A 251,079-nucleotide genomic window follows, 5' to 3' on the forward strand; every position below is an offset into this window, starting at 1 on the left:
GCACCATCTCTTAGAAATCTGCAAAATGCAGCCCAGTGAATACCTGTCCTTTGCAGCTGTATGGAGTTACAACTCCTATTTATTCTCCTAATTTTTGAAGCTGGAGCATTAAAGAAATGGGTAAAGAAACCAGAAGGGGGAGGTTGGACTAGATTATCCACAGAGGTCCCTTCCAACCCCTACCATTCTGTCATTCTGTGGAGCGTGGCTCACAAACTCTGCCTTCAGTCTCAACCACATTCTTCTACAGTGACTTGAATGTCCTGAGTGGTTCTCTCTATTAAATTAGAAACAGATAGATTGCACCTATCACTTGCTGACTAATAATCTATCTGCATAGTTGCAGGAGGCTCCCTGCGGTGATAGTGAAGATGGAGACGCTGATACTGGTATGTCAAAAGGTCAGGATGAAGTAGTGAATCAGATTTCATACAGGCCGTTGGAAGGGAAGGAGGAATTCTCATGTCTCTTTCCAAGGTGCCAAAAACTCCCACACTTGCGATGTGTTTTCACTAGGACTGAGTCTGAGTGTTTAACAAAAAAGCTGAAATGCTTCTAACATGGAAGTAGAAAGGAAGTAAGTGGCAGGAAACTAGAATTATCTGTATGGGTAATAGAATGCAAGAACAGGATGAGTGAACCCAAAGAAAATTTGTGCTGTACTGTCTTCCCACTCCCTTTTCTCTTAATATTCTTGTAAAACAGCTACTGTGTGTTTGATACCTAAAAGGGAAAGGTCATTTATCTTCAAGTTCCATATGCATTATTAGTTTGTCTTGACTCTGCCTGTGCTCCCCTCGGAAACTACTTAAGCATCTGTGATAACAGCCTCAAGAGAGCTTTGCTGGGAACAGCTGTGTGATCCAATAGATGCACCCCTGTGTGTGTATGTTGAACAGGAGATCTATTGCAGATACCTGATGCATGTCTGTCTACCTCCTGCAGCTCCTTAAATCGTCTCAACTGGAGTACTTGCTGGTTTGAAGATCGTGTTTTGCGTCTTCCCAGTTTGTGATTCCTCGCTTATTCTTCAGTTGGGTTCTCTTTCAGCAGTCAATGTCTGTAGTGCTTTCAAAGTTCTGTTTCATTTCCTGCATCTTTTGTTTTCTGCTTTCTAAAGTGGAAATGAGGACTTGTGTATTTCTTTATTGCAAGTAACTCATGAAATTATTTTGAAAAAGATAGAAGTCAGTGCATGAGGTTAAGACATAGTGCAATGAGAAGTCTAAAGAGAGATCAATTACCTTATTCTACAATTCTTTCATAAACTGCCCAGAAATCTTCCTGTTACTGATGGCTCTGAACAGCAAGGATTCTAACTATGATGATAGTCCCTCACTGGAAATGCAAGCTCCATCCATTCCACAGGTGACAAATTTGTGCTGTCACTGCAGGCAGTGAAGCTAACTTGCAAAGAGAGTTCTCTTCTGACAAAGGCCTTCTGTTGACCCCTGGAGTTTTGTTAAATGCTGCAGTATCAACTAGATGTATGTGTAATTTTTATGTTAGGCCACCATTGTTAGACTGTCAAAACTTTGTAGTATTGAGTTATTGCAGTGCAGTGGTGTTACTGGCATGGGTCATTAGTTGCCACTATAGTATTGTTGTTTTCCCAGAGTAGAACATTTGGTAAGTCAGTGGAGCTGGGAACCCTCTGGCCACTTCTAACCTTCTCTTCTGCGTATATCAGAGTGTAAATATTTGATGTATAGTTATTATAAAACACCACGGCTTGCCTCTGCTTGGAAAAGAAAGTTTCTGAGGGAAAGTAAATGAACAACATATAAACTTAAATATAACCCGTTTTCCCACCATAGTTTTGTTTCAGAAAGCATATTAAGTCACTTACAAGGGAATAACTCAGAGAACCAGTTTTATTTAGTTAGTTAGATTAATTCCATTTTAATATTTCCATTAGCCATTTTAAGCTTGGCACTGCAAAGTAATAAAATCCTCCAAATATTGACAGATAGAAAAGTAAATGCCACCCAGCCATGACAAGCTGTTTTTTCAGCCAAGCTCCTAGAGTTAGAAAGGCTGCTATCATAATTTATTTATATATTAATAAGGCACATGACTTCTATCACTAGTTATTCCCTTCTAGCAATTAAGACAAAGCCGATAAAATCTTTGCTAAGTCAACATTTTTGTTTGTTAACTTTTGAAAATGCATAGCTAAAAATCTTTCTGGCCTGCACACAGAGAAGAAAAGGATAAAGCTTCTCTTGTAGTGGGACACTGAGTCAGACATGAATGGAAGAAAAGAGAAAGGTCAGCAGGGATGTATAGGCACCAGAACTGACACAGGCAGACCCTTGCTTGGTTAATGGAGGAGCATGGCTGACTGCATGGTGAGTGTGAACTGTGCTGTCCTTCTACCTGTGGTCAGCTGTGGTACTGGGACACCAGGGGCGAGTATTTGAATGAATTGCGGAGCGAAACAATTTGGTCTTTCCTTTTAATTAGGTTTTATATCTTTAATGTAAGCTTGGCAGCTAATCTATTCAGAACTTGAGAATGTAATTGAGTCTATGTGCGGGAGGAGGGCCAGCAGGCTGGATGAAACCTGAGAGATTTAGTGAACTCAAGTAGTGATCTTACATGTTCTGCTCAGTAACTTCTAGCCAGAGAGGAAAATAGACTTCTGCATATGCCAATTTCAAGGGCAAATTACCACCTACCTTGTGTTGAAAGACAAAATCCTTCATTTCTCAAGAAGTCCTTACAGTTACTAGTTATGGACCCCACCCTTGGCTGCTTGATCTTACAGTAGACTTAAAATATTTAAATAATGAGTATTCATGGATTTTATACACACTAAGGAAATATTTTCTGAGCTCTAAATGTCTGAAAGGTAGAACACATCTGTATGAAGGTACTTCACATTTTTCCCTTCTGGATTCAAGGCTAGAACTTCAGCTGATGACAACACAGCTCCAGAGAGTCTTTATCAGCTGAGAAATTGCCCTCTTCATTTAGCGTTTGCCTGAGAATCATAATGATTAGACTTTAAAGTATAAATGCTTTCTACTGTGTAATTGTATAAGGAGACAACTAATCCTTGGGGAGGGCACACTTGGAAAAAGGGTCAGTATAGTATACATGGGGAGAACACACTTTCTAGCCATTGGACAGTGACACTTGCTCCTTCAACAACACTAGGAAAAGAGCTAAAAATATCGATGTTGAGTAGTGTACAGTGTTTGGCATGTCCAGTGTGCCATGCTTTCTAGGAGACATGTTGTTCTGCTTAATATGATTGTCCAGGGACAAATGTAAAAATATCTGTCTTATTAATAAAATGTTTTAGCAAATATTTTTTAATTAGCTGAATAAAATAAACCCATACACTAATGTGTCTGGCAAAGATATACCTTTGTTCCTTGGCAGCAAACCTTGTGACTCAAATAAGGTGAAGAGTCTAAATATAAACAGAAATCCTGGGATAAACTTTGCAATATATTACACCCTTTCCAGCTGAGCAACCTCCCTAGTAACAGCTAAAACGCATTCAGTGTGGTATGCATATGAATGCAAAAATGATGCCTTCTTGAAGTATTAGTCTTCATTACTAGGCCATGAATTTCATAGTAGAACTGAGATATCACTAAAACAGAAGCTGTTCTAGCTGTGGAGAATTTTATGGCTGTTACTGGTTTTAACAGGTTAATTCAACCAGCCTTTCAAGCTATGTAATCTTTAGTAAAAAAAAGTAGAACCAAATATGTTTTTGTTAACATATTTAGCACTATTAGGTTTCCTAATTATAATTCTTACTCCTGGTTATACTTTTTCCAAGTTTTGCATTTCATTCTGCTACTCATTGTATTTTTAGTTTTTAATCAATTTTAAGGTTAGCTATAAAGGAAAGGCATAAAAGTGCCATCTCGCTGCTCCAGAAACAATTTCGGAAATTTGTTCTCTACACGTTGAATCCTTAAATTATCTCAACAGGCCCTACTGACTTCATGCACTGAATTAGTGAAACTCTGTTTAACCTGCAAATCTTATAGCTAGCAAAACCAAGTTATATTTTCCTAGCCAAAACTGAACTTCATAAAACTACTGTTTTGTAACTTACTGTTAAGCCACAGTAGCTCAAGAATTGTAAAATATGGTATGGCTTATGTTCAATAAAACAAAGTGAATGAAGTGTTAATTTTATAATTGTGTTGTTCACCTGAGTACTAAAACACAATAGGGCATGCCTTATTCCACCAGAATAGGCTATCTCAGGGGTGTTATCATGGTCTCGTGCTTTCAACCACCCGAGCAGCACAGCAATGTGGAATAAAGTGTACCCAGAGGGCTTTGCAACTGTAGTGTAGGTTTGTCAGCGCTATTTTCATTCTAAGAGATGGACTGTTTTAACCATGTTTTGAAAAATATTTTCAGTAGACAGATCTTTCTTAATATAGCTGTATGTGGAGATGGAGTACATATAAGGGACATAGAAACTACACTTATTTTTTGTTTACCCCTTTCTCTAAAGGTTCTTACTTTATGCAAATACAAAAGAAAAAATGAAAAGAGAGGTTAAGGAATAAGGCCTTTAACTGAATTTATTACTAATAGTAAGAAGGTAACAGAATTATCTGTCATAACTGAGATGACAGACTTTCCATTAGACTCCATACTGCAGGAGTTTAGTCAAATACTGGAATTCTGACACTATGTTTAAGAATGGGAGCAGCACAAGCATGTTATGTGCATAGTCGTAAAATCCTGATTCTTCAGTGTTATCCATTTGAACAGTGCCTGTCAAATGGCTGAGGTTCCACTGATATCTTTGTGACTTTGTGTAAATCGCATATCAGGACTGTAGCCCAAGATCCATTTATTTAGATAGCATTTGCCCACTGTAAAATATAGAAAGTGTGTCCTGACAATCTAGATATGCAAGAAATCTTTCTTTGCTTTTTTTGCCCACCTTCACTTTGCTTTCAGCATTCTTTGTCTTTTGATATTTGGCATTTTAATGTTCTTCTAATGTTTTTACAAAAGCCTCATTGTGTTCCTCACTACAAGTGTCTACCTGACCAGACTCTTCGTCTCTGCCTGCAGAGGCAACCTAGCATCCTTTGTTTCTTTCCTATGGCTAGGTAAATTGGTAGCAGGGAGCTGTGAAGACATCCCTCCACTCTCAACATTTCTGAGGATCATGTCTTGCTTCATGATTCCATTTACAAGAAAGGAAAGCTGGGGCCCAGCACTCTCTGTTGAAAAGACTGTAAGATACAAGACAGTTGGAAATGATAGATATTAAAGGACTGAATGGTGGGTCTCTTGTCTGAAGACCTGTACATCCTGTAAAGAATTTTAGGATTGCATCCTTGAGTAGTTTTTTGGGCAACTTACCTGGCACAAGCAAACTGCTTTAAATCGTTAACTGGAAGCCAGAGAACACTTCCAACCAAAATTCTGCAGTGAATCAGGGCAAGGTGGATGCTGTTAGGGATGATAATATTGCTTTCTCTTTATGCTAGTGTCCTCTTTAGGATTAGAAGAGATGTTCCAGGTCTAATGTTATCACATCACACCTTTCTTGTATGGTGTTAGAGAATGAGAAAGTTGTATCAAACAGTATCTGTGACTGTTTGGAATGCAACCGTATATAGCTCCTGCTGTATATCATATGGTTCTTTAAGGTGCTGAGCAAAGAAGAGAGACCTAGATGAAATAATTATTTCCAGTTCGTCTGCAAAATGAACAAACTGCTCTGCTCCCACCACTTTGTCCTCAGTACCTTGAAGGTATTCTTTCCAGTCATGTCATTCACAGGACCCTAGCATAGTGAGGCAGTGATGGCAGTCATCATATACCATTACTAGCAGCATGTCTCTACTGATGTTTATGGTTATTCCAGGTAGGTGTGAGTTGAATTCATGTGCTAGGCCAACAATGGTGATGGGCAGAAAATACCTGAACTTTTTGATTAGTGTTGGAAGCATGTTACTGATTTTTCTTACATGTTGACACACGTTGGTATCAGATATAATTAGGAGTTAGTTTTGAGGAGCATTTTGGTATATGTGCATATAAACATTGATCTATTGAGCCTTTCAGAAAGGGGAGGAAGTTGCTTTTAGACTGTGCATCAAAGACATGAAAAACAAAAGGAATTAGTTGAATGCTGGCCAGCCTATTTCCTCTTCCCAAGGTCTACTTTTCATTCTCCTGCAAGAGACACAAAGCACTCCTATTTTCCTGCTTTAAGGCAGTTCTTCGCAGGCTCTGCCAATGAGCAAGGTCACTTTCTCAGGCTGCAGCCTCTTTCACATCTGAATCGTGTTGGCAGGTAGCCCTGGACAGAACCATTTGTAACAGAGCTTCTCAAGTGGTAAGACTTTGGACAAAGTCTGTTGAAGTCAGTGTGAAAGTTTTCACTGAAGTCTATGGATTTGGTGTCAGGGTCTCAATGGAGAGATTTTCTTTAAAAGCAGATTTTTATAGAAGCTTAAATCAAACAAGATGGAGCCCATGGCACTAGCCCAACACCTGAATTTTTAAATCAGCTAAAAATTATTTGACATTTAACTTAAAAAGTGGGGAAAAGTTATTAGTTCTGTAATTGCTTTGTTAACATTAGAAGTTTGATCTGAAGCTCATTGACATTAGCATGACTTTATGTTAAATAATGAGTTTCTGATTGGGAGTTAGAAGTATTTAAGCATAACTAAAATGGAAGTAAAAGACAAAGGCAGGAAAGATTTAGATTTTCATGTTTTAATATTTATAACATTTGGGGGGGTGTTAAGAAAAATCAGCGTAGCTAGTGAGAACAGGAATATAGATTCAGCTGAAACAAAAGCATGGAATTATTCCTTTTTGTCATTTTATTTCTGTGCTTTGGTAAGAAAAGTGTTCTGTAGATTACAAGCATAAGGAACAAGAAGGATGCTAGGGAGGTAGGATATTACTACAAGTATTGCCCGCTTGCCCCAGGTTTTACAAATAACTTGTGAAACTGGTTTCTAAATGTGTTGTGAATGTGAAGGCAGACAGCAGAGGTAGCGTGTAATTTGCCAGTCTTTGTGGTCGATGGGAGTTGCAGCAGGATAAGAGGGTCTGGAAAGTAATCCGCGCCTTCTGACACTTTTGTTAGTATGCCTCTCCTTTTCCAAAACATATCGAGGCGTAATGGCTGCAAGAAGAATCATTAGTCTTATATAGCTTTTTAGAATTACTAAATGAAGTATTTCATTAGAGAAGCTGAGTAGTACTTCCTTGCAGTTTCCCTTCTTTTCTTGATTTGAGTAGAAACACAGGAAAGAAACTGGTGCATGGAAGTAATATATAGTGGCATACTTAGCTTTACTGCAACCTAGGCTGCAAGAGAGCATGTCAGTAAGTAGTCCATGGCACTATTGTCCAGTTGCCCAGAAAAAGTTGGTTTCTCCTGTAATCTATCACTATACAATTAACCTTTTAATACTTTATAAGAAAACCTTTTTGAAGGAAGTCAAAGTAGGTGCATCTTGAATTTTCTCTGTTTCATTGTATCTGCTGTGAAATCTCATGAGTCACTTTAGATGTTACAGTTATTTCTTCTACTTGGTACTAGTGGTGCTGATTCACACATACTATTTCTGTCTCTCTGTATTTCTGCGTTGTTTCTGGTACTTTTCTTGGCCCTTCCTGTGTGCAAATGGTCTAATATTCTAATTCCTACACAATTCAAATGTAAAATTGTGAAAACCAGCAATGCTGTTCAGTGCATAAGCTGTTTGTTGAATGGAGCATTGATATATGTAGCCTTAAGCTGGTCTAAGGTATTGATTTATAACTGAATATTCTATTTTGTTTTCTTTACGAGAAGTGCTTCTTGTAATGAATTTCAGATGGAGGAAAACTTTTAACAGCCTGAAGTATTTGTAACAGTATTAGTTTCCAAACAGTTTTACTTTGCTATTGTATTAGCTTCCCAAGACATCGCCTGCTCTGGACTGTACAGTTCAAGATCCAGACATTTAGCAGGACAGCCTGAAAATACCTTTATGTTAATTTTTGTGCATATATAGGGAACTATCTATACTATGTCAACAAGAATTTGCACCGAGTTGCTTTCCTGATCATCATGCTGAAGAGTAAAATAAGTCATTGCTTCAACTTTGATGTGTTAATATGTGGATGAAATAACTGGATGAAATAGTGCAAGTGTCATTTCCTTCTAAAAGGAGAACAGGTTAACTGTATACAGATGGTAAGTGGAGACAAAAGTCAACTTCCAACACTGACACGTACTGAGGTACTGCGCAGCTGGCATACATTATATTCTAGCTTACTCTGAAGAAGGATCTGCTGTTCTACACTTCTATGGCATCTTTCCTCATACGAGCTTGAGAGAAATGTCTTGCTGCCTAAACACATAAAACTATCTAACTGTGCCAGGGCTTCTCCTGCAGGGTTAACTTCACATCAGCTTTTCCTTACCACACCATGAGACCCACATTTTTTAAAACTGCATGTAACATTAGAAGAACAAATGTCCATTCATTCCTTAGCTTTTAGGATGCTGTGCTTTAAGAATCAGTAAAAGCTAAATATTTTGTGATGAAACTGGATGAAATTAAACAGTTTTCCCTCATTTTTATCACTTAACCATTATCCTAGTTGGAACTTTATCAGTGAACTGATCATAGTATTCAAATTAAGCAAGAAATAAATCGGGGTGTCGTCTATTCAAATTGTGAAAATCATCTTTACAGCATGTATTATGACAACTCATTATAATATTTTGAGACCTTGTGTAAGGGCTGAGTAACCAGATAGCTGAGGAAAAATATTTTGAAAAGACAACACAGGCAGACAAGACTCTTAATTCATGCAGAAGAGTGAATTACTGTCATGTCAAAAAATAAATGTAAATAGTTGGAGATATGTAAATTTACTTTCAATTAGCATCAAAAGCTGCTGATATGACAAAAAGTAGAATAACAGTTCAAGTGGTAGGTCTACAATGCAATTCTTGTGGTGAGAGCTGAGATTCCAGGTGTGCAGCAGGGCTACTGAATGTAGTGCTTGAAAGCACTTTGAATTACTTTTTTTTGCAGTGGAAAAAGCTGACACAAGTGTAACTTTTGTGTATTGTCTGTTGACTGCAGAAATGTTATTGGCAAAGCCCTAGCGTTCTCGAAAGGCAATCCTCCACCTAAGTCCTCGTTGTATTTCTTGCACAGCTCTTGCAAATATCTTGGGATTGTTTCAAAAGTTCAGAACTCCAAATGGGGGGTTTATTTGCCTCGCTTTTAAATTATTCTGCATGTGAACAACTTCAAGCTTTTCTCCAAAACTATAAATGCTGGAAATGCGTATAAAATAAAACGTAATCTGACTATGCCCCAGCTCTTGATATCAAGGAATATCTCCCAAATACTTCAAGAATCATTGTAGAACTGGGGTTGTAATACTGCTAATCTAATTTTTTTTTTCCCATCTCTATAGTCATAGAAAGCCTAAATGCAGTGAAAATGCTGGAAATGTGTAGTGTAGACAAAGAAAGGGCTGCATAGGGACTCATGCTTTTGTTGGCCATGCTCCTTCTTTGTTGGATATGGGCTAGTGATCTTGTATGGACAGCTTGGCTGTGATTTTGAATAACGTGGTTCTCTGTAATGATAAAAGATTAAAAAGATAAAGATTAAATCAAAATTATGAAATAATTATTTACTAAATTGTGGAATAGACATAAACTATTTCTTGTCAGCGTTCAGGCTGGTTGCCAGTCCATTGTTCTGGGTTGTGTAATAGGAAGAGTAGAGTTAATATGATCTGGAGGCTGTGCGTGTTGAAGTGTGAATGCCCACACAAAATACATGCAAGACACTGGTAAGTAAAAAACAGTTTAAACCACATACAGTAGGTATTGTGTTTTCCTTTTGATAGTTGCATATTACCCTCTGAAACTCACTGTTTTATCTGGGGAAAAGAATAGTAGTTTGAAGAACAAGCCTGGAAAGAGTTTCTAGAAACCAAAGCTTGAGTATAGACCAAGGTCTTTGCAGAAACACAAAAGGGAAAGTAAATTTTGTGGCCTGGTCCTACGAGCCCTTAAGTATAACTCAGCCTCATCTATGTAATCCTTTTGAAAGTCACTCTGAAATTACTGAACTAGAACACGGCTTTTTAGGGTACTAAATCCCTCTTTTCAAGGGGATTAGAACTTGCATATGTTCTAGGTTGGTAACTGTGGTTTCCAGGTAGGTTATCCTTCAAGTTTTGATTGCATGGCTGCTGAGTGTGCTAGATAACTTTCAATTCTAGGTGTTCTTGCATTTATTACAAATAAAGCTTTCCTGCTAACTATCTTGCAGGTATTTTTAACTTTCATATCAACGCTTTTCAGAATAAATTTTCAGAAACACAACAAGCAAAACCCTCTGTGACAATCCTTTGACCAAAGGAATTTATATGAACTAGGGCTAGAAAAATAAATTTAACATCATGACAGTTTGTTGCAGTAATTAAAGCAAATAAAGCACATCCACTAGGTAGTAATGAGCTGGAGCCCATGGACTAAGAGCATGTTAAAACATATTTTAAGAAATTGTGAGCTGCTTCTGCAGAATGATTTGCAGTTCTTCTCCTTGTACCTTTCTCAATAATGCTCTGCTGTGTAGGAAGCATGAATTGAATTATATGTGTACGCACACCCCTCAGTGGTTGCTTTACTACAAGATAGGCTTTGTGCTTTTTTTTATAAAGAACAATTTTGTGTTTCTGTCCACACCCCTGTTATCTCTAAGTTTCCAATCATTACTGTGCCTCATTTTCTTAGTTACCAGGATCCTATCACGCCAGTAATGTTCAGTCCCTATGGTGAGTGGCCTGGTGGGGTTACATGGAGAAAAAATCCTTTTCTGTGTTAGTAGCGGTAGAAAGCCGACAGCACACACCTCCCAGCCTCCATACAGTGTTCCTGTTGGTGAAACCTCTCTCAGACTGCGGTAACTGACAGAAGAAGCTTTATCTTCCCTTTCACAAGAACCTTTAAACCTCTTTTTTAAATAAAAGCTTATCTGCTAATTGGTTTGACCCCTGATTCACCTGTCATTAAAGCACATCATTTTGCCCAGTCTGATGGCTAAAAGGTATTGGTAACTCTCACTTCAGAGTGTGAATGAGGTTCTGGGTTTTTTTATTCCTGGGCAATGTGCTGTTACATCTATTGTGAAATCCCTACAATACCATTAATAAAGAGAATTTTAATTCTCATAAATATAACAGTACCTTTATTTGATATTTAAGGGCAAGTCAAGGATATTAGAGTATCACTGAAGACTAATAAAAAAAAAGCTGTGCTTGATAATCCATTTAAAGACTTTCAGAAAGGATTGATAATTATCCTGGCATTATAATAGCTTGATTTCTACAGGCTGTGTATCTCTTAACTTTATTACTTTTGCATCTATGACTTTTGAGGTATTATTTTTAGGCTAATTTTTTACAAGATTTCAAAGTCTCATACTTGATGACAAGTCTCTACAAGTCTAAATGGGGTTACAGTCCCCAAGGGGACACTTGTTAGAAAAGAATTTATGTGGTACTTTCTTAACTAGAATGTTCACCTCATCTGCATCTTGCAGAAACCTCTCCAGTCTGTCATGCACAAGCCTCGCTCTTACCAATTCACAAGAATGATGCCTGACAGAATTAACCCCTTGATGTTGGATCTTCTCAAAAGAGGAGACAACTTATGCTGGCTGTGATGACAGATGAACAGAGACAGTAAACCTGCAGGAGCAGACTGTGCAGAGAGAGAAAGGTCAGTGTCTTGCAACACTGGATTGTGACAGCTGGGTGAAAAGAGAGAGATGATGTGTACGCATGTGTGCGAGGGTGCATAGGCTCATAAAATGGAATCAAAATGAAAAATGGGTGAAGTGGCCTAGAAATGAAAAACCCAATTTTTTTTCATTTTCCATTGTTGTGTAGAAGTCTAGTTCTATAAACCTATTTCATGCAGGGAGGAATAGTGATGTTCACCTTGTCTTACCCAAGTCAGAGTTGGAGGCTAAGACAGCTGGGTATTCAGTTGTGTGTCATCAGAGACAAAGCAGCCTGCAATATCCAAGTTTTGACAAGTCTGGAGGAAATCAGTAGATATTCAGATAGTGGGACTGGTAGTTTTGTACAGTTTTTCAGACTAATGTTCATCTTTTCTGACCTTTGGTAAAGCTAAAAGTTCTCAAGGCCCCAGCTGCTGTTCTTTAGTACTCAGTGTTCCAGCCACTCTGAAATATATTTGGCCTCTTACTTAGAGTTGGTCCCCATTCTTTACCCTGCATTGCATCCATGGGGAATGGTCAGTATAGGAGACTGATAAATGAAGCAAGCCCTTCCCTGACAATTCTTCAAATTACTCCTGAAAAACCTTGCCCATGAGTGGTCAATCCTAGCAGCTAACCATGTTGGGAACCTATTGTGTGAGGTGATATAGAAACACGGGGTCGGACTGGCCCTACAGAGTAGTATGGAAAAGCTTATTTCTTTACCTGGTATGTTAAATAGCAAATAAAATCTTCACTATCACAGTTTTAACTCCAACTATCAGAGCTGTAAGACTTTATGCTATTAGCAGAGATACCGTGCTCTTTAATGCACAGCACAAACTTACAATGCCGTGTAAGAAAGTACAATTACCCATTGAACTGCGACAATGTTCCAGATCCTAATGTCATTTATATCCTTTGTGATATCTTTCCTTTATCTCCAGTGCTGCCAAAGCCAATGTAAGCAAAGCAAATTTCCCATAAACAAACATGATTATTGAGGAATTTGGAGGCAACTGGGCATGCAAAAGATCCCTCCTAGTTCTTCCGTACTTGTGTCTGTCTTTGTGCTTTGGGAATGAGAGAGTTTGTTCCCAAAGCATGTACTCAACCCCAAAGCAGGTGGCAGGCTGGACAGGTGACCCTTCCTAGCCTTGTAGCTCAAAACATATGGGCACAAGCCCATTGTTGTCAAGATGTGAATGAACTTCAGCTACCGTCTCCCTTGTGCTTCCGCTAACAGTGGAAGTGATTCACGTAGAGGAACCACCCAAAGCACGTGCTTTGGTGTGACAGGCGCTATGGGCTGTTGAGCAACTGGAAAGAGGAAGAAGTCCTCCAACTTCTTTATCAGAGCAGGACAATCAACTGTTTTCCGAAGAAAAAAAGAACAGGACTAAAAATGTGTTGAGGAGCCAAAACGGGAGCGTGGGACTTGCCTTAGCGTCAGGGGAGCGCACTGATGCTGTGTCTGCAGCGGTGACAGTGCTGGGGGAGCTCCCTGCAGCACGGGGGGGTGGCTGGGGCAGTGTTGGAGGAGCTGCTGCTTGTGTGACTCCCTGTACAGCTCTGGCGTATTGCAGGGCTTTTCTCTTGCTGAAGGAGCTAGTCCTGATCATTCCTACAGATCCTCTCTCGCCAGAGGAAAAAATCAGGAAAGAGAAGAGCCTGGGGATCCTTTAGGGGCGAGGGGGGTGCCTTTACAATCCGGTTACTGAGGATAAGCTGCTTCTTTTTCCAGATCACTTTAAGACGATTTCCCCTATTAGCTTTAAATCCAAAACGCCTCCCGCCGTTCTGGGACGGATCCGAAAAGCCTCAGCGGCCGTGCCCGAGGGCTGGTGCGGCGGCAGCGGGGCGCGCCCGGCGGCTCCCGGCGGCGGCGGCTCCCGGCGGGCCTCTCTGCCGCCACCTGTTGGCGCGCCGCTGCCCCGCGCTGCCTCCGGCCGCGGAGGGAGATGCGACTGGGCTGGAGGCTTGCAGAGTCCTGGGAGAGAACCGGAGGAGGGGCGCTGAATTACTGCTACCCTCATTTACAGATAAGAACCTACAAAGCTGTTTTAATGCGGCTGAACCGAAAAGGGAAATTGGGCTATCTTCCGGTATCCTCTCAATTTACCCTGCTCCAATGCTGCTGGAAGTGTAGTTTCCACCTGTTCTTGTAGGTGTGTGCAATGGCACAAGGAGGTGATGCAGTGAGAGATAGGGTAGAAGCTGCAGTCCACAGCCTGCAGTCAGACCTGCTCGTTGGTGGCCCATGCTGAGGGACTTAGGTAAATGCAGGCAGCAAGTCCTGAATGGAGGACATATAAGACAGGCATACTGAAAGATGTATCATTAACAGTGTCTTCAAGCATGTAAGGAAAGAAAGGACTTTTCCAAGGATATTGCAAGAATATAGCAGGATTATATAAGCATACAATATAAATATTTTTTTATCATATTTACCCAGATTACCCAGTAATATCCAAAGTGTAACTCCGTAAATTGTGTTTATTTACACTCACATACTGACCTAGCAGCAGAGGGTTGCAGCATTACTGTAGGTTCCGAAGGAGGATATTAGGTTTCCTGTGTTATTGGGAAAGAAGCCAGAATTGCTTCCCTCTCCCCTCAGCAGAGTTCCTGAAGATTGGAGGTCTTTATACTGCTATGTTGACTAAGTTGGTTGTATTCAGGGAAGGGTTTTGTGTTCCAACTTCAGGAGAAAAACTTTTTTACTATCAAACTACTCTGCAAAGCAGAGATAGACAGATGAGAAATGGAAAACTGAAAAGCAACAGCAAAAGACTGCTGTGAGAAAGAGGTTAACAGCAAGGAATGAGGAATGTCAAACAGCATGAGAACCATGAAGTAAAATGAGTGTGGGCATCCAGCAGCAGTGGAACAAGAAGCAGATATGGACAGAGTGACTAAGTGGGAGTAAAGACCAGACAGAGAACCTTAAATGAAGATGTGATTAGTACGATAAAGTTTGCTAATGACAGGATTTGATGATCAAGTCCGATGAGTTCCATTCATTCACTTCTGACATTCTTCTTCAATCTTTGGGACATTGACTTTGAGTTTGAAGTTTTATTTGTGGCAAAATGTAGCCTGTATATGGACAATGCAACAATTTTTCCTGTCAGCTGTAATCTCTCCTTTTTTACTTTCTCTTTCCATTCCTTTTTGTTGCCTTGTCTTTCTTGTTGGCACATAATTCCTCCAGTGACTTAATGACGGGATGCTGTTTCAACAGGGCAACCAAACGTCTATGCCAGGACACCACTAACTGGCATGCTATAAATCAGCCAGCCTTTCAAGCTTCGGGCAGATGTTCTCAAAACCAAGTGGGTATTTATTTACAAAAAAGAGGCACAGTGTTAGTAGAAATGCAGTAGTAGGTACAATTTAATATCTCGGACCTTCAGCTCAGCTGAGAGTCAGTGACTGCAGTAATGGACTTACAAATGGAAATCGGATTCATGATGATTGATTAAAGTAGTAGTGAAATAAAGGAAAGACTGGCGAGAGCCTCAGGAAATGCTCTGATGGGAAGTATAAAATGGGTGCAGTTAGAAGCGTATTGTCATTGTCTTCAAAAAAAAAAAAAAAGAAAAAGCCTCCTCTGACATGTATTTGGCCACTTGTTACTGGGAGCAAGTAAAAAGTTTTACCAGGAGGCATTGTGCCCCCATGATTCCAGTGGAAGTTGCGTTTTCTGCAGGTTTCATCCCTTGCTGGATCTGCTCACTCTCCGCATGAGGAGTGTACTTTAAGTTGGGTATTAACCTTCAATCGGCATATTTCCAGTTTACCAGAAACTGTTGCACAAATTGTTGAAGGTAAATTGCCACCTTGCTAAAAAAGAAAGTTTCTTCCCAGTTTGCCTTGCCCTAGCAAGAAGCACAGTTGTGCTGCATGCCTGGTCCTACCTGCCAAACTGGCACCTTTGGTTTTTTTATTATTACCTTGAGAGTTCCTTGCCTTCAGATCAGCGTCCTTTTCCAGATTTGCAGGTTTCGCTTTTCCTCACTTTAGTAGGGTTGTAATCTGGTAATGCTGCTCTTGTTGGAATACCGATTAAACTTGCTACATTTTGTATTAGAGCACAGACAGGAAAGGGTTAGTGCAGCAGCTGAGGCTTGTAGCTACCTCTGGGGAACAGCACTTGATAGTCCTTAGGAAGGGGGAGCTTTCCTCACTTGGGAGCTAACCAGGGCAGCAGAGACGTTCAGCTCTGACTGGGGGAGCAGAGCAAGCTGGGCAGGATTCAGGGCCAAGCAATCCTGCTTTTCCTAAAGCTTCCCTTTGTCGTCCCAAAGCAGGGCTGTCAGAAAATGACTGACTGGTTTGATGGCCGACAGCTACTTTAGCCTTGCTGGAAACAGGGTTCTGTCTCTTTTTTTGACAATTTGTAATTCTGCCTAGGATGGGCAGAATATATGTCTTGGTTTTTGTTTTGGGCCTATCGGAATATGCATGTCTTAGTCTTTATTTTAGCCTTTTAGTACCCTCTTCTTGAAGTGATAGGAAGTCTGTTACCTCAGTGGAGTGTTTAGTCAGCTCAGCAGAGAATGGTTTGGACATTGAACTGAGTAAGGGGGAAACTGAGGCAGAAGCCCTGGCAGGCTGTGTTGCTGGAGAAAGAAAACAAGGAACACTTGATTTCCACAGAGTGTTACTGTTTCCACTCTTAAAGAAAAGGGATTAGTGAAAACTGGTCCTTTTGGCGCAGCGTAGCTCGAGGTCACTTTCTTTTTCACCATTCTGTTAAATCAACGCTTGAGGAAATGCTGAGGGTAACTTGCTGCTTTCCTTCTCTCAAAAAGTAAGACTGCAGGAAACTACTCCCTTGCTGAGGCGGGGGTAAATGCAGAAATGCCGAGCAGCATTATGAACCCTGGCTCTATACAAGAACACTAAGGAAGAGCTAAACAGAGGTATAGGAAAGGTCTGATGGAAAAAAACAAACCTTTTCCCTGCCTTACTGGTTCCAGTGCAGTGTTTTCATCTCTCCACATCCAACATTCAGTGTATCCGATGTTTTGTGAAGCTGTTGTAAATGTGGTGTTTGTTTCGCTTTTCTCTCACAAGGTTTCCAGCATCCCCTGCCCCACAACAGACACAGTATCTCCCTCTGAAGAGCTCTCCAGACTTGCTGTGAAATCTTGCTCTACTGTGGTGAATGGAACAAGATGTTTCTCTGAGTGTTTTGTAGACCTCAGTCTTTTCCAGACTCTTAAATACTTGGTTTGGAATGCATTTTCCCCACGTCCTTATGGAAATTCAGCATACCCCTGTGATGGCATGAAAGAGCTGCTTATTTCTCTGCTGAGTACAGTGCTAAGTGCGTAATACCAGCAGAACTTAGGGCAGTGTGTCACAAAGAGCAAGAGCTGAGAATATGTTGCTCTCGGTGAGCAAGAGCAGAGCCTCCACACAACCTCTGTGCTGTCTGCAACTGTTGGCCAGTGCTACAACCTCTTTTCCATTTTCCATTTTGAAGGGATTTGGCTGTCCACAGCTTTGATTAGCTGACAAGTTTAGGTTTATGTAGGTGGTGCAGAGAGCCATGCAGGTGGAGGAGGAGATAGTGCAAAACTACAAGTCAAGCTTGTTAAGGAGAATCTGTTTATCACGAATACAGTGTCACAATAAAGACAACCTTCTGTCTCTTTCTTGCTTACCTCATTCCTTTGCTCCTTTATTTTCTTTCTCCATCAGGTCTTAATGAAGAAATAAGCAGGGTGAGTGCAGGTCTCAGCATCATTAGTGGACTGTTGAAGTAAGCATCTCTAGACTAAAGGGATTGTTTCTTTGAAGTGGTTCAACACCAACAGTTTCAGCAAAGCTACGCTAACATGCACTAGGAAATAATTCATCTTGGTCATTTCCCTGGTAGGCAAGGAAGAAGGAAATTGAAACAGTTCAGTTTCCCTTGACTGCAGAGACATCATTCTACTGGGTATGAAGACTAGGTTGGCTCTCACTATACACACTGTCATATGGATTTGCTACTAATGTGCTTCTTCCCTCGTCTCAGTAGTGGGAGAAGACATTTGCAAGCATGGCATGTTGAGTTCACAGGAAACTTTTCAAATTACTGTAAAGACAATTTCTTCCTCTCATAAACTTATAACCCTACTCTAAGGTCACTTTTATGAGAAGAGGATGGCATCAGTTCCTAACAAATTCAAATGTGGATTACAGACAGGTCAAGCCAAAAGTGGATGGTGCTCTCGTGTTCTTTGTGCTGTGGGTGAGGATGCTAGTGGTTTCAAATCAGAGCAATTTCCAAATTTACTGTGAAATACGCTAAGAGCCATCATCTGTAAGAGGTTTTTTATTGCTAATTGTAACATTCCCCTGTGCAAGGTCCCCTTCTGCCTCTGAGACCTGGGATTGCAAGCCAGTGAGTGCGGCTGGGCTGAGCACTCCTTCGTGGTCTGTGCTGGGAGTTTGTCCCACAGAGAAGGTGGTGAATGCTTTTTAGCTTTTGACCGCTAAAGCCATTAGTCTGGATGAAGGGTTTGTTTTTGTTGTTTAGCTGCCAAATGTGGTAGCCAAGAGAAGTCAAAGGACGTTAAGTTTGGGAATATCTTTAACCACACATCCATCACTGGTCTTTTTAATTGGATTATTGTTTTTTTTCATAGAAAGGCCTCTCATAAATCACCTACCTCTTCCATTCAGTAGTAGTTTCCCTTTTGCATTGCAGCAGTATGAGGCTGAATGGCTGGCAGAAAATCTGCTCTTTGTAGAGATGGAAAGGATGATTTTTGCATAGGAAAAATGTGTGGGGCACAGTGTTGTCTCTTCATTGCTGCTAAATTTGCTGGCTGCAAAGATTCCGCCTGCTGTGGAAGGATTTTCTGTCATCAGACCTCTCAAATATATTCATTGCCATGGTGGAGGGACCTGTCCTGTACTTTCAGGCACTTGAAAATGGAAGGGCTACACTGCAAGTGCAGAGGATACCTTCCAGTACAGCCTCTTCCAATTTGATATTCCTTGGGCAGCAAAGCATCCAAGAATGTTGTAGTATTGTCATTTCCTTTCTCCTTCAAGATACTGAAAAGAACATGCAGCAGGTGAGAGATCCAACTGGCTGGTCCTACGCAGTGTGGAGCATCACAGGTTAAGGAAAGAGACCACCGTGGTGAGCTGCATGCGCCTGTGCTGAACGGGATTTGACAAGTTTCAGAGGAATGCATATGCATACTGAGATTTTGCCAGCCTCTGTTTTGAGTATCTCGTTTGCTAGTATGAGGCTGCAGTCAGAAGTATCAGGTGAAGGGGCAGCTTAGGTGTTTGAGATACTGCATAGAAAAGCTTTCAGAGAGTAGATTTGATTACGTTCCCCTCGGAGCAAAATACAGACGTTAGAAGCAAGTTTTGTTGTGCTCTACTTCCTTTTCACCACCGGGAGGAGCTGGTAGAATAGGCTCCCCAAATGCCCCAGGTGCCTTCACTCCAGATGTTTCTAGATCCAGTAGAGGCAGAGCTGCCTGTGAAATGTGCTCGCGTGGTTGTGCGTGTTCAGGACAAAGAGCAGTTTCCCGCATGTACTTTTCCCACTCACACTGCTCTCTTGGTACAGAGAGGGCAGATACTCCTTTCAGCTCAAGGTCATACATTTAAATAGCATGTTGCATTGGACTAGGTGCAGTAGAACAGCCAGAAACCAATCTACACAGGGTGATTTGTAAATATCAGACACATGTCAAAGCCATCCAAAAGTGAAATTCTGCCTTCAGCCAAGAGGGAAATGTATGGACGGGCCTCCAGGCCGTTCAGAGGCTTCAGGCAGTGTTCCTGCTTCAGCTAGCAGGCCCCATCACTCAACACTGTACAGCATGACCAACGAGTACTTGTCTGAGTGGTCAAGAGCACTGGGGAGAAGGAAGACAATTTTTAGACCTTTTTCAAAGTGTCATGGCTCAGTTGTCCCATGTTTCTCAGCTAGGATGAGGGTAATGAAGAGTTTCTGGGAACACAAATTTAAAAAGCAAAGGTCACGTTGGAAGAATGATAGATGTGGACTCTTCCCTCTCAAGATGATAACGATGGGCATGTCTGTGGCAGTACTATATCAGTCCAGTGATTCTTTCTAGCTTACTGCTTTGTGAATAAGCAGGATTAGTTTCTGTGCAATATGAATGAAATACCTGCGTAGTATCTTTGATCTTTGGCTCAGAGCACAAATAGCAAACATTGTGCGGACCCTCACAAAGTCACTTTGGGAACGTCAGTCTTAAAAAAAAAAAAGCTCTCTGGGAATGGAGTAGTCAGCTGTACCACACAGCACTGTATCATGGAACAGGCAAAGGATTGTGGATACCTTGAGCTGTGGGAAGGAAAATGGAAGAGTGCCAAGTGCATCTCCCTGAGCTAGAATTTGTTTACAATATAGTATCTTCTGGTTACCTCACGGTAATTTCACTAACCACAAATAGTCACAGTGCTTCGTAGCAGGAAGACACCACAGGTCCATTACTGAACAAAGAGGGAGAGCGTCGTACCAAAATACCAATGCAACTTCCTATAGGCTTCACCAGGCTCTTGAGCACTTTGCTGTTGCCTGTGGCTGTTTGTCCTCAAGATTTTCAGACTGCACAGAGTAGCTACTCTCCAGGTAACAGCTACAGTAAGCAGATTTATTCAAGTTTTATTGACCTATGCTACAACTTTAAAAGGCTAGAACAGTTTATGAACTTCCACCTCTACTTAGATACTGACAGAATAGTCACAGAAGTTGATTTGAAGAGACCACATAAGCCCCACCGTCTAGCAGTTAGTAGGGCGTTTCAAACATATGATCAGCTAATCCAGTGGTGTGATTTGGTGAGCACCACTCAGGCTCTACAGCAAATACAAGAGCTATTTGAGTGATGAAAGAGCATGTAAGCAATTTGAATGTTTTCCCCCTCAGATGCTGGATTTGGGACTTTTAGCTAATCATTGACACTGCAGAGCATCCAAAGTCCTTGAAAGTCTTTAAGATAAGGAGGAAGGGAAGAATAGGTAGCTATGCAACATTTATTTTCTTGGCGCCTAAGATGTTGTCTGCTGCCAATTTTCACTGCTCTGCACACACAAAGCTATTTGTCTCTTAATGCGAAATCCCATACTGGGATTTACAAGTGCTTCTTCCATGTGTCTGTAGGGATCAGGCAGATGTGCAGAACTGTCATCAAAGAAGATATGTGCTTTGGAGGGAGAGAGAATGGGACCAAATGCTTAATGTTGGTATTCTGCATTCAGCTATGGAAGGTAATCCCAGTATTAGGGCAGAAGTAGATATGTACATGTAGCCTGCAGTTCAGTGTTGTTATGCCTACTTCAGAAAACCTCAAAACTCAGCAGTGGATGAAAATACACTGAAGAGCTTAAAAGCCCAGATCTTCCCCATGAGAAAGCAACTACTGCTCCGTGGAAGCTGTCACTGGAGGTCCAAGGCGGAAAACTAAGCCAAGATCACTTATTCTATATGTTTGTTTAATTTTTGCAATCTGGTACCTTAGAGCAGCCCTTTGTGATAAAGCTCATACCACATCTCATAAAACTGAACCCTTTGGCAAACCAAAGGCATTTTCCCAAGAATAACGTAAGGAAAGTTGCAAACATCATACAGGAATTCCTTGGCACCTGTAGTCCTACAGTTTACTGTCCCCTATGAGGATTTGGGATAATGACTTTCAGTTCTATTTCCACTAGCTGCTATGTTTTCTGTTTGGGTTTTGTTGTTAACTTCTTTTTCCATAAAGGAGTTGTATATTTCTCTGCTACATACATGAAATTTGGACATGTAGTATAGAGTAACAATCAGCAGTCCAGACTTACTGGAATGTTCGCAAAGTGAAAGGAGATGTAGGAAAACTAAAATGAGCCTTAGTTTCAGATATATTGATAAATTCCTTGTAAACCTTTCATATTTGAGTTCCACTCTAAAGATTGCTAGTAAACAAAACTTAAGCAGCAAGCCAAATGTAGCAAAATTGCTGGACACCTCTCACATCCAAACACGTGAAAGCAGGGACATCCGTTGCTGGAACTTACGCCTCCCCTTCTTCTTTCACATGCTTACAAAAATATTACTACTTTGGTATTCTGCTGTTGCTTTTACATCTCCAGTAAATATCCAAAGAAGTAAAGCTATTCTTGTTTCAACCTGGAAATCTAACAGAAAATATTTAATAGTGAGGATGTGCTTTTACACCAATACATCGACGCCTGACAAGTTCCATATGTTTGATGGAGTCCTTACTGCAGAGGTTGTAGCTGCTGTTCAGCCTCTCCAGAAGTGGCTGAATGTATACAGCAGAAAACTTAGCGTGCTAAAAATGTTTGGTGTGTTCACCTCGGGCTACATTTTCAGTTCCAGTTAAAATCCTTTTGACAAACACCACCCTCTTACATTCTGGAAACCAGGAAGAGAAAAGCATAGTATGACCAAGGGATATATCCCAAGTACATGTGACACCATTCTGACAGGTGAACCAAAAAGGAAAAAATATTTAACCTTAGGAATAATTAAACCTTGAGTTTTCATCTAACTAGCACAACAAAAGTATCCCAGAATTATTTTTATTCTTCTTTGCTTTTTGCCATTTCAGTGATGTTTCTGCAAAAAGTAAATTCTGAAAGAGCACTGGACCCACGCTATCATGCAGCAGGACCTGCACCATAATTATCTGAGTTTAAAAAATGGTGTCTGCCTGCCTGATCTGCCCTTATAGAAATAACAGTGAAGATAGCAAGATTCTTCTGTTTTGCCTCTATGCTTTTATGTCTAAACATTCGCAGTCACCACCCAAACAGAGCGTTTGCTTTGCAAATGAGGGACAAACCCCATAACAGAAGAAGAATACTTCCACGTAGGTTTAAAATCACTCAGGCAAACTGTTTTTAGTTACAAAGGAAGGAACGTGTCATCTGTTACCTTTAAATCTGGACAACCTAAAAAGCCAAGAGAAGTTTGTCATGCCAGCGTTCTGTGTCAGTACTTTCTGATAGTATTATGTTGATTAGGGGTTTAGGTTGCATATACACTTTAGATCTAGGTCTAGGTTAGAAAAGGGCAAGCAATTTTTTTGTGTCTACTTTCTCTTCTGTGTTTGGTGGCAGGAGGAATGAAATAGCTTTGTTTAACTGGAGAATACTTTATTTATGGAACACACATTGCAGTACTGTCATTATCCTTAAGTAGCAATTCATTATGTGACTGTGTTTTCTTTCAGTCAAAATAGTTCCATTTTTTTCCATGATCAGTGGTAAATTTAAATCTTCGAGTTAATGGTCAAATCCACCTAAATCACAAAAATGTTAATGTTTCCTGTCTCGCCTTTTTCCCACTGTGCTCCTTCCTTCCCTTATTCCCTTCCTCCACAGAGGTCCCTTCCAACCCCTAACATTCTGTGATTCTGTGATCCGAAGTCATCTGCAACAGCCAGGAATGCTGCTTTCTCTTGCCCATGTTCTTTCCTTTATTCCAGGGCTACACGCCCTGCAAGAACTGAAGAAGCATTGGTCCAAAGAATGTTTGCCACTAGTGACTTGGCGTACTGTAACTTCAAGAAATCTTGGCCTCTTATCTCCAAATACTCTTTTAAGTATATTTTTAATTCAATGCTGTCTCACTTTCCTTCCACGTGTGACAAAAAAAATTGTTTGTAGTGTGACTGAACTTTGTTCTGCAACTGACTCTCAGTAGTGATCCAGAAAGTAGTTTGGAGACATTTGTTTTAGAAAACCAAAATTAGAAGGAAAAAAGTGGCACGCGCAGGGGATGATATGGAAAGCCCAAATCAGTAGCTTTACAGGTACTTTACATGGAGGCAGAATGAATAAATGCTAGTCAAAAGGGGTAAAGGGGGAGTAAGGACCCTTGTCTATAATCACAAGCTAGTACTTCGTTGTCAGAATTGTCCAAGGTTGCTAAGTGACAGTTATGTACTTTGTATCATTCACAAACCTAGGAACAGAAGAGTAAAGAAACAACTGAGAACATCACAAATCTGAGCTTCCCGTGCAACACACGTTTATTCAGTCAAGTAGGAAGACTGATCTTTCATCACAGTATAAATAGTAGTGCTACATAAAGCTCTAACAAAATAGTAATTATAAAGCATTTTTAGTCTAAAAATACTTACATCGTTAAATGCGAAACCTGAGAGCCCTCTTCCTTCATTGCACAGGAGAACGTGTGACGTGGAGGCCATATCCTGGTTTACTGCAGCTGAGCATGTGAGCTTTTTGAGGGAACCACTTTAAAGTGTTAGCTGTGCAAAAGCTACCAGCTTTTCCTAAAATCTGAAAGTTGTTCTTATCACCTGATGCAGAAAAGACAGGGCAAAAAGCCGGTTCATGATAAGCAGATAGCTGATGTAACCAGTATTTAGATTTTAAATCCATAAGCTAGAAGACGTGGGCTTTTTCTCCAATAATTGAGTTACAAAGTAGTGGTCTCTCCAAGATCTTTAGATTCAAATACATTTTGGTTTTTAGATTTTAATTCTTCTGGACTAGAGAGACAGAATCACTCCTCTTATTGGCTGTCTGAAGTTACCCTTCAGTCCTTGACATTATGAGAACCATTGAGCCTTCCTTGCAAGACAATTCTGATAAAATAATCTCTAAATACTAACTAACAACGGAAGGAAAAGCATTGCGAGCTAGTTGCTAATAGCTCTGTTATGAAGCAACCTGAGCATTTCAGTTGTCTCTCCTTGTCTCAGTTGTAGCAGTGGAACTTCCCAGTTCTTCAAGTTAAAGGAAATATTGGTGGCAAATATCCAGGTAATGGCACATAGAGTTTATGGTCTAGTGATAACGAGCAGCTGCAACAACATCTCGTAACAGCCTAGTTTGTCTGGGTTTGTGTCTGTTTGGAGCCATAACAGCAAAATAAACCTGCTACGTTACATGTGTATCTGTGTCATGTTTTTAACATTAGGTTGTTTCTTTTTGCCTCTGTTCTTGCCTTCCTTGCAATTTCAATTAACTTTTATATATAAGCAATATTTCCAAGACATGAAGTTCCTACAAGTTTTGTGGAAAATTCTGTAGCTGTGTATAGGAAATAGACAAGCTACCGACTTCTGTGAGAAATCTAGGTAGGTTCATTCTACTATTCTGATATAGGCAGATTCTGAGAGAGGGTATTTAATATTCTGATATATGTAGTTTATATATAGATATACATACACTTATTCTTATCTGTTCTGATATATATATATAGTAGAGATGATGAGTCATCCCTGGTATAGCTTGAATGTTGTGTAACTGCGGATACAGGATGTGCGGGAGGCAGTTAGCGTTGGGAGCATGGTGAAAACATGGGCGTTATGTGGAGCAGGAGGTGAATTCAGGAACACAGTGTACAAATCTGTACAAACCACGTCTTTGTCAGCTTTGCTGTTCACAGAAAAAAAGAAGTGTTATTTGTCCACAGAAATTGTTCGTGTAGCATAGGAGTACATGCAAACTGTGAGTGGAATAGCGCTAAGCTTTAGTTCCTGGTGATAAAATTTAAAAGCAAATCTTTTTTTAGTCTTCATCATTATTAGACTCTTTTTTAGATCAGGCAGTTATTGAGAATCCACGGCAACTTTTCCATTAGATTGTTAAGTTAGTATTTAAGCAAGTGATTAAAGGGACAAACAGAGACTATATTAAGCAGTGCAGCTTCAGCAAGACTGTGCAAAGGTCAGCTGTAATAAGGGAGTATTTTCTTGAGAAGCCATACCTAGGTTTTTCTCATTCCTTTGTAAGGTAACTAAAGAAGGCAAAGGTTTTCGTGCTTGAGAAATAGAATGAATAAGATTTTTATTTTTACAGTTCATAATTGAATCAGCAATGATAACTTCTGGTCTTGTTGCCTGCTTTGGCAAGTCAGTGGCAAAGCTACAAATTCTTTCATGCCCGCATCAAGTTAACTGGCCAAGAAGAAGAAAGAGAAGAAAGAAACCCTTTTATATCGATTTACTTCTAATTGTTTTCAAATGAGTTTAGGTTCCATTTGTAGTCGGAGAAGCCAAATCAATATTCAGCTAGGCAAACATGCTATGGAGGCAATCTTTCCTGATGCCAAATATGAAGAGAAGGCCAGATTGCAGTGTTATGACCTTTCTAATCTCACTATATTAACAATGCTGAATCTTCAATTTTGTGATTGCCAGGTTGTCACAGTGCCCCTTGTTGTGAGGATGTTTTACTATATACCGACAGTACCTTACCTAGTTCAATAATGGCGATAAAATTACTTCTTGATAATGCTTGCAACGTGTTTTTGAAGTAAGCTATTCCTATTTTACCAGTAGGAAAACTAAGAAGCGAGAGAGGTTAAATTACTTGCTCAAGGCAAAAATGTAACCAAGTTGCAGAATTCCAATGCCTTTGCTGTACTCAGAATTACAAGTATCCCCTCTAGTTTTTGTTACATTAATTTATCGATTGTTTCAAGGACAGCAGGAATATTTTCTACACGCACACTTTTCTATAAATCTCATCTGAAGAAAAGCAGTTAAAAATCTTTGTCAATGTTATGTTTTTAATAGTATTTACATCTTTAATATGTCCAAAACAAAAATATTAATATTCATAGTAGTGATATATTTGATTTGTATTTCTTTGAGATTCATGATGTATTAAAATATCAAAATTCTCTGAGGTTTTCCTAGTAATCCAGGTAATCCCAAAGTCTGCCTGGCATCCCAAAACTAATGAGCTCCAAGTGCAAAAATCAGCATTCTTCATTTGCATTTTTCATTTAACAGATTTCTGTGATATATTTTGGGGCCCAGAATTTGTATTATTTCAAGCATTTCTGAGCAGCAGTGCAATATTTGTAATTGCTAAACTCACAAACCTAAACCAAGTGGAAGCAAAACTTATACGGGGCACATTTACTAACACTGGGATTTTTTGGTTTGTGGGTTAGACAAACTTTCATCTGATTTTGTTGCTGAATAAGTACTAATTCTGTAATATCATAAGCGTTCAGGAACAGGAAATTTGACCCTCTGAATTTGCAGCCTTAGCGGGCACGCTAGCCTCCTCTTGTATTCTCTTAATGTTTAAAACCTGTTGGAAACATTTTTCTATAGTACTCAAAATGTGAGGGACCCCAGATGTAGTGAGGTCACTGACCCTCTGCCTATTCTGCAGGCAGAACATTACATCCAGGTTCCTGATTTTGATTCATGTTGTGTATACTGGTAGGCAGCTGATTCATAATCTGCGTAACAGTAAAGAGAATTTTTTCCTGTGGCCCTTGCATCTGGATGTCATTTCTCTAGTACTTTGCTCCGACATGTTCATTTTCACCTGTAGCTCGGTGGTAGAAAGTACGTGTGTCATGGTGTGATTCAATATTGTATCCTTCATAGCAAAAAAGGGCCAAATTGAGATTACTCCAGCAAACTTTGTTTCTGGTATTTTTCAAGTTTCAAATGTTTGATTTTGTAAACATACAGTTCGTTTCTTTCCTAAATGTATTTTTAAATGGGTAAATTCCTGGATTTACAAAATAGTAAAATGATGCCTTGCCCCTTCATCATTCCATCATCTGAGTATTAACATAATCAGTCAGCACTATTAGAAAGTTTATCACTTGAGCTGGTACTTCATGGTAGCATTCCCTAGATAGCCAGACAATATAGGAGGGGAAGGGGTTTTGTCTTACCTTTAGAAATTTTTGCTTTCAAAAAAGGAATGACAGTTTAAGAAAATATCAGAGGTTGTTCTAGACTCTGGAACTGCTGCTCTGCATTTGTGAGCACAGACACCTCCTAAGCGGTAGCAACTTCTCCTTCATCTTCTCAAATGTGTTTTTGTCCAGTTTCCAGTCTGTCTCAGTCACTCTTGCCACTAGGCTCCAAGCTTGTGCTGTTCTGCTGCCTTGCTCCTCCTCGGTCGTTTTCTTCTTATGTGAGGATGGCCCTCAAGTCAATCAATACAGGGAGTGGAGAGTGGTTTGAGCATGATCAGGAAGGAATTGTCAAGAACTATATCTGCTAAAATCTGACTCTCCGCTGACACCTGTATGTCGTGACTTTCATTTCTGTATTTTCTTTCTTTCTCCAGCAAGAACATGGTAATTTTGGGGGACAGACAGGTGGATAATTCTTCACAAACTAGTAAGCATAACTATGTAATGGTCACAATTAAGCAATGAGCTTTGATAAATTATAGTGCCTTTGAATAAGGGCAGTTAGCACAGGGATAGAGACAGTTTTCTGAAAAGATTTACAAAGCCACAATCCAGTGTAAACACTGATAAACTAAAAGGTAATGTAGCTTTTAAACTGTCCCCTTGCTACAAAGATCCAGTTATGAGTCGAAAGTATCTCCTTCTTAACTGAAGGGTTTTCCATGCTTTAGGAAAGACATTTCCTAAAACTCCAGGGCACTCTTATTCAAAATCTATTAAATGATCGTGGTAAAAATTGTGTGGTTTCCCCCGCAGCATAGCAAACTATTCATGTGTAAAGAATGCTGTACTGGCCTTCTTTTTTGTCTTCCACCAAACTTCCAGTTCCAGGTTCTTCTAATTGTCTTCTAGTATTAGCACACAACAGGGTAACTCCAGATCCCAAGTGCTAGAATGCAGTGTAACAAACCACTGTGCAGTGAGCTGGTCCAAATTATGCAAACATACCAGCTGTTGCCAAACAGTTAGCTTGGCACTGGAGCCCAATTAAGTATTTACGCCCATGTAAAACACTTCCCAGAGCTCTGGCTTATATGTACAAAAAAGCCTTTGATTTAAACCAAAAATAAGCTTGTGAGGCAGGGGTGGGGGTGAGGGATAAACCTTGAATGCAAACCATGGCTTAAGCATAAGGAAATTCTATGCTTATAAAACCACCATTAAATCAACAAAACTCCCATGAATGAAGAATTTTACCACCTTCTTTATGGCAGCCATATTTAATATTAAAGGCTGTGCCAAGTATGAAGAAGAGGTTTCTGCCTCAAAAGAAAAGGTTCTGTGTTGTGGTTTTCATTTTTCAGCAGGAGTGTCTTTTGGGAGCAGGAAAAAGGAAAGAGGCATTGGAGAATGAAGGAGGGAACCAAAAGTGGGGTAGTAACAGCAGGGTGTCCTTACTGGGAGGAGCACGTCTCTGCGCCTTGGTTCCTCAGAGTACAACTAGCACTCGCTTGGTGCCTTTTTCCTAGAAAGTCTACAAGCACACTGTGCCAGTACCTCTCCCTAGGTATCCATCTGTTGTACAGTGTGCTGCGCTACTGCTCCAAGGCTTTACCTCTAAACGGTACTATTATGGTAACACGAGGTGGGGAATGTTGATACAAAACGTATTCAAGAGCAGCTTGAGGACTAGGGTGAGTTAGAGGAGGTGAAAAACAGAGTAAGGGAATTACAACAAATGAAAAGAGTGTGGATTTGTTAACAAAGAAGTGTCCTGGTGTTCTGTGAACTTCTCTTTAGGGACAGGGGCAGCCCATAGAAGTGGAGCACTGCAGCCAAAGAGTACGTTGCTTTGCATTGGCTGTTGTATCTGTGGAAATGTAGTAAAAAGGAAGGACAAGGATTTTATTTTGCTTGCTACTTAGGAACATCATGGCTATGCCTTTAAGTATCTTGTGTCTCCTGAAAGGCCTTGTCTGTGTTCAGCGTAGTGGGGCTTGGCTATAGGTGTACCTCAGGCTGTTAAAACATCAGGTACAATTTTAAATTGATGGCATTATAGATGTAGTCTGAAATATGACTGTTTAGTTTGGGGGAAAGGTGGAGTATTTTTTACCTTCTGCTTTAGGCTGTTGATGTATCTCAGCAGCAGTTGGCAGCATCGATGTTCAGACACCTAAGTTTATGATATAGTCAAAATAGTAACTCCAGAGGTTGATGCAGCATGCCTAAACTGGATGTCTAGTTAGAGACACTAAATCTCTCCTACTCCAGTATATTTTAGTTGAAAACACTTCTAGAAGATAGGCAAATAGGAAAAAAAAACCACCTTTCGTCATGGTGGTTTTATACTATTTTAACAATAGAATCATATAATTTAGGCTGGAAGGGGCCTCTGGAGATCATACAGTTCAACCTCCTGCCCAAAGCACAGCCAGCCTCAGACAGATCTGTTTGTTCTGGGTCAGTCCAGTCAAGTTTTGTGTACCTCCAAGGATGACGATTCCACAACCACCAGCCTGTTCTAGTATTTCACCACACTCTTTTCAATTTTGTGCAATATCCAATTGTAATTTCCATTGTTGCAAATTTCTTTCATCAATAGATATGTCTCAGCTTCATTCATAGCTGTTGTGCTACAGTATACCTACAGTATAGGTGTATCAGTTTGCTTTAAATGGGCTGGGTTTGGTATCAGAGCAGCTGGTTACAGCAGTGTGGAGCTAAGAAGAGCCTTTAAAATCTGGCTGAGAACCGTTGAGTGGACAGGCAAGGAAAGGACTGCATAATCTCTTTATCAAGAGAGCGTAATGGGACTAAATGGAAACAATTCAATAACAGGGAATAGTAGGAGAATATTGGGTGTTTCAAAACACTGTGTTAAGACGCTGTGTTGAGTCTCAGCTAATTGGCATTTTATTGCCAAGTTTTCTAGTATCTCAAACTGCTGTGTCCTAAATTGCATTAAGTGTGAAATGCAAGTCATATTCCATTCATCAAAACACTGCTAAAAGGCCAGCCTCAAACTGATTCCCTCTCAAAGTGAGCAAGGAATGAATGAGGCTGAATTAAAACAGTCAGATGCGAGAATGAAGGGAATGCAACACAGAGGATGGAGTTTGTAAATCAACAATATCCAAGCAAGGTTGAAATGTTGTCTGAGTACTGTAACCATAAAGAACTGGAATTGGAAGAATCACTTACAGATACAGCAAGCCTGTGCAGAGGGGAGGAACGTAAGAGTTCCACGTTCGTGGTGAAGAAGTACTGTTTGATCAGCATAAGCTCAAAAAAACTGGTGGCATGGGGAAAAGGAGGAGTTTCCATTACTGAGAGGAGACACTGCTCACTTCCCACAGGGCCCTGACTCTTCAAATCTGGGAATACTGATGAGCAGAAAGGAAGTAGCTGTGCGTAAATGAATGCAAGCAACTAGTGACAAGTTAGGTATACAGATTTAAATAAGTGAATGTGGTGGTTTTCTGAGCTCTCTCAAATCTTGGCTGCCCTTTTGCTTTGGTGACCGTATGTTCCCAAAGAGGCTGACAGAAAACCCGAAGCGCTCACAGCATTAGAATCCTAGGAAGTTGAGTTCTTAAGCTACTTGAGAGTACCAGAGTGCCATATAGGCAGCAGGGTCCTGCTTCTGTGAAGGTAAGGGAAAAGGTTGTGCCCAGGTTTCTCGACAGAGAGTTTAAGGAGGAGGCTAGTGACGCAACCTATAGCAACTGAGGAAAGCTTAAGGGCCCAGGGATCCAACGTGATGAGTCCCTGACACAGTAACTTAAGTGTTCAGCTTTCCTAACGATACATAATATTTTGAAACATCTAAATGCATTTACTTCTAGTATCAGCATGACATCTTCATTTGAGGTCTATGGTAGGAGGGCTTATAATTTTGATGAAATACAAAACACATTAAAACTAAGCAACATATAAAAAGTTCGTATCAGTGACTTAGACCAGTGTCTGAAGTCAGATGAGCTGCTAAGAATATTCAGATAGAAAATTAACTGATTCATGATCTCAGCTTAATATATCAGCAGGATGCACTGTTAAAAATGAGTAGTGATACAAAACTCTGGATAACAAAAGAGAACTCTGTTGTTTTAAGAGGGTACAGTTGAAGAGAATTTAGAACAAGATCAAAAGGTGATGAGGTTTTAAGGAGCGAAGCTTTATCACTTATAAAGCAAAAATAATAACAAATACATTTGGTGAAACTGTACGATCGCCAAGCTGCTTAACATAAACTTTTTTTTTTCTGTATTCACACAGATCTGTTAATTTGGGATAGCTTCATTTTCAGGAAAAAAGATGGTTAGCATGATAATATGAAGAGCTGAAAGGGGAAACAAGCTTGCTGCATCTCAATTAGACACAGGAAAAAAAAATTGTCTTCAAGAACACCAGATAAGAGAGCATTTTCCTCTAATGGTTTAGTTCACCGTACTGTCAAGATCCGGGCAATTTATAGAACTCTGATCTGTCTTGTTATAGCCTAAATTTCATGTGTGTTCCGTTTAGGCTTTGGCACAGATATAACTATTTTAATCCTTGTTTTCACGTGACTCCTGAGAATCTTCCACTGTCTCTTTCTTCAATGAGTTACATTAGTTGCCAACTCAAAAGAGATGAGCTCAAGGTTGAGTGGACGGGATTGTCTTACATTTTTTGACTACAGTTAACAGCTTTGTCTGTTTAGAGGTAGTTGTTTGCAGAAAAACATTAAATATTAACTAACATTCCCTTTATTCTCTCCCATTATAGTTTCTGTAAGAAGACAAAAGTAAATTTGTGTAAAATATGGTCAAAGCTGGATATTCAGATGTCTAAGCCATGTCTGTGTATGTGTGTCTGCATTTTCCATCCACACAGCTGCTATAGTGCAGGGAGCAAGGGCTTGTGCTTTGTGGAGGACTAGGGCAAGATGGCACAAATTCTGGGACTTAGGCAGTTGTTTGGACTAAACATTGTAGGTGAAGACCATGCCTCATGGCCTGAAGTTCATAAAATTCACCCCGAGTTAGTAAATTTCAGAGCACAAGGTCTGGTGATTATCAAACATACCACAATGCAAAAAAGGGAGCCATACAGGTTATGGCAGTACGCTATGATCTGGCTTTAGTTCAAATATTTTTCTGAATATGATACTTTCTCAAAACTTCTCTGCCTGTTACTGTTGTTACCATTCTTTAGCCAAGGTCATAAGCCACTGACAATAGATTTCAGTTCTCAGGAACAAATGTTTTTCCAAACCCATGTCAGAAAACAGGCTTTTTGATCACTTATTAGTGGTTGCACACTCTTGTGTCAACAGATTTAAAATGTTCCTACATGCACATTACTGAAGTTGTATATTTTACAAAGCATATAATGGAGTTTACTGCTAAGAATTGTTAGTAGGTGGATCTATGACAAGACCTTTTTATGGTTTACTGTGTAGCTATCTGCCTCAGAAGTACTGTGAGCAGGCAAATGTGTTGCAGAGCATCAATATCCTCATCTTGGTCTGCGGACAGAGGGCTGCAGAACAGGCTCAAGTTCTTCTCACAGAGGCTGGTGTCCAGGACCAAGATCCTATTTATTCTTCCCCACAGATTATCTGAAGTGGGAGGAAGGTGCTCGTTCTCCTTCCCACTTCTTTTCTCCAGCATGCCACAAAAGTTGTGTCTCAATTCTTTTTCCCTAGAGACAAAGGGCTGTACTTTTTAGGCCTGTCTTTTGGTGCTACAATTCTTAGGGGTGTGGCCTACCTAGGGAGAGGTCTCATAATTTCTACTCTGTTTGCCCACATTATCTTGTCCACAGAGGCTCCTGGTCCACCCCAGTGCAGGAAGGCTCAGTTATTTGAAGAGCTCCCAAACCACTGCAAATTATAGCTGAGATAATGAGGAAAGCTAAAATCAATGCCACTTCACCATTCTGTAAGTTATTACAGTTCAGCTTATACCTCTTAAAAATCTGAGGGAACAGTGAGACAGGCAGCTGTTTATGGAAGCAGCTATTCCTGCTGGTCAGTTACATGTTTCTTGCACCAGACCCTTTCCCAGAATGACAGTCATTTCTAGAAAATGGTCTTGAAGCACCTAAGAGGGGGGATAATGAAAATGTATTTTGCTTTTCTCATTTTTACTTTCCCCTCCACAGCATCTTGCAGTTCAGCAGTGCAAGGGTGCCAGAAAATAGTACATCTTCATCCTGCGGCTACTACCAGAGAACGTTGCTGGTCAGTACGCACATATGCTGCCCTCTGACTGCTGCTGGGCCAGTCTGTGTCTGAGCACTAGCCTTCCACAGCTGTTTGCAGTACAATGGCTATAAAATCTGCTCTGAGCATTGGTGTCAAGCCACAGACACTGATCTACTCAGGCTCCCACTGTGCCTACATGAATGCTAGTAAAGGTGGAATTTTCGTGGCATAACCAATATTGTTAGCAAAGAGACCACATCTGTTTTGCGGATTTCCAGGGGCTGTTGTTGGTCTGTTGCTGCAATCCGTGCACTTTTAGCTACTTTTTCTGGAGCTGAGCATCTTTGTCAGAGGTTGTGTTGGCAAAAGACACCAGGCACTGTCAGCCCAGGGCTTACGGCTGCAGGCAAGGCTGTGCTGTTGGAGTGCCCCCACTTTGGCACTCTATCGGTAACCGCGTGTCAGCCGTGACCTTGCACGCTTCGTGCAGACAATGGAAGGCTGGACTGATCCAAGTTACTTCCCCTGGTTTTTGTACGTCTGTATAAAAAGCTGTAGTAACAAAACACCGCACGCTTTTCGGTCTCTGCTGATCAGAATTTGGTATATATCCAAACCAAAGCGGTCTGCTGACCAGCTTCTTGCATATCCGTTTCTCAAATGGTTTCTAGAACTTTGCACACAGATTTGTTGACTTTCTTGAAGTTATCTTAAGGAATTCTTGCCAGTTCAGTTGCAACAATCATTATACAGAGGCTTGACCTTATCAGCAGGCAATTGTTTCCTCCTTGAAGCTATGAAAAGCAAAGTGCTAACTACAATTTACTCAAGTTTCTGCAAAACCAACACAAAGCCTTCTCCAGGATTTATCTCCAGGAATGTTGTGGAATTTTTTCTAGCATGTTTTGCTGCATTATCTAAATAATGAAGTACTCACAACCTCTTCTGGTTTCTGCTTCACTGAGGACATTCAGATTCTTTTCAGAGGCGGCAGCAGTAGTTATCAGCAAGTTTCATGTGTTCCTCCAAGGGATGCTGTGGATAAGTGCACTCGTACTGCCTTGTTGGAGCTTTTGCTTCAATACAACATACATTTTTCCAATTTCTATTTCTCTATTATGGATAAAGTTTAAACCCCTTCTTTCCTATGCCCTCATCCTTCAAGAAGAAGGGTTGTTTTGCATTTCAATGTTTAATAATGGAAATATCTAGCCAACTGTTAGTCTCTTCTCTGAACTGATGCAATAGTTTAACACTGATACAAAGCCCCAAACTCCTTAAAACAGAAGACACATGTCACTCATAAAGTTGTTCTCCCTCAAAATGGAGCACTTCTATCATCTCTTCCAATTCCTAAATAAGGTAACAGCATGTGTAAATAGGGAGTAAATGACCACAGTAAGAATTCCAGAATAGTTCTCTGTATGGACACGGATCTAGAAAAATAGCTTGGGGAGGGGGGATTATATCAAAACAAACTACTCTTCATTTGAAGTAAACTGATTATTCCAAAATATATCCCTTTTGTTACAGAAGAGTGGCCACATTGGAACGATTGTAATACATTTCACTACACTGCCGAGCACAAACTGGAAAGAATAATACTTTTATTTTAAATAATATCTAGTCTGTGTGAACTCTTTAAGGCTATTTCCACTGTAAGAATAGTATTGGACAGCTGTTTCTGTTCAGAGATTCTTATCTCGGTGTTCTCAAAAGCTGTTTTCCAAGAGGTTACCAAAATGACAGATATGTGGAAAGCTTTAATATTCTGGCCAGAAAGAGAAATTTTTCTTCTTCCATTTCTTAGACCGCATACCTTTCCCTCAAGTTTGTTTGGTCCACCACAGAATCTTAAGTATTGTTAGGAAGTGCTTAAACCCTACCTTGTCCAGCTCCTGTGGAAAACACAACTCTGTTTCTGTGAAACAGATACTGGTCTCTGTTTTAACCAGTGCTACAGAAAATGATCTCTCACCTCTGGGTTCAGCAGCCTTTTTATGAAAATTCTCATCAAATCTAGAAAACTAAGTTTGAAATAGTCATTGTTCTTGAAAACAATGTTCCATATTTTCATAACTTCAGCCCTTTCAATTTTTAACTAAGACTATTTCTGTAACACTTTTGCAAACAAGAAGGTGGTATTTCCTTTCACGACAAATTAATATTATGGAAAGCAACATTAGAGTTACGTTTTCTTCACAGAGCAATGGTACCTGCACATCAGCTCCACCTGACAAAATGGCAGGGACAAGCACCTTGTATTACAGCAGCGTGCAGAAGCCGGTATCATTGGTACAGGCCTGTTGCACTGTCTGTAACAAAGCCTTGGCAAGATACCCTCTGCTACAAATAAAATCCTCTCTCCAGTATATGTAAGGAGGTTAAGTGATGATAAACAAAACTTTACCAACTTGGAGGAAAAAAGAAGAGACATAAAAAAGGGCAATTAAAAGAAAAAGCCCTAGTCATATTGAAACTGCAATTGTTTTAACAACTGTGAATTGTTTTAATAACTGTACAATGAATGTATCAGAGGGAGAGATTAAACCTTGTGAAATTAACAGAAACCTGCTATCTATGCATTCTGTTTCTTTCCTGTGATATGTATTTTACAGGAAATAGGTTGTTGGGCTTCCTACAGCAGACTACATGTGCTCTGTCGTCTTCTTTAAAACATGCACAAATTGGCAGGACTTGCTGGTCTTGCTTAGGTCCCATTTTACTGTCAGTGAAAAAGAAGTCTTGGAATTTCTCCTGTTTCCACCCAGCATAATCCAGTGATTAGAAAGTGGTACAATAAAGCAGGTAGCACTGCAGCCTCTCAGGGAACAGTGCGGAATTCTCTCCAGTAATTCTGGCTGCGAAAAGGTGTTGACCATAACCTTTCTTCCTCCTGACAAAGGAAGGAAAATGAAGGAGGATTTTTTTTTTGTGGCAGCAAACATTTTGAAATGGAAGTATGGAGCTGGGTGAATTGTAGTGACAGAGGGAGAAATCAGTTAGCTGAAATTGTCAGTGTTCAGGAGTCAAATTTAGGACAAAATTCAGTAGAAGTTCAGTGTAGCTCTGTTATTTTTTTTCTGCCATAGAGAGTTTTACGCTTACCTGCCTTGTGAGACTCGGTGAAAGGGTAAATTGTGACTTCTATGTTTCCACCAAAATCAAACAATATATTTTCATGGTGTTTTAAAATTTAATTACCTGTTTCTGCTATATGCAGACAAACAGGCTCCAATTTATGTTGCTTTTTCCCTTATTGTTCTTATTAGTCCTTCATCCCAGCCAACGGTAACACCAGTGTACTGCATTTGTATGGTTTAGGCTTCTTTCTAGGTGGTCTTATTTATATAAAAACTGTAGAGGCAGAAAACTCTGTGCCACCAGGTATCACTGATGCTCAGTGTGCAAATGAAAAAAAGAATTAAGAGATTGATATACTATGGATAATGCCTTAAGTAGATCAAGGTTGAAATACATAAGCCCTCACTCCAGAGATTGTGCTGGGTCTACAGTTATTTCCCCTACGTGCTGTGTCAGGCTTAACTCATGATCCACTCTGGAGCTGGTCACTGCTTTATCTGATGCAGCTTTAAGTCGCCACTATCGGGTACAGTTTGGGTAGATCACTGGTCTTAGCTCTCTGGTAAACTACTCTGCGGCAAGATTGAAAAAGGGATTGAAGTGCCACCTAGGACTGAACAGCCCAGAAAAGTAAACTTGAAATTCAGTCCAGCAAAGCAGCCAGACGATACAGCCCTGTACGCTACACTGGCCCCATGTTTTTGTTTTCATAGAATCATAGAATTTTAACCAAGAACTTGTTTGCCTGATGCCACTTTAGCCTTTTCTCCCAAGTTTCTTGTTGCTGTGTCCTAAAAATGTTTAACACTCAAGGGTTCCTTTTACAGTAGCTTTTTTTTTAATTATAAATGTTGTGAAATTCATGAAATTGCTTTACCTCGTGCTCTCAAATGTTGACTTGGCATCTTTTATAAGGACTGTTTTGATAAGATGCTGACAATCGCAATCGCTGTGATAAAAACAACTGTGGAAAATCCCTTTGGTTTGCAGCATCAACAGGTCTGGGAGTGCCTGGAGCCGTGGCTGAGCGCACTGCCCGGGTGCGCGGGCGGCAGCATGGGGAAGACCTTGAGTTCTTGGTTCTCGGATGCGCAGCTCTTTACTACACAGAGGCACCTGGAATGCGAACTTCTTCCCATTTCCTTTACCACTCAGCTAATTTTATGGTGCTCCAAATATTGTGAAATGGAGGAGTTTTTATTTCTGTGCTTTTTCACATGAGGAGATTTTTAAACCAGCGGCTTTTATTTGTTCAGTAAGTATTCAGACTTTTGTTGGTCAAGTCTACAGCTCTTCTGCTATGTTGGTTGTAGAAGCATAATTGAAAGAGCTGATCCTGTGGGCACAAGACAGAGGCTGTGATTATCCACAGCTTGGCTTTGCCAGTCAATTTCTTGTTTTAAAAAATCCATTAAGCAGTACACTTCAAATTCCTCACACTTTTCAGGTAGCTGACTTCTGTCTAAAAGCCTTCAAAGAGCTGAATTGCGCACATTTCAGGTTTCACTGTACATCTCTAAGCGTACGATTGCTATATAGCCAGTTTATTTTATAGTTTTCAGCTTATTCACTTAATTACATAGTTTCTTAATTTGAGGCTTAAAGGGGAAAGTGATCAGTTACTTTTCTGCATGTGTCTCAGTTCTCATGAACCTTGGCATCCCTGCTTTGTCTGTTCGCCATTTATGTTACAACATCATCAAGGAAGGATGAATGCCTGTTCTAATTAGTTCTTTCCCCAGAGGATCACACAGAGATCTCAAGTCAAAATTCTGCAAGTACATTTGCTTTAGAATGCAATTTCCAAAACGGAGTTGTCAGTTTTTTGATCAAGATCAAGGAAACAATGGTATAAAACTTAAGAAACAGTGGATGTGTTTACAAGACATGTATAGGTTTATGTAAGTCCCAATGGCAAAGAGACAAGGATCTTCCTTGTGCATTGTAGCATTTACTGAAGAGCATAAAAATAAAATAGAATTGTATTTCCAATAATATTTAGATTAATGTGTATGACACAAAAAATCCATGCCAGAAAGTCTGGCCATAAGCCAATCTTAAGCTTCAGGTCACTGCAGAAAGTTGTTGTGTGAAAGCTGTCCATACAGAAATTATTCCAGCACCAGTTTCTGACTGTCGAGATACCTGTTACGGGTGTGGACAGAGTCAACCTACAGAAACTTCACTGGCTGCACTGACTTTCTGCCACAATGAGACCACCCTCTTGGTGCTTCTAGATACATGTCACACTAATGTCCTTGCTGGAAGCCAAGTGTCTGTGTCCCATTTGTATTCTGAGGGGTTTTACAGAGCAAGGCTGAAATCGTTACACTTGTTCCCTGCTAACAGGCATGTCTCAGTGGACAGCTGCTGGGTGAGAGAGAGTCGGGGTGAAGTGAAATCCTGCAGAACCCAAGCTCCCCTTAGGTTTATTTAATCCCCATGTACGATTGGGTAATAACATGCCACCAGCTAATAGGCCTATCCTTTCTATCAAGCCCAGAGAGCATCATCTTGCAGCTGTTGCAGTGCAAGTGGGAAAAAAAAGAGCTTGAATAAGGAGCAGCTGGCACCTCATGCCTTTTCTGTGGACCCACAAACTCCTTGCTCAGATGCATTTCTACCTTAGAAACTATGTACGCTTCAGCCGCAGTCCCAACTCCTTGCTTAAACTTGTAGGCATTTGTTTATTTTGAGAGATCAGCTAAGGTCTTTCCAACGCTCAAAGTCCTGGCAGACTTTTGGGTCTGCCATCTGCAGTTATAATACGGCAGCATGTACTTGCACCTTTGGTAAGTTCAACTGTTGCTTATGTCTGTCCAGAGGAGGTCTCGAAGCAGAGAGCTGCAAACGGAGGCTCATGGAGTGGATCTACTTCAACCATCTTCCCTTTACGAGAGAGAAAAGACAATGATCAGGTAACTAGCTCTATCTTACCAGTCATATGCTGACCTTCTGCTAAGACACAGATGTTTAGATCCACAGCATCCGCATGAGAAGAGGGAGTGGGATGATATCATAACCACGTGGTCTGTGAGAGTAGTTCTAAAACTCAGATTTGATCTCTGTAGCTGCTGAAGTTAGACTTCCCTTTGTTTAGGACAGCTGTTAGTGGCTTCACTGTTTTGATTCCTGCCAAGGTTTCTGAGACTGTCTTTGGTAGCTTTCAAACAGCAGACCTTTCCAGTGGCCCTAAAAAAGTGGTGCAAGAGCCTGAAATCTGAACCGGGGTTGCCGGGCATGATAGATTTTGGCATCTTCAGTACCCGCTTCCCTGACTGAAATGGAACCGCGTTGTACTCGGGGAGCAGTGATCACCTTGCTGGCTCTGAGAGCTCTGTGGTGTTGTGGCTAACCTACAGCACTAGTACTGAAGCCATAGAGTCTTTAGACCAGTGCTTCCAAACTGCTATGGGTTTCCAACTAGGAGTACGAGTATCACAGGGAAATGGTGTGTGAGTGCTGCTGCTCTGTGCAACTGTGTGTGGCTGGGAACTGCTACTGATGCTGCAACAGCAGTGGATGAGCAAAATTAGTTTAGAAACCCCTGTTCTACACTTTGCTATAGGTCTGAGCATTGATCTTACAGGTCAGCTGCTAAACCCTATCATTTGTGACTCCTCACCTGTCACTCGGTATATGGTACGCACACATGCATATCGCCAAAGCAAGTGAGAGTATCACAGGCCTGCTCTTCCTAAAGGAGCAGAAAAAAAAAAAATCTAGGTTGGAGTTAACAAGGTAAGTGGTTTCTTTCAACCCATTTGGGGGAACAGGGAGCTTATTCTTAGGAAGCAAAGTAAATACATTCTTCTTTCTTAACTGTGAGTAGTAGAACTTTATTTTAGGTGCCTTTATTGAGATATTTCTTAGGGTTTGCAAGTGTTTAAAGAGGATTTTTTTGTTACTGCTTTGGTTAACTAAGTTCTACTAGTTCATAGTGAACTAGTGTAACTTCTGTGCCAAGAAGCCTTCAGACTTACCCTGCCTAATAAAGCTGCTGTTTATTTATTAGGCTTTGAGATAAGTATTTCATTGAGGTTTTGGTGGCAGAGGTGGTATGTGGTTTACAAGTTTCCTACTGCTGTTTGCTCATGGGAGGCTTTCTGTAATAAGCTGTACTCTCACTGTGTCTGAGTTTGTCCTCACTTTGGTATTAACTCAGATGTTGCTCTTCGTCTGATTTCTTACTGCAAATATTTAACCCTTGAGTTTAGGTGTATGTTAGTAATTTACACCCAAAGCAGTGGACCTATCCCATCATACAGGCCTAAGAACTAAGCCGAAGTGCTGCTTGCTCTCACTGCTGGTAACCATGTGGATGCAGGCTAAACTGTCTGAAGGCTTAGTCCCTGAGTGCCTGTATTCTGCAACGACTTGGAAAGAGCAGGAAAGGACAGGCTGCCGTGCAGGGAACAAAAGCGAGGCTCTCAGAAGTCCCAGGTGAACACGGAGTATTGCATCTTGCTGTCAGCCGCTGCAGCTTTGTAATGGGACAGCTTACTCCAAGCCCAGCTGAAGCCACTACTCTCAGCTTCTCTGCAGGGAAGGCATAGCCCCTGTGGGATATAAAGCAGAATATTTGATTAGATTTTAAGGTAAATATTTAGGCATCCAATGGCCAGCAGCAAGCCATGATAAAATACTTTTCAACTGCATTTGCAAAATTTGTGTTTATTTCTTGTTATCTGTAAGAGAATCTCGAATCTTTGTATCTCACTTCTAGCAGTGTCTTACCATGAATAAATCATGAGCACTGGCTTAGCTGTCTAGGCTTCTCTTGACTAGGAAAGTGGTTGAGCGTAGATCAAGCTTAAGTAACTTAGCTAGCATAAGCCTGACCTCAGTCTGATTTATTTTGTAGTGAGAATTCAAAGTTAATGCCTTCACAAATACAGGCTAGTGTGAAGGAATGTACAAACCAACAGACCTTTCAAATGTACCTGAAGTGACTTAGTCATGTGAAAATCAATGGAACCCATACTCCCAGATCAACTGGATTCCTCTGAAAATGCCAAACATAATCTTACAATTTGCTTGTATTAGGTGAGGTTCTGCTCAGTCTGACATAGATGTGGAGTGGAAAGTCACCAGGTATTTCAGCTTTATGTTAGTAAAAACCAGCAGAATTTGAGCCGCTGCTAAAACTGGTCTTCTCCCTAGTGTCAAGCACAGAATGAAGGAAAAGATATTCAAAAAATAACACACGTGGAGTCCGTGAAAAGGTTTCATCTTCTACCACGTATGACATGGTTTATTTTTCCCACCACTTTTTAAAATCCTAGCTTGCATCAATGCAGGTGTAAATACAACATGACCTTCAGTCAGTTGATTTAGGAGTTCCTGCAGCTTTTGGTATGATTTTTAAATGGATACACAAACTGCTTGTGATGGATAACTATGTGGCTGATGTAACCACCTTTGCGCTGGACATGAAGGTGTTGTGAAATGTTACAAGTTCAGGGATGGAGGATCGCCATCTGAGCCTTGGCAGTGCAACAAGGGACGTTCGGCAGAACGCAGCCTGAGAGTTTCCATTTGACGTACTGGGGGCTGTACAAACAGGGGAGAGACAGCAGATCCCAGTGTACACTTGAACAACTGCAAGTTAAGTCATTAGATGGCTGAGGGTAGGATTTATGCCAGGAATGGGCTGCAAAATTTATTTTTCCAAACTAGGATGCAAAGGATCAGAGAGACACCAAAGAGTCAAACAACTTTTTCAGTAGGCCAAGGGGGCTGTTCTGTTTGTGTTTGCCTAGAAGCATGCAGAGAGAGGAAATCTGAAATGCATCTCCCCGAGTCCGCAGGTTAGAAATGAAAATACAAAAGGTTCTTTTTCCTCTAAAATGCTTTTATTCTACATAAACATTTAGTTTTTAGGCAACTCGGTGATTGCAGATTGTCATTCTCACTGCTGCAGAGGAAACCGAGTTCTGCCCCTGGAGCTAGTCAGGCCTACTGCGATGAATCCTGGATGAGAGGTAGGAAAGCCTAGGGAGGCCTGGCCTCAGAGTGGAAGATTCAGCTTGGACAGATGGATAATGACTAAGCGCACGGTCCAGATGAACTCAGAGAATAAGCAGGCAGTAGCAGTAGGTAACAGGAGGTAGCAGTAACAACTTGTATTGTTTGGATTTCTCGTCTCTTTCCACTGTTGTTTCCAATGGAAGGGCCAGGGGAAGTGTAAATCTTGTTGTTTTAACTCTGCTCAGATCTTCTCTGATCTAAGAAACATGCTGGTCTAAACTAGCACTGATGCGGTACTTGATGTTTAACTCCCTGTGCAGCAAAGAACTACTCTGTCATTGTCTTCAGCGGAATTTTACCTCGAGTAGAAATAGGGATTGATTTAAGTATTTGCTTAAGTGATGATCTTAGGTGAGTCATACCTGTAACCACTTTTGAAATACCAGCATTTCAGAGCCACGTATTGAATTAGCAGGGAAGGATTCCACAGCATTTTAGTAAAACTAAGTCGTTGATCCCAGAGCTCTGGTTTTGCAGTGTCTCCTAGGCAGGCTGTCTTGTACTGGTGTGGGCGGGCGTAGACCAGCAGGGCACAGGCCTTCCCTGCACCTCCAGCATGCTCGCCGGCCCCGCTCCTGGGTGGAAGGCGCTGCGGCAAAGCAAGCAGCACGTGTTCAGCCGTGACTCGGTATTGTCCTTTGTGGTCTGTTTATCTGTCACGGATCGTATTTTAGTATGTTCTTTCACAAACTAACAGGCAGAAACTTACCACAACTATAAATCAGCAACAAAATCCACCGGAACATCTCCATCTGTTTAACTAAAGAAAAAGGCCAAAATATTTTATATCTTACAGTTAAAACAATTCATTAGCAACAGATAGCTCGTGTAACTGGAATTAACTTAATGGCTGATTTCTTCATCGTTCTGTCATTTCTAAATATTTATGTTTATAACCGCAGGCAAACACACTGTGATCCTAAAATCTGCTCTGTGTTTTTTGCGCTGCGGTGCACAGTCCAGCCATGGATGTAAACCTCGTGTCTGTGCCTCTGTTTCCCAAATCACAATATAAGTTTCAAACCTTTGCATTGGGTTTATACTGTTCTTCTGGATGCAGCTGAACTTTGTGTATACGAATGACATCATTGTTTCTGGAGTTACTAGCCTACATGAAAAGAGGCAAATCAGAAGCAGACTTTTAAGAGGAAAATATCGAACAAAATAAATATTTTGAGCACAGTATATGATGCTTTCGGGTGCTATAAACGTTTTATTGTTACTTGTTTGGGAAGAACTGCATAACTCACTGGGGCTCCACAGCTTGAGTAATGCACCCATCTCAAAATCTAGCAGATTTATCAGTCATGGTGTTCGAATGAAAATCTGGGATCTCATTTCCTCCTAAGCCCTTATAAATTTGACCCATGTTTAACAACGGCTCATCTGCACGTGTTTCCTGACACCTACATAAGATACAAGTTGGATCAGAAAGTGTAATCTGATGGGAGTATTTTAGCACCAGCGCACTAAAATCTAGTTGTAACTTCTATTTTAAAGAGCACCAGAAACTTAGGAAAACTGTCACCAATAGCAGTAATTGCGGAAGATGTGGTAGTTCAGTTAGAGATGTTTTGCTAGGAATTGACAATTGTTCATATTATTAATTCTGCGTAGACAAGAAGTCACATCTAGATGAGGTGCCAGCATGACTGCCGTTACACCGAGCCTCACTGCGTGCGCTCTTTGACATGGGGCCATGTCCCATCCTCCGTTTACAGGCCACGGGCAGAGGCACCAGACAGTGATTTTCTGGGCTCGCCCGGGCACTTTGTGGCAGCGAACCCCTCCTGCCTTTCAGGCCAGGCTGACGGAGCAGCCAAGGGACCCTCCTCGCACCACCCGGCGAGGACTCTGCTCGGGTGAGGCGCTGAAGCCCAGCTGTCAGCACACCAGCCAGGTCCGTATGGCGCTGCTCCTTCCCGCAGCATCTCAGCCTGCTGCCCGCTGCCCTGCCGAGGCTCCTGGTGCACGCCAGCCGCGGGCCTCCCGGCGCCAGGCTCTCGCAGCCTGTCGCTGCGTTTGCGAGACGCCTGTATGGCAAACGACGGCTGCAGCAGCACCGCGGCCCGATGGAAGGCTGCCGACAGATCAGCACGAAGCATCCTTGGAGCAGGCTGCCCAGGGAGGCTGTGGAGTCTCCTTCTCTGGAGATATTCCAGACCCGCCTGGACAAGGTCCTGTGCAGCCTGCTCTGGGTGACCCTGCTTCGGCAGGGGCTGGGCTGGGTGACCCACAGAGGTCCCTGCCGACCCCTGCCATGCTGGGATTCTGTGATCTCGCTGGGGAAGTTTTCCATACATAACAGCTCTGTTGATTTTTGCCTCAACTCCACACATCGTTACGTGGCTGATGGTGTGCACGGGCTCCTTCCTCCTCACAGGCATCCTCCTCCTCCTCTGTCTGACCAGAGCGCTTTCCCCTTGCATCCAGCTGCGACATTGCAACTGCAGGCTCGTGGTGTCCCGTGTGGCGGCCGCGGCGGGAGCAGACACACGTGGGCAGACCCACTCCTCTTTCCACGCACATTTTCTTGCTCCTGATAATTGCTGTTTCCTAAAGGGAGCAGAAATGCAGCCCCCGAGGAGCGGCAAGGCTCGCTGCCGGGGATCGCACCGGCCCACAGCGGCTGCCCTGCCAGCGCCCAGAGCCGGGCGCTTCGGGGAGCCGCAGCCGCCCCGCAGCCCGCCCGCGGGGGCCCGGGGAGCCGAGCCCGGCAAAGGCTGCGGGCGGCGCCGCGCGGTGCGTGCCCGCAGCCGGGCGGCGCGGGGCGGCGGCGGCGCTGTGCATGCCGGGCGCGGGGCGGCGCGGGCAGGAAGCGTGTGCGGCCGGCGGCGGGGGCGGGCACTGCCGCGCCGGTGCCGCGGGGGCTGGGGCACGGCGGAGCGGAGGCACGGCGGGATGGGGTTGGCTTCCTGAAGCGGGGAGGGGGGGGTGGGGGGGGCAGGGGGCTGGTTCTGCGTATCGGTCCCTCTCCGCCCCCCTCCTGCCCCCTCGCTCCCAAGTTCGCCGCTGCGCCGCGGCCCCTCCGGAGCGGCTGGCTGCGGGCTAGCCCCTGCCCCGCTCCCGGCGCTGCCCGCGGCGCGGCGGGCGGGGACAGCGGGGAGCCGAGGCGACCCAGGGAGCGGCCCGCCGCCCCCCGGGGAGGCTTCGCTCCGGGGAGCGGTGGGGGGAGGCGGCTGGCACGGGCGGCCGGGTTCCGCCGCCCGCCCGCCCCCGGCGCCGCCGCCGCCGTCTGCCCAGCGCCGGCAGCCCCGGGAGATGGTGACACATGAAGCGTGCGGGAAGGACCATGGTTGAGAGGACCAGCAAGTTCTTGCTGATCGTGGCCGTCTCGGTGTGCTTCATGCTGATCCTGTACCAGTACGTGGGGCCGGGGCTGAGCCTGGGTTCCCCCAGCGGCCGCTCCTACTCGGAGGAGCTGGACCTCTTCCCCACGCCGGACCCGCACTACGTGAAGAAGTACTACTTCCCCGTGCGGGAGCTGGAGCGGGAGCTCGCCTTCGACATGAAGGGCGAGGACGTGATCGTCTTCCTGCACATCCAGAAGACCGGCGGCACCACCTTCGGCCGCCACCTGGTGCAGAACGTGCGGCTGGAAGTGCCCTGCGACTGCCGGCCCGGGCAGAAGAAGTGCACCTGCTACCGCCCCAACCGCCGGGAGACCTGGCTCTTCTCCCGCTTCTCCACGGGCTGGAGCTGCGGACTGCACGCCGACTGGACCGAGCTCACCAACTGCGTGCCCGGCGTGCTGGACCGCCGGGAGAGCGCCGCCGCCAAGACGCCCAGGTACCGGCCCGCCGCCTCTCCCCGGCCCCGCCGCTGCTCAGCCCCCTCCGCGGGCCTTGCGGCGCGCCGTGCCCCAGCCGGCCCGGTCCCGTCCGGTTACCTGCCCTGCCCTGCCCTCCCGCCCCCGGTACCGTCCCTGGTACCGTCCCTCCGCATTCCCGGGCGAACGCGCTGCTCCTCCCTCCCGCGCACCGGGGACGCTGCCCCCCCGGCCCGGCTGCTGCTGCTCTGGCAGCCTCCGCGGACCCCTCGGCAAGCCCGCGTATCTGTGCCGCTGGCTCGTTGCTAAACGTTTAGTCTTTATCTCGGAACTCGCTTGCTGCCTTTCAGCAGGCGTTGCGCCGTGCCCTAGTCCCAAGCTTGCATTTGTAATCACCTTTGCCTTAACCTGCACGCCCCTTTTCCTCCCGCTGCAGTTGTGCTCCAGGTGCAACTGAGGAGAGGCACACCGGCCCCCCAGTCCCCGTGCTTACCCCCTTGTCTTGCTCGCCTTGTCTGCCTGGTAGTTTTTTGCACATTGCAGAGAATATCCTTTAAACGCTCTCTCATACGTTCCTTGCTGCTTATTTTGATGGGAGACCTAAGGCGAAATCTTTTAGGGAAAGGAGCCACCTTGTAAATGTTCCTTGTGTCTCCCTCATCTGTGCACCAGACAAGAGGGAGAGCCCTCCTAAAGCATCCCTCAGTGCATCCCGGTTCAACACCCCATGTACTTCTGCCCTCTTATCCGCTTACTTCTGTACCTTGGTCTCTTTGTACATCATAAGCTTCAGAGGAATTTTCGGTTTGAAGTACTCTGGTAAAGACAGTGGCTTCTATTAAGACTTCTAAAGATTATGTTCTTTTTAGCTCAATATACCTTTGTGTCTTTCATTTCAGGAGACAGGGTTTTTTAATTTACGACTATTTTTCTAACACCATGCATACCTTCCTTGACATATCAGTGGTTTTATTACGACGCTTTGTAATCTGTTTGCCTTAAAGTTTCATTCTTAAAGGTGTCTGCGATCTTATGCTAACATTTGCTTATGCCATATGCTTTATTTGTATGCGTGTCCTGAATACCACACATAATCCCGTTAGTGAAAAGTGGCCTTTAAGAAATTGTGTTTTGCCATCATTACTGTTTTTTCTCTGCATTTTTTAAAAGCGATTTTTAATCATGCTTCTTTCATTGGAGCTGTGTGCGATTGCTGGGGTTCTTTATTGTCTCTGTCATGGTTGCTGCTGTTTTCAGCCCGTTTCAGTGTTAGTCATCCAAGTACTATGCTCAGATTGCTGTCATGCTGCCTGACCCGCGAGCAGCAAACTGAAGTATGTATCTAAAGGGCTGAGTATTCAGGCTTTCTTGCGGTCCCTTATTTTATTAATAAGGTGCTTGAAAACACCTGTAAGTAAAATATTCTCAGCCCATCTGGTTGCTGTTGAGATTTTGGTGAAGTGTTGTAAGGAAAAATGCACAAAGTTCAAATTGCATTTTAAAAAGCAACAAAAAATTACCTGTTTTGTGAACCTTGGCACTTGGCTAGCAAACCATTAACCTTCTATAAAGACCTGTGTAGTTTTCTGAATTCTCTGAGAGCCTTGTGTGCTTCCGTTGGCAATGTTGTACTGAAATCTGCTGTATGTTCAGTATTTACCTGTCTCATCCCGGTTAGCAGTTGTATTCTTGTGCAAGCACCTGAGAACAGGGCGCTTCGGGTGGTGAAGTAGCAATTAAATTCCGTACTGCAACTCATAGGAAGTTGAGAACCAGAAGCCCATTGCCCCGTCTCAGATGCTTGTGAATAAGATTTTCTTTGTCATTTGTTTTGGAACATCAGGAACTATATGCTTCTTAACTGTCTGGAGTTTTGGATGTGCAGGGAAAATAATTAATCCTGTCTTATTCCCTTGTGTCTCTGCATATCCAGAAATAGTTCTGCTTAATGTGGTCTCTCTGCTTCCCTGAAATCTAAATTAGAACTTTGTTTCCAGCAGTGCAAGAACTATGACGTGGAAGTTTTAGATAACCTAAGGTTTATCGCCTCAGTCTGTGAAACAGAAAACACAATTTACTGTTCACTGTATCCTGGGGACAGTTTTGGTGCAATGAGCAGCTGCTGGTTATTTTGATAATACTGTCCTACAATACTGCTCTGTTGTACCGCAGTCCAGATTAGTAGGCACCTTCTCCAAACTATTGTTTATTTCATGTCTAAGAAAACTGGGAATAAGAGACAGGTAATGCTTGTTTAAAATAAAAAATTGATGGATTTTCTTTGTCAGAAAAGGGGCAATTTTGTATTATATCAGTTACGCTAAGAGCAATATAACTTTATTTCTCCATTGTGAACGTTGGGTCTCATGTAGAAACAGGACATGTTTTTACATAAGGCATATGCTAGAGAGGCTTCTGTTTTATGATGGAACGGGACCATGAAAATCTCTCGCTCTATTTTTCAGAAGAAAAAGCAGCAGCAAACAACCATTCTGTCAGGGTTCACTCAGCTTCTAATATTATCCACTCTGGTTTTTGGAGTGCAGTCTTCAGCTTTTTAAACCGAATGTACAGGCCTCTCTGCATTTGCTACTTCATGCAAAGTTTAAACCTTTGTTCTTCCAACTATATGTTTATCCCCCAGAACAAAGCAGCTGACCTGTGATGACAAATAAATCTGCCTTCTAGTGAATGTTGGAAAGCATGAAGGTCATTCGGTATTGCCCACATGTACAAATCATGAGCTTAAAGCTGTTAACTTTGAAGGAATGCAGTTTTATCACTGCACAGTGCCCTATTGCACTACATTCCATAACCTGTGCATGGTACATAAATTTACAATGCAATTGCTCTTTTTATTGTTTTGCTGTTCTATGTTAGGCTTAATGTTTAGGAGCCCTAGACTGCCAAAGACTGCAAATTTTTTTCTTCTTTCTTTTCTTTCTTTTGCATTGATATAGTAAGCAGTTAAGAGATGGGTGGTTTAGCTCTAACAGGTCAGCACTCTTCCAAAAAAACCCAAAACCACATTCTGCTGGTTCCTGTCCCACCCCCACCCCCCATTCCCACCCCCCACTCCACCCCCAACCACCCCCTAGCCGCCCTCGCCCAGCTGGTGACTTTCCCTGGTTTGTATTCAAAAAGACTTCTGGACAAGCACTTCTTGAAACAAATGTTATGTTTTATACACAGCCAGTAAAAGAAAGAGATTGATTTGTTTGGGGGCTGTAAAACTTGGGACTGCAAGGAACTCTGAAACTGGCAGTGTATATCAGTTAAGTCACTTAGCTGCAGTTCTCCTCGTGGCTTTAGGAGAGGGCAAATTCCAAGATTTGGGGAATGGAGGCCTATTTATTCCTTGCATTCTTAAGCATAAATAACTGCTGGAAAAGACTTTTTTTTTAAAAAAGCAGATAATACTATCATGCGTGCTTTGAGTCATCGTAGTGATATTTCAGAAACCAGAGTCTAAGCAGTTTCTGTGAACTGTTCCCGTAAATTTGTCTCACCTAGAACTGCAAGACATCTAATCTCTTCAGCTGATTCTGAAAAAAAGCCAAACTCAGTTCTTTAATTTGACTTCCAGAATTAGAAAAATCTCTGAAGTGATCCAGTAGTTAACTTGTCCGTCTCCTCTGTTGAAGGACTGAGTGACAGCCCTTAGAGGTGTTGGAAGGGCTCCCTTGTTAGTCCCTGGAAGAAATGTGATGCAGTGCCCTTCTGGCTGCATCCTTCTTCTGGGCTCCCCACACAAGAGCAGAGCTTGGTGTTCTGAAGTCCTCGTGGTAGAGCATGTCATGCGTGAGCTTGACTGTACTGTAATGTGCTGCAGGAACAATAAACCAAATAAATTATGCTGAAGGAATTCTATGTGCTTCCTTTCCTACCTCTGCTCAAAAAAAAAAAGCAAAAAAAACCCAACAAACCCAAACAACCCAGGCTTTGTTGCTTTTTTTCTGGGTTTTTTGTGCTTTATTTCTGCATCATGAAAACGAGAGCATCTAAGCTGACATCTTCCTGAGACACGTCATTCACATGGAAAGAATTTTAAGGCATGCAGCTCCTTTAAAACTATGTTTTGTGCGAGCTGCCTGTTGCTGAGGAGAACCCATGTACTTGGTAGAGTGTTGGGAGGGCACTCTGTGCTCCCCCAGCTCACACGCATGCTCTGCCTTCTGTTATGCTGTTTCAAACACCAGGTAGACTGATTTTTTTTTTTTTTAATGAGCTGCCTCAAGATACTGACTTAGTCTTGGCTTTGTGTATGTGTTTCTGTGCTAGTCTGTCATAGAAGTTTGGTTTCTGAGTTCATCGATGGACAAAAAAGTTTACAAAAGTCTTTATTGGTGATTTTAAAAGGTGTGCATGCTTCTGATTTCAATGTTTTTTTTCCTCAAGGTTTCATATGCTTTAGAAATTAGAAACTTGTAATCCACATACGGCAGGTTAGTAGATCAGTCCAAGTTTTAGAATCACTCTGATAAGCTATTTACAGCTTATGTTTTGGGTTGGTTGGGGTTTTTTTTAAAGAAACAATTAACAGGGCTCAGCAGTTTGTTAGTTTGATTTTTCTGAAGTGTGAACTTTCACAGCTTCCAACCACATATCTGTCCCTTAGCAGGGATCTGTTCTTGATAAGGTTTTTATTATACGTGTGCTTAGGAGCTGCAGAGACACGTTGTCAAGAAACCAACTGTTTGAGAATGAAAGGCTTTACCAAATCATTTTTATAACATGAGCACTTTTTAAAAGCTTAGGCATATCATTCTTTGTGGATCTGTGTGTGCTGTGGGTTTTGAAATACCTGTCAGCAGGGAGCAAGAGGCATTTTTTCCACTCACTCACCAGTTCAACTCAGACTAGTTTCTCTCAAGGACTGGTGGGGAAATATCAGTATAAACCTATTTCCAGTACCCTGGTTCTTCTCTTAAATCCTTAGTACGTGGAGTATTTTAAAGCCTGCTAGTCTGGTATGAAACCTTTTGCACCCAGTTGTGCTCACCCATAAAGCCAGCTTGGTCTTTCAGAGCCAAACAGTTCTGAAGGGCTGGATAGTTTGGTAGTGAGAATCTTTAAATTTGACGTAGTAACTAAAAGTGGCTGAAAGTTGGAACTCTTCAAATAGCTGCCGTGAGTTTGAGGTACTCTGTTTATCTGAGCTGAAGACTTTTGGCTAGTACACCAGGTTTGATTACACTTACTATATTTTTCTTTTGTTGGCAAAGCAAAAGGATGTGTCCTTAGATATGTCCCTGCTTGCGTGTATACTTACACTAACCTGATTTTTCAAAACTATGCATTTGGCTGGGCTTTGTTAATCTTTAAACAAAAGTTGCGTCATAACATAGTAATTTTGGTTTTCTGCTTAGAAGTTCGCAAACACTCTTTACCCAAACCTCCGAATTTGCCTTTTTGCCCTTACCCTTTCCCACTCTACAAATAAAAATGTATCCTAATTCTGAGTAAAACCTTTGATAATCACAATTCAGAAACAGTTACTTTAAATGAGCTGGCTTGAATTTTATTAATGGCTGAACTTGATGCTTTGCTAATACTTCCATCTGAAGGACAGCCTGTAAGGAATGGACCACTGTAAATGCACAGCTAATGTGTTCCACCACACCAGTGTCAGCAGATTTTGGGGGGCTAATTACTTGGAGATTACAGTTCGTAACAGTTTGTGTGAAGCGTCTTAGCCAAACTGATGCCATGCCCTGTTTTCAGGGCTCTGCTGAACCGTCCTGTTTTGTGAGTTTGAAATGCCAAGAAGAGAGCCTGTTCTCTTATCACCCGTTGAGCAATTTAGTGTGCGTATATCTCTTCCAAACTAGTGCGATCTTGACCAGTGCCTCCGTATGAACTTTATGTCGCATCTTGAACGAAACCTGTGATTTAAGAAAATTGGAGTTCATTAGTGCTGTAGGGACTTTTGGTGAGAAATAACGTGTGATCTGCAAGTACCTGAATTTGATGTCGCCTGACAGAACCACTGTAGACTTAGCTGGTGCAATTGGGTGGGACATGCCTAGGTGGGTGGGTGTGGAGGCCTCATCCCTGCAGGAGGCTGGTGAAGGGCTTTAGTTGGGTATTAGGATGTGAACTGGAAGAGGTCGTATTACGTTTTAAGAAAGCACTGCTGGAGGAGATTATGTTATAACTTGGAGATTATTACAATACTGCCTTCCCCCTGGGCCATCTGTTTCTTCTAGCAAGGAGGAAGAGATTAGCCTCCTCTTGTGGCCTCTTCCTTCATTGATTTGTAGGGTTGGGCTTAATGGGTTTGTTCAGCAGTCAGCAGAAGCTTTTGGCTGCCTGTTGTAGAAATTGGAGGAGTGTAACCTGGGACCTCTTTTCTAGAAAGTAATTCAGGATATGCAGGCCTGGAGCTGTTTAAGAAAAATTCTTTGTGAGTTTGTTTCATAGGTGAAATTGATGTGCCTTATCTGAGTCATATTCGTAAGCAATGCCCACGCTTCCGGCTCTCATCCGAGTCCTAGATGACTCCTTGCCAACATGTTCCTAACCCAAATGTTAGTCACGACAGCGACAAGCAGAGCCACAAAGAATTATGATGGAGATGAGGTGGTGGTTGTGGCTGTGGTATTCTAGTTACTTTGACCTGGAAGCAAAGAGTACAGAAAGAACACACCCGATTTTAATTTCAGTTAGGGATGTCTGGCTTATCGAATGTATTGCACACGTTCTGAGTCTCCCTACTGTACATCCTGCTGTCTTTTACAGGTTATGGCTGTTGCAGATCTCAAGAAGGCAGCATGGACAGTTGCCTTCAGTCAGTCGTGGAACCAAAGTCACTGCTTTGTGTCTTTTTATTTTAAACTTCTAGTTATTGGCAGCAACTTGACCAAATTTGTGGCAGTAGTGCTTTAAATAGGTGATACTTTGTCAGCGCACACTTGGGCTTGTGCATGCTTTAGAAAGCCAAAGTGGCAGAGTCTAACTGCACAAAGCTCGTCTTTGTTTATGCTTCTATTTCCAGAAGGTATTAGAGCAGAGAGAAATTTTCCAATATTGACTGAACTTGTGCTTTGTCAAGCAAAGATGAAGCATGGTCTCTAATTCCTAATAATCACAATTGTGATAGCTGCTGAGTCAAGATTTTTTGATGGAGTCTTTCTTACTGGATGTGGATGGAAGGGAGTGCTACTTAAAAATCAGAAGCAAATGTCTTCCTAAACAAAAATGTTAGTGCTGGTGTGATTAAAGAGTGTATGAAGCACAGGAGGAACACAGAGCTGAAGTAGTCTCCATTACAGATTCTCTTGTTTCTGAAACGGTGGTTAACCTTAGAACCAGAAAAAACTCTCTACTTTTTCTAAAGGAATTAAAGTAGAATTGATGAGGAAAAAATAATCACTAGCTGAGATTCAAGGCGACACAGTTGCTGTAATCGCTGCTTGATGTATTTTGTTCACCCTTCTATTTCCGTAACAGAGTACTCTCCTGAAAATCCAGTCTGAGAATCTCTCTGAAGAGTCCTTTGGAGATTATTGCCACAAAGACACAAAGAGCCTTAAACACCTCTGTACTGCAGCATGTCAAGTTTCAGATCTGAAGAGGATGCTTCAGATAGTCTGGTGTGTTACTGCCAAAGGAGGAGCTATTTACCAGTGCATGGCTATTGGAGCCTGAGATGTCTCATGGCTGGAAAAAGTGTTTTCAGGAAAGGTCCATGCAGAGAGAGGTCATCACATGAAAAGCACATTGTGTACTTAATAGGGTTTTGTTGTTTCTACATGTATTAAATGGCATGCAGCCCTTCTCATTGCTGTGCTTAGCCTCAGAAGTCTGAAATACTGTACTGAATGCTGCTTCATCCTTACAAACTGCCGAGTTGAGCTAAGGGTAGGAAATACTCTGAGGCATCTCTGTTGCAATGATGCATCCAGAAAGGATTAAGAAACTCCTGTCGGCCACCTTTAACTGTAACCTGAATTTCTTAGTAGTACTAATTATATAGCTCTTTCACCTGTGTATCTCAAAGCCTCTTATAAAGGGTGTAGTAAATAGCATCTGGTATTATATATGCATTCACAATCTAAAGCAACTCTTAAGTGGTCTGTCTTAAAGCTGGCTTTGACCATAAATCTCAGGCTTAGATGTTAGTGTACAGACCTTTCCTGCCCAGTGACTTGGTCTCTTTCAGAGGCAACTGGTTTCTTAGCATGTTATTAGAACTTTGCTCTGTACTTCCCTTCCTTCCACCCTGTTAATGGTAAATTCTACATAATAGCTCACCTATGTTTTTATAGAGGAAATATTTCACAGTTTCCTGCCAATTTAAACAAGAAAACAGTGATTTGCAATTAACTTTTTATGATCTGACTCTGTGTTTTGCTTCATAACTAATCTCTAGCCTATTAAGCAGAGATTCTTTCATTACACCTCACTGCAGATTGAAATATTATCATTCCAGTTATGGGGCTCTTCTGTGCAAGGGGGGAGACCTGTGGGCTTCCTGAGTCACCTTTGCATTTTTGTTTTTAAAGTATACCAAATTTCCTTTTTGGTTAATGTTAATCGTGAGGTACTAACAAGATAATTTAAGATTTTCTGGCCAAGTAGCATTGCTTAGAGTTTCAAAATGCCTGGTGACTTTTCATTGTCTAATTTCAGATCTGTTGAAGGGGGCCTGGTTTCTGGAGAAGTGCTGAAGAAGTGCTGCCTTATAAAAACTCCTACCACGTATCGGAACCACTCTACATTTTAGCTTTAGTTCTTGGGCTAATTAGGCATACGCATGTGTAAGATACCTGATTACAGGGAAATATTCAGTGTCTTTTGAAACAAGATTTTGTGAAGAGCATGCATTTTTCTTTCCTTTTTTATCTTAAATAGCTTAAAGAAAAAAAGTCTTTTTCCCTTTTTTTTTTCCTCTCGAGTCTCTCAGAAAATGTAAATGTCCAAACAAATACCGTAAAAATAGAATTGACTTTTTTGTTTAAGCTAACAGCTCTTGCTGCTGTGACCCCTGTGCTCTCAGTAAAGATTTTAGTTAGGATACCTGTGACGCTATATCAAAGCGTTGGGAAAAAAATCAATGTCTTATAGCCAAGACAAACAGCAGCAGCATGCTGACTCACCAGTTTCCTGACAGGTTTTGCTTTCCTAGTGGAGATGGGAGAAGAACAAGGAGCACAAGAATCATGGAGTATAATGATAATCAGTCAACCATCCTTTCTGTTAACATGCCCTAAATCATAAAAGACAGGATTACCTTCTGTTCTTTGCCTCTTTCTCTTCGGTTTCTTTCCACCTGTACCTTTTTTTAGGTCTTTGAAATAGAGAAGACAGCTGTGACTTGGGTAGTTCTGCAAGGAGGAAGACTGAACAGATTTATCCTGTCTGCTGAAGCAAGTGCAGTAGGGGTCCTTTAGCTGAAAATCCTCATTATTGGAAATACTTCATCCATTGTGTACTGTACAGGAAGGCAAATACATATATATGCGTAGGAGCCCCTTCAGATAAGGAAATGCCTTAGCATCTTTTCTAGGGGGACAAAACTGGAACTTCTTGTTCCAAGCATCTGAGTAGAGTTTCCATCACTGATCATACTGTTGTGGTTGGTGTTAGTGTGGTGCAGCACAACCAAAATAAATCATCTTGAGCCTTTTGTTGCCCTCAAGTTTTCCTTTGATTTATTTGATCAGATTTCTATATATGTTTAAACATGACAGCATCTTTCTAGTGTATACATAGACTGACTCCAACAGAGCCATAGACCTGGCCGAAGACTTCACCATTATTGTAGTAAGGTCCTGTATTTTTAACAATCGTATTGTGCTACGTGTATCAGGATTCCTACTGTTGCTACCAGTAGCTTTGATTTTGAAATGTAGTATTGCACTAAACACTGGTGACTCCATATTGCCCTTCTTTATTCAGGCTATTATTTGAGCACAGCATTTAATCCTGCTCTTTCTCTTGTGCTTTGCAAACAGGCTTTGTCTGAGCAGCGTGTTATTTCTTCATAATAACTGCACAACGTTTAGTTTCCATCCCGTGAACCAACATTTTCCTCGAGACTGGCATCTTCTTGCGCCTGGATTACTTCAATGCTGCCTTCGTGAACTTCATAAATTAAATCTTCCTCTTTCACTTTAGAGATCTCTTACTGCCTAAGCCTTCTCGCTCTCCTAAGTTACTAGAAGTAGGACTTGAACTCTGAATCAGCCAGTAGTCCCCACTTCCATCACACGTTGAATTTTCAGGCATATTCAGTCACACTTTCTAATATGCCCAGTCTGCTTATCGAGGGGGAATTTTGCTGTGCTGACGTGCAAAGTTCCTTGGTGGTTGTTCATGACTGAGAGCTCATAGACCTGCGCTGCTATACACGTGATGAATGCTGTTATCAATGGAAAAGGTTAGCACTGTTATTTTGATTAGACATCCTCAAAAATGTTTGATGCTGAAGCAGGAGTTGCAATGCTAGGGTCCTTTTCTATCATATGATTCAGTTTACTTCAAGGCTGTGTCATCTTTCCGCAGATGTCCGTGACTTGACTCTTCATCCTGTGTGGTGTGCAAGCCATGGTCAAAGTAGTCGCCTATGCCCAGAAAGTCCCACGATGTGCTCCAAGCCATCTGAGCACTTTTTGGGTGCTTCTGTGCTCCAAGCCATCTGAGCACTTTTTGGGTGCTTCTAAAGTAATCACTTAATAATGAAGTGAAATCAGCTACATTTTCTTAGAATGATAAAATGCATTTAATAGGATGTATTACTCTTTGCTTTATACTCTTGCAAGACATCACGTGCTTTGTTAAGTTAGGGTAAGTCAGAAGAGGGCGAAATAAATTAATTAAGGCTGTGCTTGGGTTTTTTGACTTTCTTTTTAAACCAAGGTTTCTCCTTATAACCTCATGTGATCACCTTCCTCCACCTTTCTTTGTCATGATGTGAATGTACTCCTTTTACCATTCACATGCATGTAAGAGTTCTGAAGCTGAGTAGGCTAGCAGCTTGAGGCCTAACAGGGCAGGAGGTAACCACGAAAACGTCCCGTATTTTCTATATTTAATTTGCAGGCTGCTTGTGATGGAGAGGATGGTCATATTGCAGCAATGTGAACTCCACATGTTACAGAATATGAAAAGAAAAATCCATGCATCTATTTTCAAACACTGGGATGTGTCTTGAGATTTTTTGGGGGGTTTTCTTTTTGTTCTTATTCTTGAAGAGCCGCTTTTTTAATAGGTCAGAGAATTTTAGGTTTGCAAAATGTAACTATGCCAACATCAGGGAAAAAAAACTGTTAATCTCAACAGTCACATTTAACATAGTCAATACACTCAAATCTTTTGAGTGAGGTATTACCGTCTTAGGATGAGCCTCTTAACACTACTCAGAAAGGGTTGTTTTCATGACTTTTCCTAAATTGGATGAAGCTGACACTTGTTGATGCAGCCAGTCATACGTAGCAAACACATATGTTACAGAAATTCAGAATTAGCCAATTGCTACTTTTCAGCAGTTACACTTTAATAGCCAGTAACCAGTTTTCAACCCCAAGTGTTCAGAAGTCAGTCAAGGTCCAAGCAGACAAGTGCGCTAGCAGTTTCTATGAGAGCATCATTTTCTTTTTTTTAAGAAAATACCAGCCTCAAATGTTGAAATGATAAACCGGAAATCACCGAATGATACATGAGTTTTGATTTTAAAAAAATAACCCTGTTGGCTGTTTCTAGTAAGAGAGAGCTAGCTATAGGTGATTTCTTACTTGTGACTTGGATATGTCAAGAAGGAGCTGAAAAACAGCTGCCGCAGTTCTGTTAGTATGGACTTGGGTTTGGTCATACGTCGTGAGGACTGATGTGATTCCCACCAAAAAGGGAGTATCAAGAAGTTGTTCAATGGCAGGAGGAGTTGTACTTTAGTTCTGGTTGTAAAAGGAGCATCTGAGGTTGGGAACAGAAGAAAAAATGAGATAATCAGTCCCTAACTGAGGAAGAAGAAAAAAGAAGAAACCGCATGTACCTTGTGCTGACTAGGATTTTCAGGTATTAGGTGGTTTGTTGGTTACCAATCAGGCTTTTTGTTAAGTAACCAAAAAGCCTTTGATCTTAATGAAGACATAATTTCATTTTCTTGCCTTTCTTTCCACCAAATTTCTTTGCCTTGGGAGTTCTGTAGGATTTGACTCTGAAACTGTATGTAATTGTTTAAAGGAATAATACCGGACTACAACATGCAAGAAAAATACTTGGAAAGTCTAGTGTGAACAAATGTAGTATGTGAGACAACTAGCTTAGTAAATTTTACAGGCATTTGTCCCTGGCTTCTGAAACATATTTAGATCTTTAACTGGCAACTGCCAAGAATATATTTTTATAATACGATTTGGGCAATTCCTTGGAAGAATAATTTGGCAAGTTCTGTGTGACTTTTTAACTTTTTCTGGAGTATGTTAGCTGCCTGGAGACAGCTGAAAAGGTCGTGGATTTGCCCTCAGGTAGTCTGAAGGCTTTCCGTGCTGGGACATGCTGCAATAGCAGCTTCTGTGATGTAGCGATGCATTAAAGAAGAAAGGTGTCTTTCCCTGAAAGCCTATTCAAAGCCCAGGGGAGGTCTCAAATCAGAATTAGTGCTTTGAAAAGGGTTAACTTTCATTGGCTGTGATACAGAAGCTTTACACATCCTTTCAGTTTTTGCAGTTCGGGAAACAGGTTCCTGTGTGATAAGCTAGCAGCGTGGTAAATGGGTGGATCAGCGTGGCCAAACGTGGTGTTGCGTGAGGGAAAAGAATCCCATGTCCTTGCTGCCTGGAGGTGGCTGGCTTTGCCTGTCCTGGAGTATCCCGCTTGCTCAAGCGAGGCCTGAACCCTATCGCTTTCACGGGCCTGTCGGGCAGGTGTCTGTATCTGTCAGGTCTTCCTAGAACTTCGTTTTCTCAGAAACATTCCTGAAGGTTTCTGTGGATTATGCTTATGCCAGCAGTTCTTATCTAAGTGTTAAGCTGCCTATGACAGCAGTTCCCGGGAAGAAATATTCCCATAGCTAGCTGAAATGTTTCCACGGTGCTTGTAACAGTAGCTGTCAGCAGGAGAAATACACTTGTTTTGTCTGAACCGTTGAGATTGGTTGATGAAAACAGTTTTGTTTACTCTAATAGGATTTTACCAGCTGGAAAGCAGTAGGAAATTATCCATCCCATTTCCATCCCAGCAAAAGGCCCGGCCAGGGGTGTGGAAGTTGTGTATTCCAAAAACTGGATCGTTGCCCATATTACTAGGTACTTCGGGGAAGCCTGCAGAAACTGTTCTAACCCTGGCTGTCTGTCCCGGCTTGCTCAGGCAAGTTTTTGTGTTTGTTTGACAGTGCTGAGACTGGGTTATGCACACTATTTGCACAGCCAGCTTTTATGCTGCTAAGCTGTAAGGTGATACGTGCCTGGGGGGGTGCTGGGTTTTCTAACTGTTCAGCACAGGTTTTCTGTTCCTCCCAAACAGATGAGCTCTCAAGTGCAGGGGTTGTTTCTCTCATGGAGCCGGGGGAACTATGCGTTGTTCCCCACTGCCTGTCACCAGAGCTGTTAGAGCTGCTCCATTGTGACTGGTGCAGGACAGCAGCGTGTGCAGGAAGCAGCACCAGCAGCACACTCTTCTGGCGCATAAAGAGGGAAGATTCTTGCTATAACTGGATTTCAGTTAGTATTTGTGAGCAGCCCAGGCATCATCTCTAAAGGCAGCAGAGAACTTTGCCTCATTTTCATATCCGGGGAAAGTGCTACTCACCACCTGACCTGAAGTATTTTAACAACAGTTATTCTTTATTGTATTATCTGTTGTACATATGACCGTGGAGCTCTTTTGAGATAGCCTGGCTTGCACAAAAATGGGGAAGTGTTTGTATCCCATTAGTTTCCCAGTCATGAAACCAGAGATGACAAATCCGTTACCTGTCAAAAGTCTGTAAGGGTGATTGTTCTTGAAGAGCATATACACGGGATGTGTATGTGTGCATACTCTGTTTCTTCAAATTCCTCTGCAGTGTAACTGTAAGTCCCTGTACCGTGCTGAGCTGGGATGTTATGTGTTCTTTTTATAAATGCAGAAACAGAGGCAAAGGTTAAACTGCTTGCCATGGGATACACCAGGGCACCAAATCTAGGATTACAGTATGTGCATGTTGGGTGCTCATCCCTGTGCGGACACCAGTAAGTTATGCCTCACCGCAAGGAGTGTTGTACGGTACGGTCTGTCCTGCCTTGGGATCTGCCGAAGGAGGGAGCTTGGATGGACTGTGTAACAAGGTAACCGTGAGAAGATTTCCTGTCACTCAATCAGGTGCTATAAGTAATGATCTTCTAAATCAGTTTTCTGAAGATCCTGAAACAAATGCAGAAGTAATCTTCTTTCAGACTGTCCTCAAAATGACTGCTTCCATTGGGAAATAACTTCCCCTGAGGCTTTCTCTCAAAAGGCCTTCTTGATGAGAGCGTTTTCTTCCTTCTGCTCTAGCTAGCATTGGAGGGGGAGGACTTGACACTTGAGGTGTAGTAGGACTATAATGAAAATATAAATCACAACAGGAAGGGTGCAGCTGCAACTTATAAAACTTGCTGGATGATCAATAGTTTTTCCTGTATACTGCGTGGATAGCAGTTGGCTATGATAAAGCACTGGTTGTCAGTGTAACACCCAGCTGGAAATCTTGCAGAAATTGAAGGATGGATTCTCTGAACATTTGGGAGATGTGGGATGCTTGGTCTGCCAAATACTTGAGGCAGGATGAATCCACCCCTTTCCTAACTAGGATATTTCCTGACTTCTGAAGTTATTTGGGGATTGTCATGAGCAGTCTGTTTTCTGGATTGAAGCCTGGCCAATCCCGAATCTGGAAATAACTGCTCATGAGAACAAAAAGAACAGTTATATTTGTCAACTGTACTGTTGTGGGTAAGGGAGATTTAGAGACTCTTGCCTTGTGCAGAAAGAATCTGAGAACAGCTTTCTCTTATGGAAGTCAGTAGAATTACTTACATACCGAGGAATTTATATGGCACTCTGCTCCTTCTTTTCATGGGAATATGTGTTTATGTTGGGATGTTTGTGAAAGTTTAAACCAAACCAAGTTAAAATAGATGCATTAAACTCCAACAGGATGCTATAGCTGTATGAACCATGACATCCTGAATTATTCTGAAAATAATTTTGTAATCTGTGGGGAAAAAACACCAAGCTAGTGTAGATTGGAGCCAGAGCTAGAGAATTCCGAAGGTTTCAGCTATTAAGTTCTCAGATACTTCAGGATTTACTGTATAGTGCATACTGCTGTAATATCCCTGTTTCGAAAAGAAAAACTCTTTCATGTGAAGTGGTCTCTCTGGGGTCAGTGAGGAGAGAATATATGAGGGGAAATGACTGGGCGTTAACAACTTCCCACAGGATAAAGCACAAACAGTCCCCCCTTCAAACAGATCCAGTTACTGGGTGTGAGTAGGAACTCTGAATCTTAGTGGATTTCTGCAATTAAGAATATAGGCCTCGTGCTCCAGAAAATAATTAAGCAAGTGTTTATAGTGATGAGGGAACTCGGAGTAGGAGCTGGTTATGCCAATTCATTCTGGTTATTGGCCTTTCTTCCCCCTTCCTATTTATAACTAATTTAAACGTGACTAACAGCTAAAGGGAGAACTACGCTACATGTCACATAATCTTTTTGGTTTTTACCCTGCTTGATGATGCAAGTTGAAACAAAGGCCTCGTTGTTTAAGTTCCCTTTAAACTCTACAAAAGTTCACGTGCCTCTAAGCCTTGCCTTTAAATCACACCTCCAAGCCTATATGGGAGAGCTACAGGCAAGTTTTGAGAAATTTATTCTTCATTCTGTTCAGCACACAGCTGATGCTGTCACAGGAGAGGGAGGAGGAGTATGAGGAGGAGTATGGTACTTGTAAGTGCTCTGCTTGGTTAGAGGTGGGGGTGGGAGCAGTGCCTTGAGGTCATGTAAGTAGTTAGCTGGAGGCTTTTGCCCCTGGGTCACTACATCGATGCAGAACACGCGTAATGTGCTAAAAGCTCATATCCATCTGGTCAGTACTTTCAGTGCTGCTCTTAGGTGACAGATGTCCCCTCTACAAATGCAACTGTCTATATGGCACTAAAGAGACCCCTGATTCTTTTTTAGTCTTAGTTGAGCGTGTGAGATTGAATGAAATGGAGGAACCGAGCTATGTGAATGGTCAAGTCATTCATGATGTCGTAAGGCTTCCTCTGATGATTTCTCACTTGATCAGCTAGCCTCTCTGCCATCCCAGAGGGCTTTTCTGCTCTCTGTAAACAAAATAGTGATGGTAGAGTGGGACACACGTACAGAATATGTCACTGCTGTTGGAGCATATTTAGAGCAGTGTCAAAACTGCAATCGTGACCACCACAAGTCATCTCACTTCAGTTCTGTGATACAGGGAGTATCCACACTTGTACCCAAGTGGACCTTGGATACAAGGATCAAAAATGTTTAACTTCAGCTCACTCAGGTTACAAAACTTGCCTCAAAGGCACACAAAATGGGGGGTAGGAGAAACCCGGCCTTTGAAATGAGACTTGTGGACATAGTCACAGCGGGATTCACTTCGGTAGCTTGGGCAGGTACCAGGTGCTCTTATTTTTCCTTTGCTTTGTAATGGCACTGTGCAGCTCTGAAGAAGTTTTTATAAAGACAATGAATTGTAAGCTAGCCCAGGAGACAGGAGCAGCTTTCCAGTATCAGTTGGCAGGAAGACAGAGACGCTGCATTAGTACCAGAAGTAAACATGGATCTGGGTTTTAAATATGGAGTTCAGCTTGCTCAGCATTCATGTAGTTTGTAGTTTTGGTTCCTGTTTATGTCTAATTAGAGTTCCCCTTGTCTGGGAGAAGGGAGGTGCCTCTGAAGTGTGAGCTGTTAGGGGTATGACTCTGTTAACAAGTCAGAGCAAGGTGAGGGCGTGGATTGCTGGCAGGTCATTGCTCTGCTCAGCCTGCCTGGTGCTTGCTCCTCTGCCATGCTGAGGTGCAGAAATGGGTGAGCTGCTTCACGCCTGCTGTGCGACAAAAACCCGTCCGCAGGTTTCATGGCATAAGTGGCGTGCTGTAAATTGACGTGATAACGTAACTTCAAATATTACGATATTAAACCTGTTGTGTTTAGATTGAGAGGAACTACAGTACTACAGCTGGTTGCCTGCCTCAGAGGGGGAGGTTAGTGAACATCTTTGCCATATTCTTGAGTCAAAAATATTTCCTGTTTCTTTTGTGTGCAACAGCAGCCATTACTAGAGGTAGGAACTGTGCCATCAGTGTCAGGAGATCGGGTACAAATGTTGTGCAGAGCCTCCATGCATTTAACTGTTTCGCACATACTGGAACAAACGTCCTTTTACTTTTTATTAAATTTTTTTTTTCTTTTAAGCATTTGTTGCCACCTCCCCTTCACTCTTCATCTCTATTCCTCTGTATCAGGAAAAAAAGAATTGTAAATGCAGGCACTCAGCTAACTCTGAACCTGAGAAAGATGGAATTGGTTAATTTGGCTGGAAGCCACAGAACTAAGTGGAGCTGTCATAGGATTCTTACCCACTTAGGAGGAAAGTCTGGGTTTAGTTTCAACAATTTAGTAATGAAATTCAGGCACGGATAACAGTTGCGGTTCGTGGTCTCCGGAGAGGTACACTGAAGGACTTCGTTTCGGAGCTGTTGCGGCAGTGAGAGAGCTCAGAGCTGGGCTGTGGCTCATCCAGCTGTTGGGAGATCTGGTGTTGCGCCGAAGAGCGCTGTTGTAGCATTGATCTAATCTGGAGTGGACAAAAGAGGACTCATGTCTCTGACAGAAAAAAGGGTTGGACTGTTCGTGCAGACTTGTAGCTCAGAGCAGTTGGTTTCACTGGCAACAAGACAGAGGCTCTGGTGTAATTAATCTTTGTCTGGCCTTCTGAAGCAACACTGCTTGGGTTTGTGTGCTGCATCCGATTGCATCCTGGTGGAAAAGGAAGGCAGCAAGAGGACACTGGAAGGTACCTTAGTTCACTGGCAAAGAATCTCCATTTGCCTTCAGGCTTTCTCTGGCTTTATGTCACGTGGCTTCAGTGAGATTGCATTGTTAATTAATTTGTAGGGTGCAGCCTCAGACAGGTTGGTTCCTGGGTCTGACTAGTCCACATCTGACTTTGTGTTTCCACGAAGGGAGAGATGTGGCAGATGTAGACAGTTAGAAGCTTTGACAGGCACCATACACATTCCAGCGGTTCTGAAAAAGCAAATTTGGAACAGTGGTTTTGAGGAAAAACCTTCTTGTCACTTGTTGACCTTCTTTGAGAATTGCTGTACATGAGCAGACCTCTGCCCAATCTCTAAGCCTTTTCGCCCTGTCCTTTTGTGGTATATAGGCATAAGCTTTAGCGTGATCAGGTTCAGCAGCTCTGATACCTGTTTCCTGTGCAGTCAGCCCCAGCAAGAAGCAAAAAGGTGTCCTTCAGACTTCAGAAGTCTGGTTTTCTGTTCATTGGTTTTTTGAGTAAAGGAAGAGATAGTGATGCTCTCAGTAGCAAGATTCTTGCTTTTTTTTATTTAATTGAGGAATTTGAAGGGGTAGAGTAAAAGAGCATGGCTTATTCTTTTGTTTCATTTTCCTCTCCTTCGGAGAACAGATGTTGGAGTTATGTTTATGTCGTTCCAGTGCTAAACACTTGCCTTGACTTAAGCAGCAGCGTTACTGCAAAAAAAGAAAAAGAATGAAAAGTTTTGTGCTGTGCCACAAAGCACGTATGAATTAGTGCAGAATGTTCACTTGCATTTCTAAATTTTGGCAGGAAATGAGCCAGGAAATGCTTTATTAGAAATCTTCTCCAAGGAATCTGTAATGGCACAATTTAATTATGTTGGCGAGGGACTCTGGAAAGGTACTGGAGCTTCCCTCGAGCGGTGACAGCATATCTATATGTTTTGCCAGTTGTTGCCTCTTGCCCTGCACACTGACATTTCAAGAGAACAGTCGGCGTTTGCTGAATGGGAGCGTGGACGTGGAAATGAAATAGAGCAACATTTTCAACTGCAGCGCAGTCTGCTTTGGCGTGCAGCACACTGCCTTTTCCACAGGGATTTGTGTGTGCTGTGAAGTGGACTGGACTGGACTGAAATTAAGCATTTGCAACATTAATTGTAGTGTCTGCTGTATGAGTCTGTTTATCCATATAGAGATGCATGTAATGACTCATATTGTTCTGAAGCTTTTCTGCATGCTCTCACCCATGAACAGTTCAAACAGTGTACAGAAAGCATCACCAGTGCTGTGATAGCTTTCACGTTCTTCTGCCGAACTCTCCTGGTGTCATTCGTCCTATCAGAACCCAAGGGCACAAACTGTTTCAAAGGTACCTCAAATTAAATTGGTAGGAATCTCATAAATTTGAGTCTGGTCCTGACTACTCTTCAGTTATAAACATTTATCTCTGTTGTTGCTAGGCTGTTAACAAGAACCGCAGACCTAGGGTTTAGTTTGAGTAAGTGCAGTTTGAACCTTAGACATAAACACTACAGATAAGCCTACCAGCCTAAACAGAAATCAGACGTGCAGTTCCTTCCGAGGTATCTAGATGCCTTGATATCTTTTCTGCAGGTAGCCTGCCAGTTGAGAATTGAGAGTTGTTGCTCCCTTTCTTCTCTTGAAGGTTGTTCCCTTACCTGTATTACAGGATTTCATTTTTCAGTGCTACTCTCCTACTTTCAAATGTTTCTCTTGCTGCTGATTATAACTTCACCCTCAAAAGGGGGTCATTCTACAAGACTCTTGCGGGACATTGCTGTAGAGCAAACCTGATCCCTGTGCTGCTCTTCCCATTGGACCTGAGTTAAGGTCCTCAAAGTTGACCTGAACTAGTCATGGTCTGAAGTTGGAGACTCGGTAAGACTATAAAGGAGAAGTATCTAACAGTGAATTACAAGTTCCCAGATCTTTCTTTTGCACTATAGTACATTGACATGAAATAGCTCAAGTCTGCAATGTTCCACTCTTGCCACCCTTCAGAATAGAGTGGCTGCAGGGAAACTAACTGTTGGCAGTGGTCGCAGGCCCTTGCTCGTTCCTGAGCTATGCCCAAAATCTGTTTGCGAGATCATTGACTGGCCCAGACCAAAATCACACCAAGGGCCAGCAGTTAACAATGCAATAGAGGCATGTTCTTAAGGTGCATAATCTAAGTGTGTGGTTTCTTTCCCCTCCTCCTCCTCCCTGCTTTATAGTGTCCGTCATCTGCAGCGCATATTTAAGGGATTGAGAAGGGAAGTGCCTTGTTAGCTTTTTGGTATCCCACGCTGCCATGTGGCTTTCCTGTACCTAACTGGGAATCTGCAGAGAGGCTAGTTGATGAAGGAGGTAGCCATCTGTTGGAAACTGGAGATGACTAACTGAAGTGGAAGCTGGGATTAGTGTTGCCATTCTTTTTCTAGTTCTACCTTTCCCTAGAAGGAAAATTAAAAGATTGTAGCAATTCTAGAAAACTCTGAGAGTGGGGTGTAGGGTTTTATTTCGGAGGAAGTAAATTCTGCACGAAGGGGCAAAGTTAGTGTTAACTTTTGCAGTCCAACACCACTTCTGAGGTCTGGGAATGAGTTTATTTTCCCTGACTTTGAATGACTCCTTACTGCTCTTCCTTATCCAGGTGAAGGAGCGGCAGACTGGGCCTTCTCCATGTCCAAATCACAAACAAATTGAGAAGTCTTGATCTTTTTTTGAAAACAGCACGGTGGTACAGTCTTCAAGTAAAATTATAATAGGGCATGAGAACCCAGGATGATCACAGGGTTGCTTAATCACCACTTGTTAACTCTCCAGCAGGCATGCCTGCTTCTTCCTTTGCTGAAATGTCTGTGAGTTTGGAACAAGGAAAGAGGAACTGGGCAGCTGTTTGCAAGCATTCAGACTGTTTGCAACCCTCAAAAATAGGAAACTGGCCTGTGATTTCTTTGGGTTTTGTTTGTTTTTCCATTTGAAGGAGGAAGAGGAACACTTTATATCCTGCTCTGTGGGCAGCATCTGTATGGCGGGTACACAGAGTCCTCAGTGGAGATCAGACCGCTATGGCACCTCACAAGCACCGAGTGACCCCGTAACACGTGCAGAGCAGTAGAAAGCCCCTTCCTGCTCCATCCTTTGGCCTCTCGGGAGGCACAAACCAATATCCCATTGTCATCCCAGAATGGGAACTCCAGCGCCAGGAAGGATAATTCTCACTGCCTTTTCTCACTGTTTTAGTACCTGTGTTTTTATAGTTGTTTTGGAAAGAACTTTCATTTTATTCAGGTCTCTCCAAGCAGCACTGGTGCGTTGATAACTGAAGAGCTGCTTCTCTCACAAGTGTTTTAATGAGATACAGTGCAGTATGCTTGTGAGGATTGCAAACCATTTGGTGTGGGTTCTGTGTCTGTCTGGACTTCCTTGAGCTTGTATTTACAGAGTGGGTTTGATTCAGCTTCACCTTTAACTGGCCCAAACTGGGTGTATTTTAGCTGAAGCCAGTGATGTAACCTTGCTGCAAATAAGGAAAGAACAGAAGGGCATATAAAAAGAGTTGATTTTTCTGGGGCACTAGATCACACTAAATTCCATTCGTCCCAGTGTAACTTTGGTGGAGTTCAATTCTGGAGCCATCCTTTTCGGCCCTTCTAGTTTAGGAGGCAATAAGGAGCATGACTGCCTGGCACCGTGGAGCTGCACAGCTGGCACCTGCCTAGTTACTGATTTCTTGAAAGCTGTGCCTAACAAAATATTTTATGACATCCAATGATCAGTGCAAGTACACAGTAAAAATCCACTACATTTATTTTTATTTCTAAGTCGTAAAAAGAAAAATAGGCACATTATATGCTGTGCATATATATAACATACATAAAAATGTGTTTAAATGGGAAACGAGCAGCTTTCCTCCTCTTTCCTAGTGTGCTAATGGTTGTTCACTCTTCGCTTGCAAAGGACCGAAGGTCCCGAAACAAACAAGGAGGGGGAAGAGGAAAAGCTTTCCTAATAGAAAGAGCAGCGTTTGGTGCCTGCAGCCATGTCTTGTTGTAAATGTAATCTACTCATTTGTTGTCAGTGGAACAAAATTATCATATCACCCTTGGCTAATATTTCGATTACCAAATGGGTGAATATATGCAGACTGTAAAATGAGCTAAGACATCTACACGTTCCCTCCTGGAGAGCATGGAAACAGGAAGCCTAATTCAGAGTCGTGAACCGACGATGCAGGAGCTGATCCAAACCATGAGTGCTTTGGTGGGATTCACCCGAGAGTGGCAAGCTGCATCCGTAAGACAGAACTAAATCTTCTCCTGTGGATGTTGTCACCTGCTGTATGGTCTAGTGGGGAGTCTTTCATACTGCTTGGAGGCAGAAGCTGCTCTCTGCCTGTCTGGGGGCAAGCGTTTTCCAAGCCTATGTCAGAGAAAACCTGTTAAACAGTCGGTGGTGGCCTTTTAAACAGTGCCTTTGCCTCAGACAGTTTGTTAAAATTTCTTTGCTTCCTTTCTGCATGTATCAAAACAAGGTGATGGTGAGCAAAATGAAAGTAATTGTGTATTTCCTACCTCGTTCTGAAAGTCTGAGTCAAGAACTGTTGCTCTCAAAGTGCACCGAGACTGCACGCGGGTCCCGGTCTGTAGCTCCGTGCTGCAGAGCCCCGTTGCCCTGCTTGCGGGAGCGGCAGCGCAGGGGCCCTGGGGCTTGGGCGCTCGTTTGCGATATTGCGAGCAGTGGCAGCGAGTTCCTGAAGAGGAACAAAAGGCGTGCTGCCGGTCAGACGTGGAACTGATGTCTCAAAGAGTTTATGGCAATTTATAGATTGTTAAATGAGGTCAAAATAATCTTTCTGTTGTGTGATAGAACAAGTAGGGTCTTGCAGAGAATAGTAGTGATAGAACAAATAGGGTATTGTAGAGAATAGTAGTGACAGAGGCTCAGACAGATCTTTAATCTTAAAGAGATTAAGTTTGGGCCTATTTTACTTATTTTATGCTTTGCATACAATATTAAAAATTACTGTGTTTTATCTTAGTTTCTTAAAAAGTACACAAGTCTAATGTAGAAAAATACATAAGTAGAGCTAAGAGATATCATTTTGTAATGACAATAAAGTGACAATTTTTCTCTTGAAAAGAGGCATGAGAGACTATTGCTTGCTGGGCACTTTTAAGCCACTGTTCCCAATTATCAACTTAAAAAAATTCTCCTAAACTTCTCCTCTCCTTGCTCTTCTGTGGCATTTTGGAGTCTTTGCAGTTTGGAAATGAATACATTAGTAGTGAGTTGCAGTGAATAATTTAATTTATATTTTTACTACATTTTCCTTGCTATTCATAGGATATCATAAAACATGCAGTTTAACTTGGTGATACATTTTTAGGCAGAATTTCTACGGAGAATAGGCTTGGACTTACGCCACCAAAATCACAGTAAGCTCATGTTTTTTCCTGCCTTGGAAGGCTGCTGAGTATCTCACAGAGCCAAGCCCTTAATAATTGAAAATCCTGGATACATAGGTCAACTTTTTTTTTTTTCCTTGCTTTAATTTCCTTTTCCTTTTTGCTGTCTGAAATTGCCACTTCTTATTGTCCAGTCTATCTTTTGTCAATCAATTTTACATATGAAAGTGTAAAATACCACTTATTTTTATGTATAATACTCCGAAGGGAACAGGACCCATGTCTTTCCTATTCCAGTAAAGTCCTAGCTTAACCCTTTAGGCTTTTGACAGGTGTTTCTGAGTAGTGAGCAATGTTAATAGGCAAGATTGGAAGCTCTTCTGTGGAAGGACAGGCTAGGTAACTCACAGGTGATTTGTGTTTGCCTGCTGCATCTTCCCTACAGGCTTTTGTTCTTGGGGCATTTGATTTTTCTACAGCTAAAAGATCAAGGAGAAAGGCTCATTTGAGTTCCCAGACTGCTGTGGGGAAGATGGGGAGAAGGGTAGGCATTATTTCCTCTTTTTAATTAGGTCATTGATTTCACTATCTTTGTACAGAAAGTGTTTTAGCTGTAGCTGAGTCATTGGCAGATTTGTAAAGGCAATTTTATTTTATTTTGCTGAAGTTTGCTGGCCGGACAGATGCATTAGCTGCTAGGAGAGAGAAAAGTTCAAGTTCTTTAAAATGGAACTTCACTTCTGCGCAATCTGGTGATCTTGGCCCTGTATGTCCTATGAAAATCTTTGCTCTTGGTACTGTTGAGTGGTCCTCTAGAGATCTGTTTTGTGGGTTGATACTTACAATTCAGCAATGGTCAGTGTAAGGCATTAGAGTACAGAGTGTAAACTATGAATGTGGTCCGTCTGAAGAATTAAATATGGAATGAGTTGGGGCAAGAAATGGAAGAAGGTCAAGAGAAAAAGGCTGAAAATTGAATAATTGAAAGTGGATACCTTGCAGCTCATAGCCAAAAGTTGACATATCTTCATCTGTCATGGCAGCTGCTTCTGCCCGATTTCCCCTCTGTACCGACAGTTACTGGGTGACTCTCTGTTGGAGAGAAGCCACCCAGTAACTCCAAAGCACAGCGTTTTAAAGGAATGGATGAAATGTGTGTGTATACATAAATGGGTATGTGTACAGTCAGAACACTTTTATCCGTGCTGGTTTCTAAAGGAGTTGGGGAGAAACAGTGAAGTGAGAGAGGAAGAGGAAGCATTTAAGGGAGATGTTTGTTATTCCCCACTGATTCACTACCTGAAAAAACTGCAAAATGTGAATATGCCATACAGCTGCATGATGAAAAAAAGCCTCAGTGATTCATTTTGTTTATTTTAATTGAACAGCAATAGGACAAACAACTTATTATCATAATAGGCTAGTTTAACATTTTATAGTAAACCCTTTACAACTGCAATTATGTTTCCTTACCCTAGAGTTACAAAACCAGATTCTTATATCCTCGAAACATTGGCAGTCACTGTTTTGGGGATTTTCAGGTTGGTATACGAAAAATCAGCAGCATTTAACAATTCTTGCAAGTTGTTTTCGATAGTGTGTTGAAAATGTAATGTCTGAAGTTTTATTTGGTTTGCATTAGCAATTGTGTGTCCAAGGGCCACTCTCGGACATGACTGCTGTCACCTCTCAGATGTGCAGGGGGAAGGCTGAGAAGCAGGACGTGGTGAGGACTTTAGAGGTCTGTTTTATTTCATCAAAGCCTGTTTCACAAGCAGAACATAGCCAGAGCGTGTTGTTTTGTTGACCGTGTCCTTTTCTGTGCTGAAACCATGTGTAGAGAAAGTGGAAATTTCATGTTTGTTTTTTCTCACTTTTCCGTACTGGGCTGTTGTGTCAGCTTCCTTTCGAAGCTGTTGTCTGCATGGAAAGCTGTGAGATATAATCACCACTGTTTGTGCGGTTGTTTTAAGGGGATTCTGTCATAGGTTATTGCTCCAATGTTGTGTGTTTCATATAGTTAAATTTGTTATATTTTTAAAGTGATTTTTTTTTTCCATGGACTTTTAAATCATTACATGTAAGGTCAATAAGCAGAAGTGACCGACCAGATATTTGGATTAGAACTAAGTCAGGGATGGAGCCTTGTTTTGCTCTGTATTAGATGTGGATCATCTAATGAAAAAGGAGGTCTAAAATTAAATCACAGAACAAAAAATTCATAGCTGAAATAATTTACTGACAGTTGAAAATGACACCATAATCTTCTCTTTCTGGCAATTATTCTGAAACCAGATGTAAGAGATGGCATGATTCAGTGGCAGGTCAATATAGAAAATAGCGTTATCGCAACTGTCGGTACCTTTTCAAAGGTGTTGGTGTTTGTCAGAACCCCTGCCTGTGAAGGACTGGGTTTTGGTGGTGGTATTGACTGCCGTGAGCTCTGTTACTGTGGCACATTCACAGTAACTTTCAGTTACTCTTGCAAGAACAGGTGTTCTATATGAAGTTTTCACATTAAAAGTAGTGGGGAAAAAATAGAAATATAGCTGTAGAAATATACTCTGCTTCTGTTTCTACAGAAAAAATAGCTGTGTTGGAGACTCATGAATCAGAAGAAAGGAAAGCGTGCCTTGTGTAAGTCAGTTACGTGGCTTGAGCTTGTCAGTCAAACATAATGAAATTCCTATTTCTGCTGAAATTATTGTATTTCATGAGTTCATGAAATGCCATGAACTGTAAATACATGGGAATTCTGTGGCTGCAGAAAAATGACTAGTGCAATACAAGCTAAAGTTCATCATACTCTTTAAATGCAGGGGGAATCACATCATGGAACTTGACAGACTCTGACTGGCGTTTTTCTAACATTTGACGTGCCACCCAGTAATAATCCAGCTGTGGGAGAGAAAAACAATGGTCATGGCAGGAGATGTGTCATTGCTGTGGCATGTCATGATGATAGCAAAGGATTGTTGTCAATCTTGGTTTTGAACAAAAAAGGGTGGAAGAAGGGGAAAATTCTTTGTAGCATCTTTGCTGTCTTGGGGGGAAAACATGAAAAACCAAACTGAGTGGGATGATATGTTGATGAAGCACAGTACAAATGGGTCAGACTTCTTCCTGAGAAAACACCTCTTTGCAGAGTTATTAATGCAGACAGCCACTTCTCTAAAGAAAGGAAGACTTCTGTGTTTCCTGAGATTATGAAAGAGCATAGAACTTTGTTGTTTTAGCCACACCACTAACAAAATCTCATCCATGTGTTGTTTTTCTTGTTACCTTCTGCAGATATTAAGCCAGTTTGTAGATGTTTGCTGATAGATGTGTCTGAACAAGTATGCATTTTTACTGTATTATTCAGCATTAGAAAAGTTTACCAAGTCTCGGTTTTATATTAATTTTTCATGCATGGTAATTTCTTTTTGGCTGTCCACAAATGGGTGCAGTTTGTACACAGAAGTGTCTTTATCCACTTGCAAATACTTGCAACAAATGTTAGAATGAAACAAACTAAGCACACATGAGTTAATATACTCATTGTGGACTCAGAAGCTACCTGGCTGGAGAATGCACTTTGCTTTGGGGGAGCTGCATCAGTTAGCTGCCCGCCGGGAAACTCTGGCGTTTTCCAGCGGTGCAGTAGCAGATGTACAGTCACAGAGCTACAAAGATGACGGTAACGAAGCAGCAACCAGCCACTAGCAAGTTTGCCACGTTCCTTTAGCATCCCAGGAAGTCTGGTTCCTCTGCGATGACCACATAGCTGCAAAAGATTTGGGGCGGTGGGCAGAAACAACAGGAATCAGAGCACCCAGTTGGTTTAACGTATTCTGCATGGTAAGTATTTTCCTAAACGTAATAAAAACTTTGAGCAGCTGCTGAAGAAAGTGTAAGCTCCACTGTCCACCCTGCTCTGTTGCTCTGTTCCTGTACGTGTCTCAGAGCAAACCGAAATGAGTCCTGGCTGAGTTTTGGGTTCTGTTAGAATGTTGCAGTGAAACTGAACATGATGTGCCCAAGTTTACAGCTTTTTTAACAACCAATTTGATTGTCAAAGTAACATCTTATTTCAGAGACTTTCTTACGTAATACTTTGATTTTTTTAAAATAAGTTCAGCGGGTTTGCCAGTAAAAGCTTACAGAAAGTGTGTGCACATAACTGTCGAGGCCAGAAGTGACTTTTGACTTGATTTCTTCAACTGCTGTAACCTCATACAGCTTTAACCTGTTCCTGTGACTGTTTTTTGCTTGTTTATGAGCACTGGAAGTAAGCAAGAGACAAGAATCTTGTAGTCACAGGTTTGCAGAATGTAGCGCCGACCACTTGCAAAACTGCTTTAAATACCAGGCTAGAGTCTGGTGATGCGCTCAGAGCTGAGGCTTTGTTTACAGAGAATTAGAAGTTGTGAGCTCCACAACTGAAGTGTCCCTTTCAACCAAAAATCACGACAGCTCTGCTGGACCCAGCTGACCCCAGGAGGGAACAGATGCTGCCTGAGCAGTGTCGCATTTTCCCAGAGGCAAAGTCAGGCTCGTGCCTAGGCCAGAAATGAAATGAGGGGAGAAATGCAGGCCTCGGAGAGCTGAGGTGCTGATCTTGGTCATGACAGCAGGAAAGGCATTGTGTTGCTTACTTGTTGAGATGCATGCAAATTTCTTAGCTAGCTGTCTCTTACATAATAGGAATATTTTTCAGGCTGAACTATTGTTACTGTGGCTATTCTCCTTTGCAAATATCATGGGACCTCATTTTCATTAAACTGCAGTTTCTCTTCTGCCACTGTGGTGTGGTAGAAGAGACCCCTGCCCCACGCGGGTTGCCAGCAGGACTGGGAGGCAGGCTGTTCAAAAGTACCTGGCAGCTACTTTGTCAGGTAAAAGCCAGGGCTGTTTTCAGGGTGGGGGGGTTATAGGGACCCAAATTGAAAATTGTCTTCTGATTTTAGTTTTAACTGTTATTTCTGCACACTTTAGATTTTCAAGTCGAGACCAAGAAGAAATTGTGTCTAGCTTACTTGTAGTTACAGTAAACCCAGGGGTCAGTGCTACAACTCTCAGGCAGTTACAGAGTGCTTATTCTCTGGGCTCTGTAGCGTGGTGGAAATGGAGGGAGTAGAGGAGTAGGAGACCCCTTGCTGTAGGAGCTTCCTGTGCATGGTACATATCTTTTTGAAATGAGTATTGGACCCTGAGACCTGTCATGTGCAAGGTTTTGTCTGAAGTTGGAGGAAGGGCAAAAAATCATCAGTGTAAGTAGAAATGCAAACAAACCGTCATGCTTTTAATCACAGAGGCAGTGTGGGAATCATAAATCAGGACGACGGCTAACAGAGTGGTTACAGGAAGCACGGATGAAGGGAAAGGATAGATTATTCTTTAAGATTCTTTAGCTGCTCACTGACCCTGCATGTGTGAAATTTTTGCATGGTATGTATGACAAATAGAAAACAAGATTATACAGAAGGAAATCAACGTTATGTAGATTTTCTCATGCACCCTTCTAACTGCATTTTCTATACTCTGAAATATATATGCCTCTTTTAACCAGACACAGTAACAAACACTACACCCTTCCGATTGCGTGTCCAATCTACACGTGCATAGGTGCGCTGCTGCTCCTGTCTCTTTCCTCCTGTGTTTCTTTCCCTTGCTGCCTCTCAAGAATGAAAAAAGACTGTAATATGATGGAGGTCATTTTCCAGAAGAGAAACCAATGAAGTTTGAAGAGACAGAAGAACATCATAAAGTCGCCTTTTTGTTCATGTAGGTACAGTTGAGATACCTCTTCATTTCCTACTTGGGCAAGCAAGGACAAAATTGGAAAGCTCGTTGTTGTATTTCTGGCTCTATTGCCTTAGACACAGCTTTGAGCCTGGAACCACAGCCATGAGAATTTAGTAGTCAAGGAATGTATCACAAATATGTTTATATTTCAAAGAAGTGATTTGCTCACAAACTTGTGTTTTTCTATGCTCTGTAAGTTATATTAATCATAGATATTTAATTTCCTTAAAATACTTCCTCCTTTTGCTTTGATAACACTTTCTTAAGGCTTACAATGATCGTTGCCTTTCCTTGTTGTAGAGTAATCCAAAATTTACCTACTGCTATACTCCCATCTGGGGATTAAAGATTTCTAGGACCTATTTTCTGTTTTATTTTAGCTTTGCGAAGCCATGGACTTGTGACACAAGCCTTATGTCTTCAAAACTGCCCTTATTTTTAATATATCTATGATATAGCGCACAACTTCAGACCCCTTTGGCCTGATTTTGAGAAGTTCCCAAGCTTCCAGTGGATGCATTGCAAGCCATGCATGGCCAGAGATTTCAGTTTTTCAGTTTCATTCTATAGAACTTCCTGAATGTTCTCCTCCAAGTTTCTCTGTCTCACTTTCCAGTTTTGCAAATGGTATCAGTCATACCACAGCTGTCCTGCGCTTCAAGGTTCTCGGTGTAAGTTTTGTGAGCTTTCTTATAACTCTGCACAATGATAGCACTTTATTTGTTATGCTTTCGACATGCAAAAATACTGTAGGCAACAGTTTCATTTCTTGCAGGTAGCTAATTTTGCTACGTCACTTCTCAAACAGAACCAGGTGTCAGTGGAGGGCTCTGCCTCTGGGTTTAGATCTACCAGTTTAGAAACTGGTTTGAGATCAGCCAGTGCCACAGAAGTCTTGCACATTGAGAGTCTCTCCTTTCCAAGAAGGGGTGCGTTCTCTACCTGTGTCTCATCCCACAGTCATTTCTATCAAATCTACCTGTAAATTTCTCCAGATCAGGCGGTCTCGTTTGTCAGCTTTTCTAGTCTTATAATACCCTAAATTTCAAGGGTTTTTCCAGAGGCAGAGAGGGAATGTCAAGCTCCCCCAACTCTGTATGATGCACCTTGAGCAAGAAGAGATTCTGGACAGTGCAAGCTGCAGGCCTTCATGCCGTGTGCCAAATTTGGCTGTCTCCGCCTTGGTCCAGCACAGCTGGAAAGTTGGGAGAGGGAAGTGTGCAAGAGAGATCTGTTCCGCTCGTATATGCAGAAACAACACAGGGGAGGGCTTTGGTAGGTTTAAGTAAGCTGTGTGGACTTGGTGCTGTGGAAGTTTGTTGATGAGCAGCTGCAGCACAAGGATTATACTCTGGTGAGAGCAGAGTTGCCGTTGCAAAGTTCCTTCGGTCTTCTCATTATGTTTGCTGGGTTAAGAGTCTGTAAGTGATACTTGGATGAAGGGGTTTTTTCTTATTTTCTTTAAAGCTCTTTTATTTGCTGCCTTTCTAGTTTGAGGGCTCTGCCTTATTGCTGGTAGGTGACCTGTTAATATTCTGAAACAGGAGTTTTTTGAAAAAGGATTGATGCCTTCAACATTAGAAAAAAAAAAAAAAATTCCTTTGCATTAGTCCATTTTAACAGCCAAGGCAATTTTCCACATGGTGGCTTTATGGAAATGGGTTGCAGCTCTTGCCGACCATGACCAGAACATTACAGGAAATGTATTTTCATGGAAGATTTGCTGCAATTGCCAACTGGAGAAGGGGAGGGGGCCAGGGGTTTGTTCTGTTAATGGACAACTGCGTGCCATGATGTGAATCCCTTCTGTTAAATTAAATTGGTTTGCACTTTCCACTGTTGCTTGTTCCATGCTGGAAGAAGTAGTCACTGATAGACCATTTCCCTCTGTAAGGACCCAAGTGTGTTGGTGTAGCATGACCCCTCACGCTGAAACGGCGTGAACAACAAACACGTTTAGGTGTCTGACTGAGATAATTGAAGCGGTACAAACAGCTGGAATATTTCCATGGAGTGGCTTGGTCAGAACTGGAACTAATAGAAATTGGCTTTGCAGCCTCAGTGCTTATAGGTGGTAGTATCTTACGTGATTTAGAGTAGAACTGAATGAGATTTTATGTCTGCAGATACTGCTGCACAAGCATGACTTGAAGCATGTGAAATGTCTCTCTAAGTTAAAACTTTAGCATGAAGGTCCGAAGGTTTGGGTGGGGTTTGGTGCACTGTGAGTGTATTTTTTCCACAGCTGCTACAGCTGAAAGCTCGATACTTTCCAAGTGGAAGCAGGACTGCTATGTGGCCTGATTCATATGTGAAAATGTTACCTCTGCTGGGAATATATGATTGCTTGCAGGAAAAAGCACTGCATGGGTGATTCCCCTATGGTAAATACTTGAATTCCAGTAGGTCAGGTATCAATTCCATAGGAGATATTTTCTGGCTTTCACTGTAAACATAGGAGAGGAGAACAAAAGAGAAATACAGAAGAACAGAGAATGAGCAGAGAAGGTGGGTACCATCCTCTAAGCTAAACTCCTTGTTCCTCTCAAAGTAGTTTGGAGCTGCAGGGCAGGGATACCTCTTAAATGCTCATGTGGGGTCTTACGGGCTTTTGTTTAATTTTTCTGCAGCTTGATTTCAGTCTTCTCTCATAAGGAGTTTAAAGCTGATACAAATAAATTTGTATTGACCCTGACACCGAATGGACAACTCTGTTTAAACTGAGTTTAATGGAGGTTTTACTTGAAATTGGCAAATGTCATTCTGTATGAGGTAGGATTTGCTCTCTAAAAGCAGAGTTATGCCACATTGGGGAGGGGGTGGTAAACCCATTCAGCTGGTAAAAATAGTGTTTGTAAAAATAGTTTTGGAGGGGTTGAGGTTTTTATAGTGATGTGTGGAATTTTCAGTGGTTGAGTTGGTTTTGCTTTGAATTTACTCTAAAAGAAAGTTTTAATGTCTACTGTGTGGTGTTTGTAATTACATGAGTAGGGAAATAGGAAATGGTGAAGTAAGACTAATTTGATAAAATTACCCTGAACATACAATAGATGTCTGTCTTGACAAGTTGCCAGTCTATGTGTTAAAAAGTTTTCATTATTAGTCCTTTAATTTCCTGTTCCCAACAAGGAGGAATTGGTTTAGCTGTGTTTGCTTGCTGAGCAGAAAAACCTGAATGATCAATTGAAGCTCCCCCTTTTGAGGAGGTACTGTTTTATACTAAGAGCATGTACTGGATGATTATAGCTTATGTACTTCGTGTGGCATATGATATATTTAAAGTCTGTTTTTAATTTTGATCTTGTCAGCAGCATTATAATAATGTTGCACAGCTTATTCTGCTATACCTGTCATGTTTTAATGTTAAGTGTGTTACGCAGAGAGGAATAGCGCAGTAACTTGGAAAAGATCAGGAAGAGGGAAGGTGGTGGAGAGGCAAGGGCCTTCGAAGAGGTGACGCTACCTTGCTTTCTCTCTGTGACTACACTTCGGAAGCGTGAGGCATAGTGCTTATTTCTTTGTAAATACTGGTGATGGTAGCGAGAGAGTACTAAGGGTGGATGGTCTCCGAATGTTTCTGTAGTATCTTGAATGTGAGACTTTGAAAAGTGTGCATAAAACTCTTGACACTGCAAAAGTAATTTAATTCAGAGCTGAGGTTGGGAAATCAGTCATGCAGTGCCTTATCCTGCAAGGGAACAGGACAGCCTTTCCGTGCTGGCCCTTGTTGGCGCTTATCTTCTGGACAAAGGTACATGCGATCAATAACCTCCACCGAATGTGGCACTTTGAAACAGTGAGGAAAGGAAATGAAGGTGGGGAGGAGAGTAAAAATAAAACATTAAGTCTTGTCTTTATAGTAAATACAAACAGAGAGTATAGCCTGCACATGCACGGTGTAGGATTCCTGCTTTTCTTCGCCTTTTTTTATTATTAATGGGTCTGTTTGCCTTTTTTTGGTTGATGGGTAGCCATTCTTCTTCATACAGATAATTGAAGTCCATGCTACTTTGTGGAAGACCTGGAGTTCGATAAAGCGGTCAAATGAGACACAGTGAAATAGTGCAATCGTTTTACAAATCAACACTCCCATCAATGACTGTTTCCACCTGACTGGAGCGGCTTCTGTGGTAGATTGAATATGACATGCCATCTCGTATCCCAAAGACAGAGTTATTAAACCAACGTACCGTGCATGAGCTCTTAACACACTATCACCAGAGGACTGTTAAATATTCACTGGGACAGGAAGAAATGCAGGTTCTATGGAGAAAACCAAGCTCTTCCATGCCAACCGACGATTGAAACTTGTTGGTGAAAAATTACAGTTCAACACAATTGTGCCATGCTGTGCACTTGGGGAGCTACGTATACCGTCTTCCCTTTCTGAGTTAGCAAGGCAGCTTCAGAAAGAGAAAGGGACTATTCTTTGTAACCGGGTGAAACAGTGGATTTCTATGCCTGTTGGCAGATGGATATGGCGCTTAGGAAAAAGTGGCTTTAATCATTCGTGTGGTCAGTGCTCAGCCTTGACTAACTCTGAGATAAATGAGCCACATGCACCTGGCGGTTGGTGTAGAGCAGTAGAAAAAAACACGCTCCCAGTCAGTCAACAGGTTATTTAGTTGGTAGAGAAGTGGTAGTAGATACACGTCGGTATGGATGAGTGTAGTAATGCTTTTTTGGGGAAGAAACAGTACATTTACAAGGGCTGTTCTAGGAATAAGCTTTAGATGCTTGCACTGGAAATGACATTAAAAGCTTGATGTCAATTCATGAAAGTTGAGAACTGCAGAGTTAAAGCTTAAGAGTCCTCACAGTCTTTGTTTGCTTTGGACATGCCAGCATCTAAAAATAAAATATTTTAACTCTGACTTTCTTGCATATCTGTAAGAGTGAATGTGCTTAACAGAAGCTGTACAAGTGGGAGTAAATGACAGGGAGTCCATCTTTCATTTCTCTGTTTGTTGCACTACTTCAAATGATGGAGCAGTCTGTCATTTTGCTTATGCAGGAATTTTTTTCTTCAGAATCTGATTATCCCACTGACCTTTTTGTTTGGAATTTTTTTTTTTTTTTTTTTTTTGTGTCATGGTGAAGAATGGTGACAGAATCTGTGTCTTGAAATTTTCTGTGTTTTGTTGGCTGGGCTTTTTCTTGTGAAGTGAAAAATGATAGGCTGAAGGCAAAGTGTTAGAAGTTGCTTGCTGTCTTTTATCAGTGCTTTACAAACACACTGGAGTTTATAGAAGAGACCTGCACTGATTCAGAAAAATCCCAACTGGCTCCTGGCCGCTTAAATTATAAGAAATAGTTCAACAAAGGGATGTTTTACTTGTGAAACAGCCAGCCCTTATGATCAGTAACTGTCTGTTCTGAAAGGAATCATGACCTCAAACGCACCTGAAATGGCTGCAAGAAGGAGCAATGGTACTTGTGACTTGAAAGCAGAGTCTATATGGCATTATTAGCAGATGTGGCTGTTTTATTTTGGGCATACCCTGTTGGGCTTGCCATGCAGTTGCACTTGTTGGTAAGGTGTCTTGCTAAGCCCCCAGTGAAGGGTGTCTCAGGATGAGAAAACCTGTGATGGTGATCTTTGAAATCATGATCCATAAAAGCCTGTTGTTTGTATTACTGCTGTTCATTCTTTTTACAGATTACAGAATATCTGGGGGGGGGGAAAGCAAAGTTTGTATCTTCTCGCAGTCTAAACCAAATCCTTCCCCTATCTTGGATATAGAGAAAGGTCCTGTGCTGCTAGAGGTTACAACTGGGTGGCTCTGGGAAAATGCATCGTCAGCCTCATCAGATACTGAATAGAATTGAAGGCACAAAATCATTTATACCCTTCGTTCCCATCTGATTCATTGCTTGATCACAGATTATCCTGTTGGTTGTTGATGTAAAGAGAGAAGTCTGCTTTTCTGAAACAGCTGAGTGTCTTTGGATGATGGGTTTAAACAGAGCTGTTCTGCAGGTTGGGTGGGTTTCTGCTTGCGTTTAAACATTTTGCTTAGAAGGTGTTAGTATTTGCACCTGATCAGCTGATGCATCAAAAGAGAAAAAGGATAAGAAAGGAAAGAGAAAAATAGGTATTTTCTCAGTTGCTATAAATTGATGCAGGTGTCCCATCATTAACCAAAGTTCCTTTTTCACTGCTGAGCTGAGGACCTAGAACTGAAGACTGAGCCGGTGAGCTTTCCTGTAGCAAAGGTCGACTGCTCCTCTGCCACATGCGCAGTGCCTCCGTGCTGTCGTGTCGCATGAAGGCAGACTGGGGATAGTTTAGCTGGCAGTGGCAATAATTTGTTTGTTCAGTATTATCAGTGACAGGGTGAGCAGTGAGGCTCACTGAGTCTTGTATGCTGTAAGTTAATAGGAAGCAGTAACACTGCAGTGACTGGGATCCGAGGCGCTCTCCTGTGTTTTTTTTTTGGTTTTAGAGAAAGAAGCAGAAAGAAGCTTTTATTGTTATCTAACAAAATATTGTGTAACTGCTTTTGACTGTTGTATGCTAATAGAAATAACATAGTGAAAAAGAGCGCTTCTTGCAGCTGCCTTTCTTGTTTGAAGCAAACAAATACTGCAAGTCAGTGAAGCAGTGTTGCTACTTGATATCCTGGAGCCAGGGTCTTGCCTGAGGGCGGAAAAAAAATATGCCAGCTTCTATTTCAGTATAGAATCAGTGCATTTTAGCCTTAAGCAACTAGAAAGACAGAGGTCTGGTGCAAACAAGAGCTGTGGAGGTGTTAATGAAGGGAAAGACAGATTGACCATATTAAGCTATTTCCTTTGCCCTCAACGTCACTGTTAAGCTCTGGATTTCTGATCAAAGATACCCTTCTACCCAGGGCAGTGCTGAAACCGTTAACATCAGAACTTGAGGTCTGGTATTTAGGGTTATTAACTAACTGCATTGAAAAATGCTTTCAATGCTATTGGAGCAGCCTGGAAAGTGTGGGGGAGACGGGTAAGATCTAGGGCAATAATGTCTGTGATAAACATAGGATTTTCATGGATCTTCTACCAGAGTTGGGCACCTTTACTGAGGGGAGTAGGAAGACAGGAATGGGTCATTCATCCTTTCTGCAAACAGCAAATGAAATAAAAAGCTTCACTGGGTTTTGTTTTCCTTCCTTCAGGCAGCAGCTGAATTGCAATTATACTTGAATTTTTTTCATATTGTTAGAAGGAGGAAAAAAAGCTTTTTCTTATTCCAGCATTACCACTTCAGACAGGAAAATGAAAATGTTTATTTACTTTTGTTACAGAGGTTGAGTGCGTGATCCCAGTTGCATTGCCATCAGTGGCAAAGCCCCTATTGATTTCAGTGAGAACCGGGCTGTCCTCTTGCTGGGAACAGGAGATACTGTGATCAGCTTGATTTGTGACAGTGAAGAGAGTGTTCAGAGCCAAGGGATTGAAAAACAACCCACAAAAATGTGGAAAAATATATTATAAAAATATTCAGCTATCATATCTGTGGGCCTGGTAATAATTTTAGGGGAAGTAAACAATGCCAGTGGACTCTGAAAATATGCAGCGATCGCTAAAAAATACCAGATTGTTGGAAAATTCTTCCCTGAGGAAAGAAGTCTCTCATTTGAAAATAATTATTTCAAATATAGCAAACATCTTAAAATTAACATTTCCAAAGCATAAAATGAGAGGTGTGTGCATTTGATATGGTATAGTTTAATTTGTCTCTAGATAAGCTTTGTGGGTGTCCTGGCTCGGCAAGGCTGGTTATCGGTGCAGGTTCCCAGGCTTGCAGCACGATGGGGGAAGAAGGACGTTGGCGCAGTTCTCTCCGGATGTGGAGGAGGCCCAGGTCCTGGGACCCCAATCTGAGCAAGCTGCCCGTGCTGCTTTGTGCTTAGAGCTCACTGCCTTCAAGTGGGTTTAGTTATCTAAGGCCTGCCTGCGCGGAGCAGGAAACTGAGAGTAACTAGTGCGTTGTAAATTTGTGCATGCTTCTCATGCTGGCAGGCATGAAGTAGAGCTAATTCTGTTTGAGTTTTACGGTATATGAGTCAAAGTTTATGTAGTCCATGTCTCTTCTGTTTGGTGAATAATCACTAAAACAAAAGTAATCAGTCTGTGTCTTTTTTGTTAAAAATAACACAAAGTCAGTATAAGCACCCTTGGAAATAGAAGACATGAGAATACATGTTACGAAAGGAACACAAATTTTTTTTAGATGTTAATGCCTTGCTTTAGGCATTAACATTTCAATGTTAAACATCTTTTTTGTAGAAAGCTTTTAAATTTAAACAACAGACTTAGTGATGAAAAATTACTTAAATGTGTCCTTCGCTCTAAAGCTTTTGATGGATTTGCCTTCTCTTGAGAATGAACGAGCAGAGCAGTGACAATTCTCCAGTGGAGCTAACTTTTATTTCTTATCTGGCATTTATGAACTGAAACCTGCAGTACGTACTGAAAATTGGGTTAGTGCAACCCTGGTTTCATTTTGTCACATTTTCATTAGCACACCAAGGGAGGGAATGGGTTACGGCAAGGCTTTGAACAGGCGTGTACTTGACAGCACAAGCTGCAACGGTGGTTTGGAGAGCTCGTTGCACCCAGAAGGAGCTTAATGGTCCCACAGACCAATTCCCCCTTCAGCGGGCTGGAGCCGTCCTGGGACTTGCCTTTGCCTTGGATCTGGAAGCTTTCCGCTCTTCTGGGAAGAACAGAGAGAGGGAAACAACTCTGCGAGCCACACACGGATACTGGGCTGTGATTTGGGAGTGGGTGGTTCTTGGAGAGCGGAGAGGAAACCAACTGATCTAAGTCCCAGCTCCGCACCCTTGTTCTACTGCAAGAGTCAGTATCCCCTGGCTTCAGCAGCTGCTCTTCCTTTTCCTTGCGTCCAGCCAGGATTCACGTTGCTCGTTATTATAAGCAGCTTGATCCTTAGTAATTCAGTCTGTCTTCTCCCTGCTCATCCTGTGCGAGTGGGAATGCAATTGCTCCCTGCTTGTTGCATGTTTGGAGATGGTGGAAAATGAAGTAGACAAGAATGGGCAAAAGAATTGGTTTTGGTTGGTTTGGGTTTTTTAGTTTTGGTGGGATTTCTTTGTTTGTTTTGGGTTTTTTTCCAATACTGTGTGCATGTTCTGAAGAAATGACATTTCCCCTCTGTGAAATGCTATTATTGCTGATTTCGGATTGGGTAGCTTATTTGATTGCTACCCAAATGGCACATCCCTGTCTTAAAAAAAAAACAAACTCAAATTATTTATCCAGTTAGGTTCAACACCGTGTAATTTAGACTGTTTTTTGGGGAAAGGGGAGAGAGGGGGAATTGCCAGCAAACGCTGAAGTGACTCAGTTCCTGGTCTTGCTTATCTCCAGTTGCTGTGGGAATCCTAATGCTACAGTTTCAGGTTGTTGCTCAGCTTCTTGGTCTTGGAAGTTTAAACAGATTTGTACAACCTATAGGACTGGGCTTTTTGGGTCTTAAAGATTTTCTTCTTATACTATGTTTCCTATTTTCAAATTAGTTAATGAACTTCCCTTTGAATGTTTGTGAGGGTGATCCCAGGCACCAGAGCTTTCACACTGTATTTTATCAACGGTTCTTGTTATTTAGTTTTTGTTATAGCCCTGTCTGTCTCACGGTGAAGTGCTGCTGTCTGCAAGTTTTAATTCTTTCCATGACCATTTTCACCCTCTCTAGAGGAAGGTGTGTCTGTAAGACAGGAATGTGCATCATCCTATGCAACCTCAGTCTCAGTGAAAAACGGTGGTGCCAGAAGATGAGGCAATGAAATTCTGACCCATTGAAGGACTTTACATCCCTGCAATGCATCATCATTTGCTCTCCCCACCCTTTGGCAGGTTTCTGCAGGCCTTTCCCTGGACAAGGCATGACCATGGCTATGTAGACTAGAGAGTTCTCAGACTGCAAAGTTGTTCAGAATAAAACACACCAGTTACCACGGTAAGGTGTACCAAATCTTGACTGATACTTCCCCCCCACCCCCCTTCGTCAGCCTGTGTATCTGTAGTGTGGTTCTAGAAATTTATTTCTGTTCTGAAGAAAATCTATTTGAGGAAGTTGGAAGCAAACCCTGTTTGGCTGGGGGTTTGTTTTGGAAGGCTTTTGTCTTGCAGCCCTTTTGTTTCCCAATTGATTGAAAGTGTTGGGAGAGAGGAAGGAGCACTGTGGTCTTTACCTTCAGCTTAGAAAAAAGTATTTGCATTACTTAAATTTTCTTTTCACTGGATTTTTCTCAAAAAAATAGATGACTTAAGATCTCTCAGTGTTTCCGTCACATCGGGGGGAAAAAAAAAAAATCCAGGCATGACATCTTTAACTGAGCTTACAAACTGGGGAGATTTCAGGCCCCGTGCCCCTCTATTTAATGCTGGTGTAATTTTAAAAAATATGCATTTCCCTCTTTATGCCACTGAATCTATGGCGCTACCTGTAACCCATATTGGATTCTTTTCTTCATTCCCTTACTTTTTCTGTCTAATTATATGTTTTCCCATTGGTTTCAGTTAGGATGAGTTAGCATCAGGGTGTGTTAGTCTTTAGCATGCCAACGATAAGCAATTTGTACTGTGTCAGAGGTGAGACAGTACAAGCTGGCAAATATGCACGTTCTGGACTGGCGTCCAGTATTCCTCCTCCCTTTCTGCACTCTTTGCACTGACAGCCCTGTAGGTGAGTGCGGTGAGGTGGAGTGCTGTGGTCAAACACACAGGCAGCAGGTACGCGATCGGAGCCGCTCGGTCCGAAGCTGAGCTGCCTTTCGTGTAGTACCTGGTTTTTGGTATTGGCAGTGCCTCGTGTTGCCTGGCACAAAGTACCTGCATCTTATCCAGTAGCATGAATAGATTTTACAACTCACACTGAGGTCTCTGCAGTCAGAATTATGCTGTTACCAACAGTAACCTCTACCTTCCAGTTTACAGTTTGTTTGAACTGCAGCCCAAGCGACACTACGCATGTTCTTCAATTGACTTAATGGCTTTTCTTCTTACAGTTTTGTTTTTATCCCACGGCATATCACCACTATCTTGGTTGTACTTGCCCAAGTGTTTGGGGACCAGACTTTATATTGCTGCAAGAAGCTGATTGAAATAGTTTTTCTCTAATTCGTATCACTTTGATTTTTACATGAAGTCCCACAAATGTCTGCCTCGGGGCCACTGAGAGACCAAAGTATGGTGCTGAAGCATGGATGAAATCTTGATTTGGTTTTTCTCCTCCTATGCCTGGTGTTTTCAGTTGCTGTAGAGTTGGTATGTCCCAAGAGCACTAACACAGCTGTTCATTCAAGAATGGTGTAACAGGAGTTAGTGCAATGCAGCAGAAACTTTTGGCTCTACAAGAGCAAAGAGTGCCCCGCTACACACCAGCCAAACACAAACTATGCCTCTCCCTGCATGTGCTCTTTGCTACTGTTACAAATCATCACAGAAAATCAACAACATTTAAGGTTTGCTTTGCCTTTTTCACCTGCACTCAGTCACTTACCATGGCCAAACCGACCCTGTGAGCCCAGTCTGCAAGGCTCTTGGCTTTGTCAGTGGGCATTTTTTGTTACCTTTCCAGCCGCTGCTTAAGCTACCTTTGTGATGGCAGGCAGTGCTGTGACAGATGGCTGTCATTCCTGGAAACGCTGCCTCTTTTTGCCTTATTCATTTGCCCATGCATCTTAAAATCTATACACCCTCTGGCCGCTCTTGGGATTTGCCTCATCTGCAGTATGGCCAGAGCTTCCCAAGCTGGGCCTGCCGCTGCGTGCAGTGTGGTCAGCAGCGCGGCGGGTAAAGCTGGAGGGTTATTTCTAGCAGCGTGTTAATGTCAAGGACCTGATGAACAGCATCCCAAACTTGTGGTGTATCTTGAGGAGTTCTAACCTTCAGAATTGTGCTGAAGGATGCTTCTTCACAGTGTAGGCAGATTTTTGTCTGCATCTCCAATTTCTGGGCTAAGCACCTGTGAATACTTTCCTATTTCTTACTGTTTCATCTGAAAAATTTCTTCTCTGGCAGGCATAGTTGTTGAATTCTTACTTCATTGTGTGTGCATAGTTTTTGTATATTTGGTGTTATTGTATATATAAAGCACTGAAGTAATACTGATCATTGGGTTCCACAGTTGATATTCCGCAATTTTAAGATGATAAATTGTCTAAAAAACTTTTTTGAAAGAAGGTTTTTTTTCTGCTGACTCTGTAGTCTTCCACAGAGATTCTGTAGCATGAGAGCCATTTGTTTGTAGTTTAGTATTCTAATTCTGTGCATTTTGGCATGTAGAGTTGTGCTTTAGGTGCTTTTTATTATTAATTTATATTTATTTCCCAGATTGTCTTTGTTGGTAATTTGTATATAAGTAGTCTATTATAATGCCTAATCCTTTGTTAAAGGAAACCTGGACGGATCGATGGTGCTGTAAAGGAATAATTAGCTATTTTTTCCCTGTTACCCTGAATTGAATTTTCACTCTGTGTTATATTGACTTTTAACAGTTTATTGAAAATGAGATTTGAGAAAGTCTGACTCTCACCCGACAGGCTAATCAGTCAATTGCTAATAGACCTGTGATGCTCCACAGCCACCAGCTAATAGATTTGCTGTTGTTGTTCCATCCTTGGTGATCAGATAATCTGTTTCGGTAGTTGAGCTAAGGCATGCACAAATGGCGCTTCGCAAAGCACAAAGGCGCTAAAATTTCCTTACACAAAGTTTCCATTCATTCCCACTTTGTAGTTTGCCCGCTTCTACCTGCTCTTCTCCTCTTCCAACTCTGTTTAAAACTGCTGCTTATTGCATCTAGAGATCCTGAAAGGTAAGGGACTGACAGTTCTGCAACCTTTATTCTCTTAACATCCGTGCAACAGTTAGCTCGTAGAAAGCAGGAGCACGCGTTCTGCTTACCCTTGGCTTAGCTGTGGTGAGTGTCAGCTTCTCTGTCGGCGCTAACCTGCCGTGGCTGTGGCTGCATTCACAAGGCTGCTGGGGTCACGGCTGCTCCTTTCTGGTTGGGGCACACAGATGCAAAACAATTTCACGTGCTGCAGCTTTGCTTGTCTGCAGAGTACAAGCGACGTCAGGGTATGGGCAAAACTTTTTGATGTGAGGAAGCTGAAGTTTAGAGAGCTCCCTAAAAGCCTGTAATCTGCCGTGAAATATATGAATATAAAAATGGACCGTCACAGATGGACATTATTAACAAATGAGTTAATGCCAGCGAAGCATGAAAGGAAAGTAAAAACATGGTGGATGATACTGTTTCTCTGTAAGAATCAGACTCTAAAAATAAGCCTTGGAGTTAATCTTGCATATTGCTGCACACTGTGGATCCGTCCAGGAAACTATGCCTCCTTGCCTCTGCTAGGACTGCTCTTGAAATGAAATCACAATATATATAGCCAAAGTACTGCATGGAAAGAGAAGCCTGGCTGTAAGAAGCATATCTGGGTTCTGTAGATCTAATATGAACAAGTGAAGGTGCTTGGAGCTCTGTCAGTAACTCTGCAATGAGCACCCAGCTCTGTTTCTCCACAGAATTTAGAGCTGTTTTTAACCAGGATCAGAAGTCAGCAGCTCCTCGTTTTTTATATATAAGCTTAGTAAGCCAATAGAGTAAATTATTTATCTTCAGTGGAGGGGAAGAAGAGTTCTTTTTCAAAATATGTAGGAGCAAATAGGAAAAAAATATTTGTCTCTGTGCGTTGTTTTGTGTACTGCACATCCCTGCCCACCCCACAGTCCTGACAATTATCATTTTGAGAAATTCTAGCTTACTGAACGCGAAGCTGCTGGGATGGGGACACACATGAACACATGAAGCCCCTCCACCCAGGGAATGAATTTTTTCATAGTAATTGATTGGTACGTGGACAAATTACTAATTCATAACAATGACAAGATATATTTTTAAGGATAATTCCCAAGGAATGTATTTGAAAGAGGAAAAGTACCACCTTTATGGTCAATTTTCTCTTCCTTTCCAGAACTGTAGAAGTCATAGAGCCATAGAGTCATAGATTAGTGTGGGTTGGAAGGGACATTACAGATCATTCAGTTCCAACTTCCGTGCCATGGGCAGGGACCCCTTCCACCAGCCCAGGGTCATCAAAGCCCCGTCCAACCTGGCCTTGGACACTGCCAGGGAGGGGGCATCCACAGCTTCTCTGGGCAACCTGCGCCAGGGCCTCACCGCCTTCATAGTAAAGAATTTATTCCTTATATCTAATCTAAATCTCCCCTCTTTCAGCTTGAAGCCATTGCCTCTTGTCCTGTCACTCCATGTCCTTGTAAAAAGCCCCTCTCCAGCTCTCCTGTAGGCCCCTTCAGGCACTGGCAGCTGCTCTAAGGTCTCCCCGCAGCCTTCTCTCCCCCAGGCTGAGCAGCCCCAGCTCTCCCAGCCTTTCCTCCCAGCAGAGGGGTTCCAGCCCTCGGATCATTGCTGGGGCCTCCTCTGGCCCCGCTCCCACAGCTCCAGCTCTGTCCTGTGCTGGGGGCTCCAGAGCTGGACGCAGGACTCCCGGGGGGGTCTCAGCAGAGCGGGGCAGAGGGCAGAATCCACCGAGTGGTCCATCCATTGAATCCGTGTCTCTCCAATTTAGAAACAAGTCATCGTTAAAGAAAGCATTCCGTGTGGAAGACGTGGGAGTTTTGATGCAGTGATGCACACAGCATCAGAAATTGTTTATTGAAAGAAAACCAGAAACCTGAGTTTTAGAAACTCAGTAGAGACTCTAAATGTAGTTTCTTTTGTTGTTGTGGTCATGGGACTGTTTGAGCCCTGAAAGTCAGGGCGTGTTAGACCTCTTAGGCTTGGGTCTAGTTTTGTGTTCCCTGTGTAGCCTTCATTGTAGCTCTGCCCTTGATTTGAGCGGTGAGCTTTTAAAATTAAAGTGGTAATAAAAATGGTGCTGATTTGGTTAAAATTGCCATTTCTGTTTAACGTCAACACATGAAGCATAATGGCTCGTTCAGTTCGGAGATCTGAGTCTCAGCCACGTGGGGCTGTCGGTCTGAGATGAGAGCAACTCCAGAGCCAGTGTCTTGAAACAAAAGGGAGAGAAAATAAACTGATCCCAGTAGGTTTGCCTGAAGAAAGATGATTGATAAATGGAAAATAAGTAGGGAAAGCTTCTAGGGATGTGGGGGGAGGGGGGAAGACTTTTCTGGTTAAGTGATATCTTAATAAGCTCATAAATGCTTTTTCTTTCTTGAAGTTTTCTGTTTCTGCTGGCTTAAGCTCTAAGTGCATAATGAAACAAAGATCTGTAGCTGATAATGTCGTTCATCAGAGTCTGTGCAGCAGCCAGCCAAAACATTTAAATTGTATTGAGAGATGAAGGACTGGACAACAGAAACCAGAAACTGCCCTGAAGGGATAACCCCGATTTCACAATTTCTTTTTTGACTCATTATCCTTTTTTAATGTTACAGTTTTCATGATGTGCATTTTTGGAATAATTCTTGGGCCTGACTTTTTCTTGAATTTTGATTATTGTTTTGGTACTTGCTGGGAGATTTAACCCTTCAGAGCCTTCCTGGATAGACTGCGTGGGTGCAAGTTACGGTCCTCAGTTCTTCAGACAGCAGTGTTCCCTGCTTAAAATGCTTAAAGCTGTTACAGACCTTTTGGGAAAATAGGTTTTGTGGTTTTGTCCAAACAGTGTCAACATCCTTCCTGAGAACAGACACTAAATACTTGGCATAAATGGGGCAGTGATCTATTTCCATTCACGCTGGCTGTGGTTCTCCGGGGCAAGCAACGCGCGTGCGGTCCCGGTGTCTCCTGCCGCGCGCGGGAGGTGCAGTGGCTGCCCCGCGAATTGCTGACGCTTGGCTGGTGGCCCAGGTGGAGACTCCAAGGAACTGGCACAGTCCATGATCTTTCACATCATCATGTCCAAGGATCTCTGTGCTAACATAGGCCATGTTGGGTAGTTTTAGGCCCTAGCTGCATAGATCCATTTGTGGGTTTAGAGCTGAAGTGATTCCAGCCCCGCCTGGCCGCGGTGCTGTGCAGCCTGCTCTGGGTGACCCTGCTTCGGCAGGGGGTTGGGCTGGGTGACCCACAGAGGTCCCTGCCAACCCCTGCCATGCTGGGATTCTGTGAAAGACAGGAGCACTTGGAGAGCATTAAAACTGCTCCTGTATTCGCTTACAACACCTCTGTCCCTGCACAAGCTGGCTAGCTTGCTGTGCTCAGTATTATATTCCCAAATTTCAGATGTTACTGGACAAATATATATATGTGTGTGTGTGTATATATGTATAAATAAAAAACTTGTGCGGAGGGAGAAATGAAAATAAAATGCAATGCAAAAGATTCCAAAAGCTAGAAAACAGTGCACTTCATTATTTTTTTTCTGTTCACAGATCTTGTGTTTTACATCATCCATCATCATTTTTTTGGAGAATTTTCTGCCTGAAAATTTATTAGATAAGTCTGAGTTTAGACCTAGTCTTAAGTGCTGTTTTCAGGCTGTAGAATTGCCCAGACAGCAGTGAAGACACCTTCTAAGAACTCAGGCAGGAGTGAGTTTGGATTCTGGATACTATGCTGTCTGCTGCTGGAGGCAGGAGATTTTTATCATTCTGAACCGCAGCTAGGAATTACTTGATTTTGAGATTTATGTTTTTTAAAAATGTCTAAGATTCCATTTGAAGTAAAAAAGAAAAAAGAAAAAAAAAAAAAGGAGAATTTAAAGAAAAAGTATTGGAACAGGAACACTGGAGCATCACGTTGCCTGTCAAAGGCCCTTAGAGATATCTTTGCCTTGAGGAGTGCCCTCCAGCATCCCTGGACGTGGGAAGGAGCGCACCAGCTTTGTCCCCCTTTCAGTGCATCTTCTTCCTCTTCCCTTGCGGAGGTCAGCCAGCCTGATAGGTTAGGTTACTCACAGGACAGCGGAGTGGGTGCACGCACGCCCTGTTTCAAAGAGCAGAAAAGAAGGCCGAGTGGAGGCAGGAGTTTGGCGCATGCATCTGAGCCTCTGCTCGAGGAGTGGGGCCAGGGATGCCTGTGAGAGGGAGCGGTTTGCGACCAGGGCTCTCTGTGGCCAGGAGGAGCCGAGCCCTTCCCTCAGCCTCCCCGAGGGGCTGAACTCCAGCGCTTGTACGTGGTAGTGGTTTGAAGGAAAATCAAAACCCTGATTGGATTGCAATTATCTGAGCTGTGTCCTGGTGGGAAAGTGGAAGTATGTGTGGAATAAAAAGGATTAGTGGTAACACTGCAGAAAGATACCATGGAGCTAACACCACCCAAGCCGTATGTGACCTGCTCAAAGGCGGGAGGAAAAGTTCCCCTGCTCCTCTGGGGGCCAGGAGCAATCTGCCCTTCTGTACCTTGGATCTGTAACAACTGGCAATTTGTAATAGTCATTTTTGGAGAGGATAATCCCAAGTTAAAAGCAAACAAAAGCTGGAAGGAGTCCTGTATTTTGTGATAGCTTTCCCAGCAGACAGCAAGTCTGTATAAGAGAAACTGCATATGCTATACCTTTGTATTTGAAATATATTTTCCTTGGGCACCTGTCTCACCTGATTTGCTGATTTCTGAGCACCTTTGAATGCTGGAATGGTTTAAATCTTTGTTCATTTTAAAAACTAAATCAAAGCGTGTTTTGTAGAACAGCACGGTATGGATTCTGAGAACACTGAGTGCCCTTGCTAATTAAAGAACACTGAAACTTAGTCAGAGGTTCCCAAAGACAGGTAGTGTGTGTTTTCTGTCTGGGAGTTGCCCTGATGATGAGCCATGTTGTATGAATACTTCCCAAAATGCCAAGTTGCCCGCTGTTCTTTCATTTTTCCTAGCCAACATCTCAGCACCCGCCTGATTGTTTCTCTGTACAAAAAGCTAGATATTGCAAGGCTGACTGAAATTCCTGGCTCACTCTTTGGGAGCTTGGTGTTTCAGAAACCCCAGTGGATTTCTAAGGAATTCTCATTGACAGTATCTGTCCATGGCAAGCTTCCCTAAGGAACACTAAGATCGCGGTAAGCTGCAGAGGGAATATTCTCTGGATCTCTTTGGAGGTCTCCAAATATACTTACAGCAGTGAAACAGGAAAGATTTATGTTCTCCAGACCACAGATAAGCAGCTTCTGATGAAATCATTGCTCTGCCTAACCGGGGTTTAAGAGAAGAGGTCGGTCAAGCTGCTGCGTGGTGCGTGGAGAGCGGGGCTCTGCGGGCTGGGCAGGGAGGGACTGGGTGCTGCTCAGTCCAGGCTCCTGCTCCGGGGGCCTGAGGGACGGTCGGCTCTTGGGAGCCCTGGGTTTAGGTTGCATCTCTCAGGCTGGGAAACCAGGAAACTATTATTGCATTAATCATCTATCCAAATATGCCTGCGTGTCATATGGACTCCGTTGTTTATAAAAGGAAATTATCTGTTTAATGAGTAATAGCTGAAGAAGGGGAGAAGGGTGAGAAACCCACTCCTGCATCCATTAGGACAAATTTCCTTGCAGAGAAAAGCCTTCCGCTTCCCATAATGAATTCCTCTGCAGATAGAAACATATACTAAGTGCTCCCGCTACGTGAGTGATGGAAGACAAGGCATATGTCTACTTTATGTATATTAAAATAATTGTGGAATAGATATAGAATATGATTAGATGCCACTTTACAAAGCCTATGCATTTACGGCAAAAATGTGGGGCAAGTTTAGCATGGAATATATTAGCTCGAATTTCTTTAACTTTGTTGATTTAGTGAAAGCCCCCACAATGCCTAAGGAATCACTTTATTCCTGTGACATTCTTCCTCCTGTTCTGGCTACCGATTTCTTTAATGTAAGTATTTCTGAAATCTGATAATACAAATATGAATGTGCTAGACCTTTAATAGTGTAAAGTAGCAAGATGTGAAAAAGCATATAATTTAGTGTGTTCTGTGTTACCTTCTGGGGGGGTGGGGGTTTGAAGCTCTTTGTGGAAGTCGTGTTTGCTTGTGACAGTAGGTTTGCTGATTGCTGTAATAGGAAAGGGCAACAATGCTCCATGGATAGGCAGAAGGAAATTTTAAACCAGAATACAGCACTTTAGCTTTCATAGACAAATTAACTGTAGACAGGGGAGACCACCGTTCTTAGACACAAGGTCACCAATTCAAACAGCAGACTGGAGCCATTGCGTGGGCTCCTACACGTGCTTTGAAAATGTAAAGCTGAAGCAACCAATGAACACATTTGGCTGTTGTTGGTCAGGAAAATATACCTTTTGCTTGCTGTCTGCATCTGTTGCAGTTCCCTTGGTAAGTCACTAACAGCAGGATCCAAAATCCTGCTTGGAGAAAGATGAGGCCGAGGGATGAAAGATGTAAGAAAAACAAGAAAGGTAGAACGGGTGTGAACAGCAGATACATTTATATCTGTGCATGATTTGTCATCTTTCTAAAATTGTTTCATTGCATTTGCCTGTTTGCAGGGTACAAACTGTTTTCTTCCCAAGCCTCAGTGTGCAGAAGCCAAGTATTGGCAGTAAGTTGTCTTGAAATTCAGTATAGCCCGTTGAGGCTAGCCTGTGTGGGGCTTGTACTCTCTGCACGTTCACCTGGGGTTGAAAAAGAAACAGGCTGAGCTGGCACCTGCTGGGGTGGCATTATTTATGTTATGTTATCATTATTTATGAACTGGCACCATTGGGTGGCCCTGTGAGCTCCACAGCTGTGCTAGCATGAAAATAAGGGACTTTGCCATGGTTGTGGGATACATTTGCAAGGGATTTAATCTGTTGTCCAACTTTTGCACTTTGGAGTTCTTTCAATCCTAGATTACTGTTTCATTTGAGACAGTCTGGGAAACTTCATTCTCAGTAGGAGTTTCATTTTCAGTCAGTTTCTATCCCGAAATTTGGTGGAGGGGCAGGGTAAACGTAATTTCATTTGCTGCCTTTTAATTTGTATTAAAATGTAGCACTTTGCTTTTTCCATATTAATTTTTGAGTGCTGTTATGCTCTGCTCTAGCAATGGAGGGTAGAAAGAGTAGCTTTAGAGGAGGAGGAGAGCCATATGCTTTCGCAGGCGCTTAGTCACTTGTGCTTTTTGGAATTGCCAGATAGCACTGGTCCAGGCAGAGAATGACCTAACGAGCATCGGCGTGTAGCGGTTGGGCTGGTGGTTGCCTGCCCTGCGTGCTGACGGCTGCGCGAGTGGTGCCTGGTGTTTAGGTGCAGATAGCATCTGTAAATCAGCATTCGCTTCCCTTGGGTCAACGAATGCTTTTGAGCCTAAATTGCCCGAATGCTTCTAAAGACTTTTTAAAAAATAAAATTCGGTAGTGCCCAAAGGATTAAATGCTGCAGAAATCTACTACAGATGATCTGTGGTCTATTAAAAGTATTGAAAAGTTTTCTGTATTGCATTGTAAATTTGTTCAGGGGAACTTTTTCTGCTGTATCCCCAAGGTTGTCGCTAGGACTTCAATTAAGGTTGTCTGCAATCACAGCAGAACTTTAGTGTTGCACGTTACACCTTCTTGCAGCTCCCTTCTGACTTGCCTCATGACACTGGGTAAGCCACTGCACCCTCTTCCCATGTTTTTCTTACTCGCATACATGTTCTCTGTCATCCTCTTTCTCTTTTTTTTTGTTAAGTAAGTGTTGTAAATGCCTTGGGCCAGGAACGGCCTTTCTGCTCTGTGTATGTCCCAACACTGTAGAATGACTGATCTTGCTTTAAAACCTCTGGCTTCTACTGTAATAGTAATGAAAATCATAAATAGTAAATAACAACCCCATAAGAACTTTCTAGTTTACTACAGCTTTTGTTCATAATAAATACATTGCTTCTTTTTAAAATGAATTCAAATATCTGAACTCAAGGTAACAATCCCAGAGTACCGAGATACAATTAGAAACTAAATTGGCTCTCAGGCAGAAACAGTGCACTTGAGTCACTTGAAAGAAAAAACGAAAGCGGGTAGAAATGCCGTATTGCTGTCTAGATGGAAAACATGTCAAATATGCATGAAACTCTCGGCCCAGGGGGTGGGGAGGTTGGGAAATGGAATGCATTTTTTTTTTTATCAGCTAAAAGAGACCATTTGCTTTCAGCCTCACCTCTAATCCTGATAAAAGAGTTTATTGAACTCAGATGCTTTTCAAAGAGAATTGAAGGGCATGCTCTAATTTTATGTCTCGGAGAAAGTTGAAATGACGCGGTTGCCTTCATGTTCTCAGTGCTTCTTCAGAGTTGGAAAAAAAGCAGGAACAAAGCAGAAAAAACCTACCCTGCCTGCTCCCTCTTCCCAGGCCTGGTGACAGCGTCTTGTTATTAACTCTGTACTTCCATGCCCCCTAGTAAAGCGACGTGGGACTCGGCACAAGGCTGTTGTATCTCCCGTTGCAAGAGCCACAGGAGCACAGCCCATTCTGCTCGCTCTGTAGCTTCACAGAACCGGGGACTCAAAAGCCTCGGAACGAAGGAAGCGCGACTGGGGACTCTGCAGTTTCCTATTGCATCTGCAGTGACCGATCGCTTCGAAAAACGTCACCACAACTGCAAGTCCTGTTTCAGCCTTTGCTTTGCCAACTCCTGTTGTATATTGTGGCCAACTTCTGAGGGGTCTGTGAGAGACACAGAAAAGTGAGGTTGAATATGCGATGGAGAAGCTTGCATACAATTTAAAAGAAGTCTACATGCCCATTAGCAATTGCTTAAAGAAATAGAAATTGCACAAATTGGAAAAGGTGAAATACCACAGCTGCTGCTTTACCCAAGTTTTCTAGAAACCTTCCCTGTAAAATGCTGATGGCCAAGTTGAAGTCGCTGGATGTACTTGGGAAAAGATGTGTGATATTGTAATGGTTGCTTTAAAGCAGTATTGAAGGACATTGGGTTGCATCATGCAGCAAAGAGCCTTATGCACAGATTATGGCCATGTGGGGTTTTCTTGCGGTTGTAAATCGTTGTTCCTTTTGGACCTCCACAGACGACAGACAAAAGGAGTTGGGGATTTGAAGGAGCTTGTCCTTTTTTGTCGAGCAGGAGTGGGTTTTCCTTCCCTGTTTCTCTGCTTGTGACTGCTAAAGGAAGTCCTTCTACCTTCATGTCTGTTTATTTTTTTTATAGGCCAGCTTTATAGTTGGTCTGTAATAGACACTCCTGCTTCTGTCATCTGAAACATCCCTTGTTCGGTTTGATATTTATCATTTTCATACTTGCTGAAGTAAGAATGAAAAGGTATAAAGGCAATATTTTTTTTTTTAAGTCTGGGGTTATGCGAGAGGCTCTTTGAATGCCCTGATAAAGAGCGTGGGAATGAGCAAATGGCCACAGAAAGCTCAGGAAGATAAAAGGATGTTATGAAGATATTTCTTTTGGTAGTCAGTGGATCAGGTCTTGTATCAGTCATTGCTCGGAGGCAGTGAACAATGCCTGCTGATTTGATCTTTTTTGCTTGGTATGTAATATCGAAGAGCTGAGGGTTCTTCCATTGTATAGTTACTTCCCATTATTTTTTAGTTACTCTTAATCTTCTTGTAATTAAGAGAGGATGGAACTTTTCAATCAACCGCTAGTGGGGAAAGGTTAATTTAATAAGCTTGATCATTTATCAGCTAATAAGTTGTAATAGGAAATGTCATTACTCTGTTACAGTGTTACCTGTTCCGGCGCTTGTCTCTTACCCAGTATTCACAGCTTGTGAGCCACCTTTTTTGTTTCCAGTGAGTTTTCTGCCGCTTAGTTCAGTTTGCCAGTGTAGTAAATTCGTCCTCTCATATAGCACGTCCCGTCCTTGTATTATGCATGAATCTTCCTTCTTTTCAAGGCCCCCAGGTCTCCGGGTCCATAAATATTCCATGAATAGAAAGTCCCTTATGCTTCCCTTCTGGACTGGAAGTGGTTGGGGAAGAAGAGAGGTTACAGAAATACAGGGATGGGGCAAATGTTAAGCAGTTCTTCAGTTAATTCCTTAAAAAAAAAAAAAAAATTTTCTTTGTGTCTTTCTCCTTCCTTCCCCCTCTATGTTTGGGCTGCATTTGACACTGGAATGGGGCAAGAAACTACTTATTATTTAGTTGCTGATATTTCTAATGCCCTTGGAAGAATTTTAGTGCCAAATATCAGAGAATGGGAGAGGAGAGATGACAATGGTTTGAAGTCATCTTGTTGTTCATAGGATGTTATTTCTGTAATTAGCCAGTGAAGATATAATGATATAGTACAGAATGTGACTGTGGCATGTAGCATCAATAATAATAGGGGTGAAATATTTATGGTTTTCTTCTCCAGGTAACAGTTGTAGTTTTAATTGTGCAATTTTATGCATCCATATGATGTTTCTTTGTCTCCATACGGTTCAGTTGTTTTTATGCAGCTTTTGTAACTCTTAACTTCCCTTCCTATTGCCAGAGCAGCACCTGCTGGCTAGAATTGATATAATTGCCATCTTTTGCAAATAAATCATCTCCTTTATTGCCTGTTTATTCAGGATATTGCCATATCTGTTTCTTTCTTAGATTTGAAGAGTTGTCCCAATTAATAATGCAGAGAAATTACCATCAGTACCTTGAAGAAGAGTGTAATTTTTCTGCAGGAATTAGGAAACGGGGTGCAGCGATGGGGTTAAAAGTACTTTTGTACTCTCTTTTCCCTGATATATAAGCTTTTGCTCCTAGACATATTATAGAATCATATAGATGTAATACAGAATCATAGAATCATTGAAGTTGGAAAAGACCTTTAAGATCATTAAGTCCAACTACAAACCTAACACTGCCAAGTCCACCGCTAAACCATGTCCCTGGGTGCCAGGTCTACACATCTTTTAAATACCTCCAGGGATGGTGGCTCTCCCTCTACCCTGGGCAGCCTGTGCCAATGCTTGAGAACCCTTTTGGTGAAGAACTGTTTCCTAATAGTCAATCTAAACCTCTCGTGGGTCAGCTCTTATCACAGTTCTCATGCCAAAACAGAATGTCCTTGAGTTTCGTCTCCTGTTCCGTAACATATGTGAGCCAACTTTCAAAATGACCACATGATCTGATGATTGAATCCGTTCAGTAGATGCCATTAGCTGGAAGAACAGTGATGGAGATACTGGAACGAAAAGCAATGGCTAAGTCTGCGTAGGGAATTTTTGTCGTTGTTGAAATGCAGTCAGTATTGTGTTTCCAGAGAAATGCTAATACGAATACATGCAATACAGAGAGAGAGCATAGTGATGAGGGAAATGCTTCCCCTGCAATTCCCCCACTGCGTTTAAACAAAGAAAGTGAGGTGCTCTTGTGCTTTTTAAGTTATATTATTGAATCATAGAATATTTTGGGTTGGAAGGGACCTTAAAGATCATCTAGGCCAACCCCCCTGCAATGAGCAGGGGCATCTTCAGCTCAATCAGTCTGGTCAGAGCCCCGTCCAGCCTGGCCTTGAATGTCCCCAGGGATGGGGCATCGACCACCTCTCTGGGCAACCTGTGCCAGTGTATTGTGGATTTCTGAGAAAGTTAGTTTTATCTATCAAAGTTATAAATACATATGCAGAATGAAATGGTCTAGTGCCAGCTGATGTCCAGCTGGAATTTACCTGAGGCACCGTGTGGACATGTTGTGAAAGAGCTGGATTTAGCCTGTCTGTGGACACTTGACATTTTGGGAAAAGATAGCTTTGGAAAGTGGTGCAATCTGGTACGTGTCAAAAAGAGAAAATGTGTGTGAGAAGCATATTTATGAGGCTACATATGAGATTTGTCGGTAGCAAGTGCGATTTCATAGTACCCACGGAAAGGGAGAAGGGAGACCTCTGTTAGAGGCTGGGAACCGTCTCGTGCAGCCTCAGGCCAGGGAGCAGAATCTTAATGACAGAAAAATAGGAGTTGCACAGGAGTCCTCCAGCACTTCCCTCCCTTGTGCTCACCAGCACTCACTGAGCTGGATTAGGACTTGCAATATTTTAAGATCTTTATTGTAAAGCAGTGATTTATATGCTGAATTTTTAAGGAGTTTATTTCTTACAGTGGTGGGGAGTTGCATGTGACAGTGGGATGTTGCTGGGTGCTATATGAATGGTGAGCTGTGGTCGAAGCCCTACAGACTTTCCAGCTTACCCAGAGACATAAAAAAGTGCTGTGGCTTGTACAGCGCTATGGCAGAGGTTAGTGGCAATCAAAGACAAGGTTTAGATCTGCCTTTCTCCATTGGCCCGTGCTGTCTGTTTAAATCTTGTGAACCAAGCTAACGCTGTGAACAGTGATGATAACAAATACATGATAATTAAACCTCTAAGAGCTCACAAGTAGCAGCTCGCAAGTATCAGCACTGCACGTAGTCTTCATTGTGATGGCTTTTGCACAACTACAGAAAATACGAGTTTGGTCCGAAGAGGAAATCTTTACATTTAGAAACACAAACTTTTCACCTTGCAGTTCGTCGCTGCTCTTCCCCTGGGCTTCAGTAGGTAACCGCTTCCTGTTTTTTCCTTAGTTTGAAACCTCAAATCTTAAAAGTAAACTTTGCATATCTCAGAAGTGCACACGTCTTAACCCAACCACCTGCTACTCTCAGCTCTAGAAATGAATTTGCCGTTTCATAACCGAGTTGGGTGAATGGTATGTTGAACTATTTAAAAATCTAAAATAAAAGCAAACAAAATGAACAGATAATTTATTATGCTGTTTCATACCAAGAGTTAAAAAAAGGCAGCTCACCAAAGAGGTAAAAACTTCCTCTTATGCACGCTTCACGTATTTTCTGTTGCTTTGCTTGTGTACGGGATGCCTTAACTGTGCAGTACAGTCGGTGAACTCAGCTGCCCGGTGTTTGCACTCGCTGTGTTCTGTCACCGTGTGTTCCTGTTCCCAAGAGGAGTAGGCAGGGCCAGGCTGGATTTTCACAGAGCACATCTTACTGTTCTGCTCACTGTTCAACTCAACTTCCAATTACTCTGTTATGTCTGCTCCTGAAATACAGCCATCTTCCAGGGTGAGTGCTGGGAGCTGCAAGGAGGAAGGGAAAGAGCATTCTTAGCCAGGAATGTGGGGTTAAACCTTTTTCTTGCCTGCTTTGCCTGGCGCTGCCCTGACCTCTGATAAACTCGAGGGGAGTTCAGGACTGGTGTGGAATTTGCTCGCATTTGGAAGCTCAGTGTTTTGAGCTGCGAATAATTTACTGAGCCACTTTCTGCCTGCTGATGAATGACTAAGACGGTGAATTTTAGAGGCAGAAAAGGATTTGTAGAGAGGAATAATGGGGGAGGAGAGGAGAATTTTAAAACGGTTCTGGCAGCTGCATTTACTTGGGAAGTCCTGCGTCCAGCAGCCATGTACGTGCCTCGGTCCTGATGTAGTTCTTGTGAAAAGAATATGACAACCTGGCCTGGGTAACTAAACTGTTAATTAAGCTGTCATAGGGGGAATGGGAGTGAAAGCCCTGGCATTACAGGAGTGTTTTGAGTATAATCCTTAGTTATTCTTTGAGCAGTTGCCCAAATAGGTTTCAATTTGTGGAAACACTTGAGCATGCATGTGAGATTTCATCTATTTCTTTGTATAAATATCAGTTTCCACCGCAACTGTGCCTGCGCCCTCGCAGCCTGCAGACCTGCTGTGTGCGCTGAGCAGCCAGAGCAGAAAGGAGCACAGCCCCCGTGCTCACACCTGGTCAGCTCAGGTGCGCTACCTGCGGGAGAGGTATTTGAATTTCCTTATGTCTGCACAACAGCAAACACAAACCAAAGGTGGTTTTTGAGATCCTGATCTCTGGCCATTCCAGGACAGGGAGCCTCATACCAGAGGATCGTCATGGTCTGCTGTGGGGCAAGGTGGGCAGAAGCGTAGTGCGTTGTTGGTTCTCCAGCGCACAGGGGAACTCTGAGATGTGCTTGAATGTTGCGTGGCTGGAGCAATCCCTCAGCATTCACCCCTTGTTTCCAAGAAATTTGGCAAAGATCTTTTTACTTAATTCCTGGAAAGGTGCAGCTCCACCAGCAGCACAGCATATTCTTCTGGCTTTGGGAAGGGAGAAGGAGAAAGTGTCGGTGAGGATTTCACAATGTCTTAAAACGCTTGGCACGTGGCTCTGTGGTAGGAGAAGAGGACAAAGAAGGGGAAAGTCCAAAGGCAAAACATCATGAAGCAGACCCAAAGAGGTTACGTTTTTGTTTGCAAAGGAGCGGAGTACTCTACAGTGCACCATGAATGAGGTAAAAACAATTCCAAGCAAAAGCTTGAACAAAAAAAAAAGCCCACGTGAACCAGAACAGATTTTTATTGACTTTTTTTTTTAAATGCCTTATATCACCATCTTTTTATTAAATCTTTTCTTCTTCAGGTTTTGTGTGTTATTCCAAAATCAGCCCTTGATTTTTGTGCCTAGTTTTGAGTCTTGTGACTCTCTAGATACTGGTCTCCGTCTACTTTGGAAAAAGGTCAGCTGGTTTCATAAATCTCTACAATTCCTCATCTCGCTTTTTAGGTGACACTAAACACAGAAAGTCTTAAGATGACTAGAGAATTTTTCAGGCAGACATAAATGACCAGAAACTGGAATTCATAGCTTCATCTATAGTATTTTCTCTTGAGAGTCCAAGATAGTGCGAGTGTTGTTGAAGTAGACAACAAAACTGTCAGCTAGCGTTTACATTTTAACATGGTTTTATGGGGAACTGGTTTGAGCCACGCTAGGTAAGTGCAGGTTGACAAGCTCTGTGACCTGCCGTATTCTGCCGCACCAAGCTCTGACCAGACGCTGCCAGTTGTGCCAAAAGGTGGTGTGATTTTTGCGGCAACCAAGGAGCAGGATGGGACTTGCCAAATACTTGTGTGCTTGCGAATGACGCCAGAACTAAAAAAAGCCCAGCGGCTCTGGCTGCCTTCTTGAAAACGTTGCTTTGTATTTTTTCCTTCCTTTTTGTCTTGCTTGCTGACAACGTCGACCACAGTTGCAATGGCAGCCTCTAGCTGTCCAAGTATCTGCAGGCTTTTTTTGTTGCGTGGCTTACAGAAGAAAAAGAAAAATCTGTGCAGACATTGTCCTTTCCCCACCCCCTGTTGCTCCCTGCAGGAAGGGCAAGCCAGGTAGAAGGTCTGGCACTCCTGAGATCTTTAATTTTTAAGCTGGGAGTAGAAGGAGCCTGACTCAATTAGTCCATTGGTCTCCTCTTTCTTTGCCCTCTTTCTGTTCCTGGGTTTTGTACATCCTTTCCCCTTGGATTCCTGTCAACTACTTTCTGTACCGTTTCACTGCCTACAGCCGCTGCCGTGGCTCCCAACCCAGGGCCAAGAGCTGCAATAAATCACGCCCACCGCTGCGTGCTGGGAAGAGGGATGCTTTCAGTGAGCTCCGGGCTTGTAATGCAGATTAATGTTTCGGCCTCTCCCGGGAATGCTGGGGAGAGCGGCGAGAGGGAGGGAGGGAGGCAGAGCTGTGCCTCCATTCAGGAGCCATCTATAGCTGCTTGTAACTCGCCTTTGTTGCGTCCCAGCCAGGGCTCCCTTAGGTCACCCATTTGCACTTGGTCTGAATAAGGGAGAAGAACCCTTGAGAGAGCGCATGGCCAGAGAGGGCCCGGGGAGAGGAGGGTATGTGTTCGGAGCTTGGGAAAGCAAAGGGAGGGAGATCTAAAGCTCCTTGAGTGTGGCAAATGAAGGTCAGAGGTCTCCTATGACCTCGCACTGCCTTCGCGACCTTTTTGAGGCTGTTGCCTGTGATGATTTCCCTGCCGGAGGGATCGCTGGCATCTGCAGGCATTCCAGCAGCAGTTAAACACCTGTGCATTTGCTGCTGACATTTCATTACGACGAGTAATGAGGCTGGGTATTAAATGTCTGCCTTTCTGACTGGTCAGGAGGGAAGCTGTAGCATGGCTCGGGGCTTGTGAAATCCTCATAGGGAAAGTAAAGCACTCTGCTGCTGCGAGCAGAGAGCAGCCCCAGCATCGCCGCGTCCTTGCCCTGCTGCGCTGTGGCCGGGAGCTGAAAACTGTTTTTACAGCCATGGCGTAACTCCCTTGCGTCAGCCTCAGGTCCTTCCTAGAAGGATAAAAATTCAGTAAAGGATCCTGGGGATAAATGCCTGCATCTGGGCAAAGGTTTATCCTGCAGCCTCCAGTTTGAGATAATTCTCCTCTGTGCTGGGATCCAGAGCTCTGTGTTGCCAGCGTGTGTCCCATAGCAGCATACGGAGAGGGTGTGAAGGAATGCCTGCGACAGCCTGGGCTAGGGAAAGTGTTGCTCTCTTCTGACTGTGGGCCAGGGCTGCCCTCAGCCAGCAGCCTGCAGCGCTGGGAACCGAGGTCAAAACAGGGGAGCTTCCTCCCTTTAGATTCAGCAAATGAAATCCTAGGGGATGAAATACCTCTCTGCTCATTTCAGATGTTAAAAAATTGTACGTGTTCTGAAGTTTCTTATGCAACTGGTACTCCTATACCACAAACACATACCTTTTCAAACCTCATAAATGTCAGGCTGTGATTGGCAAAACAAACAGACCCCAGGAGTGCGTTTATGAAAATCTGTTCCTTGGAGAAAGGTGTCTCTACCTACAGTCTGATGTTGCAACAAACCGCACCTCCAAATCTCAGTCCTTTTATGCTTGCACAGGGGCGAGCGGGCTTATCCTAACAGAATCTGAAAGGGCTGGAATGCTGAGAAGGAAACGGGTGTCTGTGTACACCTCCAACACGCCGGAAACCAGTGCAAAATCTTTCTCGTGGAGTGCTTCTTCGCAACGAAGGCAGCAGCTGTCATTTTGCTGTTGCTCTGAGCTCTGCTGAAATACGATCTACTGACTTGCGCCGACGTTCAGAAAAATTGATGTCTCTTTGTTTACACAGTAGCATAAAGATGCGCTACCCTTTGCAGACAGTTGGCAGGCTCCTGTACTGAGCAGCTGAGCCTGAGATGTTCTACATGTGCCGGTGGAGACACCTTCCTAAATTTTAGGAGGTGCTAAAATTATGCTCCTCTTCAACAGGCAACGCTGGGCTTCCACAGCCACCCCTGTCGTCTGATAAAGACTTACTGAAAGAAGTGGAACAGTGATAGTCTTTTTAACTTGGCTGAGATTTATATGTGGACCTTTAAATATCCTATTTCTCACTGTTGGTTGAAGGACAAGATCAATGTTCCTCACGTTGGTATAGAGTTGCATTGGAGATGTGTTATGCTTCACTCCGTCAACATGGAGTGTTCAAAATGAGTTTACTGCGGTATAGAGAACAGTTAGCTGGGGTTTTTTTCTGGCCCTAGGGAAATTATTGCAAAATTGTTTGAATCCTTTTGTTGCTGATGCACAGGACAATATTTTCATGAGCAGCAGTTTCCTTCCTGACAGTAGCTTGCCTATTAATCACTTTGGCATAAAAGTGTTGTTTGGAATCTGATAATCACGTGTATCTTGGCGTAACCGTGCTCCTGCCCCGCCGTCAGGTGTGTACGCGCAGGAAGCCGGAGGGCTGCTCACACTGTTTTATATACACCTGAAAGAAACAGTGATTTTGTTCTCATTCCCCGGTGTCCTTGTGTCAGTTTTGTTACGTGTCTGTTTTCTTGCCTTCGTGCTACCGCAGGCATTGGTGTCCTTGCAGACCATTCATGAAGGGACGTGTCTGTGTGTTTCCCGCTTCACCATAGCCGTGCTGTGTCCTGCTAGGGCCCTTAGTGTTTTCACCTCTGTCTGGCATTTCTGTCCCTGCTCGCCGTCCTTCTCCCTTGGCAGAGCTGATACACTTAATTGGTTCAGGGTTATGCTCAGTCTGAATAGAAAACTTCCTTGGAGACTACGGTTCAGTCATTTTTACAGACAGCCACTACGGGCCATTAGATACTGCCTTTGCCTGAGCTGTCTTCCCTGCTTCCTTCAGTGTGTCGTGAGCATCGCTGGTCCCCAAAGCTTCCATTTTCTCCTGGTTCCACCAGCAGCGCCGTCTCCTGTGCTGCCTGTGAGGCAAGGGACTCCCAAGAGGATTTTGGTTTTTAACTCCTTTCCTCTTCTCCTTTCCCGACATCAAAAGTGTCTTGAGTGAAACAACCGTGCTCATAACCATGAAGATTTGTGACGGTGTTTTAGACACGAGAAGCAGTGAGCTGCTTTGGCATATTGTGTCTTGGGATGTTATAATTGGCCACTAGACCCTTCTCCGCTGCACGATCAAGTGAGCAGGATAATAATGCCCCAGCAGGCCCACGGGGGTTTTTTACCATGGAAGTGCGTGCCGGGCAAAGGCCTCAGCATGTCATAGCCTACTGAGGGAAGCACTGGGAAGAGAAGGGGGAGGGCTGTTTCTATTTGCTTTTGGAATGTGAGTGATAAAATTCACGGTTCTCTGAGAAGATGTTGTAGGCTTTGCGACCATCTTGTGTATGTCTAATTCCGAAACAAGAAGGAGAGTGAGACCCAGGTGGACTTGAAGTTCTGTACTGACAATGGTAAGACACCTCTCTCTCTCCAAGTTTTAGAGCTGGATGCAAGTGTCATGGCGTGGAAGTTTACAACCTGTTGAGATTTTCATATCTACTGACCTCTAGGCCTTTTATGCTACTTTCTGATTTGTAAATAGATGTTTAGCTAAAGATTGTCTGTGTCTGAATACAGGTTTCATCACTAAAAGGCTTTGTAGAGCGAGAGCAGAGGGGAGGAAAACTCCGGCAGACTTTATGAAAGACTCTGGAAAGGGTTTTGTAACCTCAGGAACCACAGAGAACATACTTTTCAAGAGCTGACGTCCCTTTGTTAATTAAGACTTTTCTTTCTTTTGGAGTTGACGAACAGAAAAAGAAAAGCTTTATTTTAATGCAGTTCGTGGGGCTAGGGGAGAAACCAGGGTGGTGTTCAAGCTGCCTTGCAACCAGAAGGCGAGTGGGAGCTGTGAGTAACTGTGGACAAGCCACGAGTGGGGGAGTCATCCGATTTCTTTGTCCTGACAACTGTGCTAAGCCGTTACGCGTGGGTACTCTCTGTGGGTGCGTAAGTCATTTTTAAGCCATTGGTACCGTGGTGGAGGGAAGAGCAAGTGGACTTCAGATCATCTTTTCTGTAGCTGGTTGGTTCAGTTTTTCCCCCGGTGGCTGCTGTCCCGCAGTGGGTTTTGTTTCCGTTGTTCATCGGCAGCAGGGTTTGGACAACTAAGAGGGAAGGGCATTTGGCTGGCACTGAGCACCGGCCATGCTGACCTTTTAAACTGGTGATGGCAGGCAGGGAGGTGGTGTGAGCAGTCAGCAGCAGAGAGGTCGTCTTCCGAACCTTTGCTGAGAGCTCAGCTTCACCCATTCGGCTCATCAGCAACAGCATTTTGAACCCAGAGAAGAGCATACATTGGGAGCAGTATACTCGCCCTTGAAGTAAGATTATGATTTCATGGACAGGGACAAATTCTCTGAAATAAGGCAGCGTTTTGGCTACTAAAGTGCTCCTTCACTCCAGCTGTGCCAGAGCAAGTCTGCTGCTGTAGTCAAAGAGATTCTGAGAAGAAATACTGAGGAGAATCTGCAAAGTCATTGCAATTTGGTGGAACAAAGTAGCATGAACGTGGGTGGGTTTTTTTCTGCTGAGCATCACACAAGCTCACGGTAACAGACAGTGCCTGCTTCCAGATGCCTGCAGTCAAAGCTGGGAGGAAAACAGGCGCAGAAAGGTGAAATGATGCTGCTGTGGCTGTACAACAGGGATGTGGGAACCCTTGGACTTTACGTCCAGCTACACAGAGCTGCATTTGCCTCGCTGTACTATTTCCTTTTCATGCAAGCAAACTGTTTGGTCCCCCTTTCTCATAGCAAAACTATTTTCTTAATCCTAATATATATCTGAAAGGAAGAAGAACACTTTACAAGAAAAGTTGGTAATAATAGTGCTAAATATTTTTGTTTTTCTGAAGTAAACATGTCCATACTGAAGCAACTCTCTGAGGCATGCTCTGTCCTGCTCCCCAAGAACAAGCTGCATTGAACGTGGGGTGGGATTCTAAAAAGGGCAGGCTGTTGATCAAATTCTGTGGTCACTGAAGGCAAAACTACTGATTTCAGTAACAGCAGGCTTATGTCCATGCTTGCTTTGTTTGAGGAAAACAAAGAAAATTCCAGGCCCCCAAAACTGCCTGTTGGTTTCAAAGACCGAACGGAAAGGCCGATGCCTCACCGAGTGACAGTGGATCTGTAGATTTGCTTCTCGGTGCTGAAAAATACTTTTTAGTGTTTAGCATAACGAATATCCCAATATTGCACTGAAAATTAATTCCACGTAACAAAGGTATCACTGTTATTGCCTGAAAAGCTAATGTTTTTTGAGACATCTGATTACTATTTTTCATTTTACTAAATATGATAACTCCAAAGTGTAATACTGAATGCTTTTTAAATGTGTATAGGGGAGAAAAGTGTAATTTCATCACTGTCCAATATAAAATCAGCTCAGTTCATACAGTAACAGAAAATGAAAAATCTTTCGTGACAATTAAAAGGAATCAGTGTAGTTTCATTCCACACATACCTTTTTATGAGCAATCTGAAAAAACCCATAGCATTTGCCGTATGGTTTTATTTCAATGAAACGTTAGCTTATTCTAGAAGCTGTGAAAGTCATCAAGGCTTTTGAAAAATGGTGGGGTTTTTTTAGTGGAACTGCTTTTCATCTGCTTTTCAGATTGCACAGAGGTTGTTGGGATAAGGTCTCGGCAGGTCCCCCTGCCAGCTGGCCTTGCACTGATTTCTGCATCTGATGCTATGTGAGATCCTGCCCAGATCATATCATATTTTGCTTTATTCATCCCTCCCCATAGAAGGGAGACAGTATTGCTGTACAAGGCTTTTGAGATTGAGGGGAGACTCTGCATAAATGCCAAGTGATGGTATCATTTGAGGCTGAGCCACGAAATTATTTGAACTGTGTTCCTCTGTTGCTCCATGCCCAAGGCTTTGAACTAAAACCCTGCTTAAAAGCTGAAACAGGGAACTCTACTGTCTTACCACACCCAGCCAAGGCCCAGGTATGCGGAAAACATTGCCTTTTTATTTCTTCTCCATAGGAAATTCCTTGCAATGGGGAATGCTAACTGGGCTTTAGAATCATAGAATTATTAAGGTTGGAAAAGACCTCTAAGATCATCAAGTCCAACCATCAACCCATCATCATTATGCCTGCTAAACCATGTCCTGAAGTGCCATATCTATGCACTTTTTTTAACACCTTGACCAGGTGGTCTGTAGCAGACAACCACCACAATGTCACCCACACTGGTCATACACTAATCCTGACCCATAATCTCTCAACTGGCTTCTCAACTGTCCAAAATCTGGGGTCCGTGCTTGCTCCCTTATAGCGTAGTTGGCTGATTATCAGGTCTGGGTGTGAGGGCTTGTTAGTCCACAGGCACTGGGAATTAGGTTTTTTAAAAAGCAAAAAGGTAAAGTTTTAAATGGAGTAAGATATTATATTTATTTTTGTGTTGTGCTGTAATTATTAAAATCAGAAGCTAAGCTGGGAAGAAGTTCACATTGTAGGTGTTTAATTTTGTGGTCTCTTCCTCTTGCCAATGGCTTTGTCTCCTTTTCGTTTCCTCGTTGCTCCTGCTGTATTGGTCAGCCTTGGAGAGCTTGCGAGATTTCCTTGGCAATGCCACGTTCCTCTAATCTTCATGCCTCTTGCTCTCTGGCTCTGGGATTGTACGTGTGTTTCTCTAATGCACTGCTGAAGGTGGCCAGCAACAATCTTTCTTCTTTATATCTCTGCAGCTCTAATCCTGCAGAAGTCCTCACTTGTAAAGATAAAGGTACATTTACCCTCTTTAATGAGGCAGCAGGTCTGGAAGTGCGAATCGGTACTGAGTTATGCCAGCAGAACCATACAGTGACTAAAATGTTATTGCTGATAAAGACCAAGTGGTACTGAAGGAGCATCTGCACTTTACCGAGCTCCAGCCTGCCCTGAAGAGTTGCTCGTGTTCATTTGTGAATTATGTTAAGAAAAAAGCAAAGAAAATACTGGTTGCAGGGTGACATAGTGTTATGTGGGCTGGTGGTGAGGGGAGGAAGTCCTTCAAACTGGGGAGGAGAGGGTCACAATTTGCTTGGCTGGTTCCAAACCTCTGGCCCCAGAGCACAAAGTCCCAGTTCTGCAGATTGGGAAGCGAGTGCCCTTCCCAGGGCAGCGCTCGGGGCCGAAGACGGAGCAGTGCCGGGGCGCTGCCATTTGGGCGGCGTGGGCGCCTCCTGAGCCGTGGCTCCCAGCTCGTGTTTGTGGCTACGTGAAGGAAGCTTCCTGCTGTGGGTTCTGGATTCGCTCGGGTTCACAATTCAAACGTCATGATTAAGCCAAACATGGAAGGGTTGTTTAGTTGGTTTTTGGGTGGGTTGGTTTTTTTAACTTTTTCTGACTAATCTCGTGAAGCAAGAGGAGCTGTTCTTCTTTCCCCCTTAATCTTTTCTTTTTTTTTTTTTGTCCTTTTCCTCGGCACCACTTGTCCTCGTGAGCACCTGCTCCGATTTCTAGCCGTAGAGAGCCTTCCTGGAGAACAGCCAGACTCAAACCTGTGAATACTGGGATACAGCTATCCTGGATCAGATTAAAAGCCCATCTTAACACAGTGTCTCCAGAAAGAGAGCTCTACAGATAACTAAAACAAGGCAAGAGTGTATGCTACTTCCCCCGAGTAAATTCTGGTCTCCAACTGTCTCAGCTCAAGAGATTTCCTGAACTAGATGCAGTTTCTACTGTATTTAGTAATACTCAGTGGTACCTTAGGTACCTGTAATCTACTGGTGATAGCAGCTTTAATTGTGATCAGTGTGCGACTTTATAATGGAATTTTTTTGTAAGAAAAATACAGAGTGTAGAGATACTGACATACTAGGGCAGCACTTTACTCTTGCATGATGTAACAGAGTAGTTACTTCACTGAACCACAGTGGATTTCCACTGGTAGAAATGAGGCATAATTTGAATTGCAGAATCAGGATGCATGAACGGTCTTTCCTTCGTGAGTATTTATGTGTGAGAAATACCACTTTACATGCAGTTGTGGGAAGCCTGCATGCATAATGTGGGATCCCATATGCTTGACAAAAGAGAAAGTAGAGAGGACAGCCTACTTGTTAGAGTTCCTGTGTCGGAAGCGGATACCTTGTGGATTTAACATGGAGATCTTCTGTGCGCAGCAAAGCTAGCTGGTTATTCTGCTTACTTCTGTGAGGCTGTGAGGTGAGAAAAAAAGAAGTGAAAAGGAAAATACTCCCAAGGGAAAATACTCCCAAGTGAAAAGGAAAATTTCCCAAGAAATGAAAAGGAAAATACTCCCAAGTCTCCAACATGGAGATCTTCTGTGCGCAGCAAAGCTAGCTGGTTATCCTGCTTACTTCTGTGAGGCTGTGAGGTGAGAAAAAAAGAAGTGAAAAGGAAAATACTCCCAAGGGGGCCAGGTTCCCGACTCTAAGCACTGTCTTTGTGGGCAAATCGGGACAGACCAGTTTAGAATGCGCGTTGCAGAAATCCCAGCCCCGCGGCAGAGTGGCAGCTCGCAGAAGCAGATGGCGAGGCTGCCCCGGAGCCTGCGAGGCGCTGCCCACGCCGGCCACCATCTCCCCACGCGCTGCGTGTCTGTGTGCCAGCGTGGGTGCGAGGCAGAGGCAGCCGGCGGGGAGCGGAGAGGAGGGGAGCTCGGCTCCGGAGGCAGATGCCTGCTGGCACATGGCCCCTTGCAGGGAGTGAGTGGGGTACTCTGCCTCTCTGCACTGGTTCAGCTGGGAAACCAAACACGAGCTGGCTACTAGCTGTCTGCAGAGAAACAAAAGCCTCTTTCGGCAGCTCTGTGAGCATTGCTATGGCTCTTTTCAGAGATGGTTGTTCCAACCAAAAAAGACTTTTCTGCAGAAGGCGTAGCACTAACCACATCTGTCTCGCTGTGCTCGGAGAAACAGTAAAGGCAGAAGGGGTTCGTCTTCACTGCAGAAAGTTTGGCAATTGGGCCCCAACACATCACACTGACGCGTGGAAAAACGTATTGCTAACCACGCACAGTTGCGCAGTGCTTCTGCAGGGACCGTACTTGCTTCAGCAAAGCTAAATGCTGTGTCACACGCCATCGTGTCATTTTCTACCCAAGCAGTAGCAGCAGATTCTGCTCATTTGTCTCAGCTGTCCGACTCCCACAGCCCCACATTCCCCAGCTACAACCGAGGTGACATAGCTTGTTGAATTTCTGTTCCCACATCTTCTTGTAGCATTAAATGAACAATATTTCATTACCTGCACTTTCTTGACAGCTCCAACTTATTACCCGTTGTTGTATGCTCTTTTAGAAAGCCTCTTTGGAGCCCATCTCTCGGAAGCTGCCCTGCAGGGAAGGATTTCGGGTGACTGTGGGTTGGCTGCTTGTGAGCAGATGGAGAGAAGGGGAGATTCAGCGCAGCCATCTTCTGTAATTTGAAATACCCTGTTCTGTGGCAGCCAGATACATCCATATTTGTTGGATATCTGTGGTGTATCAACAGCTCTAGAAGTCATTGTCAGGGAAGAAGTAAAAAGATCTGTACCTCCTGTTAGGAAGGTGGTCAGGACGAGCAGAAGCTACTCTAGGTTATTAAAGAAAAGATGTTCCCTTTTAAAAGAGCTGAACCATCCTGTTGTTGGCTGTCCCATGTGTGGAGCAGTTCTGCGGAGCTGAGCGCCAGTCTGGTGAGGGACCAGGACGAGGAGGTCATCAGCCATACTGTCCCGTGTCGGAGCAGTTGTGTCTAAACTCGTCCTGGGGTCTCGTAACCCTGCTCAGGGGCTGTGTGTTGCAGAGGCCATGAGGAGGAAGATTTGGACAGGAGGCGGCTCTGAAGGGGGCTGTGCATCATTTATGCTGTAGTACTGCTGAAAAGACCTGATTATTTTAGCTTCTATGTGGTGCTAGGTCCAAAACAAACCATGTAATTAATGACTGCCTCGGCTTAAACTTGTCATCTCGTTCAAGGATGAGACAAACAGGCGAGGGCTGGGATGAAGGAGGAGAGGTAACGTGCAGACCATCCACAGACAACAGCAGCAACTGCTTTTGGCTCAGTCATCACGGCTTTAGCTGGTGGTGTGAGGGGCTGGTGTTGCATCTTCTGTTACTTGGGAAACATGACCGGAGAGTTAATGATCTTAAATTTCAGCCAGGGAGCTTGTGCTGATACTGGAAAAAGTGGTGAGCTTAGGCAAACGCCAGAAAAGGATTCTTGAGGGGGTGTAGGGGGAATTTGCTTAGAGTTTAAGGACTGGCTGGGCTAACGTTCTGTGAAAAAAGTTTTAGGTAGAGTTGAATCTGTCTTGCTACCAGGGTCTCTTCAGAGTCTTTAGGCATTCGTTATGCCCTCCTCCTGTCTTCTTTCCTAAGTCTTTTTCCCCAAACACTTCTGCTTGAGCAAAAAGACAAAACACAGTCCTGAGAGAGGAAACAGCCTCTCTCCACACGGTCTGATCTGCTCAGCTTTGAAGTCAAAGCAGAGCCCTCTGCTAGCTTGGTCAGTTCTGGTGGACTTTACCAGCTGTGACCTGAATCCATCTCCTTTTTTTTTTTTTTTAGTTTTTTACACGGCAGGGGGGATGTCAAACATTTGCTTAGCATAAACCACATTTCAAGAGGCTCCAAGACTCCAGACTACCTGACAGAATAGCAGCAGGATTATGTTACTAGTGTGTTATCTCTTCTTTGAAACCCTTTCAATGAATTTCTCCACTGTTGCCCAATTCCTTCTGTGGATTACCATGACTCTTCACCAAGCTGAAAGTGGAGCAAAAGTGAAATACATGTCCTGAAATCTGGGTTTTAAGTGCCACATGCTTAGCGTGGTGTACATTTTGTTTGCAATTAGGCAGTGTGCTTATGTACTGTAATCTGCAGCAATTTTTGCTCTATTAATAACCTATTAGCAGTCTGCAGCGTGTTCTCTATACATCACTGCTTCACAAATTAGTGAACTTCCTCTCACAGGTTCGTATGAGCTGAAACAAATTATATCAAAAAGGGAGAGAAAGACTGCTTTTTTTAGAAAAGGTGAAATCTGACCTCAAGTTCACAAACAGTGACTCTTTGTGGATGCTGTGAATACTGCCCGTTTCAGGCCCTGGTGCTTTCCATCTCCCTGTGCAGCTGTGCAAGGTGTACACGCTGCAGTTGTGCAAGGTGTACACACTCCACTTGCCTAGTGCCAGCAGCAGTCGTGTAAATCACTGCCTCAGGTAGCAGTGCTTGTCATTCCAGCTGCACTGCAAACCTCATGGCCCTTTGAGCCCCCATGCTATTAAATACCTTGCCCTGGCTTTTATAAATGGCGTGCAGAAAAGAGGCAAAGATTATGATACCTCTGCTGCTGATTGCGCTGTCATTGTGGGCCATTAATCTCTGCCTGGCTTTGAGCCTTCCGAATGAGCGCTCTGCCCTCGCTCTGCACCTGCCACAGCTGTAGCTGCGTCTCTAGGATCCAGGCCTGGCTTTGCGAACCCCGGGAGCAGGGGAAATGCAGGACTCCTGGCAATCAGGGCAAGAACAGGGCCCGTGAATGTGTCTGTCCACCTGTGGACATTTAGCTGCCTGGTAATTGTCCAGAGTAACCGGTTTCCACAGAGTGCCTTACCCATGATGAGCTGCTGTTTTTCAGCCGGGTCAATCACCACTGATTTCTGTACTGCGAGAGAGACTCTTGCCCTGGCAATCTGGGACTTGCACGTTGAGGCTGGTGCCTGGTCAAGGCATACAAGAAAATCTCCTTTACTTGAGGTTGTGTGGTTACCTCAGCTCCGCCTGCGCTGCTGATGGGCCGCAGCTTGGTCCTAGCAGCCAGTACCTATGGGCCAAATGGCCCCTGGGACTCTGCAGCCGACAGACTCCATGCAGTGGGTTGTTCTATAATTTGGGAGGCAGCCAAGGGCATCTTGTAGACCCGGCACAGATCCCATTAGCTGATGGCATTGCTTGAACAGTCTGTAGACAGACAGCATCGAGCTCTCTGTTCTCTGAGATTTTGGGCAATGGCACTGAACAGGTTGCTGCAGAACATGGTGTCTGATCACTGAAGGAGCGGAGGCTTTCCCTCCAGTCTCCATTTTGAGAAAGTCACAGAGGCAAGTTAGTGTGGTTGCTAGAACAGCCCTGCCTGCGGGACGCTTAGAGAGGCTGTCGAGCCCTCTCAGGCTCCCGCACAAGGTCTGTGTGTGCTGGGACGCGTGGCAGGACGCTCGCGGGATGGTCGTCCTGCGGCGCCTGAGCTCGGTATTCACGGGGGCAACAAGTAGGGCAGGGCTGGTGAAAATGCACAGCCGCAGCCCAGGAGAACTGACTGCCGGTGCAGAGAGCCGAACAAAGGAAGGGGGTTTACTGGAACAGATTCAACTGAAAGTTGGAGCCAATATCCATCTTCAGGAGCTTTTTCTGCGTTTCAGTATTTCTACTTTCTCTTAGTTCTCCTGTATATTTTAATTTTATAGCTTTTTTCCGGTGTTTAGAGAAATAACTCATCTGTTTTGAAGAGTTGCAATAGTATTTGTTCAGTTTCTGCTACTTCTAGCACAAGATTTGTCCCATCTACACTGCCACATAATCTTTTTTTTCCTGTAGAGATACTGCCTGAGCGTTTGAGCCAGGTCCAAACGCAGAATCAATAAAAGCTCATTGCCGTACGTGTCATCGTATTAGAGCTCAGCAAGTGAGACTGGTGGGAAGAGCTTGCTTCTCGCCCGTTATCGGACAGCCACCACGCTCCCTGGGTTTGGGGCCGGTGCCCCGCAGCACTAAAGGAGCAGTGATCTTCTGCTGGTGCTAAGCAGTGGTGGAATTCACATTGCTTTGTCATTTAGATGTTTTACCATCAAGTCACAATACTAAGCTTTCTCCTTTCCTTCTGAAAATGAAACAAACCAGACTTTGGAAATCTTTTCTGCAGGGATTTTACTCACTGACTATGAGGCAGGATATCTAAACAGATCGTTCATTAATTTTGATTATTATTAATGCAGATGTATGATGGCTCTTGACAGTTCCTCAGTACTGAGTGCTGGAGTTTTGGGTTTTTTCCTCCTTTAGCCTTCAAGTTTCTTTCAGAAATGTAATGTAAAAGAGGGTCTTGCTTGTGTTTGGATTTTTTTCCCATTCCTTAATTCTGCATACTTTACTTTTGAGTCATCTATCTCCCCTAAGAGATGAATTTTGAAGGTTGTGAACTTTGCAGCTTACTGGGAAATCCTCTTCTGTAGCCAACAGAGTCAGGATTTATTATCTTTCCTGCAGTTCTGGAAGGAGAAAATAAGTACGTTTGCTGGGGAAACTGGTTCTCAGCAATGAGGATAGGAAGCTTAAAAAATTAAACACATATAAGAAGGTACTGTAGCATCAAGGCTGTCTTTTAGATGAAATAGTTTCTTTCTCTTCTTCCATTTCTAATTCCCCAAATGAAAATGAAATTTTTACATATTCAAGAAGGCTTTTGCGTATGGAGTCTGGGTTTTGATGTTGGGGCGTTCTTCCCAAGACATAGTCCAGAAACACCAGCTTCAAACGGATGCACTGCCCGAGGCATTCCCCATGGCCAGCAGTTCAGATACCCACTGCCCCAGCCGGAGATCTGTAGGGACAACATGTTGCCTAGAAAATGGGGCATAAAGAATGAACGTCCATTACGCAACAGAAGTGGAATAAGTAGGGTAGGGGGAGGTGGGTTTTTACGACACCATCTGCTTCTGTGATCTGGAGCCTCAATGTAAAATCATGGCTCAAGCTCTATACGATAGGTTAACAAAAGCCTTTAAATGGGGTAACTAATGGGTCAAATGTATCTTCGCTTGTAAGGTTAAGACCCACTAGTCATCGTTTGTAAGAAAGTAGGGGGTGGATTGGTCACTGGAGAGGAAAGACATTAAATTAAATGTGGTGAAGCAGCCACATGGGACCCCTTAATAGTTTCTGAGTATTATTTTTTTCTTAATGAAATGCAGCTTAACGCAGTCCCACCCTCCTGGCCTGACAAACGTCGACTCTGGCCCTTTGAAGGTTGTCATGTCAGTACTGCCTTTTAAACGGTTCTGGGCACCCTCTGCTCTCTGCTGCTTTCTTGTAGCTTACGGCTCCTGGTTTTTGACGTAAACAAGGCAGTATGTCAGTGGGAAGCAGGGACTGTCAGGCCTTTCAGTTTTGCTTCTCACCTCGTTGCTTTCTTACAGCAAAAAGTAAGATGTATTTAAAGTGGGGTTTGTACAGAAACCCAGTGGTGCATTAAAAACCGGCAGCAAAAGTGGGGGGAAAAACATCTGTGGAATATGAAATATGAATGGGGATCTGGGCCTCTGGAGGTCATGCTCGGATAGGCAGTGTTGTACGAGGTGGATCCAAGCGAGGCGCAGCCCTGGGTTCATCTGCTGGTCAGGACCTGGAGAAAGCATTGCTTTTTTGGGAGTAGTGAGTAGAATTGGGTCAAATGCAGGCTGCCTGATTGATTTGAAGAGCCATTCTAGGAAGGCTGAAAGAACTTGGATCTTAAACGTGGCTTTTTAGTAAGACCAAAGGCCACAAACTGTCCTAATAATTTTTACGAGCAACACTGCTACTGGCCATCACTCATCAACAGCAGCACCTCAGGGATGACAGGCTGTGCTTTCTCCTCTAATAGCTCAGTCCCGGTTTCCATTAGGAAGGGATTTTGGTAGCGTGTTTCTTTAACCTCCCTCAGAAGAGTTTGTGCTTCGCCCCTCCTAACTTTCTGTGCAGGAGCTGTCATTTTGTCTGCTGTGTCTTTGGAGGTGATCCTCCTTCCCCTCCTTCTTCAGACCTAGAGATAAATTGGATCAGAGGCTCCAGCACACGGCTCATCCCAGAACCTGCCCACCATTTGGGGAACACTTACGTGGTAGATTTGATGCTTGTGGGTCTCGCAGCCATTCAACTGACTGCAGAATATTCTCCTGCAAGTTGGCTCTTTCTGGAGGCAGCGTTCAGTGCCTGTTAACTGTGTGCTTGGTGACTGTTCCTCCTGTTGCTTGGGCCAATTGGTAGAAGATCCAGACACGCACATCTCATCTTTTCTTCCTTCGCACCAATGAAGCACATATGCTTCTGGAGTCTCACCACTATTTCTGGTCTCAGAGGCAGTGTTAGATGGGGCTGTTGCTCTGCTTCACGAGTCTGCACATAGCTGGCAGAGGAATTACTGGGTTCTTTGGGCAAGAGCAGCCTGCTGTGTGTATCACATAGCGAGCACCCTGCTTAATAACGGAACTGGCAAGGAAGTGGGGAAGAGGGTGTTTTATCACCATGGCTTGCCTCTTGTGACTGAGGCACAGAATTTAAACGGCTTGTCAAATATCTGCAGCGTTGAGGTGGCTGGGTTTTTTTCTTCCTCTATATTTTGTCTTTTATTTCACTAAATGATTATTGTTGTGAGGTAAAATGCTTTTAGTTCTGGCCCGCAAGCTTTTAGGAATGAAAAGCTTTTGGCTTACTCTTAGAAGTATTTGGGGAGAAAACGGTATCTAATAGCGCTACTGAGATAGGAGCTGGGCTCGCTAGGAACATGCGGGAGGCTGCTTGGAACTGAGAAGCCACAGGAGGAGAAGAGTAGAGGTGATGACACAGTCTGGAAGATTTCTCATTATCACATAAGTCCATGTGGAAGAAGGTCAAAAAATCTGTCACTTTAAGCCAGGTGTGTCTGGAAGTGAATGTAACTGAAGCGCCCCAGGCCATCAGTATCCATAGTGCCCCTCCTGCTATCCTTTGCCTGATTTACTTTGAGGTGATGTTAAGTGTGCATACGCAAAATGAACGTATTGACCTAGGCGAGTCCCTTACTCACTGTAAGTTAATGCTTATTAACACCAGTAAGGATATTCCAACAAAGTCTGAGTCCTCTAACAATCAAAGTAGAGAACACTTACAAACCCATGGAAATGGATTGTGAGATGTAAAACAATTCTTCTACCCTGCTGTGGTGTTCAGCTATTGCCTAGCTTTATTTCTTGAGAGAACTGCTCAAAGTATTCCCTTCCTTAAGGGCTGTGCTAATCAACATAATCTGCTTTATGCAACAGGACTGGTAGTCTAATTGATGTGTCCGCATAAAAGAAAACTCTGATAGTGGAGCAGAATTTCATACCCTAGTTGGCATCTCAGCAAAGAGGCATCAGACTGACTGGGCGTGAAATCAGAATTACCTTTATACCCTGTGATGGTGGTTCTCCCAGGGCATGGCCGTGCAATGGCAGGGCATGCTCAGAGTTGCGAATGCACCGCTTCTGGAGGCAGAAAAGCTGTCGAAGCTGGCACGGTTTCAGAATAAAAATTGTCTGCGGAGACACAGCAAGTGGCGTAGTCCAGCGAATTCCTTTGAATACTCATCAGAAAGTTAAATGCCACTTGTTGAAAGGACTTGGCATCTACTGCGGTGAAAAAAGGTGCGTCAGTAACTGAGCAGTTGCACAGTCCAGTGCGTGTATGTAGCAAATCAGGTTTTCATATGTAGTAGAACCAACGTGCTGAGGGCCTGCACCCGGGAACCCAATAAAGAAGAGGAGAATTGGTTCAGAGATTCTTGTAAAGGTGCTTCCCAAGGGGCAGTTCCCTCCTGTGCTGCTGCTAATAAGGCTTTGGTCTCTTCTTCCACCTGCAAGAGTCCTTGGAACAGCCGCAGAGTGCGGATTTCCATATCCCACCAGCAGACTCAGCTGTGTCCTGGGCAGATCCATCTCCATATTTCTCCTTAGGGGAAGCTGATTCTTTGATTGCGTGTGCTGTGTCACCAAGGGCTGGCTCTTGCTAGGGACAGTTAATAATAAATAGGTGTCTCTAGAGAGGCCTTTGAAGCTAGGGACCCTTGCTTTGGTCCTGTTTCGGTAGCACAAATGTGAAAGCCCAGGGAATTAATCCATTTAAGGATTCTCTTAGGAAAGAGAATATGTCATGTAATTAAATAACTGTCCCCACAAGGTTTTCAGGGATAACAAGCAGTGCTCAAAGCAGACACTTCAGTCAAAATTATATGCAGGCATGCTGCACTCACGCTACAACCTGCTTAAGGCCACTATAACCTGCTTCAGGCAGGTGAAAGTCCTGGAGGTTACGGCGAGGGAATGACGCTGTGATTCTAGCTTTTTCTTTCTGAGTATAGGTGGAACTCCTAGGGCCAAGCGTGGTCGCAACGTGTGCAAACCCCATCTTAAACCTTTGAGCTTGTTTTAAAGCTAATCCATTTGTGCTTAATTTACCAACAGCTGGTTGATTTAAAGGGATTTTCATACTGGAGTAAACAAGAAGAACATTTACATAGGGAGTAAACTATCCTGCTGTAAATTGCCTTTGCAATTGTTGTAGCTATTTGTTTGTATTAGATCTTAACTTCCACAGTGCAAAGCTAATCCTTCTTGATCCTGTACTGAAGTCATGATCCTGTGTTTGATGTCACCATCTGTTGCCATAGAAGCAACTGTGATGTTGCAAATTAAACTTTATGACTTCATGGCAAGATAGAAGCACATCTACAGCTGCTTGCAGAAGTAGTTAGGAAGATTTCCATGGAGTATATGAAAAATATGCCAGTTTAGGTTTTGTCTAAACACAGTTCCTGGAGAGTTTATGAACAGGGAGGAGTTGGGATAACGTGCCCTATGAAAGGGGGGAAAGGAATCCCAAGGCTTGTATCAAATTTGAGGTTTTTAAACAACAACAACAACAAAAATAAAATATCCCCTGGCAAGTAATTCATACTTTCATACTTGGCAGGAGCTCTGTCTGTTAAAAGGTTAGTATGGTTACAAACAGGATTGAAATAGAAACAGTTTAAAACTCCAGTGCTGTATGGATATCTCCTCTTCTGCCTATAGAGAAGAGCTCTCGTGATCTCACCTGGCAGTGCGCAGCAGCTGTGGGTAATGACAGCTGAAGTCATCGTCGTATAAATATCCAGTCAGGGATTACAAAAGCTTGAACTAGAATATGATGTTATATTTTTCCTGAAGCATTTAAATCGCTTAGGAAATTAAGCCTTAATCACACTTGCAGGTGTCTGACCCACTTTGAGAAAAATCTTCCTTTTCGTAAATGAGAAGAATGGTTTTTGCCTCCGAAAGATGAGGACGTGGCATTTTGACTAAATGGCAGGGGAAGGAAAGGCGTAAGTTGGCTCAGTGGTGCGGGGGGAGAGCGATGGTGATACAGATGCCCCTGCACAAGCGAGCAGCCAAAGGGCAGTGTGCCCCTGCGAGCCCTCGCTCTCCTCTTCGCCAGTGGGAAGCGGCTGCAGGGAAGGTGAAGTAAAATGCAGAAGTTTTTGTTTTCCTTTTCACTGTACAGAAGACAAGGAAATAGAAAGTATATTTTTTTTTTCTCTGCTAGCAGGGAAACAAGCTGCCAAGTCCTAAATTACAAACTGATTTTTTTATCTGTTTATTTTTAACTGTCTCTTTCTCCTTCCTTCCATCAATCGCTTTCTTAAGATTCCTAGCTATTTCCCCCTTAAAAATGGATATTGACTTTCAGTATCTTACTTCTAATTCTCTGAGTGACAATGACTAAATCATCTTACCAGAGCAATCTGGAGTAACATATTGGTGTCAAAAGCAACTTGACAGACTACTGAGGACGCAACGCAACCTCGTGGGGAAGGCGAAAGTTTCCCCGTGAGGTTCAAGGAGTGCTCTGTGCCTACATGCGCCTCTTGGAGAAACGCACTCCTGATTCTGCTCATGTGTCCTTAAACGGGTACGCTGTCCGTATCAAACCCTCCACCTGCTCCTCTTCACCCACTTGCCCTTGTCTGTATTTGAGGTTGGTGGCTCAGAATGGATGGTTTCCAGAAACTGTTAAAAGGAAGAGGCAGTTTGTAGTGCTTACAGTGAGGACCCGGAATCTAATACGCGGGATTGGTTTGCCTTTCTGTTGAAGGCTGAGCATCTGGGCAAAGACTGGGGTTGTATTGTCCATCCTGTCCAACTGCTGCAGGGCTGTTCCCTCTGATGTATTCATGGTTAAATTATTTAGATCACCGAGTTCACTTCTCTGATAAGCGAGTTAAAGGATTACTTGAATAGTTTCTTTAAGGGAAGGCACTAATTCTGGATTCTTTTGCCATGTCTCTCCTCATCTCTGAATATCTCCGAGGGAAATGAAAGTCAAAAATGACATCCAGGGACCCCCAGTGGGGTTAGGTTCACTTTGAACGTGACACATGCTCTGTGTCCCTGGGGCAGGCACTTAATTTTGTAGTGTTTCAGACTTTTATGACATGATGATTGATTTTGTAGAGGTGGAGTTGCCCTTAGTCATTAGTTAAAAAGCCTGATAAAGCTGCACAAAGATATTAAGTTGTTATCAATCATCGGTGTCTTTTTGTTCTCCCCCAACCTTTACCCCACGTTTCAAAGGGAAGGAGAGGGACAGGCAGGAGGCTGTCTCCCTTTCAGTCTGTCAGGCTTTTATTAGATCCTGGCTCTCTTGTCAGACCCACTGCCGAAACCCAGGTTTGCACCAGATGATTAATGGGGAGCAGCGCGCTCCGGCTGCCGGGCTCATGCCGGGCTCCCGCTCTCCAGCCGGCAGCCTAAGCCGCGCGGCCCTGCCAGCCGATTCTCTGCCGCCCTGCCCAGCCTGCCCCGCTCCCTCCCTGCAGCCGCCCTTGCAGATGGGTGTGCAGTAGCCTGCGGCTGAGAACTGTGGAACAGTTTCAGGGTATTGGTTTCCTGTTCTCCCTTTTTCTGTTCCCCTCCCTCTGGTAGGGTTGAACTGGTTCTTGGAAATCCCTTCAGCGTATGAATGGCAGCTCGAATCCTCCTGTGAATTGAGAAGCTGCCCAACGTGCGCACACAATTGATCCTTGCCTTGATTGCATAGGGTTCTTCCAATTTTTTTTAATTATGTATTTTCTCTGAATCACAGAGGTATTTTTCCTGATTTCTAGTGCTCGACTTCCTTTGCCGTTTCTGCCTTCGGTGTCCTGGGCTTTGGCTTTTTCATTCTGAATTTCCTTTTTAGCATTGCCATTTGCACGCACAGACTATAGGAAATCCTCTCAGTGGAAGCTTCTTGTTTTGTTGTGGTTGGGAGTATTGTTCGGGTCATTGTAGGAAGGATAGAAATATGTTTTGTGGATAGGATTTTCCAGCCAGAATAAGCATGTATCCTTATGACTTGGCTAATGAAGGAACAGTGCAACGTATGGGTAGATAATGACTTGTGGAAGGCGATCATCGGGTGACGCAGTTGAGAACGGTAAAACTGTGCTTCATCTCTCCTACGCGTATTAATAAAAATGATTCCTGTTTTTTCAGCCAGCCAACCAAAGCCACGAAGTGCTTCAAACTGCTGGCTGTAGCAATACCATTGTAATGGACTTAATTGGGGGGAGGGGGGTATGTGTATTTTTATTTTTGTCTAGGCTTCTGTTTTGATTTTATCTTTCATGATGTAAAAGCATTTTTCTCATTCTGCGTGTAATACCCTTTCTGTATCCAAGTGCAACAGAACAGGTTGGTAAATGTGTTGAAAGGACCTGTCATGCTTCTGTTTTTCCTTCTAGAAGCCTTTCACTGCAGGAACTCTGCTGAAGGGTTCTTGAGTGGTACACAGATAACGTACTAAAAGCCAATTTAAATCTGTTTTGACTAAGTTCTGACTTTTTTTAACAGGATTGACGTATGTTAGACCAAAAATGTCCACTTAGCCCCCTGAATCCAACAGCAATTAGACTGAGAGCCTGGAAAATAGCACCAGGTCAGGGCAAGAATATACTGGTAGTTATCATAGTGGTGTTCCAACCTCACAGACTTCTCTGAGTCGGAGGTGGCATCTTCAGATATGACTTCCATTAATTTGTCCAACTGCTTTTTGAACCTGTCCTCCTCTTAGCATTTACAGCATGCTGGGAAGATGAGTTTCACAGCCCAACTAGATATCGTGTGCAGAACCACTTCCTCTGCCGCTTGTGAATTTGTCACCTGCAAGTTTCATTTGATGCCCCCAGTTCCTTTTCTAGAAGGCAGAGTGGACGACTGATCTCCAGGCCTCTTCTCTGTGTCACTTGACATTCAGTAGCTCTTGTCCATGTACTTAGTCATCTCCTTTTCAGACTGAAAGCGTTTTCTAGTTCAGCTGCATCCTTATTCTGTATATAAATCTATCATAGTTACTATTCCATGTTTGCTTTTCTGTTCTTAATTCCTGTCACTCTCTTCGCTTTTTTGACAGTTAGGGAGCACTGAGCTGGCATTTTTAGTCAGCAGTCTCGTTAACTCCCAAGGTTGGGTTCCGAAATGACCAATTTGTAGTCCATCACTGCGAATGTGAAGTTAGGATTACATTCTCCTGTGTGCATGATTTAATATTTTTCTACCTAAGTTTTATTGGCCCTTTTAATCATTGCGCGCTTGGTGAGGTCTTTCTGCAGCTCTTGAAATTCTCTGTCTTTTCTGTCTTGATGTATTGGTACCTGTGAACTCCGTGTTCTTGGTCACCTCTTATCATACCATCTGGGAACGTGTTACCGGGGAGAGACCCCTGCACAGATCTTTGTGTGGATTTCTGCCTGTCTTTGGGCCCTTAAGAAAAATGACTATTCTTATCTTTTGTTAGCTGTGTTTAAAGCAGTTATTCTTCCTTCCCCGTGCCCACTGAAGCTGCTTTTTTGAGGCAGATTTTCATCTGAATCTGCAGTTTCCACTTTGAAAACACCAAAGTGTGCAATGACACAGGTGCGAGAAACTCTACAAATTCATAGAATCACAGAATGGTTTGGGTTGGAAGGGACCTTACAGATCATCCAGTTCCACCCCCCCTGCCATGGGCAGGGACCCCTTCCCCCAGCCCAGGGTGCTCAGAGCCCCGTCCAGCCTGGCCTTGAGCCCTGCCAGGGAGGGGGCAGCCACAGCTTCTCTGGGCAACCTGGGCCAGGGCCTCACCACCCTGAGAGTAAATAATTTCTTCCTTATATCTAATCTAAATCTCCCCTCTTTCAGAATTCACTGTAAGGTTGGTTTCCAGATGTGCAGGCAGAGCAGGGGTCAACTTCGTTGCTCACATTGTCTCTATGCTAAAGGAACCTGCTAGAGGAGCCTTTAGTTTATTAAGCATGAAAACAAGTTTGAAGAAGAGGTGAAAAATACATGTATGTTTCTCCTGCTGATGTTTTACAGGTTGCCTGTACTTTCTCTGCTGTTTATACATCACATAAATCCTTTTGCCATGTAAGTAGATTGGAGAATGCCAACTTCTTGTATCAAAATAAACTGCTGAATTTAATTTAAAATCCCTAAGATGGATAATGTTCGCTAAAGGTGCAGTAGAAAAGGAAATATTTATAGCTAAATGTGTCAAGATTTTCTCAGACTTCTCCAGGAGTTTATGATCATCTTGCTTTCATCACCGGTATCCACACGTACACTGACTAATTTTGTAGAGCTGTTCAGAAACAAGGCTGATCAGTGGCTTATTGCTAAAAAATAATGCCGGTGTTCACTGTGGACGGGACAGTCTTCCAAGCCATTTTACTCCTTCCAATTTCAGCAAACATGACATTAATTCGCAGAGTAGTTTGGATAAACAGTTATTTAGAAATGGCTCGTTTGAATTATTTTCTCTTTGGAATTGGTAGTGAGTGGTCCTACAAGTTATGTGATGGTGTTGCTCTGTTCTGATGTCATGATTTAAATTTCTATAGGGAGGAAATGAGCAACTGGGAATAATGAACATCAAGATAATAATGGGGATTCTTGTTCTTGCACAAACACCCTTTCAGCTCTGGAGAAAGCAGCCATTTTCCTAACATTTGTGGAAACAAAAAAAAATGGTTCAGTTGAACGTTCATGAATAATAATAAGGCATGAATATTGTCTGTAAAGCTCTTGGGTGAGAACTAACATGTAAAGCAGTGTTTTGAAGGGTTCACCTCTTTGTTCAGAGAATGAAGTTTTTGAAAAAATACAGCCTTTAAAATCATAAAGCCCTGGAGTCCAACAACAAAGACGAAAACTCGGGGAATGTTTGAGGGTTTTGATATTTACTGAATTTAAGCACTCTCTGCAGTAACCCATGGGAGCTTGCACGCCTGTGCACGTGCACGGCTGGTTTCAGCAGCACGTAGACCTCTGCACCCACTCCTTTTGGTGAAGTTCTTCAAGCAAGGAGGAAGCTTTGTGAAATATTTACAGTGTCTAGCTCGTGCACGGACTCTCAGAGAACAACCGCCAGCTGTTTGCACAACAGACCAAAGGCTGCGTGAGGGGGGGAGCAGTCACTAACTTGGGTCGTAGCACTGGTAAAGCCGAAGTCAAGAAATGTTTGAGCACTGCTGGGTGGGATTTGAGGAATGATACAAATCCGTGACTCATCAGTGGGATTTTTGTTATTGGATTCGGGTTTAGTTCTCACTGTAGCAAGCGAGCACCACTTCAAAGGAGTCACGAGCATAAGGAAGGTGAACAAAAGGGACTCAGGAGTGCCAGTTTCATTTAAGAGCACCTTCAATATTGGAAGATGTGGGTGAGGCATCACGTCCATTTCAGTGACCATCTACTCCCTTTAAACACCGTTTCCTGGGCGGCCGAAGCGAGAGCCCAGAGGATGCTGCCGTGCCACCGCTCAGCAGCCTGCTCTTCATCAGAGGACGCAGCAGAACGCGCACACCCCTGGCTGCAGTGTTGTCTGGGACAGAGCGATTCCTGGGGTCCCACAGCAAGCCTGCTCTCTGGCAGCTGGCAAGTCCAGCGGTCAGGCTGGTATTGTGAAGCTGAGAGAAGCTGAGAACTTGCAGACTGCTTCTTTTCTGTTTGACAGAGCAAAAGAATTTGCCTCTTGGAACTGTCACCTTATTTTCAGAGTAAGCCTGTAGTAATGTGTGGAGGGGTAACTTCTGCTGGAAGGTTTATTCAAAAGATTGGTCAAAAGCAAATAATTTGGAAGTACAGAGGGAGGCTGATTTCTCCCCTCTACCCCGCCATTCCCGATGTGGCGCGGTTCAAGCTTGTTACCTCCCCATGTAATCTGCTCATTTTCCCTTGTCAGGAGGCGCTCGCAGCGCCGTATTTACAGCGAGGGGATTAGGCTGGCAGCTCTCCAGCGATGCTGAAAACGGCCTCAGTGAGCCCCATTTCAGCTGAGGTTGTCAGTGCCGATTGATTTACATGGTTGACAGCATGTGAAATGCTTTCAGATTGTGATTTCTCACTGGGCCTCATGTGGGGGAGGTATTTTTATTATCATTATTAATAGCAGAAATAGTATTATCTGGATACTTTTGCAGATAGAGATTGTGGGCACAGACTGGCATGAGCAGTTGGTGTCAAGCTCTGTGTTGGCAAGGAGTAGTCTCATCAAGCCTTGCATTGCAAAATGTAGCTAGTTCATGGTCTTTCCAGGGTAAACAAAAATTCACCATAAATATTCATAGACTGTAATTATTTTTGTCATTGTTACTTCATAATAAGAATACTGGAATTTGGGGTCTCCTGTGGGACAATCCACTGTTTTGTGTAATTTAAAATTGAGTGTTCTTAGTTTGATGGAACAACATTTGCATCCGTTTCAAAGGTGAGAGTTTTAGTGAGGTTTTTGCAGAGCTGTTTTTGAGCTACCTCTGCTGAGCGAAGGATCTGCAGGCTAACGAATGGCAGGGTGGCTGTTCTTGGAAGGTGTAGCATGTGCTTGCTTGTTTTCTGCCCGTGAGCTTGAATCTTTGTGCTTGTCCCTACTTTATTCACTTATTTGGGAAGAACCACAAATCGAGGTAGGGATGACCTTCTTGCCGTTATCATCCACACTTGCGATGCATGGGATGGCACAAGAGTTCTCAGTCTGGTTTGGCTGACTTTGATGCCATTTCTCCTTAATATTTGGTTAATTGCTGCTTGGAACAGCGGTGTCCTGGGCTTTAGGTTTTGTGTGCTGCCTAGAGATACATTGGGAAGGGAATTCCTTTTGAGGCTCTGTGTTGAGTTTCCAAGCAATGTACCTTGCCCTGCTCGCTGCACTGCCTGGCGTGGCAGGAGAGTGCGTTCCAGCCGAGCACGTGTTCGTATGGCAGGATGCGAGCCATGCTTTTCCTTACCTCATCCTCAGCACCTCAGCTTCTTTGAAGCATCTGGCCAACAGCTGGCTGGGAGGAAGCTGCCAGCTTCCATCTCCTGCAGATGGGATCTCTCACTTCATGGAGCAGCGTGCTGGGCTGTCCCTGCGTGGAGCTGATCGTGTGCCGTCCTGGGGAAGTGCTGGCTACGGCAGCTGGGCTTGAGCTCCAGAAATACCTTATTGGAACTATGCAGAGCTTGCCTTGCAGTTCTGTTGAACCAAACAACCCCAAGCTGTATATAACATCAAAGCAAGCAGTATTTGAGCGATGTCTGTAGCTTGGGGGTGTTGGCTCACCCACAGCCCCTCCAGGTGCCACAAAGGGCAAAGCACAGCCTAGTCTTGCTGTGAATCTTGCTCGTCACCCATCACATCTTCAGACACACAAATGCAGGGTGTTCTGCTTGCCTGGGTTTTGCTCAGTCTTTAGAGCAAGCAGGTATTTTTTACTCTCGTGTCACTTCATGTGACACATGTCTGTCCAGCTCCTTTTTCAGTTAGTTGCTGACACACTGCGCTCCGAGCCGTCCCAGCTCAAGAGCATAGCCGGGTGAGCACTTTATAGACTGCAGAAGAGAAGCAACAGCTATCTGCTGAATCCTCTAAACCCGCACCTCGACCCAGGTTTTTCCCATGCCTTGCTAGAAGAACTACTTACCCCAGTTTAATTTCTGTGTAAGTAATATAACTTCCAAAAAAAAATGAGAAACAAGAGGAAAAACCCGTTGCGGGCAGCACAAGAATAGCTTGAAGGTTTATTTTTAACATATGGAACAGCTGTCAGTTTTGTGCTATGAAGACAACATAGCCTAATGCTTTGAAATTAGCTTTGTTACTGCTAAGGATAACAATGAAGAGCACAAAAAAAGAAAAAAAAAAAACAACCAAAGGATGTCTGTTAAGAGCGTTGCTCTGCAAAACAGTCTGATCTTTGTGGGAAATACATTGCTTGCGGAAATAGGAAATGACAGCGGCTAATGAGAGGAAGTTTCAGAGTTGGATCAGTCTGCTCATCTTTGTTTGGAGGAATCCCTCCTTAGCCAGAGAAAAAGGTCTTTTTAAGTTCAAGGCTGAAGTGTGCTACTGTTCAGGCAGTATTTTTTTTCCCTACAATATAAACATGAAGGAAAAACAATTCCTTATGAACATTTTAGTTTAGGGCTACAGTCTTGAGGATTTACACATAGTGTGTGCCCTGCATCACCCCCTTAGGTACACTGGTGATAAGTCTATGGCCTTCATTCACATCAGTAGATGTTTCCCCTAGTGCCTGTGGACCAAGAATCCCTCTGTAAGTCATTGTATAAATATGTACCAAAGACCAGCTGCCCCTTCCTCCAAGCTCTTATTAGCCTCTAGATACTGAACTCAGCAGCAAGATCCTACCCATGGCTCTCAGAAGCGGTGGCGTTGGCTGAAAAATCCTTGGCAGGGCAAGGCAGGTAGAGAACTTGCCAGCTACTGAGTCCTTTTGATATACGGAGGAGATGAGCTGTGGCCTGGAATGTCTTGGTTTTCTCATGCTGTTATGAAGCATATTTAGTAATCCTTTGGCTATGTTTATGCAGGCAGTGTTGCTGTTGACATCGCGGTGCATTTACAGGAGACTTCTTTCTTAGTGGTACAGAATCGCGTTTTGGCTGCAGGTGGTTTCTTAATTTATAGACCTAGAAATCCGAGACACATAAATGTCGAATTAAGTATTCCATTGCCCTGCAAGTGCTGGTTTCGCGTGGCAATCCAATGGTAGAGCAAAGTGCTGCTGTTGTCCCTGCTTGCCTGTCAGGGACCAGTAATAGCTGCTATCTCAACACTATGCATTGCTTTAAAAAAAGAAAAGTAGTTGTCTGTAGTGTGACATATGGTTAGGATCTGGCCAATTCTTCCAAATGTCTGTGATAACCTTTAGGCACTTTAAACATTCAGATTCTGGACTGCTTTCCTCAGTTAAGAAGGAGAAGCAGAGCTGAGCATTATAACCCTCCTGGGCACGTAGACGAGGTGGTTAGGTTGCCAGATTGAAAACACGCGCTGCTTGCTTGCTTTGAGAGCCACAGCTGATTGCTTGCAGGTAGGTAGGTTGTCTTTTTTTAAAGACTATATCGAGGTTCTCTCATTACTTGTTCTTTATTGGATTTCACCAGCTCCCTGCAGGGGAAGTCCGTTGCAGACTTGAGTCACGGTATCCTGGAACTCGCACTTCCGCAGTCAGTCCCAGCTCTGTCAGACACGGTGGGCCAGGTTCTGCTCTTTCACACTGAGAGACTGCCCTGTATCGGATGTAGTATTTGGTAAAAATACTGTTTTGACAAATTACGGTCACGTCTGAGGTTTTGTGAGTGCAGGATACATTTGCTAACCTGTGATTGTACATGGTAGTTCACCAGAAAGTTCAGAGAAGACTGTCCTGGCTCCTGTCACTTCTCTGATTGAGATTTTCCTTCTTTTTAGAAATGGTACTGCTTAATTAGTCAGATGCCTGCTCTGTCCTTTTATACTAAGACAGTAAATTAATTATTATTCTTGGTGTCTTTTATTAAGTCAAAGAAATGCTTCTTTTAAAAAATCTTTTTAGTACGTATTTTTGGTAATAACTCCACACATGGAATTTATCCCTTTTACCCTGCCTGTGCAATGGAGAAGAGAGCGGGTTTGGGCGTGGTGAACTCTTCTTCATCTTGGTTGTTGCTGTGACATTTCATGTAGTTTTCCCTAAACTGTAGGACTGCACATGAAGAAGGCATAGCCTGCTCTGCCTTGTTGCTGTAGACCCTGTTCAACTCTGGAATGGATTGCGTGTTATTGACTGTGTTTGTTTATATATGTTTCAGATCTTCACTAAAATCAGTTTTCCCTTTCTCATTGAGCTTTTCTAGATGTTTTTTGGTTTGTAGATGATAAGATCCCATCAGACAGTAGTAATCATGTAGAGGACACGCCACTGACTTACCCAGAATAGCCTTTGCAGTTTGCCTGCTATCAGTTTTAGTTGTGTTCACTCTGTCTCCGCAAACTGAGCAGAGCGCTGCCGATCGCGATGTCCAGATCTTGTTTCTGGAGGGCTGATCCATCGCAGCGTAAACCAGGACTCACAGACCCTTGCGGGCATTTCGATGCTTGTCTGCCGGTGGTGTGTTTTCAAGAGGTCAGGTTTTGCTGAGTCCTGCCTGGTTAGCTAGCTCTTTTCCTGAAGCTTCTCGTTTTTTCACTTGGGAGGCTTTCCGAGTCGGTTGGTCGTAAGTAAAGGTGCGCTACCCTGTGCCCCCTCACTTCCAGATCTTCGAATGCCAGGCAGAACGCTATCGAACCCGGTGGGAATTGTGCCACTTACCCAGGAGAACACAGGGGTTGAGGCCAGTATCCTTTCTCTGCTGTGGAAAGCTCATTTAAGAGTTTTTCTCTCCTGTTCAGGCCTCCCATTGCTTAGTTTGTGACAGGTTCATCTCTTTTGTAGTTCTGTGTTATTTTAATTGCCTCTTAGAGGGGACTTCATGAAACTCTCATTGAAAATGTAGATAAATTATATCCTCTTGTGCTTATTTATCTGCCACACAGTTAATACTGTTAAAAGTAAAATATTGTGGTATTAAGCCCAAAGAATATGTATGAATTACAGCTGTAAAATAGAAGCAGATTATGATGTACACGTTTATATTGGCTTACTATCTAAAAACTGTCACACAGGTTGTTTGTAAGACTTTACTGCAGAGATATTCTGCACTCACCGATTGTAAGTATCACAGGAACAGGGAGCACAAAGCCAAAGAGACCATTTTATCTTCAGACTCTACTTCAACTCCATCATGAATATAAAAGTGTCAAGGTCAGTTGAACCAACATGAAGAATAGTGCTTAAAATGAAAACCAAATGAAATTCAGTCCATCTGCTTTGTCTTTATGTGGGGGGCTAATAAAGCATGCACGTGCATTTCTTCACGTGGGATGAAGCTGGGTTTCTGATTCCTCCAAAGAATCGTTTGGCAGCAGTTATGTCTAACAAGAACCATTTATTTTTCCCTGCTTGCTCAAGGGATATACTTTAAAGGGAATGGAGAGAAATAAGCTCCTGTAGTGATCTCCACTGTCAGAGCAATTCATGTTGTAGTGGCAATGCCAAATCTTATGCAGGAGTGCTTCCCTTCCACGTTTGTATCTAATCCAGGGTACGCCTAAGTGGGGTTCCAGGGCTCGCTGTGAGTCAGCGTGTCCTGAACTACCCTGACTGACTGAAGGTCTGTGCAGCAGATTTTGGTTTAGCAGGTTTTGTTCTAGACCTGCTATCTATGTGCCTTCTGTAGGCCTTTATCTTGTAATATCTTTGATTATTTTAATTAGCTCTACCTTCTGCGAAGAATCCTCTCTCACAAATTAGTTGTACTTTACTGATTGTCACAGGACAGCTGGTGATAACAGAGCTCAAATGTTCTTTCAGGTAAGGAGTATCCTACCTTGTAGTGGACTGAAATTCAACTATTCTATTTAACAGTTAAAAGAATATCGCACCTACATGGTGAGGGATGGTTGTGGAAGAATTTCTCTGTGCAGGTTACTGTATCTCCACATGCTTTGGCTTCAGTTAGTCACCTTACATGAAGGATGTATTTTTTGGTTTGGCTTGGCTTGAGGAAGCTGGAAGACAACGCTGCTCTGTTTTTGAGGGAAAGAACACGTAGAGATGAATGTGGTACATGTAGTGCCAGCGCTTTGGTCCTAATGAGCAGTGCAACCACAAGCAGTCAGCAGCCAGAGTTTATATACAGTAACTCCTGCCAGAGAAATCCAGTTGTTTCATTTGCTAATTTACAAAATTAGTGGCTGAGTGGAACCCCGTTTCGAGGCAACCATGTGAGATACACGAGGAGGAGAGTGATTTATAGAGCTAGAACAGGAAAATGAGGAAGAGGAAAGCTTGAGGGGCCATCAGGAGGAAGGAAGGGAAACAGTCTGACAATGCAATCGATTAATTTGTTAATAGTTCTCCCAATGGATGCATAAAGCACGACTGAACAAATAATACTTAAAATATTGTAGGCAACAGATTTGTAATGGGAGAGACACAAACAGTGTAAACTGATTTAGCCTGTTTAACGTGTAACCGTTGTTTTGCACAGGTTGGGGTTTTGTTAAAAAAAAAAACTTTGCTGGCTGACTGTTATCTTGTGAAAGCCCATTTACTGACTGTAAAAATGGGAGCTGTTGTCCTTTCTGTTGAGCACAGCCTGTTTCATCTGTCCTGCCAAAACAAGCACCCACTTGACGTGATGAGGTGACAATTTTCACGCATCACGTTCTACATTACTCATTTATCCAATGTGCAGAGTAGAACGAAAGACTTGGGATGGTTACACAGAGCAGTAAGCACTTTTTTAATCCAAGATGATGCTCTGGTTGTGGCCAGAGTCTGGAAGAAATCTTAGAAGGAATTGCTACAAAACACACAGAAGGAACAAAACTAAGCAGCTGCCTGGCCTAGCTTTGAACTTCGCAAGTCCAAACCTTACATTCTTGACAAACTTCAGCCAGGTGCATTGCGAACACGCCTCGGGGTGCTCTGTGTTACAACATGAGAATACGGCTGCAAGGGCTACGCCGAAAAGGGAGTCCGTATTTCTTTCATCCCGTGGCACGCCCTTTGAGAGGCACATTTGCGTTATTGCTTAGGCAATGGGGGCTTTTCTTCTAGCAGCCTGTAGTATTGAAGTAGCTGTACACCTAACCCTTAACATACTGCTGATGTGATGTTTTAAAAGTCTGGGTGAAACTTGCTAATACGCCTTTATCTTTTGAAAATGCAGGTCTTCAATTTCTAAGTAGATATGCTAAAACACTGTTTTGCTGCCATGCTTCTTTGTTGTTATGCTGTCTGTTTTCCTTGAGCAAAAGAAACTTTTCAAAACCACAAGCTTTGTTATATTAGCTTTTGTTACTTATCTTCCTCAGGATGATGTATTTCATTTGATGTCACCTGTAACAGGAAGTTAATAATCAAATGTGTGTTTGAGTTCCATATCTAAACCCTGTCTCTATCAAGCACAAGAGATGAATGAACTTCACATGAATTGTCATACTTATCTTGGGGCAAATGTCCATTTTTATGTGTGAGGGGGAGGGCAAAGAACAAGATCAGAAGCAGAGTATTAAAGCAACACTTAGATTTAGTTAGAAAAACAAAATCTCATCTTTCAGAAAAGTCTGAGAGGTCTGGGGTACTGACTTGTTTTGAAAACCTAATCCAGAGGGGTTTGGTTTGGTTTGGTTTTAAAAGTCATACAATCACCCGTTTTCTGTATTCTAAGCAATGTTACTTCTTTTCTGAGAATTAAATGAACTTGTACTGTGTTTGCCAGAAGCTCAGACCATGCACTCAGTCAGTTCCTGGTCTTCACTTGGGGCACAAGAAGTAGTCAAGCTGCAGACCTGGTTATTCAAATTTTAAGCTAATGTTGCAGTGGATGTTTTTTACAACTGAGGAGTAGACAGATGACGTGTCAGATTAGTCTGCATTCATTCGAATGCCTTTTTTTTCAGGCAACTGGAAGACAATATATTGAAATAGCAGCGGTCTTGCAGTGATGAAAGTCTAAGGGTATATGAGTTTCAAAGACAGATGATATCTTGTGGTACCCTAAGTGATACGCATGGGAAAGCAGGACAAGCTTTTGATGACAGTTATTTCATCGGCTGAAATATCAAAGCACATTGTCTTATCTGTACAGCATGGAGATCGTATTTTCTAAGATTTTCATAATGATTCAGTGGTTCTTTAAATACTGCTGTTAAAGTATGTTTAAATCAGCCAGCGGGAATGGCGGAGGACAGGTTTTGCCACAAGAAGGAGGTGAATGCTAAGAGCAGAGTCACCAAGTGCGCTTGGGAGATGTGTGAAAGGTTTCTTCAGTACCTGTTTTTGGACTGTTACTGGAGAAACTAGTTGAAATTCAGCAGTCCTTCATATGCTGGGGTACCGCAGTGATGTGCTCATTTCAAGCTGATGAATGGACTCAGAGTGCGAACAACGTAAGGGTGCTATCGTGTACGGGGGAAAGAAATTGCTCGCTCCAGGAAAAGCTCTTCTGCCTGCCCTCGGATGGTTGGCCTTTCTTTTAATGGCAAGCTGGATGAGTCAGCTGCCAAATGCATTTCCCCACTGTGGCAACAGGATGTACAGCGTATTCCCATCCAGGGAGTTCACTCGGGCTGTATTTCTGTGTTATTACGAGGGCTCCCCGCTGTTAGATCTGTGGCAGAGAAGAGGCAGTGTCTCTCAGGCAGGAATGTTTAGCATTTGATAAAATGATGGCGCGATTAGCAGCAATTTGTAATGTGCCTTTTCTTCTTTTCAAATTTAGTTGCTCCTAGGAACGACACAGAATGTTTGAGAACTCTGAAATATATATAGAAAAATATGATATTTAAGCAGTCCTGTGTTTCACTGCATATGTTCATTTTTCTTTTCGTTCCTATGTTTGGATGCCATATAAATACTGGATCCCAGAAGGTCCTGTTGAAGCTAGGAGGAAACTGAGTTGACTTATCACTGAGATGAGAATTACAATAGCAAGAATGTTATTAGCTCAGAGTGGGACAGTGTAACCTCACGCAAATACCAAAGCTCCCCATTCTTCACACCAACATTTTAAAGGAACGTCAGCCACTTGGAACCAGTCTGTCTCGAGTCTCTTGTAGACCTCTTTCTTAGTGTTTATGGTTTTGTACTTGCTTTCCCATTTTAAAAGCTTTTACCCTGGTGTGTAAACTAGCTGTACAAACAGCAAAACTGACAGACTGTAAAAACCAGAAGCTGTTCAGTGCACAATACCCAGAATTAACAGGTGTGTAACAAGCCAGTCTCCATGGAAGCTCCTTTTATGGTCTCTGACTGGTCCTGCAGTGGGGCTTCACTGGGGTGATGGTCCTCTGCTGGGTCTCTGTGCATTCTTACTTCAAAAGAAATTCAGCGAGTAGGGGAAGAATACATGAGTTTAGTTCCTGATCTTTCATTTATAATAAGCCAAGGGCGTTACTGTAACTTATTTTAATAAATCAAAAGACCATGATACCATCTAAATTAACATGTGATTTCACCTACGTGCTGTTTCAACATGTGGTTGCGTGGTTATGGTACCCTTTTGTCCTTTCTCATCGGTGTTATTTTATATTTCCCCACCCCCAAAAAATGAGGGATCCCTGTCCATCCCTGCTTGCTTGCATATGGTAGGGGCAGGATGGAGGGAGAAAGACTGCTTGCCAGCATGAGCCCCTGAAACCAGGCTTTATGGAAAACAGAGGGTGGTGAGAACTGCGGACCTATTCCCAGTCTATGGTAGCAGTGATGGTAGATGGTAAGGTCCCTCTCACTCCTATCAAAAAAATCCCAAAGTGCTCTAGTGAGTGCTTTCCTTTAATCTCACTCACGCAAAAGTCCCTTTGGCCTGGTGAAGTGGATTTTTGCCAAAGGGTCTTTCTCAAGACCTTTCTCTCATGCTTCTGGCAGTTGAGGTCTTGGAGGGGATTTTATTTAAAGCCTTTGGCTTTGAGACTGGGCTGTAAGGCACAGAATCTCTTCTAGCATCTCTGTGCACATCAGACAGCTCTGAAACAGGGACTCTTAGGGCGTGTCAGGCAAAATGTCAGTAAATCTCATCTAGACAAAGCTGCATTTTCTAAATCAAACCAGCATATGTCAAATGGATTGCATCAAATAAAAGTCCTTAAGCTAGGATGCCTGAGCCAGCCTTACCGTAAGGTGATGTAGTGTGATTTCCTAGGCAGAATCCATCTTCTCCAGCCTGGTGTCACAGTAGTTCCTCTTCTGCTTCCTCAGTTCCCTTAAATCTTGCACAAGGAGGCTTTTATTGTCTCCCTCGAAGTAGGCTCTTTCGGTTCTATTGCCTCATTTGATTCTTGGTGTGCTGGTCAGGAGGCTTACTGCAAATACCATTCATTTCTTAGTCGTCCAACTTGAAGTTTCAGAAAGCTGGGAAGAATGAGGCACATAAAGGGATCATTAAAAACAGGCAAATCAAATATTCTCTGTATCTGCCATCAGCGCTAATCATGCTTAAAGACTTTTCTAATATTGTCACAGCAGGCAGAACTTACGTATTCCAGCTTCTATCCTACAAGTGGTAGGAAAACAGTTGTAGTAGTTCAGTGCTGGGTGAGAGAACCAGAAATTACTCTTTGCAGTCACCCTTGTGATCCAGTACAGCATCATTCTGTCCATACGGTGTCTGGTTCAGCCCACTTGGCTGAGGTCCATCCAAGCTAACTGGAGATCTCTGTCTGGGGTGTCCTTGTTGCGAGGTATTCACTATACAGATTGTGAAGATAGTCCACAGAAACAGAACGACGCCTCCCAGAGTGGGCTTCAGACTTTGGGCATCGAGCAGGTTTCCAGGTGAAGCATCTCAGGTAAATGTCTAAAAGTTGGGTGGGACAATTCTAGGCTCTTTTCTCTCTCTGTATGAGAAAAGCACCTTGTTTTGTTTTGTTTTGTTTCCTCGTACAGGGGTATATTTACATACTTTGCTTTCTTTTCAGTAAAAAAATAAATGTAGAAATAGGAAAGCATTAGGAGGGCATAGTTCAGATGCAGACAGTACTTGCAGATTGCAAAACTGTCCCAGATTCCTTTCAATTTCCAAAAGACAGACTGAACAATCCGTATAAGCACAACTCCCCCATCTGCATTCCCCCTCCTCTTTGCTTATTCTTTTCCCAATTGCTCAGTACTTTCCTTGGAAAAGAGTAATGATTTTGATGTCAGCAACAATTAAGTTGTATTTCCCTTTTAAATACTGTGCATGACCCTATCTTTCACGTTCACAGTTTTCCATGAAAGACAATACGGAGCTGGAACCAGTTTGGGTTATGGAGTGGAGAGGGAGATTTTCCCTTGGGCAGCTTCTATGCTTTTTCTAAATTAAATTTAATCTTATCAAAGGTTTCTCTTAAACCTGATCAGATCCAGCTGCTTAATGGAAAAACAAGTTAGTTTTTTTAGACCAAAGGAAAGCAAACTATTCCTTTCCTGTTTCTTTGTGGCTTTCTGCCACGAAATGAACACCAGTACTGACCTGGGCTGTAGAGCCAGGAAAAGGGTGACACCAGACCTTTTGTATGACGTTGCTCGAAAATTAAATCTGTGAGATTTTGTAGATTTTCGATGTTCAGAACACCGTTGAATATTGCTGTATGTTGCCATATATTTCCAGGTACAGTTGACCACAGGGGACAGTAAGCCAGAGTTGCAGTCTGAGGGTGATGCAGTATCCAGTTGAGAGAGAGCTGAGTGCTCACAAGTCTTAGTAAACGAAGGATCTCCACACCACAAAATTCGTCACGGCACTTGGGGCAGACAGATGTTCTCAACCAATAAATGTGGTCAGGTTTCAAGATTGCTTTGTTAAGTAGTGGTGGCCCCACTGTTGTAAAATGGAAGCCCTGGTTTGAGACACTGCAATTCAGTGCAAAGATTTTGATGCTTCTGTGCTGTGCAGTAGATTCCTCCTTACTTCTAAGTAAGGGGGGAAACAGGAATAGGACAGCTATCAGATCGTATTCTGAAAACAACCTTTAACCTCATGACAGTTAGCCCTTGAGATTTGAAAGGAAGTTGTAGCTGGTAGACTGTAGGCAGGATTTTACATGCGATCTATCTGTGCCTCTGCAATACACTCCTGCCCAGGCCCGACAAAAAGGCAGCGCTGTTATCAGGTGTGTCTGAAGCCTGCTTGTGGTCCCTGTTGGCTGGACAGAGTGCGTATCATCCTGAGCTGTAAATGGTTCCCCCAACACTGTCTTTCACTAAGCTTCCAAGCAGACAAGGTTTATGTGAGCGTGCTGTATTTATGTTGAATCCACCACCAAAGTACCTGGAGTGGAGAAGTCTGGCAAATTCCAGCAAAAGAGGAGTAGTGATCCTAGAGAGGAAGGTCTGGAAAGTTTAAAGAGAGCAGGATACAGCATAGAGGAGAGAGAGGCAATAATCTCACAGGGCTAATGATTACAGCTTCTTATTGTACATCAGAGAATCAACACCAGCTCATAAAACTGATACTCAGACGCATTGTAAACCAGACTCCATTGGTTTGTTACCCACAGAAGGATTCGCGTGAAGTGTAGGTAGACACAACAATTTGCAGGTAGAGATTAAATGTGATTTCCATGTTAGTGTCTGAGCAGCAGGTACTGTCTCGCTGCTGGCTGCAGTGCCGAACAGTAGAGGAGTCCAACCATCGTGCTGCTGCTCACGTACATCATAAAGATATAGGCATCGCTTTATTCTCAGCAAATACACCAGCGGAACTTAAAGTAAACGCAGAGATGGCGGTGACCTTTCTTAGTGGTAGCCTCTGACAGCTACCTGTGAAGCAGGACGTTATGAGATTGTGAGAGATCTCATTTTCTCTTCATGAAAGCTATCACGCAGCTGAACAGAGTGCCATGTCTTCAGGGTTGCCTGTTTGACACTTTTTAACCACCACATTGCATTTACGGTTAAAAATGTTCATTTCTGTTGTAATTTTGAGTTAGGAGGAGGCTCAATTTCCTTCTCCCACACAAGAAACCCCTAACTATAAAGTTTATTGGTTTCTGTCAATGGCAGTAAAAGAACATTTATCTGAAACTTGACACAACTCACCAGGTTGGCCAACGACATGTACATTCTGGTGATAATCTGCTGAATTATGGCATAAGTTCAGCTCATTTATGTCCCTTTATGAATAGGAGATGCATGCTCCAGCCGGGGCTTCGTCACTGGTACCTGGCTCCCAAGCTGCCAGGAGCGATTCTGTCATGTTCATTAGCGTAATCGTTACAATTACTGCCTGAAAACAGGGCAATACAAGAAAGGGCTACACAAGGAGGTGGGTAAAGCCATTTTCTGAGTGAGAAATCCACCTAGAAGTCAGAATTGTCCAGAAAAAGAAGCTGTGGCTGCCCGCTCCCTGGCAGGGTTCAAGGCCAGGTTGGATGGAGCTCTGAGCACCCTTGGCTGGTGGAAGATGTCCCTGCTCCTGGCAGGGGGGTTGGAACCAGATGAGCTTTCAGGTCCCTTCCAACCCAAACCATTCTATGATTCTAGAAAACCTTTCCTTTTGCTTTAATTTTCAGCTTTCTATACTCTTGCATACAATATTAAACAAATAAAAATCCTGTTTCAAAGTCTACACTTACAGCACTGAGGTTTCGCTGAAGTGACGGCCATAGGTTGACGTCCTGCCGTACGGGAACAACTGTAGAAAAGTCTGAAATAGAGTTGGTGTATTTTTAATTGGAATTTTACAGTTTTCCAGTAAGAGGAGTAACTGCTTGCTCTTTGCCCCTTATGTGCAAGGAAACAATGCAAGAATGGTGAAAGATGTGAATTCTCTCAGTAAGAAAATTAAACTGCCATCTTTTTGCATGTCCCATTCCCTACTGGCCTTACCATTGGACTTGATAGTAAATCGCAAAGTTTAGTCCTAGACCATCGTGATTTGCACTGTTTAATTCACCATTCTCCCTGTTATTCAGTATTTCTGTCTGCTCTGTAGTATAGAGAAGATGGAATATTACTGTGGGCTCTCTCAGCATTGAAACGTACATGGGATTTTTTTCGTTATTTTAATTTTTTTATAACTTCTCAATTCTAGAAGCAGTATCTGAATTAGCTGTCTCTTTAAAATCATTATCAATGACTTAAAAATAGGAATGGGGTGCTTGCTGGAGAGGGGAGAAAGGAAGACACTGGCATCTGCTGCCTGTTAAGTCCATTAATTGAAAAGAAAATACTGTTGGTGCCAGAATGTACAGCCCTGCTCCTAATTAAGCCTAAGGAAGCAATGGGCTGGTTTTAATTGAGAACAGCATCTCCCTAAATGCTGCCAGCACCTAAAAAAATGCAAGTAGATTCAAAGCATGAAGCACATGCAAGAGAGTAGTGACTCTTTATTTATAGGGTCAGTCGTTGTGCCACACTTGGAAGCCTGCATCCCAGCACAAGACCTGGAGGAATAATTGGCTCCCGGTTACGGGCAGCGTCAGCTATACTTTTCTAGGTCTGAGAACTGGGTGTTTACAGCACAAATTAGTGGTAGTCATTAGCAGTGTGTCCTTTCAGAAAGAGTTAAGGAAGAAAGTATTTCCTGGGAACTTTGGTGGCAGGAGGAAGAGCTGCCGTGCCTCACTTGGCTTGTGGCAGTGTGGTTCCAATTAGCGTAGCCTTCATACTTCAAATGCTTTCTGCCCAGGTCACCCACGAGTTCAGGCGGCTGCCGTGTGCGCCACATTTCAGTCCCGGATCCCTTAATTATCCCTGCTTATCATAACTGTATTAAAAGAAATAATAAAAATCTTCATTCTGAAATGATCAGCCGTTAGAGGAGTTTTGTGCCAGAAAAGGTCCTAAGCCACTTTTAGCCTGGTTTCTTAAGGGAATGAGGCGTGTGTGATTGTATCATCTGTTTTCATGCTTGTCACTCCTGTTCCAAAAGCTTTTGAATCCACTAGGCAGTTTGAGCCAAAAAGTTCAGTGAAAATAGGTGGCCAGGCAGAACAGAGAAACACAAATTAATTTCCCCCTTGTGGGAAGGGTTAGGGGTAAGCTCAGCTACATTATGAGACATTAATGAATCCACCCGGGACAGCATGCCTCTGCTTCGGGAGCAGCTCTGAGCAGAGCTCTCGCTTTTGTGAGACAGGGGATAATCAGACCTCAAGCCCTGGGAAATCAAGCTTTGTACGTCCCACTGCTCACTTGCTTTCTTTGATAGGTAAGGATTTTCCCTGTCCACTTTGGAAAAAATCTCTTAATTTCTCCAGAGCAGGAGGCTGTCCTTTGCCCAGCCATCTGTTCTCCTCCACCAAGTACAAACTGTGACACTGGGGCTTACCCACCATTTTGAAGCAGCTTTTCAATCCATTTCCACTGCCGTCCAACACAGCCACCAGTATCATTTCCCTAGACAGTGAATGTATTGGATGTATCCTGTGCCCCTTCTTGGAGATGTGAGCCTATTTTTTTTTACAGAGCCTGTCTCTTCAGCTCAACCATAGACAAAAAAGCAAGGCTCACGGCTCCAGGAGCAGCTGCTTCAGTCTGCTTTGTCAGCTAAGATGTCCGCCATCACACCAAACTGCAAACGTTTGAGCAAAGCCAGGGTTTGGGACACAGAAATAGCTCTGGTCCATCTGTTGTCTCGTGGTTGCTGAGTGAGTTAGCATATTGAGTAACCCTTTAAAATCTGAGGTGCTTCTGGAACTACAGATTCAATGAGAATATGCACCTTGGGTGATGGGTGGCACTTAGTCTGTGTGGAGGGAAATCACTGGCCTCCCAGTCCTGCCTGGGACAAGCGTTAGCTCACGGTGGTAACTGCTTACACCTGAATGCCGAAAACCAACCGCTGTTCATTGACCAGTTCCCAGCCAAACCAAAGTACCTTCAGGCAGCAGGAGGGTTTTTAAATAGGACTCCACTTACATCGCAGTCGTTTCAAAAACACAGTTTGGAAGGGGGCTGAATCTGGAACGTAGGAAGGAGTCAACAGTGCTACCAATCTGGGATTTTTGTCTAATATTCCTACAGCTTAAAGGCTGGTTTTGGTTTGGCTTTAGTCCAGCTCATTCAGTAGCCTGGCTCATCTGACTTGGGCTGTAATGACTTGGCTACGTTTGTAAGCTGCTGCTGTGAGCCTAATTGTGGATTTAGACATGGCTTATGTTTTCGTGGCAGTGGTCAGTGAGTCCTATCCGCATGTTGTAAGCCTTTCGTCGCAGTACCTGCTGGGTGTTTCTCTTGGTTGTATTGCTCGAATTCTTCCTTAGAACTTTTTTCCCCTGTAGAAATCCAGCCTGTGATTTATTCTGAGGTGTGTTTTCTCACTTTGGCATCCTCAGTATGGTGAGCTTCTACTTTCAATTTGTTCATTTGCAGATGGCAGCAAAATATTCAGTGAACAGTAAATTAGTCAAGAATATTGCCTAAGGGTGGGGGGAATCAATACTGTTTACAAACTCTGGTTATGTTTGGCAAACAGTTTCAGCCAAAAAATAAAAGTAATTTTTTTTTCTGTGTGTGTGTGGGACAAAGGTCTAAGATCCAGAAAACAGAATTGTTTTGGTGTGAGCAAAAATGAAACTTCTCCATGGATTTGGTCACTGACTTCCAAAAAAAATTCTCTTGTGTACTCAAAGTTTAAGCTTTCTTTGAGTTCAGCCTATGCTCTGCCAACTAAGGACAGTCTCCGGAGCTGAGACCTAGGATGCCTCCAGGTTTCTGTGTTTCTCAAGGCCCAGGCTGCAGTGCTCGCTAACCCTTTGACTTCTCCAGCTACGCCTCTTGAGATTTTGTGGTTTGTGTGGTTGTGCTGTTGCAATTTGTGCTTGTGCAATGACCTCTAAGCACAGTTCCAGCTCCTGAAGTAATGCTTTGACCTTCCAGGCAGAGCAACAGAATGAACTTCATAAACTGACCCGTGTTCGTGGCTCAGTAGTTGTTAACTCTTCTGGGACCACGTCCTGGGAGGCTGCTACCTAGTCTGGGGGCTGCTGACCTGTGGCACTCTTTCTAAAGGCAGTGAGGAGGCAGATTGTTAATAATAATAAAAATAAGCCTTGTTTGCATGTGCCAGAGGATATAGCTCCCAAATCTGAACTCTCGCGGAGCCTTTCGAGATGTGCACCAGCCCTGCTTCATGCCAGCCAAGGTATGCGGGAGGCAGGCGCCCGTCCGCTGCTGGATCTGAGGAGGAGTATGAAGCCAGGAGTAAGAGCTCGCTGCCTTTCTCAGAGACAAGCTGCTAGCAGCAGTCACTGGCATGTCTGCCTCTGAAAGAGGGAAACTCCAAACGCCCACTAAACTGGAGTTTGCAGGAGCCAGGAGTGCCGCCGCTCACGGACACAATTTGCCACTGTGCAAGAGAAACATGAAGCCAACATACTTTGTCTTTTTCCTTCACAAAATGGAAACTGTTGGGCTGCGTGCCCCTGGCCTCTTTGGAGCCCTTGGGCAGGCTGCTTACCCTGTGGCTCTGTTTGCAGTTCGTCCTTTGTCTCAGACATTTAGATTACAGGCTATCAGAGACACTGCCCCTGTCACTCTCTAAGTACGTAGTCCCTACCTGCGCCAAATACTGTTTGTAGTCTGGCTGCTGCCGTCATACAGAGAGTGACAGTCTGGAACTAATGAGTATCTTTTCTTCCCCTTGACTTCAGTGAGAGTTGGCCCAATACCACAGGCCTGAGACCCCCGAACACTGTTCCTGGCTGCAAGCTTCCTCCGTTCGGGGACTTTCCCGTGCACTGTGATTCGGAGCGAAAGCAGCAGCTGGTGGTTTGAAGGCTCATTCTGGAATAAAACTGCCCAAATCGTTTTTAACCTGATGTGGTGGAGTGTTCTTACCCAGGTGGTTGGGAGCTTTTAATGAAATTGGTCAGTCATCAAAAACAAAATGAGAAAAAAACCCCACAGATTTCCATAAGAAGTGGGAGTAATTGGTTAAATAGTTAAGCAAATCACAATTAAATTCATAGCTCCAGTAATACTGGCTTTTCTTTTTCAGTGTTGTTCCCTGAATACACACATTCAGGCAGTCTTCAAAGGGAGACAACAAATGCAGTCTCCGGTTAGGGGAGGGACTTTTCCGTAGTACTGTTTCTGTATTTGTGAGAGGAAGATGAACTGAAAGCGGGTGAACCGGTGGGCGGCAGTGAGGTGTCTGTTAGTTGCCTTTGAACTTAACTGTCGGGCTGGTTTCTAACCCATGCTTTCTCCCTCCTGTTTCTGTCCTGCCAGCTTCTCTTTGTCTCTTGAGGGGCCCTTACCTTTGCTACAGGAGGCACAGTGCTTTCAGGAGCTTTTAGCTTCTGCTGACATACAGTTTCTAAAATGCGATTTAAAAACACGGCCCGCATTCGTTTGAGGCTGTGATTGGTGGTCTGGAAAACAAACAGGGGTAGCAGCTCTTCTGTGCTTGCTGAGGGAGATTGGACAACATCATCCCTTTCAGTTGCTTTTTATTTCTTTCTGGCTGACCTCAAGCAGTGCTCTCTTTTAAGACAGACCACGATGCGGGATTGAAAATCTGCTGGCTGATAATCACCGGGTGCGTTGCAGCGAGAGCAAGGCAGCACCTTTGTCATCTGTTCTCGCTTTTCCTCTGTCACCCAGGGCAGAACGGCACCTCCCTGCTCCCCAGCCTCTTCCCCCTCCCTTCGCCCGAATACACCTGAGCCCTTGGTTCTGTCTGAAATCACGGCTCGCCCGTTAGTGGGAATGCCAAATCTGCCAGCCCTCCAGCGGGGGTTTCAATGGAGCCCTCTGAAAGTGAATGCTTTCTCTGGGGGCTTCGCTAGACAATGGGCGCTCTGGATTCTCCTCCGGGGGACAAGCTTGTCAATCAAATTGTCACAGACAATAATTACCCCCTGCTTTATTCGCTCTGTCTGTCTTCAGAACAGTCAATTAGAGCTATTGATACAGACAAGCTATTCTCACCAAGTTAGTTTGCAGCCTAATTAAAAGGAACCTGTCAGTGCCTTTCCCGTAACCCTCGGGCTTCTAATGGCTTCTCTTTGTGTACAGGGCAGGAACTCCGAGACAGAGGGCTTAGTTAAAGCCTAGGCTTTCATCTCGGCGTTTTCCTCCGTTGTGGTGAGAGGGTGGGATGGAGCGAGGGGGAAGAGGATTTTCTAGGAGAGACAGAGTCCTGTCTGCCTGGCAGCGTTTTGAAAATTCACCATGTGGAAAGGGGAGGACTCCTCTGAACTTCAGTCTCCGTGAAAGCACGCTGATGGCAAAGAAGTGTTAATTCTCTCTGAGCACAGAGACCTTTAAACAGACAAGTAAGGGCCCTCTTCAGGGATCAAAAACAGTGCTTTTCTCCTGCCAAAGTGGTTTGTTCTGCTTTTTTTTCTTAAAATGGCTAGAACACACAAAAAGATACGCCAAAAATCTCACAGTCTGAAGGATACTGCTGATCTAAAGCGTGTTCAGCAAAGTAAATACTTTGACCAGGCTTTTGTTGTATTACAAGAAAGAAACTGCTATGCTCCACAATTTAAGCTCACTTCAACAAATTGTGTCCTCGGACGTCAAATAAACTCACTGTCCAAACTTGGGAGGGGGTTCGGCCATGAATTTACACCTTCTGAGATCCAGTGCGCGCGATCTAGTTTCTGAAGAGACAGTGGGCAAGATCGTCAGGCCTCTGCTCCTACAGGACCAAGGTGTATGTGTTACAGAAATCTGCTGCTGTAACTGATTATTCCTTTTCTGAATTAACAGTATATTTTTTCATTTTCTTTTCTCTTCCATGTTTTCGCTGCTGTTGGATCTTCTTTTCTTCCTTCATGAACTGAAACATACAGGTAAGTGTAAAATCTCTTTTTACAAATATCCATTATCAATTCTTCTTACTTCTTTGCCTTTCCCCCGATTGTCTGCTATTTTGCAAGTGACTTTTGAGGAGTATGTTGCACAGAGAGAGAAATAGTAGCGAGGAGGATATGGTGTGATCCCCAGTGCTCTATAAATACATGTTCCCAAACAATGAACCATTTCACAAATAGAAGAGAAAAACTGAAATCGAGTTTCCCGTTTAACCCAGAAACAGTATAAAGTGAGGCAACACGAGTCTCTTGCCAGTGAAACTGCTAACTCCCCACTTTGTGCCGATGTTGTCATGAAAAGCATTGGAAATCAGAGCTGGGTGTGAAGAAACTCTCTGCTTTCCTTCAGTGAGGTGAACCTCCATAGGAAGTCACAAAATAATTTCCAAGCGTAATTCAAAATGGGAGTGGGATTTGAAATGTAAGGAAACCTACCTGTACGTTCAGTCAGTATAGCTTTGAGCCCAGAGCCCTTTGCACGCTTCCACAAAGTGTTTGCTGTACTATGTAAGCCTACTGTAATTCCAAACCTGTCCCAAATCCTTTCCCGCCTCTAATTACCAAGTACATAAAAGGGAATAAGAAATATTTAATTTCTGGAGTCTTGGAAAACTTTTCTGTTCTCCCACCTTTGAAGATGTGTGGGGAGCCAAAGGGGTCTGTGAGATGTAAAACTGGAGCTTTCAGAGGCGTTTGAAGCCTGGGCTATTGCACCTGCGTTCAGTAGCACGGGACACGTCCCGAGCTTCTCCCATCCTCTGCGTGACCTGAGCTACACGCTTTCTCAGAGAGCTTTAGAACTGCTCTGGAGCTCCCTAGTGATGACTGCGTTGTTTGGAAGCTGTTGCAGGTATCTCCCACACTACTGCTCTTGACAACACTGCAATTTGTTTTCATAGCAATTTATAGACAACTGCTGAAGATTCAGTTTTGTTCTCAGCCTTGTCTTTCCTGCATCCTTCCTCCCCTAGATATGTGTGACTGCTGATGTTACAAAGGCGGAGTAGCCGCTACTCACTCACCAGTCATAATTTTGTCTAAGTTGTATTAAATCTTGTTTTAAATGTGTTTACTTTCAAACATTTGGTTAATAAATTACTGCAAAATGATACAACAGCCAAAACATGTAGGAATTCCCATTGTTTGAGAAGCTGTTTTGCTGCATAAGTGAGCTACCAAGCAAACGGTAATTACAAGTATGAAGCACTTATGTAAACTGCATGTTTTAAAAGCTGTGTGTGTATGACAGTTTTAAAACTTGAAATGTAACAAAATCCCATCAATATTGCATGTACCACATATGGAGCATACAAATATCTGAGCTGTATGTCTGAACTGTTTTATAAAAGCAGAGTTTGAAGCGATCCAGCGAGGTAAGCTGAAGTGCACACACGCACATGTAATCTTGATACCCTTGCACTAGTATATATTGACCTTAAGTTGTATTCGTGTGGGATGTTACCCTTTCTGAAAGAAAAAGAACAAGAACAACTATACTGGAGCTGGAGAAAAATCCAGCTAGTCTGATAGCCCAGGAAGAGTGAAACAGGGCAAGCGTATGTGATACTTCTCCCTGATAGTTCTCCAGCTTCCTATGATTTTCAGTTTAGAGACTTGCTGAGCATCACAGAAGTAGGACGTTCAGAGTAAAAATTAAACTTACCAGACAAATACAGGACAGAAAATGGAGTTTCTGACCTAAGGATTTAAACACTGCTTATGGCAACATATTACTTTCTTCCCCAAGTCCCAGCACCACACGGCCTGTCACCCACCGATGTTAGCTTTCTCCCAGAGGGCAAATAAATAACATGCACTGGGTTCCTTTGATGTAGCACTCTTAAAATTATTTCAGTATAAGTGATAGTCATCACATGAAATTGTAGTCAGGGCTGGAAAATTCAAAGCAGTTCTGTATCTGGGGAAGAGGGAGGCTTTTCTCTTGCTCGTGTCACAGGCGCTACGTAGGGCTGTGTGAGAGGTCATTGCTTTGCTTCTCCCTGGTTTTTACAAGTTACCTTCCAGTCTTGCCATTAATCTTTCTGGGTTTGTTTAGTTATGTGGAGCCGTTGGAATCTGTGTCTATGCCAAAGTCTTTGTGACTGTGCATGGCTTATGTGCACGAGGGACATTGTGAGCCCTAGTTTAATCCTCCAGTGCCAGTGATGTTCTCAAGTCCATAGCCAGCGTGAATAGCTGGCCTCTTCTTTCCTTGCAGAAAAACAATAATTGGTCATCATTGCGAAATGACTTATTTCAGAAACAAGTTGTTGTCATTTAGAGAGAATGTTCACTTTGGTTACGAAATGTGGTATTTGGAAACGTAGCTGAAGGCAGGCGACATGCACGCGTTGGAGGAGTCGAGCTGGATGTGCTCCCCGCAGAAAAAGTGGGAAAAAGTCCCTGTGTTTGCACCCTCATGAAGGAGGCTTCTCTCAAGTGCAGCTTGCCTGCTGTGTACCAAGTCACAATGGTAGTTTGTGCGCTTATATGGTAGAATTTTTGTAGTTTATTTCAAATTCTTCTTGAAAATGAAAGACCAGGCTTTCCAATAGAGTGGCTGAGGGGCGTATTCTTGAAGAGACAACGCTCAGGAAAGGCTTCTTCAGAGAAACAGTAAAGGTAAGAGCTACTTAAGTGCAGGAAAGACCAAGCAGTGGTATTACCAACAGTACCTTTAGTCTTCTTAGAAAATGTGCATGTATTTATATGCACAGAAATTTGGGAAGGTAACACGTTTAGAAAGAACAGAGCTCTGGTTTGCTTTTGGTTGATGTCAGAATAAGAATTCATTGCTGGGGGTTGGATGAGATGTGAACTCCCAGTTGGCCAGCTGCAACACACGGAAAATTTCCAGAAATTTGGTCTGCCATTTTTGGCAAACTTGCCCTGGGGGTGTTGTCAGCTGTGATGGGGAGGTTTAAATACGTAAAAATCCTGTTCAGAGGTAATAATCCCTATTTATAACAGACTTTTCCATAAAAAAATCAAACCAGGTTCTATTTTTGCCTCACTAGAAATCCACTGACTCTGAGATAGTTTAATGACCTTGAAATTTTCCCTGTCCTCCTTTCCTTCGGTTCCTGAACACTCTTCAGTCTCTGGTGTCTTAACACACTTTGTGTTGAAACATATCAAACTAAAGCAAACTTTTCCTGACTTAGCGATTAGTAAGGAACTGCGGAGCCTGAGAAAAGTGGAAATCTCAAGGTGGATGAAATCAAGTCAAATTACAGCAAGATGAAGACACTGTGCATGAATGCTGCAGATTTGAATGGAATTTAACATAAAAGAGAGAAAATGTGTCGAAGGTGTTTTCTATCTCATATATTTATTTAGCTCTTCATTTCTTTTGTTCTAAGCAATCATAGCTTTCCCAGTCTAGTATCTGACATCGCTGAGTCTTAGCCTGCATTGCCTGCAGTGATGGAGTAGCGTAATGTCATCCGTCTTGGTTTAAAGCTGTATCAAAGGTACTAACACCTCTTTGAAGTGAAACATTAGGCTGGCTGGTTTAGACACTAAACTTTGATATATGTATGTAATTGTGTGTATGAGGGTTCACATAAATGTTAAATACTCTTGCAGAGCTACTTCACAGCCTTTCATAGGAAAATTCAACCCGAATTTGTAGTTTACTAAACCTGAGTATGTCTGAAAGCTCAGCTGAATGTTGCGTGTATTCTCAAATGATTGAAGTGTAGTTGGATTAAGTTTCTGGACTCGATATGAGGAGTGAAGAGAAAGCGTACATCAATTACAGAAGACCCTGGATTTTCTTCCGCTGTGTTTGCTTCGAAGTGGTATATGAATCACTGCCTGCGTGGCGGCTATGATATGGTTGCATCGGTAGCAAGTCCTCTTGTTAAAAGCTGCTTTAGTGGTTCTGATATTTTTCTTTCTTCTGTTGCTTGTAGCATTCTGAAAATGTAAGGTTTCGGGTTAAGGTCTTCCTGCTCAGAGCTGGCTTGTGTGGGAGGGAGGACTGCCATGGCTCAGCGGTTTGGGTGGAAGGGAATTGACGTTCTGTTATGAAAACTGGAAAACAATTCTTGCAATGTCTTTTGATATATTATCGTGCTGTTTGGCCAAATAATACACATGCGTCATGTCCAACAGAAGATACGTGGTAATAGGTATTTGAGAAATGTAAGCATGTAATTAAATACCGTGCCATAACACACACTCAAGTGGGAATGCAGTTAACGTCATTCCTTAGCATAAATATTTTTCTTCTTTGGGACATTAGATATACAACAGTAACGCTTTCTTAATACGTTTTGGTTTATAGCCTTGTACTCAAAATACAAACATTACTGAAAAAATTTACTTCAGTAAATTGAATTGCCTTATATTTTACATGAAATTGTCCAAAAGTCTATTGGCAGGGTTACCCCTGGGTTTCTTAGTTTCTCATGGCATTGTTGCAAACGGAGAGCAATGATTTTGATCACAATGGGATAAGAACAGGTAACTGGCTTCCTGCTGTTGTATCATCTCTGTATTTTCTGCTCCCTGCTTTTATTCTGGTGTTTAACGGGGCTGCAAACCGCAGAACTGAAGGAACACTCAGGAGGAAGAAGCACAGGGGCTGGTAAAGCTTGTGATGGTACGGGTAAAGGGAGGAAGAAGTGGTATGTTGAAGAGGTGCCTAGAAGCCAGAGCAGGCTTTCTCACTAAGCTGGTTTCCCTGCAGACCCGTGTGGCTCAGTGTGAGTCCAGGTATGCTGGTGGGTGGCCTGTCCTATGCAGCCTGTAGAGCAAGATGTTTTGCTACCAAGCTTTCTCCTTTTATCCTGTTGGTGGGTGGTGGTGTTGAGATAGAGAGAAGTTGCGAATACCTCCTCACTCGGGATGCTTGAACAGGTATCTGATGGATGACATTGTGGCCAGATGGCCTGTGCTGCAGGGTGGCTGTGTTTTTCCTATACTGTTAAGTGATGACAGAAGTGCTTTATTAGGTAAAAGAAGAAAATCAGAACGCTTGAGTGACAGTTACTGCTATGGGTCCAGCTGCCGATTCAGAGGCTGCTGCTTCAGTGGGGTGCCTGTGCTCTCTGCCAAAAGCAGCGCTTCAGTCCCTCTTGCTGGGAGACTGGTGGGTGTCCACCAGCCGTACACAGGGGAAGCCTCTTGCCTTTTCAAAGCAAGGCTGCTTTGTTTCCACAAACCTCATTGTAGAAAGCTTTGAACCTAGAGAAGGTCCAAGTGGAGAAATGCTGCTGAGCTACAGCTTAGCAAGGCTGGTCCTTCACTGGCCCCCTCTGCCCTCACCCTGCCAGCTTCCCCTGCCGTTTTCAGGAGACAGTAGCATCATGCACAGCTTAGAAAGTTCAACCACAGCACGTTTTTGTCCTCTAGGGATCCAGCTGAAGGCAAATCTCTGTCCCATCAGGAAAGATAACAAGACACCCAGGTATCACAGTTGCTTTGTTTATAGGTATTTACTTAGAGAAGTGGGCAACTTGGAAGCCGGATTGAGTCTCAGTGCAGCTGAGCCTGGATGATGACCAGTTTTGCCATATCGTATCACGTTGTTTCTCAGTTCTTTAAGATGCTCTGTTCAATTAAAAATAGATAGAGATATGGTTTCACCGCTGCCTTTCCTTGTTATTTTTGCCTAGACTCCAAAATGAATATTTTTTTAATTCATTTCTGGAGAGACTTGAGCCTGGCCTTAGGTCTGCAGGGACGGAAGATTTTAAGAGAAAAGACAATGGGAACTCTTCAGACTTGCATGAATGAATGGGCCGCAGACATTGGTTTGCATTTGTGTCTCCCACAGAAAAGTGCAATGTAATTTTTTCTTCATCCTGTGGGTTTTGTGGTCCTGAAGATAATTACTGAGATTGGGAAGTGCCTGGCAGTACACTGGCTAAAAGAAGGCATTCACATCTGGCATTGCTTAAACCTCCTACATGCCCCTAGAATGCATTTTTGCAAATCGCTATTTCCCAGGCACAACCATGGCAGTCACTCTCATTTCTTAAAAAAAGTGATTTCATGAACCAGATTCAGAAAAGTGTTTATGGCTTTGCCTTCTAAGTATCAATGGCTGGCAGCGTCTTCTTGAGAACACGCTAAACCAATTCCGCTAGGTTCCCAAGCAAAACTATTACATCAAAATGTACAGTTTATGAATACCAACACGCATCCTCCTGCAATATCAGCAGATGGTCCCGTCAGACAAGCAAAGAAGTGATCCATCTCTTACCAGCACAGATCAGTTCCTCCTGCTCAAAAAAATTAAAAAAAAAAAGAAAAGAAAGAAGAAAGGGAAGGCAACAGCAACCCAAAATCTCGAGTTTCTTACTAGATGCGTTGGGAGTTCAGATGTCTGGAGAGAACAAATGAGCAATGCAAGCCATCGGAATAAAACAGTGGGCTCGGCACCATACCCTTTTTCACCAGGATAACTCCCTTGACATCAGCTGGGATAAACTATACTAACTTGTAGAAAATCACACCGCTTACTTATAATTCTCGAAGGCTTAAATTACTCTGATTTCACCTCTAGCCCTTGTATTCTTCCCCTGGAGAGTGTGTTTCGGAGCAGGGGCCAAACAAGTGAGAAGATGAAAGACCATTCCACCCCGGTATAGTATAAGGGTGGAGGGCTGTCAAATGCTTCAAGAATCGGCATGCCAAGCACTGACCCGCTCTCAAAATGTGTGCACAGATCTGATTTTACCAACATAAACCTTTTTAATCATTTTATTTCCCAGTTCCCCGTAAAACCTCTTTTTCTCTTCCTGTTACAACCGTCGTTATCAGCAAAATAGTACCAAGCTGCACTGCTTCATTTTCCCAGGCTCTGACAGCAAGAAGCTGACAGAGATGTGACCCGGTTTGTCTTGCTCCAGCCCCAGATATATTTTTCTTTTGTTTTCCTGCTACTACTGTATAGTCTTTTAAGAGTATTTTCCTACCTTGGGGTATTGTTTCATCTTTCTAACCTAATATAAATAGGTAACTTAGAGTAGAAAGGAACTTGATTAGCAAATATAAGCTGGCAAATATTTATGTTCCTAGGGATGGTGAAAACAGTTCTCACTGAGGTTCTTAGAAGCAAATGTGTCTGGTGGTGCAGCTGAGTCTTTATTACTCAGTTTAGCTTGGTTTTACAGTGTTTGGATCTATAGATAAAGACTGAAAATTTCAAAAATGAGTAAAACCACCTGGTGAATTAGCTGGTTGAATTTTACTGCGTTGTTGTTCTGTGAAAACTGATAATTATAAGTTTCTCTCAAGATAAAAGAAGTAAAGATACAGAATGTCTGCAGAAATCTCTTCTGTTCGCGTGGTGATCTACTGGTACAGTTGACCAACATGAAAATTAATTGTTGGACATTCCCCTTTTCAGTTTCGTTTTTTCTGAAGAGTATCTTGGCTAGTAAAAAAAAAAAGAGGGTGGTTTGTTTGGTTTTTTTTAAAGTCTTCAGGAAAGGTGGAATTTGGCAGCACTACCAGCAGGTCCTGTTTTGCAGGGAGTTTTTTGTATAGAAATTTGACTGATTTGAATGTGGGCGCAGAAGCCTTTGCCTGATCCTATTAGACATGTAGTTTTCTTGTGGTCTTTCGCTGAACCCTCGACCTTCCTGGTAAGGTGAAATAGTTTCTTGTGTAGGGCCAGTTCCTTTCTTCAAGGGAACTCCTGACTTAAGCCTATTACACAAATGCTCTACCCAAGTGTAAGCCTCATCTGTTTCTCTCAGCGGTTACCTGCTGGACAGTAGTAACAAAGGCAGCTTATAGAATATTTAGTTGGGTTTTTGTTGCAAAGGCTAAATAAAATTACCTTTGTGAATTATCTGCAACAGAATTGTTTTTCATTCAAGTCACTTTTAGGAAGATTGTGACATGCCTGCTAACAGCGGGAGAAAATCTCCTCTAAGGCTCTAAATCAGTATGTCCAAAAACGTCTCCAAAAATAAAAAGGAGAAAGTGTGTGTTACAAAATTGAATCCTGATGGCAAATAGTGTGAGACATCCTCCATTGTTTGCAGTGTGAGGTTGCTGTCAGGAATTAGCCGTACCTGTTAAAGCAGAGTACAAAGCCACAGTTCCATTTCAGATTACGTTATCTGCTTTGGCATCTCAAAAGACTAGTCATGATGCGTCAGCACTCCCGAGTCTTCATTGCTGTTAGTAGGGAACAGAAGCTGATCATCAGTTCCATGTGTAGTAAAGAAATTCAAATTTCTACTCACAGGTTTCAGCTAATGGGTTCAAACGTCTCTTAGGCAGGAATAAAGTGTGCTAGAGAGCAGGCATTTCACTTTGGGGTTTCTGCAGCCGTACCCTTAGGCTTAGCTTTGGGCTGACATGGGCCACAATTCCCCTGCCCACTCCTTGAGCTGCTGTCAGGCTCAGTGTTTTCTGTGCATCCCACTCTAAAAAGCCGGTAAGGAAATGTTTTCAAATGTTGTGAGACAACACAAACGAATGTTGCTGCTCAGAGTTTCCAAGTAAACTGTTTTAATCTGTTGCTAACGAAGCCCATCTCACCAGGCCCAGGGGAGTCCTCAGATCTTCTCTATCAAAATATGTAAACAGCAGTGACTGGTGCCATTCTGCAAATGAGAAGGTTAGAAACTGCTATTTATTTGTACGTCAAAATGCTGTTCGTTTGTCCCAGGCTCCAGCCTAGGCCTTGGTCAGTCAGGTGTTGTCTGAGCCCGCTGGCCCCCAGCCAGCCGTTCGATGCTGTGCGTGATTTCACTGCGGCGGAGTCCGCCCTGCGGTCCCACGCCGAGGTGGGCACCCGCTGGAGTCGCTGCGTGGGTTTGCGAGCCTCTCTTTGCAGCGCTCGCATTTGCTCTGCGCAGTCGCCGTGGCTGTGGGATGTGCCTCCGTGTGCAGGGAGGGTCTTTGGGGCTTTACCCCGTGGATTCCGTATTTGCTGCTGGGGCCAAAAAGATTGACAAACTGGGGTTTGAAAATACCACTGCTGTGCCCGTACTGAGTGAGCTGGCAACCTTTTTTTTAAGAATGTATACTTGGACAAGGAAAAGCGTGTGGAATTGCTTCTGGTTCATTGATTTTTTTTTAAAGTTTTTTTTAATCATGTTGGCTTGATAGCCTTAGCTCAGCAACTCTGTCTGAGGTGGGCTTTGTGCCAGTTTTACAGCCTTGTCAACTGCATCAATCACACAGCTCATCTCAGGTCATAGCAGCCAGCTACTCAGCCGGCATTAAAACCAAGAGCTTTCCTCAGTAACCACGATCACCTTTGCGTAAGAACAGATGGCAGGACGAACCCAGCGCTCATTCGTGGCGGTGAATGTGCTGTGTCACCTCAGCAAGCTCCGCGCAGCTCTGGCGTCCGCCGCTATTGACTGTCTTCTGCCACCGCTGCGGCACGGTTAGAGTTGCCGTCGTCCCTGGTGGGCCCGCTCCAGCCTGCAAGAGAAATGAGCTCAGGAGAGGAAAACAGAAAATGACAGTTAGGAACTCACCGTATCTCTCCGTTTGCATGGGTGTTGGAGCTGTGGTACCAATAACGAGTGGTTTTTATCAAGCAGATGCTTGAGCCCTTTCCCCATTTCCCATCCCTGTGACATGTACCTAAAGCAAAACAGTGCATTAGAGGCAATGGATAAGCAGCATGGTGCTCTGGTGGGAGGGAAAATGGTGTATTGATCTGCTTATAAACTGCACAACGGAGTAAGGTTTCAGTGCTAAAAAATTGGTAATAGCATGTAGTGGCAGCTGTCTGCAAGGAAGCAAAACGTACACTGTGAAGGGCCCCATTACAGAGCTGTAGCTGTGGGGGGGTTGGGGGGCATAGCCCAAAACTGGTCTGGTTGTGGGGGACTCAATGCACCTGCTGATCTTGGAAACTAAACTGTCTTGGGCTTGTCCAGTGCAGGGGTGAGAGACTGCTTGGCAATCTCAGATATTCCAGGCAAAAAGCGAGGAGTCCAGATGAAGAGCTGTTGCGTACTAAACACTAGAAATCAAATGAACTCAAGTAATTACTTGACCCCTATCACCACTGCTGAGCTGCAAGTTGTGCAGAAGAAGGTATCTCAAAGTCCTTTGTCCTTTGAGAATTTTTTTAATAACTTACCACTTGTCAGCTGGTACTTACATTACTACTACCTAAGAAAGATGATTGAGTTTGCTCCAGAAGTCCATGCTCAATAACCCCACACTTTCTGGGTGGGATTCCTAGCATTACACTACAACATTCACAGCCACGGTCCAGAGGAGAGGTGGTCCGGGCAGCTGGATGCAATAGGAGATTCCCTGCAGAACCAACCTCCAGTGCAAAGCAACGGGAAAATAGACCAGAGACGGGAGGAGCAGTGAGGAGCTGGAGAGTCTGGGGAAGCTGCGCTCTGCATGCAGCCGGTCAGCGAAGGGTTTGGGAGCATCGGGTCTTCTGACTCCGGCCTCTAGGAAGGTAATAAACCATTAGAGCCTGCTGTTACAGCTCCTGACTGGCTGTTAGGACTTTAATCATACGTCTTCATTTCAAGTTCAGCAGGCTGGACAGGTAGCTGGCTTTTTTACAGCGTTTGAAGCAGAGGAGACTGCTGGAACATGCAGTTATTTGCTTAAGGTGACAGACATGCCTGGGTCCTGGAGGACGCTGGTATTTGAAAACTGGCAACCACAGACCTGTTCGTGTTATGCAGAGGCATCTGCCTGGGGTGATGATACCAGGAAAAGCTGTGTGAGAGTTTGGAACGGCGCCCGTCCTCTCTGCCAACCCGTCTCTCCATGATGCTGCGGGTGTGGTGTCTTGTGGCTGTTCCAGACGGGAACACTAGCTGGTGGTCTTGACACTTGACTACATGAAATGGCAGAGGCAGATGTGTCTTTTGGTCTTCTAACAGTTAAAATTGTTTAGGGCAGGATTGCTGAATTTTTACCCACATCTGCTTAGGCCGAAGTTCAGCATAGTCTCCAGGTCTTTTTGGTCGGTGACAGTTTTGCAGCTGGTTTCTGTGACAGCTTTTCTCTTTACACTACGTGTTCTCTCCAAATTACAAGTGGTGTGAAATATGGAATATGCGGCAGGAGCACAGGGGATACCATATATGAGCAAAACTACTGAATTTCTGGTAACCTTGCAGTCTGGTTTGAGATCTCAGTTCACCTTTAAATAAGGTCTGATCTGGGGATAGGAACCAGCCTAGTTTTTCCTAGTTTTTTTTACGAGGAAATTGGGGGTTTAGAAGTTTCTTTCATCTTTACCAGTTAAACCATCTTTCTTCTTGTGTGAGCTTTTTTAAGTTATCACAGAGTGCTGCAGCTGCTCTTTTGCTATTCTGTTTCTATATCCCCAGATATGCTGCTCTTTGAAACTACCCAAGAATGGTTAAAAATCTAAAATCTAGTAGAGCTAACTTTTTTGAAGGTTAGCAAAGCCCAAGTACATTCCCCCTCCTACCTCTCTAACCCATCTCTCCCTCTTTTACTGGGCTTTGCCCATTGTTTAGTCCTTTCCTTTTTGATTGTCAGGTAGTAAATTCACCATGAAGGCGTCTGGGATGTACAGAATCCGTCCCTCTTCACGTGGAAGGGATCTCTGTCAGGGAGGGGGAGGCACCGAGTCAGCCTCCCCTTCACCCGCTTGCAGCATCCTGCAGACAGCTGTCAGTCAGGGTAGGCAGCGGGGCGGAACGGATGGTAATTATGCATAATACATACATAATTAAACTGCAGCCCCTTGCTCCTGTAGGAGTTGGAGTCCTTCATGTGCTTGGGCAAGTTATGTGTCTTCTGCCAAGACCCCAGGCCAAACATTTACCTTTCTTGTAACAAAGATGCTTATTTCTAAATCAACACAGTAATCTGCTTTCCCCTGTCCTGTGCATCCTACTCCTGCCATGGCGTTGGATCCTTGGCTGAAGGCAGGGAGGGGAGGTGGCCACTGAGTGGAGGAACAGTGATGTGTGGCAGATACAGCGTGGTCCTTTCAGACCTGTGCTGGCTAGATCGGAATAAATGCCTCGTTACTAACGTTTTGTGAAATTGAGAAGAGACATATAGGGAAATGTGCCTGTTTGGATTGTAAATGATTTGGCTGTAAGTCTAAGTCCTTGAAACAGTCTGTTAGAATGAGAGTGAGGAGCTACCAGAGGCTGATAAAGTCTTGCTTGGTGCGTTGCACTTTGAAGTGTTGCGTGCTGTCTCGGAAGACACTTTCTTGGTGGCTATAGCCGTAAAGTGGGCCCGTGCAAAACTTGGAGATCATGCATGGTTAATGCACACGTGCTTTCCCAGGTGTCATTTATTTGGAATACTGTGTAAAACATTTTAATATATCTTAATTTCACCTGATTTTATTGGATTGTGAATAGCAGTTAGTTCCTCACTTAGACTGCCGCAAAGCATTTAAACTCATTAATTGACAATTATCTGACAAGCAACAGGAATAGATCTCTTGCTGGGCTGAAGCCTGAAAAGCCCATTTGAACCTTTACAGATGTTAGCACGTTTAATGAGCTCACAATGAATTTGAGTTTCTGCATGTTCAGTGGGAACTCTTCCTAATGGATGGCCGATTGCATTTTTCTCCTCAGTCCAGGAGAAGTAATGAGACCGGGACAGTGTTCGGAGTAGTCCACAGAGAGCCTGGCTTTAGAAGCTGTTCTTTATTTCTCCAGCGTGAGGCTGGACTGAAGAGTGCCTCCCATTTCAAAGGTCTAGCATCTGAAATACATTATTTAGAGTTCCCGTGATTTTATTTACGAGGAAATTGGGGGTTTAGAGAGCAAAATATTACATTTCAGTGTCAACATTAATCCATTCTCTGGCCTAAAACCCCCCAAAAGTGCCTGCTGCCAGGGTGGGGAGCTGGAAGTGTGATTATAATTAGCATTGGACGAGGCAGCACAGCAGTCTGATTCAGCGCTTGCCCAGACATTCTCATCTGGAAAGTAGGCTGGATGTCTTGACAGCAGCCCTTCCTTTGCCAGAACCAAATCCCATGCCTCATTTATTTGCCTTTGGTTCTTCCATGATCCAGATACTCATGGTTTTATGTTTTTAGTTTGTCACTATGTGTGTCTGAATGTGGAGTACGAATTCCATCCCCTAGCTGCTGAGGTCAGCCAGCAGTGTAACGCGTCCAAGGTACAGAGCTCTACCTGAAGGCAAGATCGGCTGAGGCGGTTAATTTTAAAGGAGCTTTTTCTAACTTTCCAAATGCAAGCTTTGTCCGAGTCCTGGGTGAAAGCTGGAGTTAATACTCAGGTTAACCTAAGAACTGCTAAGAACGCTACCCTAGAAGTGCCTTTTTCAGGGAAAAAAACCACCATACTGACAAAGTGCTCTTGCTATGGAATCAGCTGTACCGGCAAAGCTGTTCTTTGTGCTGTTTCAGTAACACCTCTCCCTGGAGTGTGCACACACGAAAGAAGCTTTCCAACCCAAAGCATGTGCTGCCAGTATAAACATGTCTACACAGAGGGGCTTCTGCTGGCACAGCACTGTCCCGCAAAGACCCACCTCTTCTCACCCCTCACAGAGAGGGCTGGGCCGGCAGAAGCCCGGGGTATGCACATGGCCTGATTTTAGCTGAGCTTGTTTATTCATCCACTTTTGCAAAAGTCCTTATTATGCTGAGTACAGCGTGGCACCGTGCTGTTCATGAACCCCGGCCTCTCAGTGTCAGTCTGTCTATTAATCCTTGCTAAACCTATTAAACCCTGCCTCTTAATACACTTCCCACCTGCTTCGCTCTGCAGTGCGTGTTGTTAGGGACAATGCGAGAGTATATAGCTCGGGAGATGAAATTTTCACAAGTGTCTGAGTCAACTTAGTGATTTAGGCTCGTGAGAGTCTTACTCTGCCTAGCTCTTAGCCTCCTTCAAGGTCTAAGGTCTTGTGTTTATATTGGCTGATCACTGGTATGGGTAGGTAGTCCTCATTATGTTGTCTGCAGACAGAGAGAGCCAAATCGTCGCTGATATGAACCAACATCACGCCAGAAATGTCAGTGAAACAAGCTCATGTACACCACTGAGGATTTGGTGCTTTATGACTGGGTTCATCAGGGGAAGCATTTGTATGAGGCATTTGAACCCCTAGACTCGGTTTGGAGAACCTGTGGCGCTGCCACGTTTTAGAACCTGCAGCCTCAGGTGGCTTCCCCTCGTATGGCGTGTGTGTGATGCGGTACGCGTGAATTACCAGCAGCAGCCCCATTTCAGGTATGTTCAAGGCAGCCAGAACACTGCTCGTAATTTGTTAGTGGGAGTTACTTGCTTTTCAGTCAGCCCAGAAATGGGGGACGGAAAGCAGACGGCTGTTACTGCGTGTTCTGATCGTGAGTGTACAGGCTGTCACACAGGCTCCCTCTTCCACCTCACAAAACAAGTTTTTCCGATTCTTTCAAAGCAGTTATGGATCTTCCCACTTTTTGTCAGTCTTGTTCTGTGTGCAAGAAAAGTTAGAAATGGCTTTATTTTCAGAAAAATATCCTTTTGCTTATGGCTGTCCTAAATGCAAAGAGGACTTAAGCACCAGGTCTATGAGCAAATGGAGCGCGTTTCCAGCAGGATTTCTTCTGTGCATCCAACGGCGTTGTCGGTCCCCCCAGAGAAAGCTATACTGTTCCGTGCCAATACAGAGTCGTTCTCTGATCTGAGGATTACATTATTCATTTGTGTAGCAAAATATGCTGTGCTGGGGTTTCTGCAAATGTCATGTCTTGCCAGTGTCGTGGGAAGTTTGTCAAAACCATGGTGCTGAGGACGTGGAGAAACCCAGCCTAGGATTTACCTGGGACTTGTCAAAGTCACTGGTGCTTTGTATCAGTCTCAGGCGGGAGGTCGGGCAGCAGGAGGGAGGGAGACAAGTGGTTCGGCGTCTTCTCCTGCTTGGAGTGACTTGTTAGCTAAAGTGAATCCTCAGGTTGGATTTTGAGCACCATTTCTGCGCCCCTGTGCTCCCCAGCTTTGGAACGGACCCTGTGATGCTTAATTGGAAAAGCAACTGCTGTCTTTAATTCCACAGCAGATTCAGCTCAAGGCCACTGTCACTTACCAGGGCATGAAGTCAGAGGTGTGCTCCGTGTGAGAGAGGGAAGATCACAGGTGGTAGTCAGATGTTGGCTGAAGCTGGCTCTCTAGCTTTCAGAATTAAGTGGATCTGCCATCCGTGTAACAACTCAAAGGACTTTCATGCCTCAGAGAAAGGCCTTTTCCTTCACAGATTTCTAATGCTTCAAGAAATACGGCTTTTTTCACATATAGTGCAGCTTTTGACCTTGAAGGATCTCTTGCCTTTGTGTTCAAGCCTTCCCAGCCTCCCTCCGTTGAAAGTGAAGCCATCCTGATCAGAGGGGAAATCTTCAAAAACAGGACTGGGATTTTCATTCTCTGCCCTACCCCTGCTCTGCCATGTCTTTCAGCGAGTCGCTTTACATCCTTAAGTTGCTGTTTTCCTTCTCATCCTCTCCATGCTTTTATCTGTTTAGGAACCTAGGACTGAAAATTATCTCTTCAGCTGTAGGTGCAGGCAGTCATACACGAAATATTTAGTAGAGAAGAGTCCATAAAAGACCAGCTTCAGATGTACACATATCTGTGGGCTGCCAAACGCTTTCCGGTTCCCTGAGGAGCAAAACCCGCAGCTGTGGGCACCACCGGTGGTTTAGGTCCTTGAACAAGCAGAGGTTTGTCCAGTAAAACCCGAGGTCACTGAAAAAGGGGACTGTGCCCCTGGCTACAGAGAGGGACAGGACAAAGGGAAAGCCGGGTCTCAGCCGTGGAGAAAGCTCTGTCCCTCCCCCATCGGGGACCGGTGGGATGGAGATTACGTATTCTGTTTGTGGCAGGGCTTGTGTCTGTCTTCGTGCTGTCCTACTATAAATAAATATTAATAGGTGTGGATAAAGATAATTCAGGGTTTTTTTTTCATGGTGAACTGGTATCTGCCTTTCAGAAGTGCTGAGCACAAACCAGCAGCTCTCAGTAATTCCAAGTGTTCAGTGCTTTTAAAAATGATTAGGCCTTCGATGTTCTCCAACTAGCACTGGGTGGGGGGAAAGTAAAATAAGTGAATAATTCTCAAGAAAATGCACTTTTTCATCTTCCTTACCTGATCCTCACCCTTCTGTACAGCATGAAGCAACAGAATAAAGGCAGAAGAATTGAATTTTGGAGATGAACAAATGCATGGAAAATTTTAACAAGGCGCTTTAGTAAGCAGCGAGAGGCTGTCCCAAGGCAGCCTGACACACTGACAGCTCGGTAGGAAATGAAGGGGGAGCTTTTAAATAAATAATATGTGAAAAGAGCTCCTCCAGCCCAGTTTTTATTCAGCAGGAGGATGGATGCGAAGGCACGGGGGGGAGGGCCCATTTCCCAGCTAAGCGGTGGTGAAAATACGCTCGTTCAAATGTGAAGAATTTTTAATTGGGGGAGAGGGAGGCTGAGAGCAGGGGAGAGAGCAAGGAGGGGGCAGAGCGAGGGAATGACAGTTCTTAAAGATGCATTAAACTGCAGGGAGCCTAAAGCAGGCTTAGGGATGAGCCTGAGGAACTGGGACAAAGTGTGCTCAGAAGCCACAGATGGGCCTTGGCTGGCTCTATTATCTGCTGGAACTCACAAAGGGGAGGAGAGGGAGGGAAGGGGGCGAGGGTAAGGTGCTTCCTCGCCTCCCTCTCCCTTGCATTTGTATGGAGAGAAAAGTATTGTTCGCTGCCACTTGCAGGGAGAGGGGCAGGAGGGATGGAGGGTGGGAGAGAGCAGCAGCTCCCGGTAGCTCAGGGGATCAGACAGCCCTGGATTCTTCCCTCCTGCTCTGCCAGGCAGGGTGTTAATGTGGCGTGAAAGCAGTGTAAAGCCCTGGGCCTCTCTCTCCGTCAGCGGGGTGTCCCGTGCCGGCCAAAGTCCCCAGTGGGTGGCTGTCAGTGGCACTTCGGTCGGTTAGGCAGAAATTTATTAGTATTATATTTTCCCCCATTTTTTGTTAGAGCAGCGGGGAGAAAGTGACAGCTGTATTAGGGACTGAAATGCCTCCAAAGGGGATCAGAAGACATCTGGAGAGAGGGTTTCTGACAAAAACCCCTTTCAGTACGCCTTAGTAGCAGCTTCCAAAGATACCATGGAAAAGAAAAGAAGGGAAGGTTTACTGCTTTTGGAGGGCTCGGGCCTTTTTATTTCTCTGTTTATTTCTCTGTTTCTTTATTCCTTTTCAGCCTTTCACAACATAGGCATCCTTCCCGTTCGCGCCCCGGCGCCTGAGAGAACAACCGCCCTGCTCCCTCCGTGCTCCTCTCTTGCTCTGTATCTGATTTCCACACAACAAAAAGTGGAGTCTTTGAGGAAGAAGGCTTGTCTCAGAGTCACGTCTGAAGGCAAGTCCTCCCACAAGGCAATGCTGAGTTCCTCTGCCACCGGCACTATCAGGCTTGCCAGAAATATTTTAAGCAGTCAGAACAGCTCTGTACTTTTTAATCTCTCTGTCCCTAACCATCCTTCCCCCTCGCGCATCCCATCGTGTTCAGCTGTGCAGCCTGGGAAAGGGAAAAAAAGGGGGAAAAAAACAGCAATCACTTTTATCATTAACCCATTCAGCTGCAAATCCCCCTCCCCAAAGAAAATTCACACACGGATTTGCATATGCAATCAACTGTATTCTTTATTTCTATAGCGCCTTTCTTATTAACCACCTCTCTCAAAGGAGCTCTTCAGCAAATAAAATTGGTTAGAGATTCAATACAAGAAGTCAGCCTTCCGTGGTGAAATACTGCTTTTTTTTTGTGAGGGAGGCAACATCAGCCGGCCTTATCGTTAACACTGCTCGTTTTCACACCTGCTGCCCCACTGAGATGGGACATTGAACACAGCAGATCGGGGTCTGTGCCAAGGAGCTGTGGGCAGCCTCCATCTCGTAGTGATCTTAATCCTTCGTTACCTTGACAGGTTTTACTGTCTAGGATTCTGGTTTGGGTTTTGTGTTTTTTTTCCAGGCTTTGAAGCACTGTAGAGACTAAAATACAACCCTGGTGGTTTTTCTCAATGTTCCAGAAGGTTTCATTCACACCTGCCCGCGTTCTGTTTGCTTCGGGTTACGCCGCCGTTCCTGGGAGCGGACGGAGAGCTGCGGCTGGGCGAGCGGTACCTGCTGGGGGTCAGCGAGCTGCCGCAGGGACCGGGGCTGCCAGGCTTGGCAGCTCTTCTGACGCTCGCGTCCCCCTGGCTTCGGCTAGAGAGCTTGTTACGGTGACTGCTGGCGATAGAAATGGGACTTTGGGGTTGTTCTCTGCTGAAAATCATACAAAACCCGTTTGAGAATTAAGATTCTAAATGGAAGGGATAGTATCTGAAGTAAAAGAATGAAGATTAATATGACGCTTTCTTATGTATATAGAAGATATAATACCCAAAGGAAGGTGTAACATCATATATAGCACCTTTCTGATTGCCAATATGCAATTACTGAACGTCAAAAGAGCTTCAGCAAAAGGGCATTTTCATCTTCATTAATCCTGTATGTCATTGTTCTGCGTGTGTTGCTTCATTTTCCGAGATTCTGTTTTAAATCTGTGATGGTGAAGCTCGGCATTTGGAGCTATAAGTGAAAATTTGTAATATCGTTGTTCACAGCTGGAGGCTCGTGTGTCCGTTACAGCTGGGCCGGCGCTGCGTGCTTGGCTGGGTACGAGCACAAAGGACCACTTTTCCCATAGAGAGTCGGAAAGGTGGAAGAAATGACTTTTCAGATTCTATCATCTGTAAGCAGTAGTACCAAGTACTGTTATTTGCTAAAAAAAACAAGCAGGTAATTTTGAGTAGTCTCATTTACTGTAAGAAAGATAAGAAATTCCCAAGTGCTTGCCAGGGGGTTACTGAAAAACATCGCTATTGTTAAATAGTTTCTCATTCAAGCTCCAAAACAAAACCCAAATGGATGTCATTTTGTGTGTAATCAGTATCCAGAGACATCTCATTCCTTTGTGATAGTTTGTTTTCCGTTAACTGTGATGACAAGAAGAAATTTTGCACTAGCATTCGTTCACTCTTATTTATAAATGGGGAATAAATCCACATTATTATAACAGCAGTGCTCCCCGTGGCAAATTGTTCACACTCCCGAAGGTGCTGGAGTTTTATTGGGAGTATTGCATGCCTGTTTCTGTGGATTTTGGTTATGGTTTAATAATTGAAAGCTCATAAGACCATGAAAGTTTTTGGAAAATTTACAAATCCGAGGTCAAGCAACATTAAAGATGGCTGGAAAAAGACTTTGAGAGCTGGTCTACTCGGCGTTTGGCCAGTTTCCTTTTCATAACACATACACTCACCTGGTCAGGGCTTTGTAATCCCTGCCTGAGAATAAACTGACGCTACAGCTGGAGTCAGTGAGGGAGGCGTCACCACCTCATTTCTGCTGTTTGCAGTGAAACTGAAATAGTTCATGGTTTCGAGTTACTTAATGGAAGTATCAGACTGGAAATGTAGCTTTTAGATGAAGCAGATACCTGCCTGTATCAGACAGTGACAAAAGTTGAAACGTAGCTTGTTTAAAATATTTTTAAAGGGTATTATTTGCATTTTAATTTGATGGCAAAATTATGAAAATCCTAATTTAATTGAAATGGTGTAGTGAAAATTGAATCAGGATGGATAGATAGATAGATAGACAGACAGACAGATAGATAGTGTAGCTATTGCCTGGTTTGTCTCAATGTATTGATGCTTTACATACTTTTAAAACCCCTCACTAACCCTTCTCACAGAGCCTTCTGATTCTTGGGTTGCCTTTTGGCTGATCGGGATCGTGCTCCTCCACTGCACGGCTTGGTTTGGTGTTGCCCTGAGCTTGTGATGCCGGTCGTGATGGCTTTTGAGGTCCCTGAACGTGCCTGGCAGCAGGGGTAAGGGGGACGGCGCTCAGCTGGGGTAGAATGCTTTGGGGAAGCTGCTCATGTCTGAAAGAAGATATTTAGCCACAGCTGCATTTGTTGGAGTACTCAGACTGGAGCTGCACCCAGCGAACTGAAAGCTTAGCAACCTGTGTGTGTCAGCAGAAGCTTTGTTCAGAAGTGTAAATTCCTGGGAACAAAAATAATGAGTATTCTGTTTCCACTGTTTCCTCGCCCAGCAATTGAATAACCCGTGCCTAAGGGTCAGAACCACAAGAGTGGTGTCCCTGCCCTGGTTTTCTCTTTGCAGTTTTCAAATGCAGGCAGCTCTGGCCCAGAAATTCAAGCCACATACAGAGAATACGACTGCAAGGGAGAATCTGTGATTTTGAAAATAGGAGCATAAGGAGAGGAAACTCGGAGAGTCCCGCTGCAGACGCACAGCCTCGCTCCTGGGTGATTCGCTGCTCGTTAAAAAGGCAGTGATGGAGATGTGCTCCGTTTTGTAACAAAGGTGACAACTGCATGCAGCTCCCCTGCCACCTGCCCCTCTCACAACTGCCGAGATGGAGGAGCGAGCAGATAAAGAACACAACCCACCTTCCCTTGAAGAGACGCCATCTCTAACGTTGCAGCACCCGTTGTGACAGTGGTAACGCTGTGGCCGTAACAATCGAAAGATTGAAGAGGAAAACAGATTGTAGGGGTAGTTAGTGCGTTTTGTGATAGGGCTGGAAAATACGGCCAGGCTTTCATCACCTGAAGCTGGGCAGACAATACTGTGCTGCTGTACCTGCTCCGGCATGGAGAGGAGCTCGGATTTTGCAGCTGTCAATCAGGGACTTCGAATGAGTGCCTCAAAAACCTCTGCTTTGAAACTCGCTTGCAAGCACACAGACGAGATGACGTGTGCTTGCCTGGATTCTCGCTAGAGTGTGACAAGCAGCCGTGAGGCTGGTTCTGCTCCAGGAACGATGCCATCAGAAGAGGAGAGGGAGGCAGAATCAAGAAAGATCACACGCGTGTGAACCGACTTCACGCTAGTGAAACCTGAACATCACTCTTGTAGTCCCTTTTCTTTGGTCCTGCTGTGTAATACATACCGTTTCGTAAAATTAGGGAATACAAGCTTCACCCTTGTTTTAATACCAGCCAAGAGAGATAATCATTGTGATTGTTGAAAAGGGGTAGGAAGGGGAAGAAGTAGGGAATTGCCATGAGGATTGCTATAAATAGAACTTTGCTATAGCAATGCTTTTAGTGGAGAGTGTTCTCGCAGACAGGCTTGTAATGAAGAGGGAGCAGATTTATTGTGCTGGACTGTCAGCCTTTCTCTGAGAGATTTTTTGATGCTGTGCCAGTACGTTCAGTTCAATTCTCTTGTGCTTCTGCCTAAGAATCCCCTCTCTATGCTCTTTGCCTATGATTTTCTGTATTTGTAAATTGTTATTTCCATTGCAGTACACAGAAGAGCACTGTTTATTTGAGAAGGATTCTGCAGTTTAATTTAGGAGAATGGCTCACCTGCCTTACAGGGATGCTTTCTTGTTTTGGACTGTTGAAGCTGATCTGAACTAGACTTGGCGTGCTCCATGCTACCATGTGCTTTGTGGAAGTGGAGTTGGAGGAACTGTTTTCTGTAGGCTGAACAGGGACAAAGAAACACAGGAAATAGTCTGTTTCTCTTTTTTTTTAAAAAAAAAAAAGAGAAATAGACTATTTAAAAAATAGACTATTTAAAAAAAAAAAGAGTTTTGATCTAGTTGTTTAGCATAGCTAAGGCTGAAACAATAATGAATCTGTATTATTGTCTGCAATTTCAGACTATCACATGAGGGCTTTCTTTTCCTCCTCCTTCCCCCACAAACAATCATTTTTAATTTCTATGGACATGTTCTTTCACTGGGAAGCGGGCAGGCCCTGCTCCTTGCTGCCAGAGTCACCAGCAAGGTTCAACCAAGTCAGACTCAGCTGGCTTTGGGCACTCATTCAAAAGCAGGTATCAAACAGAAGCATAAGAATTCATTTTGGTTGTTTTTGTTCTTTCCTAAATTGTATCTACATCAGTCCCTGAATCTTTCTGATTTTAATGAGCATATTTTCATGTTCTTTTGTCAGAAAGAACTCACGTGCTGGTGTTTCTTTCTTGCCTCCAGCTGAAAGAGGAGGCTGAAAGTCCTCACTAGCCACCACAAAGCTGGGCAGAATCCACACGCCGAACTCCCCGTTAGCCTCGTCCCAGCGATCAGAGCTGCAGGGAGCTGCAAGGGCAGAATCTCACCCCTGTCTCCTTGGCATGTCCTACCCTCGGCAGGTCACCCTGGAGTCACAGAATCCCAGCATGGCAGGGGTTGGCAGGGACCTCTGTGGGTCACCCAGTCCAACCCCCTGCCGAAGCAGGGTCACCCAGAGCAGGCTGCACAGCACCGCGTCCAGGCGGGTCTTGAACATCTCCAGAGAAGGAGACTCCACAGCCCCTCTGGGGAGCCTGGGCCAGGGCTCCGTCACCCTCAGAGGGAAGAAGTTCTTCCTCCTGTTCAGCTGGAGCTTCCTCTGCTTCAGTTTGTGCCCGTTGCCCCTTGTCCTGTCGCTGGGCACCACTGAAAAGAGTTTGGCCCCATCCTCCCTGAGGAGTAACTCGCTTCCCCATCTTAACCATAAAATTCCTCATCGCTGTCTCCAATATGTTAGCGGCAGTCGGTGAGGCCATTTGTGTTCAGAACACTTTCCTGTCACAGGCTGTCTTTAGTCACGAGGCACATCAAGATGATTGCATTTAGAAATTGGGATGGATGGCAGCTGTTCAAATATTCCTTGAAAAAATGTTATTATACGGCTCCACTATAAATCTCACAAACATCCTAGTCCCCCTGTTACAGAGACAGGAATATCCTGCCCTTGTTGGCTAGAACTTAACGGTTAACTGTTGCTGACTTTGCTCTTCTGGAAAAAATACCTGATGTAATGGGAAGGTTTACTGGTGGCGGCGATTCTTCCATGAACGGGCTCTTCTGGGTTGCTGGGTGTCACAGCAAGGCCCGCCGATGGCAGGACCAAGACCTGTGTGAAAAGTGATGCGTGAGAGTGTCAGATGCAGAGACGCCCGTAAGTAGGAAAAGCGATACTTTGGGCACTGCCCTTTTTAGGAAAGTGTTTTTATAGGTTCAGGAATAGAAAATTCCATTTTCTGAATTTATTTTTCTTTTTTTTTCCTCTAAATGTGGAAAATCTGAAGAGATGCGAGTGCCTCTAATGCTTGCTGCATTAGACTGATTGTCGGGGGGGCAGACAGCTGTGTGCTATCTCAGTGTACAGGGGAGGAAATCAAAAGTTCACCCAGAGCAGAGACTCCTGTCAGTCATAACGCATCGCTGAGCAAGATGAACCTTCCCTCCTCCCTCCCGCTGGCAAACACCACGGAGGGGCCCGTTGCTGCAAAACCTGTTATCAGAACAGACACGCTACAGGGACATATTTAATCCACAGGAAGCTGTAGCGACGCCGTACGTATTGATCACCGTGGCTTAATCGAAGAATAGCTGATGAGTGAACATATGGGTAACGCTTACGAGGAGGCTGCTGGTTGGAGCTAGGAGCGTTGTATTCTGAGCAGATTTATAGGTTTGTGCTCGTTACAGTTTCTCAGGCCTATGATAAAAAGTCACAAATATAATTGTAGTTGACATATCATCAAGAAGGAGAGGGGCCGCTGTTTACCCTAACGTTGACTCGCCTTGACAATCCAGTGGCCCGTAACGTTTGACCTGTAATCTCAACAGGGTCACAGCAGCAAGTGGGAGCCCGTCCAGTCAAACCTTCACAAGGCTGCTCGAAGAATCTGTGAGCGTGTCTCCAGAGGGGACAGTCTGTCTGTCCTTGAGTCGCCTGGCACAAAGGTGCTGACGACAGCACTGCGTGGTACTCTGCAATGAGAAGCTCTTCAGTTTGAGCCGTGCCTCCGCTCTAAGCACTGCTGCTTTCAAAAGGCTTGGGCAAAGAGTTGCTACTGTAGTCCGTCAGAAACAAAGAACGGGTGTATGCAGGAGTAGGAATCATGGTTGTAACAAAATTGCTGCCAGCCTATTGGTGACTGTAGTAGGACTTTTTTAATCAAACCATCTGCCTGCCGGAGGAGGGCTGCGATGCCTTGCTCCAGGTATGCAGGGTAGCTCCCTTTTGCGATTTGCTCTGTATTGCTTTTGAGGCAAACAGCGCTCTTTTTCCTCGGTGGTTTCGAAGCTCTGCAAGACAAGGCGTTAGAATTGCCATGTACGCTGCAGCAGGTCGATTATCGCAGCTACATTTCCCCTCCCTCATCTTTTTTTAGGAATACCATCTGTTTAGTCATTAGCCCCATCAGCTCTCATTAATTGAGTCATGTCTCATTTAGGCTGCTGTATTAGCTTCTCATTGTTCCCTAGATAAGGAATCGCAGGCTTTTTTCCAGATGCCTTGCTTCCTGTTGAGCTCTGTCCAAAGTCAGGTGTCAGCTGGAGAGCAAGGATGGGATCCAAACCCGGGCTGTCTCTCAAGGCCTCATGCCAAGCCGCCAGCCTGTTCCTTCAGGGCACCAAGTGCCAACTTGTCTGCGCTGGCCCAGCTTTGGAGAGTCATGGGGAATATGGAACGGTCTTGACTGAAGAGAGAAAGCCTTCTGTCTCCTTTCCCCTTTGATTTCTCTGCTTTTCATCATCTCTGCTACAGCTAATAGGGTTTTTTTCCTCCCTCCCAATAGCACAGTGGGTGCATCTAAGTATCAAAATGCTGATGCAGAACAGATATTAAGAACAAATCACCTAGAAGGAAATGATGGGTTGCATTTCAATTAGCGCACTTTGGTTACACAAAATTAGTCCTGTCACAGAACTTTCCCAAGAAAGCCTTCAGAAAAGCAAGGAGAAAAACGGAGCCTGCTGTGTAGTTGAATTTCAACACTGGAGGGCTGAGGGTTTGTTATAAAATCTTCTGTTTAACTCAGTTGTTCCAGGCTTATATTTTTTTACCATTAGTTTTATTGAGCTTGCTGAGTTGATTTTTATTTTTTGAAGGGTAGAAGGATTAGTTACAGCACAGCCCTTTGATTTGATTTCTTATCCTTAAAAGAGCCCAATTTGAGTGGGAGAATGTGTTAGAAACTAACCAGCTCGCTGCAGAATGGAGCATTGTTCAGACTACAAAATGTAGGTGTGAGTTTGCGAAAGCTGCCCGAGAGCAGGATTAGGAAGGTGTTGAAGTAATCAAGGCTCCTCAGAGTGATTTACAAAGAAGTGAATTAATTAGAGCAAATTGTGAGTTCACAGTTTTCTTGAATGACCTGCCTGGTTTGTATGCTCCGAGGCCTGCAGACACGATATGATCCCTAAACATTATACGCACTGTGCCAAAAGCACGAGAATAAAATGTGGAGCTGCTAAAAGCGTTTCTTTTTTGCAGACATTTAGGTGAAGACCTGTTACGTCTGTACTGTTTTCCCAACTTGCTTAGCTGTCAAATAATTAAACATTAACAAGAAATTCTTCTGCTGCTCCTGTCGTTCCCACGTATATCCGCTTTCACTTCCATTTTGCTGCAGTGAGGTGTCCACTTTCTTCTCTCGTCACACGTCTGTGCTGGGTTTGTGTGGCCAGGTTTTGGTAGCGAGGGGGCTACAGGGGTGGCTTCTATGAGAAGCTGCCAGAAGCTTCCCCTGTGTCTGATGGAGCCAGTGCCACCAGCTCCAAGGCCGAGCCCACCATCGATGGTGGTAGTACTGTCCCCTGCAGCCCACGGAGGCCCACGGTGGAGCAGATCTCCACCTGCAGCCTGGGGAAGGCTCCACGCCGGAGCAGGGAGATGCCCAATGGAGTCTGTGACCCTGTGGAGAGCCCGTGCTGGAGCAGGCTCCTGGCAGGACCTGTGGACCTGTGGAGAGAGGAGCCCACGCTGGAGCAGGTTTGCTGGCGGGGCTTGTGACCCCCTGGGGACCCACGCTGGAGCAGCCTGTTCCTGAGGGACTGCACCCCGTGGGAGGCACCCCGCACTGAAGCAGGGGAAGAGGGTGAGGAGTCCTTCCCCTGAGGAGGAGGGAGCGGCAGAGACAACGTGTAATGAACTGACCACAACCCCCATTCCACGTCCCCCTGCGCTGGTCGGGGGGAGGAGGTGGAGAAAATCAGGAGTGAAGCTGAGCCCAGGGAGAAGAGAGGGGTGGGACGAAGGCGTTTTAAGATTTGGTTTTATTTCTAATTATCCTACTCTGATTTGACTGGTAAGAAGTTAAACTAATTTCTCCAAGTTAAGTTTGTTTTGCCCATGATGGTAATCGGTGAGTGATCTTTCCCTGCCCTTATCTCGACCCATGAGCCTTTTGTTGTATTTTCTTTCCTGTGCCCAGTTGAGGGGAGGAGTGATAGAGCAGCTTCGGTGGGCACCTGGCATCCAGCCAGGGTCAACCCACCACAGCATCAAGTGGAGGACATAGCTTCCTCCAAAGCTGTGGTTCCATGTAGATGTTGTGTTTGCTGAATCTCCTGGGAACAGTGGCCACTGTAGTGATGGTCTTCATTAGTGGGCAAAAATCTAGCAAATTCATCGATCTAGAATGAAACGGCACGCAGACTCTAGATCCGGTGTTAGATGTAGGTGATGCTGAGCAGCCAAATTACTTCCCATGGAAGATCTGAGTTACCTGTGCCTTGCAGCTTCACCTTCTGTCCCAGAAGTGCAGTGTTTGCTTTGACCTGTCGGACTGCGCATTTGAAGCCAAAGCTGGAGGAGGATTTACTGAGACTTAAGAGGACAGAACTCCTTGGCCGTCTGTTCTGCGCTGTGCAGCCTCTCTGCTCGCCTTGGTGCCTCGCAGGTGCTTTGCAGGGCTAGGCAAGTTATTTCTTCTCCCTGCAGGACTACTTCTGGTTTCCACTGCTGCCTCCTTTATATCACTGCTCTAATTAACTTCTTCTTAATGTGAAGCAGCCATAGACTATCACAAGCTGTCTGTGTTCCATATATTTTATTGCCTGTCCTGTCTTCCTCCAGCCTTTTGATTCCAGGAGAGAATAAAATACCAAAAGGCAATTTTCTTCGGCCAGAAATCATGTATATTATCTAAATATGTAAAAATGTATAATTTACTAGCTCCAGTTCCTCTGATACCTTTGTAGATTGTATTATAGAAACATAAAATATTATGGTTCATCATTCAAATTGGTTTACAGTCTAAATAAGAAAAACAAACGTAAAGTTACTAGGATAAAGCATAATTTGTAGAGAATTGTCTCAAGGTGGAAATCTTAAAAAAAAAAAAAGTTTGTACCCAATTCTTTCTTAAATGCTGTGACCACGGTGTTTCATGTCTTATTCACTGCTGTTTCATCTTTGCAAAAATTCTACAAAATACCTGTGCTGAACCAAGGTGTGGCAGGATGAAGCTTCAAAGGTATTGATTTCGTTATGAGGAAGGCTTTAGCTGGCTTCCTAACAAGTCACCTAGCTTCAGACTTAAATTGTAAATGGATTTGGGTTCACCGAGGTGCCAAGGTGTCCATAATGTCTCCGTATGTACTTGTCGTTTTGCAAATCAAAAGAATGCATTAATAGTGATGAATACACTGAAGTCAAGTTGAACAGCACCTGTGATTGTACTGTCTGGGAGAAGAAAAGAGCTCAGGGATTACTTGGCCCTGGGCCCTGCGTCTCCACGCTAACTGTGCTGTGCAGTGCCCTGGCGTGCTGGGATGTGCTCCGAGCTCGGGATTTGCCTGTGGAACCGGCTTGCGTTAACCCTTCCGTAGATGGCCTGCCTTGTTCTTTCTCAGGCTGCTCAGCTGAAGCAGAGGGGCAAGCAGGGTTATCCCTAGAGCCAACAGGCTCGCGCTCCTTAGGAGGCTTAAAATCAGCTTGTCATAGCGAGCCAAATACAGACATTTTTCTGATGATCATCTGAGGAAGAGTGGGGCACAACTATGTTTGCCTGTAAGTATCGTTTCTAGGAGCTGAGAGGCTTAGTGGATTAATCTTCCTTCTGGGATGTGGATCAGGCTGAAGTGCAGGGCAGGATGATTATTAAGACTGAAATTCTCTGTCAATTTGTTGGCAGAGATAGTTTTATCTGCATCGAGACGATGGCGGCAGAAGCGCCTCGTCTCAGAGGCAGCACAGGGAAAGGGCGCATCTGAGATGAGACTACGAACGGCAGCTTCTCTCTGCGGGGGACGTTTTGCAATGCTGCATTTCTTGAAGTCTTTCTGCTACAAGAACTACTTTCTTTTTTCCTGTAGAGTTTTTTGTAAAAGACATGTAGACCTGGCGCTCAGGGACACGGTTTGGTGGTGGACTTGGCAGAGTTAGGTTTATGGTTGGATGCAGTGATCCTAAAGGTCTTTTCCAACCTACGTGATTCGGATTCTGTGGCTACAGGCGTTACAGAAAGCAGCACTGGTCGATGGCCCATTTCTAATGTTTTTTTGAGGTCTGGAACAGTCCCTTCAAGGCTTGGAGGTGCTTCTCTATTTTCCCCTTGAAGAGGGAAGGTCTTTCTCTGTCACATTTGGAGTCAGAGCGCTGGCTGCAGGCTATGCTAAATGCCGCCTCAGTGGCAAGCAGTTACCCAGAAAGGAGTGCTGGTTTGGAGGCTTCCTTCTTTCTCCACCTTTGCTAGTCCTTGCCTCCAACTCCTCCTTCTGCTTGAGGAACAATCTTTCAGTCTGGAGCTTTCACTGTAGGTTCCTGATGTCACAAATGCAGAGAATTCATTACATTGTATTTATTTTTGCCATATTTCTTTTGCACTGTGAGAGGTTCTGGGCCAGGAAGATGCTGAGATGGGTGCTTCTGTGAGCTGCATTGCATTGATGCTGGCTTTAGCCCTCGCTTTGCGTTCAGACTGCTGGGCTGCGCGGGCTTCCAGGTAGAAGAACCAGACTTACTGTGCTGCTGTTGGGTGAGCATCGCAGAAAGACGCCTGGTAGTTTTGGTCCTGCAGGGTGTCTGAGATCTGCAGATGGAGGCTGGCATGCAAGGGCACAAGGAGCCAGTAGTGTTTGAAGTAAGTGGTGTGTTAGGTTCTCACTTAGGAGTTTGTCTCTCAAATACTCTGACATGTGAATTTGCACTGGACTCTCTGGTAGGAAGAGCAGCAGGTTTGGGCTTTGATAGTCACAGGAGCTTGTAGACAGGTGTGTTTGCATCCTGGGGCAGAAAATATCTTTGTGAGTGCAAGTTTTTGTCATCGTATTTGCTTTAAATGCAGCCCCAGGAACTACTTTCTGGAAAGGTCTGCTCCAAATGCAGCCTGTCTTAGCATGCTTGTCTTCTCTCTCAGGGTTGTGTTTTGTACGCGGGCTTCTCCTTCAGGCTAGTCTGAGTTGAGATACTGAAGCACGTGTTCAAATGATTCCAGTGCTCCAGAGACATTTTTATCCTGCTTGCATATTTTATTTTAATTTTGGTGCTGGTTTTATTTTTACAAGTTTAAAAGTGAGGTAACGACAGTTCTCTTGGCCGTTTCTCTTCAGCTGCCGTTCAGTTTTTTTCCATTGGGCATTGTGGGAAAGAGAAGTGTGTGCCTGACCTTGGATCAGTCCTTCCTACAAAGCTTTCGAGTCAGGAGGCTTAATCCTCCTTTTCATGCCTCACCTCCGCACAATCGAGGCCAACCTTTGAGGAGAGAGCAGAATTATTTAGCGTGGCAGGCTGGGCAGATGGCAGGGTGAAAATGCGTGTGAGGCATTTCGGTTACTTCTGGGGAACAACCGCCGTCGCCTGAGAGCCGGTTGGTATCGTTTGAGCCGTGCCTTCAGCTCTGTGAAGGGGCAGGAGCTGGGGTATGTGCCTGTGCCTCAAGGCTTTCCCCAGTTGCAGTTGCCTTGTACAAGGCGCTTTTTGAACACTCTCTGGCACCGGCGCTTAGAAATGGCCAGATGGCACCGAAGGGGTCATGTCAGGGCCTCGCCTGCAGCTCCAGGCCATCCCGCTCAGGCTGCCTTCTGCATTCCTGTCAGAACTGACAGGTTTTTAATCCTAGTCTACTTTTATTTTAATGTCTGATGAAGTAATGGAGACACACGCAGAATGACCTAAACAAGAAGCCCTGGAAACCCGTTCCTTTGAGGCAGCAGGTGCTAAGGCTCTCAGTCTGGCTCCTTCCCGATCACCCCCCAGCCGCCTCTGCCAGCACGAGGAGACCCACGGGAATTCACACGCTGCTCGAGGACCAGCTCGTCCCTGTCACACCGGCTGCGAGCGCATTACTAAATACACTTTAATGGAGAGTGCTGAGAAGGGGAGGGAGCTCACAAACAACTGCTAGGTCAGGTATATTAACTGTTTCCGCGCAAAAAAAGCTGACTACAAGCCAGGGCCGATGATGCAGCTCGAGGTGCAAGATTCATGCCTGCTCATGCCCCTGCACAGAATGCACTGCCCTGCTGTAAATTTTGATGAAGCCTTCCTGAGGCAAAGAGTTGTTGAAACATAGATCAGTGTGCTGTAACCTGGCAAAGCCCGGAGGGCAAAGCGTTGTACCTGAAGCAGAGAATGATTAAAATATTAGGCTGACACATATGTGATATCTGAAAAGTTTTCTGCCACAGCCATTAAGCCCCTTAACGTTGTGCTTTGGAATGTGGCCACGAGTCATAAAAATGTCTGAACAGGCAGGAGGGTTGGCAGTGTCATAAATAATAACGGCACCGCTCTCTGAACATGCGTGAGCACAGAGAGGAAAGGAGAAAGAACGAGCAGAACAGGATGACACGGGGAGATTTATTAACCTTAGCAGATGTAAGATGTAAGATTGGAAATTTCCTGACGAAAACACACAGAATACTGTAAGGTCTCCTAAAATAGAAAAGGGAAGGCTCTTATTAGTGCTTGGTATGTCACTGGCCAACATTTATTTTTAGTTGCAGCTAGAGTAAAAGATCCAAAAAGAATTGAGCTGTTAGTTTAGTTTAGTTTGACACACTATGCTGTGCCTCTGTGCTCAGTCTGCATTGCGTGCTAGGCGAAGGAAATTCAGATTCCAGGAAGAGTGTCTTCAGTGGAAGTGAATATTTTTTCCTGTGTGGTGAAGAAGATGCAATGAAACACACAGAAGCTGCCAGTGATAGGGTTAGAGAATGGTATGTGGGTAAAAAGTCTCATAGCAGACTGTCTGCTTTTGCACAGAGGTCACTTTGTGAGCGGCAGCACCGATGAACCCTGGTTTCTTAGAAGAGTTGTGTCCTGTGGATTGATTTTTTGGTGTAGCAAGATTTGGAAAGCTTTGCCTGAAACTGGCATTCATAACAAGCCTCTTTCACGCAGACATGTTCATGTCTGATGGAAAAAGGCCTTCCCTGGTGCAGATACCATAGACTTGTCTGGTATCTGCTGCTCTCTGGGGGTGTCAATGGCTCTGCATCGCCACTCTGCTGCCCGGTGAACGGTAAACGCGCTGAGAGGAAAAGTTAGTAGCTTTTTTTTTGCTGTGTCTTTTGCTGCTGCCATGCTGCTCTCCGTGATCCTGTTTTAACTAAATCGTCCTCCTTGCTGCCCCATTTTCTTTAAAACGCTGGACAAATGGCTCCGAAGACCTGGCTGGCTGCGGTGCTGTAAGGGAGAACCAGCCATGTCGGCACACCTCTCCTGCAGCACCATTCAAAGCCAGGTTTGGGGGATGAACTGAAATAGAAACAACATGTCCTGCTGTGGACCTGCAGAGAAACCGTGAGGGTGTCGTGGTCAGCAGTCCCCAGGCAGCACTAGAACTAGCTGTATACGCAGGGGCCCCCGATCTTCCCCGACAGCCAAGACGAAATGACCACCTCGTCCTTTGGGCGCTCTCTGCGTTGCGCTTGGGGCTGTGCCCGACTTTCCAAGTATCAGGTGGTTCTTACAGGGCTGCTTCAGTCTGCAGGGTTGTAAATAGCCGTCCACAGACAAACAGAGGTTTATGGACTTTGTGCTTATTCTTGTTTATTCAATGTGACCTTAATCTCTCTGTGTCTTTGTATGCTCTGTTACACATATGGGTGCAGCTTGCAGACTAACGTCTCATTGACAGAGTCAGCTTGCACTAATTTAATCCATTTATAGAAAGCAATGTGACAGGACAGTCCATGAAATCCCTTGCCCCAGTAGTGCCATTTTACATACGTGAAAATGCTTTGACAGCCCCAAATGATACAAAAAATAACATTGACGTTTAATAATAAGTGGTATTTTCAGCTACAGGCCAAGCCTTCGGCGCACGGGCATGGACAGACCTAGACCCGTCCTGTAGAGCAAGGAAAGCTGGTACAAAAGCCGGGGGTCTAGAGTAATGCCAGTAGAGCTTGTAGACCCTTTTAGTAGGGTTTTGGGTGCTTTATAAGGAAGTAAGTTTTATACATTGTAAATTGTGGCTGTTAGGAGAAGTAGGTCAGGGAGAATTGGAAACGGTCACAGGCGAGAAGCTTTAGAAACGGTGAACTCTTCACCTCTAAGGAAACTAGTTTAACCACAGGGTACACAGCCAGGCAGGTGAAGTTACCCACAGAATCACAACATCGGACTGAAGATAGGTCTGACCCATCGGAGGCACGGTGATAAAGTTAGGAATGTCCCTTCGTTGTACTTTGTGTGGGTGTAGCTTTGTCTTTAGGTGGTACGAGAGCCTGCTTCTCTGACACCGAAATCTTTCTGCGGGAGGCGGTTCTCAGCTCCACTGGTAATGAGACCCTTTCCACCTGAGCAACTCATTTTCTTAAACTTAGGTTCTGATTATTTGGAACAGGCCAGCCAGTCTGTTAATGTTCCTTACAGCCTGAGAACTTACATTTTTGGTGTTAAGATTCCTTCCTTTCTGCAAAGTTTATGAATACGGTGCTGTATACATTATTTGATGCAAAATTAGTAACACATTATTCATGATTCATTTGCTGTATTTTGTGCTGTATTTTCTGCAAAGAACATTTTTTCTCTCTTTGAAGTACTTGTTTTCGCTGTGGCTGGATCCTTGCACTCTCTTGGCCCCTGGCTCAGGTCAAGGTGCAGCTGAGGAGGTTAAATAACGGGACTTTTTGCTAACACGGGGTGTCACATCCCAGTAGGTCACCGCAATACGTTGCATTAAAGTGGACACTGGAAACCATTTTGGAATTTGTAGATTCGATATACCAGCAGACAAAGGCCAAGTTACAAAGAAAAGTGACACTGGACATTGGAGAGATTATGGACTTTTTTGCATTGCAGCATGGATAAAAGCTGCCTCCCAACATCCCCTTTTCTGAGCTGTGGCAAACAAAGCCGAGCTTTTTAGCTGTCTCTGGAATAGAAATGGACATCAGAAGCCGCATGTAAAATAACCAAACCGATATACAATTGCAAACTCGGATAATCTCTTTAGCCCGGTTTCCTCCAGTAAGCGGCAGCTCTCTGAATCGCCATTGAGAGACTTAGAAAGCACCCCCGGAGCTGTGCTGCGGGAAACTCGCTTTCCCTGACTTCCAGGCTGCATTTCTTTTTTTGTTTTATTCTTCTCTCCCCACGCTTCCCGTCTTTGCCTCTTTCTCTATTTTTGTCCATGCAAACATTATAAAAAGGCCTAAAAGTGGATAAGTGTCTGCTTCTAGTGTATTTAAGAGGGAGTACCATGCAGAGAATCCCCCAAGACAGCTGCTTTGGTTCCAGGCCAAGCTGGCATTAGTGCTAGAGGGAATTAATTATAATATATTAATACATAAACATGGGATATATGATGCATTTATCTCTTGAAATGGACTTGTTCATTAACTTTGTTTCTAATTATTATTCTTTGCACCTGAATACTTTCACCTGGGGATCTCGGTATACTTTGTCAGCCTTGAGGTATGTGCAGAGTCCTGTGTGGGGATGGGGGCCTTCAGAAAGCCTCTGCTGTGTTTGAATACCCTGGGAAAGTACTGCTTAGCGTGAGCGCGCAGCGTACAGCTGTGAGCATGGGACGGGGCTCTAGGTATGGAGTTACACTGCTGCATGAGAACAGCGGTGAAAGCGCTGGTGGGATGCGAAAGCAGCAGCTTGTGACTTCAGAGTGCGAGAAGATACTAAGCTGTCGAATTACAGAAACGGTTTATGGAATGTTCCAGTTCTTAATTGCAGATTTCCTTTCAGTTTTATTACATTATCTGGATGCTTCCCTAGCATGCACTCAGACAGTTCCTGTCTCTCAGTTTTCTCTTTTTTTTAATCTAATTATGGAAATTGATTTTAATCCAACAAATAAGCATTATTTAGTGAACGCGAGTCACAGGGACAGTTTCTTGCTCCGCAGTACCGACCGCTAATGATGGGCCAGTTCTCTGCACTGCAGGTAGCTAGAAGAACCCCAGTCTTTCTGGTGTTCTGTGGAGAACTTCCTGCGCTTTGTTCCATACAGTTGGCAGTGTCTGCAGACCTCACCCAGCCCAAGGGTGCACTGAAGGCCCAGGAATCTCACAGATGTTCGCAGATGGCAAGTGCTCTGCCGTCACCTTCCCGGTGGCAACACATGGCTCGTTCCCTCTGCTGTCAGCGGCCTCTCCGAAGTGCTGCCCTAAAGCTGCGAGGGGCAAGAAGGGAAGGCTCCCTTGAGCACTCCCTCCTTGCTCATTTACTATTCCTCTGCTGCGCTGTTTCCACATCCTCTCGTAGATCCATTGGTAAGGGTGTTTAGGAAAAACTGAGTTTCACGACCACAGGGCCAAGGACACAGTCATTTCTTGGGGCAACGTGTGAACGGGTGGGCTGCTCCCCACCTTCAGTCCTGCCCAGCAGGGCTAGCCACCTCCTCTGCTTCGGGGAAGGAGAAGCAGATATTTAGCAGCCAGATTTCACCAGGTGCAGTGAGTTCACCAAAAAAAGGCAAAGGTTGCACACGCCGTCGTCTCCTCGCTTCTTCCCCGCTCTGGCCCTGGTCAGGGGTGCAGGCTCGGCGTCAGGGTGCATCTCCCGCCTGCTGCCCTGCTGTGCTGGAAGGACGGGGAGCGGCGGCAGCTGGGAACCCCCCAGGCCTGGGTTTGCGTCGGCTGGGCTGCCTGGCTGCCCGTGCCCTCTGCCACTCCAGGCAGCTACCTGCTGGGCAGGCACTTGGTGCATGCCTCGATCGGTTTATAAATGTATATTCTCTTCTGCAGCCGCTGAGACTAGATTGACGGCAAGGTTTTGGATGAGGCTATTGCGGTGGGTAAACTGGTTGGGAACACTTACTGATATATTTGATCGCTAAGGAAGATCTATTGCAGAGCTCTTTCATGTGAAAGAAGAGTATTCAAACCTGGCCCCCGGCCCGTCCTGCCACCCTTCGCTGCTTGGGATGCGTTTGAAGAAAGTCTGAGCTGAAGTGACAACTGACAGCTGCCGAAGGGGCAGGCACGGTCGTCTGTCTGCCCTTCTCCGCTCCATGCGTGCCTTCCCCTTTGCGCTGGCTTTAGGGGGTGATTGGCATCTTAGGGAGTGGATTCGCCTCGCTAAACTTGCCAAAAAACAATACTGAGAAAAAGCTGGGGGTGAAGATTGTGCGCTGACGTGGTGTGCTTTTACACGTAAGAGCTGGACGTGCTGGCTTGGCTCAGGGAGACACCAGAGGAGTCCCGGAGCAGGGCTGAGGGAGAGGCCAAGGTGGGTGGGGGTCCCGGATGGGTGAGGGGAGAGCAGCATCGCTCCTCGGGCAGCTGCAGGCTGTTGGAGCGGCTCGGCTCCTCTCGTCGGCCCGCGTTCACAGGGTCCATGCTGCCATCCAGTGCTGCTGGGGAAAAATGTAGTTAATCCCAAGCTCGGTGGGCAGAAGTTGCGTGTCTCCTGGTCGTTAAGGACAGCAGGGACACCGGCACTTGGGACTGGGGGCTCCTGTGTTCAGGCCTGCAGGTCTGCGAACGGCCGGTGCTCAGCCACCTTCGGGCCATTAGTTAGGGTTTCTGTGGACAACAGGTGACCCTTCTCAACCTTTCTGACTTCTCAAGAGTGTGCCTGCCGTCGGCCATGCTTATATCTGAGCAAGACTGACTGACTTGAAGTGTTTGGTGTTTGTGAAATCCAAGGAAAGTTCTATCTCTTGAACGCTGTCGTGTTTATAGTATTAGGAAAACAAAAGACAAAGCAGTTGAGAATTCAGCACTGCGTTTTTCCCAGCTCCCACGAACTGTGTGAGGAAAACAGTTGTCCACACAGTATCTTCTAGGGGGTCATGGTTGCAAATGGATGGCATTATTAGGGGAGTCTTTTCATTAAAAGCCAAAAGGACGGGATCTCTCTCCATCACCACCCCAAGGCCCTGCTTCCCCCAAAGAAAGAAAACCCAAGACCCCAGGCAAGTCAATTAAGCATTGTAGGGACCTGTCAGACAGATAAGAAAGGGACTCTTTGGCCGCAGTGAGACCAAAAGAGGGGAATGAATCCCAGAAAGTCTCTTGAGCGGATAATAAATAGCCTTTATCTGGGAGGTGTGTCTGAGTGTGTGTTTTTTGAGGAGGTGTGATGTCAACCTCCCAGACTCGCCTTCTTTGTTGGGCGGATATTCGCTTTAATTAAAAACCTCCAAGGGAATGTTAATTGGCCTGGGGGGGGGGAGGAAACCATGACTTCATCTTCGCTCTCCATCCCAGCCCATGCGCACACGTATGCTCGAGTCCGCATGCTTTCTTTTACAGCGGAGAAAAGCAGCGGCCGCTCGCTTTCTGGCAAGGCCTCCTCTCCCCGGCGCGCCTGTTGGCGTGTCGCAGTTTGGCAGAGGAGCAGCAAATAAATGTGGGGCTTTGTTTCCTTCTTCCCGAGGAGAAGCGAGGGGAAGATCTGCCAGCTCCTTCCGAGGGTTTTACTCCGAGCAGACCCTGTGGGTCCGCGCGAGAGCCCTGCGTGGCCGGAGCTCTGCGATGCAGGGCAGAGGCAACGCCAGAAACGAGCTCCCGCAGTGGGATATCATATATAATAATATATAATTATAATAAAATGGAGGGGGGCCCACTTGGCTAACGAGCATCCTTTGGCTTTGTTCCTTTGAAAGTTGTTTTCCATTAGTTTATTTTTTTTGAATTAGATCATTTTATTCCACATTCCAGAGTGGGAAGCAGCAGTGAGCTTGCAGAGACGAGAGCGTTCTCTAACCCAGACAACCTTTGCTTGCTTTTCATTCTTCTTTTCAGCTATTCCAAGATGAGTGAAAACAACCCTACCCAGCTTACATCCTGCATCTATACATTATCGCAGCATAAACTAACATCCCCCCATCACCTGATTTTTTCTTTCCTGTCGTTACTCAGAGCAGTAAGGGCAGTTTCGCAGGAGTGCCCTGCTGGAACCAGTGGTGGTTGATTGTCCTGCTGTGTGAAGTCCAGTCCTAACGTGAAGCATGGTTTCACAAGTCCTATGCTTATTTCCTCCTGAGTTGTGATCTGGTTAGGTACCAGTCATCCTTGTGACTATAGCTTTTGCAAAAACTGTGTAGTTTCAAAATACTGTGATTTTTTTCCTCTGTGTCTTGTATGTTAGCTGTTGTGACAGTTTATAGAAACAAACTCCAAAATACAGAGAATATCTGAAATGGAACAGCCCTGTGCCTCCCAACCTCACTGTCATCTCCCTCTATCAAAAGATGTGTTTCTTTTCTTCCCCGGCCATAACTGTAGAGCAGGGGAGTTGAAGGGCGCAGCGAACTTCTGCCTTGAACTACTGCTGTTAATAGTTTTCATGTTATTAGCCCACTGAGTAAAGAGGAGTTTGGGGAAGGGGATTTAAGCAATAACAAAAATATGTATTTTCTGCTAGGGCTGGGATCTAGATGGGAGGGAGAGGGGGAGCCCACAAGCCATCTCTGCTGGCTGCCGAATCTTAATAACACCACTGACATTTTGTCAGGAAGAAGCCAAATAGGTAAGAACAAATGCAAAGCCAAATTTAAAAAAACACGTGTGGCATCCCACTCTGGAGCTCAGTAAGTGGGTAGAGATGCCGGCAGGCTGCCAGGCAGAGCGGCTGCCGGAGGCCTGCGAGCCCCACGCCGCTCCCAGCCCCGCAGCCCAGGGTCTGGAGGAGCGAGCTGGTCCCTCGCCTGCCCAGCTCCTTCCCCCGCGAGGCCTCGTGAGGTCCCAGCCAGCACCCCAGTTACACCCAGGAGTGAATGAAATGGTGAGAACTTTCAAACACACACACACAGAGGCCGTACATGTATAGGTATGAACATAAGGCAGGAGAACATACTATTTGTAAATCGTAACTGAATTTTATCTAGCATTTTCCAAAATGTCCTTGGTTTTGAAGGTGCTTATGCACAGTGATGTATATTCATACTAATTCACTCTTAATCAGGGCTAATGTGCAGCTTTTATTTAGACCACCACATCTAGAGTAACAGCACAGCGTGTAACTTCAAGCTTTTTATGTTGCTAACGGAGAGACAGGCTTCTGTTTCGCATGCTTTGTATCACCATCCAGGGGAGCCTTTCTCCAGCTGCTCCCAACACAAGCAGTTAGAATAAATGTCAAAATTTGGATGCTGTGCATGCCCTAAGAGAGGAGTACCCGTGTACCAAGAGCGGAGTATTACATCCAGGTCTCTGCGAAGCTGAGGACAAAAATGAGGCTTGTTCGTTTCCTCAGAATTTTATTTAAAAGGAGTGAAAATATGCTAGGCTCTTGGGGGAGGTAACACAGCTGCCCTGAGTCGAAATCTGGAATGTCTTTTAAAAGTGACCTTTTCAAAGGATGCTCTTGTGCTCGAGGCTTGTACCCATTTTTGCTCCTAGGTATTCAAGCAGAAGTGTGATCCTACTCGATAATTGAAAGAGTAGAGCTATTCAATTGCTAACAAGGGCATCGGGTCTGGAAAATGCTTGTTAACTGTTGGAATTTTAAGGAAAATATTAGAGCTTTTAAGGAGTCTAAATTGAAAGGTCTTCTCAGTTAGGCGGTTTTCATTCTCTTGGTTCTCGCGCTATCATCATTTTGGGCATTAGCATGGCCTGCCAGAGTAGGCAAGGTGTAAATCTGTATGGTACATAAGAAGCAGGGAAGAAAACGTAGTAAAACAAAAAACTCAGAAACCCCTGTCATTTAAGCTTTCTTTAGTCATCCTGCCAAGTACAAGCCCCATGTGGTTTCTTTGCAGCTTCTCAAAGTACGAAAGAGAACACCTTTATAATTCAGGCAAGATTCCATCGTACTCAGTGTTACTGGATGAGCTTATAAAATGCGCAGGGATGGCAAGACGAGAAGTCTGGTCAGTCTCTACAGGAGCTGCAGGTTTGAGCCTCCGGCGGCGCAACAAATTGCACAGAGCTGGGCCTGATCCGCTTGCTGCTGAACGCACCCTGCGCTGCTGCCAGATCTCCTCTTCAAGTGCCACGTTTTATCCCATTCTTCAAGACCCAAACAAATTTTAATTATAGTTCAGTCACTGTTAGCACCTGATATAAGTTATAAAACAAAGAGGAAAGGTTAACATACAGCTCATTTTTGCAAAAGACTGGAATTAAGCAGCCACGTGTCTATGGCTAGCATTACTCTTGACAAATACATTTTGTCTCAGCCGGATTTTTAGCCAGTTCTCTTTCAGTGCCTGTCTGAGCTATGATAAGCAGTGCATTTCTAATGCATCCTGGATAGATGCGTGAACCCTAGAGGAGTTAACGTCTTAAAATGCCATGTAACCTGTTTGCAGTAGAATTTTAACATTTGTTCCATTGCGAGGTGATGGCTTTCACCCTAAGCTGGGCATACCAAACATTCAGATTCTTTTACAAAATTCTGACAAAATAAAAGAATCCTGTAAGTGGGCGTAACAACAATGTAAACCATTTTTCAGGCTGACAGATTAATGGAAAGGAAAAACAATGTAAGAAACTAGATTGGGGCCAACTTTTCTGGACTAAGCAGTAACTCCAGTCTCACACGCAATCCCATATGTGCTGAAGTCAAGCAGATGTCTCACCTCCCCAAATCTGTTTGGGCAGGATCGGGCCCTTGGAGTTCGGGTTATTTCTCAAGTTCCATTTGTCATTACTTTAGTGCAGAAGCAGCACTGGAGGCAAGTTAAAGGCTGTTTTAAAGCAGAAGATAAAGTAGGTCTGTATAAATGTAATTTTGAAAACCATTTTACCTTTAAAACCACAAATTACTGCTTTGTCTACGCCGGGCGTGTTTCTGTGTGGTGGAATTGTCTTGGAGATTGCTGGGTTTCTTCTTTATTGGACTACAAGGTCAACATAAGCATTTCTTTCCACAAGCCTTGCAAATCAAATAAGCAGTCAATCAACAAATTGGGTCGTCTGCTGATAGACAATTAATGAAATGCATTAGGGTGCTAATCTCTTGCCCAGTAAAAACCTGAGATGAAGTCCCAGTTTGTAAATCAAATTGGCTGGAATGATGGTGGTTCTTTCCCAGAAGCATCCCAAAACCCCACTGGGTTTGGTACGAGCAGCCGCATCCAGACCAGGGATGGCTAGGAGGAGGGTGGCAGTGGGTGTGGGAGAAGAAGAGCAGGGAAGATCGGATACTTGCTTGGGAGGTCTATTGACAGATGCTGCGTGAAGAAGATTTGCAGGCAGCCTAATGAATGGCGTCTTGCTCTCAGGATGGCTCGTCCTTCAGCTTGAATAAAGGCAGCCCGCTTGCATTATTGAACAGAAAAAGGGAGCTAGCTTGGCGGTCTGTAATGGCTGTTTTGCTACTATGGCAGAGCTGTTGAGTGTTCACGTGCAGGACAAAACAGAACAGTCTGCAAAATGAATCTTTCAGCCGCTGGTACGTGTCAGCGTGAGTGAGGAGGAACACTCACAAAGTGCAGGCGGTTTGCCTGGAAGTGTGCTTACCGAGAGTGGGAATGGCCGGGAATTGTGCTAGGTGGTAGGTAGGCAATTTGTCATCTATTTATGCCTTTAAAAGTATATTTTTGTAAAATAGAGAAGTTAACAGAAGATGATCCTAATGACTCAAATCTGCCATTTGCTCCCTTCCATTCCTTTTAGGAGAGCCCATCAAACACCAATAATTCTAATCTTTCACAAGCACCTAATGGCTCCCAGCCAAGAAAGGTTTTAAGAAATAAATAGGAGCTCTTAATGCAGTGAATTTCAGTTTTGCCTAATCTGTGCAAATTGATGAATTAAATCCCTTTGCATCTCAAACCCACTTTGGTGATTTGCATGGTGATTATTTCAGTTTTCATAAATTTTCCCCAGTCATTTCCTGTCATTTCCTGAGAGCAGACATCTACTCTCTGCAGAAGTGTCTGTGTGTAATAGTTCTATAGTGTTGAAAACTTGACTATACCTATTCAGCTATTGCACGGTCATAGACAACGTACGTAGGTGCACACAGGACACCGGACATCTCAGCTGGCCCTGATGAATGCACCTGCAATATCTGTGTGTGCTCCTCTTCAAAGAGCAGAATCATATTTTGAGATATAATGAACGTGATTCAACAAGCAGCGATTAGGTTTGGCTGCCCTGCGGTTTGTGAAAACCTAAGTGGAGGCTCGTTGCTACATACGAATCCCATATTGTGTGCCCTTGCCTGTGAAATATATTTCAGTAAACTACATTTTATGTATAAGATGCAAGACCATATATTATAGTTCAGCTGCTGGCATGGAGCACGTTGAAGCAATAGCTCAACAGATAAGCCAAGAACGATTTTTCTGGTTTCTGTTTCTGTTCTGTGGTGTGATTTAGTGAAGTTCAAACCACCACTCTGCTCAGGCATTGACTGAAAAGCAACCGCTGAAACGCAGCTAGCTTTTTCTGCCTTCTGGGGCCTTCACACAGAAGGTTTGTTGTAAGTCTGTCCCTTTCTTATGGCTTCTCTCATATGACGTGAGCTGGAGAATAGTCCGTTATCTTGGAGCTTATGTTTTACTCAGTTTGGCACATACTGGCACGAAAGGGAGGTGTTACTGGTACACGGGAAGTTTTGGAATGTGATGGCTACTGCATACCATGGCAGCTGGCTGGTTGTTCCGGCTTCGGGAGCTGTAATCATTCATGTGTATCACAAGAAAAGTTTGTCTACTCTGACACGTAAACTCTCCCTCCTTTAAAAATAGAAATCCTGAGTAGCAGCCTTGGCATTATTGTAGCGGTATCCTTAGCCTTAATGTTTTTCTTTTCCATTTTCATTCTTATTTTACTGTGTTCATGATGATCTGGAATGACTCTTGTTTATAGAAACAGTATATGTCTGTTTTGTAGATAAATGGGTATAGGCACAAATATAGCTAGAGATGTGCATCATGCATGTATTTCTGTCTGTGTGTATATGCACTTTAGATGCTTATATGAATTAGGAAGTGCTTTAATCCCTGTTTTATAGCAAGTAGAGCAGTCTGAGAAGCTAATGGTGATTGCAAGGGTGAATGAAAAGTCTTCCTCAGAGACAGGACTGGAATCAGGCTTCTGCTGTCTCTGCTTTCATCAGAATTGCAGAAGATCAACCTAGAAAGGACAAGAGGTCATCTGCTGCCCCCAGGCAGGATCAATTCCAACGAAGCTGTCCCCAACAGATATTTATCTAACTTATTAAAAGCTCTAACGGTGGAGATTCCTCAGGTGCTGTGGGTGGTTGCTTTGGCTGCCAGCTGGGTATCTGCCCACCATCCTGTCACTGGGCGTTGCTTCACCCTGCACAGGATTTCATAGCAAACCTCAGAAATACAGGGCACAGTGGGAGCGTGGGTTGGATGGATGTCTGTGTAGCCCTGGAGGTTTGATAGACCCTTTCTGTCTTGAGATGGGCTGAAATACTCCGTGTTGTGGTATTTCTGAGTCTTCTCTTCTTAACAGAGTCGCTTGGGTATCTGTTTAACAATGCTGAGCCTGGTTTCTTAATCTAGAAAAGGGATGTAATACTATAGCAGGCTGATGATGGAGTTTGCCAGAAGTTCTGCATCTTGGTGGTAAAAGTTTATGACATGATTGTCCCGTGAGTTTGGCTGGACCCATGGGAAACCTCTGTATGGGGGAAGTACAACTGAACTGCAAGGAGGAGAGAGACACAGCTCTGCTGACTGGGAAAAACATGATGGTTTTGGAGTTGTCTTTCGGTTAGTAAGTTGGAGCTACACAAGGTGAATTTGATTTTGTAGTTCCCTGCTTGGTCCCTCAGTGGGGCAGGAGCCTGTCTGTCGCTACCGCAGGGCTGCACACCGCAGGAGTGCTGTCGAGGCTGGACAGGCAGTTTGCAGCCCCCATACAGCACATCAGAGACTGGAGAGGCCCCTATGGAGAAATCTTCTCTCTGAAGTACGCTCAGGTAGCAGGCAGCTGGCAGCGGCTGGGTTTTGCCAACGAGGCCACGTGAAGAAGCGTCAGAGACACTCAGGGACGTGCTGAGGTCCTGTGGAGTGGGGCCCAGTCCTGCAGCATCCTATCCTTGATCCCAGTTCACTGCTGGTGTGTGGCCCCATCAGAGCTGTTCTCTGGTGTCTGGGCCTGGTGCTGAGGATCAGCTGTTACATCTCTTCCCCCATACGCCGTCTCTTCTCTCCTCCAGGACCCTTGGCACTTCTGGGTGTTTAGAGATGCTTGACGTTCACCTTGTCAGCTCCCAACTCTCCAGTTACACAGGCAGGGCACTGGCACCACAATATTTCACTAACTCATTCTTTTCTTAATACATAAAAGGAGGCAAAAATTAGTGCAATTCCACGAGGTTGGAGAATGTGGGGATCAAATTAGAGCGTGGTTCCGAAATCTGATTATCGGTGGCTTTGCTGGCTAGCAGTTCCTTTGCTGGCCCCTCCTTGCAGCTGCTGGCTCCGGGCTGCGTGCTGCACTGGAGCAGGAAAGCAGTCAGGGCTCGTTTCTTTGCTGGGTTATTTTTAATTTGGGTCGGTTGCCGGATCAATCGCAGGATTCAGCCCCATGAAGCAGTTGTTCTGGCACTGCTAAGGTGAATGCTTTGGGGGTGGACAAGAGCCGTGCGAGGCAAGGGGGGATGGTGGGAGCTACTTCAGTTGACCTTGCTGCTGAAAGAAGTGTAGATCATTCTTCCGCCTGAAAGAAGCACAGCGGAGAAGTGCTGCCTTGAAAACGCTGGTGCACGGGCTCCCCTCTTCACCATTTAGACTCATTATGGAGAGAAGAAGAAGAGTTTTCCCTGCAGTCCCCAAGCAGAGCGTTTCCACTTTGGCACGAAGAAAGCCTTTTAGGAACATTAGCTGAGCTATTACAGTGATGAGGATGCATGTAGGTCAAAGTGGTCTTTAATTCACATGTCCTCATTCCTTTGCATCTTTCCTGGCCTTGCCAGTTACCGTCCACCAAGTTGTGTAAGGGTTTGTTTTTTAGTATAGATATCTGTTGCCTGGGGACTGGATTAGTTTAGGTCGAGCACTGACCAGTCTCTAGGTAGAAACATCTATCAAGGCTGGTCGTGAGGCTGTGACCTTGGAAGGAGAGCCTGGCTGTTCGTTATCTTTCCCCTGAGCCGAGTCTCCCTCCCCGTGTGTGTAATCCTAGAGTTTGCGTATTTTCCATAGAAGAGATTCCAGCTGGCCTTTGAAGTTACCTCGAAAATATTTATAGAGGACAAGTCAACTCTTTTATGCAGTAAGTGTTGCATGTACTCAGAATCAAAGTGTAAATTATATCTTTCTAAATGTGTGTGCCTACTCTGGAGTGTCAGAGCTGGTCTTAAAATAGATGCTGCTCGTGAAGCTTTTTATTAACATTATGAAGGAGTTAAATGTCAATTCAGAGTAAGATCTTTTTAAACCGTATATATGAGGAGGCCTGTGATGTCCTTGCCAATGTTTATAATACCACAGTATCCAGCAATTATACTGAAAGATTGGAGTCTACCCATAATTAATTTGCAGTGCCAAGGACTGTTATACCAGTCAGTACAGATTTCCTGAAGATTACAAAGTGGGAGAATATTACATACAGAGGCATTTTTAACTGGATTTCTCAATTTGCGAGAAGGATATGCAAGCTAATGGTACCTTCCTATTGCAAATCTTTGCAGTATTTTAAAGCTGACCCTTTCCCACGGTTGCTATCCAACAGTCCAAGGCAAAGAGGAAGGAGGTTACGAAGATCTGACTTTTGCGAACTGGGAAAAGGGTATTACTTCTCCATCTATGAGATCCATCAGGGTGTTATGCCACATACGCCCGACAAAGCGTGAAACTTGTAGTCTGAATGTAAGAAGTATGATATCTTCAAAGGTATTTATGTGAATCTGGCTCTTAAGCTGGGCCTTATATTGGGGCAGCCTGAGTTTCACGTCCCGGAGTTGGTGATGAAAGCTGTACCCCTAAATGGTGGTTTGACAGGGTACGAGTTAGGGGTGAGCAAGCCAGCAAAGAAGCGCTAGCCCCGGAGCCTGAGCTGGGAATCAGGCTGTTTGAGTGCCAGCCCATGTACTTAGAGAGCTGCCAGAGGAGTTTTGTGCAGGATAAATGCATTTTACAACTTGTAAGGAACAGTCTCTCCCATTTCCTCTCGCAGTTATTATCTGGGTTCATAATTAGCCTAGTGCAGCTTTTAACTTAATAGTAGGGTGGATTTGCTTGTGGTTGAAAAAGTGCTCTGTCCTTCTGTCAGCGCATCTGACTGCGAGCTATTGCTTAGTTTCATTGGAGAGATTTCCCCGGTTTAGCTGCTTAAAAGCATTACTTTAGGAGGCTGCAAGATTTCACAAAGCCATTTGTCTGGCATTTCTCTAACAGTTTGTTTCCTGTTGATAGTAAACCGATGTAAAAATGCCAGAGTTGTAATAAACTGTGTCTACTTGCACGCTGCAGATCTTGCTTAAGATTTACCTAAAAGCCACCGAGACTGCGTACCAAGTACATATTTTTCTTACTCTTTGCATTATCTTACATAGCAAAGGGCAAAGCCAGACCGAAGGTCAGTTTATTTCTTCCTGCAAGAAGGTGGCATGTCATTTTTGTACTTGCCAGTGTTTAGTTAGGGAATAAACAGAGAAGAGAACCAGCTTGCCATAGAGAGCTGTGGAGCTGTTCCAAAGGCGTTCAGATCCTGCAGAACTATTTTGGCGAGGAACAGGCGAGTGGGGACCGAAGCAGACAGCACACTTACCCTGCTGGTGTTTGCTGAGGACATAAACATGGGAAGTAATAAACTTGTCGCAAAGGTCCATCTGTAAACGCCTAACGCTGGAAGATACGATATGTATGAGCATAGATTAGATCTGTTCCTGACTTCTTTGGCAAAATGGTTTCGGAAAGCTGGCAGGACAGCTACGTGAGAAGTTGACCCGAGATAACACACAGCTCAGCTGTTCGTGTTGCCGTGCCTGGAGCTGGTCCTGTAGAAGTTGATGTTAAACTTCACAGGTAGTAATGCAAATGAGGAGAATATAGAATTAAAACAGAGCTGTGTCGAGAGTGTAGAAGAGGTCGCCCAACCAGTCTTTTCCTAGAGGAGATGAACAGGGTGAAATACCAACAGTAAATATACAGGTGAATAACGAGACCCCACTGCTAAACCTCTGGGCACTAGAATTGTGTAGTCTGAGCATACACAGGAGATGAGAAGCAGAAGGAAGCCATAAAATAAGAAGCAAAATAACCCCCACTAACGGAGGGCTCCTTGGAGGCAGAGCCTCTGTCATCTGGTCTGGGGCCTCAGGCAGAAGTTCCTTTCTGACAGCTTCAGAAGAGATCTTGTTGTGCCGCGTTGTGTGTTATGGTGGGAAGTCCTTGGAGCCAGGGACCGCCTTCGCTGTGTGTTTGTGTCGTGCTGTGTCTCAGCTGAGTGCCGGGGCGCAGAAGGCAGCATGTGGTACCTGACAAGAAGCAAAATGTTCCACAAGGAGGTGGTTCCGCTGCTGCGTTCTCTGTTTCCTGGGGGAGAAAATATATTGCGGTGGTGGATGGTAAAAACAGCCATCAGTCACAGACCTGGCAGACATCTATATACGTCGTAAGCATTCTACATTGAGCCTAAATAATGAAGCCATTTAATGGTCCTTTCTTGGTAACAGTTTAATAAGAGAAGGCCAGCAAAGAAGGCCAAAGCTAAGTCCCACATATTTTCCGTGGATGCTGCCTAGCAGGGCAGGGCCACTGAATCAGCAAGTTCCCAACATCTCTTCAGCTCCTCCCGTGAAAGCAACCACAAAGGAAGGGGTGAAAACAGGGTAAGTTTGCTTGTGAAGGATGCTGAGGCAGAACACCAGTGGAAGGGTGAGTTCTGGAGAAGGCTGAGGACAGCTGTACCGGGTCAAGCCAAATCCACCGTTGCCTAGCAGTAGTCAGAAGTGGTGTTGAGGGATGGCCAGGAGCATGTCAAGCATGGAGGATACCTCCAAGAGTGTTTTTATTCCTTTTCTTTTTCCTTTGTGTGTTCAGGAAAAAAAAGGACTTTTTGTAGATTCTTGTATAGTCTTACTTACTTGCAAAGAATTATTGAAGCCATATCAATTTTTCATGGAAACAAGATAGGAAGGCTTTGAATTTTGCATACTGTTTGGGCTGAAAGGGCAACAATATGATGCATTTTAATACATGCGGTTTTAGTTTCTTCTAAAGAAAAATATCAAGTAAGCAAGTTAAAAGAGTGCCAGGGCTACTTCTGAAGCTTACAAAATAGATAAAAGCCAAGAATTTAAAACATTTCATTAAAAAAGAACCCAGAGGTTTTTTGAAGCTCAACATTTTGTTCTGCAAGCTCAGCATTATTCATTAACCTCCCACTGAAGATTGCTGAACAGCTGGATCCAATTTCTGAAAAGATAATCATGAAGAAATTATATTAATAGTCTTCAAGTGGAGCGGTTGAGGATCAGTTGTGGCAAGCTCTTTTATATGTAGCATGTTGTTAGCTGTTTTCCGTGTGAAGATGGTTACTGCAGTCCCAGGAGGAACGAGGCCGTATCTGAGTGATACAGCTATCAGTTCTCCTGGACTGTGAACACAGCAAGGCACAGATAAGCAAGATTGCTGCTGGCTTCCTTTTCTCCTTCTTGCCTATCTCCCTATTCTGAACACATCACCTCCATGCCATATATGCATATTTGCTGCAAGGAAATCGCTGCCCTTTCAATATCAAAGGCAGCACGTTTCGGACATACCAATCAGTGTAAAAAAGCTCCTGCAGGCCCGAGTAAAGATGAAGTGCCTTTGTGTGGTGCTTTATTGCCATACAGAGAGGTAAATGTAAAGGATGACCTGTTCCTCCTCAGGCACAGCCACAGAAAGAGTCACATTCAGTACTGGCTTCACTCTCGCTGAATTAACTGATAAAACTCCGCAGAGTTCGGCAGCGGCTGACTTGGGCCAGGGCAGAGCACCTCTGGATCCCGCATTAGGCTCTCATCCCCAGGCTCATTTTTCACTCGCTTCGAGCTAGTCGCACAAGAAGAGCTGTGAATTTTCTCATGTTCTGAAGTCAGTGCCAGCCACCCTGGTGGAAACCCAAAAACTCTTGCCCTGGCTCCCACAGCACGTCCTTCCAGCAGACAGCTCCTGCAGGGATGTGCGTGTCCCTCCACGCTGCTTCTCTTCGCATCCCTGGACTCAGTCTGAACAAGGGTAAGACAGGTGTTCTCCGTGCTCTCCATCTTCCCCTGGCAGTCTCTGAATACTGCATCCCCACTGATAAGCGTCCTATTTTTATGTGCATGAGGCGACTGCATTTAAAGGAAGCCAGTACTGTTCTGAGTGCAGACGTAGGGCCCATATAAGTGATTTCCCTGCTCTGTTAATGTTCTGGTAGCTTGCTTTCAGGTATGGGACAAGCCAACAAAATTGTAAAGCTAAGGCAGGAACTGGAGCACATTCCATTTTGCACGGGGGATCATTCTTACGGTGCATGGACTGGCACATCCTTCAGCAGCCTGGTTGCTCTCTGCTTTGCTTCTTAGCTCGGCCATTCTCCCACCTGTAAGTTTATTCCCATTTATGCAAATGCATGCAGAATAACCTGGCAAACCTGAGGGCTCTGATTTTCTTCACTAGGTGACCAGAAACAGCTTGCTGTTGCTTGCAATGTGGTTCACAGGCAGTTTACCAGTATTCTTTACAAAAAAAGTCCAGCATCACCATCTTTCACTCATCTTTCTCTATTCTACAGCTAGCAAAATGATATGCTGCTTCTCACCCGCTCACATTCAGTCGTTCCCTGTGCAAACATATGTCTTTATATAACTGTACAGCTGCATTACCCCTTCAGGTGACACCCTGTTGGTGTCTCGGCTGCCAGATGCAGCTGTGGGTGTGCTCTGGGTTTGATACAGGACACCCCCCAGCTGCCTCTTCCAAACCTGCCACTGTAGGTGTGTGCCAGGCTTCAGGCCAGGACTTTGAAACGCCAGCTGTGGCACTGCCCACCGCCCTGCGCGCACGGGCACGTTCTCCCAGTTTGGTGGTCTATTCTTGGTCAGCAAATGGCTGAAGAACATGCCTGAAGCTGAACATCCACTTAAAGGCTTCCCAGCCCGACTGGGAATGGGTCTGGGGTCAGCTCGAGTGGTTCTCCGAATCGGGGTTGGAGAAATTCACTTTTTAGCAGTGCAAGACCCCTTATTCTGAGGGAAATGTGGCAGCAGAATAGGCCGTGCCTGATTTTTGACAGTGCTGGAAGCCAGCCAGGTCTCTGAAAGTGTTAGTCCTTTCTGCTTTGGAGCCTGAAAGCAACGTTTGAATAAACTGACAGAGCTAGGTAAAGAGGCAGAAGGGTTGTTTGTTTTCCTTTTTACTCAAACTTTCAGTACACGCTTAAAATGTGACACTCTTGTCTGGTATTTTCAGTTTAGACAGAACGTGGTTGTTTCTTGGGTTGAAAAATGGAATTCCAGAAAGTAATAATGCTTCTGGCAAAGCAGGCTGCATTCCAGGGCATGATTTCATCTGGTAACTAGTCCAGGAGAGTCAATATTGGCTAATATGACCATGACAGCATGTATTTCTCATTAATTTTCATCAAAACTTGCCAGAAAATTCATGTTTTGGTGCCAGCAGATCACTCTTCCTTCCCATATATTTTGTAGTGTCATCATTCACTAACCCCAAAAGTCTCTCTAAGGAAAAGCCAAAACTGAATGCAACGTGCTCACCTCCTCTCATTGCCTGCTGAAGAGTTACAGAAAGAGGCAGACAGAAGCCCTTTAGCAAACAAATGGGAAGTTCTTCAAGAAAGTGGCTTTGTGAGTCAAAATATTCACTGGTGCATGAGACAACGTGAGTCTGAATGAGGTCGTGAAGTGCAAGGCAGCTTTGACCGTCTCTCTGCTTGAGCTCAGAACAGAGCCTCACTGCTATCTGATCTAATTTTTATATGTGTTTGGCCCAAATTCCCCCAAAATGTCTTTTGGGAATCCTTGGGACGTTCTCGCTCTCCTGTTGTGATGTGTGCTGGCTGCTTCTGCCGCACCGCATTCCCTGGCAGTGCACTCCAAGCGTGCACGTTTTGGGGCTCGCTTACTGTCTCACAATATGTGGAAGAACGGGAGCCCTCAGTGCCTCCTCCACCTGCAAGAGTCCTGGACTTGAGTCAAGAGATGCGTAATATGCCCATAATTTGTCAGAAATGGAAGAATGCAGTTACGGGTCCCGGAACAATCCATGAAAATAGATCCAAACTCCTGAATTCTCCTGGTGGTGAAGGGCGTTTCAGTGTCCCATCAAGCAGCTAAACAATTTCTGTGTCCTCTGTCCCTAAAAATGATCTCGTTATCTCTCTCTGCAGGGACCAGTTAGTGATGAAACTGCCAAAAAATTGGCCAACATGGGGTTTTCTGAAGTTCCACCTGAGCGGTCGCTTGATCAGTTGTCATTCCTAGGCACGTAGTCAGGACGTGTCCCAAACTTTGCTGTGTTGCCTCGACAAGCCAGTCTTTTCCCTGCATTTTGGTTCTCTCTGGAAATTGGAAAGTCAAGCTGTCCTGTCCCAGCGAATCTCAAAATGGATCCCGAGGTTTCTTTTACAGTGCTGCCAGCTGGCTGGCAAGCCCCTCTCTGAATGTCAAAGCGCTTTCCTTGGGGAGGTGGACGGCATCTCCCGCCTGCTGCAGAAGCGTGCCGGTCTCTGCGGTGCGGCCAGCAGATCCGCGCGGCGGGCTCCTGACCTTTGTTAAACACCGTCTGCGACGCGCGGCAGCCGCGGCAGATGCCACGGTTGGAAGAGCCGTGCGTCAGGCTGACTGACAGAGCCGATATTTCTCTTCCCCGCTCTCCGAGGAGGAGATTTCTGCTTGTGAGGAACCGCGTGCCGGAGAGGCTGCGTCCCTGGGTGTTGCGGGGTGAATGCCTCACCTTCGGAGTCGTTTCAGCAGAGGTAGATCTGGTGACCCAGCTGCCTTTTCTCCCTCTCTGAAATCCTCAGCAACGGAGATGTTTCATTTTGAGGAAGCTTCTCCTGTGTTCTTTTACGGAAGGAAGAAGAGGCCCTCGGAGTGTAGGCTGCGGCTGGTCTTCAGCTGTGGGCAGGCATGAGCGGTTCAGCATTTGCAGCTGAACTGGCTGAAGAAACTTGGAGAAGCTCTGGTACCGCATGTTACAGCTCAGCTTTAGAAATGGTCACCTTATCCTGCCGGTGTATTTCTTTTGTCTGCTTTCTTTTGTGAAGAAAACAGCTATGAGTGATCCATTACATTCACAAAGATGTTACGAATGGGGGGGATGGGAGATATGTGTGTATAAATATTTCTTTAATTATTCACCACACAGTAAGAAGTAGTGTTTATATCCCTATATATTGTACACAGAGGGGGGTTTATGGTGAATTTCAGTAAACTGAGTCGGAATAGTTAAATATGCGCAAGAATCAGGAACTAATGTATGTGTTCATCGCAGTAATGCTAATTGGAGGCTTTTTAAATAGTTCCCCTGTAGTGTTTTTCCTTAAATCTCAGCTGCTGAAATGACATGATCACCTTTGACTCCTCTTATAGCGAGGAAGCAACAATTTTAAAACTCAGGACTTACTGTTCAGTAAAAGCTATGACTGTGTACATGCATGCTGTAGGTGGAAGGTCCTAACTCCTTCCTTTATTCTGTATTTGGCCTGGCACTATTGTACATGGGTGTGCAAAGAGAAGACAGTGGGGCGATCTAACGTGCTGAAATTCTCACTGAAATCTATACGGTAGAGTAAAAAGAGGGGGAAAAAAGTCCAGTCACTGCTCGTGCACCACTCTCGTTGGTGTTGGCCCATTATCTAGCTGATCAGCTTTTATCTCTTCCCCACTCTGTAAAATTAAGGGGTTTTGAGAGCCAAGTGACAGAACTCCTTAATGGCAGATCCGTTCTCAGCAGCGTTACTGTCGTCACCTGCACTGCGTAGGCAGCGCCCTGCAAGGGTGACAGGCAGCGGAGGCAGGGCAGGCAGCCTGGGGTGGGGGGGGGGATGCCCTTCTGCTTCGCCCCCCTCCCGCTGCACACTGTGCTCTGTCTTCGGGTGGGTTTCTCTCTTCTAACTAGGATTTCAGAGGCGGGGATGTAGACAGCAGCTAGTGCATCTGTGAAGCGTGGAGCTGCAAGTGTGGAAGAAAGACTCCCTAAAGGAACAGGAGGGAAAGGAAACGGGTTTCAGCAACCCCTAAGAGTAAGCTACGTGCCATCCTGAGGACCCAGGCGATTTGAACGGTGGTAAAAACCCAACCCTCTTCCCCCCCATTTTCTCCCTGACATTTCCACTTAGCAACAGATGACAAAGTCACATCAAATGAGGTGATTGTTTTGGTTTATACGGCGCCCTGGATGGACTAGGTACTTTACGAGACATGGAGCACTATTCCAGCTTCCACCTGCTTGCAGCCTAACAAGATGCGTGAGATGTGACGAGCTCTGCTAGCCCAGAGGACGGGCGCAGGGCCGTTCCAGGTGGGGAAAGAGGCATGGCTGGAAAGCAGCTCAGGGCTGTCAGGGATTCCTGTCTGCCAGAAATGAATCCCTTGAGCGGTGGCTCGTTGCAGCTGGCTGCAGCAGCCTCAGCCTGCAGGTGGGGAAGGTGAAAGTAGGTGAAAGCCAACTTCTTTTTCTCTCGCTGAAATTCGATGCAGAGTGCATTTTGGGCTGACTCTCAGTGACGGTGCTGAGCCCAGAACAGAGCACTATGTGGCTCTCAACCCCCTGCTGATTTTTTTTCAAAATACAGTTTCTTATTCTGCTCCACATGGGCAAAACCACATCAATCACACGATGCTGGCTCCAGCCCCACATTCCTGTCGGTGCTTTCCTACTTATTAATTTTAGCTTTTCTTGAGACTCCGTTGTGTGGCAGATCTTCCTGTGATGGTGGCTTTTGTCAGAGCCCTTATAATCAAAGGTCAAACATTGCGATAAGTTAGGTTTGAGTTTTGATCTTTGCACTAGTCCTATCTTTGGGGTGAAACCTGCAGAGTTTCCTTCAAGACTATGTCCTCCTTTCTGTTTCTGTTTCTCAAAATATAAGGGGTTTGCAGGATGAGGTTTGCTATTTGTAGATTGGATCAGTGTCCATGTAGGTTGTACAATGATGGGCTCTACTGAAAAAACAAAATGAGGTGAGATCTCAACTGGGCAGTCCATCATCTCTTGGGAAAGTGCCAAGTATGTGTGGAAGACCCGCTGAAATCGGTGAACACGAGGCACAGGCTCAAACTTCAGCAGTAGCCCTGTTGGCTCCGTATCCCTGCTTGTACTTTTTCCTTCCCATTTATTTGCCATCATTCTGAAACTAATTTGGAAGGTAACGATTAAATACTGTCAGAAAGCATACAGATGAGCAGGAGAGGCCTCCCTAATTGTGTTTTGACATTTTTTGACATCAGCAATTCTTTTGAAGGAAAGAGAAAAAAGAAACAAAACACAATCTGTTGAATCAAGACCTTCTGCTTTTGTTCTCTTTGGCTAAGAAAAGTCAGGTTGCAGAGACGACTGTGCTGCAGAACCGAAGCTTGCCTCCCAAGCAGGAGTTTTCATGTACTCAGCTTCCATCTAAAGGCAGCTTTACAGAAATTTGCACTCCTGTAAAGCAAGTGTTTTCTTTGTAAGTGATACAGCACTCGGCTTTCACAGGACCTCAGTGCTTTGCACTATCTCAGCGACTTCAGGAACGTGGTACGAAGATTTGCTTAATCCATGGGTCTGTCTAAACGCAGTAGGGTGTCAGCTCTGTGCCCGGGTTTTGCATCACTAGGTAAATAACTTAGCGAATGGAATCGCACATCTGTGTTTTGTAAGATTAAAACTCTGGCTGAAAGAGACTATTGTAGCCAGTCTTCAACGTGGAAGGCTTTCTACACAGTTATTTCTCTTATTAGCATTTAAGATTGGTTTCCAAGATATTTTCTAAATATCAGACCCAAACTGTAACAATAAGATCCCCGGTTAATAACAGCATTATCAGTTAGCGTGTAGTCTTGCATGCTTTGAAAGCGTTCCCCTGAATGACTTCATGCAGAAGACAAGTAAGGCCAGTAGCAGGTCGAACACCTAAAGCAGGATTAATGTTTAAATCTCACTTTGGGGGTAGGCTGGGGTATGTAATTTGGAAAGGAAAATAAAGCATTTCCAACCTTTTCTTACATTTACCCTCCGAACTTTCGGACGGAGATTGTATCCCTGCCCTGTCACAGAGGCCATCCTGTTTTGCTGGCGTGTGACTCTGCACGGAACTGGTGAAACCCAAAATCTTTGTGGGGAGCAGGGTTTGCTCTCCCTCCCGGTGCCCTGCTGGGTTGGTGGTCCCATCTATGTGGCTCTCGGGAAGGATCCAAAGCCACAGTCTCTCCTCCGTGTCAGTGGATAGCTCTGAGCTGGGTACAGGGCAACATGACAGGAGCCTCCAAGTCAGCCGCAAGGACATCTTGATAGATGCCACCGCAGCACCGGTTCTTCTCATCCCCCTCCAGCATGCCTGAGGGCTCTCAGCACAGATTTCTTTCCTCTAGCTGTTAAGGATATTTCTTTCTGCTGCCTGATAAGCTTTAATACTACTTCTTTCTGGGGTTTGGCAGGTAAATGAGAGCACAAGCTTCCAAATTTTTTTCATGAATTGCATTAAAATGTCTTAATTTCCAAATGACTTATAAAATCTGAAATATCCTGAGGTACTTAGGGCTTTTCCCTAGGACTAGCCTCAAATGAAAAGGCCATTACTCTTTGAATATTGCCAAAGTAGATTTTAGATACTTTTAAAAATTTTGATTGAAAGTTAAGCGTACAAGATTTTTGAAGGGCCTTTCTGTGTAGTTGTCAGTAAAGTGAGTTGAAAGGAATGAGTGACCGAATTTGGGCAAGACTGAAGACTTGTGGGATTTCCCAAGTGGGATCTGAAAGAAATCTGAACTCCTGCTCACCTGGTAGTTGCGGGATGTGGTTTTGGAAGGGACTCACGAAATTATGTATGTACAGACAGCACAGCTTCTGGCACTTCTGCATGGCAAACAACATTTTGGAGTCGAGCATCATTTCAAAGGAGAACGAGAATCAAAACCACAGATTTTGCTACTAAGCTGTGAGTAGTTTTCTGAACCCCAGGAACTACAGTCACACTCTCTTTCCCTCCGTGTCTACATCGGGGCACCCCCCAATCCTGCCAGTCAAAATGAATGAGAATATTTTGCACGTGAACTTGCTAATGAAGTGAAACATGTGAATGAAGTTCTTCGACCACACGGCTGTTTACAGAGCGCCGTCTGCATCACGCGTACCTTGGAGCTTCCAAACGTCCACAGATTCGAATGTCCACAGATTGATGTGTGTAAAGGATGGAGTTTGTCCCCTGAATGTATTCCCACAGTTAGGAGTCCCCCATCTGATAAACCAGGTTAGTATGGAACGTGACACGGTTCCTTAACAATTTTGCAGTTCCTTAAAAACAATGGCTTGAAGTGCAGGGGATACTCTGTCAAGTCATTGCTTTGCTCTGATGAAGGCAGAACTTCAAAGCTGTGCCCTGTGTCACTGTCATGAAACATAGTGACAGCTCTGTCACTCACTGGAAAACTTCCTTCTGAAGTTTGAATGTCTTGGTTGTTTGTTTTTTTGAGGTTGTGTTGTTGTTGTTTTTTAATGGTAGTCTTTTAATTTCTTTTCTTTATGGCTTTGCACATCCCTGGTGCTTTGCTGGTGATCCCACCAGCCCATGAGGAGCTCGCCTCAGCAATACACAGCTTTCTCCCTGTTGAACACAAACGAACAGTGCTTCAGTGCGTTGGTGGTGGGGGGATATTCCGGGAAAAGGGGCTGGGGCAGGCTGCTTTCGTGGTAAAGGAGCAGGCCGTTTCTCTTACTTTACTCTCCTCTTCAGATCTGAAGAACAATTTGGCGTTTGTAAGACTGCAGAAATTATTGTCCTCAGAGAGACAACACTCTCACTTGTTCAGCTGGCGTGCCAGGGCATATCTAAGCGCTTTTCTCCTGCAGGCACATTCTTGAGTGCTCTCCTCTCCCTGCCCAACGCTAACAGCCAGGATACCATCCCGCTGTAATTTCCAAGACCACCCTCTCGTGCTTCCGACTCCAGCCCTGAAGAAGACATTGCACGGAGCAATCCAGCCTCTGTAAGCCGGCATGCAGAAGCTTAGGAAGGAGTCCAGTTCTGCTTGCGTGCGTCTCTTCCCAAAATTAGGGACTGCAAAAGGCATTGTGATTCAGAGCTGCCTTCGCAGCCAGGTGTAGGAACTTTAAAGAAAGGCATTCTGTAGATTGATCACAGCAATGCTATTACCATCAGTGGTGTGTAAAGTGTCAACTGCAGCTGTGTTGAATTATTCATTATTTCATAAACACAGTGAGGTTTCCAAGGGCCAGGTTTTTAAGATCCATTTGAAAAGTGAAATGAAAGCTCCTGTAATTAAAAATCAGTATTAAACTTCATTTATTTAACTTCGTTTCAACTTTTCCCTATGTGATTATTATTAAAGTTATTATATTTATTGATTTTTCTACTCTCTTCCCTTTCTCTGCCAGCTAAGGAAAAAAAAGCGGTTTCGAATTAAGCAAATAATCTTGCACTCCCTAGACAATTGTTCCGTGCTCTGATGTTGACCCCTAGAAAGAGATTTACTGGGTGATGCTCTTATTTTTGCTGATAGGAGACACTGTGCCCATCAGTACGGGGTAAAAGGAAATAAATTACAAGGAAATCTGCGTTTTGATGTGCTTGCATGTTAGACCCTTAAAACTGTCTTTAGGTTTGGAATGCCTGGAATCTGCCCTGGGCTCAGCGGGGGACGAAGTGCAGCAGACAGAGCGCAGTGCTCTCTTGTTTAAGAGCAAGCGCTGAAGACAGAGTGCGTGTCCAGTTCCACACAAACAACGTTATCTTTAGTTCATCTCTCGTAACAGAACATATCTCCATCAGTGCTGTGCCAGTCAAGATAAAAACGTTGAAAGTCCCTTTGATAGCTCAGCCATCTTCCTGGTCATGCTGCAGTCCTCTAGAGATCAAGGCTGCGGTGTAAATCCCTGCGCTAGCTTGTGTGGCAGGACCAGACAAACACGGTGACGATGCTTAAAATAGCCTGACCTGAACTCCGTCGTGGCAAGGGTCACCCATCTCCTATGTCTCAGCTGCTCATTTACAACGTGTCGGGGGGCATCCCGAACAGCAGCAAGGTCGCTGTGAGAGCCGCACGCCTGTCCCGAGGGCTCCCCGCTCCCCAGTCTCCTCGGGCCTTGCCCAGCCACCGTCGTGAGAGGAAGCTGGGTGTGATGGGCACGCAGGCAGCAGGAGCGGTCACAGCTGCAGGTCTCGGATGCCACCATGTCTTATCCCTCCCTCCTTCCCGAGCCCCTCAGCGCAGTCCCGCTGCCCCTTCCCCGCTCAGCACATGGCGTTGGCACCAGCCAGCCCCAGCCCCAGGGGCCGGGGAGCAGCCGGCGCTGGGGCCGGGGGCTTTGCTGCCCGCCGTGTGGCTGTACGACCCCTGCCTCCTGCATGCTCTTAGTTATGGCTCTCCTACGCTGCAGTTTGGGTTCTGGCCGACTGGGATTACTGGCCTTTGCCAGCTTCTCAAGGATGCTGTGTTTACTGATGTTTATGAGGCTCATTTTGACCCTGCAGTAGGAGGTGCTCTGAAGTGTCAAGAAGTTGTCGTTTATACTGTTACCTTTAGAAACAAATGCCTTCACACAGCATTTGGCACAGGAATAAGAGCTAGGAATTCTGTTTTGTCTTTCTGTTGACTCTTCCGGTAGTGCAATATTGCTCACAATTGAAAGCCAAACTGGTAGAGCGTTTTGTATTCACCTAGAAAATGGCAATTCTTTCTGGAATTAGTTGTGCAGGACTCTTTTCTTCTGGTGATTGTGTAGTGCGGCCTTAATATTGCACCTTAGGGCCTCAGAGTATCTTAGAAATACAGAGGGTGGACTTCCTTGGTTTCTGCGCAGTGTGCCGGTCCCCCGTGTGCCTTATGCTTCGTTCCAGCTCTCTGTGGGGTAATTCCTGAGGCAGGGAAACTTCAGGGGAGCAGAGATGGATGGATGACTCGGTGGATAAGGAATTGGCTGAATGGTCGCACTCAAAGAGTTGCAGTCAACGGCTCAACGTCCAAGTGGAGACCAGTGACTCGTGGCGTTCCTCAGGGGTTGGTACTGGGACCAGCGCTGTTTAACATCTTTGTCAGCAACATGGACAGAGAATGGACTGAGAGCAGCCGTGCCGAGAAGGACTTGGGGTGCTGGCTGACGAGAAGCTCAGCATGACCCAGCAGTGTGCACTCACAGCCCAGAAGGCCAGCCGTGCCCTGGGCTTCATCCCCAGCAGCGTGGGCACAGGGCGAGGGAGGGGATTCTGCCCCTCTGCCCCGCTCTGCTGAGACCCCCCCGGGAGTCCTGTGTCCAGCTCTAGAGCCCTCAGCACAGGACAGAGCTGGAGCTGTGGGAGCGGGGCCAGAGGAGGCCCCAGCAATGATCCGAGGGCTGGAACCCCTCTGCTGGGAGGAAAGGCTGGGAGAGCTGGGGCTGCTCAGCCTGGAGAAGAGAAGGCTGTGGGGAGACCTTGCTGTGGCCTTCCAGTACCTGAAGGGGCCTACAGGAGAGCTGGAGAGGGACTTTTGACAAGGCCACTGAGTGATAGGAGAAAGGGCAATGGCTTCAAGCTGAAAGAGGGGAGATTTAGATTAGGTATTAGGAAGAAATTCTCTACTGTGAGGGTGGTGAGGCACTGGCCCAGGTTGCCCAGAGAAGCTGTGGCTGCCCCCTCCCTGGCAGCATTCAAGGCCAGGTTGGACGAGGCTTGATCACCCTGGGCTGGTGGAAGGTGTCCCTGCCCATGGCAGGGGGGCTAGGATGAGATGATATGTAAGGTCCCTTCCAACCCAAACCATTCAATGATTCTATGAAATGGAGCTACAGGGCCCCGCTGAGACAGAAGAAAAGATAAACAATCTTGTAGATGTTCTTGCAAAACTCCCTGTTGCTTTCAGAGGACCAGCTGAACCAGCAGTTTTCCCCCTAACCTAGAGACAACAGATCTCCTGGGGGCAGATCTCGGTGGGAGGGAAGAGCCTTCAGACCAACTCTCTGCCCAAAATCCAGTCTTCTGTGCTCTCCAGCCTCACAGAGCTCGCTCTTCCACTTACTGCGTTTTTTAGAACCACTTTCCTCTCCTCACTGCTTCCCCTCTCCAAAAGGGAATTCACTGAGTGAAGTCAACACATTGGTGAGCGCTGAGACAAGAACAGCCAGTCTGTAAAGGTTTTGGGGTGAAAGTCAGAGGCAGTTCATGCTCCCACTTACTTTTGTGACCATATGAACCCGGTGAAATGTGTGTCTCCTTACACGTGTGCTTGCTTATTTCTCATTCATCTTTGCTCAGTAGTTAACTGAGGAGTGAGATCATAACTGGAATTTATCTAGAGCTATGGTCTCTCCACCCTGTTGGGTCCTTCAGCAGAGTGACTTTATCCAAGATTTCATTTCCTCCCTGTCTTTTTGCATAAACAGAAAAAAGGTGGATGGAGGGATACGCTGGCAGAAGTGCTTTGGCAGAAGGCCCTTATTTTCGTCATGGCCTCACCATGAGTGAGAGCGAGCGTCGTAGCTGGAACTTGCCTGCTGCCTGTCCCCACACGTGTTTCGTGGCTGGAGGGCCAGTTTCCCAGCACCCAGCTCTGGCCTGGGGGAGGAGAGGAGCTTCACAGCTCCTTGGTACCACAGAGGAGTTCCGTGCTGTGAACTGGAGCCAGCACAGAGCTGCCCAGGCGGCAGAGGCTGCTTTCGTGCTGCCAGCAGTAGGGCTGGGTAGCTTGGAGGCAGCACCAAGCCATCGTAGCCCTGATGGAGCTGGACCAGGTGTCTAGCTGTCTGCAAGGTTGTGATGAAGAGTGAGCGCGTATCTTCCTCCACCTGCCATGGTAGGCACATTGGCTGTACTACCCCAGCACACTGCAGTTGCTTTCTGTATCTGTCTGTGGTCTGTTTTCTTACATTATGATCTGAATTTCTCTGGAAGAGCATCTCGTTATATGTGTGCCATTTAGGGTGGCTGTAATTTTATCATCAGTGAAAATGGATAGCGTTATAAAAATAATTGGAACATGCGGTGCCAAATTCCTGAAACCTCTGCGCAGGCGTGGGGGGGTTGGGGACGGGACAGATGACAGGAGACAGCACTTCCCATTTGCTTGGGTTTTTTTCCTTTATTCACAGACACTTATGTCAGACCTTTTACCACAGTGTTGGAGCACTAATGAAGAGACAATTAAAGCCTTGAGCCTCCTGCTCGCTTCCTTCAGTAGCACTAGAAATCCTTCAGCCTCCCTCAGAAATTCCCCAGGAAACTCGCAGAATTTCCGACTTGAGAACAGCCTTTGTTTTTTAACTTACAAGTAATTATTCCCCTCCCCTTTTTATCCTTTCGTTGCACCAGCCTGCTGTTGTTTTATGGATTTGTGCTTTGGCTTTAACAGGTCTGCAAAGCATTTGCCTTGGGTGAGTGCCGGCAGCGTAGCGCTAACACGGAGCAAAGCGACTGGGTGTTAGAGCTGCGCCCGGGGCTTTGCGAGAGCGTGGCAGATGCAGCGGGCCGGGCCGGTGCCCCCGAGAGCTGGAGTTTTGCCAAGGGGCTAATATCATGAAGGGTGTGCGGGCAGATATATTGGTGCATGGCCTGCCTTTACGCTAGACCTGCATCCGTTACACTCAGTGTTCACGCGTGGAATGGTACCTGTCTGTGTTAAATTCCATGGTACGGAAAAGACCTGCCTGTTACTCCTTCGATGACAGCAAATCAGCGTCACGAAGGAATGCTGCTGAAAAACTATTTGCATAAATCTTTGAAATATTTATCCACTGACAAAAGCACTTTGTGTCACTCTGTTTTATTTGCTCCAGTGTTTTTACTTTATCATTTGCTTGGAGAAAGCAAACTAAATTGAATTAAAATGGGGGGGAGGGGGGTTCCTATTTAGCTGCTCATAGTGAAACACAAATCTAACTGTGTTTTTTATCTCTCTTTTCCTTTTCTCGTTTGACCTGGATTTGTCTTTTGGTGTCTTTGATATCCCTGTGTGATCCTGTCTTCTTCATTACTTTAAAGGTAAGATTGTTATTTCCTCAGTCAGTATTATACATGTGTCAGAGGTACGGAAACACAACTTGAAAGCCATCTGGGGAAGGGGTTAGTAAGGAGGCAGAATAATTAGTGGCCATTTGGAGTGCAAGAAGTCCAATTAAGAAGTACATTTTGTATCTAACCATTGGCAGGGATGCTCTGCACAGAGGAGGCCGGGGTTTTCCTGGCAGCCCGCTGACGATGTGTTGTGCGCAGCGCTGCTGGGCCACGCCGGGCTTTGTCTCCCTCCTGCTCCTTCCCGGCTCTGCCAGCGCTTCCCGGAGCGCAGCCGAGGGGCAAGCGAAAGGGGAGCAGGGGCACTGGAGCAGCCTTGGAGCAGCATCTGCCCGGGACTGCAAGGAGCTAGGCAAGGTCGCTTGGTGTTTCCCTTCACACAGGAGTGACGGAGAATTGCAGCCGTCGAGAGGAGGCTCAGTAATCTAAAGATACATATAGAACAGATTCTTTAATTTACAGTAGAGAGGTGGGATGCCAATCAAGATCAGGATATAAGGGTGTACAAAGACAGGCAGGGACATTGTCTCTTCCCTGAAAGCCTGCAGTGTTTTCTGTCTATCGCTGTGTTACAAGTATGTCTTTGGTTTACACTGCATTTTTCTGCCGCTCTCGGGAGTCTGCCAAGGCTGAGGTGAAACACCTCCAAACCACTCCTTCCCAGAGCTTGCTGCCTTTTGATGCCTTTTCAGTACCTTCTGTTCCTCAGGAACCGAAGGTACTTAGGGAAGAGAACCTTCTGCAGGAGGAATTTAGAAATGTGCAGGTGCTGGGAGGCAGGGCTGTGTATTTTCTGACAATTTTCAAGCACAGCATTTCGCTGAAGACAAGCAGCAGAAACTAAAGTAGGAAATTTTATTTTAATGAGCACTTTTCTATGTAACCAGCACGTGGCAAATACTGAAATCCTGACGCTTCCCAGCTTGCGCGGAGACGGTCCCAGTCTCTGACAGATCTGGAAGATACGATGATTTTTCCAACCTTTATACTTTCCCCTCTCTCAGAGGTCCAGAAATACATGGTGTAGTGTCTGGGTCATCTCCGCAGCCCTGCACAGGCCTGGCTGGGTTCCAGAGAGTGACTGACGGAGAGGGGTGGACCCGGTAGCCTTGCGCCTCTCTCAACAATAGTGGGTTGCCTCCATTTACATAGTGACAGTGGAGCCACAGAAGACTCAATGAATTTAATTAGGAGGAGCGGAAAAATGTGTGTACTCATTATGTAAAACATGTAAATTTAACCCTTGAAATGGAATTGCCAATGACTCACCACTGTGGCTGGGTGCCAGCGCCAGAGGGAAAATTACAGAAGCTGCAAGTGTGTCACAAGAAATTACGTCGACTACGTTAAGGTTCCTGGGTTTTGTTGAGGAGGTAGTTGTTCGTGCCCGTTGTAGACTAAAAACTTGTTAGGAATATTGGGTTTTCTCCATTAAAAATGGGCTCTGAAGTGGGAGATGTATCTATAAGAAAGTTAATTGGTAGAAGCCGAGAAAAACATGGAAGGAATAGGAAGAATCATGTACTGGATCTCTACCAAAGTGTGTGCGCAGGGTAAAAGGCCATAATAAACATTACACAATGTGTGGCCACCGTAGGAACACTCAAGGCTCTGATGGGTGTTGCAGTGCCAAAAAACGGCTGTGAGGAAAGTTTTTACCTACCCAGTCGCTGCAAATGTTAATTCACAGACCCTCAGGCAAGTTACATGAGGCTGGATTATCGCGGTGGGATGCCCTGGGGTCTCGTTCGGCCTCACTGTCGAGGGTATGGAACAAAGAGTTTCATGGTGAGCTTTAGACTTATTGTTTCCAATAAGAAGGGAAGGGACTTAACCCTCAGGCTGTTGCTGACACTTCTGGATCCCGTCCAGGAGCGGGTGTGTATAGTCGCAGCTCTTAGGACGGTGCACAAAAAAGAATTTTTAAGGGTCTTTTTGAACTGCTGCCACTGTTGAAAAGCAAAAGAAAGGTCTCCTAATGACGCTGAATATTACACCTGTCATGCAGTAAATGAACCTCAAAGGCTCTAATTTTTCCATCCTGTCCCAGTGGCTGACGTAGCCCTGTACTGTAATCTGCGTAAGACCAAAGCAGGACTGGGAGCCGAAAGGGGTGTCCTGGAGCCTGCCGCTCGTAGGGGCCCAGGGGACCGGTGAGGTGGCATGCGTCTGGTCCGGCTTCGCTTTCCCGTCCTGCGGATCTCTGTGGGACAGCAAGGCAGACACTGACCGAGGCTGGCAGGGCCGGGAGCGGCTGGCGAAGGGCTCACCCGCTGGAAGGGCGTTTGAAAGGGCACTGAAAGGCAGAGCGATCTGGGCAACACGCCGCCACCAATGGGAAATACGGCCTGTTGGCGTGATTTGTTTTTCTACCCTTGAGCATGACCTCAGTTTATTTACTTACTCCAGGTTTCTTATTTTTTATGATTTATTTAAGAACCGCTGCTCTTAAGCTTTCTCGTGCTCTCTGGGGATCGTCTGGTGTGTACCATAGCTCTGCGTGGAGGCTCGTGCTTGCCTCGCAGTTCTCTCCACAAACACGCGGGCAGCTTCTCCCAGACCTGCAGAGAAGCGTCTCGCCTGACCCCATTTCCAGACGTCACCATCCAGGGATTTCCTGTGCCTACTCCAGAAAAATCCATCGCCATTCTGCTCAGAAGCAGGCAGTGAGCGTAGACGAGAAGCCTGGCAGGCCTGAGTCGAAGCACCCGGCTCCCACCAGCAGTAAAGCCCACCTCGCCGAGCGGGGAAGCGCGCTTTGCGGAGCAGATGTAAGGGGCTGAAACAAAAGTGCTGGGCGCGTTGGAAGGGTAATTGGTTTTGTTCAGAGACAAACTGCAGCCGGAATTGTCTGTTCCTGCCTGGCCATCGATACCCCCAGCCCGTTTGACCTGGCAGCTCAAGGTGAGCAGGCTGTTAGCCAGGAGTGACACGAGTAAGATTTTTTTGTGTTGTGATGCTGCTTTATTTTCCCAGTTTTGCAGTCTGAAAGCCTGAGGCGGTTATTAGACAAGGATGCTTAACCAGATCAGAGTCCAAGATTATTCCAGTCTTGGGTCACCATGTCAAGTGCTGCTGTTTGCAGCAATAGGTTGAAGGATTTAACTGCTTCATATCTGCAGTTACCTGGGGAGTGAGTTGGACTTGCAGTGGAGAAATGCTTGCTCACGCGGAACTGCGTGTAATTTTATGTCTGTGATTTACACCACACCTCAGAAGGAGTGGGGAAGGTCACCAAGGAAAGCTTAACTATGGAATATAGAGAAGTGGTTATGAGAAGATTCTTACCACATTTTTAGTAACTAGAAAAAGTTCTGCTCCTCTTCCCAGGCCTGTCCCAGTGCTCCAGCAGAGTTACGCAGGCTGCGTATGCTCTCCCTTCCATTTCCATCCTCTGCTGCAAATTCTGCAGCGCAGCTCACCCACATGTGTCCTGCGGGGCTCCTCTGCCCGGGAGGTCAGAGGTCTCCCCGCAGCCTTCCCTTCCCCAGGCTGAGCAGCCCCAGCTCTCCCAGCCTTTCCTCCCAGCAGAGGGGTTCCAGCCCTCGCATCATTGCTGGGGCCTCCTCTGGCCCCGCTCCCACAGCTCCAGCTCTGTCCTGTGCTGAGGGCTCCAGAGCTGGACACAGGACTCCCAGGGGGGTCTCAGCAGAGCGGGGCAGAGGGGCAGAATCCCCTCCCTCGCCCTGCTGCCCACGCTGCTGGGGATGCAGCCCAGGGCACGGTTGGCCTTCTGGGCTGTGAGTACACATTGGTGGCTCATGTCCAGCTTTTCATCCCCCAGCACCCCCAAGTCCCTCTCGGCAGGGCTGCTCTCCATCCCTTCAGCCCCCAGCCTGGGTTGGTAGTGGGGGTTGTCCCGACCCAGGTGCAGGACCCTGCACTTGGCCTCATTGAACCTCATGAGTTTCACACAGGCCCATTTCTAGAGCTTGTCCAGGTCCCTCTGGATGGCATCCCATCTTTCTGGTGTGTCAACTGCACCTCTCAGCTTGGTGTCGTCTGCAGACTTGCTGAGGGTGCACTCGATCTCACTGTCTAAGTCATTGATGAAAATCTTAAACAGCACCGGTCCCAGTACGGACCCCTGCGGGACACCACTCGTCACCGGCATCCACTTGGAGACTGAGCCATCATAGAAGCCCAGCGGCCCCTGTAATTCAGAAGTCAAAACTGCAGTAGTCTTTTGTGGTTTTAGTTTCTGCGAATGACAGTGAGATGAGTAAGTTCCTGGTTTCGCTGAGATTTGGTCAGGAAATGAAAATCAGTGTGAATCCTGTCACTTGGTACCCTGGCATTGACTTGGAGAGGTATTTCCCCGGTTTGCCGTGGCAGAAGGACCTTCCACTTTGGTTTGGGAGTCGTCTTTCCTGCCTCACACACAATACGAAAATATAAAAACGAAGCTTACCATTACAGCTATGTCCGAGCTGCAGGTATTTGCTTGTGTCAGCAGCCAGGAGGATATGAGAATTTGGAGGTATATCTACTCATTTGATGTCAATGAGCTCTCAAAAGAGAAAAGTAAACTAGTTGACATGGTAAGCGTTAGTATTGAAACATAAGTAGACTAGTTAACGTAAGGAAATGGTCTAAATCCGGATAGATCCTCATCTAGCTGACAAAAAAGTGATGGTGCAGCTGATCATCTCAGCAGGGCAGATCTCAGCAAGGAAAGCAAGAAGAGGAAAGGGCAAGCCGAGAGCAGGCTGCATTGCCCAGCCACGCTGGGCGGCTCTGGAACCCCAGAGGGGCACGAACTTCAGCAGAGGCTTGCGTTGTGGTGAGTCACCGTGACCACTGGTGTTCACTGTTGCAACCAGGAAAAAGTGTTTCTGGAATCTCAATGTGAAAGTGAGCAAGGGCACAGTCAGGAAAGGGAAGAAGCAAAAACTGAGGATTACTCAGCAGCAGCGTTTTCAAAAGCACACAGGTAATTTAGGAGCCCGAGCTCCCACAAGAAGCATTTAGGATCATCTTTCTCACAGGTGATTTTAAAGTGTTGCCACCCTTCTGTTCAAAAAATTTGCTTTCGTTCAACATGGGTGCTCTCAGGAAGCCCACTGTAGCATCCACCTCCTTCCACTGAAAAATTGGACATGAAGAAGAGGGCCTACAGTGTTTTGAAATGCAAGCAGGCTTCCAGTTTATCAATATAAAATCTGGGAGTAACAGCTGCATTATCTGAGCCAAAAAATACTCGGTGGAGTGTTACACCAGTAATCTGGGGCTGTAGTTAGTGTGCACCACAGCAAGCGTTAAATGAACTGGAAAGCTCAGAAAGAAGCTCATACCGGGCAGTTTTTGTTTATGCTGAAATGTTCCCATATGTTTCGGTTGCAGAACATAATTGGGTCTGCCTTGGGATGGAGATGTTTTTCTTACGCGATTTATCCATTAATCGGGTGTCGGGGAGAGTCCACCTCGCCAGGAATGGCTGCCTTTCCATTTTAGCCAAAAAGCCTCAGTTCCAAATCTCCTCCCTTCTCTCTTCCCCTCAGTGCGCTCGTTCTCCTCTCAAAATACGTTCTGCTTTTCTGCAGTGAAATAACCTGGTGGAACAATTTCAAACATGAGGTAAAATAGTCCTGCCCTAAATTAGCTTCCAGTTAATGTGTTTCCTGGCTCAATCTGACAAGCAGCTCACATTGCACATGGATGTTCCTAAATTAGAAAATCGTACATATAAAAGTTTTCTTGTGTTTTTGTGTGTGTGTTGCTTCAAAGTGAGGATTTCTGGTTTTGATTTTAGTACCTCAAAGTAACAGGAATGAATTGTGCTTGACATTAATTACATCCTTCTGCTGCTTTATTATTATTAGAATAAACAAGCTACTGATTTGAGGGAGAGAAAAGTCCACAAGGTGTTTGAGGTCTTTATTTCCTTTTCCTTTGGTAAACTTCCAGTAATTTAGCTTGCCTAATTTGCCGCTGGAAACCTGCTGCTGGGAGTACTCGTACCTGAGAGAGAATAAAATTAGTGAACTGCAAGGAAAATTTCAGTAATGAGATGAGAAGCGGGGAAAAACGGGCTTTGTCTGCTTGTTTGCTTTTTGTGCGTGAAGGTGCACAGAAAGCAGGAGGAATATCGATGGTCTGAAAGCCAGACAGCGAGCGGTGCGTGAAACGGGATGCTCGGTGACGTCGAATGGGTCTGCTGGGCCTTACGCGGTGTTCCAGCACCAGGTGGATGGTCTGGCACGCCCGCCTTCCGTTGGACTCGCAGCGGTGTCATCGGTCACGGGATTGCCGTCTCGGCAGCGGGGAACACTGCTGCGTCCTGGAGCCGTTATTGTGGCTCCCCAGTGTTAATTTAAGGGAATTGGAGTGGGTTTCTCTACAGGCTGCCACTTAGCCCCTGGTGCTTTATTGGCCCACAGGAGCCCCTGACAGCCCATAAACTTAAGCCAACTTTTGTACCATTGCCATTTACTAGGCGCAAGGCAGATCGGGGATCGGTGGCATTCAGCAGCTGCCTCTGGCCCTTGCTTAACCTGTACTACACACTTCTTGGTTGTAGCAGCGAATGTGCTGCAGTGCTTGGAGGCAGAGCAGGCTGGTGATCCGTTGTGTTTCACAGTGTGCTAATGCTTTATACCAAATGACAGTCCCATGAGGAGTTGTGTTCCTTGACTTTTGGAACCAGTGGGTTGTCAGGGTATCGAGACTGGTGCCACTTGGGAGCGAAAGCCCCTGTTAGATTCGGAGAGAGATTCATTTGCTTCGCTGGAGTCCAGCCGGAGAAGCAGCTGCCGTGGAAGAGGCTCTCCGAGTTCCCCCGTGTGCGTGCACACTCCTACCCGTGCACACGGGTGAACAGATAGGTTGGTGCAAAGCTGAGCTGTTCACATGGGACCAGTTCGGTAACTTTAGTTGACATTTCGAAACAATGGAGTCTAGTTGGTCCAGTGGTTTTGGAAAGCTTCCTTTCCTGCTGCACGAACTCCCTTTCCGGACGCCTGTTCTTAGTTCCACATCTTATTTGTAGTTAGCATTCGCTTACATTTGAAAATATCTATAAATGAGATTAGCAGACGTGTGGGTCCACTGAGATTGCAGGTAAAACTTCTTATGTTGGCCCCACAAATGCAGCCTGGTATTTGATCATCAAGCCGTGCTGTCTTAAGCATCGTTCCTTATCGTGCAGATTCTGTAAGCCAGGGTATTTCCCTTATTTCACATGTGGAAGCTCTCCAAGTTCACCGGTTTGATCTTTGCACCACCCTGTGGCTAAGCAAGTGCCGCTTGGGACAGAACTTAGTTATCAAGCTTAATTGACAATAGTTCTAATTATGACACAAAAGACAAAGTTGAGTTCAACTGCCGTGCCTGTCGTTATGGTGACTGTACTGCAAACGGTTGTAAAAACGTACTAAAAATACCTCAAGTCAGCAGACACAACACTGAATAGGCTTGGGGAGAGAATCCTTCTGGTACTGAACTGCTGCATTCCACCGCCCGCTCTCAGGGGAGAGCTGCACTGCAGGCAGGACAGATCCCACCGAGCCCCTCTGCCAGGGTGCTCCTGCCTGGGTGTCTGCGCGTTTTGTCTCTTGCTGTTTACTGTTCCTTTTCCTTTCAATTAGCACAATTCCCTCTTGCCCAGCAGTCCCAATTGCTTAAATCTTTCCCTGTCACTTTGTAGTTTGGTCCACTGCACCCATGTGCTTACAGCCCCTTAGGGTCATCCAAAATTTATATCATAGGAAAGACAATGCCAGCGAAGAGAGAGAGAAGTGTAACTGTGCAGGAGGCAGAGTGATAAATGAGATTCTAGGAGGAGGGAGGGAGAGGGTATTAGTTTCTTACAGCTCCTAGAAATCCGAAAATAGACCAGAACTGGGCCACAACTAACAGAAATCATGACTGCTTGCTGATGTACAGCGGCACCACTGCTGTGAGAGAGGGAGGTTTGGCAGAGGACATCTCCTGCAGCTTTTGTGTAGTTACTAGAGCGAATGACTTGGAGCTGGGGGGACCCTGGGCTCCACTGTGAGAGTCCTTGGAGTTCAGCAGAATGAGGTCAGCTTAATGGGGTGGAATTTTTCAGCTGGTCCGGTGGTTTTCCAGCGGCCTGAGTCAAATTTTCTGAATGCATGAATCTGGCAATTCATAAATCTTTTGGCTTTTATGACCATCAGCCACAAATAGTATCAAACCGCTTTGCATGTACATGCGGACAGGAGGGAATTTAGGGTCAGTTGATGCCACATGAATGGACTGAGAGACTGGTGTTTTCATGGCTGAACTAAGAGGCCTCAGCTTTCTACTAAGGCTTTTAGTTTCTACCTTTTAGCTTCTTAGTGATTGAGCAAGGGAGAAGCCTTTAGTCTTCTGGGCTGCTGTTGAGCAGCTGGGAGTTCCCAGTGCTTCTGCTGAAGGTGGTGAGATCAGCAGAGTCCCACGTGACAAACTGGGCACAGAAGGTTGACATTGTGATAATGGCAAACAAGACACATAATTCTGAGGAGAAAATGGTATTTGGCTCCCTAAACAAGGCTTGGCGATCACTGTTTTCACAAATTGTCCTCCCAAAGGATGTGGGTCACTCTGCTTCTGTCTAAGGTATGGGATATGTGTGTTTTGAGGCAATCCCTTATACTCTGATCCCTCTCCCATGCTAACAAGGTACCTGCCTGGAGCAGCCCACCAGTCTCCTGCAGCCCATCAAAACCACAGTGTGGGGTGGCTGGGGCACGCCTGGACGTCAGGACAAACTGGTTATCCCACCCGTATAAGAGTTCCTGGATCTGATGGTGTAGACATAGCCCAAGAGAGCTGGTGGGGGCACAGAAAGCAAAGTAGCTCCAGCTGATGGTTTTCAGAAGCTCTTTCTTTGAACACGGATTGGGAAGGGTTCGCATGTCCTCAATAAAACATATCTGCCCTTTTTGCAGGAAGGTGATACCACCATTGGGGTCCTGCTTGTCCCTTTCTGAGAAAGGCCCAGCATGGAAACAACATGGAGATACAAGTTCCTACTTTACCCGGAGATTATTCTTCTAAATTAGTGTTTGGGCACAAATGGCAGGATGATATGTAATTGTTTTAATGTGTAATGGTGTAATCGCTTCTGTCTGCCCCTCTTCCACAGTTCTCACTGGTTTTCTCTTCTGCTCTGCTCTTCTCGCTGTAGCTGCTCCAGCATGAGTCCCAGCAGCCTGCAGTCCCTCGGGAGAGTCCCTGCCCTGGCGTGGGTCCTCTGTGGGTCACAATCCCTCAGGGGTGTCCCTCCTTCCAAGAGCGTGCCTCCAGCCCTGTGTTCTCAGCAGTCTATCCCTCCTCATCTCTCCTCAAGCTTCTCCCCACATGTTTCCTCACGTGTCCTCCCCTGGCAGTTGTCCCTCCTAAGAGAGCTCACACGCAGCGTTTGCTTTGTCTTCAAGGAAAGCATTTGGCAGGCAGGCAGGTGAAGTACGATCCAAAACCCCTAGGAGCCAGTGCAGATCTTGCCTTTGAGTTCAGTGAGCTTTGGATCGTGCCATTATGGAATGAATATTTGGCAGAAGGGTGTGTGGAGTAGTTGTGGCTTAAGAGTCAGGCAAAAAGATTTCAGCAAACCAACGGTGACTGGAACAGTTTAAGATGAGTGCAACAAGCCAAGCACGGGAAGGCAAACAGGACTGGAGAGGTCAGCACTGGTGGCCAGGAAAACATCTGTAATGACAGCAATTCTCCATCAGAGTACAGGCGTGGTCGGCGTATTAACAGTGGCAAGTGACCTCTGAGGTGTTCAGCTTTCAGCCTGCATCAGGGCCAGGTTTGTTTGTAATTCATCTGTGTTAATGGTCATCATTTGAAAAGTTCCTGTTTCTCATTTTGGACTGAATGCACTTTTTAAAGTAAGACCTGTGAAAACCTTATCCACATAAAGAAAAACAAAAGGTAGGGTTATAGTAGACATGGGTCTAAAAGTAAACCTTTTGGATGATGACGTGTGCAGCTAATCTCACCCCAGATATTCACCAAAAAGAGAATTAATCGTGTCATTAACAGCCAGAACATCCCCTCCTGCACAAACTTGTTTTAAAAGAGAAAATGTCTAATATTTTTTATTTTACCTGTTCAGAAGGGAAGCCCGTTGTTTTACAACCAGATTGACCTGATGGTGAACTCAAGGCTGAAACGTTCAATACTCTAAGTAATTTTGCAAATTTAATGTAACAAATTTAATCAAATTCAAACTTAACAAATTTAATCACAACTCATCTGAAGCTCCTCTTTTCTTGTCTTCCTTCCAGCTCCTCTTTTCTTGTCTTCCTTCCTTGTCCTCCCTGTCCTGTCATCTGGATCATTCTGAGTTTTTCTCCCAGAATATTTCGCTGCTCCTTAAGGCTTAGACAGATGAGAACCTGTGTTTAAAGAAATCCATGTATTCACTGGGGAGGAATAAAAGTGCAGATGGAGCTATCTGTTGTCAAGGATAACTGGTAACTTTCTGATTAGAGAAAGGGTAGTAAAAGGGATTGGAGGTTCTTTGGGTTAAAAAATCGAAGTGTGATTCATAAATCTGCCATCTGCCATCTTCAGTACCCAATCTCAAGACACACAGCAGCCTTCACAGGCTCCTAGATGGATGAGAACGATACAAGGCACGTCTCTCTTTGGAAGGGGCTTTTGGCACCCGATTTCCATAAGTGCCATCAGAAGCCTCCTCCACAGAATTCTGTTCGTGGTATTAACGGGCATTTTGCACTTAGATGTAAATAATCTCCCTTTTCTCTGAGACTGAGTACTCTGGAAAGACCCACTCACAATTTCATGTGAATTCCTCACAAAACAGAATCCGATTGTTTTCCAGGTCACGTGTCCAGCACATGTATTGCATGAAATATGTTGGATTTTGCTGTAAGTAACTTCAGCTCTGGCTGAATTCCAGGTCCCGTTCAGGAAAGCTGCCTCATACTGTAATGGGCTTAAGCATGTAGGTTTTTGACCGTTGGAGCAGTGTTAAGGATTGTCATGCAAATATGGCAATAAGGGGAATCCTCCTATGTATTTGAAACACTGTATAATGTATGTAATACGTGTTCCCATATATAACGAGAAAAAATGTAGCATCAGAGTGAGGAACTGAGACTGCATTTAATTCTGACTATGAGAAGGAGACATGGCCAGAGTCACGCGTCTAGAGTTGAGTTACTAGCAAAGAACTTTAGAATTGGAAGTTGACGTTGAGTGTTTTCTGACCAGTGCAATTTCCCATCCTCTTCCCTATTTTTCCCTATATTTTCTTTTCAAAGTCAGGTTGGATGGTTGGATAGAGCTCTGAGCAACCTGGTCTAGTGGAAGATGTCCCTTGGAACCAGATGATCTTTAAGGTCCCTTCCAACCCAAACCATTCTATGATTCTATGATTCTTCTTGCTTTTGGTTACAGTTACAGTATTTCTGACTAATCCTGTCGCTATGTCCTTGTTCAGCGGAGAAATGGCTGATGCGCCATGGAAGAGCGTCTTTCTCCAGCCCCTGCAGGCACTCTCACCTCCGTACCCTCAGCTGTGAGGTACTGCCAGGCTAGTGCTCAAACAGGGAACATCCTGAAACCTGATTTTGATACCTGAATTATTCTTGGCTTTGAAGTTTTTGTCAGTGGATGTCAGCTGCCTTCTGTGGCTTTTAAAGCAAAATAGATCTCACCAATCCTTCAGTAATGAAGGAGAAATGCAGCTGAGTGGGACGGTTCACTGGTGGTGTAGCTACATCTCTGGTGACTTCGTTCAAATGCACGGGGCTGGCTTGGTTAGGAGACACAGCCAGTGGAGACTCTTCCTGCTCCTGTGCTTATCATCAGGGCTTCCCTGGCAGGGCGGGAGGAGACCGGGCGCTTCAGTCACATTTCCAGACAGCGAGGAAATAACGCTCATGTGGCACAAATAGCCGGAGTCTAAATCTGCTGGTTTCAGGCTGAGTTACAGCTCTTCAGGAATGCTGCAGCTTCCCAGAGGCATGGAGGGAGAGCAGATGCTTCCACAATGCAGAGCTCTCTGCCATGGATCATAACTAACTCACAAGAGTAAAATCCTGAAATCAGTCCTGAAAATGTCTGCCTGGCAGTTGAGACACGCGTGTAGCTGTCTGTCTGAAAGGTCAGCTCTGTCCTTTCATGCTCCAGGCATTTGATTATGGGGAGCTGTGCAGGAAGGACACGAAAGACTCCAACTGTCAGAATTATTTAAAAGATCCCTTGAGAAGGAAGGTCTTTATCCAGAGCAGGTGAGCTTTGCTGTGCAGGATGGAGGAGACCAAAACCAGGCATAGCATACAGAGAGAGAGAAAGACTGCAGAAGGTCAGATACGCATCGGCCCCAACAATAAGCAGAAATTCCCAGTTACTGTTAATGAAGTCTCTTCCTGTCCAGTCACAGGGAAATAGGTCCCATGGCAACAGCGGAAAGGAATTCAGTCAGTGCCTCCGCTGTTAGTTCAGTGCTCTCCTGGGACAGACGGAGAATATTGTTGTGCATCCGCCCTGTGACAGGCTTCGTCCCACGGAGAGGTTCTGGCTCTTCCCAGCACCTCCACAAGTGTCCTGGAGCCTCGTCCTGCTGCCCGAGGCCCTGGAGCATCCCCGGAGCAGAGAGGCCAGCCCTGTCAGGAGACTGGGACGGTCTGGGGAGAACGGGAGCTGGGAGAAGCGTCTGCTCAGCCCCAGCTGGTACCTGCTGCCAAGCAGCTGTCAAACAGTGACGGAAAAACCGCGCGGCATCCATTTTCCAGAGAGCCGTGCCGGTGAGCTGCAGCGCACAAGGGCTAAGATCTCTGGGTGACACCGTGCGTTGCAAGAAATGAGCAAAACCTCGAGTAAGCATTTTACACAGAGGTGAGCATCTGCTGACTGCTGATACACACAGGCAAAATGCGTCTCCATGTGAAAATGGCCTCACCTTGCCCTTGCCTGCCGCTTTTTATACAGCGGAACGACTGACTCTTCAGCAAGGCAGAAGGCTCCACTACTTATGTTTCCACGGTGCGTTTTCTCTCCCAAACAATGTTTGCTGCCCCAAGAGCCCAATTATCACCTAAGAGATGTTAACAGCCAGATCATTGCAACTTCCAAAAGGTTGTGATCAAATACAAGCAAGGTGTAGTTTGTATTTTGCTGCCCTGTCTTCCAGGAGCAGCTGGTCTCCTGAGGTACTAAAGTGTGGACTAAGTTAATGAATTTAAATATGCTTCTGTTAGATCTTTTAATCGTGGATGTAATTGCATCTGGTAGTCTTTTTAAATTTTAAATAGAGAGTATGTGATTGGGTTTCTTTTTTTTTCATTTTCAAATCTGTCGCTGCTGTTCCTCCCTTCAGGGAATTCTCTAGTAGGAAGACCTTGTCTTCCCAGAGTGAGCATGGTGAATCTTTACTGATCATTTCAATATTAATTTTCTGCATTAGCAATCCCCTTTTTGTCCCTCACTACGGCTGCTTCTGCCTTTGTTATGTCTGGCGTAAGGAGGATACACGTGTAGTAACAGGTACACCAAGCCCCAGTGTGGAGTGGGAGGAATTTACCTTTGGTTTTCTCTGTCTCCAATTCATGCCTTTCATGCCAGCTCTGGCACTTCCTTCCAGGCTGACTGGAATAACAGGATACACGACAAGCATTGGCCCAGCTCCTCAGAACGACTAACAAGGGGAGTTTGAACCCCAATCCCTGCATCCCCCAGTCGACTGAGAGATGCAGCTTTTCTGCGTTTGAGCTAACTGGTGATAGAAAACGTCACCAGGCTAAATGGAGCAAACAAAGGAAGCGGTGCTGGCAGTTCCTGTGATGCTAAATGCTTTCCAGATCTTTTGCTTTTATACACACCCTCTCTTTGGGATGAAAAACCGAAATATGCCAAGCTGAGATCCCACGGAGTATTCAGAGAAATGGATTGCAATGACCCTGCTACCCTCCAGCTCCCATTGGCAAAATACTCAAAGAAAAGATGAATTCTAATGTGAAGAGGCAGTCAGGGGACTGAATGACTCAGGGCTGTGGGATATGGAGCCTCGTATAACAAGATCGCCAGCTCCCAGCCATCCCAGGTTGGCAGTGACTGAAAGCCTCGCCAGGCTCAGCAGTTTGCCAGGGTATCTGAAAGAGCTAATGGCCTCCAGCCCAGCAGATCCCAGTGGGCAGAGACTTACCACAGCGTACTTTAGGGTTGTAGATTGCCACATTCTTATTTCAAAATTTACCAAACACAAGAAACTTTTTCTCTGTGATAATTGTTTTGACAGAGAGACTAAGCACATGCCTGCATTCGAAATGTGATTATTTCAGTAGAGCTGTGCTGATAAACCCTTTTTGGAAGAGAACTCATGCTGGCAAGCGCTCCTCTGCCTCTAGAACTTAACCCATTTCCCTGGACAGAATAACCTATACCCACAACTGCACACATAGCTGCCCACAGTTTTTGCTGGCATTGCTGTTTGGCTGACAATATTCTTTTATTATTTACTTCTCGCAGTACAGCTATGCCAGCAAAACTTTTCCATGTAACCTAAGCCTATGAGGGAGAAAGCTCCTGTATGAATTTTTTGGAGGTGATGTTTCGTAGTCAACCCTGAGGCAGAGACTTGAAGCAAAAAGGCTCTGGCGATACAGAATTGTAATCTCTCAAGACAAGACCCAGTGCTCCACACTTACGCGTGCAGCATCACCTGCGGGCCCGGGGGCACTTGGTAGGCAATGTTTGTGTAAGCAGCGAATATATGCTGTCAAATTGGAAATGTAAATACCAGCGGCAAGTACTGTAAGTCGCTCTGGAAGGGAAGCTGCGTGTGCAGAGAATGGCCTCGGGAGGATGTGCTTGTGCCGACCACCCGCACGTGGCTGTGCCACCCATCAGAGGCAGCGGTTGGTACCCAGTCGCACGGGGACCTCAGCGCAGCCTGGGCTGCTGCCAGGTGGGTGGCACGCTGGCATCGCTGCCTCCGGCCCGCTTCAGTGGAATGGCACTCGTGGCCTTAATATGTAAGACAGAACAAATGCCATGAGAAGGGAAGAAAAATACTGCCCTAAGCAGAGCTCCCCCTCTCAGCTGGGTCTTGGGGAGAGCTGGATTCTCCCGTCGCGCTGGGGTGTTGGGGTATTCCCAGGCTGCAACAGAAGCAGCAGGAATAGTCCCGCTGTGCACTTCTTTGGAGAGATGCAAAGGGGGTTTGTGAGTTGAAAACAGTGCTTCGGGGAATTGCAGCTTACACTTTTAAGCACATAATTAGATTTATCTGCAATGGAGCTTTCGGAGCTAAAAGGTAGCCTTTCAGCCAGCTAGGACACCTCCAGAGACCTTCAAATGGAAGGCGCATCGGCCTCTTTTTAAAAAAAAAAAAAAAAAAAGTCAAGAATTTATTAATCTAAAAGCTGCTTTTCAAAATCACGTTCAACACAGCGCTGCCTTTCTGGTAGTCATAAGTGCTCTTGCAAGCCACAGGGCAAGGGATCTCATTACCACCCTTAGAACCCGTAGTTTGTTAGGGGGTGATGTCCCCTCTCCACAGTCCAGGGGTGCTGTCCCTGTGAAATACCCACTTGGTACTTCACTGCACCTGACGCTGACTCAGACTGGCCAGCTCTTGAGCCTCGTGATTTATTGACGTGAGGGATCACCTGGCAGAGCAGTCCTGTGGTGCTTGAAATTTTGAAGGCTCGGATGTCCCCCTGAAGACCCAAAGCATCCGTCTGATTTGCGATTCCTGTGAGCGCAGCAAAGAGGACGCAAGAGGATTCCTGTAATCAGAAACGGCTTTGCTCTTCCTTGCACCTCTCAGCAGCGGCTGGGACAGGCCACTGGCGGAGACAGGATGCCGGCTGGCCGAGACGGATCAGTGATGGGTTTGGAGCAGACCTTTCCAGCACTGCTCAGCTAATGAATTCTGCAGTCTCCGTTAGCTTCCTCGGTGTGGTAATTCACTTAGGAGAGAAATTGTTTCTGTGACCCAGACCATCACTTTGGCGATTCCCGTTGGAGATTTCTGTAGGCCTGCTTTAAACGAACTGAGGCTGCCGAGTTGGTATAAAATATCTGCACTTTGTACTGTGCGTGTTACGTATTTTCATTTTCTTTAAGAAACAGTATTAACAAAAGTGTTAATTGCAGGCCAGCTCACTCTGTGTTGTTTTCAGGCTAAAGCAAAAGAAGTTGGAAACCAAGAATTAACCTACCGTTTTCAGATCAGTAATTTGTGAAAAAAATGAGTAATGATGCCCACGAAGTCTCCAGCTGTGCTGTCACCAAGGGCTGGTGGTGGTTCCAGCAACAGCGTGATGAATAGCAGGCTCTCCACCGGGCTGCAGCCCTGCCTGCCTGCCACAGCCCAGCTTCTCCCTGGGTTTTAAGAGCAAACTCCGAGCGCTTCCCTCGGTCTGGCTCTGGATGCGGTACCACACGCAGCATGCGCTGCAACATGGGTGTCATGATGCTGGCACAGCCTGTGCGAGGTCGCTGCCGTTTTGCTGCATGCCCTTTGATGGATTTGTTGCACGCGGCTTTTAGTAATGTCTTGATTTCCCGGGAAATAACGTCTTTTAGACAGAAGCCGGGCATCTTGTTACTCCTGCCAACTGGCAAGGGGGTTGCGTGCCTGCATATTGATATTTGGTGTTTAATAATTGAACCTGGATATATCGAGGTTGGCAGCGTGTCTTTCCGCTTTAAAGACAGGGCCTTGTTATAGGAAAACGGGATGTTTTCCTGTGCTGAAGATAGATTTTTCTTCCCCAGCTAATCCTGGTGTCTGCAGCTGCTGTCTAGATATCACCTCTTAAAAGGCAGGGAATGAACTTCTGAACATCTGTAACAGCTACACGAAGTGGCGTGGTTTATTGTAGAATTACGGATGATGATGGCTGGATTACTAAATTGTAGATCAATCAAAGGCATTCTGATGATATCCTAAACCATGAGAGAGAGAGACTCATGCGGTGAAGAGACAGTGATTTATTGCGCCAACTGGTAACACATCCATCCCCAGTCATTTTTATTTATAATTATTTTGAAAAGATTTCAACCCTTCATAAAAGTGAATTAAAAAAAGAAATCTGTAATGATGATAAAGTTTTGCTGCGATGAAAACTGACACTCCTGCGCTGTGATTTCTGGTGATAGGGAAGTGGAGAATAAGGAACTTCATCTATACAAACTTCACCATAAATTAGTTGAACAATTGCCTTTCTTTAATTGTCATTTACGAGCAAATGAAGGGAGCTTTTTCCTCTTTATTCTTAAATCTATTCCTCATGCTATTGGTAGTTCTAAACCATTGGAACCCAGGATTTTGAATGCTTAGCAAGTCATCCATTTCCAAGGCATTAGCAACACAGACAGGATTTATTTCAATCTGTGTAGCTGATTCTTTGATCCAGGGCTTGCTTAAGTGCATTCCAGAGCAATTAATTAGAAAACCAGTATAAGGCAGTGGCAACTCCAAGTGATCTTAAATGTAAAAGTGACTGATTAGTAGCTCTGCTATCTTGAGGATTATCTGTTTGTTGCTGGACAGCATCTGCTATTCCTGAGCAAGGGAGAGGCGGTTAATTGAGAAGAGGGAGCTCTGGTACTCTTTGTAAGCCACGAAGGTGACTATTCAGAAGAAAAGCAGCAGTGTGGGAACCTCTCCCAGCACTAATTTTAAGCAGGAACTCAGTAAATGGAGCAAGGACCGGTCACCTATCTCACGCCGTTAGGTGTGTGGCCGTATGTAGCTCCCGCTGACTTGCTTTGCTGGGCAGTGGTTGTGCCCTGTCGCTGCCAGCCCTACGTGGCTCAGGTCAGAGCTCTCTGGAAACCAGTCCTCGCGCTGCCACCGCTTCCAGGGATGGGTTGTGCCGCTCTTCGTGTGGTTTTCTTCCTTGGGTTGTCTTGTCTCTTGATGTACCCCGGCTGGTTAAAAGTTATAATGTTTACTTGTATGTCCAGGACATGTCAATTTACTTTCAAAATTCCATGTATCTCGAATCTGTTTCCCGAGTCTTCCCCCTCCGATCGATAAAAGTAGCCATCCATCAGTTTTTGATTGGAAGAAGATTGATCCGGGAGCAACTCGCGGGTGCCTGCGCTGGAGTTGCAGCTCCCTGACACAAATACTGCATCCCTCTCGGCTGAGGCAGGCAGCTGCCGAGGAATTCAATTGCCCTGCATCAGCGATCAATATCTGCTCCTCTGACTACTCTTGCTCCCTTAATCTTCCTGTATGGTTTCTTTATAATTTAATCTTCTGCACGGAGACACGCTTCCTGTCTGTCATGCTGGAATCTCGCTGCCAGTGGAGCTCCTGTGATTTGCAAGAGAAGCTGGCTTGCAGTTCAAAAGAAAATGCAAATTCCAGCCTATCTGCTTTGTTTGCAGCTGATTCAGATAAATATCTTTGCATATCGCATAGTTACTTCTGCTTTGTGTTTGCGCCATTTCAACTTGCTTCTGGTTTTCTTTTTTCCGTGTGGCAATAACCCAGTCGTTCTTTCTTCTGCATCCTGAAGAGTGCCGGAATCAGATGCAGAAATCCTGCTTTATTAGGTAAAATATGCACTTGTTTCATTCATTGTATCCATCTTGACACCTGGGAAGGCTGAATCCCTGGCGTCCTCTCTCTTCCCAGGGCAAAGACAGTACGAAGCTGTGCAGATACCTGTGCAGAACCAGCGCATCTCGGTCCTGATGACGGGAAGGGGGGAGAAGATGACGGTTCAGCCTCCCTGACAGCACGGCAGCCTGCACTGGCAGTCTGTTAGGGGACAGCACTTACTCCCTGAAGCTAGAATGAGACCCCGAACATGTTCCCCTTGAACTACCTAGTGATAGGGTGAAGACTGCTACCTTGTGCTACCTGTCCAGCGCACACTGGTCTCTGACAGTGATGCAAAGCTCAGGTCTCATTTCAGATCTCTTCTTACTCTTCAGGGGTTGCTTTGTTTCTTGCTTGATTCGGATGTGTCTAACATACAGGGAGAAACTCAAAAATATAGTGGGTACAGTACCCTTCTAGCAAATATTTTAGAGTAAATAGGGCTGTAATGTGTTACTAAAATCTGTATTTTGTGTAATCAACAAAAACTGAATAGAAATGAACATCTCTGCAATAGAGCAAATAAGAGAAGGGAGTGAAAATTTTTCTTACGGAGAATGGCAGTGGTTTTTCATCCTGGCGTTTCCTACCTTGCTGACAGCAGGGGCAATAACAAAAGCAAAAGAAGGCAAAGAGTAGGCATGGGTTGCAGTCCGCACTGCTGCCGCCTGTCCTCTGCCAGCACTGATGTGACCCTTCTGGCAGCGAAACTTCCCCTTGCAGTCAGTCAGCGTTCGGACGTGCTATTGATTAGTCGGTTTACGGAGGTCACTTAGGAATCACGGCAAACCTCCTGAAACTTGGGAGAGGTAATAAATCAAAGGTATTTGATTTGTAACTTGCCGTCAGTTTTGGTGCCTTGGTTCAGGAGGAGCCGGCCGTCCACGCTTCCTAAGCGGTTGGTATGAGGAAGGTTTGATGGCGAAAGAAAGCGCTTGTTTATAAACGGCGCAAGTAACATAAGCTCTTAATGGGTCCTAGAGGAGTCCCAGGCTCCAGAGGGCTCTGGAATGCCTTCCTCTCCGCCCCCATCGGCTCCCCTCACCCTGACCCCCACTTTTTTTTCCAAGCCTTTGGCCAATTTTCATCACATCTGTCATTTTGAAAAATGAACTGGCGGTTCACTCCTGAGGTTCATAACATGCCATGTATCTTTTCTTAGATTAACTTGTTTGCAGGAGACATTGCAACAGGAAATTCTCGTGCTTACACAGCAGCTCAATTTTCTTGAAAAGCGGGGATGTTGTTAAAACTCATAGCCTGTGTCTATTCCACTAATTGTCATGCGACATGAGAGCGAAAGGACCATGCTTGTTTTCTGGGTAAAAGCCTATTTGGAGTTTATTGTGAACAAAGCTGGACTGGGGCTGAGTGTGTAACAGTGTATTATGAACACAGCAAGTAGCAGAGCCGCACAACACCGAGACCTAAGGTAAAAGCATACCCTCATTTCATCTATGGAGATAATGATCCTGAAAGTGTCCATTTCTGAAGGTTTCAGAGGAATTAATTCCCACCCATACCTGTCTGACGCTGCATTTGATTGCAGACAGAAAATGCTCCCTTGTATTACCACACGTCGCTCATCAGTACGGAACAGTCTGTATCATTCTGCCACTCCCAAGGTGGGTCTCGGGGCTACACGTGTCCTCCCAGCTTTCTAACAAACCCTGGTGTCACCCGTCTGCCCCTGGGGCTCACTGACATCCTCTGTACCTCCGCTCCAGCTCTGCGGGCTTTGCCAGCATGCTTCGGAAGGAGTATGTATGCAAAAGGAAATATGTATGTAACAGTATTCCGACTGTTGCTCTGTAGACCCACCTTTCTTTGTAGGTCAACTTCAGGCAGAGACATCTCACCTTGAGCTGTTCCTGCGCTGCAGCCCCCGTGCGTGCAGAGGCACGTGCGGGGACACAGCGTTGGTGCTCCTGCTCACTCCAGAACCAAGGCTGGGTGGCTGCAGGGTGTCCGGATCGGGCACACGGGGTGATCTTTTCCTTGGTTTCGTGTCTGCAGGTTTCTTCACCACCGGGCTGGAGAAGGCCCTTGCAGTTGTGTTTGACTCCCTCCGGTGTTTTTAAAGCTGTGACTCGGAGCCCGTGCCCGTCTTGCCAACACCGAAAGGGGAGCGTGTCTGACGTTGTTCTGAGCGGATGGAGGGGCGACCGTTCCTCTGTGAAACGCTTGAGCTGCTGCTGTCAGCTTCTGTTACCGGTGCCACTGCCTTTGCGAGGAAGGTGTGTTGTGTTTGGTGCACGCAGGTACGCACACGCGCGAGCTTCACGCTCCCTGCCTGGCACCGCAGCAGGACCGTTCACAGCGTGATGAAAGGCGGTGTCACCAGGACTGTGCGGCATTCCAAATCCTCCACATTTTGTGGAATACGCAGGGGAAAAAGGAGAGGTGTGACTTTTCACGCATGCCTACTCACAGTTAAATTATTTTTTTAATTCAGGGTTAAATAGTACTGGTATTTTTAAGTGTATATTTAATGAACATAACACATTTTAATTCCTGCTAAAAAGACAGAAATATGTAAAATTCTGACTTGACAGCTATTCAAATCCAAAAGACCAGACCTAAGTAATCTCGGGTTCCTTTACACTCTGAAATCTGGTACAAATCTACTTACACTCTCAGCCAATATTGTTGTAGCTGCCAGAATCAGAGTTGACTTTGTTTTTCCATTTTTAACCTGTTCTTCCCCAAGAAGTTTTTAGAATAGAACAGAGTAGAGTAGAATAGAATAGCTCAGCTGGAAGGGACGTACAAGGATCGTCTAGTCCAACTGCAGTTCTCCTGGGCAGTAACTGTGGACTGGAAGGGCAGCAGCTAAGGCTGCAGCCCCAAATGCCGTACAGATGTTGCCAGCTATAGAAGTGCTCTTTTTCCAAGGGCTGCTGGTGCTCACACCCCATCCCGCGTTTCAGAGGGAGTCAGACGCGTCGCGTCAGCGAGGATCCAAGCTCCAAGCACCCAGCTGGCGCTCAGACGCTGGGTTGCTAAGCCAGGGTCTTCCACAGACTCCAGAATCTGCTTTGAAACCCCTTTCTTGGGAATGGAGGAATAGATGTTTGTATTAAACTGTATTTGAAGCTTTTCTGGAAGAACGGCCCTGCTCACTCACGCCTCGCCTGAGCAGGAGCGGAGGGTGCAGGTCAGTTATCAGTGGTTTCTTGGAGCTGGTGTGACATGTGAGACCCCACTTTTGAGATGCCTGAGATTAGGAGAAGCACGCGAGTGGCTTCTGGAGCATCCATACACAGGCATTCATGTAGTAGCTTTTTGTTCAAACACTCTCAGAAACACAGCCAAGCAGTGAAAGGGTGTAGGCTCCAGCTCCACTTCCTTTTCAAGAAGGGGTGGCTGGACTGAAACACCCGATTTTACCTGCTGAAACCCAGCCTTGTGTGTTTAGAAACCTGTGCTTTGGATTTCGACCCTGGGAAGAGTCCCCAAGCAAAGGGCTGGAGGCCGAGCAGAGCCTGGGTGATGCTTGGTTGTTAGGTTTCTAAGCATCCTGTCTTTTAAAGCAGCAGAGTCCCAAGAGCAGAGAGCATCAGGCCGAACAAACCCCCCTCCCAAAGCAAGCCCTGTCTCCCTCTAAAGACACCCCCTCGTCGGCTGGAAAAGAAAAACGCTGATGTAGGCATTCACACAGCCTTAGCCCTGGAAGATTGGCTTTGCCATGAAGTTTCTGGGCTTTTGGTGTTTTGTGTGGCAACCTTTATTTAAACATGGGGGACAGAAGAGGCTTGTTTATTTTGTTTATTTGTTTGTTTGGGGTTTTCTTTCTTTTTCAATGACTTTTAAAGGGCTGAAGAGTTTATTGTGTGTGAAATGCAGGAAGAGTCTAAATGAACACCAGATGAGAGGAAACAGACTGAGGAAAATTAGGGCTATTTGCTACCAAGGAAGTAATCATTGTACATATATTAAATTCCAATCTCTGACTGAGAGCGTGTTTTGCTATGCAAGAAATCTGACTGTAGAGTAAAAAAAATGGAAATACGTGGAGTCTTCCCAAGTTTGGGCTGTAAAAGTGGTAAGCAGGGGTTTGGCGTACTGGTGGTAAATAAGGCAGGAGGCAGCTTTGTTGCTGAGGTTGGCTGGAGAGTGTTCTGCACCTCAGTGTCTCCCACCGTCATTTTGTGACTGTGCAGAAGGGTAAAAGAGATTTTCATACATCTGTTATTTGTAGGTAACACTTAGCACGACTTTTTAACGAGAGTATAAATTCCTGGTAAGCTTTCATCTGCCACGTTCTCAGCTCATCCATCGTTAGAGACCCCTGACTGCCCTTTACTTGCGCTGTACCTGTTAAGTCATTGCTGGCGCGGCTCCTGCAGGATGCGCTGCCCGTTTTCACCGGAGATAACCACGACCTAAGGGTCCCCTGGACTGTCTCTGTAAGGTGAGGGTTGAAGTGACCGCAGGAGGGGTGCTGACTGCTCAGGTCCTTCTTTCCTTGGTCGCTGCGGACTTAGGGCAGGGTAGGTGCACGTGTTCGTGTTTCGGAGGCAAAATCAGTAGTTGTTTGAGTGAGAAACTATTTACAGTGAGAGCCGGTACGAACTGAATAGGGGCCCTCACAAATGATTTGAGGAGTGCGTAATACATGCGCTTGGCTTACAAAGACGCCTTAAATCAGGCACAAATTTGACATTACTACTTCTTTTAAACAAAACGGAGTGTTTCTCATTCCTGCAAGCTGCCAGACACCCTGTTCAGTTCAGTTAATTCAGCAAGGACGTAGAAAGGGGGGGTTTTATCGTTTTTTTTCTTTAGCAATAGAAAAATTGTAGCCTGGGGGCATGTTGCTTTGACAGATTGGGGTTATATGGTTGAAGCTGACCTCTGCAGCTTCCTTCCCCTTCCCCCTCCTGGCAGGCGGGATGAAGCACGTCTGATTGGAAGCGGTTATCCTTATTTTGCTCTTTATCTGATGGAAGGCCACCACAGTAGCTAAGAAGGACTTGTTATATATTTTGCTTTTCCTGGGAGGGATGCTTGAAAGCTCAGGGAATAACCTATAGAAATAAAAAATAAGATATTTTGGCTGTGTGGGAGGGAAGCGTTTAATCACAGCGAAGAATAGGGGATTGCACAGTCAAATAAGCAGTTCTTGGCAGATTTTAGAGACCAGCAGTGGGGAGTAAGAAGGGTGTATCAAATAGAAGTGTAGGAAAGAATAAATGGAAATGAACTGAAGAGAAATAATAGCATCATATTTAGAATCTGTCACTTTATCAGAATTATGTTGACTGGTTATTAGCAAAAGAGAAGGAGTTGTTATTTTAGAGGAAGAAGGGTTTCATTTCCCCTTCATTAGCTGAGGAACCTGCTGACAGGAATTAAGGCAGAATATTACTGAATAGGAGCTTCAGCCACTCCCTCACGTCTGCAAGAAAGGGTTATTTTAAACCCAGATCTGCACAGTGACTCCATTTGCAGCATGGCCCTGCAAAAGAAACTGCTGGCAAAACTCAGGCTGCTTTGTGCTGCTACGTGAGAATGGGGCGGCGAGGTCCCGGGTGGGAATCCTGGAGGGCTGCAGTGCCCCTGACGCCCGCGTCAGGAAAATATGCTGCAAGTTAACCATTGTCCTCTGAGCTCAGTCCGTGCTGAAACAGCGGCTTTGCGTAATCATTGAAGGCGACGGTTCCTGCTCCAAAAGATGTTATGTTTTGAACTGCCAAAACAGACAAAGGAGGCATTGTCAGCCCTTCCCACACGGGAAACCGAGGCACGGAGAGAGAGATTTGTGTGGGGCACATGGGCTAATTTTGACAGAAGGGGTACTTACACTCAAGTTTCCTGAGTTCATTTGTGTGCCACCACCGCAAGATTGCCCTTCCTGTCTAATCTTGGCTTTTTTTCTCCCCGAAACTTCAGTTCTAATACTGAGTTGTTTATCAAAAACATGATTTAATTTTACTCTGTTTAATAAATACGCGAGCGAGTCTTTCCTCAAACAAAACTGTGCAGCTCACATGCAGATCCGAGTTGCAACGCTGAAGTTGCGCGTGCGCCCGGGGAGCTTCAAGCGGATTTTCACCTTGGGACCGCCAGAGACAGGAACGGAAGGAAAGGCAGAGATGTGACTTTGGCTTCTGCTTTTCTTGGGCCTCGTGGGGATCGCAGCCCCATGGATATGTACAAGGAGAACCTGCAAGAGTAGTAATGCTGTTCTGCCCAGCTTCACAGGGGAAGAAAAAAAAGAAATATCTTACTAACCAGAATGTCCATTTTTCTTGCTCAAACTTGTTAACTGCAGGAAGGCCAGTGAGACTTGGGCAGTCAGCATGACCAAACTGGGGCTGTTTGGGTTTTTTATGAGGCTGTCTTGAGTGGAACCATCTGGGCTAGGAGAAGACCACACTTCTGAAATGAGCCTTTAGGAATACTTAAGTTAAGTAGCTGTCTGGGGCACCATGCTGAAAGGAAGGGCACTCACAGCTGCATGTATTTTATGGGTTTATTTTATCTCTGATGACAAAAGAGAACTTAGTAGTCATGTGGTTCCTCATAAATCTCAAGCCACTGCTGACAAGTGGCACTGCCTGTGTTCTCAGCCACGCTGGCGCAAAGTTCCGCCGACTTTCTGGTTCGTGATGTTAATAACGATGCCGCTAATTGGTGATGCTTTAGAGAGATATCGAATTTTTCTCTGAATATAAAGGCAATCCCCAAGTTACAGGCTGAGAATGGAAACTTCAGAATGTTAAATACCTTGGGTGAATACTTCCATGGTCATTCACCTCATACCAGCGTGGCTTCTCTCTCTGGTTCCTGGGGCTCCAGTCTTCCTAAAGGTTTGCTGTTCACTTTCCTGAGAGCAGAGGGCATGGGCGCCTCTGAACCCAGTGTCCTTCTAGAAAGCCAAATACAGGTTTGGGAACAGAACTTTCAGTATGAGAATGGTGCATCTCAGCTCAGGTGGTTTAAACTATTCTTTTGCATTGCAGTCTCTGTTTTGGTTTGGTTTCAATTTATGCTTTTTTGGGGGCAGTTTCCTGAGGTACCTCAGGGGGCCTGGTTCCGCTGCCTGTATTCCAGTTTCCCAAGATACTTCTTGTTTCCGTGTTAGGAGGCCAGCTCCCCTCCTTCAAGCACTTTTCTATGTGACAGACCTGGAAAGGGGCACATCAAATTCAGTATCATTTCAAAAGATGTAACCTGTTTTCCTATGCTTTCTGTTCACTGAGATGATCACTGAGGGATCGCTCATCATAAAATATTTACCAGCGTATTGCCTCAACTAAGATAATAGCTCTTAGAGTGCAGGCATGAGGAAAGAAATACTTGCTCCGTGACCTTTTTGCAGTCCATGTTCTGCTGAAGCCATCTCCGTTTCAATGGACCCTAGAAGCTTTACATGATACTTATTAATCTGATTTACTAATACACTCCTAAAGGGTGAACAGAGAGAGCGAGGGAGAGAAGGCAAGCTGGACTCAGGCTTACAGGAATCAGATTCATGGCAGCTCTGCCACAGACACCCGTTTGACTTTACACACATCATTTAATATTTGTGGTTCCCCCGTCTACAAAATGCAGATACCAATTCTGCTTTTGTTGCTTATCCACGCTTGTATCAACTGCGGGTTTGGACAGGGATCGGCTCCTCCTGTGTCTTTGGATACCCCACAAATGAGTCCCTGATCTTAGGTGAAACTTCTAGTTGCTTCTGTAAGCCACATAATTATAGTTGGCTTCAACCTCCTTCGGGAAGAAATGCAACCTTTGGATTACGGTGGTGTAAATAAAAAGTCCACCACAGTTCACAAGTCAGAAAATGCTGGTAGTGTTTAGCATCAATGTCTGTCGCCTGAACATCTGGCATTCATCACTGCTTTCCTTTTCCTTCCACTGTCATATTTTATCCCCATCTGTTCGAGGTTTCTTAACACTGTCTGTATAAATCATAGCTGCATCTCAGTCTGGGTAGTCCAGTCGTTACAGGCTGCTGTGTAAATGAAGGAAAAAGAGGTGTATTTAAGGGAAAAGTTTTTCTTACGCACTCTGCTCCCCTTCTTTCTCCCCTATCCCTGTACACAGACAGTACTAGACAGTGTTACTAGACAGCGTGATACCCCTGCTATGAGGAAAGATGGAAAAGTTTCCAAAAATAGCAAATGTTTTTACCAGCCGTGGTTCTGAAGGCAGAAAGGAGGAGAGGAGTTGAAGCCTGAGTGGACGCCTGTTACCATTGTTGGAAAGACCAAAATTTACTGCTTTGGAACAACCCTTCAGCAAGTTAATAATAAATTGAGAAAGCAAACATTCCTTAAAGTCAGACTTCCCAGGCAATGCCTTCGATGTATTTTCTTAAAATTTACTCTTATTGCAGTAATTTAGGTTACTGCTAGGAAGAATAATATTGAAGGTGCTAGGAAAATACGGGTGTGTTAATATTAGCCAAAGCAGAATTTTTTGACACTTTTTTTTCCCCCTCAAAAAAGCTGTGTACCGCCCTCATAATGGCCATCCCATTCAGCTCTCCCGGGCCATGCCAGCGGGGCAGCAAGCCGTAGCAGCATTCCACAGATGCATTTCTGGTGTGGGAATGAATCCACCGCCGCCTCCTGTATGAGCATTTCCAGTAGCATGCCCGCGTTACCCTGCCAAAGCCAGGTTCTCCTGTTTGTGCACAGCCTCACGCGGCCCCGTGTGCTGGGAGCACATGTGGATTTAATTCTCTGCCAGCTTTAACAACCAGAAAAGCTATTTCCTTGTTCTAGAAATGCTGGGAGACACCATAGTCCCAAGAGACTGGACGCCAGGGAAATAAGGGCCTGTTTCCCTCTGTCTGGAGAGGGTCATTGCAGACTGCCATCGCTAGAAATCCCAGAACTTTATCCAGGCTCAAGGTCGGCTGAAGCTGGAGGGTCTCTGTGTACAGGACAGCTGCCGTGTTTTCCGTTCAAGGGACTGCTTGTGTTGTTGGGGATTGCATCGCACTTGGAACAGCAAGAATGCCCCATGTGTGTTCCGATCATCTGGCTTGTTCACCCTCTATAGTCTCATGTAGCAAAAGTGTGTCTGAAGGTTGTTCCACCTGATAGCAGATTAGCTGAAATGGGAAAAAACTACTGCTACTGTTGCTGGTTGCCAGCTCCTGCCTTCTCTTTCTACAAAGCATATTGCATTCCTGATTTCCCATTATTTTTCACTTATGTTCCTGTGGTGTTATCCTGCTACTTGGTGCAGGGTCCCAAATTTCAGCTCAGCAGCCAGATCAATCAAGCAGTAGGTGTCCTGGTCAGCATCTGCATGGAGTGAAAATAATAGGCCCAGCTCATAAACAGAGCAATTGTGGGCTGTCCTGCAGAGCAAGACCTGGCTGATTTGGAGGGCACGCGGTCGTGTGGAAGGCCAGGCAGTCCCTAAAGTCACAGTTGCTCTCTGAAGTTGGTAGATAGTTGAATCCCGATGATTTGTTCTGACATTGCAGTCTGTTGCTGGAAATGGATGTCCCGGTGAAAGCGTTACTACGTGGCAAGACTAAAATGGTGGGCAATGAGAAAGAGAAACATGGGTCTAATATTGCACAAAGTACTTTGCATGAGGTATTGCAAGAAGGAAATAATCCAAGAGTACAGTAGGATGGATGCTGTGATGTTGATTTACTCTTGTCTTTTTGATATCTGCACGAGAGCTCAGCTTGCCAAGCATCTTTCTTGTTACTAGCAGAATATTTATTTTATTTTCTCTTCTCCTTGTAGAAAATTCTACTACATCACACTGCTGAGAGACCCCGTATCTCGTTACCTCAGCGAATGGCGTCACGTCCAACGAGGAGCTACTTGGAAGACCTCCTTGCACATGTGTGATGGCAGGACACCAACTCCCGAAGAGCTGCCGTCGTGCTATGAAGGCACGGACTGGTCGGGCTGCACGCTGCAGGAGTTCATGGACTGCCCGTATAACTTGGCCAACAACCGCCAAGTGAGGATGTTGGCTGACTTGAGCTTAGTGGGCTGCTACAACATGTCTTTCATCCCAGAGAACAAGCGAGCGCAGATCCTGCTGGAGAGCGCAAAGAAGAACCTCAAAGACATGGCCTTCTTCGGCCTGACGGAGTTCCAGAGAAAGACTCAGTACCTGTTTGAGAGAACTTTCAATCTGAAATTCATCCGGCCCTTTATGCAGTACAACAGTACGAGGGCTGGAGGGGTGGAGGTGGACAACGACACCATCCGGCGGATTGAGGAGCTCAATGACTTGGACATGCAGCTCTATGACTATGCAAAGGACCTCTTCCAACAGCGCTACCAGTACAAACGGCAGCTAGAGAGGATGGAGCAGAGGATAAAGAATCGGGAAGAGAGGCTTCTTCACCGGTCCAATGAAGCACTTCCCAAGGAAGAGACCGAAGAGCAAGGACGCTTGCCCACTGAGGACTACATGAGCCATATTATAGAGAAGTGGTAGCCTAGGCAGACTTTTATATTAATGATATTCTAGGGTTTCCATATAAAAGATCATGGAAGTAAAATTACAAAAACAACAAAAAATATTTTATTTAAAAGCAAGTCTGTAAAACAGAAGGTAGATTGCTTCCTTAAGCATAGGGTCTTTTTACTGTTTCTTACAAGACCAAGGAGATTCTTAAAAAAATAAATAAATACATAAAAATTAAAAAGGGGTCAACATTATAATGCAGAGGTAAAGAATGCACAAATGCAGTCACCCACTCTTAAGGCCAAATACAGAAGAATGTTTCTTATCCTCACAATTCAAACACAAATGGCAGAAGTAAGATTTTTAAAATCTCTTTATCCCCTGAGCATAATGATAAAAAGATACATAATTAAAACCCAAGGAAACAGAGGTTTTTCTTTTCTGGGCGTTTCTGGAGGTGGGATGGGAGCTGCATTGTTTGTAAGTGAACGGTAAGGGTGACTGAGCTGAGGGATGTGCTGTGCTGTCGGGCTGCGGTCTGAGCACACGGGTGGTCACTCCGTTTCAGCTGGCAGCCACTGCCAGAAGGCAGAGCGCCGTAAAAACCGAAGAAGAAGAAAAACATCGGAGGATGAGAAACATGAAAGCAAATTGACTATGGCCTAGGATATGTACTTAGCACAGCGGTTTGGATGCATTGCACTGGTATCACGTATCCATATGCAGCTTCGTCACGCCAGTAGTAGGGAACCCGCGCACAGAGCTCCCAGGTCTGTTTCACAGGCAGGTCCCAAAAATTAAACGCCAACCACATCCCACATAGGCTCAAACGGGCACTCACATGCCATCCTGTCACCCTGCACCACCGCCGCTCACGCCGTCATCAGTATTATGTGTTGACAGCACGTGAAAACCCTATCCTACATACTAAAAAAAAAGGGAGAAGAATTTAAATAGGGATGCTCCCTCAGAAATCTGCGCAAGTTTCCCGGGAAGACCCTGCGAATAATCAGTCATTAATGGGAACGTGATGAGGGGGTGATTTTGTTTCTGTTTGTTGCTATGTGAAATATTGAACTAGAACAAGCATACAAATGTACCCGTATCTGTATTTTTTCAGTTATTTTTACTTGCTTTTATCAAGAGATAATGGGCATCAGCCTGTTGCCAGTGAAGTCACTAGAACTGATTTAAATGGGAAGGGGATGGGGCTTTCTTCCAGAGCTGTGAAAATTTCTGACTATGGGTCTGAATTAATTATGAGACAGCGCACATTGTCTTTTGGCAGAGTGCCTGTTCTGCAGCTCTTCCTTTAAATGAACAAGCTGCGTTCATAAAACTGGAAAGGGGAATCGTGGATAATGTTTTCTTAGTCTCAGACCCCTTTCAAAGCAGAACTCTCTCTCTTTCAATGCTGTTTTTTAGGGACTCATGTAAGTTTAATCCTCCAATGCGGTGACAGTCTAACCAGGTTCTGCCTACTGACTTTTGAGTTATAGAACAACAATAACTTCTCTAATTCCCCTTCCCACTCATCGAATTAAAGTATGGCTTATTTTCTTGCTGTTGCAAGCACTTCTTTGGCTGGCTGGAAGCATGGAAATGAAGCAGTTTTTGCCTGTTTCATGTCTTTCCCTGTTATTATTCAGCCTGTAAGGCCTGACCCAGCTATTGTTTAGGGTAAACTATGAACCAAATGGAATATGATTTGATTTTCAAAGGCCATGTTAACTGCAGATCAAATATGGCATTGAAATCACGGGAGGAGAGGCAGAGAGTTGATGCATTCGACTTTAGCTTGTCGTTTTTACAGCGTCCCTTTCCCATCACAGGAATGCGCTGAAGTGCTGCCTGTTTTGTATTTTAATTCTCCTTCTGCCTCTTTACGCTGTTTCCAACAGTTTCAAATTCAGACTGAGTTTTGCAAAGGAGGGGCTGCCCGAAGCAGAGGAGCTGCCTTGTTTCTTCTGCATACACCCTGGGCTATACACCTTGCCTTTGTTCTCCAGAAGAGTAAAGATGGCTAAAAACTGAAGAACAGAGAATACAAACAGCACGTTGGGCTCAGAACCAACCCTATTACAGCCCTGATGCAAAGTCCACCGAAGTCAAGGGATATCTTTCCTCTTGATTTCAGATGGATTTTGATCAGGTCTGCATCAAGCGCACCCGCTCGTCCGTCTGCGAGCGCAGCGGGATGCTGTGACCCGTGCATGCGGCCGGTACCAGTATTTGCCAGTGATGTCGCTGGCTTTGCGGTTCTGTCAGTGCTCCCGCCACAGAATGGCCCCTGTTCCCAGAGGTGTGTGGCCTGGCCATACGCGTTTCCTCCTAGCCAAAAAGTGGGAAGCAAAAGGAAGCAATTTTCGGTTGCTGGCTTGGGGGCAGAAGGTATTACAGATCCATGTGCTCACCTCTGAATTCCAAGGCTGGGAGGAGCTATGTCTGCTAGTTCCCAGCACTTTTATGCGTTGCTGTAACTAAAGAAAACATTTATATTTTAAAAATGCAATTTTACAGGCTGTTTACCCACAAAACCAATACACAAGATATAAAAAGCAACTGTTTTATATGCACGGTTTCCAGCTTTCCCCCAAGGCTTTTCACTGTGTGCTGTGTGTTACGGATCCATAATGCGCAGACGGTTGCTGCAGCTAATCCATACCCGAGGTGCACATCGGCGCGGGGCCGTGCCGTGAACACCCAGGCGGGCCCGCGTGTGCTGGCACTGACTTCCGAGAGCCGTTCCGTACCGAAGGCCACATTCTGCTCTTGTGTGCCAAGGGGTGACAGTGAACGGGACTGCCTGTGATTAGGACCAGTGACATCAGCTGGCCCAGGTTGCCTGTGTTGTCTCTGTGTTACAGGCTCTGAGTAGCCAGCTGGATTTTAATGGGTCTGTCTGGAGCGCTCTCTAAATCAGAGGCAGCCTCTGACCCTAGAAGCATGTCAGTAGAAGACCTTGTTCCAACATTTTCCTTGTAATATATTACAGTGACAAGCAAAAGAAATGAAACTATCTCGAAAACTGTCTTGTTAACAGTTTCACTTCAACCCACAAAAGGAGGGCTGACCTGAGCTTAGCACTGAGGCAGAAATTTCTAGATCCAAATCCTGCACCCAGCAGATGCCTCGGTTTCTCCACCTGTACATTGGGAATAACAAAATTACGCCCGGTAAAGAGGTACTCCAAGGTCTGAGAAGTACAGGGCACCTTGAAACAGATTCTGAGTGTCGGAACTGAAGAGAATGACCCAAAAGCCATCGCTCGCCCTGGCTGCTGCGCTGCTCTGCTTATGGCTGTAAGCCACGCTTTCATTCGTTGTAAGTGCTGTGTGCCAGAGCATGGGTTGCAGGACACACCTGGCACTGTCTTCTTCCTTGAGTGGGTTCATGGAACTTTTTTAACATAATGTGAATGTAGTTTTTTTGTGATTTCTATGTACTACAGTTTGAAGTGGTACAATTTCGTTTATTTTTAGGACTGATTATTTGATGCTACAATAACATGAAAAATGTGTGTGTAGTTTTAAAATGAATGGAGAACAACGGCTTTAAGGCACTCCGGCAGAATTAGTGGCCAGATAGTACATTCTTGTTCAGTGTCTGCCCCTTTCTTCCAAAATCTTTTTCCTGCAACTTGAAGACACACGAAGATCTTCTTCACTACATGAGGTGTTTCTTCATGGGGCCCGTTGATGCATCGCGATCCAGGTCAGGATAGGTGAGTGCTGGGTACAGCCAGGGCAGGTGCAGGGTCCCGACCCGTCTCTTACTGCATTTGGTGAGACGGTTCCCGTTGAGCTCAGATTTTACCCAGTCGGACGCTTGTCTGTCCCACGGTGTTCCTGCCATGGTTCCAGGGACACCCTGTGAAAAGCCTTTACAAAGGCTGGGGCTGCGTAAGGCGTTTCTAGGGGTTTGTACAGTCAGCGGCATTAGTGTGAGCGAGTGTTGTGGACAGGCAGTTACCCAGTAGGAGAGCAGAGACGATGGCTCTTAGCCCCTGCCAGCTGACGCCGTGCCGCCCCTTGCACATCTGCAAGCGCGGGTGATGCTGGGAGCGGGGATTTCCCAGCGGGCTCCGTTGCTGCTTGGGGAGGGTGGAGAGGCCGAGACGCGCTGCTGTGCGAAGGAGGAGGAGGAGGAGGAGGAGGTCTTTTTTGCTTTCAGTCACCTGAACAGTGTTAATGCCACTGCGTGATAGGCGCTGCTGCTGGAGAAAAGTGTTTGTTGCTCATTTGTCTCACCCCAGCTAGCTCTGATGAAGGAGTTTGCCTCCTACTCCAATGTTTCCCAGACAGTCAGATGCCACCTTGAACCCTACCCAGGTCACAAAATGCAGGGTTGACTGGTAAGGTTGCACACCCAGGCTGTCACGGGGTTCAAAGGCATCAACAAAAAAAAACTCTCAACAAAGGATCAGAGTGAATTTCTGCCTTGCTTGAATTTCTCCCTTTGTGCCCAGCATTTCGGAATAAATGGGGAGCGCTTCAGGTTGATGTTTTTGCACCCCACGATCCCTTACTTGCTCACAAAACTGGGATGGCAACAGAAGCGGCATGAGGAGGGTCCCGACAGGCTTTTGAATCCTCGCTCCCAGGGCTGTCCTGCAGGAGCAGAAAGGGCAGCGCGGTTTCTGGGAGCGCACGCGCGAGACGGAAGGACCGCCGCCATGGCAGTACGGACGCGTGTCAGGCAGTTTTCACTCTGAGCCCACCAAATCGCTCCACAGAGACCACTGAGCAGCGGGTAACATCTGGCATCACAGCACAGGGCCTGGCCTGGGTTTATACCCTGGGATTAAAAGCTTCTCTAGCTCCTTGCCCACGTTTGGAGTTGCAGAGACACCCTCCAGTCCCGTAGGATTTTCCCAGTGTCCCAAAAATGGGTAGGGCTGCAGAAATTGGCAGCACAGACTACGCCAAGCGTATTTCCAGGGCTATAGCTCGGAATGCAGCTCACCCTATGTGCCGGATTCGAATCGCAGGGCTGGGCGCATTACCTTTCCGTTCGTGTTTTCACGGCTGTTCGTAGGTCGCGTTCCAGCGGCAGAAGCGAACGCAGGATTCGCTGCCCGAGCCGCAGCGGAGCCGAGCCTTAACGCGCGGGTCAGTTTGCAGCAGCTGAGGTAAACCAGCGCGCAGCGGAGCTCGCGCCCGTGCCCGCAGCGCGAGCGGTTGGTGCTGCCCCGTCTGCGGGAGTTCTGCCACGGCGACGGCCGTGCTGGTAAGCACGTGGGTGTTACAGCCTGCATCGTCCCCGCTGCAGGTGTTTTCTCTGTAATTTTTAGCCACGCGAGCTGAAAAAACAAGATTTGCAAACAAGTCTGTCTCATCCCTCAAAGCCCCACAATTGCCCCTCCCTGTTTCCCCCCAGGTGTCAATTCCGCAGACTGGATTGAGAGAGTTGTAGTATAATGAATAATTTTATATTCAAATGGTTTACTGAGCATGATTTGTTTTGTACATATTGGAATATGATTTAACTTATTTTTATTGCCCCTTTTCATCTTTTTTTCATAAGGAGAAGACAGAAATCCCCACCCTCTCTCAATGTGAAGTTCCTCTGTGTTTGTGTGTAGTCTGCCAGGCAAACACGCCACAGCCACAGGATTTCTCACCATCCCTCCTGGCATCTGATCTTATTTTTGTCATTTCTTTTTGTCTGAGGCTTTGCTTACATTGTCTCTTCTTTCCCGATATGCATGGGGAAGGGAAAGGGCAATGCAGGCAGGACTTTTTCTTCCTCTCCCCTTTCCCGTGTGCTTTACCTGCCAAGGAACTCAGTTCTTTTCTTCTACGAATTGTGTGACTGAGGGTAAAAAAATACAACCGTTCCCCCACCCGCCTTCCATCCTCCATATTGTAGATCAAACAGATTCAGCTTCTCTGAAAGTGATTGTGGCTGGAGTCATTCCATTGGGCTGAATGTGTATGGTTTGCACTTTTTTTTTCCACTTCAGGAACTTAAAAACAACAAAAAATAAAAGACAACTGTTTAACTTGAGCCAAGTAACACTTAAAGCTTTATATATTTATTTATAGCATCTTACAAAAAGTGTTAAAAAGGTTTTTTCTTTCCTTCCACAAGAAAAATTGGATTTAAAAAAAAAAAATTCATCTAATTGTTTTTGTCTAGATCAAGAATGAATGTTAGCAGATGAAATAAACCCTAAAACTGAGCATCTGTCGTGTGTGTTGTCCTTTGGATGCTGTTTCGGTGCGGTACGTCTTGCCTTCCTGTATTACAGAGAGATAAAGTGCCAGGGGAGTTGAAGGAGAGTATTTGTTTTCTGCTAAAAAACCACACTCCCAACACAGAAATATTCAAGCAGAAACTGTGGTCTGTTTATTCCTATTGTTACATTTGAGCCAACATTACAAAAAACCCTTAAACCTTCTAAAATCTATAATTTTAAAAAATTAATTGCTTTTAATGCTGTACGGTCCTCTTGGTGTTTTTCCATGGTCATTGCAACGAACATATCTGCGGGCCATAAATGGCGGTTGTTATACCAAACATTACAGAATAATTAACCTGTTTGTTTCATATTCAGAAGCACGTTCAACAAATTTGATTTGTGAAAACGTTCCAGAACTGAGATAAGCTGTGCACCAGTTTTCTGATATAGCGAAAGCAAGTCAGGGAGTGAGAAAATGATGATACAAGCGTTTTCCAGCATCCTAGGTGGGAACAGCTAGATGTTTATCCAACTGCAGCAAATAATACCCGTTACACTTCGCACTTTCCACCACCACGCTGGAGGCAGCGCGTGAACCTTCCCAGCGAGGCGCCTTGGGTGTTTTTTCCCTGTGAGTCCTGCTGATCCCACTCAAGTTACCAGAGACCCAGCCAACTAAAACGCATGGACAAGCCGGACTGCGGCGGAAGGCCCGGGCGCGGAGGACGTCGCCGCGGCCTCGAGGGGAGCCGCTCCTGCCAGGCTGTGCTGGGAGCCTGTCGCAGGGGCAGCCCTCGCGTCCCGCTCCTCTGCCTCGCAGCCCTCGGCTGCTCCCCGACCACGGCACCCTCAGCTCTCCCCCCCTCGCCGCCTCAGCTGCCGGGGAAGCGGCCGGGCTCCCGCCAATCGCCTCACGTGATCCGCAGGCACCGCCCGCGCGAGGCCCGCGGCGGGAGGGGCGCAGCGCGCAGGCGCAGAAAGTTCCCGAAGCACCGCGAGCCCCTCGCGCGCCCGCCCCCTCAGCCGCGCGCGGCGGCGCTGCCCCTCAGCACTGAAATGGCGGCGGCGGCGGCGGTGAAACGGCTTCGTCTCCCTCGTCTCTCTCCTCTCCCTTCTCCGCGGTGCCGCGCCGGCGGCCGCCCCTGCCCCACCGGTGAGCGCGGCCCTGTCCCGTCTCGCCTCTCCGGCGGGGGGTGCGAGGGGGAGGGCGGAGCAGCAGGCCCAGCAGCAGGCCCAGCGCGGCCTCTCCGGGATGTGCTCTGCGGCCCGCAGGCCTCGCTGGGGGGGTGAGGGGGGCTCTGGTGGTCGCTGCTGCCCGTCGGAAAGGGCTCTAGGTAGCAGCTGAGCCCCCTCCTGCAGTTTGCTTGCGTTGGACGTTGCCACCAGCATGGCTCTTCTGGTAAGCAGAGCAGGCGCCACAGAGCCTGGCTACCTCGGTTGGGGCAGGCTGTGCTGTGAGTCTGGGCCTCCCTGGGCACTGCTGTGTCCAGTAGCTCCGAGTGCTGTGGGCTGGTGGCCCATGGGTCTCGCAGAGGTTGAAGAGGGTGTGGCAGACTGGGCATGGACACAGCTTCATTTGCACATGGTCCTTCTGCTGTGTCTTCAGTATGGTTCTTCCTCTCAGTGCTAGAAGCCTCCAGGAAAAGGAGAGAGGGTAGCAAGCAAGCAGGCAGAAGGAAGGCTGCTTGTATTGCAAGAACTGGTGTGGGAAGGGGAAAGGAGCAGTGAGGATGCCGAAGGAAGTTTAAAAGAAGCTGAGAGATTAGTTACTGATGGGAGAGCCTCCAGAGCGTCTTTTGCTGGAGCCTTGGCCACCCTGGTGGTTGTTGAGTTCCCTTGTGTAAGAGTCCAGGATGTTCCTGTTGTGTTCGGCCATTTTACGCTATCCAGCACTGCCTCTGGGGGCTGTGCTGACTTAGGTTAATTGGGAAGTGCCCTGCTTTACATCCTGCTGTTACCCTAACTGTACGCAGCCCCTGGCCGCTGTGCTGCTGCAGGTGACAGCCTGCTCCTCCTGAAGGGACACAATGGTCCTGACAGCACCATAGCAGAGGAGGTGGTGCTGAGCTCTTGTCAGAGGGTTGTGTTTTGTTTCTCTGGCCCAGGCACGTGGAGTTACTTTAACTCTCTAATAGCATCTGTCTTGACACTGTATCCAGGAGGACCAAAAGCAGAGCAAGTCTGTTGTAATGCCAGGGGTTTTGCACGTTGATTGATTTTTGGGTACTACAGGTTCCGTTTTTCCTTGTTGAAGGTTCGTGTGTGGATCCGGAACACTGAACAGCCTCTTTGTCAAAGAGCAGAGCCAGGAGCAGAGATTCTTGTATAGTTAAATATGTATCTAGCAATGGCTGTGTGTTTCAATAGATTTTGTATAAGTGGGCAGAGTTTGAGAGCCCTGTGCGTTGCAGTTCATAACACTTTATGATGCAGTACTCTGGCACTTACAGTAGGGATGTAAATAAATTTATATACAGATGAAATAGGAGTGTGGGCGTTCTATAGCTGGAAATGTTCATGACTGATTTGCACACATCAGCTCAGACTACTGCAAGGGAAAAGTGAGACATGTTCATATGTATACTCAAAAAATATATTGTAGGCTTGATGGTAAAGCAGTTGGAGCTTTACTGTCGTTAGTATTTCATAAACTTCAAATTAAAAGGGGTAGTCAATGAAGTATTCGTGACTTAAACAGTGTTTAATAGACCATTGCTATGTATCTGTTAAAGCAGTCGCACATTGCAAGTGAGAAAGGCTTCACTAGCAAGGCCCTGCATGCTTTAATTGATCTGGGAAGTAGGTGGCTTGGAAAACAAACCATACATGTTCATATTTTGCAAGCATTATCTATAAGCTTAAAATTAATAAAATCTCTAGTAATAAAGTCGGTATTGATATTAATGAGACCATACTGCAGCATGTTCCGGTGCTTTGGTATGTGGTACTGCTTCCTAGGTCTTAGAAACTCTTTGCCCGACATGATTTTACTCTTCTCTCTCTTTGGTGATGCTCTTCTCAAGAGCTTTTTTTTGACTCTGAGTGCTTTCATGTCCCTTACTCTTGCCCGCTCCCTAGTCCTGCTGCACAGAAGGTTTGTCCCCAGTGATTGAGGACATGCAGTATCTCAAGCAGGGATCTTGTGCCTCTTGCACAGGGAGATGCAGAACTGAGATACCAAAACTTTTGAATCCATACCTGGCCAGCAACACAAGGGAAAAGTTGAATACCTGTCCTCCAGGAGCTGGGAATGGACAAGTGATAGCAGTGCTTTGCAGATGGCTAACAAACTGTGTTATTTATGTATTTATTTTGCTCTCCCCACTGATAATACCGTTCTGTCAGGCTGTGGTTATGGATTCCAGATGTTCATGCAATAAATAAGTAATAGTGATAAATAATAAACATTTAATTCATGCTGCTTTAATATATTCTAGTTCTTACTGGATTTGGTTTAAAAGCTCCTTCTTTCTGTTGACTTAAACCAAATGTTGTACTCAGTTGTGCTCTAAAGAGCAAAGAAATTCCATGCAGCCTAATCTAGTTGATTCAGGCTGGATACCTGACACTGAAATGAATATGTGGTAATCAGTCATCAATTTTCTGGCATAGGCAGTGACAACATGTATAAATCATACAGCCTTTGTGAGAAAGTAAATAACTTCCCCATAGAGCCCTTTCTTTGGGATCGTATTATCATTGCCAGACATTGTTCTCTGAACAAGAGCTTGCAACCAAATTAGTGAGTGCTCAAATGTTGTGCATACTACAGCAGCCCCGGTCAGTTCATGTTTCTACTGATCATATTTGCTTTTGTTTCCTTAATCCCAAATATTTTGATGCCAGATAAGAATATATAAACTGATGCCAGTCAGCCACAACTTCTTGTAGGCTATTAAGTTTTACCAGGTTAATGCATGATCAAACCTTTTGCATTACTGGAAATATTAAAGATCAGCTCCGCTGCTTAGTACTGGGTTCTGGGGTAGTTAGGGAGGCTTTGCTCCCAGATTGGAGAACTTGGGTCTTGATAACTGCACAACTGGGAGGGATGTATGACCCGACCGTCTGGATTGAGAGATCTGCTGTTAGTCTGTTAAAGTTTCTTAGGTTTTGGTCAAGATCAGGTGGGGAGTAATTGCAAAGCATTCAGGAGTGTGTGGTCATCTGTTCTGAGGGCAAGCTAGCCTTCTGAAGTAGATACAGTGCTGACATTTGGGTGTTTTGAGGGTGGGAGTGGAGGCAGTGGTCGCATTTGAGGAGAAATCTCTTGATAATAACCTAGCTAGTGTTATCGTGGGCTCCTTTATCACAACTGTTCTGTGTAGTTTTTCACTCATTCATTTTTGAGCACTGTTGCGAGGCAAACAAATTTTCTTCTCACTTAGAAAGCTTGTTGAAGGAAGATGTGGGAGCCAGAGTGCTGGCTGAAGACCTGGTCCTGATGGGGTGGCCTCATCACTGATTCTGCATGGTCACCCTTGGAGAGAGGAGGCTGTAGCCTTCTGGAAGCAGCATTCAATCTGAGCGAACAGGCTTTTTGTTTCTTCTTTGAAATATTTTAAGAACTTTGAGTCCGTTTTCGCTGCCTGTCGGACTCTGTTCTGGTGGGTGCCGCGTGCTGTGCCATCACCGTGCCATGCTGTAGCTAGCAAGGCAGGGAAGGACGCCAGCACGGCTGCCTTCTCCAGCGCAGGAGCAGACCAGGACTAGCTCTGCCGAGATGGCACGCTGAGGCGGGGGCACGCCTCGGGGCAGAAACGTTGGAGGTTCCTAAGGGCTGGCCAGACCGAGCGGTGTGGTGTGGGTCGTTTGCGGTACGGTGATGTCCTCCAGCAGAGATGGCTGTTCGCCTGGCAGCTAGGTTTTGCAGATGTTGTTCATGTCATTCCCTAATAAGTCTGGAAGGGATTATCCCCTCCATATGAGTATTTTATTTTTCTGGAATGTTGGGCTTTATTTTGTGCTCCATCAGTTCTCCATTGTGAGAATAAATAATGTCTGTAAATCAGTCACTCATTCTAGGTGCGTACGAGACCTGTGCATGAAGCTTTTGCTTGGACTCTTCAATTTCGCGTTTATTTTTAAGCAGTGCTTAAAGAAATGCTTATAGTTCTTTGAGACCATAAGCTTTGGCTTTTTAGATGTACATTTAAGGACTTTTGCAAGAAAATCAAACCACGTATCTGCTGAGACAGTGTGTTGGGAGGAACAATTACAGCAATAAATAAAGCTTTCTGCTTGCATGCCAACTTAACAGGCGCTACTGTCTCCTCGTGAAGTGATCTGCCATTTGTTTACAGTTGCTTGTTAGGGTCTTTCTCTTCTAGGCCCTTTCTTGGTTTTGTGTATATTTTACTTACCTTGACAAGGGAAAAGAACTGTATTAAATAGAAGCATTTATGTTTCACAATGCCTGTAACTTTTGTTGCAGGACTAGAATTACAAACCACATCGGCATATTTTACTTTTTTGTTCAGGAATCTCGTTATCTGTCTTACGTTTTTGCTTGCGAGTTGGTGGTGGTGTTCCCCCCCCCACCCTCCCGTGCTGCCTTTGTGAGAACAAATTGCTTTGCCTGTCTTCCTCGTTCTTTGTAAAGGTAGCCTGCAGGCCTGGGTTAGCCAAAACCCACCGTAGCTGGCAGTGAGAGGACGCGCAGCAGCAGGTCCCTCTTCTGGTCCTCTTTTCAGATGGGCGGCTGGGGTGGGGAGATGGGAGGTAGGAAGTGATGCCCTCCTTGCAACAGCCCTTGCCTCTGTCGTTCACTTCTCAGGTAGGGCCAGAGCTGCCTGTTGTGTGTTAATGCTTGGGTGTGTTTTTCACCCTCTCCGAAATCCGTTTTCAGTAGTGTTTTCCCCTCAGACCCCTTTCTCATACTGATACTATTTCTGGTTTTTATTAAGCATAGATGCATTATAGGAAGAACTATTAGTTTTGCCTGTAAGGTGTCTGATGCTTTCCGCAGTTCCATATATTCACTCATATATGAGCTTCAATAATTAAATCAGAAATTTCTGTGACTCTAACGATACTGAAACGTTTGCAGAGCTGGAGGGTGAAGATTGGAGAGGATAAACGTAAGGGGATAAAGATGGACAAGCTGCTGATCACCAAAGCATGTCATCCTATTTAAGGGTGGGAAGGAGCCCAAAGATCTTGCACTCTTTTGTCCTGGCAGCAAAGGCTCCATCACTGACACCTGGTGTGACACACTGCCACCTCCTCACCCTGCTGTCAGACCGCACACGGGGAAGTTCCCTGCGTCAGAGCCAGTGCCGAAGGCTCTGTGGTGGAACTGCATTCAGGCATCTTCTTGCAAATGGGGCTGTTACACCATACCTTTAGCAACTGTGGTGAGATGGCTGACCTTCCTTCCCTTCATGCCCTTACAGAGAAGAACACAGATTCTTCCGTGCTCTGAACCGCAGCCAAAAAATGGATACCGCTTTCTGGGGAGCAACGACAGGGTGAGCGTGGGTTCTTTCTTGCTCTGGCCAAGAAAGCTGAAGTGTCCGTGACGGTTCCTTCACTTTGTACAAGGAAGGGGGCAGCATGCTGTCCACTCACTGTTAAAAAAGACTGTTTCTGATACGTTAATCCTTTACTTTGTGTCTGCGGATTATATGAAAGTAACACAGTGCGGGTTCTGGTGTCGTTAGTGGAGAAGAGCAGAAGCCAAGAGGCGTCTGTAGTTGCTGTGCTGGAGACGCCCTGCAACCCTGTTGATAGAAGAGGTAACACAGAGAAGTGTCTACCTGCAGTTAATTGGAAATACGCCAGAGCAGGCTGGTACTGCGGCGGCTGCTGGCGGAGATGATGCTCGGTGACATAATAAATGGAAAGGTCGTCTTGATTAATTGCCCGTGACTTCTCACCCTTACTCTATCTTGATCACCCTGCCATCTTGATAACTGCAGGCACGTCTAACTCGTCACCCGTGTCATGTAGTTTCCGTTGAGGTGCGAGTTGTTTGAGTATAAGCTGAATGATTCTCCCTGTTGTATTTCTTAAGGTGCTTCGTGTTGTGAAATGGTGCTGTGTGGTAACAAAGGATTGCAGGTTAAAATGCTCACATAGGAGGGATGGTTTTTGTCATCTGTTTAAGAACTCGGTTGTTTCCCCTGTCCCTGGAGTTTCTGGCGTGTGGAAAAAAAGACCCAACAAAAAGACCTCTCTTGTCTGGGTTTTTTGAAACATAATAAATGCTGCAGGTTTTCGCATATCTTATTATTTTGAAATGCTGTAGCATTTGTATCCTAGTTCATCAAGTATGCCCTCCCTGTGCCATAAAAACACAGAACACAATGAGAACCTGCCTCAGGAAGCTGCAACTTAAATCATGAGAAAGGAGAATTAGTTCTGCCTCACCCCTGAGCTATGGCAGAGTCAGTAATTTTTGCATTAACGGTAAGGTAAGATTAGGAGTTTCTCGCTGTTAGCAGTGTGAGGACCTGCAAACTTGTCTCATTAAGAATAAATAAAAGCTGGCTCCTGTCAGATCTAACTTTAGTTCCCCAGAAAGTGAATGTTACTAACTTCAAAAGATTTTTCCTTAAGTATTTTTTTAAATGGCCTATTGGGGCATGTAAAAATACAAAATTCCTCTTTAAAATTATTGATACCCTGTTTAAA

General features: G+C 44.8%; 1 protein-coding gene across 1 annotated transcript; it reads left to right on the forward strand.

Annotated features, from left to right (window-relative positions):
* Positions 1–45,718: 45,718 nt before the first annotated feature.
* Positions 45,719–243,444, forward strand: HS6ST1 (heparan sulfate 6-O-sulfotransferase 1). Its single transcript, XM_075417581.1, has 2 exons — positions 45,719–46,504; positions 236,582–243,444. The coding sequence occupies exons 1-2, from the start codon at positions 45,987–45,989 to the stop codon at positions 237,288–237,290; spliced, it is 1,227 nt and encodes a 408-aa protein (XP_075273696.1). The 5' UTR covers positions 45,719–45,986; the 3' UTR covers positions 237,291–243,444.
* The last annotated feature ends 7,635 nt before the right edge of the window (positions 243,445–251,079 follow it).

This window comes from Opisthocomus hoazin, chromosome 4 (genome assembly GCF_030867145.1).
Source record: "Opisthocomus hoazin isolate bOpiHoa1 chromosome 4, bOpiHoa1.hap1, whole genome shotgun sequence".
Taxonomy (NCBI): Eukaryota; Metazoa; Chordata; class Aves; order Opisthocomiformes; family Opisthocomidae; genus Opisthocomus; species Opisthocomus hoazin.

Coding starts and splice junctions, on each gene's coding strand:
- HS6ST1 (XM_075417581.1), top strand. CDS start 45,987: ATGAAGCGTGCGGGAAGGACCATGGTTGAGAGGACCAGCAAGTTCTTG. Junction 46,505..236,581: donor GCCGCCGCCAAGACGCCCAG/GTACCGGCCCGC, acceptor TTCTCCTTGTAG/AAAATTCTACTACATCACAC.